Genomic DNA, 288358 nt, shown 5'->3' with positions numbered 1-288358 from the left:
TACTGTGTGAGGGCAGTAAAGGGGGCATTATACTGTGGGGAGAACCTATGGGGGCATTATAGTGTTTGGAGCAGCTATGGGGGCATTATACGGTATGGGGGGGCACTAAAGGGGCATTATACTGTGTGGGGGCCATATACTGTGTAGGGACACTAAAAAGGGCATTATACTGTGTGGGGGCATTATACTCTTTTATGGGGAATTTTTTTTATGATGGGGTGGGGCGCCGAAAGAAAATTTCGCACAGGGCGCCATCTATCCTAATGCCGGCCCTACCTATACTGTACTTTTGTGTGTTTCCAATATTACATGGAGAAACATAGAGGGTTTTTTTATTTATGGATAAGGATCTGTGCACACTGTTCGGATGCTACGTTTCGTTTATACATCTAGATTACCCATAGACTTGTATTAGCCAGACTAATACAAAAAGAGTGCCATTTTGGCATACATTTGGCCAGTAGACATAGGCATACTTTTATTTTTTATTTTTTCAGAATTGAACATCCTAGTCAATCACGCTTTTCCCACAAAAATGGGAGTCAATTACAGATTTATGCAGCTGTATAGGCATACAGTTGTATACTAGGGCATACGTTCTTCTTACCTGTACATAAGAGTTATGCTTCATCGCATGCTATATTACAGAGGTATTCTCCCTTAGAAGAATTTATTTTAGGAAGTGGGGTATGGTGGCTTACGGCGGCACATGGAGTGCGAAGGCATCTGTAATACGAACTAAACATACTCTGCGTGTGCCGTACATAATTTCTGCACATGGTACTTGGCAGATTTGTTGAAGAAATTTCTACGACTGAAATAATCTGCCCCTAACATCAGAATGGGGTTTGTAGAAATCGCCCACACATCAGGCAGAAATAGAGCTATTCTAATCTATTAAATTGATTTTTCGGTTGCAGAAGAATATACCCTGATGCTACTACACTGCATTGTTAGCAGACATATGAGGGAGGAAGTCATCAACAATTATGCTATCCCTGTCACACAAGACATGAGAAGAAGGGACAATAAGATACATGCTCTTCTGTCTCAGGATGAGGGTATGCGGTAAAGTGAACCAACCCAGACAAAGGACTTGATTTTTGCAATTGTTCCCCTTCTTCGCTATCTACAGTTTTATCGAAATTGCACTGCTCATTGCAAACATGGTAATATGATGTTGTGCACCTAAATGTAAGGGACTAACAAGTTATTTTTCACTTTTTTTCTTATATACAATAGACAGGCATAACTTAAAGCTCCTAGGACCCAATGTAAAATTTGTAACAATGCCCCCACCTACCATGTGACATTTAGAATATGGTTACTTATGTCTGGCGGGTTCTTGTCTTGCATGTAAATACGCCTGTGGTTTTTTTTATTGCTTTTTTTAGATGTGTTTTTGGTGTCTTTCATATTTAGTGTTATATTGTACAGATGTTTTACCTGATGTTTTTGAATTTCTAAAGAACACCAGAAAAAAATGCAATACCTAGAGCTTGCTGCGTTTTGAAAACAAATGCGACTGATTCCCAAACACTACAAAAAATGGCAGAAACCAAAACGCTGTGTATGTAGAATTTCCCATATTTTACTATAGACTTTAAACTAACATATGGCCGCAGCTTTTTTGCCCCCTAAAAATTTGGCAAAAAAATGAGGTGAAAATGGCATTGCAAAAGTGTGAAAACATTGGGGCAGATTTACTAATATTGTTTACGTATTAGACAAAATCTTGACAAGGCAGGCAGAAAATGCGCCAAATTGATCAAAGCGGTACATGCTGCATGAGAAATTTGGCGCATCTAGCTAGACATACTACACACTTTTCTCTTTCTTACACCTCCTATTAGTTGGCTCCGTTTTTTTGCGCCAGCCAACATGTTGGTTCATTATTGCCACATAGTGTTGCATTTAAAGCCATGCCCCTTTTTGCTAGTCCACTCCCCTTTCACACAAGCCACCCCCCTTGTCGAGCATGTAGAAAAAAGTGTCTAAAACAAATATGGCCACGGCATGTACGCCACAATTGTGGCTCAATTTGGATAGTAAATTTCCCCCATTGTGTGTGAAACCGGTCTTTCAGTAGTAATGTGTGTTATAACATTAGTTCTGAATATTTCCATTATTAAAAATTTTCTTAGCACTGTGTACTGGGATTAGGAAGAGCAATAAACACAGGAAGGACACTGAAGGCGGATTAGAAGTGGTATAAAGGCGGCGCAGCGTTGACTAAACACTGGAGATTATTTGCAAGACAAACTGAAGTAGAGACTTCTGAGGCGAGCAGAACAAATAATACTGTACTATATCGCTATGTCAACCAGGGACACTAATGATTAACCAGCTCCGCGTCTTTCACACTTACAGGAGCTCGGCATTAATAGTTTACATACAAGTCTGTAATTAGAGACGGAACGAAATGTCATCATCATACTAAATCCATCCAACGAAAGTCGTCAAATATTGAGATACTGATAGGTTGCGTCTCTGGATTACTTTTACTGTACTCATCATCTTATGCATATCGAAATGAAAGGGGCATACATTTTTTTATCTTTCATTTTTTTATGTATTATTCAGGTTGCTATGACATGTCGAGGTTGATTTACATGAGTATACATAAGTATAATTTCTCCACTAGATAGCAGATATACATTATATGTGTGGCACATAATAAACAATAAGATATTTTTTTCATAAAATACATCAATTAAAGAAATACAATTATTCGGACTATGTACATTAGATTATTTTTGGCAGATGCCTTTGATTTTTATGGAATCCACTAAAAATATAATATGTATGAGAACAGGCGGCTGTCCCCTTCATCTTCTTTCTGCTGGTTCGATTTTAACCTGTCTGAACCTTTTCTTCCCTCATGATAAGAGGTGTCTGGCAGCCACTTAAATGGGTTTTACCATTTTAAGAAGGGATGCCATATCCCTAAGGCTGTGTTCACATCAGCATCGCTTTCTGTTGAGGGGTTTTGTCTGAGGTTTCCGTCGGGGTAACCCCTCAACGGAAAGGCAAACGGAAACCTTAGCTTCCGTTTGCATCACCATTGATCTCAATGGTGACGGACACTTTGCACGTTGTTTTGACGGCATCAATAGCCAGTCGACTGACACCTCCGATGGAACCCCTCAACGGAAAGCGATGCTGATGTGAACAGGGCCTAAAGCTACATTCACACGAAAAAAAAAATCGCTATTAAATACTGATAAACTGTCAGTTTTTCATGGCCACTTTGTATCAGTGTGTCTCCAAATTAAAATCCATTTCGAGTCCGTTCCGTCTGTTTGTTTTTAATGGCCGTTAAAAAAAAGGATGGATTTAATTTGTCAGGGTTTTTTTGTCCCAACTCCATGAAAACTGTAGCATCCATAGCCGTGGGCCGTCGGGTTTACTTACCCCCTGATGGCCACAGCCATGGATCTGTGAGCGCTGGCTCGCATCGCCTTCCTATGAGACGCCAGCACTCACTTCCGCTCCAGTCCGCTCGCTATGACGGAGGCACGGGGACCTGCAGGGGATTTCTGAATCAGTGCCATATCCACTTCAGACTACATGCCAGGGCCTTCTCTTCTGATGATGCCAGGATCGCCTTCATCATCTCTCTCCTTACTGGCAAAGCCCTGGCATGGGCAAATCCTCTGTGGGAACATCCGGGACCAGAGACTCGTGACTTGCAGTGCTTCTTACGGACTTTCCGCTCGATATTTGAGGAACCTGGGAGAGTTTCTTCGGCTGCTGCATTGCTGCTGACCATACACCAGGGAGACAACTCCGTGGCCGAGTATGGCATTCAGTTCCGTACCCTGGCTGCTGAATTAACTTGGAACAACGAGGCTTTGGTGGCCACATTCTGGCAGGGACTTTCTTCTGGGATTAAAGACGAGCTGGTCGCTCGCGATCTGCCACCTACCCTGGACGATCTCATCCTACTTGCCACCCGGGTTGACATGAGGGTCTGGGGGCGTTCCCAAGAGGTTCTCCGGGAGAGAGGATTTCCTAGGCTGGATTCTACTTTCCAGCAATCCCTACTATCCTCCTCAGTCGTCCTACCAGAGGATCCTATGCAGATGAACTGAGTCAAATTGTCTACTCAGGAGAGACAACGCAGATGCACTTCTGGACTTTGCCTGTATTGCAGCCTTGTAGGCCATATTGTGCGTTTGTGTCCCCAGAGGCCAGAGAGACCCCAGTGCCTAGGATTGCATGGAGAGACAACCCTAGGTGGAACGGAACCAAATAAAGCATTCTGTTCCAAGTTAACTATTCCTGTGACCATAGTATCCGGCGAGAGGACGTATCGGGTTTCCGCCTATCCGGACTCCGGGTCCGCGGCAAACTTCATCCAAAAGGAGCTAGTGGATCATCTTCAGTTGCCAGCAGTTCCCCTGGAGACATCTTTGGCTGATGCCTCGGTGAATGGACTGCCTCTGCCTGATTCAATCATATCTAAGACCAAGCCGCTGAAGCTCCAAGTTGGAGCCCTTCATTCCGAACTAATTTAATTTCTTGTCTTGCCCAAAACCATCAAAGCTGTTCTGCTGGGCCTGCCTTGGCTTAGACTGCATGCCCCAGTCCTGGACTGGAGTTCTGGAGAGGTTCTCCAATGGGGCTCCAAGTGCCTCGGTCATTGTCTGTTACAGATTCATCCTGTCCAGCCTCCTCTGCCTCAGTCATTGGCGGGACTGCCCCCTCATTTCGCTCAGTTTGCGGATATCTTCATCAAGAGGGAAGCTGAGACGCTGCCTTCACATCGGACTTATAACTGCCCCATTGAACAGGTTCCTAATGTCACTCTCCCCCATGGACGGGTATATCGACTCTCCTTGACCGGGGGTCCCTATCCATGTCGGCCTATATCAAGGAGAATTTGAAGAGGGTTTTCATACGAAAGTCTTCCTCCCCGGTCGGGGCTGGGTTCTTCTTCGTTAAAAAGAAAGACGGATCTCTTTGACCCTGCATTGACTACCGTGGTCTCAACCAGATCACGGTCAAGAACAAAATACCCGTTGCCACTTATATCCAAACTGCTTGACCGTATACGAAGAGCCAGAATTTTTTTCAAAATTAGACTTGCGTGGGGCTTATAATTTGATACGAATCCGTCAAGGGGACGAGTGGAAGATGGCGTTCAACACCCGAGACGGGCACTACGAATACCTGGTGATGCCATTTGGACTGTGTAACGCTCCCGTGGTCTTCCAGGAATTCGTCAATCATATCTTTCGAGATCTCCTCTATGTCTGTGTTGTAGTTTATCTCGATGATATTTTGATTTTCTCCCCAGATCCGACGACTCATCGGAGGTATGTCCATCAAGTTCTACTACGATTAAGGGAGAATCGCTTATATGCCAAGCTGGAGAAGTGCGTGCTCGAGAGAAAGTCTCTACCCTTCCTGAGCTACATCATCTCGGATCAAAGTCTCAAGATGGATCCTGAGAAAGAAAAAGCTGTCCTGAAATGGCCACGTCCTCAAGACCTGAGGTCCATACAGCGTTTCCTGGGATTCGCCAATTTCTACCAGCAGTTTGTCCCAAACTTCTCATCACTGACGGCTCCCATCTCTACCCTTACCAAGAAGGGTGTGAACGCCAAGGTGTGGACTCCAGAGGCAGAATCCATATTTATTAGCCTCAAGAAAGCCTTCACTTCAGCTTCGATCCTTCATCATCCTGAAGTGTCTCGGCAGTTTTCTTTGGAGGTGGACGCTTCTTCAATTGGTGCAGGTGCACTTCTGTTACAGAGGAGCTCAAAAGGAAAGGCAGTAGTATGTGGCTATTACTCGAGACTTTTTTCTTCTGCGGAGCGCAATTACTCTATTGGGGATAGGGAGCTACTTGCCATCAAATTGGCTCTGGAGGAGTGGAGACATCTTCTAGAGGATGCCATTTGAGCCGGAAGACATGGTGGAGTCCCTTCAAAGTATCACAGACCAGTCCTGCATTGTCACTGCCAATCCTTTGCAGGTTAGAGACATCAGCCACATCAGGTGGACTTTTGTTTGGTTGTCAGACAGGACACGACAGCTCTAAACTGGCTGGGAACGCTGGTGTTCGTAAGACCCGAGACCTGATTGCTTGTCACTTCTGGTGGCCCACGCTACCTAAAGATGTTGTGGACTTTGTCTCTTCCTGCACTGGGTGTTGAAGGTTGCTCACTCCAAGCCTGCCAGCCTGCTCCAACCTCTGCCTGTACCTAATGCCCCCTGGCAGCACATTGCGATGGACTTTGTCACAGACCTTCCTCCCTCAGCAGGATGCAACACTGTCTGGGTGGTGGTGGACCAGTTCTCTAAAATGGCACATTTTATCCAGCTGACCGGTCTACCTTCTGATCCCTGATTGGCAAGTCTCTTCATTCAGCACATATTCCATTTGCATGGCTTTCCCCTTCACATTGTGTCCAATCGGGGGGTTAAATTTGCCTCAAAATTCTGGGGAGCCCTCTGTAAACTCCTGGATGTGAGATTGGACGTTTCCTCAGCCTATCACCCCCAGTCCAATGGGCAAGTCGAGAGGATCTGGTTGTCATGGAGAATTATCTCCGCCACTTCATCTCCTTGCAGCATAATAACTGGGTACAGTTTCTTCCATGGGCCGAGTTCTCCTATAACAACCACACAAGTGAGTCCACCATTTCCTCTCCATATATAAAAAGAAGAGTATCTTCCAGCTACCAAAGTCTGGTTGTCCTCACGGAACATACGTTTAAAGGTGCCTTCATACACGTTTGCTCCCATGTTCCTCGGACCTTTTGAGATTTTGCAACAGATAAACCCTGTCTCCTATATGCTGCGGCTGCCTCCTACCCTCAGAATCCTCAACTCCTTTCATGTGTCCCTCCTGAAGCCAGTGGTCCTGAACCGCTACAGTAAGACTTCCAGTTCCGCAGTTGCTCCCAGAGGTTCATCTGATGTGTTTGAGGTGAGGGAGGTCCTGGACTGCAAAAGGGTAGGAGGAAGGACTTTCTATTTGGTGGGCTGGAGAGGTTTTTGTCCTGAGGAGAGGTTCTGGGAGCCGGAAGAGAACCTTAGTGCCCCTGCTCTCATTAATAAATTCCTCTCTCGCTCTGGCCCCAAGGGGGGCGTAGGAGGGGGGATAATGTTGCGCTGGCTCACATCTCCTTCCTAGGAGACGCCAGCTCTCACTTACGCTCCGCTTGGCCAGGATCAGTTTTTACCGGCCGTTACAAGGATTGATTCCTGAAAAACTGATCCATTCACTTTTATGGGAGCCCTCATATCCTAATTTTTGACGGCTGGTATTCATGGGCCTTTAAAAAACGGCAATGTGAATACACCCAAAGAACGTCATTTTTCTGAAAACGGCCAGGCGCTTTTCACTGTTCTGTCAATGTAGCCTAGGATTTGCTTTCACTTCATAAACAGTGGGGTTTGACATCTGGGACCCCCTCGGCAGTTTCTCTGCACAGCATTAGTCCCGCCATCTATTGGGCAAACTACTGCAACACAGCTCCATTCAGTGCAGAGTTGTTGCTAGGGTCTTAAAAGATCAGTGGCACAAGCCTCGAGACATATGTTTGACTATATCAATCAGCCAGCGGCCATTACTAAGGCGGTAGTAATAATGTTAAAAAAAAATACAAAGACGTAGAAAAAATATTTTATTTGAAAATAACAAAAGCCGTCATCATAGTATTCCTCAAATCCGACGTAGTCCAACAACTGAACCTGCAAAAAAAAAAATCACAAAAAAAACAAAACAAACATTAGTAACACGTGGTAGGTTTAGATCAGATACAGGGCCCATGTGTGATACTGTCTGTTGGACCCTGTATCTAAGCCTACCACATGTTAGGCTTAAATACAGGGCCCCAGCAGACAGTTATATTATACAGTATAAGATTACTGTCTGCTGGGGCCCTGTATCTAAGTCTACTATGTGGAAGGCTTAGATAAAGGGCCCACCAGACAGGATCACACATGGGCCATGTATCTAATAATACTATGTGGTAGGCTTAGATACAGAGCCCAGCAGACAGGATTACACCATGTGTGATCCTGTCTGCTGAGCCCTGTATCTAAGCCTACCACATGTTAGGCTTAGATACAGGGCCCTAGCAGACACTAATCTTATACAGTATAAGATTACTGTCTACTGGGGCTCTGTATCTAAGCCTACTATGTGGTAGGCTTAGATACAGGGCCCTTCAGACAGGCTCACATATGGGCCATGTATCTATGCCGACCATTTGATAGACTTAGATACAGGGTCTAGCACACAGGATCACACCATGTGTGATCCTGTTTGCTGGGCCCTATATCTAAGCTTACCAGATGGTAGGCTTAGATACAGGGCCCATGTGTGATAATGTCTGTTAGACCATGTATCTAAGTCTACCGCAAGATCGGCTTAGATACAGGGCCCTGGGACTGCAGCGCACATCATCGTTACATCATGACGCAATAAGACGTCAGGACCGCTGCGACCCCTATAGCTATGCCATTATGTGGCAGTCATCTGGGGTATCGGGCCAAAAATCCTGGGCTTGGGCCCCGAAAGCTTAGTGCTAGCGACGCCACTGATTCAGTAAATGGGGCTGTGTTGAATTTACCCGTACAGCGGGTGGACAGGAGCAGTGCTGTACTGTGAAAAGCGTGTGAACCCTGGGGGGGTCTGGGCAGCAGGGCCAACATAGGGAAGTGCAACCTGTTTTGCACATCAGCTACCACTGCTGAAGGGGGCACCACAGATGGCCCAGCACCCAAGTCTTGTGAGCACCACAAACCTTAATGTTAATAGTATATAATTCTTATCTAGACATTATATAACATTATTAATAGATTATTTTATGTATGGAGCTGTTATTTTATAGGTCTGTTGGTATTATTTGAGCACTGTATGGTGGTATTTAATTATGTATTGTATGACACTGCTACCTAGGGACTGTACAGTATATCATTTTTGCAGGGTATGGCGGTGGCAGTACTGCATAGCAATGTTATTTAGACAACTGTGTTATGGAGCCAGCGTGTGGCACTGTTATTTGTGGCGCTTACAAGCAGACAGTGCATGGTATATGAAAAAGAGCTGGTATAATAGTGGGTTTCACCTCCTTGTGTCACCCACTATTACTACCTCCTTTATAAACAGGGTCACTAGGGTTATGCCTAGTTCCCCAACCTTTTCTTTATACTAACGTTAATCTACTTGCTTTGCTGCTACGTAAGTGTATACGACTCAGTAAATACAATTGTATAGTGAATAAAGGGTAATATTTATTAACTAACAATAATCACACTTACATATAAAATACACCAAACACAGAACACAGTAACCGATCACAGTATAGTATCAGTATACCCCAATACATATAACACGTTAATATAAACTGAGTATACTCACACTATATGTAGTGCAGGATAAACACGGTATCACAATCCTAATTATACCGCCACGCACTTACCTAAACATACATATGAATACAGTTATGTTACAATACAATACACGCTCACTATTTCTGTCCCACTCCCTCCTAATATAACTTTCCCTATACACTAAGGGTTAATACGGGATAAGGAGAAACAAGGGGAATGGGTTTCCCATGTACCTAGGGGTGTGCAGGTCAAGGGTAACTGCAGGGTACTTAGTGCAGCAAGGGTAAACAGGGACTGCAAGGGTTACCAGGGACTGCAAGGGTTAACAGGGACTGCAAGGGTTCACAGGGACTGCAAGGGTTCACAGGGACTGCAAGGGTTCACAGGGGCTGCAAGGGTTCACAGGGGCTGCAAGGGTTCACAGGGGCTGACTGCAAGAGCTAACACGGACAGCAAGGGCTATCGGGGTATGGGTATGTGAATAAGGGGGTATCTGTAAAGGATCTGCCAGGCACTACGTCTGTGGAGACTCCCAGGGTTAATCAGTCGACACCTGAGGCCAGACCTCTTAGACTGACACCGGCTCCCACCAATCAGGGTGGCAGGCTCAGGAGTGGGAGAGCCTATCGCGGCCTGGTCAGTCAGAGTTAGCTCCGCCCCCTGTCCATTTATACCTGCAGTTTTCTCTTCCTCATTGCTTGTTATTCTTTTGGATTCCTGGCCCCACTGCTGCTTGCTCCAGCCTGCTTCTGCCGTGCTTCTGCCTTGCTGCAGTTCTCCTTGACTTGACTTGCTTTGCTTTGCTTTGCCCCTGGCTTGCTTCTGTCTCCGTGCCCGCTCGGGTTACTCACTTCGTCCTGGTCCTGACTGTTCGTTCGCCGCTCCGTTTCCTCGTGGCGTTCCGTTGCTACTGCCCCTTCCCTTGCGTGTTCCCTGTTTGTTTTCCTGTGCACTTAGACAGCGTAGGGACCGCCGCCCAGTTGTACCTCGTCGCCTAGGGCGGGTCGTTGCAAGTAGGCAGGGACAGGGCGGTGGGTAGATTAGGGCTCACTTTCCCTTCACCTCCTTCCTGCCATCACAGAATAACAAGCCCTTACCTAGTCTACCATTTCTCCTACGCTGTCGCTATCATGGACCCCCTTGAGACCCTGACCCAGCAGATGCAGGGCCTCTCCCTACAGGTCCAGGCCCTGGCCCAAAGGGTTGGGCGCACCACCTCACCTCTAGAACCCGACCTCAAGTTACCTGACCGGTTTTCAGGGGACCGTAAGACGTTTCTCTCCTTCCGGGAGAGTTGCAGACTATATTTCCGCCTTAAGCCCCACTCCTCAGGTTCCGAGAACCAGCGGGTGGGTATCATCATATCCCGACTCCAGGAAGGGCCCCAAGAGTGGGCCTTCTCCTTGGCTCCTGACGCCCCTGAACTTTCCTCTGTTGATCGTTTTTTCTCTGCCCTCGGACTCATTTACGACGAGACTGACAGGACTGCTTTAGCCGAGAGTCAGTTGGTGACCTTACGTCAGGGTAGGAGACCGGTTGAGGAATACTGTTCTGATTTTAGGAAGTGGTGCGTAGCTTCTCAGTGGAACGATCCGGCCCTAAGGTGCCAGTTTAGGTTAGGATTATCTGACGCCCTGAAGGATCTGCTGGTTAGCTACCCCTCGTCTGACTCTCTTGACCAGGTTATGGCCCTAGCAGTACGACTTGACCGACGTCTCAGGGAACGTCAGCTAGAACGCTTCAGTGTGCTCCCCTCTGACTTTTCTGCGATCCCCCCCGAGGTCCCGCCTCCTCGCCCCTCCACGGAGGACTCGGAGGTACCTATGCAACTCGGGGCCTCCATGTCCCCTCGACAACGTAGGGAGTTTCGCAGAATGAACGGTCTCTGCTTCTACTGTGGGAACGACAAGCATCTACTGAACACCTGTCCCAGGCGCAAGAATAAGAAGCCGGAAAACTTCCGCGCCTAAGTGATCATCGGGGAGGTCACTTGGGCGCACAGGTATTTCACGTTAATGTGAAACGCAATAAAATTTTGCTTCCCTTTCAGGTCTCGTTTGCTGGCCGGTCTGCCACGGGCAGTGCTTTCGTGGATTCTGGCTCATCTGCTAATATCATGTCTGTGGAATTTGCTATGTCTCTAAAGATGCCTTGTATTGATTTACCTTATCCTATCCCTGTAGTAGGAATCGACTCTACTCCCCTTGCTAATGGTTATTTTACTCAGCATACTCCTGTTTTTGAACTCCTGGTTGGCTCCATGCATTTGGAGCAGTGCTCTGTACTGGTAATGCAGGGATTATCGTCTGATCTGGTTTTAGGCCTTCCCTGGTTGCAGTTGCATAATCCCACGTTTGATTGGAATACTGGGGATCTCACCAAATGGGGTAATGAATGTCTTATGTCATGTCTTTCTGTTAACTCTATTTCTCCCCGGGAGGAGGTAAACACGCTTCCTGAGTTCGTTCAGGACTTCGCCGATGTGTTTTCTAAGGAGGCCTCCGAGGTGTTGCCCCCCCATAGAGATTACGATTGCGCTATCGATTTGGTGCCTGGTGCCAAGCTTCCTAAAGGTAGGATATTTAATCTTTCATGTCCTGAACGTGAAGCCATGAGGGTGTATATCCAGGAATGCCTGGCCAAGGGTTTCATTCGCCCCTCGACTTCTCCTGTAGGTGCCGGCTTCTTCTTCGTGGGGAAGAAGGATGGTGGTCTTAGGCCGTGCATTGATTATCGTAACCTGAATAAGGTCACTGTAAGGAACCAGTACCCACTTCCTTTGATTCCGGATCTTTTTAATCAGGTTCAGGGAGCCCAATGGTTTTCTAAGTTCGATCTACGGGGGGCATATAACCTTATCCGCATCAAAGAGGGGGATGAGTGGAAAACTGCGTTCAACACACCCGAGGGTCATTTCGAATACCTGGTCATGCCCTTTGGGTTGTGTAACGCCCCTGCTGTCTTCCAGAATTTTATTAATGAAATCCTGAGAGAGTACCTGGGTAATTTTCTTGTTGTGTACCTTGATGACATACTGGTGTTTTCCAAGGACTGGTCCTCTCACGTGGAGCATGTCAGGAAGGTGCTCCAGGTCCTTCGGGAGAATAATCTGTTTGCTAAGACTGAAAAATGTGTCTTTGGGGTACAGGAGATACCATTTTTAGGGCAAATCCTCACTCCTCATGAATTCCGCATGGACCCTGCCAAGGTTCAAGCTGTGGCGGAATGGGTCCAACCTGCCTCCCTTAAGGCGTTACAGTGTTTTTTAGGGTTCGCCAACTATTACAGGAGATTTATTGCCAACTTCTCGGTCGTCGCTAAGCCTCTCACGGACCTTACCCGCAAGGGTGCTGATGTCCTCCATTGGCCCCCTGAGGCCGTCCAGGCCTTTGAGACTCTCAAGAAGTGCTTTATCTCGGCCCCCGTGCTGATTCAGCCCAACCAAGAGGAGCCATTTATTGTGGAGGTTGACGCTTCCGAGGTGGGAGTGGGGGCCGTCTTGTCCCAGGGTACCAGCTCCCTCACCCATCTCCGCCCCTGTGCTTACTTCTCTAGGAAGTTTTCGCCCACGGAGAGTAACTATGATATTGGCAACCGCGAACTTCTAGCCATTAAATGGGCTTTTGAGGAGTGGCGGCACTTCCTGGAGGGGGCCAGACACCAGGTAACGGTCCTTACGGATCACAAGAATCTGGTTTTCCTAGAATCGGCCCGGAGGCTTAATCCTAGACAAGCTCGGTGGGCACTATTCTTTACCAGATTTAATTTCTTGGTTACCTATAGGGCTGGGTCCAAGAATATTAAGGCTGATGCTCTGTCACGTAGTTTCATGGCCAATCCTCCTTCCGAGAAGGATCCCGCTTGTATTTTACCCCCTGGTATAATCGTCTCTGCCACGGATTCTGATTTAGCTTCTGATATCGCGGCTGATCAGGGTGTAGCTCCCGGGAACGTCCCTGGGGACAAACTGTTTGTTCCCCTGCAATACCGGCTGAGGGTACTCAGGGAAAACCATGACTCCGCTCTATCTGGTCATCCTGGCATCTTGGGCACCAAACACCTCATTACCAGAAACTATTGGTGGCCTGGGTTGCCTAAAGATGTTAGGGCTTACGTCGCCGCTTGTGAGGTTTGCGCTAGGTCCAAAACCCCTAGGTCCCGACCTGCGGGCCTACTACGTCCCTTGCCCATTCCCCAGAGACCTTGGACCCATATCTCCATGGATTTTATCACCGATTTGCCTCCATCTCAGGGCAAGTCGGTGGTGTGGGTGGTAGTCGACCGCTTCAGCAAGATGTGCCACTTTGTGCCCCTTAAGAAGCTACCTAACGCCAAGACGTTAGCTTCTTTGTTTGTGAAACACATCCTGCGTCTCCATGGGGCCCCAGTCAATATCGTTTCGGACAGAGGGGTACAATTTGTTTCCTTATTTTGGAGAGCCTTTTGTAAAAAGTTGGAGATTGATCTGTCCTTCTCCTCCGCCTTCCATCCCGAAACTAACGGCCAAACGGAAAGGACCAACCAATCCCTGGAACAATATTTAAGGTGTTTCATCTCTGACTGTCAATTCGATTGGGTCTCATTCCTTCCCCTTGCTGAATTTTCCCTGAATAACCGGGTCAGTAACTCGTCAGGGGTCTCCCCGTTTTTCTGTAATTTCGGGTTTAACCCAAGGTTCTCCTCCGTCTCCCCTGGTTGTTCCAATAATCCTGAGGTAGAGGATGTTCATCGGGAACTGTGCACTGTCTGGGCCCAGGTTCAGAAGAACCTAGAGGCGTCCCAGAGCGCACAAAAGATTCAGGCGGATAGTAGACGTTCTGCTAACCCCCGGTTTGTCGTCGGGGATTTGGTCTGGTTGTCGTCCAGGAACTTGCGCCTTAAGGTCCCGTCCAGGAAGTTTGCTCCCCGATTTATTGGGCCTTATAAGGTCATTGAAGTCCTCAACCCTGTATCCTTCCGTCTGGAGCTGCCCCCATCCTTCCGCATACACGACGTCTTTCATGCTTCCCTCCTTAAACGCTGCTCCCCGTCCTGGTCCCCCTCTAGGAAACCTCCTGTTCCCGTTCTCACCCCTGAGGGGGTGGAATTCGAGGTGGCCAAGATGGTGGACAGTAGGATGATCCAGGGCTCCCTCCAGTACCTGGTCCATTGGAGAGGATACGGGCCGGAGGAGAGGACTTGGGTACCTGCTCGAGATGTTCACGCTGGGGTATTGGTCAGGAGGTTCCACCTTCTCTTCCCCACTAAACCGGGTCCTCTTAGTAAGGGTCCGGTGGCCCCTCATAAAAGGGGGAGTACTGTAAAGGATCTGCCAGGCACTACGTCTGTGGAGACTCCCAGGGTTAATCAGTCGACACCTGAGGCCAGACCTCTTAGACTGACACCGGCTCCCACCAATCAGGGTGGCAGGCTCAGGAGTGGGAGAGCCTATCGCGGCCTGGTCAGTCAGAGTTAGCTCCGCCCCCTGTCCATTTATACCTGCAGTTTTCTCTTCCTCATTGCTTGTTATTCTTTTGGATTCCTGGCCCCACTGCTGCTTGCTCCAGCCTGCTTCTGCCGTGCTTCTGCCTTGCTGCAGTTCTCCTTGACTTGACTTGCTTTGCTTTGCTTTGCCCCTGGCTTGCTTCTGTCTCCGTGCCCGCTCGGGTTACTCACTTCGTCCTGGTCCTGACTGTTCGTTCGCCGCTCCGTTTCCTCGTGGCGTTCCGTTGCTACTGCCCCTTCCCTTGCGTGTTCCCTGTTTGTTTTCCTGTGCACTTAGACAGCGTAGGGACCGCCGCCCAGTTGTACCTCGTCGCCTAGGGCGGGTCGTTGCAAGTAGGCAGGGACAGGGCGGTGGGTAGATTAGGGCTCACTTTCCCTTCACCTCCTTCCTGCCATCACAGTATCAAGGAAGGTTGTGGGGGACCAGAGGTATGGGAATGTGCAGGTAAGGGTACAGGTAATGTGTGGTGGAGTGGAGGACGTCGGTGGAGCGATGAGTAGGAGACCACGAGGGAAGAGGAGACCAGGAGGGAAGAGGAGTCCCTTAGTGGAGCTGGGGAGCAGGAAAATAAGAGAGCGACTGTACCGGCGCAGGACTATTTAAACCCCAACCGGTACGCTCGCGCCTGAGCCAGGCGCAAGCACAATAGTGCCGCTTGCGCCCGGCTCACATGTGCCCCCGCCGACACGCTCGCGCCTCAGCCAGGCGCAGGCACAATAGTGCAGCTCGCGCCCGGCTCACATGTGCCCCCGCCGAGACGCTCACGCCAGAGCCAGGCGCAGGCACAATAGTGACCACAGGATGCATCCCCAATTACCTCTCCGCCCCCCCCCCCTGCCGAGCGTGGAGACAGGTGAACAAAGATAATATCACCTGTCTCACTTCCTGATCATTAAGTCAGGACAGTGACTAATTGTTACTGTCCTGTTATGAGTATATTCCCATGATCAGGCCTGTGTTTCTACAGACCTGACTCCTGGGACATTAAGACACACACACACACACATATATGTATATATATATATATATATATATATATATATATATATATATATATATATATACACACCTATATATATGTGTATATATATATATATATATATATATATATATATATATATATATACGTACATACACACCCCCCTCCACCTCCACTAAGGGGGACACACAATTCCCTTTACAGTATAGTTATTTGTACACTGTATAAGAATGCACCATATGGGGACGCCAAGAGAAGGTACCACACAGAAGACCTTTTAACATTACCTGCTAGACATTCGGACTCCTACGGATCTGGTGGAAAAACCTTATAGTCTTTCTCACGTTTAGCTGATATTGAAATGTACCTAGACATAATCTTGGCAACATTGTGGTATAGGATGTCTATGCCAATCCCAGAAAGCAGACTGTGTGGAAGCTAGCATAGACATGTTCCTAGAGGCCCGCAATTTCAGAAAGGGTTGCCAAACCTGACTTTTTTTTTTTTATGCTGTGATTTGTGAAATGCTATTTATTTTTTTTAATTAAATCTTTATCCATTTCCTTTTGCCAAAAACAAAACAAATAAGTGCCATAGTACATCGTATATTACACCGCCCCTTCTTCCCTACATGCCCCCCCCCCCCCCGAATTCCCAAGCATGAGATAATAAAAATAAAAAAAAGTGAAATAAAATAAATCATCATAATGATAGCTTGTGTTCTTTTTGGAGAATAACTGTATATTATATATCGTATATTATGCTGTATAGGGATGGGTTAAATATATATGTACACAGGCAAGAAGCCTTCACTTTGTTCTACAATCTCAGTTTAGTTATTTGAAACGTTTACTGTTTCAAATTCTTGTGTGTAAATCTCAGGGCGTTGCTAGTATGTCTGACAAACCAGAAGAACAACTAAAGGTTATATGATAAAATTACAAAAGTGACAAAATGTCTGCATTCCTTAAAGAGGCTCTGTCACCAGATTTTGCAACCCCTATCTGCTATTGCAGCAGATAGGCGCTGCAATGTAGATTACAGTAACGTTTTTATTTTTAAAAAACGAGCATTTTTGGCCAAGTTATGACCATTTTCGTATTTATGCAAATGAGGCTTGCAAAAGTCCAAGTGGGTGTGTTTAAAAGTAAAAGTCCAAGTGGGCGTGTATTATGTGCGTACATCGGGGCGTGTTTACTACTTTTACTAGCTGGGCTTTCTGATGAGAAGTATCATCCACTTCTCTTCAGAACGCCCAGCTTCTGGCAGTGCAGATCTGTGACGTCACTCACAGGTCCTGCATCGTGTCTGCACCAGAGGCTACAGTTGATTCTGCAGCAGCATCAGCATTTGCAGGTAAGTCGCTACATCGACTTACCTGCAAACGCCGATGCTGCTGCAGAATCATCTGTAGCCTCTGGTGCCGATGTGTCCTCGCTCGTCTGACACGATGCAGGACCTGTGAGTGACGACACAGCGTGATCTCTGGAGAACACGGCTGTGTCTGCACTGCCAGAAGCTGGGCGTTGTGAAGAGAAGTGGATGATACTTCTATACACAACGCCCAGCTAGTAAAAATAGTAAACACGCCCCGATGTACGCAAATAATACACGCCCAGTTGTACTTTTACTTTTCAACACGCCCAGTTGTACTTTTGCAAGCCTCATTTGCATAAATACGAAAATGGTCATAACTTGGCCAAAAATGCTCGTTTTTTAAAAATAAAAACGTTACTGTAATCTACATTGCAGCGCCGATCTGCTGCAATAGCAGATAGGGGTTGCAAAATCTGGTGACAGAGCCTCTTTAAGACAGGAGACGTAAACATTTCCCACTATCCCATAAACAATCTATGGGATCTGTGATTTTACCATTAGAAACTGGTCCAACCTTCAGCCCAGTCCATCTGCTATTTGACCTATCATTTTACCTAGCACCATCAATTAGTGAGAGGTGACCAAACGGTAGTCATCGACAGCAGCTATAGATACAATTGTCATTCAGAAAAAAGCCATGTATCCATGTTTATTAGCATAAAAATCTTCACACTCAAGACAACACAATCATTGGCAAGAAATTCCTGTAGTTCCTCCCTAAAGATAGCCTTTAGCACTATATAGAGATAATAAAATCACAAATGTGTTGTTTGGTCGGATGACACGTTGTAAATTTGATGCCACCCAAAACGTATCAGTAATTGGGGATTTCTAAAACTAGACATCCTACGTTTTAGGAGGTAGGGACCAATTCTTGTACTACTGTTCATCCAAGAGGCAGAAGTGTTCAGGTTTTTCATGATTTTCCAAGAGGTGGTCATTTCCAGTGGATAGCACTGTGCTCACTCAGGAGGACTAAATTCTAGGAAAGTATGGCCAATGAAAAGCCCTGGAAAAGTCCTGGAACCAAGGAACTGTGGAATTTATAATATTTCAATCAATTAGGTGTTTAAGTATTTTTTTTATGTTTTATAATGAACATTGATGGATCCGACCAATCTCGAAGGGAGGTGCTTAGAATTTACTAAATAGAGATGGATGTTCCCATGGTCACTCTCTATTTTAGTCAATCGAAGATATTAAAACAGCCAAGTAAAGAGCTGTGTGGTTGATCGGCGCTCATTTACACGGCCCAGGGCGGGCCGTGTAGAGGACCTTTAGCGTACTCTGCTGTATTCATATCTCAAATTCACTTTAATGTAGAGGCCACACATTTGCAGCTACTTCTCTGTAGAGACTGGGCACCCTTGTTCTCTAGATGAGTTGGCAACCACTGGACCCAGAATAACAGTCCTGAAAATCAGATATTGTAATTGCAAATCAATTATCTAAATATAAAACATTGAACGTTCCCTTAGAGAATCTCGGATTATAAATGGCATCTCTATGACTAATTATGCTTGTGTTCACGACTGTAGTAAATAATCATAGGGGAATTTTGCACCTTGAATATACCCTCCTCTCCATGGATATACCTTCCTCTCTATGGAAACCTTTTTCCATGAATAGGCATCAACAATTAATGGAAGCAAAGACCAATTAGTAGATGTTTATCTATATATTGCAATAAAAAATCCCACCAGTCACCTGTCACAGATTGGCGGATAAAGTAATTATGAGTATGTACAAGTAGAGAACATTAATCAACTTGAAACATGTAGAATATATCAATGTATTATGTAAGCATAGACGCTATTTCACAAGTATAAATACAAAACCACTTAAATTACCGTTGCATATAATTGCTGGCTATAGATAGCATGGGAGACATTGCTAATTTGCTGTGGGATTAATAAATCTCTAAATGTAACTCTGGGAAAGAAATTTAAAAAAGTAATTAATTCTACTATGAAAGTAGAAAGACACATCGACTAATCAGTCCTAGAGTAGGCAAGAAAATATAAAAACGACTACAGCAGCAGTCGGAAGACAAAAATGACATGGAAACACTAAAACACTTTACCAAAATCATTTGGAATTAAAATATAAAAACAATTGAATTTTCCAAAGCAAAATCTGAGTTTCAAAGAAGTTATCAAAATGTGCCACGGCTTATGGTGCCTGGTTTTGGTTTTTTCACCCAGGACGGAAGGGTGTGCTGTTTGTTTTACACTCACCTTTTTCATGACCCTTTGACTATTCCCTATGCCTTTCACTCCAAATGATTTAGTTCCTCTCTAATAGATGTGTCCTGCAAAGGTTCTCCCCATCTACTAGCAAATAGGAAGGGACCAACTGGGAAAGGGCCCCTATCTTCAAGGTCCCCAGAGCAGCAGCATTTTCAGCCTCTATGGTATATATACGCTATTGGTTTCCTTAATCAGTATATCATGCAAGTGAGCCAACGCTTGCTGGTTCAAGTCCCTTAGCGGGACTTATAAAAAAAAAGTAAAGTACAATGAAATAACGTTTGTTTAATGTACAAAAAAAATATATTAAAAGTTCAAACCCCCCCCCCCCCCGCCTTTTCCCATTTTTTACATAAAGTAATGTTAAAAAAAGTTAACATAACTGGTATCGCCGCGTCATGGACACAGACGACAGGAGCTTCTCCTGGAGTGGAATCGACGGTCATAGCATCAGCAACGCTGTGGACGGGGATTCCGCTTCAGGAGTTTCCCCTGATGTCACGGTCCATATATGGACAGAGACATCAAGCAGCGCTCCAGGAGCGGAATCCCCAGCCACATGGGGATTCCGCTCCTTTAGGGAGCTACTGTGGCGCTATCTATACTGGAAGGGGTTGGGGGGGTTCTATTTACAAGGGGGCTGTGGGCTGTGTGGCACTACCTACAAAAAAGGACAACTGTGCAGGAGTACACAAAATACCCAGCTTTCCCAGCTATCAAATAAATGTGTGGAAATAAACTTAGATATAACTTTTATTGAATCTAGCTAAAAGGATTAATCCTTTAGCTAGACTGAATAAAAGTTATATCTTAGTTTATTTCCACACATTTATTTGATAGCTGGGTCTTTTGTGTGATCCTGCACAGTTGTCCTTTCTTGAATGTCTATTGCCCGCCAGCTATCAGGTTCATTTAGTAATCCTTGCACTACAAGGGGGCTGTGGGCATTGTGGCACTACCAACCAGGGGGCTGTTGGCTGTGTGGCACTACCAACCAGGTGGTTGTGGGCTGTGTGGCACTACTAACCAGGGGCTGTGTGGCACTACCAACCAGGGGACTGTGTGGCACTGCCAACCAGGGGGCTGTGGGCTGTGTGGCACTGCCAACCAGGGGGCTGTGTGGCACTACCAACCAGGGGGCTGTGGGCTGTGTGGCACTACCAACCAGGGGGCTGTGGGCTGTGTGGCACTACCAACTAGGGGGCTGTGGGCTGTGTGGCACTACCAACCAGGGGGCTGTGGGGTACTCCCTACCAGGGGGCTGTGCGGCACTCCCTACCAGGGGGCTGTGCGGCACTCCCTACCAGGGGGCTGTGCGGCACTCCCTACCAGGGGGCTGTGCGGCACTTCCTACCAGGGGGCTGTGTGGCACTCCCTACAGGGGGCTGTGCGGCACTCCCTACAGGGGGCTGTGCGGCACTCCCTACAGGGGACTGTGTGGCACTCCCTACAGGGGGCTGTGTGGCGCTCTTTACTGGGGGCTGTGTGGCGCTATCTACAAGGGGGCTGTGTGGAGCTACCTTCAAGGGGGCTGTCTGGCGCTACCTACAAGGGGGCTGTCTGGCGCTACCTACAAGGGGGCTGTCTGGCGCTACAAACAAGGGGGCTGTGTGGTGCTACCTACAAGGGGCTGTGTAGTGCTACCCACAAGGGGCTGTGTGGCGCTACCTACAAGGGGCTGTGTGGCGCTACCTACAGGGGGAATCTCTGAGTGGTGGGCTGATGGTCATTTTACTATGAGTGGTGGGCTGATGGTCATTTTACTGTGAGTGGGGGGCTGATGGTCTTCAAGTGGTTTCTGCCTCTGACCTCCAATTGAAATTAATAGGAGGCAGAAAATACCTGCGGCGCTCGTTTGGAGCTTTTTTTCCTGCGTCTTTTGCATTCGCTTCAACAGCTTAAGAAAAAACACAAAAAAAAGGTCACACAACGCTGACAGTTGCTTAAGGAATTTTGAGGCAGATTTTTTTTTGCCTTACAAAAAACATGTGTGAACATACCCTACGAGTGTAGTGCTTGTTTTTAGTCGTTTTCTGTCTTTCTCAAAACAATTTTTGGTAGGGGGCCCTGAGCAAATTTTATTTTTCCACTGCTGCCTCGAGTCTGAAAAGGTTGGGAAACTCTGTACTAGGCTATAGGATCCCGTCATGGAGCAGCTCAGTTCGTCATGGGAACGGGGCCTAGGTGAGTACAATTTTTGTTTTTGTTTGGGGGCACTGTCTACAAGGGGGAGGTGGGAGACTGTATGGCACTGTCTACAAGGGGGAGGTGGGGGACTGTATGGCACTTTCTACAAGGGGGAGGTGGGGGACTGTATGGCACTGTCTACAAGGGGGAGGTGGGGGGGCTGTATGGCACGATCTACAAAAATGAGGTGGGGGATTATGGCACTGTCTACAGGGAGGCTATATGGCAAAATCTACAGGGGAGCACAATACTGCGTGGGGGCCACTAAGCGGACATCATACTATGTAGGGGTACTACAGATGGCATAATACTGTGGGCACAATCAGAGGACAAAATACTGTGTCCTTGAAGGGGTTGTAATATATTATGAAATATTATTATTATACTGTATGGGGGCACTAAAGGGGCATTATAATTTTTTTGTGGGGCATTTTTTTTTAATGATGGGGTGTGGCGCCGAAAGATCATTTTGCACAGGGCACCATCAATCCTAGGGCCGGCCCTGCATGTACCCCAAAATGGTACCAATACAAACTACAGCTCCCCCGCAAAAAAATAAGCCATCATGCTGCTAAATTTACAGAAAAATAAAAAAGTTATGGATCTCAGAATATGGCGACAATTTTTTTTTTTTAACAAATTTTTTTTTCTTTATAAAAGTGATAAAACATGAAAAAAAAGATAGAAATTCGATATCTCTATAATCGTATTCACCTGTAGAATAAAGTTAACATGTCATTTTTACAGCACGATGTACGTCGTAAAATATAAAACAAAGATGGATTCGCTGTTTTTGTCCCATTCCAGATTTTTTTTCAGTTTCCCAGTACATTATATGGCACATTAAATAATGCAGTGAAAAACAACAACTTGTCACGCAAAAAACAAGCCCTCATATGGCTATGTCAACAGAAAAATAAAGTTATGGCTTTTGGTAGGCAGGGAGGAAAAAACTAAAATGAAAATCCTAAAAATGTCTGTGTCTCCAAGGATTTTCCAGACTTTGAAAAATTGTAACTTTAACTGCAAATAGTCTAAAAATTAATGTTGTGGACAATTCCCTCCCTCTATACCAGGGGTCTCAAACTCGGCCGGGTAAGTGGGCCGCATATAGAAAAAATGGGAAGTTGACGGGCCGCATTACTTTCAAATTTGATACAATACAAAATTATTGTTAATCAATTAGTTATTTGAACTACTATAACACTATTACTAGAATAATAATACTACATTACTATAATAATAGCGCTAGGTTTAAAATTTGAGATATTTCTCCACGTGCTTATTTCAACAATCCAGCTTTCCAGTTTAAGTGTCGCTAAATGCAGTCTGGCGGCTCAGATAGCACACATGTCAAGATTGGGTAGCCCCTTTTTAGATAGTGCCGCAGTGCCCTCTGTGGATGCTGCCGCAGTGCCCTCTGTGGATGCTGCCGCAGTGCCCTCTGTGGATGCTGCTGCAGTGCCCTCTGTGGATAATGCAACACACCCCTAGATAAGGCCACAGTGCCCTCTGTAGATAAGGCCACAGTGCCCTCTGTAGATAAGGCCACAGTGCCCTCTGTAGATAATGCAACACACTCCTAGATAATGCCAGTGTCCTCTTCAGATACTGTCACACACCCACTTGTAGATAACGCCACAGTGCCCTCTGTAGAGGCTGCCACAGTGCCCTCTGTAGAGGCTGCCACAGTGCCCTCTTTAGAGGCTGCCACAGTGCCCTCTTTAGAGGCTGCCACAGTGCCCTCTGTAGAGGCTGCCAGAGTGCCCTCTGTAGAGGCTGCCAAAGTGCCTCTGTAGAGGCTGCCCCAGTGCCCTCTGTAGAGGCTGCCCCAGTGCCCTCTGTAGAGGCTGCCCCAGTGCCCTCTGTAGAGGCTGCCCCAGTGCCCCCTCTAGAGGCTGCCCCAGTGCCCTCTGTAGAGGCTGCCCAAGTGATGTCAGGGGCTTGCTCAGACCTGGAGTCCCAGGCAGAGGCTGCCCCAGTGCCCTATGTAGATAAGGCCACAGTGCCCTCTGTAGATAATGCAACACACTCCTAGATAATGCCAGTGTCCTCTTCAGATACTGTCACACACCCACTTGTAGATAACGCCACAGTGCCCTCTGTAGAGGCTGCCCCAGTGCCCTCTGTAGAGGCTGCCCCAGTGCCCTCTGTAGAGGCTGCCCCAGTGCCCTCTGTAGAGGCTGCCCCAGTGCCCCCTGTAGAGGCTGCCCCAGTGCCCTCTGTAGAGGCTGCCCCAGTGCCCTCTGTAGAGGCTGCCCCAGTGATGTCAGGGGCTTGCCCAGACCTGGAGTCCCAGGCAGAGGCTGCCCCAGTGCCCTCTGTAGATAAGGCCACAGTGCCCTCTGTAGATAATGCAACACACTCCTAGATAATGCCAGTGTCCTCTTCAGATACTGTCACACACCCACTTGTAGATAACGCCACAGTGCCCTCTGTAGAGGCTGCCACAGTGCCCTCTGTAGAGGCTGCCACAGTGCCCTCTGTAGAGGCTGCCACAGTGCCCTCTGTAGAGGCTGCCACAGTGCCCTCTGTAGAGGCTGCCAAAGTGCCCTCTGTAGAGGCTGCCAAAGTGCCCTCTGTAGAGGCTGCCCCAGTGCCCTCTGTAGAGGCTGCCAAAGTGCCCTCTGTAGAGGCTGCCAAAGTGCCCCCTGTAGAGGCTGCCCAAGTGCCCTCTGTAGAGGCTGCCCCAGTGCCCTCTGTAGAGGCTGCCCCAGTGCCCTCTGTAGAGGCTGCCCCAGTGCCCTCTGTAGAGGCTGCCCCAGTGATGTCAGGGGCTTGCCCAGAGCTGGAGTCCCAGGCAGAGCGCTAGTAGGCTCTTCCTGGGACTCCAGCTGTGCTCCTGACATCACTGGGACTCCTGCTCTGGGGAAGACCCTGACACACTGTCCATATATGGGCAGCGATGTCAGGGAATTCCACAGAGTCCCGGAGCAGAGCCGACACCAGCGCTCTGCTCGGGACTCCGGCTCTGGGGAAGCCCCAGACATCGCTGTTCATATGTGGACAGCGATGTCAGGGAATTCCACAGAGTCCAGGAGCAGAGCCGACACCAGCGCTCTGCTCCGCTCTGGGCAAGACCCTGACACACTGTCCATATATGGGCAGCGATGTCAGGGAATTCCACAGAGTCCCGGAGCAGAGCCTGTACTAGCGCTCTGCCCGGGACTCCGGCTCTGGGGAAGCCCCAGACATCGCTATTCATATGTGGACAGCGATGTCAGGGAAATCCACAGAGTCCCGGAGCAGAGCCGACACCAGCGCTCTGCTCGGGACTCTGGCTCTGGGGAAGCACCAGACATCGCTGTTCATATGTGGACAGCGATGTCAGGGAATTCCAGAGTCTCGGAGCAGAGCCGATACTAGCGGCTCTGTGTCCCGCAGGCCGCAGATGACAGCCCCAGGGGCCGCATGCGGCCCGCGGGCCGCATGCTTGAGACCCCTGCTCTATACTGTCTTTTTAGTGTCCTTATATTGAGAACAGTATTCAGAGAATATTCAAAAAAATATGTATATTCTTGCAAATCCCAACCCAAGGCAAGCCACGACCTGACAAAGCCTGTCCTATGACAAACTACACCCTGTCAAAACCGGAGTATCCCTAGAAAAAATGTGCAAATGTTGCCAACGATAAAATAGTAATGTCTTACAGCCATATAATAACATGCTGGTGCTTTAGGCCTCACTCATTGTTAGGAAATGGGGAAATAAAATAAGTAACAATGCGGAAGATTTGTGAAATCCCTAAAGAATAGCCATCTACCATTATTGTCCCCATGGTTACACATACGATTTATTAAGGAGAAGAAACAGACCAGACTGTGACTCTCAGCATTCACCAATGCTTACATAGTGCAAACTTATCACCTGCATGTCAGAGATACAACACACTATGTTTATGTAATCCTGGTGTAACTACGTTTATGACTTTTACAATGTTCCTTATATGGTTGAGTATCACATAGTAACACTAAAGTAGGACTAAGTAGGGTGTGTCCACGGAGATCATACCATGGTCTGATGTGATGTCATTAATGACCTGTAAGTGTAATAATACTCCAATTCTTTACAATCTATGGTAATAAGTAACAAGAATAGACAGGCGGCTGGGTTAGAGCATGTTCACACCTTCTGGTCATGGGTTCCGCTAGACCTTTCCATCAGGGGAACCCATGAACGGAAAGGCAAACGGAAACCATAGCTTCCGTTTGCATTACCATTGATTGCAATGGTAATGCTTCAGTTACAAATGGTTTCCGTTTGTCTTCGTTACGTAAGTTTTCGTTTGTTTTTTTTTGCGGAAACAATACCACAGTTGACTGCACTATTGTTTCTGCAAAAAAAAAACTGAAACTTTACGGAACGGAGACAAACGGTACCAATCATCCCAAAGTCAAAGTTTTGGTATTTCACATGATAGTTGAAGAATGAGAAGTTATATTGTATTATTAAAGTGAAAATGCATGAGATTAGGAAGGTGTCAGATATATAAGGAAGTCAGCAATATCTTCCTTCTCTTATCAATGGGCCATAACTACAAAGGCCGATTAGATATACGCACAACAAGTACGTCAGCTTTCAAAAGCAGTAGTTTACTAACTTCTGCTGTCCTCAACCTTATCAGGCTTTATGAATACATGACAATAGCATCCATTCTGTGGCCTTGTAACTACTGTAAGGCGCTATCACTGAGTCTCTAAGAAATTATTGTCTTGTGATCGCTGATTTCTATGTAATAAAGTGTGGGGGCCGAACACCAAACAACTGTATGCATAATAAAATGGAGAAGTCCTTCTAAATTTAATGCCTGTTTACATCAGCGTCGCTTTTTGTTGATGGGTTCTGTCAGAGTCGACTGCGCTATTGATTCCGTCAAAACAATGGAACACTGTCACAACGGTGACAAACCGAAACCATTAGCAACGTTTCCGTCACCATTAAAATCAATGGTGATGCAAACAGAAGCTAAGGTTTCCGTTTGCCTTTCCGTTGAGGGGTTACCCCAACTGAAACCTCTGGCGGAACCCCTCAACAGAAAGCGACGCTGATGTGAACACAGCCTAAGATGTATTTCAAAGGAGAATCAGACATATATATATACGGCAGATGGGGTCTATATTTCCCCAAGATTTCTGTCTTCTACTATCTGAAAACAACCAGGGAATAAAATCAGCAGAGAATGTGGTTCTCCCTCTGCAATAGGTTTTGTCTAAAACCTGGAAAAGGGCCTGGTTGTTGGAGTGGGGAGAGATGGGTGGGTCCCCACTCCATCCACACAGTCCTGGTCTTGGGCTGTCTAGCTATTAATCAGGGCTCAGGTGTCATAGCCCTTTAAAAAGGCTGCAGTTCAGTCACACTCTCTCTCAGCCTTGGGAGAGGAGCTTGTGAGAGCAAAACCGACTGCATTCATAACAGGTTGTATGGCCTGCGTGGTTTATGGTGCCAGGCGTTAGGCCTGCACTGAGTTAGTTAGGATACCTGACTGTAAAGTTAGTGCCGGACGGGCATAGAGTTTTCTTTTATTTGTTTTCTTTTCAATTTCATGTACAACCTGTAAATAAAACTTGCTGAGGCCAGTAGTACCACATCTTTGCTGTGCGGACTGAAATTTACTGGCGTGTTTGATACCGAGTGCCCGTCTACCCCAGGAGACAACTGTCCCGCTACCCAATTCCCTTACAATATATATATGTGTGTATATATATATATATATATATATATATATATATATACATAGAATTGGTCAATTGCAATTGAAACAGAGTTAAAAGGATTATTTTTAACCCCTTAAGGACATGGACTAGTTTGCACATTCAGGACGCAGCGCCATTTTTCAAATCTGACATGTGTCACTTTATGTGGTAATAACTTTGGAATGCTTTTACCTATCCAAGCGATTCTGAGACTGTTTTCTCGTGACACATTATACTTATAGTTACTGGTAACATTTTGTCGATACATTCAGTATTTTATTGTGAAAAACACAAAAATTTTGCGAAAAACTGCAAAAATTTGCATTTTTCTAAATTCAAATGTATCTGCTTGTAAGACAGATAGTAAAACCACACAAAATAAATGCTAATTAACATTTCCCACATGTCTACTTTAGATTGGCATTGTTTTTTGTACATCCTTTTATTTTTCTAGGACATTACAAGGCTTAGAACTTTAGCAGCAATTTCTCACTTTTTCAAGAAAATTTCAAAAGGCTATTTTTACAGGGACGAGTTCAGTTGTGAAGTGGTTTTGAGGGGACCATACAATGCTAACCCCCATAAATCACCCCATTTTAAAAACTGAACCCCTCAAAGTATTCAAATCAGCATTTAGAAAGTTAATTAATCCTTTAGGCGTTTCACAAGAATTACAGCAAAGTAGGGATGAAATTTACAAATTTCATTTTTTTTTGGCAGAAATTCATTTTTAATCCTTTTTTTTCTGTAACACAGAAGGTTTTACCACAAAAACGCAACTCAATATTTGTTGCCTGGATTCTGCAGGTTTTAGGAATATCCAACATGTGGCCCTCGTGTGCTAATTCACTGAAACACCGAAGCAAAAGAGCACCTAGAGGATTTTGGGGCCTCCTTTTTATTAGAATATATTTTAGTCACTATGTCAGGTTTGAAGAGGTCTTGTGATACCAAAATAGTGGAAACACCCCCAAAAAGACACCATTTGGGAAACTACACCCCTCAAGGTATTTATCAAGAGGTATAGTGGTCATTTTGACCCCATGTTTTTTTTGCTGAATTTAGTGGAATAAAGCCGTGAAAATGAAAATCGACATTTTAAAAAAGAAATTTTCAATTTTTACAAGGCAATAAGGAGAAAAAGCACCCCAACATTTGAAAAGCAATTTCTCCCGATTACGGCAATACCCCATATGTGGTGATAAACTGATGTTTGGACACACGGCAGGTCTCAGAAAGGAAGGAGAACCATTTGGCTTTTTGTGCTTAAGTTTTGCGGCAATGATTTTCGGGTGCCATGTCGCATTAGGAAAGCCCCTGAGGGACCAAATCCGTGGAAACCACCAAAAGTGACCCCATTTGGGAAATTACACCCCTCAAGGAATTTATTGAGGGGTATAGTGAGCATTTTGACCCCACAGGTTTTTTGCTGACTTTAGTGGATTTAGGCCATGTGTCATGTTGGGTACGTGGACCCACTGGGCTGTACCGCCTTGACGGTATGGCAGCTGGCCAACAGGACACAGGTCACAGTCCTATAGTTCGTATAGTGTACCTGTGATAGCTCAGACAATAGCAAGACAGGCTCGGCTGGGACTAGGCAGTAGGCAGGCTCCAGGCTTGGTGTAGCAAAATAGGCGTGGTATACAGCACATCACGACTTCAGCTCAACACGGTACTTCACCAGGATAGCACAGGTTACAGGTAGCAGAAACTGGAAACACTGTGAACTGGGAAACACTAGGAGACCATTTTCTTAGACAGACTAGGATATGACGACAACACTCAGGCATTTCAGGTAGGGGCACAACCCTTCTTATAGCCCAGGGTGCTCTGGGAGCAATCAGCTCAATCTCCAACCTGTGTGCGCTTTGGCTCCTTAAGTCTGGACTGAACTCACGAGCGCACCCTGGTGGTCACTGTGGAACAGGACGGCCGCATGTGCAGACATCTCTGGAGAGAAGGGCGTCGACTGGATGGAAGGCGTTCATGGTCAGCGACCGCGGACGTTACACCGTGAAACTGAAAATCGACATTTTTTCTAAGAAAATGTTGAAATTTTCAATTTTTACAATGCATAAAGGAGAAAAAGCACACCAACATTTGAAAACAATTTCTCCCGATTACAGAAATACTCGATTAGTGGTAATAAACTGCTGTTTAGACACACGGCAGAGGTCAAAAGGGAAGGATCACCATTTGGAGCTCAAATTTAGCTGGAATAGTTTTCGGGTGCCATTTGCAAAGTGTCTGCGGGACCAAAACAGTAGGAACCCCCTAAAGGCTTATTATAGGAAAAAAGGCAGTGTTTGTTTTTATTAACTTGAAACTTTTCTTTTTACACTTTTATTCAACTTTTTTTTTTGTCCCACTAGGGGACTTGAGGGCCTGCAGATCTGATCTTTACTCTAATGCATTGCACTACCCACGTAGTGCAATGCATTAGAGCTGTCAGTCATTCACTGACAGCAAGCCAATTAGGTCCCGTCTGTGGGCGGGGCCAAATAGGCTATCGTACGTGGCAGACCGGGAGGTCATTATTAGGCCTCCGGTTGCCATAGCAACGATCGGCATCGTCACGATAAAATCGTGTCGATGCCGATCGCTACAAACCACTAAGATGCCGTGATCGCGGCATCTGAGGGGTTAATGGGTTAATTGTAGGGATCGGAGCTAGCTACGTTCCCTGCCGTTACACCATGGTGTCAGCTGTATCATACAGCTGACACCAGCGGCTGATGTTGCAGGCTCTGACACTGCGCCATCTTGTTACTGCGGCCGGACGCCTCTTAGGCCAAGCCCCTGGGCGGGACCTAGCAGGCATCCATTCTAGGCAGACATGAGACCAATGTTAGGCTTACAGTCTGCCGGAGCAGTCATCGGAACCCCGCGATTTCATTGCAGGGTTTCCGATCTGCTTGTAAATAGAAGCAGCGCTCGGTTTTGAGCGCTGCATCTAAGGGGTTAATCGGCCGGATCAGAGGCTAGCTCCGGTCCTGGCCTTGAAGCAGTGATAGCGTTAAGCTATCGCTGCTTTAAAACTGTGTCTGCAGACGCGTTTGCCGATACAGTACCCTGTTAATGCTCTGGCATAATAGTCCGTCAGTTTGCATTAACAGGACAACGCCTGTGACATGCTATTACGTCACATAGCGTTAAGGGGTTAAATAAAACTTGCCTGTAGTAGTAGTAATAATAATAATAATAATAATCTAAAAATCCTTCCAAATCACCAAAGATAGTTAGAGGATAATTCCACTAAAATATTTATTCTACTTTGTTATACAAGAACCAACATATTATTGGTGTTACCTTTCTAGGGCTCCAATCAGGGCACTACAGGTACGGGCTAATGAATTAAAAAAGGGCCCAAACCCACTTGTCATCTGCCCTCTGCAGATACATTAGACTCACAGTTACACTAAATGAACAGGCCCCATTTAATACACAATAGAATGTAAATATGCGGCACATATATTTTACAGACCCCAATTGGTCTTTCCACTTCCCGAAAGGCCCCCAACATGTTTGGTATTGGTCTGAAAAGATGCTTATAAGCCAAAGTTCACATTGTTGTTAGCAGATCAGCGATGCCTTCAATACTAAAGCCCAATCTAACGCTAAGCATGCGAAACTAGCACATGTGCAGTGCCATGGGCAGTGTTTTTCAATGGGGGCCGCTGATGGATGTGTTGGGTAACATGCCCCTCTATTAAAGGCCATGTTTAAGACCGGAACGCTGTACAGTTTGTGTAGAAGACTGTAGACAACAAAAAGGATGGGAAGAATCCTCCAGCTCACTAATGATGCGTCTTTAGTCCAGACTGCGCTAAGATCCTCGTGACGGCACACGGCAGCAATTGCAGAGGGTAGGAAAAAACTTTGATCCAGCGCTGATAGTTTTAAAAGGAAACAATGTTCCAATTTTATTCCCAAAAATTGTTAAACTCCATAGTAAACAAGGGTTGGTTGCAATGGCACAACTACCATTGCAACCACCCCTGTTTACTATGGAATTTGAAACTTTTTGGGAATAAAATTGGAACATTGTTTCCTTTTAAAACTATCAGCGCTGGATCATAGTTTTTTCCTACCCTCTGTAGAAGACTGTACTAACAAGGGGGCATGGCTTTAAAAGTGAAGACATCGCCACTGATATGACAACAGTGTATTGGTTAGGACTTCCGACGTATACCTCAGATAGAAGGATGCAACGTATCCCACTGTATATGCATACAGTGGGATATGTCACCCAAACAGCATCAACCCCCTTGCAGAGCGCCCGATAACAACATCCCTGAAGATTCTCCTGATGTATTTGTCCATATATACGACGTTGCTTCACGTGGCCCTGTGTAGGAAACTTGTGACATATATGGATAGTCACGTTACTGGAGCTTCCAGACATATACGTTTAATGTATACCTGTGATGGATGCTATACAGTAGCATCCGTCACGCATGTAAACAAAGGGTAAACTGCTAGATCCCTCAGGATGGAATAAGTAGTCTACTATGCTATTACTTAAAAAGGCATACTGACGTATAGTATACCAGCCTGAGGAGGTCCAATGGATACTCTTTTGGCCTCCGTCAAGGTAAAGGATCTCTGTAGACGTAGGTTTCCCGATGTACCATTTAAGAGCAGAAACATCATCTGAAGGGGGCCTTAGAGGCTTAGAATACTATTTTTTGCACATCTGGGGAAATAATCGTTACATCGCCAACTGCTTTAAGAATACTGAAACTGATAATCCATTCTAAAGGTGTCTTTACACACATCAATTTTTGAAATCACCAACAAATGATTGGCAGTTTTAGAGACCATTGTAAAGGTTCTGATTGACATCAGGATGATTCTTGCTGCCAGTAGAGAGAAGTTTACTCTCGGCTATGCAAGAAGAAAAATTCATTTTTAGGGTAGTTGACTTCCACGACAGGTAGAACTACCAATCTAGATCAATTATAAACAATGGGCGGAATTTATTAAACTATCTACAACAGAAAAGTCACATTTTGCTCAAAAATGACTACATGGCAAAAATTACTTCAACCTGCCCAAAGATGCTTGACATGAGGGCTGACAAAGCAGTCAACAAACCATGGCCCGAATATGAATTATACTGTAGAAGCTAAGTCTCTTTGGGATGAGAATAGAATTAATGCTTTCCTGGGAGTGGGAATTGTTTTCAGGGTTTCTGCTATGGTAATAATGTTGGTAGCCGCTGGCCATACACATTAGATCATGTTGGTCGATTTCGCCGATTTCAGAGGACCAGCCAGCCATCTAATGTGTATGGCGGCATCCCGACTGTCCCAATTGCAGATGTCTGGGAAGAGAATGATCAGGCTGTTGAATTTCATCATGCCCAATCCCTTTGTACGTAAGCAGATGTGTGTGTGTGTGTGTGTGTGTGTGTGTGTGTGAGTGTGTGTGTGTGTGTGTGAGTGTGTGTGTGTGTGTGTGTGTGTGTGTGTGTGTGTGTGTGTGTGTGTGTAAGCTGCTTCCAGAGGTGTCCGGCTGTGGCTCTCGTGCACACTTCGCTCGGGGAGTCGGGTGGAATAGCTGTTTTCTGCAGTGTCAAATGGGTTTGAGCTGTCTATAGGGCCTTCTCATTCTGGAAATCAACAGCAGCACAAGATTACAGATCTACCATTGTGTATATTCAACATATCAAAAGATGGATTTAACTGTATTTCACCTTTAACTCCACTCAAAATTGCAATTAACCCCATTATCCCAGCCCCACCGTGTACACAAATGGGTCCAGGGCACTGAGGTTTAGGGAGATGTTTGTTTGTTTGGATCACACTTTAAAGAGGCTCTGTCACCAGATTTTGCAGCCCCTATCTGCTATTGCAGCAGATAGGCGCTGCAATGTAGATTACAGTAACGTTTTTATTTTTAAAAAAACGAGCATTTTTGGCCAAGTTATGACCATTTTTGTAGTTATGCAAATGAGGCTTGCAAAAGTCCAAGTGGGTGTGTTTAAAAGTAAAAGTCCAAGTGGGCGTGTATTATGTGCGTACATCGGGGCGTTTTTAATACTTTTACTAGCTGGGCGCTCTGACGAGAAGTATCATCCACTTCTCTTCAGAACGCCCAGCTTCTGCCAGATCACGCTGTGACGTCACTCACAGGTCCTGCATCGTGTCAGACGAGCGAGGACACATCGGCACCAGAGGCTACAGTTGATTCTGCAGCAGCATCGGCGTTTGCAGGTAAGTCGATGTAGCTACTTACCTGCAAATGCTGATGCTGCTGCAGAATCAACTGTAGCCTCTGGTGCCGATGTGTCCTCGCTCGTCTGACACGATGCAGGACCTGTGAGTGACGACACAGCGTGATCTCTCGAGAACACGCTGTGTCTGCACTGCCAGAAGCTGGGCGTTGTGAAGAGAAGTGGATAATACTTCTCATCAGAACGCCCAGCTAGTAAAAGTATTAAAAACGCCCCGATGTACGCACATAATACACGCCCACTTGGACTTTTACTTTTAAACACGCCCAGTTGTACTTTTGCAAGCCTCATTTGCATAAATACAAAAATGGTCATAACTTGGCCAAAAATGCTCGTTTTTTAAAAATAAAAACGTTACTGTAATCTACATTGCAGCGCCGATCTGCTGCAATAGCAGATAGGGGTTGCAAAATCTGGTGACAGAGCCTCTTTAATGCTCTTTAGTTATCACTGTGACGCAGAAAAACAGGCAGCCACTGGTAAACTTCTCTCTCCAACAGTTAACAAGTCAGAATGTATTTTCTTGACTCTGCAAAAGTGTCTGCATAGTATATTCATCCTAAAATCTTCTTTCTACCCATTTAAACCCTAAAATATTGGCTAGGTGCCTGAAAAGTGCCAATAGTCCCACGATGACCAATCAGGCTTTTGCCTGTAAAATTGACTTCAGACAACATCTGTATGGTTGAAGTTGTCACCCAAATCAGATAAACATTTGATTCTGTTGATTCTCCAAATCTGTCAGGTTGGCCACCACTAATCTAGACGATGTAGTAATACTAATTATAGGGTCACTGTAATTTCCATGAACTTCAAGGTGTTATCAACTCCATCAATCTCTGGAACAAAGGGTCTGTAGAGCAGCAGGGAAAAGTTTGACAGTGATATTTTTATTTATTTCCTGTAGAAGAGCTCCATCTAGTGGTCAGTCTGTGTTCCAAACCTAAAATAGGATTATAAAAAGGCAGTGTTTACAGGGGATTATTGGACAGTGTTCATAAGGGATTTATTAAAACTGGCATTTCGTACCCCAATGTTAAAAACTGTTTACTGGAGTAAGATGCGACACATTTATCAAGAAGATAATGCCTCTTAATAAATGTGTTGTGTCTTTGCGGTGTAACAATTTCTGCCGGGCCCAATAAACAAAATGAAAAAAGAAAACACCCCACTGCTCTGCTTCTCCCCTCAGACTCTCAAAGCAGGCCATAGCTCATGCAAGGTTACATACGTCCTGAGACAGCTATGCGTCAGTACCTCGTATATGCCTCGGCCTGCTGTGAGAGCCTGAGGGAAGAAGTGGAGCAGTGAGGTGAGCACATATTTTGTTTTCATTTATTAATATTTTATTGTCCAATGGGAAGGGGGGTAGTTTAATGGCGGGGGGTAGTCTGATCAGGGGGGCCAAAAATCTATATAAGCTAGGAGCTGGCGTAGATTTCCGCTATAGTTTACGCCACTTTCTGACGTAAATTATAGTAAATCTGTTAGGCTGCCAGTGGCCCTGCTCCCTTTTGTTAAGCCACACAGCCTTTTAAGAAAATGCAGAGGACGGTGTAAACTGCCAGAAATGTACAATTTACCCTGCAAACTACGACTTTTGGGCATTTTGCAACTTTTCTACTCTAGCAAACTAGCATAAAAAGGTTAAAAAAAAATCCGCCCCCCCCCCCCCCATAGATTTTTCCTTACATTTCTCACATATGCCGGGAAAATATCCTGACATATATGTCTAACGTGTAGCCTTCATATATGCAACTGTATGACATATAGTTGCAAATTCCACTCGTTTAGTCCCATTGTTAAGAAAAAGTGTACACGGTATTCAACTATGCAATTCAATACAGTAACATAAAAGGTATGCCAATGCATACTGCATTAACGTATGTCAAAAAGACACTCAAGCGTATTATAGGCTATGGATATTTGGCATATACGTCAGGAGATTAACGAGTGTATGTGGTGAATGTACACTACGGATCTAACACTAAGTTCTTTACCTCAGGTTGTGCTCTTCCTTGACTGCAGGGAGTAGCATTTTGGAACAGATGCCACCCATCCCAGCACTAATACTTGCCAACTTTTAAGATAGGACATCAGGGAGTTTCTGAAAAGCGCCCCCAAACTACCACATTTAAATCACAAATAGTGCATATACAGACCCCCTAAACAAATATACCCCTAAATAAAAACCTTAGACCAGACCTCCTAAACATATACAGATACCAGACCCCCTAAATACAGACCCCAGACCCAAAAATACAGATACAAGACCCCCTTAACACAGACATAAGACCCCAGACTAGACCCACTAAATAAAGACCCCTTAATAAAAAGAGACTCCAAACCCTCTAAACTAACACAGACCCCCTAAATACAGACCCCCCTGAAGTAATACAGGCCTAAGAACAGACGTGCAGATACTGTCCTCTGCCCATTCATGCAGTCCTCTTCACTCCCGGGCGCTGCTGAAGACAATGTCCTGATGCCGGCCTTGACACAAGAACATTGTCAGTGCAGGTGCCTAGAAGTAAAGGGGACTGTAGGACCAAACCCACAAAGATATGACATTTATGATGTTTCAGATTGAAGAACAATAAAGGTCAATTGTCGGACAAGCTCTTTAAACAAACCATTGCTTCTTATATGGGACCAGGAGAGCTGTACAGAAGTAAATCCAGGTTTCATACATGCTGCCCTTTTGTGGTCCTGAGGCATGGTCTACAGAAAAGCTGGATACAAACATTAAATAAATGTTGTCCAAACCAGCTGATTTCTGTGGGATTGGCCAACAATCTAAAGCAGATCGGGGCTCCTAGACCGCGTCGATGGCAGATGATCACATCATTTATCAATACAAATGCATATACGGTAATTCCTAGTGTGTTAAATAAAAACAATAAATAACAAATAGATCATAGTGCATAAAAAGTATAGAAATTACATAATACTAGTGATCAAATTCATAAAAATAGCAATAATGATAAATAGAAGCGCATATATAACCCAACAAAAAAGAGGAGGCTTATATATTTGAAATGTATCAACTATAAACAAAAGTATCTGTCGTATAAAAAAGTGAATAAAAAACAAAAGTGGAGAAAAAAATGCATACTACGGAGAATAAATAACTCGCATAAGTAAAACACCACTAGTGTTGAAAAAAATGTAATATGTATGAAAAGATCTTGAAAAGGAACGTCAGTTATTATTAAAGATTACAAGAAGTAGAAATATACAATAACAAAAAGCAGCACAGTAACATAAAGTGTCTTAAGTTCATATCTTTATACAACGCAGGCCCACAACGGCCAACACAAGGGGCTCAGATAGTTTTTATTTTGGTCAAAAAAAGCAAGTGCCTTGTTTGCATATATTGAAAATCAACCCGCAAAATAGTCCACGCCATAAGACACTGTATAGTCTATTGTCTGTTTTCTTCACCCAATGTCTGGATACTCTGGGTTCACCTGTTAGAATATAGGTATAAAGGTAGTATTAACCCAATTATATTGACTATTCCTTAGCATCCACTCCGGTTTCCACATTATAACCTCCTTATCCATCCTTGTCATTAATAGACATATTCCCTAAACGGATCCCCCTTCTCAGTGCTCTCTGATATGACGTCTCAGCTCCCGAGCGGTCATGCCAATATATATATATATTTTTTCAAGGACAAGTAATGTAGAATACAACCCCCACTGTGGTACAGTTGATTTGGTAATCTGATAGTATTTCGAGCCAGAGAAGTTCACAAAAATGTTTGCCCTCACCATGTTGGGGCATGCAATATATTTGCCACAAGATGAACAGCCCCATTTCAGTCCTTTGGAACTAAACCCTTTCTCGGGTTTAGTACCCTGATCGTAACTATGGACTAGGGTATCCCAGAGATTTTTCTACCTCCTGTAGGTGATAGATGGATATCTAGGCAAACAGCGTTGCAGCGCATTATCAGAGTGTAGTATTAGCGAATACTTAGTCAATACATCAGCTATTTCCCTGTTCCTAACATGAAAATAAATCGGATACAAAATCTGATATTACATTCCCCTTGTTTTGGTTTTAGCAGATCTGCTTGTTCGCAAATTCATGCTCTCCAATAAGTTCCCTTTATGCAATGGTTGCTGTATTCCCGCTCTCGAAAACGCTCACCAAGATCATTTCTCGTGTTGTTTACATTTTTAATCATTGGAACATATGCGTTTCATTCTCAGAAATTGTCCCTCCAGAATATTTTGGATGAGATAGATGACTGTGAGGAGGAGGCATAAAGTAGGGTGTTTGCTGATTTGCATGAAAATGTCTGTTTAAAGAAAACTCATGTCAGCAAGGAAATCAATAAGCAGTGGTTCAGATTTATAGGACTGCTTGATGTTATAAACTTTTATATTAAAATCTGTCACGAGGACCTACATAAAGCTAATCTACTTCACGGGATGTGGTTGTGCCCACAAATTCGGGCGTTTTGGAACCTTGCTCTACAATTTATTAAAGACACCTGGGGGGAAGAGGTGCACGCAAACCCACAGGCAGTGCTGTTTCACTATATCCCCATGGATCCAGTCGGGGGGGACCACCTCTAGTAGCCCGGAAAGGAATCCATATGGCATTATTGGCTATCAAAAAGTGCATCTTGCGTCACTGGTTACAGGCATCGGTCCCGGGAATTACGGAGGTTGTGACTACTCTTAAAACTTTATTGGGATATGATAAAACGGACCTAGAAAGACACAAAGAAAGGTATACAGAAATTTTTTTTAAAACTTGGCGTATATTTATTGAAAAACATTATTCCACAGCGGAGATAGGGGTGTTCATGCGTACATTTCAACACACATCATGGTATAGTTCACAGAGTATCCAGGGCACGCTAGGCTTGCTACTGGCTAGTTAAGAACCTGCTCACCGAGATGGAGGAGAGTTGGGGGGAGGGAAGGGGATGTTCGACTTTGTTTTGCCTTATTCATTGCTTTTTAACTTGATGATGACAAGTAAAATGAAAAAAAAATATTTTGGAGTTAGAACACATTGTTATATGATGTACTTATTATTGTGTGTGTGACACGTACTTTATACCTGTAACTGTTCTGACTTTGAATAAAAATATATTTGAAAAAAAAATACAAATCTGTCACGAAGAAATCCAATTCAGATTTAAACCCCGTATTAATACATCATCGATATAACAACTCCAGAAATGTACCTGATTAACTGGTTACGTTAAAAAAATGTCCTTGTTCCCACACCCCCGGGAACAAATTGGCATATAAGGGCATACAAGATGTCCCGATAGCTGCAGGTAGAAGAATTCCTTAAAAATGATAACATTGTGCGACAACACAAATGATAGAGCCTCAAGGACTGGGGGCCCCCCCAGGTGCCACACGCAGCCACCCTTATAAATACTGCCCCCTGTAGATTGTGCTATACAGCTCCCCTGTAGACAGTGCTATACAGCCCCACCTGTAGACAGTCACACCCCACTTGTAGATAGCGCCCCCACCTCCACCTTGTAGCTAGTGCCATACAGCCCCCCTGTATATAGCGCCATACAGCTCCCCCTGTATATAGCGCCACACAGCCCCCCTTAGTAGAAAGTGCCACACAGCCCCCCTCAGTATATAGTGCCACACACAGACCCTGTAGATTGCACCACACACAGCCCCTGTAGATTGAGCCACAGCCCTCCCTCTTGTAATAAGTGCAATACAGCCCCCCTAGTAGATAGTGCCACACATCCCCCTTAGTAGTGCCACACAGCCCTTGTATATAGTGCCACACAGCTCCCCCATGTGTATAGAGCCAAACAGCTCCCCCTTGTGTATAGTGCCACACAGCCCCCCTTGTATGTAGTGCCACACAGCCCCGCAAGTAGAACAAGGCAATGGCGCATCCGAGAAAGTTGTATCAGCCAGGGGGATGTCAATCAAACATGGAAAGGTGGGTTTCGAGGCAGGACTATGTGACACTTCAGGATAGTGGTACCGCCCGTGACCCTTTAACCCTTTCATGTCGACAATCTGTAGATACATGTCCTTTTCGCACATACCCCGTGCTGCCAGGGCGTGTATATACAGATCTCTGTTCTAGCCGGCATATCGCTGTGAAAAGCGCTCAGACTCCGGCTGTGTCAGTGTTTGCGGCTCCCCAGCAACCTGTTCTCTGACAGCCGAACCGATTGGTTCGGCTACAGAGAATATGATCACCGTTATTAACTGTTTCCTGACCGCCCACAGTAAATTCACGTCGGCGCTTGCTGGGCTCTGTGCAGCGCCAACGTGAATTCACAGTGGGTGTTAAAAGCGCGATCCGGGTGTCTCAGCGTAGCCGTGACACTCGGATCGCACTGATAACCCCTGACTCTGGTCCCAGAGACATGATCGGGACCTGATTGGTTCAGGTCCCGATCATGTGATTGCAGGGAAAGTTTGTTGTAGCAACAAACTGGAAAGTTTGTTGCTACAACAAAGTTTCCCGAGGAACGATTGCAGGTGCTGCCGTTCACGGAAGCCTATGTGGACCAGCTGGTCCTCATAGGCTTCCTGTCAGTGTGACTGTCAACGTCACTCTGACAGTTTATAATACGTTACACTACCTAGGTAGTGTAATGTATTATAGCAGCCATCAGTGCTGCAGGTCTTCAAGTAAAAAAATAAAAGTAATAAAAATGTTTTATAAAAGTGTAAAAACAAGTTATAAGTTACAAAAACATAAAATGCTTTTTTTTTCTATAAGTCTTTTATTATAAGAAAAAAAATAAACCGTTAAAAAAGTACACATATTTGGTATCACCGCATTTGTAACGACCCCAACTATAAAACTATCATATTATTTTTCCTGCACGGTGAATACCGCAAAAAATAATTAAAAAACAATACTAGCATCACTATTTTTTTGGTCATCCCCCCTCCCAAAATATAGAATAAAAAGTGATCAAAAATTTGCATGTATCCCAAAATAATACCAATCAAAACTACAACCTGTCCTGCAAAAAACAAGCCCTTACACAGCTTTTTTGACTGAAAAATAAAACAATTATGGCTCTCAGAATATGGGGACACAAAAAATAAATAATTTTATAGAAAAGTGATTTTATTGCGCAAACGTCACAAAACATAAAAAAAAACTATATACATATGGTATCGTTGTAATCATATCGACCCGCAGAATAAAGTAAAATGTCGCTTATAGCGCACAGTGATTACTGTAAAAAAAGGACAAAAAAACATTGTCAAAATGTATGTTTTTTTTTGTCAATTTGCTTGCCAAAAAAATCTAATAAAAAGTGATCAAAAAATCACATGTACCCTAAAATGGTACCAATGAAAACTACAGATTGTAACGCAACAAATAAGCCCTCGCACGGCTTCGGTGGAAACAAAGTTCTGGCGCTCAGAATATAGCGACAGAAATTGTGCAGAGTGTCCAAAAGCAGATAAGATTAGGCACCATTTTTCAGTGCGACACCGGCCACACATCTATGAATTATTTATTTATCCCATTATTATACCCTCTTATTATGCCCTGATGTACTCTGCCCAGCTTACATATGCCCCCACATTATAAACTGAAATACCAGCAAAACCCCAAACAGAACTACTAGCATGCAAAATCTGCGCTCCAAGAGCCAAATGGCGCTCCCTCCATTCTGAGCTCTGCCGTGGGTCCAAACAGCAGTTTATTACCACATATGGGGTATTGCCGTAATCGTGAGAAATAGCTTTACAAGTTTTGGGGTGCTTTTTATTCTTTATTCCTTGTAAAAAATTTAATATGTTTATATTTTTTCAGAAAAAAAGTAGATTTTCATTTTCACAGACATATTCCAATAAATATAGCAAAAGACCTGTCGGGTCAAGATGCTAACTATACCCCTAGATAAATTCCTTGAGGAGTGTAGTTTCCAAAACAATGCAAATATATATGGGGGATGTTAATTAGCAACAATTTTGTGTGGTATTACTATTTGTTTTACAAGTAGATTACATTTAAAATTAGAAAAATTATAATTTTTGCAAATTTTCTTTACATTTTGGTGTTTTTCACAAATAAGCTATGAATTTATTGACCAAATTTTTCCACTAACATAAAGTACAATATGTCACGAGAAAACAGTTTCTGAGTCGCTTGGATAGGCAAAAGCATTCCAGAGTTATTACCACATAAAATGACACATGTCAGATTTGAAAAAATGGGGCTGGTCATTGAGGCATCGATGACCCTTGGTCCTGAAAGAGTTAATGACTAATTAGCATATAGTGTGCGCCATTTTTCAGCATCTCAAAAAAACATATATTTGGAAATATTGTCAGGTCATGAATTACTGCATGGTGGCTGTTCAAGAAGTTAAAACTACCTGACAGGTTCCCATTAAATATACAATGAATTGAAAACAAATCCATCTGCCCTGCAATTTTGTTATTATAAATATACCCTATATAATTACAGCTCCAGAAACAAGCTCAGTACATATATACAGCTCCAGAACCAACCTCATACATATATATAGTACCACAACCAAGCTCCAAGTTCAGTACATAAATACAGCACTAGAACCAAGCTCTGACATATATACAGTACCACAACCAAGCTCATGTAACGTCTATGGCCGAGGGCCGTCGTTCATACTTACCCTCTGACGGCCCCGGCCATGGACGTCTGTGTTCTCGGCGGCTTCTCCCTCCAGGGAGACGCCGGCACTCACTTCCGGGTTCTGGGACTGTTTCCCGCAGGGCGCGTACACCGCCTTAAAGGGCCTGTTCGCATCCAGTTGTCTTTAATCAGTAATTAGCCCAGAATGCAGCTGGACTATAAAAAGGGCTCTGCCCACTTGATCCTTGCCTGAGCGTTGTTGTCTACCTAAAGTTTGTCTTGCAAATGGTCTCCTAGTGTTTTCCAGTTCCCAGAGTGACCCGTTCCTGCTGCCTGTACCCTGAATCCCGTGCTACCGTGCCTCTGTGCCCTCTACAGTAAAAGTAAAGTTGTGTCTTCCGCTGCATATACTGTGCCATCTACAGTGAAAGTCAAGTTTGGTCACCGCTGCTGTCTACATTGCCTCAGGTATCCGTTCTGGACTATAGACATTGTTTTGTACCTAGTTGGCCAACTGCTATCCCGCTACATGCTACGGCCCAGTGGGTCCACGCCCTGCACTGTGACAGTACGCTCAGACCATGGACCCCGCTGGTCAATTCAAGGGCATGTCACCCTCTCAAGCCATGCAGGCAGGATCTGCAAGCACGATCAACTTCTTGTGGCAGTAGACTCCATGGCACAGCAGCTAGGGGCGCTAGCTACTTCCCTCTCCGCTCCTATTCAAGCTCCTCCGATCGACCCTCCTGCTACACCTCCTGGCAGCTCCAGTTCGGATCCTCGGTTCTCGCTGCCATTGCCACCTCGGTTCCATGGAGACGCCAGTACGTGCAGAGGGATTCTGAACCAATGGCATATCCACTTTACTCTGCACGCCCGAGCATTTCCTTCGGACGGAGTCAGGATCTCCTTCATTATGTCTCTACTTGCCAGCAAGGCCCTGGCGTGGGCGAATCGAATCTGGGAATGCCAGGGACCCGAGACTTCCACGGGTTCGTGCGGTTATTTCGTACCATATTCGAGGAGCCTGGACGAGTATCGTTGGCAGCCACTGCGATCTTTAACCTTCACTGGGAGGACGCCTCTGTGGGCGAATACACCATCCAGTTCTGGACCCTGGCAGGAGAACTGCCCTGGAACAATGAGGCCTTGGTAGTGTCCTTCTGGCATGGTCTATCACCCGAGATCAAGGACGAACTTACTGCTCGGGATCTACCAGCTGCCTTGGACGACCTGATTCTACTTGCTACTCGAGTGGAGATAAGTCTCAGAGAGAGATCTCAAGAGGTTTGACACGAGACACGGCTTCCTAGACTGGCGCCCAACTTCCAGCAACTCCTCTTGCCTTGTTCTACTTCTCCACCCGATGTTCCGATGCAGGTGGATCGGCTTAAACTGTCTGTTCAAAAGAAACAGCCCAGGCGGTGCACCTCTGGACTGCGGCCTCGCTGGCCATGTCGTGTGTCTGTGCCCCCAGAAGCCCAAAAACACCAACGCCTAGGATTGGTTGGAGAGAAAACCCTGGGCGATACTGGATTTAATAGAGAACTCTCCTCCAAACTGTTCATTCCTGTGACCATCGTCGCTGGTGAGAGGCCCCATCCAGTCTGCCTACCTGGACTCTGGCTCTGCAGCCAATTTCATCTGCCGAGACCTTGTGGATCTTCTTCTGTTGCCCACTGTTCTGCTGGAAAGGCCATTGATCATTGCCTCGTTAGATGGACTGCCTTTGCCTGACCCAGTTTTGTCTGTAAACAAGCCGTTAAGACTCCAAGTGGGAGTTCTTCACTCTGAACTCATCTCCCTGTTTGTCCTGCCCAAGGCCGTCTACCCCGTGCTGCTGGGTTTACCTTGGCTCCGTCTACATGCCCCAGTCCTGGATTGGAACTCTGGAGAGGTTCTCCAGTAGGGTCCCAAGTGTCTCGACCTCTGTCTGGTGCATGTCCATCCGCCTCAGTCTCCTCCGCATCAGTCGCTGGCAGGGTTGCCTCCTTGTTACTCTCTGTTCTCAGATGTCTTCAACAAGAAGGAAGCCAGAGACATTGACACTACATCGAGCATATGATTTCTCTATCAACTTGGTTCCTGATTCATCCTCTCCTCGCGGTAGAGTATACCCTCTCTACTTGCCTGAGACCCAGTCTATGTCAGCCTACATTAAGGAGAATCTGGAGAAGGGCTTCATATGTAAATCCTCATCCCTGTCCGGAGCCGGGTTTTTCTTTGTCAAAAAGAAAGATAGATCCCTCTGACCCTGCATTGACTACCGAGGCCTCAACCAGATCACGGTGAAGAACAGGTAGCCATTGCCTTTGATTTCGGAACTGTTTTATCGCATAGGGGGGGCTTACAATCTAATCCGGATTCGTCATGGTGACGAGTGGAAGGCTGCATTTAATACACGTGATAGACACTACGAATATCTGGTCATGCCCTTCGGCCTGTGTAACAACACCGCAGTGTTTCAAGAATTTGTCAATTAAATTTTTCGTGATCTCCTCTATGTCTGTGTTGTGGTATATCTCGATGCTATTTTGATTTTTTTTCTCCAGATCTTGTGAGTCATCAGGGTCATGTCCGCCAGGTGTTGCTTCAATTAAGGGAGAATCATCTTTATGCCAAGCTGGAGAAGTGCGTGTTTGAAAAGAAGTCTCTACCCTTCCTGGGCTATATCATCTCCAATCAGGGTCTCAAAATGGACCCTGAGAAGGTAAAGGCTGTCCTGGAATGGCCACGCCCCCAAGGCTTCCTGGGATTCGCCAACTTCTACTGGCTGTTCATTCCCAACTTCTCTTCATTAACAGCTCCCATCTCCACCCTCACTAAAAAGGGCATGAATGCCAAGGTGTGGACTCCAGAAGCAGAAGTCGCATTTAAAACCTTAAAAAAGGCCTTTATGTCAGCCTCTATTCTTCATTGCCCTTATATATCCCTTCAGTTTTCATTAGAGGTGGACGCTTCCTCTGTTGTTACTGGTGCACTTTTGTTCCAGAGAGGTTCGAAAGGCAAGACTGTGGTATATGGCTACTATTCTAAGCTGTTTTCTCCCGCAGAGCGCAACTACTTGATTGGGGATCGGGAGTTACTGGCCATCAAGCTGGCCCTGCAGAAGTGGAGACACCTACTGGAAGGCGCAGCTCATCCTATCCTGGTCTTCACAGACTACAAGAACCTGACCTATCTACAGACGGCTCAACGGCTGAATCCTCGTCAAGCCAGGTGGTCGTTGTTCTTTGCTCGGTTCCAGTTCGAACTCCACTACCGACCCGCCGACAAGAATGTGAGGGCCAATGCCTTATATAGATCATTTGAAACAGAGGACACTGTGGAGTCCCCACAGAATATTATTGACCCTTCCTGCATCTATTCTGTTAACCCTCTGCAAGTTAGAGACATTCCTCCGGGAAGGACTTTTGTACGTCTGGCAGAGGAAGAATCCTTCGCTGGGGTCACAGTTCCAAGCTGGCAGGTCACGCGGGTGCCCGTAAGACCCGAGACCTAATTGCCCGTCTGTTCTGGTGGCCCACGCTGCCCAAAGACGTCATAGACTGTGTCTCCTCCTGTACGGTGTGCGCAGCAAACAAAGTTGCCCACTCCAGACCAGCCGGTCTGCTCCAACCATTGCCTGTGCCCGACGCCCCCTGGCAGCATGTTGCTATGGACTTTATCACAGATCTGCCTCTCTCTGCGGAATGCAGTGTGATCTGGGTGGTGGTGGATCGATTTTCTAAAATGCCTCATTTTGTTCCCCTGACTGGCTTGCCTTCTGCTGCTCGACTGGACGACCTCTTCGTAAAACACATCTTCCGTCTGCACGGCTTGCCTCTGCATATTGTCTCTGATTAAGGGGTCCAGTTCACCTCGAAGTTCTGGAGAGCACTCTGCGGCCTCCTCAGTGTAAAGTTGGACTTCTCCTCGGCCTATCATGCTCAGTCCAATGGACAAGTCAAAAGGGTTAACCAGATTATGGAGAACTATCTGCGGCACTTTGTCTCCAGACGACATGATAACTGGGTGCAGCTGCTCCCGTGGGCTGAGTTCTGCTATAGTAACCATACTAGTGAGTCCACCAACTCCAGTCCGTTCATCGTCTACAGCCAACATCCTCGTATACCTCTTCATGTCTCTACTATGTCCCAGGTGCCTGCAGCTGACTCTACCTTCAGGGACTTTCTGCAGATATGGCAACAGACACGATCTTCTATTCTGATGGCGGTGGACCGCATGAAGAGAAAGACAGACACTAGAAGATGGGAACCTCCCCAGTTTCTTCCAGGTACGAAGGTCTGGTTGTCTTCCAGGAATATCCGGCTGAGGGTGCCGTCTTGCAAATTTGCTCCCAGGTTCCCCGGACCCTTCGAGATTCTGCTACAAATCAATCCTGTGTCTTACAAGCTTTGGCTGCCTCCTACCCTCAAGATCCCTAACTCCTTTCATGTCTCCTTGCTGTAGCCCGTGGTCCTGGACTCCTAGTTCCGCAGTGGCTCCTGGCGGTTCATCAGGGACTTTCGAAGTGAGGGAGATCCTGGCCACCAAGAAAGTGGGAGGAAGGACGTTTTATTTGGTGGATTGGAGGGGATTTGGTCCAGAAGAGAGGTCTTAGGAACCAGAGGAGAACATTGATGCCCCTGTCCTCGTGAAGAGATTTCTCTCCCGCTCTGGCCCCAAGAAGAGGGGGCGCAAGAGGGGGGATACTGTAATGTCTATGGCCGAGGGCCGTCGTTCAGACTTACCCTCTGACGGCCCCGGCCATGAACGCCTGTGTTCTCGTCGGCATCTCCCTCCAGGGAGACGCCAGCACTCACTTCTGGGTTCTGGGATTGTTTCCCGCAGGGCGTGCGAATGCTGCTGGACTAAAAAAAGGGCTCTGCCCACTTGATCCTTGACTGAGCATTGTTGTCTACCTAAAGTTTGTCTTGCAAATGGTCTCCTAGTGTTTTCCAGTTCCCAGTGTTACCCGTTCCCTCTGCCTGTACCCTGTATCCCGTGCTACCGTGCCTCTGTGCCTTCTACAGTAAAAGTCATGTCGTCTATTCCGCTGCATCTACTGCGCCATCTACAGTAAGGGTATGTTCACACACAAACTCGAAAACGTCTCAAAATACGGAGCTGTTTCCAAGGGAAAACAGCTCCGGATTTTCAGAAGTTTTTTAAGCCACTCGCGATTTTCGCTGCATTTTTCAGAGCTTTTTTCGATGGAGTCAATGAAAAACGCCTCCAAAAACATCCCAAGAAGTGACCAAGGAGTGACCTGCGTGTAAAAAACGCCGCAAAAAAACGCTCCGTCTTCTGCTTCCGATTTTTACGGTCCGAAAAATGGCCAAAAATATGTTGTGTGAACATAACCTGAAAGTCAAGTTGTGTCACCGCTGCTGTCTACATTGCCTCAGGTACCCGTTCTGGACTATAGACATTGGTTTGTACCTAGTTGGCCAGCTGCTATCCCACTACGTGGAACGGTCCAGTGGGTCCACACCCCGCACCGTGACAGCTCAGTACATAAATACAGCACTAGAACAAAGCTCATACATATATACGGCACGAGAGCCAAGCTCAATACATATATACAGCACCAGAACCACCCTCAGTACATTTATACAGCACTAGAACAAAGCTCATACATATATACGGCACGAGAGCCAAGCTCAATACATATATACCGCACCAGAACAACCTCAGTACATAAATACAGCCCCAGAACCAAGAACAGTACATATATACAGCACTAGAACAAAACTCATACATATATACGGCACGAGAGCCAAGCTCAATACATATATCCAGCACCAGAACCAACCTCAGTACAGAAATACAGCCCCAGAACCAAGCTCAGTACATAAATACAGCACCAGAACCAAGCTCAGTACATATATAAATCCCCAGAACCATGCTTAGTACATATATACAGCACCAGAACAAAGCTCAGTACATATATATAAGACCAGAACAAATACAGCTCAATTTTGTGCAACCCCTGTCGTGTAGGTTTGTACAGCATAAAACTACAGCTCCCAGCATGGCCCCGAACAATAGTAAGGATATGCTAAGAGAGGCTGTTTCACAAAAAAAAATAACATACCACCCATCATCTCGCTGCAGATCATATAGTGACTACAGTACTGATTAGAGACAGAATAAACATTTACATTAAGTGACTCACCGGTGACGTCTCAGATTCTAGTTCTTTTTCTCTTTTCTTCTCCCTCCTGTCCAGAACTCTATGATAGATCTCTCCCGGCCACGACCCATTTCTGCAGTTTTCCGCTCAGATGTCTTCAGCTTCTCACTTTTAAAACATTTCTGCACCAATAAACGAAGATAAAATTCTCAACACCTCTAAATATAATAGCGCCATACACTGCACCTCTATGTATAATAGCACCATACACTGTGCCCCTGATTATAATACTACCATACACTGTCTCCCACACACACACACACACACGCACACACACACATTGTGCCCCCTGTTGATAGTGCCCCCATAGCCCCTCTGTAGATAGTGACCCCCATAGAGCCTCTGTAGATAGTGCCCTACATAGAAGATCCTGTAGATAGTGCCATACATACAGCCCTCTGTAGATAGTGCTCACATATGGACTCCAGAGCTGCAAGGCAATAGTGCTAACCACATATAGCCCACTATAGATAGTGCTCCACATATAGCCCACCTCTGTAGATAGCTCCTCACATATATATCAACCAAAATGTATCCTAAGCATACACTGTACGATCAGGACATGAATATCTGTTCAAAAACTCCCTAAAAAATGTCTGATCCAAAAATTTCATAAAGTATTCACATATTTAGAAAAATACAAATCTTTATTATTCCCTTAGGGAAAATCCCCCACTAAATGACATACAGTTAAAAAACAAATAGTTAAAACCGCCCTGGATGGGAATGTCCACCATGACCCATAATCATAACCATATAAACATATGCAAAGTATTATGCAGAGAGTAGGAATCTAGAATCTGATCTCCCAAGTATCACAAATCACATTAATATCAACAATAAGGTTATTTACCTGTGGTAGACATGATGACAGATGACAAATTTCCAATCCGGGGAACACCTTGACGTGCGTTTCGCTTCCTTCGTCAGGAGGTGGCTATACTAGTAATTTACACATTTAAATACTGAACCTAATGTGGTGATGTCCAATGGCGCATAGCAAGTCACACCCCCCTCCCCACGTCAGACCATCCACGTCACGGCCGGAAGAATGAGTGCCAAATACCAAGCCTCGTTCTAAGTCATTATTTTGACAACTTCCGGTCTGACGCTAGAGAGACCATGCGACATCCATGCACACCCATCACAACCCCGATAATTAGATCTAATAATATCAAACATCCAATCAGTATGAAAAGATGTCATCTGCCAACTATATAGAGAACAACTTTAGTGTTTTATATATATATATATATATATATATATATATATATATATATATATATATATAGATAAAGAAAATAAATAAAGAATGAGTTTACATAGGTATAAAGTTATACGTCCCACTAATTACATAATATACATGGATTAGTTTAAAACATCTTCCATATACCAAAAATTCCGCATGTATACACATGTATACATGCAGTGCCCGCAAAAGAGTTTCACGCCCACATGCATATACACATATGCAATTGTGAAACACAAAGATCACTTTATTATCCAAATGTACATCATATAAACATCACCTTTTATTTATTATAAACATAATATACACTAACATATGCGCAAATAAACATTATTAAACCAAAATCAATAAGAGGATCGTAAAAGATGGACCATACCCCCACCCTCGTATATGGCTATCCAATTAAAACAACTGTGTAAATTATCATGAATGGATTCGAGGGTGATCATGTCCAGCAAAAGCTGGATGGCCAACACCAGGGTCCCGCAGAACAGGTGCCCGAACCAGACAGATTTCGCCAGGCACGAGCATCCCGGATCCATATTAATTGTGAAAAATATGTAATGTATTAATATGTGAGAAGTTATATATATATATACATATGTGCAATGTAAGTGAAATAATATTTGTGAAAAATGCGTAATATATTAATATGTGAAAAATTATATATATCCATATATACATATATTTCTTTATATACATATGTGCAACATAAGTGAAATAAACAATAAATGATAATAAATAAAATTAAAATTAAAATATTAAATATATAATGTTAATACAAAAAATAATAAATACAAAATAATAAATAATACATTTATACAAAGTGATTAATTGGTGAATGTATTGGATTAAATAAAGATAAAATAAAATAATTAATCAGGGAGGAGATAAATCCTGCAAAATATTTCACAGAATTAACCTCACTCCATAACATAAAATAAAATATTAATATGTGGCCCTATGTCTGTGCATATTAATTTAATATTCGTATTCAGTCAAAAATTGTGTAATCATAAGTGAAATCCAGAAAACAATCTTCATAATAAAATTATACCATTCCACATACATATTGTTTAGATTTACAAATAGAAGTGTAGACATGATATTCTTTAATATCTTCTTATTATTCACTCTTTTCTCTTCATCCTACATAGGCTCCAAAAATTTATTTTGTTCAGTATGACATCAATCATTTCAGTATTCATATTATGGTAAGGTCCAGTATCTCGACACTAGCAAAAAATAAAATACCATTAGTCATAGACCAATAACTATAAAAAAGATGCAAAACTCTGTGATTCATTTAAGCCTCTTGGGGACAAGTTGTCCAAGGTTACAATCCATTCAATTTCCTTTCTTAGGAGACTTTTTACAATATCACCCACGCGATTACTGTCACTGACACTGGGTTTGTGGGCCCACTAGGCCGCTCCGCCGTAGCGGGGAGGCAGCTGACCAGGTCACAGTCTATGTGAAAGTAAAATGGCAGACAGTAATGCTTGGGTACCTGAAATAGTCCGGGCGGTGGCTGTGGCTTCAGCACGGATGGAGGCAGGTGCGGCAAGTGGCTCCAGACATGGCGGGCAGTATCCGATGAGCGGTAGACACTTGACGTGGCAGATGGCACTTGACGTGGCAGATGGCACTTGACGTGGCAGATGGCACTTGACGTGGCAGATAGTACTTGACGTGGCAGATGGCACTTGACATGGCAGATGGCACTTGTCGTGGCAGATGGCACTTGACGTGGCAGAAGACACTTGAACGCAGGTAGGCACAGGAACAATATGGAATACAGGAACTGTAACAGGGCACGGGTAACAGCTGGAACGGGAGACACTAAGGGACCATTTTGCGAGACAGACTGGGAAAGACTAACAACGCTCAGGCAAGGATTAGAAGGCCAGGGGCCTTCTTATAGACCAGGAAATCGTGGCAGTTGATGATGATGATTTCCTAATAGCGTGCGCGCGCACCCTACGGGACCCAGCCGGACGGAGCGGAAGTGAGCGCTGGCATCTCCTAGGAGGGAGACGGAGGCCAGCGCTCACAGATCCAAGGCTGCGGGCGTCGGGAGTTGAGTATCCCCCCTCTTACGCCCCCTCTTCTTGGGGCCAGAGTGAGAGAGGAACTTTTTAATAAGAGTAGGGGCGCTGAGGTTCCCTTCTGGCTCCCAGGACCTCTCCTCAGGGCCAAACCCTCTCCAGTCCACCAAATAGAAAGTCCTTCCTCCTACCCTCTTGCGGTCCAGGATCTCCTTTACCTCGAATACATCAGAAGGGCCGCTGGGAGCAACTGTGGAACTAGAGGTCTTGCTGTAGCGGTTCAGGACCACTGGTTTCAGGAGGGACACATGGAAGGAGTTAGGGATTCTGAGGGTAGGAGGCAGCCGCAGCTTATAGGAAACAGGGTTAATTTGTTGCAGGATCTCGAAAGGACCAAGGAACCTGGGAGCAAACTTGTATGAAGGCACCCTCAAGCGAATGTTCCGAGAGGACAGCCAGACTTTAGTCCCAGGAAGATACTGAGGCGGCTCTCTTCTCTTGGTATCTGCCTTACGCTTCATGCGATCTACCACCAGCAAAATAGAGGACCGGGTCTGTTGCCAGATTTGCAGGAAGTCCCCATATGCAGAGTCAGCAGCGGGTACCTGAGATGAAGTCGACACTGGAAGAGGAACTCTGGGATGTTGACTGTACACGATGTGAAACGGAGTGGAAGTGGTGGACTCACTTGTGTGGTTATATGAAAACTCGGCCCATGGAAGAAGCTGTACCCAGTTATCGTGCTGTGAAGAGATGAAGTGGCGGAGATAATTTTCCATGATCTGGTTGATCCTCTCAACTTGCCCATTGGACTGGGGGTGATAGGCAGAGGAAAAGTCCAAACTCACATCCAGGAGTTTACAGAGGGCTCTCCAGAACTTGGAGGTAAACTGAACCCTCCGGTCGGACACAATATGAAGAGGCAAGCCATGCAAGCGGAAGATGTGCTGAATGAAGAAACTTGCCAGTCGAGGAGCAGAGGGTAGGCCGGTCAGCGGGATAAAATGTGCCATCTTAGAGAACCGGTCCACCACCACCCAGATGGTGTTGCATCCTGCTGAGAGAGGAAGGTCCGTGACGAAGTCCATAGCGATGTGCTGCCAGGGGGCACTGGGTACAGGCAGAGGTTGAAGCAGGCCGGCAGGCTTGCTGTGAGTCACTTTGTTAGAGGCACACACCGTGCAAGCAGAGACAAAGTTCAGAACATCCGTAGGTAGCGTGGGCCACCAGAAGTGACGAGCGATCAGGTCTTGGGTCTTACGGACACCGGCGTGCCCAGCTAGTTTAGAACTGTGTCCCCAGCGGAGAATTATTTTTCTGTCTGCCAACCGAACAAAAGTTCTCCCCGGAGGGATATTTCTAAGCTGCAGAGGATTGGCGGTGACAACGCAGGATGGGTCTATGATCGTCTGAAGGGACTCCACCGTGTCTTCCGTTTCAAATGATCTGGACAGGGCATCGGCCCTCACGTTCTTGTCAGCGGGACGGTAGTGGAGCAGAAATTGGAAACGGGTGAAGAATAGCGACATCTGGTTTGACGAGGATTCAGTCTTTGAGCGGACTGAAGGTAAGTGAGATTCTTGTGGTCGGTGAAGATCAGGATGGGGTGAGCGGCACCCTCCAGAAGATGTCTCCACTCCTCCAGAGCCAATTTGATAGGCAGTAGCTCCCGATCTCCAATGGAATAATTGCGCTCAGCAGAGGAAAACAGTCTTGAGGGTCAGCCATTAGATACGAATTAACAGAGGTGGTTTTTCGAAAAATATCGGTACTAAGCTTACCATCAGCTTCAACTAGAATCTTTAGATCCAAGAAATCAATTTTGGTTTTACTGTATTTGCTCAAAAGTTTAATGCCCATTTTGTTAGTGTTCAAATAGTCTAAGAACAGATTAAGCTTGTCTTCAGTACCCTGCCAAATAAACATAACATCATCTATGAAACACTTCCAGGATACCACATGCCTTTCAAAAAAATCATCAGTTGAGATCAAAGATCTCTCCCAAAAACCCATAAATACGTTTGCATATGATGGGGCGCAAGTTGCCCCCATCGCTGTTCCCCGATTCTGCAAATAATATTTATCTTTGAAAACAAAAAAATGATGTCTCAACACAAATTCCAATATTTCCAGAATGAGTTCAACCATTTCAATGGCCATATTCCCGATCTGCAGAAAAAAAATCTACAAGCTCGTAGACCATGATTGTGATTAATGGAGGTATACAGGGATTCAACATCACTTGTAACAAGGTACATATCATGTTCCAATCTTAGTCCTTCAAATGATACAAGGATGTCGGTTGAATCACGGATGTATGATGGAGAGTTTACACATGAGGTCTAAGGTAGAACTCAATGAATCTACACGTCATTTAACAGATCCCACCAATCCACGAAATGATCGTTCTACCCGGAGGGCATTTAACATTTTTGTGCACTTTGGGTAAAAAGTACAACGTTGGAACTTTTGGTTCTCTGACAATCAATCCCTCATGGACCTCCCGTGTAATGATACCCCTATCTACCGCTAGCCTCAGAATGGTGTCCAATTTAGAATTGAACAACCTCATGGGATTTTGTCCTAAAACCCTATAGGTGTCCATATTATTTAATTGTCTCCCGGCCTCTTGTTCATACATGTCATTCGGCCATGCCACGATATCACCTCCTTTGTCCGCAGGTTTAAATACAACATTCTTCATTTGCTTTAATTCCTTCAATGCTACCCTTTCACACGGTTTTAAGTTATCACCAAATTTATTGGATATTTTTCTCAAGTCTGCAGTGACTAACCTGACAAAAATTTCAACCTGCGGACAAAGGGAGAAAGATGGAAATTTCGTGGATTTTTTACGAGTGCACAGGGGAAAATTGGTTTTGATCTCCTTCAAAATTTTCCTCCCGTAATTCCTCCAATGCTTTAAGTGTCTCGCTTTCAACACTAGACTAGAGAAGTAACGTTTCAGCATCAGCTTGCGAGCAAAAAGGTGAAAATATTTGACGGCTTCAAAGAAGAAGTCAAAGTTCGCAGAAGGGGAAAAAGTCAATCCCCTACTCAAAACCGAAATTTGAGCCTCAAAAAAAATTATATTAGACAAATTGATTACCTCTAATGCTTCTTTGTTTTCACCTGGCTCTCTCTGATGCTTCCATAATTCTTCCTTTTCTGATCATTCCGAGTGTGCATCCGGGATCGATCCGATTCTTCTCGATTTGTTATAGGTTTACTTTTGTCTCAAAAACGTTTCCCTGGAGTGCTTCTGGTAGATGACACAGAGGATGATCGTGATAAGGAATGTAATCTTCCTGATCTTTGCCATCTGTATGCACTATTAGACTAACAGTCAGAGAGGTCTCTTTTAAATTTCTTTGCCTTATTCTCTCGTACCTCAATTTTCCACTTTATGAAGTCGTCCTCCAGTTCACATTCGAATTCCCTAAGGGATTTCTCATTAAATTCTTTCTTTAATTTATCGTTCAAATTCTCAATATCCCCTTCAGTAGCTTCTAAAGTATTTTTTATCTAGTCCAATAAGGAGTTGCAAGAAATTCCTTGAACAGACATTAAATGTGTAAATGACTAGTATAGCCACCTCCTGACGAAGGAAGCGAAACGCGCGTCGAGGTGTTCCGCGGATAGGAAATTTGTCATCTGCCATCATGTCTACCACAGGTAATGTAATGATGGGGGTAGGGAAACAGACAAGTGAGCCCTAATCTACCCGCCACTCAGTCCCTGCCTACGTGCAATGACCCGCCCTAGGTGACGGGGTACAACTGGGCGACGGTCCCTACGCTCAATAAGTGCACGACAGACAAACAGACAAGGGTACAAAGAAGCTAAGGGAAATGGGGTAGTTGCCCACGGCAACAACGTGAGCAACAAGAGTGGTGAACGAGCCAAGTCAGACCCGGAGTGTACGAGGTACCAAACTCAGAGCAGGAGAGTAGTCAGTAAGCCAGGGTCAGTATGAAGCAGGGACAAATAGTTCAAGAAGCTGCAGCAGGGCTAGGAAACCAAACGAGAAGAATCACAAGCAAGGAGGAACAGGAAAGGCAGGTATAAATAGACAGAGGGCGGGAGCTAGCCCCGTCTGGCCAGGCTGTGATAGGCTCTCCCACTCCTAAGCCTGCCATCCTGAGTGGTGGAAGATGGAGTCAGTCTCACAGACATAGAAGCAGGTGCAGACTGATTACCTATGGGCGTGGACACAGAAGCTGTGCCTGGCAGATCCTTTACAGGTAAATAACCTTATTGTTGATATTAATGTGATTTGTGATACTTGGGAGATCAGATTCTAGATTCCTGCTCTCTGCATAATACTTTGCATATGTTTTATATGGTCATGATTATGGGTCATGGTAGACATTTCCATCCGGGGCGTTTTTAACTATTTGTTTTTTAACTGTATGTAATTTAGTGGGTGATTTTCCCTAAGGGGATAAAAAAGATTTGTATTTTTCTAAGGCCTCATGCACACGACCGTAAAAACTCCCGTTATTACGGGTCGTAATCACGACCCGTAATAACGGGCTCATAGACTTCTATTGGCGACGGGTGCCTTCCCGTTTTCTCACGGGAAGGTGCCCGTGCCGTTGAAAAAGATAGAACATGTCCTATTTCAGGCCGTAATAACGGCACGGACAGTCCATAGAAGTCTATGGAGCTCTCGTAATAACGGGTGGCTACATGTGTGCACCCGTCATTACGGCAGCGTTGCTAAGCGACGTCAGTAAATAGTCACTGTCCAGGGAGCTGAAAGAGTTAACTGATCGGCAGTAACTGTTTCAGCACCCTGGACAGTGACTACCGATCAGTATAAACCTGTAAAAAATAAAAATAAAAGACGTTCTTACTTACCGACAACGTCCTGCTTCCTCCAGTCCGGTCTCCCGCCCGTTGCCTTGGTGACGCGTCCCTCTCGACATCCGGCCCGACGTCCTGGATGACGTTTCAGGCCATGTGACCGCTGCAGCCAATCACAGGTCAATCACAGGCTGCAGCGGTCACATGGACTGCCGCGTCATCCAGGGATGTCGGGCTGGATGTGAAGAGAGGGACGCGTCACCAAGACAACGGCCGGGTAAGTATGAATTTCTTTAACTTTTATTACAGAAAAGGCTGTCCCTTCTCTCTATCCTGCACTGATAGAGAGAAGGGGCTGCCGATTAGTGCAGTGCTATTTTGCCGCCAAAAACGTGCTCGTAAATACGGGTGGAATACGTGTGACACCGGACCCATATTTACGAGCACGGGTTCGTAAATACTGGTGCAAAACGGGTGGAATACGTGTGACACCGGACCCGTATTTACGCCAGTATTTACGGGTGGGAAAAAATACGGTCGTGTGCATGAGGCCTAAATATGTGAATACTTTATGAATTTTTTGGATCAGACATTTTTTAGGGACTGCCTCACATATAGCCCACGCCTATAGACAATGCCCTACAAATAGCTCCCCTATAGATAGTGCTCCACATATAGAGCACCTCTGTAGATAGTGCCTCACATATAGCTCCCCCTGTATATAGTGTCCCACATATAGTCTACCCCTGTAGATAGTGCCCCACAGGTAACCCACCCCTGTATATAGTGTCCCACATATAGCCCACCCCGGTAGATAGTGCCCTACATATAGTTCCCCCTGTATATAGTGCTCCACATCCCCACATATAGACCCCACTGTAGATAGAGCCCCCACTGTGGATAATGCCCCTCAGAGTTTTATTAGACAAAAAAACCTTTACATACTCACCCTGATCCAGTTCCCGCGCTATCCGGTGGAAATACAGATCTGCTCTATTCTGAGCAGGTCTGCTGGAGCTGAACGACGCAAGCGGCGTGTCGTTGAAAAGCGCTGATTGGCAGGGCAGAATGACTTGCCCCGTCAATCAGCACCTTTCAACCACGGAAGTGGCCCGATGACGTCATCGCGCCGCTAGTTTCGTTAAAAGGCGCTGATTGGCTGGGCTTGTCATTTTGCCTTGCCAATCAGTGTCATTGTAAGGCGCTGAATGGTCGAGCATGGAACGTGCCTGGCCATTCAGCCCTAATGCATGTATTTGTACCTGCATGCTATAGATGCAGGTACAATTACTGTAAGAGGGGGTGGCTGTCGTTAGCACCAGGGCCCCCTCCGGTTCTAGTGACGCCACCAGAATTGAGAGGGCCCATGCCGCCCGGCCCATAAATGTAGGAGTCTTGGCGGCGCGGGCGCCATAGTAGTGTCGCTACAGCTGTAGCAGCCATGACAGCTAGCGGCACCACCAGGCATATGGGGGGGGGGGCGTTTCAGTGAGCGGGATGGGCCCCCGCATGCCGCTGGCCCTGTAGCAGCCGTAGTGGTCGTTACGCCACTGTACATAGTGGTGCTTGAAAGTTTCAGACTTTCACCCAAGTCCTAAAAGTAGATAAAGAGAAACAAATCAAACAAATGAGTCAAAAATATTAGACTTGGTCATTTATTTTTTGAGAAAAGTGATCTAATAGTACATATCTGTAAGTGGCAAAAGTATGTGAACCTTTAGAAATAACAGATAATTTGAAGGTGAAATTAGTGTCAGGTGTTTTCAATTAATAGAATGACAATCAGGTGTGAGTGGGCGACCTGCTTTATTTAAAGAACAGGGATCTATCAAAGTCTGTTCTTAACAACACATGTTTATGGAAGTGTATAATGGCACAAACAAAGGAGATTTCTGAGGACCTCAGAAGAAGAGTTGTTTATGCTCATCAGGCTGGAAAAGGTAACTAAACCATCTTTAACCCCTTCCCCACATTTGCCGTATGGATACGTCATGGAAAGCTAATGCTTCCCGCATTTTGCTGTATCCATACTCCAAATGCTTGGCACCGCCACAGAAGCTGTAATGTCAGGGACCAAAATTAGCTTAGATCCCCGCCATTAACCCCTTAAATGCAGCGCTCAAAGCGATCGCTGCATTCAAGGTGTTTGCAACTCATCGGAACCCCGGCAATTTCATTTGTTCGGGTGGCTGCAATGGCAACCGGAGGCCTAATACTGGCCTCCCGGTATGCCTAGCACAGAAGCCGTTCAGGACCCATCCGGCGGCGGAGCCTGAACAGCTTCCGTAGCCGCCGGCAAGATGGCGCCGGCTCAGGAGATGAGCTGGAGTCATCAGCGGTGGATGTCAGCTGTATGTTACAGCTGAGATCCACCTGCTATCTCCGATCCCTGCCATTAACCCCTTCGATGCAGCGATTGAAAGCGATCGCTGCATCTTAGCGGTTGCTAGCAGATCGCCAGCCCTGACAGGCAATCAGTACTGGCGCCTGCTTCTATGGCAACAGGAGACCCAATGGCCTCCTGCTCTGCCATTACGGAAGCCGATTAGGCCCCGCCGGGAGGCGAAGCCTAGTCGGCTTGCTGTCAGTGAATAACTGACAGATCGAATGTATTGCACTACGTAGATAGTGCAATGTATTAGAGAAAAAAAATCAGACAGTTGGACCTTCAAGTCCCCCAGTGGGACTTGAAAAAAAGTGTCAAAAAGAGTATGAAAAAAGAGTAGACAAAAGTGAAAAAAAAAGTTTGAAAACATAATAAAAGTTTCAAGTAATAAAATAAAACACAATCGCACTGCTCCCTTACGAAGTCCTTTATTATTGAAAAAAAAATAATAAACCATACATATTTGGTATCGCCGCGACTATAACAGCCTGAGCTATAAAAATATTATATTATTTATTGCATGCGGTGAACAGCGTAAAAAAAACCACATAAAAAACTATACCAGAATTTATATTTTTTGGTCACTTTGCCCTACAAGTATTGGAATAAAAAGTGATCAAAAAGTCGCACGTATCCAAAAATTGTACCTATAAAAACTATAGCTCGTCTCGCAAAAAACAAGCCCTCATACAGCTCCGTCGACGAAAAGATTAAAATGTTATGGTTCTCACACCTTGGCGACAGAAAAAATACATTATTTTTACAAAAGTAATTTTATTGTGCAAAACGTTGTAAAACATAAAAAAGTGCTATAAATTAGATATCGCCGGAATCGGACTGACCCACAGAATAAAGTTAACATGTAATTTATAACGCAGGGTGAACGCTGTATAAAAAACTAAAAGAACTATGTCACAATTGCGTACCAAAATGGAACCAATAATAACTACAGCTTGTCCCGTAAAAAAACAGCCCTCATACCACTACGTCTATGAAAAAATAAAATTAGTTAAGGCTCCAATAAGTCAGGAAAGAAAAATATGTAGTCGTGCAGGTCCGAGGGGAACATTTTCTTCTGTTTCAAGAGGCGATTTATCAAGGCCCTAAAATTAGGGAACCAGGAAGGGGAGGGCCCAAACATATCCGCTGGAAGCGAGGGTGCCCGTATTATACCAGGACAACACTTCCCAGAAAAATTCCCCAAACTGCAAAGGTGCGGAGTGTGGACCAAAAAGGGGATAAGAAAGGACACCATTTATCAGTGCGACATTGGCCTGTGCAGAAAGGATTGCTTCACAGCGTAACACATATATATGGATCATTTTATTGTTTTTTTACCCCATTATTATACCACCTCACTATGCCCCTGATATACTCTGCCCGGCTTACATATGCCACCACATTATAAACAGAAACACCAGCAATACTCAAACAAATCTACTACCAAACAAAATCCGCCCTCCAATAGCCAAATGGCGCTCCCTCCCCTCTGAACCCTACATCGTGCCCAAACAGCAGTTTACTTCCACATATATGGAATCGACATACCCGGGAGAACCCTTTTAACAATTTTTTGGGTGTGTGTCTCCAGTGGCATAAGCTGGGCACAACATATTTGCCACTGAATTGGCATATCTAGGGAAAAATATTAATTTTTCATTTGCACCATCCGCAGCGCATTCATTTATGTAAAAGACCTGTGGGGTAAAAATGCTCACTACACCCCTTAATAAATGCCTTGAGGGGTGTATTTTCCAAAATGGGGTCACTTCTCAAGGATTTCTTTTTATTATTTCACATCTGAGACCTGCAATTGTGAACCAATACTTTGTAAATCGCCAAATTAGGCCTCAATTTTACATGGTACTCTTTCACTCCTGAGCTCTGTCAAATGTCCAGGCAAAAGATTAGGGTCACAGATAGGGTGTTTCTAAAACTGGGAAACACAGCATAATAATTAGAGAGCTGTCTTGTTATGGTGGCACAAGCTGGGCACCACATATTGGCATATCTATGGAAAAAATCCCATTTTCACTCTGCAACATTGAGTGCACACTAATTTATGCAAAACACCTGCGGGGTTAACATGCTCACTACACCCCTAGGTGAATGCATTGAGGGGTGTAGTTTCCAAAATGTGGTCACTGTTTCCACTGTTTTGGTCCAACAGGCGCCCAGAAACCAATCCAGCAAAATCTGCACTCCAAAAGCCAAATGCCGCTCCTTCCCTTCTAAGCCCTACTGTGTGCCCAAACAGCCGTTTATGGCCACATATGGCATATTGCCGTGCTCGGGAGAAATTGCTTTACAAATGTTGAGTTCTTTTTTACCTTTATTTGTTGAGAAAATGAAACATTTTGAGCTAATTCTACATCTTATTGAACAATAAGGATTGTTTATATTTTCATTGCCCAATTCTAATAAATTCTATGAAACACCTGTGGGTTAAAAATGCTCGCTACACCCCTAGATGAATTCCTCAAGGGGTGTAGTTTCCTAAATGGAGTCACTTTTTGAGCGTTTTGACTGTTTTGTCCCCTCAGGGGATTTGCAAATGTGAAATGGCCTCCGCAAACCATTCCTGCTAAATGTGATCTCCAAAAGCCAAATAGCGCTCTTTCCCTTCTAAGCCCTACCGTGTGTAGAAAAAGATGTTTATGATCACATGTGGGGTATTGTTTTACTCTGGAGAAATTTCTTTTTCTCCTTTTGTCCTTGTGGAAATTAGAAAAAATTAGCTAAACCTACATGTTCTTTGAAAAAATTTAGATTTTAATTTTCACGGCCTAATTCCAAACATTTCTGTAAAAAACCTGTGCGGTCAAAATGCTCACTATAGCCCTAGATAATTTCCATGAGGTGTGTAGTTTCCCAAATAGGGTCACTTTTGGGGGATTTCCACTGTTTTGGCACCGCAAGAGTCTTTCAAACCTGACATGATGCCTAAAATATATTCTAATAAAAATAAGGCCCCAAAATCCACTAGGTGCTCCTTTACCTCTGAGGCCTGTGCTTCAGTCCATAAGCACACTAGGACCACATGTGTGATATTTCCTAAAACTGCAGAATATGGGCAATAAATATATAATCTCTGGTAAAAATTTCTGTGTTACAAAAAAATGGATTAATAATTTATTTCTGCAACAAAATATGAAATTTGTACATTTCACCTCTACTTTGCTTTAATTCCTGTGAAACATCTAAAGGGTTTAGAAACTTTCTAAATGCTGTTTTGAATAATTTAAGGGGTGAAGTTTTTGAAAATGGGGTGACTTTTTTTGGGTTTCTAATATATAAGGCCCTCAAAGCCACTTCACAACCGCACTGTCCCCTGTAAAAATAGCCTTTTGAAATTGTCTTTAAAATGTGAGAAATTGCTGCTAAAGTTCTAAGCCTTGTAACGTCCTAGAAAAATAAAAGGATTTTCAAAAAATGATGCCAATCTAAAGTAGACATATGGGTGATGTTAATTAGCAACAATTTTGTGTGGTATAACTGCCTGTCTTACAAGCAGATACATTTAAATTCAGAAAAATGCACATTTTTTGCAAAATTTTGGTGTTTTTCACAATTAAATACTGAACGTATCGAGCAAATTTTGCCTGTAACATAAAGTCCAATGTGTCACGAGAAAACAGTCTCAGAATCGCTTGGATAGGTAAAAGCATTCCAGAGTTATTATCACATAAAGTGACACATGTCAGATTTAAAAAATGAGGCTCTGTCAGGAAGGTCAAAAGTGGCCAAAGAGGGAAGGGGTTAGAGTTTGGACCCTGCCAATCCACAGTCAGAAAGATTGGTACATAATCAAAGCTATTATTACCCTCCCTAGGAGTGGTCGACCAACAAAGATCATGCCAAAAGTGAGGCGTATAATAGGCCACAAGGTCACAAAGGAACCCAAGATAACCTCTAAACAACTAAAGGCCTTTCTCACATTAACTAATGTTAAAGGGGTTTTCCGGAAGTAAAAAATTACTTTTAATTAAACGAAACAATAAAAAACATTTAACTTTGTAATGTACTTACGTTTGATTAGCTGGATGTATCGTCGTAGCCCCTCTTCCGTCACGTGACCGCTTGTCCATGTAAAATTTGCACTTCCTGTGCATACCCGTCCATTCGCGCCTAACTTCCGGTTTGCGGTTTCCGGTTTTCACAGTGTACGGTTACGTCATAAATGACGTAACTGTACCACGTGTTTTCCCTATCTGCTTAGAGCATGCGTGGTTGACACTACCACGCATGCTCTGTTAAATGATATGGCTGCGTCTTCAGCAGCCGTGTTTCATTGCGCTTGGGCATGCGCAAGTTTTAATAGGTGGAGACGGTGTGTACTGTGACGGCCGTGCCTGCCGTCGCTCGCTCTCTCCTTCTCCTCCTCACAGTCCGAAGCAAATGTGAGGAGAAGGAGGAGGGTGTTTATTTGCTCACTGTAGGAGCGGAATCCCCAAGCCCGGGATTGGGGATTCTGCTCCAGGAGAAGTCACAGACTTCACTGTGTCCATATATGGACAGTGACGTCAGGGACTTATGAAGCGGAATCCCCGCCGATGTGGCCGGGGATTCCGCTCCAATTCCGCTCCAGGAGAAGTCACGTACTTCACTGTGTCCATATATGGACACAGTGACTTCTGAAGCGGAATCACTGGCGAATTGGCCGGGGATTCCGCTCCAGGAAAAGTCACAGACTTCACTGTGTCCATATATGGACAGTGACGTCAGGGACTTCTGAAGCGGAATCCCCGCCGATGTGGCCGGGGATTCCGCTCCAAGAGAAGTCACGGACTTCACTGTGTCCATATATGGACAGTGACGTCAGGGACTAATGAAGCGGAATCCCCGCCGATGTGGCCGGGGATTCCGCTCCAGGAGAAGTCACGTACTTCACTGTGTCCATATATAGACACAGTGACTTCTGAAGCGGAATCACCGGCGAATTGGCCGGGAATTCCGCTCCAGGAAAAGTCACTGACTTCACTGTGTCCATATATGGACAGTGACGTCAGGGACTAATGAAGCGGAATCCCCGCCGATGTGGCCGGGGATTCCGCTCCAAGAGAAGTCACGAACTTCACTGTGTCCATATATGGACAGTGACGTCAGGGACTAATGAAGCGGAATCCCCGCCGATGTGGCCGGGGATTCCGCTCCAGGAGAAGTCACGTACTTCACTGTGTCCATATATGGACACAGTGACTTCTGAAGCGGAACCACCGGCGAATTGGCCGGGAATTCCGCTCCAGGAAAAGTCACTGACTTCACTGTGTCCATATATGAACAGTGACGTCAGGGACTAATGAAGCGGAATCCCCGCCGATGTGGCCGGGGATTCCGCTCCAGGAGAAGTACCTCACTTCACTGTTCATATATGGACAGTGAAGTGAGGGATTTCTCCAGAGCCGTCCCCTACAGGAAAGTAGGGGGGGGTGGCACTACCTACAAGGGGGGCTGTGTAGAATTGCCTATAGGAGGGCTGTGTGGCACTACCTACAGGGGGGCTGTGTGGCATTACCTACAGGGGGGCTATGTGGCATTACCTACAGGGGGGCTATGTGGCATTACTTACAGGGGGGCTATGTGGCATTACCTACAGGGGGCTATGTGGCATTACTTACAGGGGGGGCTATGTGGCATTACCTACAGGGGGGGCTATGTGGCATTACCTACAGGGGGGGCTATGTGGCATTACCTACAGGCGGGCTGTGTGGCATTACCTACAGGGGGGCGGTGTGGCATTACCTACAGGGGGCTGTGTGGCATTACCTACAGGGGGGCTGTGGCAGTATCTATAGAAGGTAGTGTGTGGCATTATCTACAGGGGGCAGTGTGTGGCAGAAAATTGACAAATGAAATTCATCCGTTTTTAAAACGGACAAGGAAAAAAATGGGTGCAAAACGGGTTAAAAACGAAAGCATGGCCCGGAACGGAACAGATGCAAAACGGCCGAGAAAACTGACCAAAACCGCCGTTTTTTATAGGCGGACACTCAGACCCTCTCGTGTGAATAGAGCCTAAAGATAGTTGATGACGCGCCGTGTCTTTATACAGTCGAAAGTGCTGTCTTAGCAAAGACACGGAGCGTCATCAATCACAGAACACGCCCCCTCCTCTGGCAATCTCGTCGTCCACACCTTCTCATCCTTCTTCACACTTGTAGTTCCCGCACTGTGTGTGTGTGTATATATATATATATATATATATCTATATATATCTATAATTTTGTGTGTGTATGTATATGCGTGTGTGTGTGTGTATATGTGTATATATATATATATATATAATTTGTATGTGTGTGTATATATATATATATATATATATATATATACACACACACACGCATATGCATACACACACAAAATTATAGATATATATAGATATATATAGATATATATATACACACACACACACATTTTATATATATATATATATATATATATATATATATATATATATATATATATATAGTGAGACACACTAAGAGGCCTCATGCACACGACCGTAGCCATGTGCACGGCCGTGATCTTCGGGTCGGCCTGCCCCGGAGTGTCACCCGCGAGCCACCCGCAAATCGCGGGCCGTGCCATTATTTTCTATGAGCCTGGACCGCAGAACACGGCCGTACTAAGAAATGTCCGTTATTTCCGCGGTCCAGGGTCCTGGGCCATGCACGGACCTTGGAAACCACGGTCTTTTGCATGGGCCCATAGAAGTGAATGGGGCCGCAATTCTCTCGTGGATTTTCGGGGGAATTGCGCCCACAAAAGCACGTTAGTGTGTATGGGGCCTTACATACATTTATAGTAAATTATGTAAAAAAAAAAGAAACGTTTTACCATTGTTTGGTGTTTGCTTCACTGTAAGGCCCTGTTCACATAATTATTTGCAGGAAGAAAAATCTGCCTCAAAATTTTGCTTGAATTTTCAGGCAGATTTTGATCTACCTCCATGCCGTTTGCCACGATTTTCTCCCGCGGGCATTGAGCGCAACGGGCAAAAACGCTGCGAAAAACGCTTTCTCTGCCTCCCATAAATGTCAGAGGGAGGTCAGAGGAGTAAACGCCCGAAGATAGGGAATGTCGCTTCTTTTTCCCTTAATGGCCGCGGGCAAAAAACGTGGCAAACGGCGTGCAGGCAGGTCAAAATCTGCCTTCAAATTCAAGACAGAATCTTGATGCAGAATTTTCTGCCAGCAAAAAAACTCAGTGTGAACAGGGCCTAATACAGGATCTATTGGAACAGATCCAGCAGCAGGTGAGGTAAATGTGCTGACTGGATTGTGTGTAGCAAAATGTCTGACTTAGGCCTCAATTACACGAGCGTAATATACGCGCGTGCGACGAGCGTGCTTTTCACGCGTGTCGTACGCACCTATATTACTCTATGGGGCAGTTTAGACGATGCGTGAATTTTGCGCAGCGTGAGTGCGTTGCGTAAAACTCACGACATGTTCTATAATCGTGCGTTTTTCACGCATCACGCACCCATTGAAGTCAATGGGTGCGTGAAAACAATACTGCGTGATTCGCGCAAGAGCTGTCAAAAGGATGAATGTAAACAGAAAAGCACCACGTGCTTTTCTGTTTACAAACATCCAAACGGAGTGTCAAATTAGAGATGAGCGCACCGAACTTCACCGGGTTCGGCCGAACTCGTTTTGACCGAACCCGGCAAAAAATGTTCGGGTACGCGACGGCAGGAGACAGTCACTGTCCACGGTGCTGAAAGAGTTAAACTGGTTCAGCACCATGGAGAGTGACTTCCGATCACAATATACATGAACGTGTAAAAAAAAAAAGAAGTTCTGACTTACCGAGAACTCCCGGCTTCTTCCTCCAGTCTGACCTCACGGGATGACAATTCTGTCCAAGTGACAGCTGCAGCCAATCACAGGCCAAGCACAGCCTGCAGCCAATCACAGGCTGCAGCGGGCTCATGGACTGCCGCGTCATCCTGGGAGGTGGGGCCGGATGACAAGAGAGGGACGCGTCACCAAGGCAACGGCCGGGAGACCGGACTGGAGGAAGCAGGAAGTTCATGGTATGAACGTCTTTTTTTGATTCACAGGTTGGTATATTGTGATCGGAACTCACTGTCGCGGGTGCTGAAAGAGTTACTGCCGATCAGTTAGCTCTTTCAGCACCTTGGACAGTGACGGGCGTCGACTAGCCTCATCTCTATGATGGCGGCTGCGCGAAAATCACGCAGCCGCGCATCATACACGGATGACACACGGAGCTGTCAAATGCCTTTTGCGCGCGCAAAACGCACACGCTCATGTAAATCAGGCCTTAGGTGGAGTGGGAAGACAGGGTATGTTCACACGGCCTATTTTCGTCCGTTTTTCGGGCCGTAAACTCCCGAAAAACGACTGAAAAATCTGAAGCAGAACGCCTCCAAACATCTGCCCATTGATTTCAATGGGAAAACGGCGTTCTGTTCCGAAGGAGCGTTTTTTGATGTGTTTTTTTACACATAAAAAAATGACCGCGAAAAAGAAGTGCAGGAAACCTCTTGAGACGTTTTTGGAGCCGTTTTCCATAGACTGTAGTGAAAAAAGCTCCAAAAACGGGCGTAAAAAACGCAGCGAAAATCGCGATTTGCACAAAAAACTTCTGAAAATCAGGAGCTGTTTTGTCTTGAAAACGGCTCCGTATTTTGAGACGTCTTTGCCTGTGAACATACCCTGACATTTATCAGGCTGTGGAAGGGGCGGGGGAGGGAGACGGGTGTCTGGACTTAGATCAGGGATAGATGGAGGCACAAAGGATAATCATGATTATTACTGTGTAAGGGCTTGTTTAGACGAACGTGTAATACATCCGTGCAACGCGCGTGATTTTCACGCGCCTCGCACAGACCTATATTAGTCTATGGGGCCGTGCAGATTGTCTGTGAGTTTCACGCAGTGTGTGTCCGCTGCGTAAAAGTCACGACATGTCCGATATTTGTGTGTTGTTCGCACATCACGCACCCATTGAAGTCAATGGGTGCGTGAAAATCAATCGCAGCACACGGAAGCACTTCCATGGGACGCGCGTGATTCGCGCAACAGCAGTAAAAAGTATGAGTGAAAACAGAAAAGCACCACGTGCTTTTCTGTTTACAAACATATAAACAGTGTCATAATGATGGCGGCTGCGCGAAAATCACACAGCCACGCATCATACACGGCTGACACACGGAGCTGTTATGTACCTTTTGCTCTCACAAAACGACGTGTTTTTTGCGCAAGCAAAAGGCACATGCTGGTGTAATCCGGCCTCAGACCGTGTGCAGGGAGGGAGCGTCTGCCTGTAATCTGGAATTAGAGCAGGGAAGGACCATGTGACCATAGAGGGGCGTGGCAGTATGCAAATAGCTGAGGTGCTTTGGAGGAAGGGGGGGGGGATGCAACTGTCTCCTCAGATGCAGCCGGGGATCATGGGTATAGTGGGTTACAAGACAGGAAACAGCCAGTAAGGGATGTAAACAAACAGCAAGGGATGTAAACAAACAGAAAAAGCAGCAGTGACGATGGAAATCAAACAGAAACTGGTTAGAAGTTTAATAGGGTGTATTAGGGAAGGCAAATCAAGGCTGGGGGACATTTTTTAGAAATTTTTTTTTTCCTGGACAACCCCTTTAATGTTAATAAGTCCACCATCAGAAGGACACTGAAAACAATGGTGTGCATGGCAGGATTGCAAGGAGAAAGCATTTGCTTTCCAAAAAGATCATTGCTGTCCGTCTACAGTTTGCTAAAGATGACCTGGACAAGCCAGAAGGCTATTGCAACAATGTTTTGTGGATGGATGAGACCAAAATAGGGCTTTTTGGGTTAAATGAGAAGTGTTATGTTTCGAGAATGGAAAACACTGAATTCCCGCATAAAAACCTCATACCATCTGTGAGACACGGTGGTAGTATCATGGTTTGGGCCTGTTTTGCTGCATCTGGGCCAGGACAGCTTGCCATCATTGATGGAACAATGCATTCTGGATTATAACAGCAGATCCTAAGGGAAAATGTCAGGACATCTGTCCGTGAGTATGAGCTCAAGAGAATGTGGGTCATGCAACATGACAACTATCCTAAGCACACAAGTCGTTCTACCAAAGAACGGTTAACCCCTTCCCTCTTTGGCCACTTTTGGCCTTCCTGACAGAGCCTCATTTTTCAAATCTGACATGTTTCACTTTATGTGGTAATAACTTCAAAATGCTTTTACCTATCCAAGCGATTCTGAGATTGTTTTCTCGTGAAACATTGGACTTTATGTTACTGGCAAAATTTGCTTAATACATTCAGTATTTAATTTTAAAAACACAAAAAATTTGCGAAAAATTGCAGAAATTAGCATTTTTCTAAACTTAAATGCATCTGCTTGTAAAGACAGGCAGTTGTACCACATAAAATTGTTGCTAATTAACATCCCCCATTAGTCTACTTTAGATTGGCATCGTTTTTTTAACATGCTTTTATTTTTCTAGGACATTACAAGGCTTAGAACTTTAGCAGAAATTTCTCACATTTTCAAGAAAATTTCAAAAGGCTATTTTTTCAGGGACCAATTCAGTTCTGAAGTGGCTTTTAGGGCCTTATATATTAGAAACCTCCAATAAGTCACCCCATTTTAAAAACTTCACCCCTCAAAGTATTCAAAACAGCATTTAGACAGTTTCTTAACCCTTTAGACGTTTCACAGGAATTAAAGCAATGTGGAGGTGAAATTTACAAATTTCATTATTTTTTTTGCAGAAATGAATTTTGAATCAATTTTTTTTGTAAAACAGAAAGTTTTACCAGATAAATGCAACTCAATATTTATTGCCCAGGATCTGCAGTTTTAGGAAATATTGTACATGTAGCCCTAGTGTGCTAATGAACTGAAGCATCGGCCTCAGAAGCACCCAGTGGATTTTGGGGTCTTCTTTCTATTAGAATATATTTTAGGCATCATGTCAGGTTTGAAGGGCTCTTGCGGTGCCAACACAGTGGAAATCCCCCAAAAGTGACTCCATTTGGAAAACTACACATGCAGAAATTATTGGAAGTAGGCCGTAAAAATTAAAATCTACAATTTTTTAAAGAAAATGTAGGTTTAAGCTAATTTTTTCTCATTTCCACAAGGACTAAAGGAGAAAAAGCACTGCCACATTTGTAAATCAATTTCTCATGAGTAAAACAATACCCCTCATGTGGTCATAAATGGCTGTTTGGACACACGGCAGGGCTTAGAAGGGAAAGAGTACCATTTGGCTTTTGGAGCTCAAATTTAGCAGGAATGGTTTGCGGAGGACATCTCACATTTGCAAAGCCCCTGAGGGACCAAAACAGTGAAAACACCATTTTGGAAATTATGCCCCTTGAGGGGTGTAGTGAGCATTTTGACCGCACAGGTGTTTCATAGAATTTATTAGAATTGGGCAGTGAAAATAAAAATTTTCTTCAATAAGACGTAGCTTTAGCTCAAAAGTTTTCAGTTTATCAACAAATAAATGAAAAAAAAAACAACATTTGTAAAGCAATTTCTCCCGAGTATGCAATACCCCATATGTAGTCATGAACTGATGTTTGGGCACATGGCGGGGCTCAGAAGAGAAGGAGCGGCATTTGGCTTTTGGAGTGCAGATTTTGCTGTATTGGTTTCTGGTCGCTATGTCGCATTTGAAAAGCCCCTGTCGGACCAAAACAGTGGAAACCCCTAAGAAGTGACCCCATTTTGGAAACTACACCCATAAAGGTATTGAATTAGGGGTGTAGTGAGTATGTTAACTTCGCAGGTGTTTTGCATAAATTAGTGTGCACTCGATTTTGCAGAGTGAAAATTGGATTTTTTCCTTAGATATGCGAATATGTGGTGCCCAGCTTGTGCCACAGACAGCTCTCTTATTATTATGCTGTGTTTCCCGATTTTAGAAACACCCTACATGTGGCCCTAATCTTTTGCCTGGACATTCGACCAGGCTCAGGAGTGAAAGAGCACCATGCGAAATTGAGGCCTAATTTGGCGACTTGCAAAGTATTGGTTTACAATTGCAGGGCTCTGATGTGAAGTAATAAAAGAAACCCTTGAGAAGTGACCCCATTTTGGAAACTACACCCCTCAAGGCATTTATTAAGGGGTGTAGTGAGCATTTTCACCACACAGGTCTTTTCCATAAATGATTGCGCTGCAGATGGTGCAAATTAAAAATTTATATTTTTCCCTAGATATGCCATTTCAGTGGCAAATATGTCGTGCCCAGATTGTGCCACTGGAAACACATTCCAAAAATTGTTAAAAGGGTTCTCCCGGGTATGGCGATGCCATATATGTGGAAGTAAACTGCTGTGTTGGCACACTGTAGGGTTCAGAGGGGGAGCGCCATTTGACTTTTGGAGCGTTGATTTTGCTTGGTGGTAGTTTTGTTTGGAGTATTACTGGTATTTCAGTTTATAATGTGGGGGTACATGTAAGCTGGGCAGAGTACATCAGGGGCATAGTCAGGTGGTATAATAATGGGGGTAAAAAAAAAAACAATAAAATAATCCATAGATATTTGTTATGCTGTGAAGCAATCCTTTCTGCACAGGCCAGTGTTGCACTGATAAATTATGTCCTTTCTTATCCCCCTTTTGGTCCACACTTTTGGTTCACACTTGGAAAGTGTTGTCCTGGTATAACATGGGCACCCTCACTTCCAGAAGATATGTTTGGGCCCTCCCCTTCCTGGTTCTTTAATTTTAGGGCCTTGATAATTCGCCTTTCGAAACAGAAGAAATGTTCCCCTCCTGCCGGCACAGTTGCTTATTTTTTCTTTCCTCGCTTATTGGAGCCTTAACTAATTTTATTTTTTCATAGACGTAGTGGTATGAGGGCTGTTATTTTTCGGGATGAGCTGTAGTTATTATTGGTACCATTTTGGGGTACGTGCGACATCACTTTTTATCCTATTATTTGGGAGGCCAGGTGATCAAAAAAACTGCAATTCTGGCATAGTATTTTAGTTGTTTCTTATACAGCGGTCACTATGCGTTATAAACTACATGTTAACTTTATTCTGCGGGTCAGTCCGATTTCGGCGATACCAAATTTCTAGCACTTTTTTATGTTTTACAACTTTTTGCACATTAAAATTACTTCTGTAAAAAGAATGTACGGTATTTTTTCTGTCGCCATGTTGTGAGAACCATAATGTTTTCATTTTTTTTCGTTGACAGAGCTGTATAAGGGCTTGTTTTTTGCGAGACGAGCTACAGTTTTTACAGGTACCATTTTTGGATACATGAGACTTTTTGATCACTTTTTATTATAACATTTGTAGGGCAAAGTGACCAAAAAACAGAAATTCTGGTATTGTTTTTGTTTTGTTTTTTTACCCTGTTCACCACATGGAAGAAATAACATAATAATTTTATCGTTCAGAACGTTACGATCGTGGCGATTCCAAATATATATAGTTTATTTATTTTTTCAATAATAAAGGATTTGATAAGGGAAAAGGGCGATTTTATTTTAATTTATTACTTGAAGCTTTTATGATATGTTTTCAAACTTTTTATTTTACTTATATTATATATATATTTTCCTTTTTTTACACAGTTTTTTTAAGTCTCACTAGGAGACTAGAAGGTCCAACTGTCTGAATTTTGTTTCTAATACATTGCACTACCTATGTAGTGTAATGTATTAGATCTGTCAGTCGTTCACTGACAGGAAGCCGATTAGGGTTCGCCTCCCGGGGGGGCCTAATCGGCTACCGTAATGGCAGAGCCGGAGGCCATTGTTAGGCCTCCTGTTGCCATAGCAGCAATCGGCAGCCCAGATTGCATGGCAGGGCTGCTGATCTGGTAGCAACCTCTAAGATGCAGCAATCGCTTTCGATTGCTGAATCTAAGGCTGGATTCACACAAGCACATTACGTCCGTAAAGGACGGACGTATTTCAGCCGCAAGTCCCGGACCGAACACACTGCAGGGAGCCGAGCTCCTAGCATCATACTTATGTACGATGCTAGGAGTCCCTGCCTCTCCGTGGAACTACTGTCCCGTACTGAAAACATGATTACAGTACGGGACAGTTGTCCGGCAGCGAGGCAGGGACTCCTAGCATCGTACATAAGTATGATGCTAGGAGCCCGGCTCCCTGCAGTGTGTTCGGTCCGGGACTTGCGGCCGAAATTCGTCCGTCCTTTACGGACGTAATGTGCTCGAGTGAATCCAGAATAAAGGGTTTATGGCAGGGATCGGAGCTAGCTAGCTAGCACTAGCTTTCCATGACGTATCCATATGACAAATGTCGGGAAGGGGTTAAAGAAGAATAAAGTTAACGTTTTGGAATGGACAAGTCAAAGGCCTGACCTTAATTCAATAGAAATGTTGTGGAAGGACCTGAAGCGACCTGTTCATGGGAGGAAACCCACCAACATAACAGAGTTGAAGCTGTTTTGTGCGGAGGAATTGGCTACAATTCCTCCAAGCCAATGTGCAGTACTAATCAAAAATTACCGGAAATGTTTAGATGCAATTATTGCTGAACATGGGCGCCACACCAGATACTGAAAGCAATGGTTCACATACTTATGCCAATCACAGATATGTGATATTGGATCATTTTCCTCAATAAATAAATGACTGTCTAATATTTTTTACTCATTTGTTTGATTTAGTTCTTTTTATTTACATTTAGGACTTGTGTGAAAATCTGACGTTGTTTTAGGTCAAATTTATGCATAAATATTGAAAATTCTGAAGGGTTCACAAACTTTCAAGCAGAACTGTATATTTTATGCACTATAAACTAATTGTTATTTATTATTTTTATTTAACAGACTATGAATTATCTGCATTTGTCTCTATAAATGTATCATTATTATTATTATCCTTATGAATTTGATCACTTTCATTATAAATGGGACACCGACACATTACATCTACAGGAGCTTTTATGACATCCCATTCTAAATCCATAGGCATTAATATGTAGTTGGACTTTCCTTTGCAGCTAAAACGGCTTGGAGTGTGTCTGTGAGAAGTTTGCCAATTTATCTAGATCTTTTGTGACGTCAGACACTGATGTTGGATCAGAGGACCTGGCTCGCAATCTCAGTTCTAGTTCAACCCAAAGGTGTTGGATGGGGTTGAGGTCAGGACTCTGTACGGGCCAGTCAAATTCTTCCACACCAAACTCAACCAACCATGTCTTTATGGACCTTGCTTTGTGCACTGGGGCACAGCCATTCTGTAACAGAAAAGAGCCGAATCCGAAACTGTTCCCACAAAGTTGGAAACATACAATTGTCCAAAATGTCTTGGTATGTTTCCTTTCAGTGGAATTAATGGGCCTAGGCCAACCCCTGAAAAACAACCTCTGAATTATCCTTCCTCCGCCAAACTTTATAGCTGGCACAATGCAGTCAGGCAACGTTCTCCTGGCATTCACCAAAACCAGATTCAGATAGAGACGTGTGGTTTGTCATTTCACAGAACACGTTTCCACTGTCCAGTGGCGGCGTGTTTTACACCGCTCCATCCGATACTTGGCATTGTGCTCGGCCATGGAAACCCATGACATGAAGTTCCCTGGGAACGGTTTTTGTGCGAATATTAATGCCAGGTTTAGAACTCTGCAGTTATTGAGTCAGCAGGGCGTTGGCGACTTTTATGCATTATGCGCCTAAGCACCTAACCGCTCTGTAACTTTACGTGGTCTGGCACTTCATGGCTGGGTTGCTGTGGCTCCTAAACACTTCCACTTTACAATAAAACCACTCAGAGATGATCGTGGCATATCTAGTAGGGTAGAAATTTCACAAACTTGTAGCAACGGTGGCATCCTATTACAGTACTATGCTCAAATTCTGCGATCTCTTTTAGAACGACAAATATATGTTCACATCACGTTTTTTGGCTTACAATTTAGTGTTTACAATGGGGAAAGCCCCGGACACAAACATTAAAGTGTAGCTAAACGTTTGACAAACTTATTGTCACGTTGGGTATGTGGACCCACTGGGCCGTACTGCCTTGACGGTATGGCAGCTGGCCAACAGGACACAGGTCACAGTCTATAGTTCGTATAGTGTACCTGTGGTAGCTCAGACAGTAGCAAGACAGGCAGACAGGCACCAGGCGTGGAACACAGCACAGCACGACTTCATCTCAATGCGGCACTTGACCAGGATAGCGCGGGATACAGGTTATAGGTAGCAGGAACAGGAAACATTGGGAACTGGAAAACACTTAGGAGACCATTTGCATAGACAGACTAGGATAACGACAACAAGGCTCAGGCATTGCAGGGAGGGGCACATCACTTCTTATAGTCCAGGGTGCTCTGGGAGCAATCAGCTCAATCTCCCACCTGTGTGCGACCTGGCTCCTTGTCTGGACTGAGCACGCCAGAGCGCACCCTGGTGATCACTGTGGAACAGGACGGCCGCATGTGCAGACATCTCTGGAGAGAAGGGCGTTGATGGGATGAAAGGAGTTCGTGGTCAGCAACCACGGACGTTACAATTCTGACATGTCATAGAGACATGTCAGAAATTTGGTCCGAGCCCTGAGACAACCCCCAATCGCTAGAACGAAGCAGCTGAAGCCCTCGTGTGAGCGCTCAGCCGCTTCGTGTCTGTTCGGCTTTTTCCGGAAAGCCAATGTATCGGTGTACGGGCTCATAGACTTTCTATTGGGACCGTACACATATACATTTATTTCCGGAAATAGCCAAACAGACACGAAGCGGCTAAGCGCTCACACGAGTGCTTCATCTGCTTTGTTCTAGCGATTGGTGGGGGTCTCACTGCTCGGACCACCACCAATACAAACTTCTGACATGTCTCTATGATATGTCAGAAGTTTGTCAAACGTTTAACTACACTTTAAATGCAAGCTGTGGCATTCGTCACACGTAGGCTATTTTGGCATTAGTTTAATGTATAGAACATGAAAAACTCTTTAAAAGCAAATGTTTAACGGAAGCCTGTGACGTATGCCATACCACTGTATATGTCACCTATAGGCTCCCTTGTTAAAAAAAAGTATACCACACGGTAAAAGTTTTTTAACCCCTTTAGGACACAGCCTGTTTTGGCCTTGTGGACACAGATGATTTTTTCAAATCTGACATGTGTCACTTTATGTGGTAATAACTCCGGAATGCTTTAACCTATCCAAGCGATTCTGAGATTGTTTTCTCGTGACATATTGTATTTTATGTTAGTGAAAAAATTTGGTCGATAAATTCAATATTTATTTGTGAAAAACTCCAAATTTTAGCAAAAATTTGCAAAAATTTGTATTTTTCTAAATTTAAATGTATTTGCTTGTAAAACAGATAGTAATACCACACAATATAGTTACTAGTTAAAGAGACTCTGTCACCAGATTTTCAAACCCCTATCTCCTATTGCAGCAGATCGGCGCTGCAATGAAGATAACAGTAACGTTTGTTTTTTTTTCAAAAACGAGCATTTTTGGCCAAGTTATGACCATTTTTATATTTATGCAAATGAGCCTTTCTTAAGTACAACTGGGCGTGTCTAAAGTTATGTCCAAGTGGGCGTGTATTGTGTGTGTACATCTGGGCGTTTTTACTTGTTTTACTAGCTGGGCGTTGTGAATGGAAGTGTATGATGCTGACGAATCAGCATCATCCACTTCTATTCACAACGCCCAGCTTCTGGCAGTGCACAGACACACAGCGTGTCCTCGCGAGATCACGCTGTGACGTCACTCACTTCCTCCCACAGGAACTTCATCGCGTCGGATGAGCGAGGACACGCTGTGTGTCTGAACTGCCAGAAGCTGGGTGGTAACGAAGAGAAGTGGATGATGCTGATTCGTCAGCATCATACACTTCCATTCACAACGCCCAGCTAGTAAAACAAGTAAAAACGCCCAGATGTACACACACAATACACGCCCACTTGGACATAACTTTAAACACGCCCAGTTGTACTTAAGAAAGGCTCATTTGCATAAATATAAAAATGCTCATAACTTGGCCAAAAATGCTCGTTTTTGAAAAAAACAAAACGTTACTGTTATCTACATTGCAGCAACGATCTGCTGCAATAGGAGATAGGGGTTTGAAAATCTGGTGACAGCGCCTCTTTAACATCCCTCATATGTCTACTTTATGTTTGCATCATTTTTTTTCACGTACTTTTATTTTTCTAGGACGTTACAAGGCTTAGAACTTTAGCAGCAATTTCTCATATTTTCAATAAAATTTCAATAGGCCATTTTTTCACGGACCAGTTCAGTTCTGAAGTGGCTTTGAGGGCCTTATATATTAGAAAGTCCCCATAAATCACCCCATTTTGAAAACTGCTCCCCTCAAGGTATTCAAAACCACATTCAGAAAGTTTCTTAACCCTATAGGCGTTTCACAGGAATTAAGGCAAAGTAGAGGTGAAATTTACAAATTTCATTTTTTTTGTAAAGCAATTTTTCCCGATTACGGCCATACCCCATATGTGGTCGTAAACTGATGTTTGGACCCACAGCAGCGCTCAGAAGGGAGGGAGTGCCTTTTGGATTTTGGAGCGCAGATTTTGCTGGATTGGTTTTCAGTGCCATGTCGGGTTTGCAACGCCCCCCCCCCCCACCAAATGTGAGCCTATTTTGGAATCTACACCCCTCAAGGAATTTTTCTAGGGGTATAGTGAGCATTTTGGCCCCTCAGGATCATTTTTAGAGCTAAGGTGACCAAAACACAGCGATTTTGTCGCTTTAAATTCTTTATTTATTACAGCGTTCACCGTGCGCAATAATACGATTACGCCGATACCATATGTGTATAGTTTTTTTTAAGTTTTGCAGCATTTGCACAATAAAATTAAGTTTCTATAAAATAATAAATTTTCTGAGACACACTATTCTGAGCCGTAACTTTTTTATTTTTTCGTCAAAAAAGCTTTGGGAGGTCTTGTTTTTTGCGGGACGGGTTGTAGTTTTTATTGGTACTATTTTGGGGTAAATGTGACTTTTAGATCACTTTTTATTCTATATCTTGGGAGGGGTGGTGACCAAAAAATATCAATGCTGACATCGTTTTTCGTTTATTTTGTTTGCGCCGTTCACCGTGCGGAAAAATTAACATTATAGTTTCATAGTTTGGGTCGTTACGAACCCGGTGATACCAAATATGTGTACTTTTTTTTAAAGTTTTCATTTTTTCCCTATAATAAATGACTTATTATAGGAGAACAAAAACTTATTTTTACACTTTTATAAAACATTTTTATTAACTTTTTTTTACTTTTTACACTTTATTTTTTTGGTTTATTAATTTTTCTTTTACTTTTTACACTTTATTTTTTTGACCTGCAGCTCTGATCGCTGCTAGAATACATTACACTACCTAGGTAGTGTAATGTATTCCAACTATCAGTGTGACGTCACAGTCACTCTGACAGTTGGTCTACGAGGATCAGCAGAGGCTGATCCTCATAGGCTGACATACATGGCAGACTTGGGGGCCGTTGTCTGGCCCCCGGGTGCCATCACAAGCATCAGAAGCCCCCACGATTGCATGGGGGCTGCTGATGCGCTACAAACCCGCTACATGCGGAGATCGCAATCGAGCCCCGCATGTAACGGGTTAATTGCCGAAATCAGCGGGGATGAGCCGCTGATCGGCAACACTGGAGTGTCAGCTGTCGGGGACAGCTGATCTCCAAGTTCCCGATGCACACCTTGTCGCCGATAGTGTGCCATCGGGAACGACACAGTGACTTCCTGTCACTCTGACAGGAAGCCTATCAGGACCAGGCGAAGGTTGGTCCTGATGGGCTTCCGTCCAAGGCAGACCCGGAAGCCAATGTTTGGCTTCAGATTGCCATAGTAACTATCGGCAAACCTCGCGATTTCGGACTGGGGTCTGCCGATATGTTAGAAACCCCCAAAATTCAACGATTGCACCCGATCGCCGAATTTAAGGGGTTAATTCGCCGAAAACAGCGGCAAAGGACCGCTGGTCGGCAAGAGTGGAGTGTCAGCTGTCGGCGACAGCTGACCTCCCGGTTCCCGGTGCACACTGTCGCCGACAGTTTGCACCGGGAAAAACTCAGTAACTGTACATCCTCGTGCGGGAAGTAACCTCCCGCGACGACGGACAGTTACGTCCTGGTGCGGATAGGGGTTAAAGGGATATCATTGTATGGAATAGAAAAATCTGTAACTACACTATTCCATACCTAAGAAACAACTATATTCACGTATACCAGCCCGACAGAGGCCAAGAGGACAGTCTTTTGGCCTCCGTTGGGCTACTGTAGCCCTATGGACACATTTATCGCTTACGTCGGGAGCTTTCCTGATTTATATGCTAAACGTAGGGCAAAAATATGAGTGGGTAAAATCTGCAAGGTGGCACCACTGAGTAGGCACAATACAGACTATAAAGGCACTTGCAGTAGAACTTGGCCTAGATAGAAAAAAATCTGTAACAGCCCCCCCCCCCAACCTTACATGCAATCTATATTACTGGATTACTCTTATGTGGCAGAGCAACTATTGAGCCACATCAGACACCAGTATCCATGTGTCACTGCAACCTCTGCACCTCATGTACTTACACCCCTTCAAATAAAGAGAAGTAACGGTAATATCATAGAACCTGGATAATGCACACAATCATAACCCACCCATATCCCGGGAATATTAGACATAGGTAACAGTACAGGGGTAATGAACAAACTGAAGCAACACCACAAGAATAATAGTCACAATAATGTTACAATATAGGATTAACGCACAATGTGATATCACAAAACAGGAATAACAAACACAGTACATTAATAATAAACACTGTGAGGTCATAGAAAATTATTCAGAAAGTTTTTGCGCACAGTCGTTTTTCAGTATGGGAATATTACGCACGGTAATGGCACAGAACAGGGATAATATAAAAAAAAACAAGGATTATAAACACAGTGATGTCACAGCACAGGCATCTTAACATTATAACACAAAGCACAGAGTAATGTCACAGTACATGTATAATATACACACTAAAGCCAAAGGAAAGGATTATTGTACACAGTGATGTAAGAATATGCACAGTGTTACGCCCATGGCCGGCGGTCGTCGTTCAAACTCACCCAGCTCTGTTCTCGGCGTCCGCTCCCTCCAGGGAAACGCCGACACTCTTTTCCGGGCGTTTCCCGCAGGGCGCGTGCGCCCGCGCGTGTACGGCCTTAAAGGGCAAGCACGAGTCCAGCTGTCTAATATCAATTATCAGCCCAAATGGCTGCAGGACTATAAAAAGGGGCTCTTGCCTGAGCGTTGTTGTATACCCTATTTTGTCTTGCAAAAGGTCTCCCAGTGTTTTCCAGTTCCCAGTGTTACCCGTTCCTGCTGCCTGTACCCTGTATCCCGTGTTATTGTATCTACAAGTAAAAGTCAAGTTGTGCCTTCCCGCTGCATCCGCGGCGTCACCTGCTGTGAAAGTCAAGTCGTGCCTTCTCGCTGTAAAGGATTTGCCAGACACAGCTTCTGTGTCGACGCCCGTGGTTAATCAGCCTGTATCTGTGCCTATGTCTGCTGGCTGATTAACCTGGCTGTGCCTAGGTCTGTCCTTTGCCTGTGATTCTCCTGTTTCCTGGCTCTGCTGTTCCTGCTTGACTGACTACTATTCTTCTGCTCTGCTTTTGTTACGACGCACTCTCCTGGTTTGACTCGGCTCGTTCACTCTCCTGTTGCTCACGGTGTTGCCGTGGGAAACTGCCCCACTTCCCTGCTTCAGTGTACCCTTGCCCTGTGTCGTCTGTCGTGCACATATTGAGTGTAGGGACCATCGCCCAGTTGTACGCCGTCGCCCAGGACGGGACGTGCAAGTAGGCAGGGACAGGGTTGCGGGTAGATTAGGGCTCACCTGTCTGTCTCCCTACCCCGCCATTACATAATCATAGGCCCAAATACCTTTTCTACCCTGGTCCCTGACACAACTATGGACCCCCTTGAGGCCCTGGCTCAGCAAATGCAGGGTCTCTCCCTACAGGTCCAAGCCCTGGCTCAGAGGGACAACCAGCATGATGATACCCTGGTAGGGCCCCCCACCTCACCTCTTGAACCCCACCTCAAGTTGCCTGACCGGTTCTCAGGGGACCGGAAGACTTTTTTCTCCTTTCGGGAGAGTTGTAGGCTCTATTTCCGTTTAAGACCCCACTCTTCAGATTCTGAGAACCAGCGAGTGGGTATAGTTATGTCCCGGCTCCAGGACGGCCCCCAGGATTGGGCCTTCTCCTTGGCTCCTGACGCCCCTGAACTTTCGTCTGTTGACCTTTATTTTTCTGCTCTCGGGCTCATCTATGACGAGACTGACAAGACTTCCTTTGCCGAGAGTCAGCTGGTGACCTTACGACAGGGTAAGAGACCCGTTGAGGAGTACTGTTCTGACTTTAGGAAGTGGTGTGTAGCTTCTCGGTGGAATGACCCTGCCTTGAGGTGTCAGTTTAGATTGGGTCTGTCGAACTCCCTGAAATACCTGTTAGTTAGTTATGCCTCTTCGGACTCTCTAGATCAGGTTATGGCTTTAGCGGTACGTCTTGACCGACGTCTCAGGGAACGACAACTTGAACGTTTTTGTGCCTTCTCCTCTGGCTCCCCTATGATGGCTCCAGAGGTTCCGTTGCTTCGTTCTTCCACGGAAAACTCGTATGAACTAATGCAACTCGGGGCCTCCGTGTCTCCCCAACAACGTAGAGAGTTCCGCAGGAAGAACGGTCTCTGCTTCTACTGTGGGGATGACAAGCATCAAGTGAACGACTGTCCTAAGCGTAAGAATAAGCAGCCGGAAAACTTCCACGCCTAAGTGACCATCGGGGAGGTCGCTTGGGCGCACAGGTATTTCCCCGTAAATATGAAGCCTAATAAAATCTTGCTTCCCTTTGAGGTCTCATTTGGTTGTACGTCTGCCACCGGCAGTGCCTTTGTGGACTCAGGGTCCTCTGCTAATATTATGTCTGTGGAATTTGCTATGTCTCTAGCTATACCATTGATTGATTTGCCTAAACCTGTCCCGGTAGTGGGTATCGACTCCACTCCACTCCACTTGCTAATGGTTATTTTACGCAGCATACCCCTGTATTTGAACTCATGGTTGGCTCCATGCATTTGGAGCAGTGTTCAGTGTTGGTGATGCAGGGATTATCGTCCGATTTGGTTTTAGGCCTTCCTTGGTTGCAGATGCATAATCCCACATTTAACTGGAATACTGGGGATCTTACTAAATGGGGTAATGAATGCATGACTTCCTGTTTTTCTATCAAATTTATTTCTCTCGCTGAGGAGGTGAACACCCTACCTGAGTTTATTCAGGACTTCGCTGATGTTTTTTCTAAAAAAGCTTCCGAAGAGTTACCTCCTCATAGAGAGTACGATTGCGCAATCGATTTGGTACCAGGAGCTAAGCCCCCTTAGGCGGGATTCACACGACTGGGTCGTTCCTGAGCCCGAGTGTCGGGCGGTAAAATCGGCCATTTTGCCCGGCCAGTTTGCATTAAGTTTTGCATCCGTGCCGGGCCGGGCAGATCTGGACAGTGACATCAGCGGCAACTCCTGAAGGGGAATCCCCATGTGTTCGGGGATTCCGCTTCAGGAGTTTCCCCTGATGTCACTGCCCAGATATGGACAGAGACATCAAGCGCTCTGTCCAGGAGCGGAATCCCCGAAAACACGGGGATTCCGCTCCTTCAAGGAGCTAAAGTGCGGCTAGCACTATAGCAGAGGGGGGAGATACCTCCCTGCTCTGCTATAGTGGCGTCGCTACAGTAGTAGCAGCCGCAGCAGCAGCTGCAGCTGCTAACGGCACCATCGAAGGTGTCGCCGGGCCAAGGTGCTTTTCAAGCAGGGGAAGGGAGCCAGCGCAGCGCTCCCTTCCACCTGCTGTACACCCCGGCCCTGCCACACAGTGTACAGCGATGCCATTCGTCTGAATGGCATCAACTCCTCCTCCTCACATGCACTCTGCACTGTGAGGAGGAGGAGATAGAGCGCAAGCGCCGGAAAACCCGGCCATCACTCGGGACACATCCCGGTGATGGCCGGGTATTACCCGGCCCCATAGACTTCTATGGGAGCCGGGCGGCCGAAGATAGAGCATGTCCTATTTTTTGACGGCCGGTTTTCCCGGCCGTCAAAAAATCGGTCGTGTGAATAGCCCCATTAGGGGTCTATTATTCCTAATGCAGCCGGGTGCCGGCCGATTTATGAACGGCCGGCACCCGGCCGGGAAAACCTGCCGTGTGAATGAGGCCTAAAGGTAGGATATTTAATCTCTCTTGTCCTGAACGTGAAGCCATGAGAGAATATATCCAGGAAGGCCTGGCCAAGGGTTACATTCGCCCCTCTACTTCTCCAGTAGGTGCTGGCTTCTTCTTCGTAGGGAAGAAGGATGGTGGTCATAGGCCATGCATCGATTACCGGAGCTTGAATAAGGTCACTGTAAGGAACCAATATCCCCTTCCTTTGATTCCTGATCTCTTCAATCAGGTTCAGGGGGCCCAATGGTTCTCTAAGTTTGATCTTCGGGGGGCTTATAACCTTATCCGAATCAGGGAACGGGATGAGTGGAAGACTGCGTTTAACACGCCCGAAGGTCATTTCGAATACATCGTCATGCCCTTTGGGTTGTGTAATGCTCCCGCGGTCTTCCAGAATTTCATAAATGAGATTTTAAAAGACTACCTGGGGGTATTTCTTGTAGTGTACGTTCATGATATACTTGTGTTTTCCAAGGACTGGTCCTCCCACATTGAGCATGTCAGGAAGGTGCTCCAGGCCCTTAGGGAAAACAAACTGTTTGCTAAAACCGAAAAATGTGTGTTTGGGGTGCAGGAGATACCATTTTTGGGTCAAATCCTCACTCCTAACGAATTCCGCATGGACCCTGCCAAGGTTCAGGCTGTGGCGGAATTGGTCCAACCTGCCTCCCTGAAGGCTTTACAGTTCTTCCTGGGGTTCGCTAATTATTACAGGAGATTTATTGCAAACTTCTCGGTCATCACTAAGCCTCTTACGGACCTTGCTCGCAAAGGTGCTGATCTCCTCCACTGGCCTCCAGAGGCGGTTCAGGCTTTTGAGGTCCTTAAGAGGTGCTTTATCTCTGCCCCAGTGCTGATTCAGCCTAACCAACTGGAGCCATTCATCGTGGAGGGTGACGCCTCCGAGGTGGGAGTGAGTGCTGTCTTGTCCCAGGGTACTAGGTCTCGCACCCATCTCCGTCCCTGTGCCTACTTCTCCAGGAAGTTCTCCCCCACTGAGAGTAACTATGACGTTGGCAACCGCGAACTCTTAGCCATTAAATGGGCATTTGAAGAGTGGCGCCACTTCCTGGAGGGGGCTAGGCACCAGGTGACGGTCCTTACCGACCACAAGAATCTGGTTTTCCTAGAATCTGCCCGGAGGCTAAACCCGAGACAAGCTCGATGGGCGTTGTTTTTTACTAGATTCAACTTTGTGGTCACCTATAGGGCTGGGTCTAAAAATATGAAAGCTGATGCACTGTCGCGTAGCTCCATGGCCAGCCCTCCTCCTGAGTAGGATCCTGCTTGTGTTTTGCCCCCAGGTATAATCATATCCTCTGTTGATTCTGACTTAGCCTCCGAAAATGCGGCTGATCAAGGTTCAGCTCCCGGGAACCTTCCTGAGAACAAGCTGTTTGTTCCCCTGCAATTCCGGCTAAGTGTACTCAGGGAGGATCATGACTCTGCACTATCTGGCCATCCAGGCATCCTGGGTACCAAGCACCTAATTTCTAGAACCTATTGTTGGCCTGGGTTGCTTAACCCCTTCCCGCTCCTGGACGTACTATTAGGTCATGGCAGCTGTATCGTTCGCGCTCCATGACCTAATAGTACGTCTCGGGAGTAACGGCCGTTTCGGCCGTCCTCCCGACACATACAGGAGCTGTGACAGCTGCTGTCTTGTTCAGCAGCTGTCACAGCTCCTACAGCGGGGACCGATCGCTGTGTCCCCGCTGATTAACCCCTTAAAAGCCGCGTTCTATAGAGATCGCGGCTTTTTAGGGGTTAAACTGCCATCGCCGGCCTGCTACGCGATAGCGGCCGGCGATGGTGACTATGGCAACCGGACACCAAACAATGGCGTCCGGCTATGCCATAGACGGAAGCCTAGTGGGTCCTGACAACGTCAGGACCCACTATGCTTGCTGTCAGTGAGTAGCTGACAGCTCTAATACACTGCACTACGTAAAAATAAGAAAATAAAAGTTTTAAAAGTATTAAAAGTAAAAATCCCCCTTTTTCCCTTATCAGTCATTTATTATTAATAAAAATATATAAACAAACAAATAAACTATACATAATTGGTATCGCCGCGTCCGTAACGGCCTGAACTACAAAATTATTTCGTTATTTATCCCGCACGGTGAACGCCGTAAAAGAAAATAATAATAAACCGTACCACAATCACAATTGTTTGGTCACTTCACCTCCCAAAAAATGGAATAAAAAGAGATCAAAAAGTCGCATGTACCGAAAAATGGTACTGATCGAAACTACAGTTCGTTACGCAAAAAATAAGTCCTCGCACGGCTTTATTGATGGAAAAATAAAAAAGTTCTGGCTCTTAGAATAAGGTAACACAAAAAGTGAATGATTTTTTACAAAACTTATTTTATTGTGCAAACGCCATAAGACATAAAAAAAAACTATAAACATCTGGTATCGCCGTAATCGTATCGCCCCGCAGAATAAAGTGAATATGTCATTTATAACGCACGGTGAACGCTGTAAAAAAAATAGAATAAAAAAACAATAGTAGAATTGCCGTTTTTTAGTCACCACGCCACATAAAAATAGAATAAAAACTGATCAAAAAGTCGCATGCACCCCAAGAAAACTACAATGGATTCCTCAAGGGGTCTAGTTTCCAAATTGGGGTCACTTTTGGGGGGTTCCCAATGTTTTGGCACCGCAAGACCTCTTCAAACCGGACATGGTGCCTAATAAAAAAGAGGCCTCAAAATCCACTAGGCGCTCCTTTGCTTCGGAGGCCGGTGCTTCAGTCCATTACCGCCCGAGGGCCACATGTGGGATATTTCTCAAAACTGCAGAATCTGGGCAATACGTATTAAGTTGCGTTTCTCTGATAAATCCTTTTGTGTTATAAAAAAAATGGCATAAAGAGGATTTTCTGACAAAAAAAAAATGTAAATTTCACCTCTACTTTGCTCTAAATTCCTGTGAAACACCTAAAGGGTTCATAAACTTTTTAAATGCTGTTGTGGATACTTTGAGGGGTCTAGTTTCTAAAATGGGGTATTTGATAAGGGTTTCTAATATATGGGCCCCTCAAAGCACCTTCAGAACTGAACTGTAACCTAAAAAAATAAATAAATGAGGCAAAACTTCGCTTCTTACATTATACTGATAATGAGCCGTGCCCACCCCGAGATGACCCCAGTTTTGACCGTTTGTATAAACGGAGACCCCTATTAGACTGTTCCAGTGCCCGGTTTTCCCAAGCATACACCCCCGAGAAGTGTATTTCTATTGATGAGTCCCTGGTACATTTTAAAGGGAGGGTTCAATTCCGCGAGTACCTGCCGGGTAAGAGGGCAAGGTATGGCGTGAAGATGTATAAGCTGCGAGAGTGCATCAGGGTATACCTAAAGGTTTAGGATATATGAAGGAAAGGCCACCCCCAAACCAGACTGCATCCTGGACTACAATAGGTATATGGGAGGGATGGACTTGTCAGATCAAATCCTGAAGCCCTAAAGCGCCATGCGGTGTGGTATAAGAAGCTGGCCGGGCACATCATACAGATGGCTTTGTACAATGCGTACGTGCTACGTCGATGTGTAGGCCAGACGGGAACTTTCCTGGAATTTCAAGAGGTGATTATCAAGAACCTAATCTTTAGGGACCAAGAAGGGGGGGGCACCCAGTACTTCTGGAAGCGGGGCCACACGCATCGTACCAGGGCGGCAACACTTTCCAGGAGAAGTTCCCCAAACTGGCAAGAAGGGAAAAAGTCAAAAGAGGTGCAAAGTCTGCTATAAGAGGGCGATAAGGGATGACACAATATATCAATGTGACACATGTCCCGAATAACCAGAGCTCTGTATGAAAGAGTGTTTTAAAATTGATCATAAATCCCTTGGTTTATAATTTACCCCAATTTTACTTACCCTGATGCACTCCGCACAGCTTATCCTCCCTCGTCTTTCCCCTCTGAGCCCTGCTGTGTGCCAAGACAGCTGATAACAGCCACATGTAGGGTATTGCCATACGCGGGAGAACCCACATTACAGTTTATGGGGTGTAGGTCTCCGGTCACAATGCTCACTATACCTCTAGATGAATGCCTTAAGGGTGTAGTTTTTAAAACGGGGTCACTTCTTGCAGGTTTCAACTGTACTGGTACCTCAGGTGCTTCTGCATACATGACTTCGCACTAGAAAATCCCCAGTAGGCCAAATGGTGGTCCTTTCCTTCTGAGCCCTCCCATGGGCCCAAACGGCAGTTTATCACAACAAATGGGGTATTGCGGCACTCAGAACAAATTGCGCAACAGAATGGGGTATTTTATTTCTTGTGAAAATAAGACATTTTCAGCCAAAACTACATATTATTTTAAAAAAATAATTTTGTTTTCATTCCCAGCCCAATTCAAATAAGTTATGTGAAAAAACTATGGGGTCAAAATGGTCACAACACCCATAAATGAATTCATTGAGGGGTGTAGTTTCCAAAATGGGGTCATTTGTGGTTGGTTTCTATTGCTTTGATACCTCTGGGGCTCTGCAAATGTGACATGGCACCCGAAAACCAATCCAGCAAAATCTGGACTCCAAAGAACACACAGCGCTCCTTTCCTTCTGAGCCCTCCCATGGGCCCAAACGGCAGTTTATCACCACAAATGGGGTATTGCCGCACTCAGGACAAATTGGCCAACAAAATGGAGTATTTTATTTCTTGTGAAAATAAGAATTTTTGAGCTAAAATGACATATTATTGAAAAAAATATATATTTTTTAAATTCCCAGCCCAATTCAAATAAGTTCTGTGAAGAAACTATTGGGTCTAAATGGTCACATTACCCATAAATTAATTCCTTGAGGGGTGTAGTTTCCAAAATGGGGTCACTTCTGGTGGGTTTCCATCCTTTGATACCTCTGGGGCTCTGCAAATGCGACATGGCACCCGAAAACCAAACCAGCAAAATCTGTACTCCAAAGAACACACAGCGCTCCTTCCCTTCTGAGGCCTCCCATGGGCCCAAACGGCAGTTTATTGCCACAAACGGGGTATTGCTGCACTCAGGAGAAATTGGGCAACAAAATTGAGTATTTTGTTCCCTGTGAAAATAAGAAATTTTGATAAAAAATTACATCTTATTGGAAAAAATGAAATTTTTTTAATGTCACAGCCCAATTGAAATAGGTGCTGTGAAAAAACTGTGTGGTCAAAATGCTAACAACAACCATAAATGAATTCCTTGAGGGGTGTAGTTTCTAAAATGGGGTCACTTTTGGGGGTTTCCATTGCTTTGATACCTCTGAGGCTCTGCAAATGCGACATAGCACCCGAAAACCAATCCAGCAAAATCTGGACTCCAACAAACATATAGCGCTCGTTTCCTTCTGAGCCCTCCCATGGGCCCAAACGTCAGTTTATCACCACAAATGGGGTATTGCCACACTAAGGACAAATTGGGCAACAAAATGGGGTATTTTGTTCCCTGTGTAATTTTTTTAATGTCACAGCCCAATTCAAATACGTGCTGTGAAAAAACTGTGCGGTCAAAATGGTAACAACAACCATAAATTAATTCCTTGAGGGGTGTAGTTTCCAAAATGGGGTCACTATTGGGGGATCCCTACTGTTTTGGCACCTCACCACCTCTTCAAACCTGGCATGCTGCCTAAAATATATTCTAATAAAAAAGAGGACTCGAAATGCACTAGGTGCTTCTTTGCTTCTAGGGCTTGTGTTTTAGTCCACGAGCGCAGTATGACCACATGTGGGACATTTCTAAAAACTGCAGAATCTGGACAATACATATTTAGTAGTGTTTCTCTGGTAAAACCTTCTGTGTTACAGAAAAAAAAATGAATAAAATTGAAATTCAGCAAGAAAAATGAAATTTGCAAATTTCACCTCCACTTTGCTTTAATTCCTGTGAAATGCCTGAAGGGTTAAAAAACTTTCTAAATGCTGTTTTGAATACTTTGAGGGGTCTAGTTTTTAAAATGGGGTGTTTTATCAGGGTTTCTCATACATAGGCCCCACAAAGCCACTTCAGATCTATAGAGGTACCTTAAAAAAAAGGTTTTTGAAATTTTCTTAAAAATATGAGAAATTGCTGTTTATGTTCTAAGCCTTGTAACGTCCAAGAAAAATAAAAGAATGTTCAAAAAACGATGCCAATCTAAAGTAGACATATGGGAAATGTGAACTAGTAACTATTTTGGGTGGTATAACCGTCTGTTTTACAAGCAGATGCATTTAAATTCTGAAAAATGCAATTTTTTCAAAATTTTCTCTACATTTTGCAATTTTTCACCAATAAACACTGAATATATTGACCAAATTTTACCATGAACATGAAGCCCAATGTGTCACGAGAAAACAATCTCAGAATCGCTTGGGTAGGTTTAAGCATTCCGACGTTATTACCACATAAAGTGAAATATGTCAGATTTGAAAAATGGGCTCTGAGCCTTAAGGCCAAAACTAGGCTGCATCCTTAAGGGGTTAAAGACGTTAAGGCCTACGTCGCCGTTGTGAAACTTGTGCTAGGTCGAAGACTCCCAGGTCCTGACCAGCAGGCTTACTATGTTCTTTGCCCATTCCCCAGAGACCTTGGACCCATATCTCCATGGATTTTATCACCGATCTGCCTCCATCCCAAGGCAAGTCGGTGGTGTGGGTTGTAGTAGACCGCTTCAGCAAGATGTCCCACTTTGTACCCCTCAAGAAACTACCCAATGCCAACACGTTAGCTACCTTGTTTGTCAAACACATCCTGCATCTCCATGGGGTTCCTGTCAATATTGTTTCTGACAGAGGGGTACAATTTGTTTCATTGTTTTGGAGAGCCTTCAGTAAGAAGTTGGAGATTGATCTGTCCTTCTCCTCGGCCTTCCATCCTGAAACTAATGGCCAAACATGGACTAATCAGTCTCTAGAACAATATTTAAGGTGTTTTATCTCGGACTGTCAAGATGATTGGGTCTCCTTCATTCCCCTCGCCGAATTCTCCCTCAATAACTGGGTCAGTAACTCGTCGGGGGTCTCCCCCTTCTTCTGTAATTTTGGATTTAATCCACGGTTCTCCTCCATTTCACCTGGTGGTTCCAACAATCCCGAGGTAGATGTCATTTATTGGGAACTGTGCACAGTCTGGGTCCAGGTACAGAAGAACCTTGAGGCGTCCCAGAGTATTCAAAAGACTCAGGCAGATAAGAGACGTTCTTCTAACCCCTTGTTTGTGGTCGGGGATCTGGTGTGGCTGTCTTCAAAAAATTTGTACCTTAAAGCTCCGTCCAAAAAATTTGCTCCCCGGTATATTGGGCCGTACAAGATCATTGAGGTCCTTAACCCTGTCTTCTTCCGGCTGGAGTTACCCCCGTCCTTTCATATACACAACGTGTTCCATGCCTCCCTGCTGAAAAGCTACTCCCCGTCGTTGGCTACCTTGAGGAAACCTCCGGTCCCTGTTCTCACTCCTGAAGGGGTAGAATTCGAGGTGGCCAGGATTGTGGACAGCAGGATGGTCCAAGGCTCCCTCCAGTACCTGGTCCATTGGAGAGGATACGGGCCTGAGGAGAGGACTTGGGTACCCGCCCGGGATGTTCACGCCGGGCTATTGCTCAGGAAGTTCCATCTTCGGTTCCCCAACAAGCCAGGTCCACCTAGGAAGGGTCCAGTGGACCCTCATAAAAGGGGGGGTACTGTAATGGATTTGCCAGACACAGCTTCTGTGCCAATGCCCGTGGTTAATCAGCCTGCATCTGTGCCTAGGTCTGCTGGAGTGACTCGATCTGCTACCACTCAGGCTGGTAGGTTGAGAAGTGTGAGAACCTATCACAGCCTTGCCAGACTATTCTAGCTCTCGCCCTTGGTCTATGTATACCTTCATTTTCTGCTTGTCCTTTGCCTGTGATTCTCCTGTTTCCTGGCTCTGCTGTTCCTGCTATATACAATTGACCTCTGCTTTGTATCGACCCTGGCTTGACTGACTACTATTCTTCTGCTCTGCTTTTGTTACCACGCACTCTCCTGGTTTGACTCGGCTCGTTCACTCTCCTGTTGCTCACGGTGTTGCCGTGGGCAACTGCCCCACTTCCCTGCTTCAGTGTACCCTTGCCCTGTGTTGTTTGTCATGCACATATTGAGTGTAGGAACCGTCGCCAAGTTGTACGCCGTCGCCTAGGACGGGCCTTGCAAGTAGGCAGGGACTGGGTTGCGGGTAGATCAGGGCTCACCTGTCTGTCTCCCTACCCCGCCATTACACCCGCTGCATTTGCGGCGTTACCTGCTGTGAAAGTCAAGTTGTGCCTTCCCGCTGCATCCGCGGCGTTACCTGCTGTGAAAGTCAAGTCGTGCTTCCGCCACTGTCTACATTGCCTCAGATACCCGTTCTGAACTATAGACATTGTTTTGTACCTTGTTGGCCAGCTGCTACTCCGCTACGCGGTACGGCCCAGTGGGTCCACACCCCGCGCCGTGACACACAGTGATTTCACAGAACAAAGGTAAAAAACACAGTGATGGGTTGTTTCCGGTATTGCCGCTCAGCTCCATTGAAGTGAATGGAGCTGGACTGCAATATCACTCACAACCTGTGGACAGATGTGACGCTGTTTTTGGAAGAAAGCAGCCATGTTTTTCCAAAAGCTCGTTCCATTAATGGTTTAATGGTTTTATATACTGCTTGTATGTGATTTTGTTGTCGATGTGATTTTTATATTTTTGCGTTCGAGAAGCTGTAGGTATAAATTTGATTTACCATTTATAGAGATTATCTTGCTCTCCCCCAGTGCTACCCATTGTGTCAAACTGATTCTGAATGTTTCCGAGTTTGTCCTTTTTCTTTTTTGTGTACAGTCTTGGCCAAAAGTTTTGAAACTGACAGAAATTTTGTTTTTCACAATGTTTGCTGCTTCTGTGTTTTTAGATCTTTTAGTCAGATTGTTTCAACGGTATACTGAAGTACAAGCATTTCATACATCTTTAAACTTTTATTGACAAATACATCAAGTTTATGCAAAGACTCAATATTTACAGTGTTGACCCTTTTTTAAGACTTCTGCAATTCACCCTGGTATGCTGGGTATCAGGTTCTGGGCCAAAACCTGACTGATGGCAACCGCCTAATCAGTGCTTAGAGTTTATCACAATTTCTGTGCTTTTGTTTGTCCACCCACATTTTGAGGATTGACCACAGGTTCTCAATTGGATTGAGATCTGGGGGTTTCCTGGTCATGGACCCAAAATGCAATGTTTTGTTCACCGAGACACTTAGTTATCACTTTTGCCTTGTGACATGCTGCTCCATCATGCAGGAAATAGCATTGTTCATCACCAAATTGCTCCGGGATTGTTGGGAGAAGCTGCTCTTGGAGGATGTTTCGATATCATTCTTTATTCATGGAAGTTTTCTTATGCTTAATTATAGTGAGCCCACTCCCTAAGATGAAAAGCAACCCCACGTTTGTATCGTCTCAGGATGCTATACTGTTGGAATAACACAGGACTCATGGTAGCACTCATCTTTCCTTCTCTGGACAATTATTCTTCCAGATGACCCAAACAGTCTGAAGGGGGCTTCATCAGAGAAAAAATTGTTACCCAGTTCTGTGAAGTCCAATCCCTGTACTTCCTGCAGAATGTGAGTCTGCCCTTGATATTTTACTTGCAGAGAAGTGGCTTCTTTGCTGCCCTTCTTGACACCAGGCCAGCCTCCAAAAGCCTCCACCTCACTGTACGTGCAGACGCACTGACACCTGCCTGCAGCCATTCCTGAGCAAGCTCTGCACTGGTGTCGAACCGATCCTGTAGCTGAATCCTCTTTAGGAGACGGTCCTGGCACTTGCTGGACATTCGTGGGTGCCCTGTAGCCTTTTTAACAGCAGTTGAACCTCTTTCCTTGAAGTTCTTGATGTTTCGATAAACGGTTGATTTAGGGTAAATTTTACAAGCAGCAATATCCTTGCCTGTAATGCCCTTTTGATGCAAAGCAATGATGACTGCACATGTTTCCTTGGAGATAATCATGGTTAACAGAAGAAGACAATGATTTCAAGCACCATCCCCCTTTTAAAGCAACCAGTCTGCTCTTATAATTCAATCAGAATGACAGAATGATATCAGCTGCCTTGCCCTTGTTAACACTTTCTTCTGAGCTAACGAGAAGATCACTGAAAAAATGTCAGCAGGTCATATTGTGGCAGGGCTGAAATGCTGTGGATATGTGATTTTTTTTTCGGATTTAAGGGAGTCTGTCACCAGAAATGTACCTATCAAACTAGCAACAGAGTAATATAATGTAGGCTCACCTGAATCTAAAGTTTCTTACTTTTTCACATGGGTGGCTCCTTTGCAGAGACAATCACTTTATTCAGTATATACAAATGAGCTTTTTGAAACAACGAGGGCGTCACCGTTGCTCCAAACCGCTCTGGCTTCTATCCCCCCTCCCTCCCTTCTTTCTTTGATTGACAGGGACCAGACAGTGTAAAAGCCGAGTTCACCCCTGACCCCGTATTCTCCTGAACGCGTGCCTCTGCCTCGGCGCATGCACAGTACATCCTTGATGTTTCACCGGTCTAATCGAATGTACCCTGCATGCGCTGATTACGTCAGACTACACCCTTTTCTGCTCTGCGATGCCGAGGGCCGTCTCTTCCGGGTGTAGTCTGACGTTATCGGCACATGCACTGTACAGCCTATTAGATCGGTGAAACGTCAAGGATCTACTGCGCGTGTTCCGATTATGAAGAAGAGACCTGGTGCCTCAACAGATATAGCTGCGATTCACAGTATTGCAGTCTTATCCCATTCACTTTAACCCTTTCAGGGCCAGACTCCTTTTTGTTTTTATGCTTTTGTTTTTTCCTCCCTGCATTCAAAAAGTCAAAACTCTTTTATTTTTTCGTTGACAGTCATATGAGGGCTTCATTTTTACGAGACGAATTGTACTTTCTGATAGTACTATTTAATATTGTGTGATGTACTAGGAAGCTGGAAAAAAATTCAGAATGGGGTGGAATTAGAAAAAAACAGCAGTTCCACCATTTTCTTATTGGTTTCATTTTTACGGTGTTCCACGTCTTTTTGTATGTGGAAAGATATAGTTTTTATTAATACCATTTTGGGGAATGTTGGGCATTTCAATCACTTTTTACAAAAAAAATTGTGGGTTGTAGTGGCAAAAACACTGCGATTCGGCCATTTTGACCTTTTTATGTTTTTATAGTTCGGGCATTTTCGGACGCGGGAATACCTAATATGTTTATGTTTATTTTTGTTTATTTATTTTTATATGAGATCTAGTGAAAGGGGGGTAATTTGAATTTTTAGATTCTTTTTTTCTATTTGTAAAATCCTTTTTTTACATTTTTTTATTGCTATTTGCTTGTCCCCCTAGGTGGCTTGAACCTGCGATTATCAGATCGCTTATGCCAAAGACTGCAATATCACAATATTACAGTCTATAACAAAATTAGTGCATTGCTATTGAGACCTGCCACAGGCTCCTGGAGGAGCCACTGATGTCACTGTCCATATAAGTAGCGCTGTGCCGAGGTAGTCCTCTGTACTAATGCTGAAGCAGGGAGCTGACGGTTCCCTGCTTCAGCATTGGGTTCAACTGTATCTGCGTCCTGAGGACACAGATACAGTTGACAGTGGGACATAACCCCAGCTGCCCGATACAGCGGTACACCGCCCGGAATCCAGGACTGTCCCGCTGAATCCGGGACGGTTGGGAGGTATTTTATTCATACATCTTTATTCAGCACTTTACAACGTGGAAAATATAATAAATAATGCAATAATAATAGTAATAGCATAGAATAAGTTATTTCAGCCTGTGGTTGTACATCTCCCCTAAATAACCTGTGAACTCGGGCTTCTAGAAAATGGCTGCGACCGTTTTAGAATTATAAAGGTAGACTTGCTTTTGTTAGGATACTTCTCTCTCTAGCGATCAGGACGTGCTTGACGATAAGTGGCTGGCTATAACAGACAGAGGCGGAACGGTGGGTAGATATTATAGGAGGGGGCGGAGCTTCGGCTGGCTATGACTAGAGGAGGTGGGACTGCAGCTGCCTATCAGGAGGAGGCGGAGCTGTGGCTGGCTGTGACTAGAGGAGTTGGGACTGTAGCTGCCTGTAACTGGAGAAGGCAGGGCTGTGATTGGGCATGACTGGAGAGGGTGGGGCTTTACCGATTACGAGAACCAATCACGTCGTGCAGATCTATGTCGGTAGTGCGACGGTATGGAGGAGGCAGGGCTATACCGACTACGAGAACCAATCACGTAGTGCAGACGTCTGTTGGTAGTGCGGCTGTATGTCATCGCTCCCTCTATCATCCTTGTTTACTCCGCACACTCCGCATGGATAAGCTGCGCTCCGTACTGCAGAGGGCACTGGGGACAGTGAAGCAACACATGGGCACTGACCAGTTTGGCAATAAGTATTATTACGTTCCTGAGCAGAAGACATGGACAGGTAATCAGTGGTCACCGCTGCTGTCCCCACATGTGATGTGAACAAAGTGTTGGCATGTTTATACGTTCTCATAGTCATCGTGTATCCGAGCTCTATTATGTAACAGTTTTGTATTGTTGCTTTTATTAGCAACCCACCAGAGTTTAGTTTTTAATCCGCACTGGAAAAATTAAACATGAACTCTGGTTGCTATGGGCAACATGGACACACTCCCTCAATTTTGTTCCGTGAAACTACTAAATAGGTGGTAATTGTTTTGTGTTTTTTTTTTTGGAGGGGGTGCAGTAACGTCACAGTTGAAGGATAATTCAGTTGAAAAATCACAGGAATCATGCACACAGTGATGTTAATGTATAAGGATAATGCACACAGTGATGTCACAGTGCAAAGATTTGGTACTAGTAAAGTTACAGCACAGGAATGATAAAAAAACAATGATGTCACAACTCAGGAATAATGCATTCACTAATATCACAGTACATGAGCCTCACAAAAAAAAGTGATGCACATCGTGACCTCGCTGCATAAGAAAAAAATACACCATGATATTACCATGTCAATATAATGCACACAATGATGTCACAATTTAGGAATAACGCACATAACAAATAACCATTTTCCCACTTTTAATCGTCTATGGTTCTCGCTAACTGCACTTTACTTGTGTGCGGAGATGGGCCCCATAGTAGCTGCTCTGCCTTCTACCATGGTAATTACCACCATGACAGTTAGGCCTCAAGCACACATCCGTCGCTACGTATTTGTACGGCCGCAAATCACGGATATGTGAAACACTGACCGCACGCAGATTGCTTCCGTGTACAGTCCGTTGTTTTAAAAGACCAAATTAATAGGCAGAGACTGATCCGCGAAAAACGAACAGGAGTAGGACCTGTTCTATTTTTTTGTGGAACGGAAGCACTGATCCGTTAAAATAACGAAAGTGTATATGGCCCCGTAGAAATGAATGGGTCAGTGTGCTATCTGTTAAAGAAAAAAAAACGGATAGCACCCTGAAGCATTTCACTGAAGTGGGCATGAGGCCTTATGACTGATCTTTTTTCTAAGTTTTACATCAAGGTTCTGGTATTTAACAGTATCTTTATATAGAAGCTGCTCCTTCAGAGCCACCATCCATAGATCGCCAGGTTCCTTTCTTGTTAGGGGGTCCAGAAAGTCCACGTGCTGCCCTGATTTATCTGGATGCTGTATGACACTATGGTGGGAATTTCAGTAAAACTGGCAGTTTATAGATGGTCCATACCTCCCAACCGTCCCCAATTCAGTGGGACAGTCCCATATTCCGGGTGTATGCCCCACTGTCAACTGAACCCAATGCTGAAGCAGGGAACCATCAGCTCCCTGCTTCAAAATTAGTTCAGAGCGGAGTATTAGAGGGAGCTCCTCCGCTCGCCGAGGACTCCTTGGGCACAGCGCTACTTGCTTAGGGAAGCCCTTGACGTCACTGTCCATATATGGACAGTGACGTCAGTGGCTACTGATTGAGCGGAATCCTCGTTGCCGATCTGGCTGGGGATTCCGCTCCTAGAGGAAACCCCCGAGGTCACTGTCCATTATATGGACGTTGACTTTAGGTGCTCCTTCGGGAGCGGAATCCCTGGCCTATGCTCTGGCTGGGGATTCCGCTCCTAGAGGGAGTCCCAATGACACTATCAACATGGACACTGTGGCACTATATACGGGCACTATCTACATAGGCACTGGCATGCCACTATCAACAAGGGCACTGGCACTAGGGGCAGCTTTGGGCATTATATTGTATGGGGCAGATATGTGGGCACTATGCTGTATGGGGCAGCTATGGGGCATTATACTGTATGGGGGCATTATACTGTATAGTGGCAGCTAGGGGGCATTATACAGTGTGGGAGGCACTATGGGAGCATGATACTGTGTGGGCTGAACTGGGTGGGATTAGAGGCGTGGCTTAAAAGTAAAAAAATATGACGGTACGCGCACTGGATCGGTTGTCCCTCTTTGTGATACTTGAAAGTTGGGAGGTACGTAGGTGCAGTACAGTTGGACAATTACAATGATGGTGGGTTATCTATCTGGCCAACTGCTTTTTTGGAGAAAATTGCAGGGCTACAGTCGCTAGAGGCTCATAAGACTTCATTCACATTCGCTTATAACTGCTCCATGCCAATGCTGTATATATTCTGCCAAGAACAGCATTGAATTATGTGAAGCAAGGAAACCTTTTCCTTATTGGCCTTGTATACGAGGTGTTAATGAAAGCTTAAAATGACATTCTCATGAACTACTAGCCACATGACCCGCTAAAATGTTCAAAGATTCAGGGTCAGACCTGGCAGAAATCGTGCAGCAGAGCCTCTGATATGTACCATATTCTTCGCTGGAAGCAACACTTCTAGGGTAGAACCGCAGCGTAATACGGCATGCAATGCATAATATGCCATATAGAATCGGTACTTGGATGTATTTTAAAGTCTAATGTCATATGTTGTACAGTGGAAATCAAATTTTTGTGGGAAAAAACAGTACATGAAGTTAACCACACGAGGGCATCATTGTCTAAAACCGGTCAGTAACGCCTTCAGTTGATCACTCTGTTTTACGGTTCTTCTGCTATTATGAATGGAGACGCTAAAGGCTATGTTCACACTGTTTTTTGCAGACAATTCTGCTTCAAAATTCTGTCTGGCATTTTGAGGCAGATTTTGATCTGACTGCACGCCGTTTGCTGCGTTTTTCGTGGCGTTTTTCGCCCTCTGTCATTGAGCGCCGCAGGCAAAAAAACGCAGCGAAATATGCTTTCTCTGCCTCCCATTGAGGTCAGAGACTTAAAAGCCCGAAGATAGGGCATGTCGCTTCTTTTTCCCGCGAGACGGGAAAAAAATGGCTCTGCCTCCCATTGAAATCAATGGGAGGCATTTTTGGCGCGTTTTACGACGCGGTTTCCGTGTAAAAAAAAAAAAACGCATTGAAAAACTCTGTGTGAACTGGCCCTAAGGTTGATATCTATAGCTCTATCTGCCTTGATTAGTCATTTTTCTGAATTTTACCAAATGATGTTTTTCATGTGCATATGATTTTCTTTGTACATTTTACAAGCTACATTCATGGTTTTGGAAAGATCAGAATAGATCACAAAAATCAGAAGATTGCAATATTGAAGGGGCTGCACACGTGTCTCCATTACAACAATGCACCTGACAGATGTCAGAAGGGGACATGTCATCAGAATCTCTAGTAGTGCAGCCTCAGGTCTTTTGGCCTGTAAGTTCAAGTTCACATAATAGTGGGACGGCGGGACTCTGAGTAGCTTTTGCCTGCACACTGCTTGCCGCGTTTTTCGTGGCGTTTTTTGCCCTCGACCATTGAGCGCCGCGGGCAAAAAACGCTTTCTCTCCCTCCCATTGATGTCAATGTGAGGTTAGAGACGTAAACGCCCGAAGATAGGGCATGTCGCTTCTGTTTCCCGCGAGACGTTTTTTTTCTGCTCGCGAGAAAAAAACTCCTACGCCTCCCATTGACATCAATGAGATGCATTTTTGGCACGTTTTTCCGACGCGGTTTCCGCGTCAAAAAAAGTGTAAAAAAACTGTGTGAACTTACCCTAAGGATGTCATGTTATCACATTAACTAGAGAGGACCGAGAATCAGTGGCATGGGGACAGAGTGGAAATAATTAAAGGGGTTGTCCAAGAATAGACATAGCTTATCCACTGTTCACTGGGTCCCCCACCACTGGGACCTCCATAAGCACTAGAATGGTGGTCCTGAGTTCCTCCTCGTTGCAAGACCGCATTGAGGAGAACTTTGAATGAAGTTGTGTTCGAGGCGGTGCAGTACCGCTTCAATCAAAGTTTTTGGGACTGACTGCTGAGTACAGCATTTGTCTGTTTCCGTAACTTTTATAGACATTGAATGGAGCAACAGGGGGTCCCAGAGATCAGACACTTATCACCCATCTTGTATAAAGGTGATAAATATATATTCTGGAATTATCCCTCTCGGTATGTTACAATTTTTTGTTAAACCCACACAAACTTATTTGTATTACACGGAAAATTCATTTGAGGGTAAATGCCCTGTAAATTAATTTATTTGTATTTTTAATCTAAAGACTGACATAATTAGGCTCTGTTCACACCGCTGTCAACGTTTCCATTATACCAGAAACCATGAGTGGTGGCAGATCCGTCAAACACCAACATCAGCCTACAGTTCTCCTTGGCTATAATGGGGTTCATCAGGGTTCTAGGTCATCCCGGGTACACCATAAGTTTGGTCAAAGAAGGTCCGATGAGCCTGGTAAGTAAAGAAAGGCAAAGCTTATTTTTTCGCCTAAGATATATATTTAAAGGGCGACTCCAGGCAAAACCATAGTCTATACATAAATTATACATTTCAACAAACTGCAGCGTTCTGCTGAGTAGTCTGTAATACAAGCACAGGGGGATATCGATTAGATAACTATTAGATTGCCATGGTGAAACAGTATTTTCGTTGTTAAGATTATATTGGGAAGTTATTAAAGGTGTATTCCCATCATTTAATGTCTTGACATATTGCTAGGACCTCTGAGACCCCCACTGATCTGTAGTATGAAGTAAATGGGGCTGTGTTGTAGTTTCCTGCACAGTGGGTGGCCAGGTGCGTTACTGTGCATGGAAATTTAGTAAAGGAGCCGTAGCGCTGTGGCCCCTTAATTCTAAAGATCAACGGTCGGACCCCCATCTATCAATAGGTGACAGCATATCCTAGCGATATGTCTTCACTGTAATGGGAAAACCACGTTTAATACAATTCTCTAATTGACTCCAAAAACGTAAGGGGGGTTTTACATGGGCAGATTTTCTGCCAAGTAACGAGCGCCGATTGTGTGGAGCAGAGGATCGTGTGGACCCCCCTGTGTTGCCAATGGATTTGGCGTGGGGCTAATATGGGGAGCAGAGTCTAAGGGATTGCTAGGCTTTCACCCTTTAACTTCCGTACAGAGATGTGGCTTCTAGTAATCTACAGGTCCCTTCCCCCAGATTAGTCTTTGCTGGCAACTGCTGACGTGAACACAGTACCAAAGACAGTAAGTGATATACGTGGTCAGGACGGCAGACATTCACTCATGGTTTGGCAGGCAGAGTACGGTAGTAGCAGAAAACCGCCGGAATTTGAGGGCAGGCGGCAGACAAGATGTGGTCAAAGTTCAGCCGTGACAAACAGCATGTCGATTGGTGCTCGTTTGCCCCGTTTACATGGAGCAGTGATCGTCCCCATACAGTTTGCATATTGTCTGCAGCTCATTCCCTGTTTAGACAGGGAGATGTTTTGCCAACAAACAACTCTTTTTACGGTGGCATAAAAGATGCAATCATCCGACGAACAAGCGTTTGTTTGCTTGTCTTTTGGCTGATCGCTGCCATGTTTACACGGGCCAATGATCGGGAACGAGCTTTCGTTAGCCTGGTCATCAGCCGTGTAAAAAGGCCCTAAGCTGCTAGTAACCATTTTTTAACTGTTTCACTTTTACATATATTCAATTAATATACAATATCATGTTGACCATAGATTTGAGGCTGTATATATGAATCGTTGTGCTGAGCTGAATATATTCTAACAGGAGCTGAGGATTTTAGTGACTAAGTGCTTTACACCTACCTCTTAAAATATATTTACGGAGGTTGCTATGCGGGTACTGCCCATTGTATAAATATTATCTGTCTGTATCTCCGTGAGGTGAAATAAGTATTTTGCTTACTAAAGTTCTTATTCATGGCCTCGACCAGCCACCGCTTTTATGCAATCTGTAAATGCTGGAACGGACCTTGCGCCTTCAAACAGAAATTTCCAATCTGAAAATCCTCACAGGTGTCAGATGCATTTTGGTGCGGTCTTTAACTAGCAGCCTGGAGCACAGAATCGTCCTGTTACTGCCAAGCTGACAGTGACATTGGACAGCTGTCAGTACTGAGATCAGTCTGTGATTGACTGCAGTCATTAGTGTATTACAAGTTCTCTTTGTGCTAAATATTGAAGCTCTCTTCATAGGGAAGCATGCCTGCCTGTAAATACGCCATATATAAAGAAGTCTACATTGGTAAAACTCACACCCATGTCCATCCTAAACCTGACTCGACCCCAGGAGGGTTAACAAAACGTATGTATATTTAATACCTATGCAGCAGCAATTCAAGGGTGTTTTAAAACCGAAGGGTATATTCAAACGTGCGTTCGGTCTTTTCCGTTGCCTTTCAAAGATCGTAATAGCGTATCATATGCTGCCGCTATACATACTGGTGATGTAAGGGAAAAATGTGGTCACTGGTGATAAAAAAAATTCACGTGGAGTGAGTCCATGGTGGCTATGTAGGGTATCAAATACAAAGCAATAAAAATGAAAAAAGCTAGCTGGAAAAAAAAATACATTTTTTGTCAAGTAACAACCCCTTAATCACACAGACATGCAGATTTGGATGGGGTTATGTATTGGGCAGAAGGCTTCGAGGCACAATTTCATTCTAGTATAGTACCCTTATTTTATTAGGGAAAGTAATCCACCAGTGATCACCTTGTTGCTTCCATGACAGTTCTGCAGGCACAGCGATGGCAACTTTCCGGTGTGCGGACCATACATAGCATAGCAAAACTATAGTATAGCTACAATAAGAACGCCTGAGGCCATATTAAAGCTCCGTACAACCTCCGAGTTCTAGAGAACCATGATATGGCACCCATAGAAGTCTGCGGAGCCCTACTGTACCTCCTTATGCCTCTGATGTCATACTGAGGTTTTTTTCTGTTGCCTTCTGTATGAATCCAATATTTGTGGTAATCTCCATCGGATGCCGCATTACATCGCTATACGTCCCTTGAATTATTTACGCTAGGACAAAAAAGCCGCGTTCTAATGCGGAGCCCCTTTTGGCGATACGCGGAGGCTCTGCCATGTGCATGAGGCCTAACTCCAAAACAGCAATGTGACTACCTCAGCCTCTTGGCTCATGTGAATAGCTGCTTCTGATGTGTCAAGTGTGGAACGTTCCTTAATGATGTCGGATTGGACTAAAAAATTAGACTATGCATAGATCATGGACTATTTGTACATGGGCAGCCAGTTTCCTTACTGATACTTGGCATTTTATTGCAAAGGCAACCAATTGCTTCCTTCTCTGCATATAGGCACTTCTAACAGTCCTGTACATGATACATATCTCATTATGGTGCGGCTGAAGGAAGACCATCTCATGAGGTTGGGGATTACGCTGAAATTATTAATGTTATGGTTACTATTATGTAAATAATTTCTCATTATAGACGCCAGGCAAAGATGCAGTAAGTGAGCAGCTGGCACGGTTCTGTATGTTACACAGGATTGCCAGTATTGTATACCAGGTGTTGGCACATGCTTTGTTCTGCCTGGTTAGCAGAGTGAGTGCCTTGCACATTAGAAACACTTTCTAACTTGTCATTCAGAATCCTGTCACCTTGCTTAATGAGTGCCAATACCCAGCGTGGCATGGTGAGTTATTAAATATTGAGCCATGTTCCGCTCTTCCTCCCCCACACTTACATACAATCATATTTTTCTCATCTGGTAAAAGGACAAATACAGGGACGCCAGTGCTGCATTGTTTGTGTCATTTGATTATTTTTACTTTATATTAATATATTGAGCAGTTCCGCTCATGGAAATGGGGAATGACGGCTCGTGCATATTTATGGTCTGTGTCTAATTGGTAGGGATAATGGCTATGGCTGCTGCACTGTTTTTTTGTCTTGTTTATCGGTATATTGCATTTTGGGTGTTGTCACATCGTCAGGATCGGTATCTAATGTGTTGAGTGAAGGACGATGAAACCTGGCCCCAGTAGCTGTGATTCTCAGTCTTCAGTTCAGACCAGCAATAAACTTTTGTTTTTAGATCCTAGTCTGAAAAGCCATAGTTTATTTTACCAGTACTTTTAATTCTTAGGGTATGTTCACACAACAGCGTCCGTAACGGCTGAAATTACGTGGATGTTTTCAGGAGGAAACATCCCCGTAATTTCAGCCGTAACGGCATGTGCAGGCGCTTGAACGCCGCGTCCATTACGGACGTAATTGGTTCTGCTTTTCATTGGAGTCAATGAATAACGGCTCCAATTACGCCCAAAGAAGTGACAGGTCACTTCTTTGACGCGGGCGTCTATTTACGCGCCGTCATTTGACAGCGGCGCGTAAATTTACGCCTCGTGTGAACAGACAAACGTCAGCCCATTGCTTTCAATGGGCAGATGTATGTCAACGCTATCGAGGCGCATTTTTCGGACGTAATTCGGGGCAAAAACGCCCGAATTACGTCCGTAATTAGTGCGTGTGAACATACCCTTAGAATTATGCTTCAAGTATCTGTTTGCTAAGTAAAATGTTATGTGCCCTTAACAATGCATGGCCTCTAGTGTTGTGAGAGATGTGCGTGTAAGTCTAAAAGGGTTAACCAGGGTTAGAAAAAAAGGTCTCCTTTTTTTTTTTTTTTTTAAACAGCATCACGATTGCCATGGGCTGCACTTGAATAGAGATGAGCTGCAATACTAGACACAGCCACTTGACAAGAGTGGCGCTATTTTTGGGAAAGAGGTTCGTTTCTCTGGCCCTGGACAACCACTTTAAATCAGTTCAACCCCCACTTAACTGTGATAGCAGCCCTCTCCACTGAGTGAGTTGTTTAGGTGTAATTTGCGTGCTGAAACCTAACCCTATATAGACCTCTTTAATATCATGATACACGTCCTTTCCATGGCAGTGTAGCTCTCCTTTCACTGCCTGCATTCTTTCTGTAAATCTAGTCTAGTGTAAAACAGTATATAGAAGATGGGGAGGAGGGATATGCAGCTTCTGTCTTTCTCGCTCAGTGTCTGAGACTGATGCTGTGAGAGGGGGGAGCTTCATGGAGGAGACATCTGATTGGTTTAGAGCATGCAGCACATCTCTGACATCACACCAGGAATAGCCACCCACTCGGGAAATATGGGGAGATAAATTGTACGTTTGCATAAACCAGCAAGGGATAGGAAAAGACCCCAAATATGCGGGTTACACATAACCTTTCCGTCTTCACAACTAACGTTCATCTACAGCACCCAAGGAGTGATTTTTATTTTTTTTAACAAAGTTTAAAATGTCCCCCTTGTTTTATAATACATGGTACCATAGTTGTTGTTTTTTAATGATTTTGTCAAAGCAAAAACATTAATTAAAGGGGTTATCTGGACGTTTCAATTAATGTCCTATCCGATCCTCACCGATCATCTGAACACCATTGTTTATGCAGGCACAGCAACATACATACAAGTGTAGCTGTGCCTGATAGTGCAAGTGAATGGGCTGAGCGGCGGTCCCAGGCACAGCCACGCTTGTGATAAACAGCGAGGGTCCGGGAGGTGAGACCCCCACCAATCATACACTGATGACCCATCCTAAGGACAGGTCAATAATTGAAAAGCCTGGAAAACCCCTTAAAAATATGGGCATGAAACATAGAACATTTACTAATGAGTGTGATCTTTCTTTGTCCACTGAGTGCGTTCTATTGAGACAACCGTTATTACTATTATTATGATTGATTGTAAACTCTTACTGGTTTGTTTGGGATTTTTTATTTTTTATTCTTCAGTCTGGTGTCCATTCATCAATTTTCACCAAACTGAAAAAATACCAATAAGACATAAAATCTCTTTTTGCTCGTACAGTGATGTATTCGACAAATAAATGAGACTCGGTGGGGACTTTTGACGCATGGCTCACTGGCCAGTGATTTATAAAGCTGCCTTTTCTGTTTTCAGATAAATGGCATTTCAAATCTCCAATACCAAATATTGGAGAAGGATCAGAAGTCGCCACCGTCACGGTGCCTGTCTGCCCTTCGCTTGTGTGTATTTTGCATTGTGATTGATAAAATGTCATGGACAAACAAAATGGCAGAATACCTTGTATATTTTTTTTTCTTCAGCGTACTCCATCATTGTCACATTCAATTACCTTTTATAGCTTGCACGCAAAGGTGTTTTTTCCATAGATTATAGGTCAGCCAAAGCCTTTTTCTTTGACCTTCCGCATTACTGTTCTGCCTGCAAGCTCCAGCAGCCAGGAAAGTAATACCAGTAAATATTGGCATATTTTTGAATGCATGAGGACAGTGCTTTGATGGGGTAATGCAGGAGGGTGACCTTCCTGAGATGGGCATCAATGCTCGGCATCCGCACTTTTCGAAAAGGATTCAAAAGGCATTATCTGCCTGTATCCAAATTACATACAATAGGGCATCTTTAAGAAATGAAGTCCTTCTATGTCATGCATTCTTTAATACTGGCGACGCCACTGATTGAAATAAAGGATAATTTCCACAATATACGTTGTCATAATTATCTTACATTGGACCTGTATACGAGCGTATGACGGCTCTGTACAACCTTCCGGTTGTAGTAATATAGTGGCCACACTGTACCTGTATGCCTCTGATTTCATAAGGAGCCGTAAACGAGGGGTTTTTGGATTCTGTATGAATACACCGGCCACTGCGGTAGGAGCCTGGCTGTCAATCACCACTGGCCTCACATGGTGATCGCACGGGCACCTAAAGGCATTCCATGACACCATGTACACCATGCTGCGCCAACGGGTTAATGTTCGATCGATTTCATTGTGATTAATAACTCTGCTCTAAAAATACAAACGTTATTATGCCGCAGTCCTGTGCCAGGAGATCACTGCACACAGCCAGCAGCACTATAAGACATTATTTTCACAGAAACACACATTAAAGGGTAACTAAACTTTAAAAAAAAACTTCTGACATGGCAGAAGTTTTGATTGGTGGGGATCTGAGCACTGAGACCCCCACCGATTTCTAAAACGAAGTGGCAGAAGCGCTCGGGTAAGCGCTGTGCCACTTCATTTCTAATCCGCTTTCGTTGGAAAGACCAGCGAGCAGTGTACAGACTCAGCCTTTCTATTGAGCCTGTACACCGCTCTGAGGAAAGCTGATCAGAAACGAAGCTGCATAGCACTCACCCGATCGCTTCTATATACAAGAGGTATATACACCGCAATACCAGGGAGTGTAGAGATATATACAAGAAAGCAATCTATAGCCTGTCCTACCTGTCCATTGTTTACGTCTTGTGTAACATGAACTTTGCAGGTTTAGAAGACCATATGCATTAGTAGGTTTTTAGCGGTCTAGTAAACATCATTAGAGCCTGGACAACATCCACGATCTGCATCACAAATGGGAGCAATGTAAATAAAGCCAGGAACTAATGGAGCCTTCTCTATGTTTTCCCCACATTGGAGTAGATGGGATAGCTGGGTTGTGTACCATCAGGCGGAAGATCCATCCTGCTTTTAGCCACGTTTGAACAGCAGTGGTTTTTTCATGTCACTGAAGTGATCGGTTTGCGCACGTTGGCCGCCACCCTAAATAATGTACTCTGAAGTGGTTTCCCCTATAAAATATTCAAGTGCAGGCTGAGTACAGAGTGATTTCTGAAATGCGTGTGGTTTCTTTGACCAATGGATCCCATTATGAACACTTTGTTATAGCGCATCCCCTTGCTGCGACTGACAAGTTACTAGTACAAGCATGATCATATTTTATGCATCTGTGCACCAAGCTCATGCCTCACATACACGGCATACAGCTTGTATGGTAGATAGGAATGAGGACGCAACGAGATGTCTGCATGTAGGTAACCCTGGGGAGGTAGAGATCTACTGTAATAATATTGAGGGTGTTCATGAAGAAGTAAATGACGTGATCGCACTGGCACAGAAGCTGCGATTGACAGCCGGGCTTCTGCTGTAATGGCCGAAATCAAAGAAACCCAGTCGTCTAACCCCTTAGATGCTGCGGTCAACGACTGTGGCATCTAAGGTGTTTGACAGAAGTGCTTGTCAGCTCATTGGCGTCGTTGGGCGCCATGGCAACTGGTAGCCAAATAGATTGCCTGTTCATTTATTACTGACTAGCAATAATGCATTTTGAATTATATAAGTGATCAAAGAATCACGTTGTAAAGTCCTCCAGTGGGACTAAAAAAAATAACTTATCAAATAAAAAAAGGTGTTCACAGAAATTTAACCATTCTGTTTCCATAAAGTAATTTTATTTTGCAAAGTGAAGAAAACACATATATGGTATCTGTGCAATTGTAACGACACGCATAGTAAAGTCAACACGTTCTATAAAATGCAACGAACGAGGGTGGAATAGCTTTTTTTTTTGTTTTGTTTCCAGACCCATTGCAAAATACAACTCATTCCTTATACAGCTACGTAAAGGGAAAATAAAAAAGTGGCTCTATAAATTGCGTCAAAGCATTCACAAGACAAGATGGTTATGGGATTCCTAATAAAATGGCCATTTAGATGCAGTACCTTTTTTTTTTTTTTTTTTTTTTTTTTTTTTTTTTCTCTCCGTGTATGGTGTATAACTGTGATTTTCACAAGTCTATTCATTCAAGCCTCTGTTTACAGGTTGTATGTGTGTATTCGTCACCAATTACAGGTTATTAACGGACGCACATTAACTTATCTTTGATAACCAGGACGTAGACTATTGCCCTAATTGTAGCAAGGACTGTCTTGATTCTAAATTGGGGGACTGTCACACCGTAAATCTTTGCAAAGTGTACCCAGGATAACGAGGAAAAATTACTCGCCTCAAATTGATAGACAGGATGTCTAGGTTTGCACTATTTTCCTGCAGCTGAAATTCAAACATGAGGAAATTGCAGAAATTTACAATTCAATGTGTGTTTCGTTGGGTAGAAATCCACAGATTGTTTTGACACACAGTTAGAAATACAGCATGAAGATGGACGTCTCATGAAATTTGCAGCTGCTGATTGAATTTAGATTTCCATAAAGGCCATCAACAATAGCAGCCTTGGGGCACAACGAAAATATGACAAAAATCGTGAGGCTAGCATATTTTTCCCCGGCCTCATAGATGCAAATTATTTTTAATAAGGAATCAGACTAGCCAGGAGTTCCTGAAATGAAGCCAGTCAAAGGCAAATCCGTTTTACCTTAATTGATTATAACTAAAAATGTCTACGCTTGACATCTAAATATATTACATTTTGGCCTCTAAAAAGGATGGATTCTGCTTTAAATAAGCCTGGTAAGCATGTCGTGAAATCAGACAAGGCGTCTTGTATATTGTTTTAGTTTTTCTATGATTTTTACATTTAGTCTATATTCGCTCAAAACTCATTGGGGGGGGGGGGGGGATGTTTCATTATTCTAGAAAGCCATCTGTTTTTTATCTGCTCCAAACGCATTACGTTTTCCTTATTTCTTGGGGTTTGGCTTTCTTTTTTTGTTTAAGGGCTAGGGCTTCTGTTCATCTATCTCCCTATCCCCCCTCATTCCCATTTTTTTTTTTTACCAAAAAGGAAATTTATTATCAATCAAATTCTATTAATTATTGTTTGTAATACGTTTATTCCTTATCTGGAAAATGATTTATAGTTTTTTTTAGATTTTTTTATTTTTTTAAATATTTCTTTTTATGATATTCCTATTGAAGTTCACCACATATATGTATTTTTCAAAAGATATATTTTTCACGTACAGTAAGAAATGGTTCTGTTTTTTGTTGTTCTGAGAAAATGGAAGCACCAGATCTGTTGCATGACCGAAACCAACCATGCACGATGGAAAGCGTTGACCATTGTCGGATTTCCGTAATTTTTTTTTACAAAATAGCGCTGCATGCCGCCTTTGATGCAGATGTGAACGACGCCTAAGAAAAGACATGGCAGCATGGGACTCAGAACTTTTTGGTTAACATGATCTGTTGTTGATCCAGGATTGTCACTTACATTGAGATGAACGGCTAGATATGTTTACCAGGGAGTGAAACATGGTGGCCGGTAAGTATTTTGTTTCTCCGTTGAATAAACTGTAAGTGGTTCATAGCACAAATGTAGTGAAGGGCTGGTCCCACAATTAGATATTACATTTCTCTGTTGAATCGCATAAAATGTAACAATATATATATTTTTATTTAAAATGCTCCTGCGTCTAGATACCGCTGTTAAATACTGGTGTTCTTTTGATTCTCTCTCAGAACATCTGCTTAATGTGTTCAGAGCCAGTGGACACATTTGTTCAGTATCGCAGTCCCACTGTCAGCATTGCTTGTGCAGGGGTGATATAGTAAATCCTGCTGTTGTGTAGGCCAGCCACTATGAATTGTGCACTAGAAGCTGCTTTTTCCTACCAGCACTGGACACATTAGGGGGACGTTCCTAAAACGGAATCAGAAGACCACTATAACACTAACAAAACAAGTATGTAGCCGCAATATCTAGACACACGAGACGGGGTTTGTTTTTTTTTTTTTTTTTTTTTTAAATCTGACGTGTCACTTTATGTGGTAATAACTCTGGAATGCTTTTGCCTATCTAAGCGATTCTGAGATTGTTTTCTCGTGACACATTGTACTTTATACTAGTGGAAAAATTTGGTCAATAAATTCATTGCTTATTTGTGAAAAACGCCAAAATGTAAAGAAAATGTGCAAAAACTATGATTTTTCTCATTTTAAATTTATCTGCTTGTAAGACAGACCGTAATACCACACAAAATAGTTACTATTTCACATATTCCATATGTCTACTTTATATTTTCACAGTTTTTTTGAACATTTATTTTATTTTTCTACGACGTTACAAGACTTAGAACTTTAGCTGCAATTTCTCACATTTTCAAGAAAATTTCCAAAACCTATTTTTATAGGTACCAGTTCAGTTCTGAAGTGGCTTTGAGGGCCTTATATATAGAAACCCCCATAAGTCACCCAATTTTTAAAACTACACCCCTCAAAGTATTCAATACAGCATTTAGAAAGTTTCTTAAACTTTTAGGTATTTCACAGGAATTAAAGCAAAGTAGAGGGGAAATTTACAAATTTCTTTTTTTTGTCGGAAAATCCATTTTAATCCATTTTTTTTTCTGTAACACAAAAGGTTTTACTAGAGAAACGCAACTCAATATATATTACCCGGATTGTGCAGTTTTTAGAAATATCCCACATGTGGCTCTAGTGCGCTAATGTACTGAACCACAGGCCTCAGAACCAAAGGAGCACCTAGTGGATTTTACCCCCCCTGTAGGTAGAGCCACACAGACCCCCTGTAGGTAGTTATACACAGCACGCTTTTACATAGTACACCACCCCCTAACTTTCTGTAGATATTGCCACTGTAGGGGACCGTTCCAGGAGAAGTCCCTGACTTCAATGTCCATATATGAACAGTGAAGTCTGGGACTTCTCCTGGAGCAGAAACACCAGCCACAGCGCTGGGGATTCTGCTACAGAAGTCCTTGATGTCACGGTGTCCATATCAGGGACTTCTGCTGGAACGGAATGCCCAATCCCTGGCCACAGCGTTGCCGAAGCTGTGGCCAGGGATTGGGAATTCCGCTCCGACAGGGAGCAAAAAAATACCCTCCTCCTTCTCACATGCACTGTGAGGAGGAGGAGAGAGCGAGCGACGGAAGACACGGCCGTCATACGGAACACAAGTGATAGCTGTATATTACCCGGCCCCATAGACTTCTATGGGGGCCGGGAGAGTGGCCCAAAATAGATGTCCCATTTTTTTTCCCGGGCTGTCAAGAAATCGGTCGTGCGAATAGCCCCATTTGGGGTCTATTGTCCCTACTGTGGCCGTGTGACCGCCGTTTTTTGAACAGCCGTCACACAGCCGGGAAACCCTGTCGTGTGAATAGGGCCTTAGGGTATGCTTCCACAGGCAAGGTAGGCTTTTGTATTTATTTATTTTTTGTAATTTAAAGCGGAATCAAATAACAGTAGAGGTAAAAAAATAAAAATAAAGACAAAGGAGAATATAGACCCGTATTACCTATGTGTTAATGATACTTTATTTTAAATCAAGTAAGCATGCATATTCTTATATTTATTGTGATGCAAATCCCATTGTGTCCAGTAGGTGTCTGCACAGGAACATAACATAAGTCTGCTTTAGCTGACTAATAATTGTCAGAACTGCGCTTTTAACTCAATATGTTCTCAAGTGACATCGCAAAACAGAGGGAAAGGAGGCAATGCTGACACATTTCAAGTGATCCGTTTTACAGTTCCTCCAGATTCTTCCGTGGTACATTTTATATACAATAGTCTTTATGTTAGCATCTTAGACCATATTGAAAAAAAGTGTTTTATTAATGTGCGTTGATTTTGGGCCCTAGTGAAGGGTTTTATAAACTGTGTGCTAAAAATATTTAATAAAATATTACGCTACAATGAAAGAACCTATTCTGGCAAATTTAAGTCCTTGAGTCGTCCGCCTTTTTTTGTGAAAGCTAGGTGATAACCAATATGGCCATTCTTTTTGCTTCGCAGGTGTGGTGTCCTTTGATTCTTTATAATGGCTTAAATAGAAAAGTAATTTAAATTGTTTATATTGGTATTATTGTAATAGGGATAGGGAAACAGACAAGTGAGCCCAAATCTACCCGCCACTCAGTCCCTGCCTACTTGCAACGACCCGCCCTAGGCGACGGGGTACAACTGGGCGACGGTCCCTACGCTCAATAAGTGCACGACAGACAACAGACAAGGAAACACAGAACAAAGGGAAATGGGGCAGTTGCCCACGGCAACACCGTGAGCAACAAGAGTAGTAAACGAGCCGAGTCAAACCAGGAGAGTACGAGGTGCCAAATGTAGAGCAGGAGAGTAGTGAACAAGCCGAGTCAAACCATGAGTGTACGAGGTACCAAACGCAGAGCAGAAGAGTAGTCCGTAAGCCAGGGTCAATACGAAGCAGGGACAAGTAGTTCAAGAAGCTGCAGCAGGGCCAGGAAACCAACAGAGAAGAATCACAAGCAAGGAGGAACAGGAAAGGCAGGTATAAATAGACAGAGGGCGGGAGCTAGCTCCGTCTGGCCAGGCTGTAATAGGCTCTCCCACTCCTAAGCCTGCCATCCTGAGTGGTGGAAGATGGAGTCAGTCTCACAGACATAGAAGCAGGTGCAGACTGATTACCTATGGGCGTGGATACAGAAGCTGTGCCTGGCAGATCCTTAACAATTATGATACATTTTAAAAATCAAAATCAGTCTTACGGAATAAAATCCGCAAAATATAAATAAAATTTGGCCACAGCCTTCTTCTGTTAAAGTGGTTTTACAGCTATAGGAAGTGATGCCGTATCGCTAAGGTATGCCATCACTAACTGATTGGTAAAGGGTCTCACTGCCAGGACCTCGACCTATCCTCGGAATAAAAAGGCCGTTTCAGAAAATAAATGTTATTTTTTTTCTATAATTAAAATTGAGAACATTTTCCGGTATACTGTATTTATTAATTCCTCAGGGTTTTCAAGATCTCTGCTTGTTGTTGTTATTAGGTACATTCATTGTGGATAAAATTCTGTCCATGGTCATGTGATGGACACACAGGTGCACGGCTCGTTTCAGTATGGCGCATTGTCTTCTAACGTTGTAGTGATGTGAATGCGGTCTTAATACTCAAAAGATTTGGCTTCGAGCCATTCATTTGTTAGTTGGGATTAGAGATGAGCGAACCGGGACAACCGAACCCGGTTTCGGTCCGAACATCGTGAAAAGTTCGGTTCGCAGCGAATCCGAACATCACCGGGTTCGGCCGACCACGTTTTGACCAAACCCGGCTTATGAGTCAGTGATTTTCCGGTACGCGACGTCAGGAGATAGTCACTGTCCAGGGTGCTGAAAGAGTTAAGCGATCGGCAGTAACTGTTTCAGCACCCTGGACAGTGACTTCCGATCACAATATACATCAACGTGTAAAAAAAATATAAGTTCCTACTTACCGATAACTCCCTACTTCTTCCTCCAGTCCGACCTCCCAGGGTGACGATTCAGTCCAAGTGACCGCTGCAGCCAATCACAGGCCAGTCATGTCAGCCAGTCATGGGCTGAAACGTCATCCAGGGATGTCGGGCCGGATGTCAAGAGAGGGACGCGTCACCAAGGCAACGGTGACGCGTCCCTCTCGACATCCAGCCCGACATCCCTGGATGACGCGACAGTCCATGTGACCGCTGCAACATGTGATTGGCCTGTGATTGGCTGCAGCGGTCACATTGGTTGAAATGTCATCCAGGGATGTCGGGCCGGATGTCAAGAGGGACGCGTCACCAAGGCAACGGCCGGGAGGCCGGACTGGAGAAAGAAGCAGGAAGTTCTCGGTAAGTACGAACTTTTTTTTTATTTTTTTTACAGGTTGCTCTATATTGTGATTGGAATTCACTGTCCAGGGTGCTGAAAGAGTTACTGCCGATCAGTTAACTCTTAAAGCACCCTGGACAGTGACTATTTACTGACGTCACCTAGCAACGCTGCCGTAATGCCGGGTGCACACACGTAGCCACCCGTCATTACGGGAGCTCCATAGACTTCTATGGGCTGCCCGTGCCGTTATCACGGCCACGATTTTTATGGGCTTTCTTGAATTACAGGTTCGGTCCGAATCGAACTTTTTCATGAAATTTGGCGAACCAACCGAACTTATCATAAGTTCGCTCATCTCTAGTTAGGATCATAAACCCCTTAACGACTGCCATATAGTGTTTTTACGGTGGCCGCTCAGGGTAGTTCTTCTGAAGCGCCACCTCTTCAATATGGCGCTTCAAAAGTGTTTGTTGCTAACAGCCTTGGGCTTCAGGACAACGACCAGAGATCAGTAGCTGTGGTCTCCGGTCATGTGAGTCCGTTTAACACCTCAGATGCGGCAGTCAATAGCGACTGCCACATCTCGGTGCTTTTTAGAGGGAGGGTGCTCCCTCTCACCACATCAGCACAACTGTAATGCGATCGCGGGGTGCCAATGTTTATGGCAGCCGAGGGCGTAACAAAGGTCCCCAGTCTTACCTTTAGTCAATGCAAGTGAGGCGATGCAAGAGGCATGGCCTAACAGGTGCCAGTCAGTTTTACTTTGACCAGCAAAAATACACTGCAATACAAAAGTATTGCAGCGTATCCTAATGATCGCATAGTGAAGTCCCGTAGTGGGACTAAAACCAAAAGTTAAAAGTTTATAATAAATTAAAGTCCCAAGTAAAAAAAAAATTCAAAACCCACTTTTCCCTTTACAAAATGCTTTATTCTGAACATTTTATTTAAAAAAAAAAAAAAAAACCATGCCAGAATTGCAGTTTTCTGTTCATCCTGCCTTCAAAATTTGAAAAAAAGTGATCAAAAAGTTGCATGTATTCCAAAATGGTACCGATTTAAAAACTACAAGTCGTCCCACAAAAAAAAATATATATACAGCTACGTCAGGAGAGAAATAAAAAAGTTACGGCTCTTAAAATATAGCGACACAAAAACAAATAATTTTGAAAAAAGTGTTTTTACTGTGTAGAAGTAGTAAAAGTTTACATAAACTATATAAATTTGGTATCGCCTCAAGCGTAACGACCCGCTGATCAAAGTTATTATGTTATTTATACCGCACGGTAATCTGTGTAAATTTAAGATGCAAAAAAGAATGGCGACATTTCAGTTTTTTTTTTTTTTCCATTATTCCACCAAAAAAGTGACACGCCCCCTTGCCTGTTCGGATGAAAAGACTGCAATCGCACACTCTCTCTCCTGCTGTGGCACTGTCCATATCTGATTGGACAGTGTCACAGCCATAGTAACACGCCCCCTTGACAGTACACGCCCCATTGTTCAGGGGGTTATTTAAATATCAGGCACCAAATATAAATATCCGATATCTAAATAACGGAGGGAGGTAGAAAATAAATGTGAAGTGCCCCAGGGTTTGTGCAGCCCTCCCCATTACATGCTGCACATGTATGGGGAGGTGAAAGGTTCTCTTTTAAGGTTTAATATACCGTTAGTGTTAAGGGGTTAAAAACACTCGCAGTATTACAGAGGGGATCCCAAGCAGGGATCCCCTTCTCTGTGATGTCCATATGCCCTAATAGATTTCTCAGAGCCTCATGGTCACATAGCCGGTTTCTATTTGCTCTTTGCTTGGTTGGCTTTATTGTCCGATGGCTCGTATTTCTCTACACATATATCACGTTGTTTTAAAGAGGCTCTGTCACCACATTATAAGTGCCCTATCTCCTACATACGGAGATCGGCGCTATAATGTAGTGGACAGCAGTGCTTTTTATTTAAAAAAAACGATCTGTTTTCACCACTTTATTAGCGATTTTAGATTTATGCTAATGAGCTGCTTAAAGCCCAAGTGGGCGTGTTTTTACTTTAGACCAAGTGGGCGTTGTACAGAGGAGTGTATGACGCTGACCAATCGGCGTCATGCACTCCTCTCCATTCATTTAGGCGCACATAGGGATCCTTTTTAGATCGCTATGTGCTGTCTTATGCTAACACATTAACAATACTGAAGTGTTTAGACAGTGAATAGACATTCCACGGGATGTCTATTCACGATCTCTGCACTTCGTTACTCTGTGGTAGTTACAGCAGAGGAAGCGTGATCTTGCGCGATCTGGCTGTATATGGCAGGTTACAACGAGATCACGCTTCCTCTGCTGTAACTACCATAGAAACTGTGAAGAGATTGTGAATAGACATCCCGTGGAATGTCTATTCACTGACTAAACACTTCAGTATCGTTAATGTGTTCGCATAAGACAGCACACAGCGATCTAAAAAGGATCCCTATGTGCGTCCTAAATGAATGGAGAGGAGTGCATGATGCTGATTGGTCAGCGTCATACACTCCCCTGTACAACGCCCACTTGGTCTAAAGTAAAAACACGCCCACTTGGGCATTAAGCAACTCATTAGCATAAATCTAAAATCGCTAATAAAGTGGTGAAAATAGATCGTTTTTTTTAATAAGCACTGCTGTCACCTACATTATAGCGCCCATCTCCTTATGTAGGAGATAGGGCACTTATAATGTGGTGACAGAGACTCTTTAAGCACCAGTTCATTTAGTCAACGTGTCAGTGGGAACAATAGAACTGATCATATGTATATTATTTTTTTAGTTAATGAATGTCATTTAGTTGACCCTATTAGACTGGATCCGCTTCAGTATGAGTTTCAATCCTTTGTTTGGGAAAACACATTCAACAAGTCTACTGCGCATTTGCTTGATACTTTGTAATTTACTTTTTTCTGTGACTTGGGTGGGAGAAGGGAGACATTGAGAAGTCACCTATTTAAATGAGCCTGGTACATGTCGGCGTTACTGTCGCATTGGGTTATGTTAATTAATTGATGCTCTGCCGCTGTATCTTTATTCTCATTTTAGATTCGCAGTTCATGCATAAGCTGTCATTTTTCCTTTGCCAATTTTAGCAAGACTGGTTCTTGCCTTACTTGCACAATATGTTCCCCTAATAAAAGTACAAAGTACATTATTTTTTTTTCTTCTGGTGCTCAAGCTACAAATTCTTCAGCTCCAGGATTGTAATTTCAAAAGGGAAAATTGTACATTATTTACACTGACAAATTCTGCTTTTCACTGTAACAAACGTCCTCGTTTTTTTTGTTTTGTACTACTTTGTATAAGCAGAAATAATTCGCAGTATCGGCGGCTGCGCTGCTGCAAACAGCATGTAGATTTTGTCGTCCTTCCTTGGCACACTAGTCCATAATTTGATGCAGTGGTGTTGACAGTAAGGCAGAATTTTTGTTTCCATTTGTTTTAAATTTCAATTTTTGTCCGCATACTACAGAGCAAGATTTGTACTGTTTTTTTTTAATATATATATATATATATATATATATATATATATATATATATATATATATATATATATATATAGAATTTTTTTTTTATTCTGCCTGTTTTATAAAAAAATATATATATAAAAAAACAAAAGGGTAGTAAAAAAATATCTTCCTGTGGATAGGGGGATACATGTGTGATAGCTGGGAGTCCGACTGCTGGGACCCCCAGCGATGAGAGCGGGGGACCGAAAGTCACCTAGAGCGCTACATGAGAGGCTTGGACTTCCGGCTTATGTGTTCGGCAGCTCCATAGAAATTAATGGGATACTCCTGCGCATGCATGAACAGCTCTCCATCATTTCTATTAGCTGCCGGACACAGAACCCAGCAGCCTCTCATGTAGCGCTCTGGGTGACTTTCAGGCCCCCGTTCTCCTGATCGCTGGGAGTCCCAGCGGTCCAACCCCCAGCGATCACACGTGTATCTCCTATCCACAGAGGAGGGGATAGATGTGTTTTATGGCACAACCCCTTTAAAGGGAAACTAAACCTTCAGTTTTGCTTATGTCTATTTACTGTGCGTCTATGGTTGTCTGGGAAGCTGTGCTATATGTTCTGAAGATTACGTTCCCTTGCTGCCATCCCTCACCTATCCCCTTTATTAGGGTTAGTTCCATCGTAAAGCGATCCACCTTAAGGCTGTCCAATTTGCGGGCGGCATGTTATAGAGCAAGAGGAGCTGAGCAGATTCAGTATAACTTGTACTTTATTCTTTTAAATCCCTGCTTATTTTGGATTTAGGAGTCCAGTGGGCGGTCCTACTCTGTGATGGTAATTTCTGTACGCACATTCCTACAGGGTGGGGTGTCATTCATTGTGTGAGACCGCCCACTGGACTCCTAAACCCAGAATAAGCAGGGATTTAAAAGAATATTATACAAGTTATACTGAATAATTTCACACAAAGCATTATATCCGCACTTTTTGCTGTATACCATGATACCCAAAAAGTCAGACTACATGTTCAATGTGAAAGGTTTCCTTTTGGGTCTTATTTCTGGGACTCCTCTATTTGGAGAATGGGGTGGGACCCGCACCTATTATGCATTTATGTTATATCCACACAGAATAATCCTTTGATGCTATATCATTGAACTGCTCGGTTAGAAACTGCAGCTGCACACCCCTTCTACCCCCTCCTCACTGTCTGAAATTTACTGTATGATTTTTTTATTTGTGCCTTAGGAGGTTTCTGAACATTTAGAAAGAGCTTGCTGGTAGGGAAAGGAATTACACGCATCTGGACGATATGAAAGATGCCACTTTCCCCTTTTATAAAATATATTACAATAATTAATATATTCGTATATAGTATTGATTTATGCAAATTAAATTTGTGATCTTCAATTTCTTTACACAGCCGCAATGCTCTGACCCTGGATGCAGGCAGATTTCCACAGTACTCGGAGTTCTCCTCTATTCCAGCGTCCTTTAGCATCATTCTTGAAGCTGATGAAGACCAAAGCATTGCGGATGTGTATGGAAGAAGCAGAGTATTACCACTTAGGTAAATGTATTAGATTTGCTTCAATCATCTTTTTTTATTATTTAACGTGAGGTGATTTTTAAAAGGGGGTCTTAAAATCGAATGTATTTTAAGGTCCAAATGGACTGCTGTCCTCTGGATGAAGTGGTTAATTCATTCAATTTCATGCCTTTTTGCACACCACAAGGTCACCTTCACACAGGATTTTTTTCTGAAGCTTTAAACTGCATGTGTGACGCTAGAGGTTTTTTAAATATAAAAAATTTATATGCCATTTTTGGCTGCATTTTTTTATTTAGTGTACTTCTATACAAGCCTCCTTCTTTTTTTTTTTTTTTTTTTTTTTCGTTTTTATTTTTTTACTTTTTGATGTTCTATGAAGAAATTTAACCCCTTCCCGACATTTGACGTAAATGTACGTCATGGAAAGCATTGACTTCCCGCAAAATGCCGTACATTTACGTCAAATGTTTGGCACCGGCTCAGAAGCTGAGTCGGTGCCATCATCGTCGGATCTCCGCTGTAACGGCGGGGACCGAAATTAGCTTCGATCCCCGCCATTAACCCCTTAAGTGCAGCGCTCAAACACGATCGCTGCACTTAAGGTGTTTGCAGCTCATCGGAGCCCCAGCAATGAAATTGCCGGGGTTCCGGTGGCTGCAATGGCAACCGGAGTCCTAATACTGGCCTCCCGGTCTGCCTAGCACCGAAGCCCGGCGGCGGAGCCTGATCGGCTTCCGTAGCTGCCGACAAGATGGCGCGAGGTCAGGAGCTGATCCGGCGTCATCAGCGGTGGAAGTCAGCTGTACTGTACAGCTGACATCCACCTGTAACGGCAGGAACCGGAGCTAGCTCCGATCCCTGCCATTAACCCCTTCGATGCAGCAATCGAAAGCGATTGCTGCATCGTAGCGGTTACTAGCAGATCGCCAGCCCTGAGAGGCAATCGGGACTGGCGACTGCTGTTATGGCAACAGGAGACACAATGGTCTCCTGCTCTGCCATTACGGAAGCCGATTTAGGCCCCGCCGGGAGGCGAAGCCTAATCGGCTTGCTGTCAGTGAACGACTGACAGATCTAATACATTGCACTACATAGGTAGTGCAATGTATTAGAAAAAAAAAAATCTGACCGTTGGACCTTCAAGTCCCCTAGTGGGACTTGAAGAAAAGTGTAAAAAAAAGTGTCAAAAAAAGTGAAAAAAATAAAAATTTGAAAACCATAAAAGTTTCAAGTAATCAAATAAAACACAATCCCCCTTTTTTTTTTTTTTTATTCTTTATTTTCAAGGCTAACAGCCACATTTTTACAGTAAAAAAGAAAACAGATAAACGTACATACATACGGGAGGGTGATATACATGTACAAGGTTATGAATTCATAGAATTGAGTATTACTACTAAAATTTAGCCGTGTATAACAACCTCATTATCTCTAGATTATAGTGTTATACACTCCCCCCCCCCCCCCTGTGTACATAAGAGGTAGTATAGGACACAATGAAGGAGGAAAGGGTGAAGGATGGACAAGTGGGTGGAGGGATAGCTGCATCCAATTAGGACTACTCACCAACGCTCGTCTGTCCCAGAATATCTTTGTAGGAGTCAGAATCCTGGAATATAATCCACGGAGCCCAAGTGCGGCAGAATCTGGCATGATTATCATGAATGCTCGAGGTCAGATCCTCCATGTGCATTATATCGTTAACCTTGGAGACCCAGAGGGACAGAGTGGGAGGAGAAGAATTCTTCCAACGCAGGGGAATGCAATGTCGAGCCGCCATCACTAGATAGTGCAGCAGGGAGCGTTTGTAGGTGTTTACTGGGATATCGTAGTGATGGAGAAGGAAGAAGGCCGCGTCCATAGTTAAGCTGGTATCTGTTACCTCGTAAATCACCCTTTTAACCCCATTCCAGAATTCTGCAAGTAGCGGGCAAGACCAAAAAGTGTGAAGGAAGGTACCATTGTCCAGTCCACATCTCCAGCAGAGAGGATATACATTCGGAAAGATCTGATGCAGGCGAACCGGGGTCCTATACCAGCGCGAGATTATTTTAAAGCTAGCCTCTTGGTAACGCGAGCTAATTGAGGTTTTATGAACAAGAGAGAGAATGCGAGCGCATTGGTCTGTGGTTAGGATAATACCCAGATCCGACTCCCACTCAGAAATATATCTAGGCGCCGGGAGGTCAGGCGGGTTCAGGAGGAGGTGATAGATCGTGGACAGTGAATGACGAACCGGCTCAGCGCCCACGCACAATTCTTCCAGTGGGGACCTCGGAGCTAGAAATAGCTCCGAGGGTGGTAAAGAAGAGTAGAAATGGCGGAGTTGAAATATGCGCCAGTAACCCAAAGGAGGGAGTTCAGGCATCTGCGTCAACTCCTCAAGGGAGAGCCACTCCGAGTTCTTCAAAAAATGCTCTGCCCTAAATACCCCCTTCGCTGCCCAAGACTTGAACACCGAATCACTCAATCCCGATGGAAAAGATGGGTTCCCCCGGATCGGAGACATGGGGGAGCAAAGAGGCAGGAGGTGTGAACGGACCGCTACAAGGGCACAACATCTGAGCGTGGGACCGATCGTGGGGTGATGGTGTAGGGATGTGAGAAGTCCGCGTTTCAGCCATGGAGATACCTCGAGAGGGACCGTCGAGAAGCTTTGTTCAATACCTACCCATGCCTTAAAAGGGGCGTGTCTACACCAATCCACTATGCGCACCAAATGAGTTGCGTTGTAATACGAACGAATGTCAGGAAGAGCCAAACCTCCCGACTTCCGGGAACGACACAGAAGCGAACGACTAAGGCGTGGATGTTTGCCATTACAGACAAAAGATATTTGTATGGAGTTGATCGCTTTAAAGAATGAAGATGGCACTGCTATAGGAAGGGCCTGGAATAAGTAAAGTAGTCGTGGTAGGACATTCATTTTAAAAATAGTACATCGGCCCATCCACGTAAATGAACCTCCCGACCACCTCGCACAATCCGCTTTAATCTCAGTAAGAAACCTCGGAAAATTCAGATTAAATATACCCTTTAAATCTGCCGGGATATATACTCCCAGGTATTTAAGCGCCACCGAGTTCCATTTAAAACTAAAGGATTGTTCTAGCGTAGATAGCATGGGGGCGGGGAGGGAGACATTCATGGCCTCTGATTTGGCAAAGTTTATTTTAAAATTGGAAAGGCTGGAGAAGCGACGAAACTCCTGCATCAGATTCGGGAGAGAGGTGACAGGGTTGGTCAGAAAAAACAAAAGGTCGTCTGCGTATGCTGCCACCTTATTGACATGGGAGCCCTCCCCTAGGCCTTGAATGTCTTGATTGGCACGAACATGCCTTAGAAATGGTTCCAATGTCAGGATAAAAATCAGGGGTGAGAGTGGGCAGCCCTGGCGTGTCCCATTATGGATGGCAAATTCTTCAGAGAGAATGCCATTCACCCGGACCCTCGCCGAGGGGCAAGATTACAAAGACATGATCCAACTCATCATCTGAGGGCCCAGGCCAAGTCGGAGTAGTGCTTCCTCCATGTATGTCCAATTGACTCTGTCAAAAGCCTTTTCAGCGTCAGTTGACGAGCATCAGTGGGACCCGGGACAGCTTAGCCTTATGTATAAGGTTGATCGCTTTCGTGGTGTTGTCTCGAGCCTCTCTGCCCACCATGAACCCCGCCTGGTCAAGATGAATGACCCCACTGAACAACAGTGCCAACCGCATTGCCAAAATCTTCGCAAAGAGTTTAATGTCAGTGTTGAGAAGCGAAATCGGCCTGTAGCTAGCACACTGAGAGGGGTCTTTCCCTGGTTTGGGAATCACTGCAATGTGGGCCCTGAGTGTATCTGGTGGAACGCGAGCTGAGGAAGAGGAGTTCAAGGACGCTAAAAAATGTGGGCTAAGGGTAGCGGAGTATTTTTTTATAGTAGGGGAGTGTGAATCCATCAGGCCCCGGGGCCTTACCATTAGCGGAGCTCTTAAGTGCATCAGCTAGTTCTGGTGGAGAGATTGGAGCCTCCAATGCGACTAATACTTCCTCTGACAAAGAAGGCATGCCTGAGTCTGCAATATAGTTTTTGATACGTTAACGGAAGTTGTTCGCCATCGTGACCGGGTTGGTGGAGTCTGTGTTGTATAGGGAGGCATAAAAGTCGCGAAATTGTGAGGCTATGTCTAATGGCAAGTTAGCCCGAGTAGTGGAGGATGTTGCAATAAAGGGTATGTAGGTACGCGCTTGCTGGAGTCTCAGTGGCCAGAGACCTGCTGCATTTATTCCCATATTCGTAGAAGTGGCGCTTGCATTTCGAAAGGGTAGCTTTGGCCTTAGACATTAATAGAGAGCGGAGCTATTCCCGTTTCTGGAGTAGCGCGACTTTACATGCTAATTCATGGGAACGCTTGTGAGTAGATTCTAACACCCTAATTTCCGAGAGAAGCCGAGCAGTGGTCACCGCACGTTCCCTTTTTAACCGAGCTCCATGTTTAATAAAGGTGCCACGTACAACACACTTGTGCGCTTCCCACAGTACACGTGGGTTTGTGTCTGCAGGGGTATTGGCCGTGAAGTATTCCTCAAGTGTACGCTGCACATCTGAAGATACCAAGGAGTCATCAAGAAGCAACGGATTGAGCTTCCACTGAGATTGGTGTAATATCGGGGCTTGCATAGTTACGGATAGCGTGACAAGTGCATGATCTGAGAAAGAAATTGAGTCAATATCGGCAGCCTGTAAAATTGGGAGTGAGCGGTGTTTGACAAATATTAGATCGAGTCTGGAGTAGGTGTCATGGACAGATGAGTAAAAAGTAAAATCTTTATCACCCGGATGTAATAGGCGCCATGTGTCCACAAAATTATGCTCGTGAAGCGCACGCTTAATACGGCGCAGTTGGGAATGCGGAATTGATGATGTCCCCCTTGAGACATCCATGTTAGGCTCCAGTGCAACATTGAAGTCACCTCCCAGGACAATGGTACCCTCCCCAAACTCCTAGCTCATCCAAAAAACCGAGCAGAGCTGAACCTTAACCCACATTGGGTAGGTAGAAGGAAGCAAAGGTGTAGATCTGTGAATTAATGCTGCCCTTGAGTAGTAGCATTCGCCCCATCCCATCACTGCGAGAGTCCAGAAATTCCCACGGAAGAGAACGAGACAGGAGAATACTTGTCCCCATGGATTTCAGGTCAGGAGAGAAACTATGATCGGCATTTGGAAACCATAGATTAGACATCTTAAAAGGTTTTTGTTCACTAAGGTGCGTTGACTGCAGGAAAGCTACATGTAAGTGTCTACCTTTCAGCATGTTGAACAAAATGGATCGCTTCCCGGGACTATGTAACCCCTTGACATTCAACGAGCCTATCCGAAGGTCAGTCTGGGAGTGGCGGGCCATGTCCCCGGTAGGTGATGGAAACAAAGGAGGGGAGGGAAAGAAGACACAGAGGAGTAGGGGGAGAGACCAGAGAGAAAAAGAAAAAGGAAATTGACCGAGAGAGAAAAAAAAAGACCCAAAGGCCGACACCCACACGGCACGGAGACCTGTGGAGAAAAGTTTAATAACAAAACGGGAACAAAGAAAACCAATGAGGAGTGGGGGGGAGCCCCATGCAGCGAGAAGCACAAAACTTTGAACAAAAACTCGTCCGATGTCCACCAAATGGCGGGCAAGGGAGGACATAACATTTTGTTACCTGGCCCTACAACAAAAACACGGCCATATAAGCCAACTTAACCCTTCATCTGAAAAGCTGCGAGAGAAGAACACTGTAAACCCAGAGCGACACTATCTGTGACCTGAGATATATAACATTAAACTCCACTTATTGGAGGACCCGGATTACTAGCACGACCTATTTAAAAGGGTGGGGGGGGAGATTGAGGAGAAGGGGAAAAGAGGAGGGGGGGAAGGTAAGAGGAGAGAGGGGGGGGAGGGGAGAGGGTATGAGGAGGGGGGAAAGGGGAAAGAGGGTGAGGAGAAGAAAGGGATAAGTAAGGGACTCCTCAGAATGAGCCCTAATACGACATTCAACAAGATACAGATAAAGCAAATCGGATCACAAGTTAGGTCACAGGTAGTAAATGAAACCTTATGAATAGTAATACCACTGCCTTTGATAACATCATGTGGCCTTGTGCATGAATACTAACAATATGTCGTAACACGAGCAATTTCCTAACAATTCACGAGGGGGGGAGAGGAGAGGGGAGGGGGGGGGGAGAGAAGGGGGGGGGAGAGAGAGGACAAGGAAGGAAGAAGGGTAAACTGTATGTCGGGTCATATCTACAGTTCTGCAGGCATCTGTGGGATCTTTGGTGACAGTTCACTGTCCACGGAAGTCTCAGAAAGAACCAGGACTGCACACAAAGTTCCGTTGAGAAAAGGCACTTCTCGGAGGAACTGTCAGAACAACCTGTAACAAAAAAAAAAAAAAAAAGAGACGCTAGGCGCTGTGCAGAGCCCAGCGCTATAAACTGTAGATCAGATAATGCCACGGAGATTTGAGGATACTTCCGAGGGTAATCCACGTCAGGCCTCGGGCGGTAGTAGTAGCGAAAGGTCCGGCTGAGACCTTAATGACTCTCGGAGCGAAGGTCTGTCGAGATGTTGGCTAGGGCGCCGAGCGCGCCGGCGTTGCGATGGTTCCGGCCTGTCCAATGCCAGCCAATCCGGGACTGGAAACGACTCGATCTGCAGGAAATTGAATAAGGCCTCCAAATCTGAGAAATGGCGCAAAAGAAAGGTGGCTGATTCTTTCCTTACGACCACGTGGAACGGGTGACCCCATCTATAAGTGGCTCCCGCAGCTTTGATCTTCTCTAGTAGTGGATGCAGGAGGCGCCTCATATAGAGCGTACGTGGGGAGACATCTGGATATATCGTGACCCTGCATTCATCCACCGTGACCGGACCATGTGACCACGCGCCTTGAATGATTAAATCCTTGTCCGAGTAGTAATGTAGTCTACACAGAACATCACGAGGGCTGGCTGGGTCGTTCGGACCAGGCTGAGAAACCCTATGGACACGATCTAGCAAAAATGTCGCTTCCAACGGCCTGTTAGTGACCGTGTTAAAGATGGCAGTTATCCTGGCTGGAAGGTCATCTCAGGGACCCAGGTCTGGGAGGCCTTTCAGACGGATATTATTCCTGCGACCCCTGTTCTCCTGATCGTCTAACTGTAACGCCAGAGACTGTATATGTGTTCTGCTGGAAATGGCTGCCTGCTCCAGAGCTAGCACTCTGCTGTCAATATTGGAGACCGCTTGGTCTGTGTCGGTAATCCTAGTGTCCACCCTATCCACTTCTTGCTGTAAGGCAGCGATATCTTGTTGGTGGGACTGTTCAATTCTGGTCACCAGGGAATCTAAGTCCTGCCTGGTAGGTAAAGCTTGGATCAGTTCCCTGAGCAGATGTAAATCTGCATGCAATGCAGGCTGTAAAGGGGCAGAATCAGTATCTGGGCTTCTGGGCAGGGACACAGTGGCTGATTGAGGTACAGGGCTAGATAGGACAGGGGACACGTGCGGTACCTCATAGCTGCTGGCCCCAGGCTGTGGTGCGATCCTCTGTCCCTGCGCTTCAGCTCCTGCTGCTGCGTGCTGAAGGCCCATAGATCTGCACGTGGCAGGATGCAGTGCCGGGTCCGCCATGACACCTGGGAGTTGAGAAGCAGACGCCGCTGATAGGAAGCGCTCCATGCTAGCACTCCGCGTCTGCAAGCTAGGTAGGGAGCGGGAGGGTGTAGTGCCTTGTCCCCTGCGTTTTGCAGGCATCTCCTGCCGGTCTTAGACGGGCTCAGGCTGCTATTAAGCACTTCGCTGCACGGAGCTCCCCCGATGTGCGTGCTTACTCCGCCATAGCTAAGCCCCCCCCCCCCCACAATCCCCCTTTTACTGTTATAAAGTCCTTTATTATTGAAAAATAATAATAAACCATATGTATTTGGTATCGCCACGACCGTAACGACCTGAGGTATCAAAATATTATATTTATTGCACGCGGTGAACAGCGTAAAAAAAAAACGTAAAATCTTTTACCAGAGTTTCTGTTTTTTGGTCACTTTGCCCTACAAATATTAGAATAAAAAGTGATCAAAAAGTCGCACGTATCCAAAAATGATACCTATAAAAACTATAGCTCGTCCCGCAAAAAAACAAGCCCTCATACACCTCCGTCGACAAAAAAATTAAAAAGTTATGGTTCTCACAACTTGGCGACAGAAAAAATACATTCTTTTTACAAAAGTAATTTTATTGTGCAAAAAGTTGTAAAACATAAAAAAGTGCTATAAATTAGGTATCGCCAGAATCGTACTGACCCACAGAATAAAGTTAACATGTAATTTATAACGCATGGTGAACGCTGTATAAAAAAAACCGAAAAAAGCTGTGCCAGAATTGCGTTTTTTTTGTTTACCTGGCATCCCAAAAAATAGGATAAAAGGTGATCAAAAAGTCACATGTACCCCAAAATGGTACCAATAATAACTACAGCTCGTCCCGCAACAAACCAGCCCTCATACCGCTACGTCTATGAAAAATAAAATTAGTTATGGCTCCAATAAGTCAGGAAATAAAAAAATATGGAGTTGTGCCCGAGGGGAACATTTCTTCTGTTTCAAGAGGCGATTTATCAAGGACCTAAAATTAGGGAACCAGGAAGGGGAGAGCCCAAACATATCCGCTGGAAGCGACGGTGCCCGTATTATACCAGGACAACACTTTCCCAGCAAAATTCCCCAAACTACAAAAGGTGCGGAGTGTGGACCAAAAGGGGGATAAGAAATGACACCATTTATCAGTGCGACACTGGCCTGTGCGGAAAGGATTGCTTCACAGCGTAACACACATCTATGGATTATTTTTACTTTTTTATACCACCTGACTATGCCCCTTATATACTCCTCCCCGCTTACATGTACCCCCACATTATAAAACACCAGCAATACTCAAACAAATATAGTACCAAGCAAAATCCGCTCTCCAAAAGCCAAATGGTGCTCCCTCGGCTCTGAACCCTACAGCGTCCCCAAACAGCAGTTTCTTTCAACATATATGGCATCGTCATACCCGGGAGAACCCTTTTAACAATTTTTGGGGTGTGTGTCTCTAGCGTCATAAGCTGGGCATTACATATTTGCCACTGAATGGCATATCTAGGGAAAAATATAAATTTTTAATTTGCACCATCCGCAGCGCATTCATTTATGGAAAAGACCTGTGGGGTGAAAATGCTGACTACACCCCTTAATAAATGCCTTATGGGGTGCAGTTTCCATAGTGGGGGTCACTTATCAGGGGTTTCTTTTTATTATTTCACATCTGAGCCTCTGCAGTTGTGAACCAATACTTTTGTAAATCGCCAAATTAGGCCTACACTCCGCATGGTACTCTTCACTTCTGAGCCCTGTCATATGTCCAGACAAAAGATTAGGGCCACACCGGGAAACACTGCATAATAATTAGAGAGCTGCCTTGTTATGGTGGCACAAGCCGGGCACCACATATTGGCATATCTATGGAAAAAAATCCAATTTTCACTCTGCAACATCGAGTGAACACTAATTTCTACAAAACACCTGCAGGGTTAAAATGCTTACTACACCCCTTGGTAAATGTATTGAGGGGTGTAGTTTCCAAAATGGGGTCACTTCTGGGGGGTTTCCACTGTTTTGGGCCCACAGGCACCCAGAAACCAATCCAGCAACATCTGCACTCCAAATGGCGGTCCTTCCCTTCTGAGCCCTGCCGTTTGCCCAAACAGCAGTTTATGACCACATATGGGGTATTGCCGTACTCGGGAGAAATTGCTTTACAAATGTTGGGTTCTTTTTTTCCTTTATTTGTTGAGAAAATGAAAAAATTTGCGCTAAAGCTACGTCTTATTGAAGAAAAAGGACTGTTTTTATTTTCACTGCCTAATTCTAATAAATTCTATGAAAAACCTTCATGTGGTCAAAATGCTCACTACACCCCTAGATGAATTCCTCAAGAGGTGTAGTTTCCTAAATGGTGTCCCTTTTTGGGCGTTTTCATTGTTTTGTCCCCACAGGGGCTTTGCAAATGTGACCTGGCCTCCGCAAATCATTCCTGCTAAATGTGATCTCAAAAAGCCAAATAGTGCTCTTTCCCTTCTAAGCCCTGCCGTGTGTCCAAACAGCCGTTTATTACCACATGTGGGGTATTGTTTTACTCGGGAGAAATTGCTTTACAAATTTTGTGGTGCTTTTTCTCCTTCAGTCCTTCTGGAAATGAGAAAAAATGAGCTAAACCTAGATTTTTTTTTGAAAAAATGTTGATTATTTTCAGGGCCTACTTCCAATAATTTCTGCAAAAAAAACTGTGGGGTCAAATCGCTCACTATACCCCTAGATAATTTCCTCAATGGGTGTAGTCTCCAAAACAAAATGGGGTCACTTGTGGGGGGTTTCCACTGTTTTGTCCCCTCAGGGGCTTTGTAAATGTGACATGGCCTCCGCAAACCATTCCTGCTAAATGTGAACTCCAAAAGCCAAATAGCGCTCTTTTCCTTCTCAGCCACGCCGTGTCTCCAAACAACCGTTTATTACCACATGTGGGGTATTGTTTTACTCGGGAGAAATTGCTTTACAAATTTTGCGGTGCTTTTTCTCCTTTAGTCCTTGTGGAAATGAGAGAAAAAATCGCTAAACCTACATTTTCTTTGAAGAAATGTTGATTTTTAATTTTCACGGCCTACTTCCAATAATTTCTGTAAAAAACCTGTGCGGTCAAAATGCTCACTACACCCCTAGATAATTTCCTGTTTTGTCACTGCAAGAGCCCTTCAAACCTGACATGGTGCCTAAAATATATTCTAACAAAAACAAGGCCCCAAAATCCACTAGGTGCTCCTTTGCTTCTGAGGCCGGTGCTTCATTCCAGTAGCACGCTACGGCCACATGTGGGATATTTCCTAAAACTGCAGAAACTGGGCAACAAATATTGAGTTGCATTTCTCTGGTAAAACCTTCTGTGTTATAAAAAAAATTGTATTAAAAATTTATTTCTGCAGAAAATTATGAAATTTGTAAATTTCACCTCTACTTTGCTTTAATTCCTGTGAAATGTGTAAAGGGTTAAGACATTATCTAAATGCTGTTTTGAATACTTTGAGGGGTGAAGTTTTTAAAATGGGGTGACTTTTTGGGGGTTTCTAATATATAAAGCCCTCAAAACCACTTCACAACTGAACTGGCCCCTGTAAAAATAGCCTTTTGAAATTTTCTTGAAAATGTGAGAAATTGCTGCTAAAGTTCTAAGCCTTGTGAGGTCATAGAAAAATAAAAGGATGTTCAAAAAACGATGCCAATCTAAAGTAGACATATGGGTGATGTTAATTAGCAACAATTTTGTGTGGTATAACTGCCTGTCTTACAAGCAGATACATTTAAATTGAGAAAAATGCTAATTTTTGCAATTTTTCGCTAATTTTTGGTGTTTTTCACAATTAAATACTGAACATATCGAGCAAATTTTGCCAGTAACATAAAGTCCAATGTGTCACGAGAAAACAATCTCAGAATCGCTTGGATAGGTGAAAACATTCCGGGTTCTCCCGGGTATGGCGATGCCATATATGTGGAAGTAAACTGCTGTTTGGGCACACTGTAGGGTTCAGAAGGGAGGTAGCGCCATTTGGCTTTTGGAGTGTGGATTTTGCTTGTAGTAGTCTTGTATTGAGTCTTACTGGTGTTTCCGTTTATAATGTGGGGTACATGTAAGCCGGGCGGAGTATATAAGGGGCATAGTCAGGTGGTATAATAATGGGGTAAACAAAAACAATAAAATAATCCATAGATGTGTGTTACGCTGTGACGCAATCCTTTCTGCACAGGCCGGTGTCGCACTGATAAACTGTGTCCTTTCTTATCCCCCTTTTGGTCCACACTCCGCACCTTTGCAGTTTGAGGAATTTTGCTGAGAAGTGTTTTCCTGGTATAATACGGGCACCCTCGCTTTCAGCAGATATTTTGGGCCCTCCCCTTCCTGGTTCCCTAATTTTAGGGGCCTTGATAATTCGCCACTTGAAACAGAAGAAACGTTGCCCTCGGGGCGGTACAACTGCATATTTTTATTTCCTGGCTTATTGGAGCCTTAACTAATTTTATTTTTTCATAGACATAGTGGTATGAGGGCTGCTTTTTTTGCGGGATGAGCTGTAGCTTTTATTGGTACCATTTTGGGGTACATGCAACTTTTTGATCACATGTTATCCTTTTTTTTTTGGGAGGCAAGGTGACCAAAAAACAGCAATTCTGACATTATTTTTTTAATTCTTTTTATACAGCGTTCACCACGCGTTATAAATTACATGTTAGCTTTATTCTGCGGGTCAGTCTGATTCCGGTGATACCTAATTTATAGAACTTTTTTTATGTTTTACAACTTTTTGTACAATAAAATAACCTTTGTAAAGAGAATGGATTTTTTCTGTCGCCATGTTGTGAGAGCCATAACGGTTTTAGTTTTTATAGGTACCATTTTTGGGTACATGCGACTTTTTGATCACTTTTTATTTCAATTTTTGGAAGACAAAGTGACCAAAAAATAGCAATTATGTCAGTATTTTTTAGGTTTTTTTTTACGGCGTTCACTGTGCGGAATAAATAACAAAATATTTTTATAGTTCAGGTCGTTACGGTCGCAGCGATACCAAATATGTATGGCTTTATTATTTTTTTCAATAATAAATGACTTGATAAAGGAAAAAGGGCGATTTGTGTTTTGTGTTATTATTTGAAACTTTTATTGTATTTTTACAACTTTTATTTTTTACTTTTTTTACATTTTTTTTTTTTACACTTTTCTTTAGTCCCACTAGGGGACTTGAAGGTCCAACTGTTTGTTTGATGTTCTAATACATTGCACTACCCATGTAGTGCAATGTATTAGAACTGTCATTTGTTCACTGACAGCAAGCCGGTCAGGCTCCGCCTCCGGGCGGGGCCTAATCGGCTAACGTAATGGCAGATAGGAAGCCTTTGTTAGGCTTCCAGTTGCCATAGCAATCTACCCCCCTCAACAATCGGCCCCCGCAATCGCGTAGTGGGGTGCCGATGTTGCTATAACAACTTAAATGTGACGGTCACTATTGACTGCCGCAATTAAGGGGTTAATCGGTTCGGATCACCGCTGTGATCCGAACCGATGTTTTCCCCCAGTACTAAGGCTGCTAGTAGCAGCCTGAACTGGGAGATGCCAGGCTGCGGGGAGCGTCTGTGTGCTCTGTTAGGAGCACACGTGGATTAACGGGCTGCAGGCACAACGACCAGCTTTGCAACCCGTTAATCTACGTGGGGTGGTCGTGAAGGGGTTAATAAAGATATCAAACAGACGAACCACATAAATCTTTAAAAATAAACATGCATGCTGCTGGATAAGTAATACCATAGGGCAATGCCTATACAGTATATAATGCAAAGTATTAATAAAATGCCGGACCCTGCAGGACGCCGATCTATAGCAATAAATGAATCAAGAAATAGATCCAGCAACAAAGCACGTATTTTAAAAAGTTCCAAAGAGCCCCCCCGACATGTTTCGCTACATATGTAGCCTCCGGGGTACTGGGGCTATTGACTGGGCGCCGTGGATTTCCTGGTGTTAAAGTACACCGGACATGTACAACAGGTGTAAATCCGGCCAATCAGAATGATGCAAAAATGTCGAGCCCTTCCCTGTGTGATGGACACACAAGTTGGGCAATTAGAATGCCACAGCAGTGGCCAATAGAACGTTGTCTAAAGCGCATGCGCAGAAAGGATACTTAGTCAAGGGTGAATTTTCAAGAATGCCGAACTCTAGGTGAAAATTATCGCGCATGTGCATAGACCCAGAAGCTAAAGTATCGCAAAGAACTGTGTATATTATTATTGCACTTATGCGCCAACTTGGTGCACATATTTAGCTGCATCTATCATGACCGTCCACAACAGGTAAGAAACGAATGACAAATGTATCTAATTAATGGAAATCCAGCCAATGAGGATGTTGCAAAAATGTTCGAGCCCCTCACTGTGTGATGAACATAGAGATGGACCAATTGAAATTCCACAATGGTGGCCATTGAGACAGTATCTCAAGCGCATGTGCAGAAAAAATACGTAATTAAGGGCTAGTTTCAAGAATGCCCTTTACCAGGTAAAGTTATCATGAATGTGCAGGACGCATAACAGCGTCCTTAGCGCATGCGCAGAAGCTCGTGTGTCACAGAGAACTGTGAAGTATATTGTTACTGTGCAAATGCGCAGACTTAATACACATATTTGATTGTATCTATCATGGCTGTCCATAACAAAGTAGAGAGAGTGATACATAAATACAATTGAATGGATAAACCAGGAAAAACAAAAAGCCATCATGTTACTATGATAAAAACCAGGTGGTTCAGGTGGATATAAAATAGTAAATGAGTAATGTAAATGTATATCTCAAATCTAGACCTCCCCGTCAGGAAAGATCACTTCCCAGTTAGGAGATACAACAGATGAGAAAGTATGTATCTAGAATTATATTATAAACCCAGTAGAAGTCCATTAATTGGTGTATACTAGGTCAGCGAAATGCTGTAATGCTGTAAAGGTAAATGCTGTAAAGGTAAAGCCTTCGAGAGGACACTATTGTTTTCACCGAGGATTTACTTTATTTCACTTGTCACATTTTATTTTGGGGAAGATACATTGATGATATTATTATTCCTTGGGGGATTCTTTATTTACTGATTTCATGTCTATACTCAAGAACTATCCACTTGGTATGAAATTCACCCATGAAATACATCATACCGAGATTGCCTTTCTGTATCTCAGAATTTCTCTGGATCCTGGTGGTGGTGTTCAAACCAACATTTCTTGTAAACCTACGGCTACAAATAGCTTCTTACATTGGGGTAGTCATCATCCTCCCTCCCTAAAGAGGGGAATCCCAATAGGACAATACTTGAGAGCAAAGAGAAATTGCTCTGACGAGCAATCCTTTAAAATTGAATGTGATGGTCTATTTTCAAAATTCCTTGCGCGTGGCTACTCAAAAAAATGTTTACATAAAGCCTACCCCAGGGCCAGGGAGACAGACAGAGGAGACTTTTTGTGTGAATCTAATTGCAAAAATCCCAAGTCTTCCAATACTAGATTAGGTTCTAAATTCGCTCATCCTTCTTCGATTGTCAGATATATTGGCACTTTTGATGCCTGTTCTTATCCGGTTACAGAGATCCTACAAAAATATTGGCCTATTCTTCGTGCAGACTATGATCTCTGTGACCAAATCTCTACCACCCCTAGTATCACCTATCGAAGAGGAAAGAATTTGCGTCACTATCTTGTGCATAGTCATTATTCTCCACCTTCATCAACATCCAAATGCTGGCTTAAATCGCTAGTTATAGGATCCCACCCTTGTGGGAGATGTTCTTTTTGCCCACCCATGCTCACTGCTAAAAGTTTTTGTAACCCTCTAGACAGCACAGTCTACAAGATCAAACAATTTATTAACTGTCAAAGCAGTGGAGTTATTTACATAGCAAAATGCCCTTGTCCGAAATTGTATGTGGGCAAAACTGTTCAGGAAATTAGGAGAAGAACCTCTAGAAACTTCAGTGCCATCAATAATAAAGAAGATACACCTTTATCTAGACACATTCGATCTGTACACGATGGTAATACTCAGTCACTACTATTTTGGGGCATTATTCAGATCAAGTTGAGCCCGAGAGCTGGGAACCTTGATAGTAAACTCTTACAAGATGAGGCACAGTGGATTCACCGCTTGGGTACTCTTAGCCCTATGGGACTCAACGAAGGCTTTACCTTTGCAGCATTTCTCTGTATACACCAATTAATGGACTTATAATGGGTTTATAATATAATTCTAGATACATACTTTCTCATCTGTTGCATCTCCTAACTGGGAAGTGATCTTTCCTGACGGGGAGGTCTAGATTTGAGATATATATTTACATTACTCATTTACTATTTAATGTCCACCTGAACCACCTGGTTTTTATCATAGTAACATGATGGCTTTCTTTTGTTTTTCCCGGTTTATCCATTCAATTGTATTTATGTATCACTCATTCTCTACTTTTTTATGGACAGCCATGATAGATACAATCAAATATGTGTATTAAGTCTGCGCATTTGCACAGTAACAATATACTTCACAGTTCTCTGTGACACACGAGCTTTTGCGCATGCGCTAAGGACGCTGTTATGCGTCCTGCACATTCTTGATAACTTTACCTGGTAAATGGCATTCTTGAAACTAGCCCTTAATTACGTATTTTTTCTGCACATGCGCTTGAGATACTGTCTCATTGGCCACCATTGTGGCATTTCAATTGGTCCATCTGTATGTTCATCACACAGTGAGGGGCTCGAGCTGTTTGCATCATCCTTATTGGCTGGATTTCCATTAATGAGATACATGATACATTTGTCATTCGTTTCTTACCTGATGTGGGCGGTCAAGATAGATGCAGCTAAATATGTGCACCAAGTTTTGCACATCAGTGCAATAATATACTTCCAGTTCTTTGCGATACTTTAGCTTCTGCGCATTCGCCGGGGATGCGGTTATGTGTCTATGCGCATGCGCGCTAATTTTCACATAGAGTTCGGCATTCTTGAAAATTAGCCCTTGACTGCGTATCCTTTTCTGCGCATGCGCTTTAGACAACGTTCTATTGGCCACTGCTGTGGCATTCTAATTGGCCAACTTGTGTGTCCATCACACAGGGAAGGGCTCAACATTTTTGCATCATTCTGATTGGCCAGATTTACACCTGTTGTACATGTCCGGTGTACTTTAACACCAGGAAATCCACGGCGCCCCAGTACCCCTGAGGGCACTACATATGTAGCGAAACATGTCGGGGGGGGGCTCTTTGGAACTTTTTAAAATACAGGCTTTGTTGCTGGATATATTTCTTGATTCATTTATTGATCTAGATCGGCGTCCTGCAGCCGCCGGCATTTCTTTAGTACTTTGCATTATATACTGTATAGGCATTGCCCTATGGTATTACTTATCCAGCAGCATGCCTGTTTATTTTTAAACATTTATGTGGTTCGTTTGTTTCCTTTTATAGCTTAATAAAGATATCAATCATTTAATGGTGGTTGGGAAATAGGGTTTTTTCTGCCGGTTATCCATTCAGTGTACATGGGGCTCCATTAGCCTGGCTGAGTCCAAAAACTGTGTCCTTTTTTGCCTCTATATGGCTTTTTTTAAAAATTTTATTTTTTTAAAGGATGGAGTAACGTAGTATACTTTACTATTCCATCTTGAGGGAATCCGCAAAAAAAAGTATTTTGTGCGGTATACGTCTTTTACACGGGAGGCTATGTGTTACAGATACCAGTGTACGGCATCCATCACCGGTATACATTAAATGTATTCCCTGGGGAGAGCATTAGGTAGCGCTCATCCTGAGGATTCCGGCCCTGGGGAAGCCTTAATGTCACTGTCCATGTATAGATAGTGTTGTCAGGGACTTTCAACTAGGGAGTCCCCAGCCAGAGCATCGGTAGCGCTCTGGCTGAGGACTTCGGGAATGGAGAACCCCCTGGTGCTACTATCCATATATGGACAGTGACGTCGGTGGCTCCTCCATTCCTGGATTTCCCGGCTAGAGCGCTTTCAATACTCTGGCCGGTGACTACGTAGTTTAAAGCCCCTGACATCCCTATCCATTTATGGAACGTGACATCAGGGGCTCCTCTTGGAGCGGAATCTCCGGCCAGAGAGTTGCCAACGCTCCGGCCGGGGATTCTGGATTCTCAAGCCCTCTAATGTCACTGTCCATATATGGACAGAGACGTCCGGGGCTGGCTCCCTCTAAGAGCGGAATCCCTGGCCAGGGCGTTGCAGACGCTCAGGTTGGGGAATCCATAGTTGAATGTCCATATATGTACAATGACGTCAGGGGCTTCTCGGGCTCAGTGATTAAAGCAACTCTGTGCCCGGGGAGTTCGGGTGACGTGTCCTACACAACATTTACAGTGGGATACGTTGGTTCCTCCCGACGCATACTTCCAACGGAAGGAAAAACTGAGATGTGAAGCTTTTGCACAGGATTGTGTCAACAGGGCATTACATGAGCAAAACTGTGTGACCAGATCCCTGCCTAGCTGTAAAGTAGGATTCTTGGTTTAAAGGGTTGTCAGATTCCAGGGAGTGGTCGAAAGAGGACAAAAAGGTTTATGTGGCCACTGGCATAAAACTTTCCGGTTAGAAAAAATGTGTGCGCATGATTGTCCTGTTCTAGTAGTTCTACATGGCCTCTACTATGTCACAACCGTGTTCCCTAATTAAGAATCATAACGGAAACTTGTCTTGAGGCACTGGTGTGGGAGGTGAAGTGAAAATAAAACATTTGTCCAAATGGTGATTTATTTTTTATTTTTTTAATGTTTTTTTAAATTGTAATTAATTTTGTTGGTTCACAATTGACTTAGCCTTTATAGAATGTGGTGTATGGTAGTCGTCTTAATAGTTTTCAATCATAGACCAATCTCCTACTTTTTTTGTGAGTTTTTGAAAACAAAAATAATATATTTAGTAAAATTCTGGTTTAAAAAGTTGTACTTTTTTTTTTTTTTCTTTAACGTAAGAAAGAATTAGAAATCAATGTTAAAATTATTACGTGCAAATGAATTGTAAATTATGCGGCAGTTTATTTTGTGATATGATGCTACTATAGTCTGGAGCTACAAGCCGTTTCTTCTCTGTCCTGGAAAAGTGATGGCAACAATATAAGTTTCCTAAGTAACCATGGGGCATATTTGAGTTGGTTGCCAAAAATATAATTTATATTTCAGATTACATTTGTTGCATATTTACTTATTTATCCATACATTTAATGTTCATTCTTACAATGTGACTCACAGAGCTCATAATATACGCAAGAGGTTCCCAACCATATGAAGGCCTGGACACCTTTTGGTACACCCCATAAATGCGAAGACAATCTTAAAGTGAATGACATCCGTGGAACACAATTTTAATTAACGTAAATCTCCGCATTTAATTATTATTGAGTTTTTAGGTCCAAAATTCAGCACGGATTTAATTTCTTAATATATTTTTATAGTGTTGGAACTCCGTTTTGCATGGTACAGAGCTCCAAATCCTCTTCATAGACCTAAATGTATTTTGATAATATGCTGCCTGCATCGGCCACTAGAGGGAGCTTAGGCGCTTATTAAATACTGTTATACATTTCAGCTCAATAAGGCCCCATTCAATGTATCCTATGAAGGATGCCTAACAGTGGCTAGCTGTTACTCAAAGACTGCCGTTTTTTAATAGACCATGTGGCATACGTTTTTTTTTGTTGTTTTTTTTGTGGGATCCTGCGGGATCCCATAGTCTACTATGCCATTCCATAACTCAAAAAAGGAAATACATATAGCAGGCCTTGGGAGGCCTGAAGGGCACTCTTTTGGCCTCTGACAGTCTAATGTGTGGACACGTTTAGCGTGTACAGTGAGAGCTTTCCCGTCGTACACGCTAGACTTGGAGAAAAAACATTATGTAAATGAGCCTAGGACCGTATGCAGTAGCCTCCCATGCTCCCTCTAGTGGTAGAGCTTAAAAGGAGCCAGTAAAAAAAACTATAGTACAAGTCATCCAACAATCGCTGGTTCAAGTCCTGTAGGGGGACTAGTACAAAAAAACAAAACATTACTGGTATCACCGCATTCGTAAAAGTCTGAACTATTACAATATAACATTATTGTGTGGTGTACTATTTTATTATTTATTTGAATAAGATATTTATATACAATAAATCAGACAAAACTATGAAAAATAAAATCATTAATATGTACAGCACTAACCCTAGGTATTCTGCGATGACCACAAATTGAAATATTTCTACAACGTTCTGACAGCAGCAGTAGTACTTGGTGTTTAGTCTGGTCTCATTCTCATGCTGGTTTCCCTTAGCCTTGTTTTCCTGGGTTCTTATTCCTGCTGTCTGTAGGCATGGCCTTCATTTAAGACAGTATACGCTCCGGCTTTTGTAGTCACTTGGCTGTTTGTAGAAGTTTTGTTGGGATCGGCCAACAGTCTCCCAACCCTTGGGGCTCCCGATAGCTGTTGGCCAAAGAAGCGCTCAACAACTGACCGTGATCTTATGTGTATGGCCACCTTGTAATGTAACAGGTTTCACTAAAAATTAAACCCGGTCATTTTTATTTTTTATCCAGAAATGTACAGGAATCATTCTGAGAATTTTTGTGTTAGGACATTGTTATCAAACTCTTCATGATTATATTTAGTGGTAGATCTTACTTCATTGTTGGTTCACCTAGAACTACTAATAGACTTTCCTTATGCTACACCATAAAGCCAACACATTTACTTACAGAGCTGCATTCAAAATGTAGCTGGCTTCCTGTTCACTCCCAGTCTGCATGACCACACATCCCTTTGCTGGTCTGTTATTACAGCGCATGCCGTTATTTGCATTGTGGCTTATGTGGACCTGAAGACTGTCAGAAGGCAGCATGTGACAGATAAGGAGCCACTGTTGTTTTTTTTTTTTTTTTTTTCATGACCAGCTGTGATGTTAAAACTCGCTAGTGCTGAGCAAGCTGCCCGCTTGGATTTAAAGGCATTGTCTGGTATAAATTTTGAAATACCGTATTAAGGAACGCTAAGTTAATTGTTGGGGCCCATTTAGCACCTTCATCTATTTTTCGTTTTGGAAAACTGCTAAACAAATTGTTGTTCACCCCGGAGGACCAGGCATGCCTGTGCATTATATGGACAGCTTATTGATTTAAGTAAGAACTGTGTAATGCTGCTTTTCCCCTGTGGTGGCGCTGCAGGGGATTTAAAGACTATGTACACCTTTCAAAGAAAATTATTAGTTTTTTAAAAACTTCATACTTTGTGTTTTTAAATAACTTTTAAATTGACTTATTTAAAAAAAAAATATTTACTTTTTCCGATACAGCTTCTATGTGTCATGTATACATAGATGCTGTATCGTTCTGTCTCCGCCCATTCTGTCAGTTCAGCTGAACTGACTGCTTATGAGAGATCAGGTCCTGTGTGCCTCTAACAAAGGATCCAGCTAATGATCGCATAGAAGTTCATAACAGGATACATAGAAGCTGTGTCGTAAAAATAATATTTAATAAAAGTCAGTTTAAAAAATGCTTAAAAACACATAAAACATTGATTTATTAAAAACAAAATTTCCTTACAAAGGTGTACGTAGCTTTCATAGAATTGCTTCCGGATTCACACACCGAGAACAGCTGAATTCTGAGAGTCCCAGCAGTAGGATGTCCTATGATAGGCTTATCGTCAAGGGTCAAAAAAGGGATTGTAAAAAGAAAACCACTTTAAGTATTTTAACCCCTTAATGACACAGCCAGTTTTTTTAAATCTGACGTGTCACTTTGTGGTAAGTTTGGAATGCTTTTGTATATCCAAGCGATTCTGAGATTGTTTTCTCGTGACGCATTGTACTTTATGTAAGTGGTAAAATTTGGTCGATATATTCAATGTTTATTTGTGAAAAACATCAAAATTCTGAGTATTCTAAATTTAAATGTATTTGCTTGTAAGTCTGTTTGTAATACCACACAAAATAGTTACTAGTTAACATTTGCCATATGTCTACTTTATGTTGGCATCGTTTTTTAAAAGTCCTTTTATTTTTCTAGGATACTACAAGACTTAGGTGGGATTCACACGAACGGGTCGCGCCTGAGCCCGAGTGCCGGCCGGTAAAATCGGCCATTCTGCCCGGCCGGTTTGCATAAAGTTTTGCATCCGGGCCGGGCAGATCCGGACAGTGACATCAGCGGCAACTCCTGAAGGGGAATCCCCATGTGTTCGGGGATTCCGCTTCAGGAGTTTCCCCTGATGTCACTGCCCAGATATGGACAGAGACATCAAGCGCTCTGTCCAGGAGCGGAATCCCCGAAAACACGGGGATTCCGCTCCTTCAAGGAGCTAAAGTGCGGCTAGCACATAGCAGAGCAGGGAGATACCTCCCCGCTCTGCTATAGTGGCGTCGCTGCAGTAGTAGCAGCCGCAGCAGCAGCAGCTGCTGCTACTAGCGGCGCCATCGAAGGTGTCGCCGGGCCAGGAAAACAAGCAGGGGACGGGAGCCAGCGCAGCGCTCCCTTCCACCTGCTGTACACCCCGGCCCTGCCACACCGTGTACAGCGATGCCATTCGTCAGAATGGCATCAACTCCTCCTCACATGCACTCTGCGCTGTGAGGAGGAGGAGATAGAGCGCAAGCGCCGGGAAACCCGGCCATCACTCGGAACACATTCCGGTGATGGCCGTGTAACACCCGGCCCCATAAACTTCTATGGGAGCCGGGCGGCCGGGTACCCGGGCGAAGATAGAGCATGTCCTATTTTTTGACGGCCGGATTTCCCGGCTGTCAAAAAATCGGTCGTGTGAATAGCCCCATTAGGGGTCTACTATTCCTAATGCAACCGGGTGCCGGCCGATTTATGAACGGCCGGCACCCGGCCGGGAAACCCTGCCGTGTGAATGAGGCCTTATATACTTTAGCAGCAATTTCTCACATTTTCAAGAAAATTTCAAAAGGCTATTTTTTTCAGAGACCAGTTCTGAAGTGGCTTTGAGGGCCTTCTATATTAGAAAATCCCCATGAGTCACCCCATTTTAAAAACTACACTAGTCAAAGTATTCAAAACAGCATTCAGAAAGTTTCTTAGCCCTTTAGGCATGTCACAGGAATTACAGCAAAGTAGAGGTAAAGTTTTCCATTTTAATTTTTCTGGCCAAAATTAATTTGTAATACATGTTGTTCTGTAATACAGGAGGTTTTACCAGAGAAACGCAACTCAATATTTATGGCCCAGATTCTGCAGGTTTTATAAATATCCCACATGTGGCCCTAGTGTCCTAATGGACTGAAGCACAGGCCTCCGAAACAAAAAAGCACCTAGTGGATTTTGGGGCCTCCTTTTTTTGTAGAATATATTTTAGGCACCATGTCCGGTTTGAAGAGGTGTTGTGGTGCCAAAACAGTGGAAACCCCCAAAAGTGACCCAAATTTTGGAAACTACACCCCTCAAGGAATTTATCTAGCGGTATAGTGAGCGTTTTGACCCCACTGTTTTGTTTTTTTTGCTGAATTTATTGGAATTAGGCAGTGAAAATGAAAATCTGACGTTTTTTAATTTTTTTTTTTTTCATTTTCACAAGTAATAAAAAAGAAAAAGCACCACAACAATTGTAAAGCAATTTCTCCCGAGTACAGCTATAACCCATATGTGGTCATCATAAACTGCGGTTTGGATACGCCGCAGAGCTCAGAATGGCAGGAGTGCAACTTGGCATGCAGATTTTGCTTGATTGTCTTTTGGGCGCCGTGTCGCATTTGTAGAGTCACTGAGGTACCAGTACAGTAGCAATACCTGAGAAGTAACTCCATTTTGGAAACTGTACCCCTCATCATTTGCCTGGACATATGACAGGGCTTAGGAGTGAAAGGCGCATCTGAGGCCTATTTTGGGGGTTTTCGCAGCATTGGCCCACAATTGCAGGGCTCAGAGGTCAAATAGTAAAACAAACCCCCAAGTAGTGACCCCCATTTTGGAAACTGCACCCCTCAGGGCATTTTTTAAGGGGTGTAGTGATCATTTTTGACCCCACAGGTTTGTTTTATTAGAAATGAACGCTCAGTGGATAGTGCAAAGTGAAAATTGCAATTTTCCACAGCTATGCCATTTTAGTGCACAATATGTTGTGCCCAGTTCGTGCCGCTGAAGAAAAAATACCTCAAACTGTTAAGCGTGTTCTCTCTCGTATGGCGATGCCATATATGTGGACGTAAACTGCTGTAGGGCTCGGAAGGGAGGGAGCGCCATTTGGCTTTTGGAGTGCAGATTTTGCTTAGTGGTAGTTGTGTTTTGGGTTTTTGCTGGTATTTCAGGTTATAATGTGGGGGCATATATAAGCTGTGCGGAGTACATCGGGGTATATTAAGAGGGTATAATAAATAATAATTCATAGATGTGTGGCCAGTGTCGCACTCATAAATGGTTCCCAATCGTATCCGCTTTTGGAACATTGCACGTTTTGCATCGCCATATTCTGAGACAGAACTTTTTTTATTTTTTTCTCCACCGGAGCTGTGTGAGGGCTTATTTGTTGCGTGACAATCTGTAGTTTTCATTGGTACCACTTTGGTGGTACATGCATTTATTTTTTTATTTTATTTTTGATCACTTTTTTTATTTCACTTTTTGGCAAGCAAGGTAACCAAAAACAAGCAATTCTGATAATATTTGTATTAATTTTTATTTATTTTTTTACAACGTTCATAGTGAACTATAAATTACATATTTACTTTATTCTGCGGGTCGATACGATACCATATGTATATAGTTTTTTTTTTTAATGTTTTCCAGCGTCTGCACAATAAAACCACTTTTGTCTCGAATAATTTATTTTTTGTGTCGCCATATTCTGAGAGCCATTTTTTAATTTTTTATTTGACCCGTCAAACAAGCCATGGGAGTTGGAAAAATCTAAACTCTACTTTCAATAAAAAACACAGTTAAAGAAAAAAAAACCTGTGGGAGGGTTTTTTTTTTTTGCGGGATGTGCTGTAGTTTTTAGTGGTATACTTTTGGGGTACATGCAACTTTTAGATCCCTTTTTTTTCTGTTTTGGGAGGGGGTAGTGACCAAAAAACTCTGGAATTTGGATTCTGGAATTTGTTTTTTACGGTGTTCACTGTGCGGGTAATATAGCATGATATTTTTATAGTTCGGGTAGTTACGGACGCGGTGATACGACATATGTGTACTTTTTTTTTTTTTTAATGTTTTCCGTTTAAAGAAGGTTTATTGTTTTTTTTAACGTGAAACTTAATGTTAATGTTTAGACAGTTTAAAAAAAAAAAATGGTCCTGGTTTGTCACTTTTTGCCCTCAGATAGAACTGCATGTTGGCGTTTACAGGTTTGCGTGAAAACTGGCACATATACTTGCCTCAGCTGTTTAACCATTTCCCGCATCATAACGTAACTACATCATAGCGGGAGGGCGAGAGTATGTGGTGGTCAGGATCGCAGGGTGCTGAAGATTGCCATGGCGGCCTGCTGTGTATTAGTGTATGGTACTAGCGATCAAACCATCGCATGTTCAAGTCCGCTAGTAGGATTAAAAAGCCCTTTTTTCCTATTTTTCCCGTAAAATAATGATGTAAGCAATAAAAAAAATAAACTTAATTGGTATCGCCCGTAAAAGTCTGAACTATTACTATATAACAATAATAATCCTACATGGTAAACGCCATGAAAAAAAAAATTTAATGCAATTTTTTTTTATGGTCCCCTTGCCTCCCCCCAAAAAATAGACTAAAAAGTGAACAAAAAAGTCATATGTACCCGAAATCGTACCAATAAAAACAAGAGCTCATCCTGCCAGAAATGAGCCTCGCACCACTCGATTGACCAAAAAGCATAAAAAAAATTTATGGCTCTCAGAATATTCAACGCAATTTTTTTGTAAAAGTAGTCCATAATAAAAAATAATATAAATTTGGTATCGCCGTAATCGTATTGACCCGCAGAATAAAATTATCATGTCATTTTTACCGCAAGGTGAACGTCTAAAAAAAAAAGTAATCTAAAAAAATCTATGTTCTGTCTCATTTTAAAGGGCAAATGCCAGTACATTTTAGAGCCACTAAACCACCAGTATGCCATTACACAGCTGAGGTTAAGTATTCCAAACAAGCCAACCTCTAAAAACGGACGTTTGGGGCATAATTAGTAACGCAAGCTAGAACTTACCGAAAAGAGTCTGGCTGCAGCGAGCGCATTGCGCACATGCCCAGCATACTGTCCTCGGCTTCATATTCGCAATGCGCCTAACGCCGCTCCCGGTATTGTCTTGGTAAATTGTAACTTACTATACTATTTATTCTCTATGTCCGTTTTAAAGGCATGCTTGTATTTTAGTGACTCCAAACTGCCTTACAAGTTTCCTTTTAATTTTAAGACCTATCATTCATATGCATAATAGATTTTGCAACAAATCTGTCAGAAATTGATGGCAGCACATAGTTGTAGCAAGTAACACAGAATATTTCTGAGCTATTTTGTGTGTATTTTACGTTTTTCTCAGTACAATTTTTCTTTATTTTTTTTTTAATCATTGAATGTGAATGGAGAAAATAACCTGATATAACTCAACATCCGTACCATATGAGCAACCCTATGTATTTTTTCAGGTTTAGTCTATATTTTATGTTAGTCACCTCTTTATGTAAGCGGAAATGGTCCAAATGGATTCCATGCTTTAACTGAAGCGTTAAAATCCATCAATCTCATTTTGTATATTACTCCCTATTTCAGATGTGCCAGCTTGTACTTGCTTCTCTATTTGCGGGCAGGATTTTATTGAGGAGGGTATGCTGGACAGACTGTATTTTTATTATAAAGACAATGTAAATGTAGGATAAATCCTAAAGATAGGTCATCAATACTATCGTTTTGGAGAACCCCTTTAAGGCACTTTGCCTATTTAGCCTCTGGGATTTTTTTCTTCCCTGGCAATTATTTCATTTTCTAGCATGTATACAGTAGTTGTTTTTTCTGTGGACTGCTGGGAGTTGTAGTATCAAAAGCTGGATCTTCGCTGGTTGCAGGCCGGCGCTCTAGGCTTTGTGACTACACCGATTCATATTTGATTCCGAAACCTAATATGATCCAAAGAGCAAAACATAAAAAATGAATAAACTGATTTCTAGATGTTACCGCAGCCATTCCAGGCACCCAGGAACACGGCTCATTGCTCTCTCTGAAGTCATTTTCTAGTAAGTTGCCTTATTTAATGAAATAAAGATTCCTTTAATTACTCACAGGGGATGAAGAAAACACGTAAACATCTCACATCAGAACTTTCTAATCTTATTTGAAGAGCGCATTTGAAGCAAAGGTTTGTTGTTGACTAATCTCTGTAAATGAGCCTCCTACATATAAAGCGATGATGATTGTTACTTCATTATTTCAATTGTCAGAAGCCCTGTCTCCGTTACCAATGAAGACCGTAATATATTATAATTGGCTCCAAGAAACGGTTACATCTGCCACTTCTCATAGCTCACACCTCATGCATTCTTAAGTGAGTGCTAACCCGGTGTGATGTGGCCTCGCGGAGGCTTATATAGCGTTCTAGAGGGTCAACGTAATGTATACAATAGCATTTACACTTGGATCATGCATGTATCTTATAAAGTAAGCATTCCGAAATAATAATTCCGAAAATCCTATTAAAACATTTTACTGGTTCATGTCGTACTATCCTATAATGCATCTTTCTACTGGAGTCAAGTGAACAAAGCTGAGCTGTAATACTTGACACAGCCCATGGACAAGAGTGGCGCTGTTTCTGTGAACAAGAAGACTTCTTTTTTTATTTATTTTTTTAACCTCATGAAAAGTTAGAAGATCGAGGTTTAAAGTGAATGTCCGTCTTGAATACCAATTTTGTTTTTGTCCTATTTAATTGAAATCGGTTCAAAATTCTGTGCCAATTAATTTCATGGTATGAACACACAGCGTAAACACTGCGGATTTTCTGCAACGGATTTATTGCGTAAATTCCGCCGTGTATTACTGTAGCAGCAGTGTGAGTGAGATTTCAACAAATCTCGTCCCCACACAACGGAAAAAAGCAGCCGAAAAAACCTCACATAAATTGACCTGCAGTGCGGTTTCCGCAACTGCCGCATGTCAATTGATGCTGCAGAATCGCAACTCTTCTGTTGCTGGTTTTCTCCATTGAATTTAATGGCGTGCTTAAACCGGCAACTAAGTACTGTGTGTTGCGACATTTGCGGCAGAATCACAGCAATTCCTCCGCAAAAATTGCAAGTAAGAAAAAAATTAAATAACGTATACTTACCCAGAGTTCCCTTTTTCTCCAGTCCGGCCTCCTGGGATGACGTTTCGTCCCATGCGACCGCTGCAGCCAATCACAGGCTGGAGCATTCACATGACCTGCAACGTCATCCAAGGAATCCGGACTGCGCACAGGTTTTTTTCCGGCGCTGCTTTACGCAGCGGAAATGCACCACAATGGTCGGACGGCATTCCCTGCTGTGTTCAGGGCATATACGCTGCCGAGCTTGACGCAGCGTATGCGCCCAGAACAAGCCGTGTGTGTTCCTACCCTTATAGCGGTCATAGTTTGTTTCCTCATACAGAGCTCTAACTCCCCTGCATAGACAAAAGGCCCCATTTATCAAAACTGTTTAACTGAAGCCTGTCATTGCTACCCATAGTAACCAATCACAGTGCAGCTTTCATTTCCACAGAGCAGTTTAAAAAAATGAAAGCTGAGTTCTGAGGCCAGTTTTTCTGTTAGACCGTTTTGATCAATTTCCCCCGTAATGAGCAATAGGGTGCTAACTTAAAAAGCTTACTGCGTACCCTCTCTATACCTTGAATTAAACAATAAAACCATATGCAATAAGCTCCATAGCCCCCCCTATTGGCAGCTTCAAGCAGATAGAATTGTATCGTTTGGCTCTGTATTTTTAAGATTTATATTACTAAAAAAGAAGCTTTGACCACTGTAAGGATATATTAAGAACGACACAGTTTTGAATCTAAAAGCAACATTGTATTAAAAGATTACATTCACTGCTAAATATAAGCTAGAGAGAATATATGTAAAACGAGCTATTACTAGACCGATTTACCTTTTCAGGACGTATATCTAGACTCTAGCCATTTATTTTGGGAGACAAAATCATTTTATTTAGAGTTCTTTGCCAGTCTAAGGCTATGTTCACACGGGGTATTTTGCAGGAGGAATATCTGCCTCAAAATTCCGTTTGGAAGTTTGAGGCAGATATTCCTCTCCCTGCACGCCGATTTTCGCGCCGATTTTCGTGCCTTTTTTCGCCTGCGGCCATTGAGCGCCGCGGGCATAAAACAGCGCGAAATACGCTTTCTCTGCCTCCCATTGAAGTCAATGGGAGGTCAGAGGCGGAAGCACCCGAAGATAGGGCATGTCGCTTCTTTTTCCCACGAGGCAGTTTTACTGCTCGCGGGAAAAAGACGCCGACGCCTCCCATTGAAATCAATGGGAGGCGTTCTCGGGCCGTTTTTGCCGAGTTTTGCGACGCGGTTTCCGCGTCAAAAAACTCGGCAAAATACTCCGTGTGAACATAGCCTAAGGGTATGTTTACACGGCTTATTTTCAGCCCTTTTTCGGGCTGTAAACGCCCTGAAAAACGGCTGAAAATACAGAGGCTAAACGCCTCCAAACATCTGCCCATTGATTTCAATGGGAAAAACGGTTTTGTTTCCACGGGGCGTTTATGCGCCATTTGTAAAAATGGCGCGCAAAAAATGCCCTGTAAAAAACAAGTGCATGTCACTTCTTGAGCCGTTTTTGGAACAGTTTTTCATTGTCTCAATAGAAAAACGGCTCCAAAATAAAAAGAAAAACGGCTGAAAATCAGAGGCTATTTTCCCTTGAGAACAGCGCCGTTTTTCGTTTGTCGTGTGAATTTACCCTAATTTTTCCAACTACTGTATAACATGCAGCTAAAACTAATCAAGTACGTTCTTGGCAGCAGGTCCAGCAGCGCAGTATCTTTTTATTTAATGTAGTTTTGCTGGTTTTATTTAATAAGAATGGCATTTATTCCAAATATCACGCTGTAGGCCTTGTTCATACAGTGCAGATTTTGAATGCATTTTTTTAACTTTAAACCAGAATTGGATCCAGGAGAGCGGACCTATAAGTTCTTCCTTTTTATATACTTCTTCTGCATAGGTTCCATTCCTGGTTTTGACTTAAAAAAAATAAATGCAAAATCGTTTGCGCAATTCTGTACCAGTCAGGTCCGCGGGACTGACCGGTTCAGTGAAAGCGGAACGACACGCAGGATCCACCTGTTAGGCCACATGCACACGAACGTGCTTTTTCCGTCCGCAATTCCCCCGAAAATCCACGGGAGAATTGCGGCCCCATTCATTCCTATGGGGCCATGCACACGACCATGGTTTTCACTGTTCGTGCATGGCCGAGGAGCCCGCACTGCAGAAAGAACGGGCAAGTTGAAAATAATGGCCGCGCCCATGTGCACGGCCCGCGATTTGCGGGCGGCTCGCGGCTGTCACTCCATGGCCGGCCGACCCGAAAACCACGGCCGTGCACATGGCTACGGTCGTGTGCATGAGGCCTTATCCATCACATATAAGTTCATAACTTAGATGTGATAGATTACTGGTGGATCCTGTGTGATCCTGGACCCGCTGTCACTGAACCAGTCAGTCCTGCCTGTCCTGACGGATTCAGGTCTTGGCAAACAATACAGCTGCTCTGTATACAGGATACAGAGCACCTGTATCTCAAAAAGTTAAATTTTTTAATAAAAACTAATTTGAAAGTTGCACCAAACACACTGACGTTTTTATAAAAAAAAATAATCATCACTTTTAAAGTTTTGCATAGCTTTTAATGTTTTGCTTAAAGAGGTTGTTCATAATTTGAAAAACATTGTTACCTTCTTCCAGAAACAGCACCACATCTGTTTCTGGGTTGTGACTGGTATTGCAGCTCAGCTTCAATGAAGTGAATGGGACTGAACTGCAATTCCACATACAACCTGTGGACAGATGTGCCGCTGCTTTTGGAAAAAGACTACCATCTTTTTCAAATCCTAGACAACCCCTTTAAGGCCTTTGATTGCCTAATAATTTTTTTTTTCTTTTGTTTTATTTGTCGTATTGCTGGTTGTATCTGGTCTTGATTCTTTTGAACGAACGATCAAAATAGGTCTAACAGTCCTGTTTCTCTACGGGGAGGTTGTCCTAGTTAATAAAAGGCATGACCTTTTTATATAATGTGCAAATGTTGAGGGCATGTACTATAAGCTCAAGTCTCAGGCACTCCGTAAAATGTTGCCCCTGCAATGGCTCTGTGCCTCTGGGCTTGACTCCGGAGCCGGCTGGCAATGAGAAGTCTTCTTGGCTTTGATCTTCCGTTTTCCTTCATGTGACCTTTGCTGACAGATAATTTATTTCTTTCTAATCCATTTGAGAATATTAAATCCTTAAGGGTGCACGTTATTCTTTCTTGTTCAAAGCCATGCTAATTTGCAATGCAATTTTCATTGTAAATATTATACAGCAAAGCCATCTTGTCTTCTTAACATCTAATCCTTTTCAAAGAACAAATATCTAGAGTTTTGTGCAGCATTGGAAGAGTTACTATCTTTTTAGGGTTCCTTGCTCTCTCATGTTTTTTTTTTTTCTTATTGAAATGTTGTACTTGAGAATTAGAGATTAGTCAGGGGAGTCTAATAAAAAGTATATATGAGGGTCAGGTGACAGAACCGGCATTCAGGTGACTCAAACACCATTGAGCCGATTATTTTGCTTTAGTATTTGTAAGCCAAACCCAGGAGCGGATCCAGAACAATGTAGTCACAAACAGGCTGATATTAGTAGTTTGTCACTTACGTTCTAATGTGAACCCTTTTAAGAGAACTTATGTTTAGAGCCGAGGCAGCGCCGACAAACGAGTAAAAAAACAGCCGAACTCCCAATGGAACTGCCAGGATTGGAAAAAGCTCCACCCCCAGGGCTGTTTCTTGTAAAATCCTGTTAGGGCATACTATGGTATGACCTAACAGGTGCCTGTCCATATTTCTAAACATAAGTAAATCGGCATATTGTGATAAAATTTATGTTAAATTAAAGTTTATTTATGAGACAAAAAAAATAATATAAACCCACATTTGTTTTTAAATTAAAAATAATTTTGTTTTATAAAACATGGACATTACTATAACCCCCAGAGATATCTGGTATTTCTATTACAATCACATGTACAATAAATATATACACATATTTTATGTCTGCAATGAACAACATAAAAAAAAACATAGCAGAATTTTTTTTCTTGTCCCCCCCCCCCCCCCAACAATGAAACTAATCAAAATTAAACCTTAACATATATGTACCCCCAAAATTGTACATATAGAAACTGGTTGTCCTGCAAAATACAAGACACTACAAGGCTAAAAATTGCTTGGTCCTTAAAGAGGTTGCCCGATGAAAATTAAAAGCTATTTTTTTTTTTCCCCTGAAATTATTCATTTCAGAAAATAAAAATAATAAATGGGTTTTATGTTCGTCGGACTACCCCCATAATGGGTATAAAAGAGTATCCGGCACACCAACTTTAAAAACAAAATAAAAATACCTTTGTTTCAAAGTTGGTGTGCCGGATACTCTTTTATACTCCTCTTTGGGTTGACCCCCTATCCGTGCAAAACCCCATCCTTCCACATATCTGGCGCTGTCTGAACCTATACACAAATTGATTTACCCTGATAATGGGTTAGATGACTGCATTATAACATGACCACATTATAGTGCTAATATTTTCCCACTTCCATATGCCCTACATGATGGAATATGGGAATCGTTCAACCAGGGTAAAGCAAGATCCGGCTATTGTCAATGGAGCTTAGCTTCAAAACCAGACACAACCCATGAACAGGTGTGAAGCGGTTTCTTTAAAAGAAAAACATGGCTGCATTTAATTCTGTACAAACCCTTTTAATAATTCCCTTTTTAATAGTATAATTTTTTTTGTTTTCAATGAAAATTTAGAGTATCTATAAAACCATATTTTTTTATTCTCACATTTAAAGGTCTGATCAAACATTGCACTCATAAGATACATTCCAGGGCATCATCGGTCCCTCAGCTAGCTAGTCCTTTCTGTTCTAAAAAGATTATAAAAGGGAATGTGTCATCAAAAAATTACCTATTTGTTTAAATCAAGTTTTTATGTTACACCTATTTTTCTAAATACATTTTGGTGCCTTTTTTTTATATTTTATTTTTATTCTATGTCATTTATCTATATTAAAAAAAAGAATCCCAAAATCTTGCAGTTTTCACTCTCGCTACTGAGCCTCAAAATAGACTGATACTTCTGGTTGTGCAGCGATCACTTCCCAGCAGTCATGTCATTATCATCACAGACCGGATTACAACAAAAGATTTTTATATATATATATATATATATATACATACATACATACATACATACATACATACATACATACATACATACATACAATCACTGTATCCACCATTGGGAATAGGTAATAGACACTTCTCCCCTCACTGCACAATAACTTCTGCACAGGTCACATAGCGTGCCTAGAAAACTCTCCCAGAGAAGTCACGTTCGTTTTTGTCAGTGTGGCTGCCGTAAAGTAAATCTCTTAACTGCTGTTAACAGCAGCTCAGGCAAGATGGCTGTCCTCATAATCATGTGCGGAAAATAAGATTAAAAAAATATGCAATCAAAAAATAAAACAAAGATTAGAATAAAAGATTATGTTTAACGATCTGGTTTAAAGTAGGAAAAAAAATATATAGGTGATACGTTCCCTTTAAATTCAAAACCGAGAAATCAATGAATAATCTTTACTTTTATGAGCGGTGTCTTGCAAACTTTGGGTTGGCAAGTTGTACTTAAGACTTCCATCATGAATTTTCCATGTAGTCACATTGGTCCCTAGTTTAAACCATTTTCTGGTATTCTCAAGAATCCAGGCCTTAAGTAAAAATAAACAGTTTATAGAATGGCGCCACTGTGTATTTCAAGGATTTAATTGCTGTCTTGTAGCGTGACCTCGTTACTTTTCTGACCTTATTGAATGTTTATATATTATGTATGGTTGAAGTATAGTTGCACACTAAAGTACAATAGCTCATTTGTTAGAATGATGTATATCAAAGGCTTATTCTGTGTTTTCTTTATAGGCCAAGCAATGAGAGCAAGAAGAATGGTGGAACCTGTGCAGAAAGACGTGTACAAATATCAGATTGGGCATATTCCTACAGAATGGGAAGGTAATTTATTATTATTATTATTAATAAAATATATATATATATATATAATTATTTTTTTTTTTTTCTAATAATGGTCCAGAAGTTGTTTGTACCGGTCTGTCTTGGCTCATAAAGGATTTTTTTTTGTAAAGGCTTTGTTCATACTTTGCGGATGCAGAGTAGTTTTTCTGCTAGTATTTAATTGGGCGCTTTTGCGGTATTTCATGTTTAAGAGGACCTGTCACCTCTCCTGACATGTCTGTTTTAGTAGATAATTGTATTCCTCCTGAAATCACAATTCTGGAGCATCTTTTTGTTAGTCCTAGTAGAAATTTATGAATAAATTGACAACTGGGTGTTCGCATTTGGGGGGGGGGGGGGTGGTGTGTGTGTCTCTACATAGGCTGATACTGTCCAATCAGTGCTGACAGAGTGGGACTGTGTAGAGACACGCCCCGTTGACCAGGGGAATTGTAGCTAAAAATTATAACCTATAACGAAACCGAGGCTATGACACTCAATAAAAATATACTTTTATAATTATTGGAGTCCAAATATATAAAAACACACATATCTCAATCTAAAATTCAGAGATGACTAACCACAGCGTGGTGGTGGACACCAAATAGCAGTAATCAATAATACACAAAGGTACAAAAAACCTACACGTGTCACAACATGGGTAAAAAAGAAGATGCAGTTTAAATAGCATTTAGTCAACTACAACAGTGTATGGATGGCATATGTTGTTACATAATAGTAACTTACCCATAAGAGTAAAGATGGCTACCTGGCGTCACATTTGCAACTAGAAGAAAAAGGGAATACAAACCGGTGCAACCATAGGGCATTACCTACATAAGAAGAAGAATAGATGATGTGGTGATAAATATGCTCACCTGGCGATGTCGTGCTAGGAGCTCGACACCCCTGAAGATATTTACTTTGAGTTTGTAGTAGGACGTCAGAGAACTGCAAACCACGGGTTGTACCGGAAGCCAAAAAATTGGACCGGTTCTAGGTAGGATGGTGGGATTGTGAGAATGACACCTTGGGTAGGTGAGAGAACCTCAAAAAACAACCCTTGAAGCGGCGCTGGTCTCTTGGAATTAATCCACTGTTAGTTGCTAGTGTCGCATAATGAGGAAGCAGACACTGTGTATGTCAATAAGTCTTTAATGGATACAGGCGACGCGTTTCAAAGACCAACCGGCTCCTTCCTCAGGCAGTATCAGAAAATAAACAAAGTGTAAAAGGTAGTGCAGGTATTTATGCTGAAAAAAAACGGCAAAACAAATTGTCAAAGGGCACCTGTCACATAAAACATTAAGTAATGTACAAAATAAATGTGATGATGGAGAAATAAGGTTAACAGTATATTATGGACATAAAAACGTTAAAATGGTACTTATAATAATATCAGGTAACGTAATACTGAAGGGCAAAAGGAATGCCGTTCCTTTGGCACAGTTGCTGAGCAGACCTGCTGGATAACCGGGTCAGGTAACCAAGAGATTGGGTCAGGAGAAATTAATTGAGATATGGACACGGAGGGAAATGTAGAGGAGGATGAAAGGGTGTATTTCTTAGTGTGAACTGCTAGATTCGATCTGGCAACTAAGCGGCTGGAGTATCTAGTTAATGCGCCGGGACTACGCGCTCATTGGTTGGGAGTGGAGCGTCCCTAACGACCGTTGTTAAGCTCTACGCAATGACAATTGAGAGTGAAAAAATGAAGAGATTAGAACTGAAATAACGATTTAAAGAGGGCCGTCAACCTCTTTATGTATGGATGAATGTATGGAGTACAGTTGTGAGAATATATAGAAAATATATTACAAACATTAGCAATATTGTAATTGGGTGAGTTGTAGGTAAAAATAATATTTTTAACGTTAAAAACACAGGCAGGTAACGTTGATAGAAATAACAATAATAATAATAACAGTGGTGGTGCCAGAAATATATAGTGTGAATATATCTGTATATAGGAACACACACTATCTCCCTCCCTTCATCAAGTTTATGTTGGAGGTAATTGGCATATCTTTCATTGGGTGTTCGTAGTGGTTTATAAAAACCAAAAAAACAAGCATAATAAAATATTAGAGTATTGTTTCGGAAACTGCATTGGGACCGGTGGGAATTGGGGTATTCAACCTGTATATCCAATAAACCTCTCGTCGGCAAAGAGTTTAAAACCTGTTGGCTTGAGAGGTATCTATATATCTTTAAATGCTACCAAATAATATACAGTCTCCCCCATGCGCTAAAGTACAATGTTTGGGAATGCTGTGTGTCCACAGTTTTTTCTTGCAGTTTGAACTGTCTTGATTTAAATGACAATGTAATGGTTGGGTGGTGCGTCCAACGTATTGGGCTCCGCAAATGCAACTAATTAAATAGATAACAAATTGTGATTGGCACGTCAGCCTATGTTTGAGTGTGAATGTTTCACCCGTGTTGTTACTAGTGAAGGATTTGCACCTGTGTTGGATGCTAGAGCAACAGAGGCAACGTGTTTTCTCACAGCGGTAGCTCCCCAAAGTTGATATGGGGTTGCCCAATGTTTGACTCGGCTGGGGGGCTGTAAACTCTTAAGGGTTTGAGCTCTACGGTAAGTACAAATTGGTTTTATTTTGTAAGAGAGGTTTTAAAAATGGGTTATGAGTTAATACGTGCTAATGTTTGGTTAGAATCTCTTAGATTTTTCCAAATTTATTGTTCTATGTGGTGATGAAGTTGAATTTGTTTGGATTAAAATCACCTGTGGATGATTTCTTTGATGCTAATCAGGCTGTTTGTTTTAATTTTTTAGTTCTCTGGTATGCATCGGTGAGGAGGTGATTTGAGTATCCCTTTTGCTTGAATCTTTCCTGTAAAATGGTGGCTTGTCTTGGGTACAGTTTTTCCCTACTCGTTTTGGCTCTAGAGGATATTTTGAAGCCATTTTTTATAATATCCACTAGAAAAGTCCAAATAACTATTTGTGTCTACCTTTTTAAAAAAGGTGCGGGTGATGATTTGGGAATGAGCATGGGAGATTGTAAGATCAAGAAAGTCTATTTCATTCAAGTTGATATTGCTCGTAAAGGTTAGGCCCCAAGTATTTGTGTTAAGAATAGTAGTAAAATTGGTAACTGAAATCACATCTCCTCGCCAAATGAAAAACAGATCATCTATGTATCTTCGATAAAATAATATATGGTGTTTAAAATTGGAATTATGCCTAATGTGGGAATCTTCAAATATGCCCATAAAAAGATTAGCATAGCTTGGTGCCACCCTCGTGCCAATGGCTGTACCCCTCTGTTGGCGGAAGACCAAATTTTTAAAAGTGAATACATTATTTTTTAAAATAAAGTCCATCCCTTGAAGGATGAAGGAGATTTGTTCTTTCTTCTTGGTATTATCCCTATCCAGGATGGTCATGAGGCTGACTAGATGCAAATCATGCTGTATAAAGCTGTAACGTCTAGGGTAAGTAGTAGGAGGTCATTGGACCATGGAGTATTTCGCAGTTCTGAAATCAGTTGTATGGAATCTTTTAGGTAACTGGGTAATTCATTTACATAATTTTGAAGAAGAATGTCAAGATAGTGGGTAGATGGCATGTTGGAGACTGAATACCTGAAATGATGGGTCTCCCTGGTGGATTGGTTAGGTTTTTATGTATTTTGGGTAAATGGTAAAAAAATGGAGTGCTTGGATTTTTTGATAGTAATTAATTTGTTTCGTGTTTGTTAATTAAAGATTCCTTAAAAGCTTTATTAATAAATAGATTAAGATTTTTGGCAATTTCACGGGTGGGGTCAGAGGGTAACTGGGTTTAGTAATCTGAGTCGGAAAGGATATTGAGGGCCTCTTGTTTGTATTTTTCTATGTTTTGGATAACTATTCCCCCACCCTTGTCGGCTGCTCTGATAATGATGTCTTTGTTATGGGACTTTATAATTTCTTTTTCTTTAGTATTAAGGTTGTCCTTGTATTTATAAAGGCATTTTTCCACTAGTTTGAATTCATTAACTACCAGATCGTGATACGTAGCTATAAAGTGGCCTTGGCTTTCAATTGGATAGAATTTTGAAGGTACCCTGAGCTCAGTGTGTGTATATCCATCATTTTATGATTTCAATTTCTGAGTTGTCGGATTTGGAAGGAGGTTTTATTTTAGTATTAGAGATTTTGAAGTGTCTAGCTAGGGTACGTTTTCTAGTGAATCGGTGGAGATCTAGGAAAAGCTCAAACCCATTTGCTCCTGATGTGGGGCAAAAAAGTCCTTTTTTCAAAATAGATATTTCGGAAGAGAAATACATAGTTGGAAAGGTTAAAAATTTGTGTGGGTAGATCGCTCATAGGGGTTGAGCTTACTGCTGTTTTTCTTTTTCTTTTTGCATCCTCTGAGGCGTTTTTTCTTTTTTGGGGGTTGTAGAGAGTCAGTGGAGGGAAATAACTTCATTGTTTTGTATACTGGAAGATGGTGGTCTATGGTTGTCCCTAAAAAAGGGGCTGCAGGGGTGAGGAATGGTACTGAGGCAGTGGCTTCTGCTGAGGTATTGTGAATAGTAAGAGTATGTTCACACGCAGTGCTTTCAGGCGTATTTTGGGACGTTTACGCCTCGAGAAACGCCTGAAAGAAACGGAAGCTGAACGCCTACAAACATCTGCCCATTGATTTCAATGGGAAAAACAGCATTTAGTTCATGAGGGGGGGAATTTTACGCCGCTGTTTAAAAAAACGGAGCTTAAAAAGACTCTCCGTAAAAAGAAGTGCATGTCACTTCTTGAGGCGTTTTTTGAGCTGATTTTCCATTGAACACTATGAAAAACGCCTGAAAAGAAGCCTCTAAAGAAGCTCCAAATTAAAAGAAGCTTGATTTTCAGCTTCCAAAACGCCTGAAAATCAGAGGCTGTTTTCTCTGAAACCAGCTCCGTATTTTCAGACGTTTTTTGTTAAGCTTGTGAACATACCCTAAGAGGGGGTGGGGGAAGAACCGGTGGGGAGGGTTCTGGAATAGCACGTGGAGGGTCATGGATGACTAGTTCAGAATTGTCATGCGTGGTAAGGATGGACAGGTTCAATGGAGATGGAGAAGAATGGAAGTTTTGGGAGTTGAGGCAGTTGGACTTGGTTTTGGGTGTTTTGGTCGTGATTTTGGAGATGGTAGGTTTTGGTGATAGGTTGGGTTTGTTGGGGTGATTATCCAGCGGACCTGCGGATTTTGGCATGGATTTATTATACTTGCTTTTAAGGTATTGTTTGTTTTTTTTGTATTGGATTTTGTTCACATTCGGTTTAGATGCTTGGACCGTGGTTGGGGATTTTAGTATGATGGGTGTTTTTTGTTGATGGTTAATCGGTTTTGCACCATTTAGTTATGGGTGTGTCCAACATCTGATTTGGTTGTGTAAGTAATCTAGACGGTTTCTTGTTAACTTGCATGATTTTTTTCTCAACCGTTTCTTGTTCTATTTTATGTATTCTATTAATGATATTCTGATTGATTAAGTGAAAATCTGGGTGTTGATAGAAGTCTGTTAGTTTCGAAATAATGGAATCTATTTGAGTGGTAATGGTGTTGCACAGCTGCATTCAATTTTTTAATAATCGTTGCATCATACCCCGAGAAACGTCTTCCATGAAAACCTCCCAATCATTGGTGAAAGGGAGGTCTTCTTTGAAAGATAACTCCAAAGGCATTCTAAGGCCTCGTGGTTCTATCTGTTTGTTGAGATAGATGGTGAGAAACATTACATCAATATGATCATGCAATTCAGATATCATGTTGTTTTCAAGGTCATTGAACAAATTGGTCATAGTTTTCGTTTCTTCATTAGAAAAGATAGTGGTGATGCTAGAACGAGAGGTGAAAGAAGTACTTGCAGTATATTTCGTTACTAGTCGGTCTCTTGTGTCTTGACGGTTCTTGAAGTGTTCCATTGTAATAAAGTCAGACGCTAGAAATGCGAGCGGGGATAAGAGTAGGTCCTGGTTTGTAGAAGATGCCTAGATATTTGCATCCTTGTATAGGAGATGAATATCCTGTCACACCGGATCTAGATGGTCAGGCGTGTTGGTAAAGTTGCAACTAGAAGAAAAAGGGAATACAAACCTGGCGCAACCATAGGGCATTACCTACATAAGGAGAAGAATAGATTATAAATATGCTCACCTGGTGATGTGCTAGGAGCACGACACCCCTGAAGATATAAACTTTGAGTTTGTAGTAGGACGTCAGAACTGCAAGCCACGAGTTGTACCGGAAGCCAAAAGATTGGACCGGTTCTAGGTAGGATGGTGGGATTGTGAGAACGACACCTTGGGTAGGTGAAAACTCAAAAAACAACCCTTGAAGCGGCGCTGGTCCTTTGGAATGTAATCCACTGTTAGTTGCTAGTGTCGCATAATGAGGTCAATAAGTCTTAAATGGATACAGGCGACGCGTTTCGAAGCCGGACCAGCTTCTTCCTCAGGCAGTTGTTTATATAAAAAAAAAACTGCCGTTACACCGCAACGCGTGTTTCGGCTCCAGGCCTTCATCTGTAGGTGGTGCCTGAGAGTCACAACAAACTATTTAAAGGTCCGTAGACCAATCAGGAGTGGTAGCTTACCAAATAACAGCTGGAGGATGTAATTGGCAGCTAGCCGGTATAAGACGCATGTCATCCCCACCGGGCCCAGAGATATGACATCCGGCTGACACTGATGACGTCAGACGCAACGACATCATGCGTCCGACATATCCATGACAACGGAGGTCGCCGCTGGTAGCCGGTGAGTACGCATGCGTCAACCCCACCTCCTAGAGAAACACACACAAAACAATTGTGCTGTCTCTCCAGCAGGGGGAGCAACCATATAGTGGTCGTATGACCCCATGGTTGACCCTGCGTCTGCCAGAAAAACTGTAAAAGAGCACTGTTCACCAAATATGTCTTTATTTGACAACCCAAGATCAGTGCATTTGTATACAAGATCGCAGAAGTGACCGTACACTTGTTGCACTTTACAGAAACATACATGATGTAACCTGTCCCTAGACTTTCCCTCTCTCTCTAGTGCATAATCATATAATATGATAATTCATGTAGCGTCCATGGCCACGGGCGGTCGGGTTTACTCACCCCCCGACGCCCGCAGCAATGGATCCGTGAGCGCTGGTCCCCATCTCCTTCCTAGGAGACGCCAGCGCTCACTTCTGCTCCGTTCTGCTGTGTCCCGTAGGGTGCGCGCGCACGCTCGTGCCCAGCCTTAAAGGGCCAGCGCGCACATCAGGAAATAATCATCCTCAACAGCCCATGATTTCCTGGTCTATAGGAAGGCCCCAGCCCTTATGATCCTTGCCTGAGTGTTGTTAGTTTATCCCAGTCTGTCTTGCAAATGGTCCCTTAGTGTTTCCCATTCCAGTTGTTACCCGTGCCCTGTTACCTGTTCCTGTATCCCGTGCTGTTCTTGTTCCTGTGCCTACTAGTGTTGGTGTCGTGTCTACTGCACCTGCTGTCGTTTGCCACGTCCAGTGTCTTCTGCCACGTCCGATACTGCCCGCCATGTTTGGCGCTACCTGCTGCACCGGCCTCCATCCGTGCTGAAGCCGTCTGGACTAGTTGAGGTACCCAAGTGTTACTATCTACTAATGACTTTCGTATAGACTGTGACCTGGTCAGCTGCCTCTCTGCTACGGCGGAAGGGCCTAGTGGGTCCACATACCCTGTGACCGTGACCATGACCATTCATTTCAGAAAATCATATCATATTAAAATCTAAAAAGTAGTAGTATTGAAAATTTTTGGTTGATCTCTGCTTTAGGTTTAGTAAGGGGTATTTTAGCACCCAGTTGTCATTTATTCTTAGGATTCTAGGAGTAGTAACATAGGAACTGCACAGCGCAGAGTACTAAGAAAAGCTGCTCGAGAATTGTCAGTTTTACTAATTTATTAGTATTTTCTATGAAACAACATGTCAGGAGAGGTGACAGGTCCTCTTTAAATAAAAAAAAATAATGTGTTTACAGCAGACTGCGAACTGACTGACCAACCACCGAGTTTACAGCAGACTGGACTAACCAGAGCATGACCATCAAGCCTTTGGAATTCCTCATGGCAATTCAACTTCGTTTCAACTATTTTCTGTAAATTTACCAGATGAAAAATTAATAGATCGGATCCCCATCAATGACATATTTAGTCAATATGTCATCCGTGTTAATGGTTGGAAAACTTATTTTAAGGGATTTTTTCAATAAAACTTTTTTTTTTTTTCATAAAAGGCCAGCCCGGTGATCAACTGATTTCCATCTACCTGGCTAACACCTGGTAGTTTTTTCCAGAGCCGTATCTGGACATACGTTTCCTCTTTTTATGCCACTGCTAGGGAATTGTGAATTTACATGGCGACTATTCAAATAAATGGCTGACCATGTAATGCATTGACAGCTGGGTCTGCCAGAGCAAAAGCAGCTCTTCTTTCTGGCTCATGGAGGATCCCCGTCTGTGATGTCCATATGCCCTAATTGTGCATCTGGACTGTGAATGTCGTCATGAGACAACCACTTTGTGTCTGGTGCATTGGGGTGTGGCACCTGCTTCTATGTGTGCGTGATTGCGGCTTCTAAATTCTTTAGGACTCCTGATTTATAATAATTTATAAATAGTATAACATTTTCGGGACTATATAAAAAAAGCTGTGTAGTCTGATGGCAACTTTCATCATTTATTCCCGTTTCTCTCTGGTGCTGTTGCTATAAGATGCACTCTGCAAATTACACTTCCACACTCCTCATGCTGAATTGTCACCTATTGTCTATGCTGATAGAATATTTTATTTACCTCCTCCCTGTGTCAGCGGCGCTCATGAAAGCCTATCCGTCATTGCCAGAGCCTATGGAGATTTGGAGAGTGCATGCCTCTTTCAGCATTTTACTGCCTGCTTGTTCCATCTTCCCAATTTCCTGTAGCATTTAGTGATTAATGGCAGTTTTAATTTGCATGCTCACTTTTATGCTCATTAAAGTGTATTATGTGCCAGTAGGAGTGTAAAGGTTCAATGGAAATCTCATGCATACTAATCAAAATGCAAATAAGCACAGATGAAAGAATGTCGGGGTCTCGATAGGTATGAAATGTCCAGTTATCTTAGTAAGCCTTACTCGTACATAGACAGGACTATTTAATACAGGCAACGCTGCGAGTGCACCACATGACGATCAGAGGCTATAATTCAACTTCTAGAAATGGGAAAGAGGTGAAGGCTCAAGTCTCCTAAATGTGCACCGTAAAAGTCCATTCCTCCTGAATATGTTATACTTAGTATTTATTTATTCTAAGCTGCCACCCTTTATGTAAAAAAAACAAACTGAGAATATGGTAAGTTTTACATACAAATAGTTGCTTAGGTTGAACAGTGTGATAGTTTATATGATTTGTGCAGCATTTTCTATCTTTACAATTCTTCATCAAAGCCTTAAAGTATAAGCTCACTCTCTGGTAAAACTGGAGGACCTGTCACTAGGTCATATAAGTTGAACTCGTTTACTGACCTAAATAGCGCTGTCTCCCTGATTCCAGCGTCCTTTTTGTTTCCTGGACCCCCAGAGATATGGTCCACTGCTATGTTGGCTCCCTATATGCTAATTTTCTGTAGTTGGCCAACAAGGGGAGCTAGCTTCCCTGCCTCTGATGCTGACCAATCAGCACGAGGCAGCTTGAGGGTAGTTCTGGCCCTGTTGGCTAACTACAGCAAATTAGGATATAGAGATCCAACACAACAGTGGACCATGTCTCTGGAACTGAGGGGATCCAGGAAAAAAAACAAAACAGTACTGTAATCAGGGAGACAGTGCTATTTAAGTCCGTAAACCAGTTCTTCTTATATGACCAAGTGACAGGTCCCCTGTAAATGGCAATTTTCTAAAATAGTATTGTTTTTATCATCAGAAAGCTGCACCACGACAGTGCTGCACAAAATAGGAAAGTTGGCATTAAACCACCTTACTACCCCAGACCATTGGGAAGATGCATTAAAGAGGCTGTCCAGTTTAGAAAACACATTTTCATATTCCCTATAGGGTAATTTCGAGTTAAGAGGGGGGTCCCTTATTCAGGATCCTCAACTCTTGGCCGAGTGTAGAGCAGTAACAAATGGCGTCTCTCGCTCTGGAGGACCTGTCTTGTCCTGCATTGCACAGACTTTAATTGATTTGAGTGGGCACTGTGGAATACTTAGTTTGTCCTGTGGTGGCGCTGCAGGGAAATTAAATACTTCATGCCAGGTTTCCCCATATATTACATCTGATGGGTGGGTCCCAGCAGGGGGACTCTTTGTGATCAGCTTATTGTCAAGGGACCGTTTTAGCAAGTAGGGATTGTCCAAAGCATAGTCTAAAATTCGTTTGTTTTGCCTTATTTTCTGTTGTCTAAATTTGTGTCTTATATTCTGAAAAATGCAATAATTCCCCACTTTTCTGAATGTTTATTACTGGGTATTTGTAAAGACTGCTGGAGCTGCACACATGGGTATCTGCATAGATATTTGGGCTCATACCCTTGCGTAGGTTACATAGATAGCTGGGTTCTCATTTTTTTCGTGTCTTACTTTTAAATTCAGTGAAAACCATCTGACATTTCACCAAAAATTGAAAATCGCTCATAATCTAATAGGTGCTATGTTACCTGTGTAATACACGTGCTTTTTATCGCTCCATGTTCGATTTTAGGGGGGGGGGGTGTTCCAGAGGCAGGGAAGCTTGCCAGTAGTTTCCTAAATGGACTTCCGTTTCCTTACTACCCGGAATGCATAGCGCCTTCTCTGGAGCATGCATTATGACTGTTCAATTGCAAGCTGTCTAGTCAGAAACCCCTCCTCCTCTCTTCTATTACCTAGTGTTATTAGCAAGCTCTGTGCTGTCCAGACTGTGTAGTGCAGGGTGTGAATGCAGGAGCCGGGGGCGCGCATCAAGCGTGCTATGACACTTCCCTTTCCTGTTTTCCGGCCCCAGCTTGTCTGTAACTAGAGATGGAAAGAACCTGATGACGGGGAGTGAACTGCAAATAGCTCAGAAGTGAGACACCTAGTGGCAGTGTGTTTAGACCCATTTTTCACCTGGAAAACAACAGATTTGGTAATTAGAACATATTACACTTTTGATGGTGGTAACTGTGCCTATATAATCAGCATAAGATGGTCAAACGACAGTGGAGGTTGAGGTTTGATCTGTCCCGGTAGCTGGTACCTGCTACTACTGTGATTTTTACAAGCTCGTTCAGCCCTATTTTCATATCCTTCTTTAATCGGACCTGATCCTAGAAGGAGAATTTTCTGTCTGGTAAAGTCTGTGTCAAGTGAAGCGGGAAGGAATTAGAGAAGCGTTAATCTGCTTGGAATTTTATAACCTCTATTGCCACGCTCAGAATGAAGACAATTTATCTTATTTTAATTTGTATTCAAGCATCCGGAGAGTAAAAAGATTAGTTCATGTAAGCCAGTAGTCTGCCATATAGTAGAGGGCTAGCCACATCTTCATTGTAGGAACGATTAATGAAAGGCTACTACACACGACTATTTTTATTAGTGTGTATTTATATTATGCTTGTTTCTTACGATTTTTTACATTTAGTATTGTCACAAACTGTAGCCGTGTATGTGCTAGTCCTGACCGAGCAGATAAAATTATATTTTTCCTATAATGAGATCATCGTGCTCTGCAATGTGATATAGGCTAGAGGTAATGTCCAAGTATGATGAATATACAAACTTACAGTATGTGTATGAAAATGCAGACATCATGACCGTTTAACGTAACCATTAGTTAGACCTGTGCTTCTCAAATTCTGAGGCGCCCCCTAGTTTTTCGTGAGGCGCAGCTGGGGAGGCAGTTTTCACAAAAGTTATAATACCTGGTTTATCGGCATAATTGACTCGTTACACTAAGGCCCCATGCACACGAATGTGCTTTTGCGGCCGCAATTCCCCCCAAAATCCACGGGAGAATTTCGGCCCCATTCATTTCTACAGGCCCATGCACACGACCGTGGACATGTCTTATTACGGCCGTGTTCTGCGGTCCAGGCACATAGGAAATAATGGACGCGGCCATGTGCACGGCCTGCGATTTGCGGGTGACACTCGCCGGCCGACCCGAAATTCACAACCATGCACATGGCTACAGTCATGTTCATGAGTCCTAAATGGTGCCTATTTTCTGCTAACCACTCTGGTGAAAGCAACTGCAGTGAATTTTTGTTTCTTTGTGGTTGCTTTCTGCTATAATAGAAGTATAAAAGGAAATAATAATAGTGCTGTTACCTAATATACAATTGAAGGTTAAACAACAAAGCTTTAACAATAACATGATACAATACATGATCACTGTACAGAGTAAAATCTGATGTGGTCACTGTTGACGCAATCATGGCCAATATATAAATTACACTGAAGTTTTAGATGAGCGTATCAACTGACACTCGCCCTGTAAATTTATCCAGATCCAAATCATAGGATACATCGGAGATCAGTAAGAGACGCAGAGACACTGCTTTGTATACCCAAAAATACTCCTCTGATGTTTATTGATCAAACAATTACAATAATATCTTTCAAAAAGGGAGAAGGCTTGGTTTCAGCCAATGGTTTACAATGTGACGTTGACTCTGATTCAGCCAATAGCATACAATGAGAATGTTCCCAGGCATAAAAACCTTTTAAATGTGAAATTCTAATCCTCATGAAATGCCTACGTCATTTCTGCACCTGCCACGAACCGTATCTTCAGGCCAGAATGAATTCTTATCTTACTCCCTTTGATTTGCAATGAAAGGGCTATCTCATCTCATTTACGACTACAAGGTCATTACACATTTCTTGTAGCAGATTCAGATAAGAACCAGGGAGATGCATAGCTGAGAGATAGCATTAATATACGGTCTTAAAGCAACAGATGATGACTTATTTACTAAATTGATTCTTTGGAATACAAGATGGATGTAAAATATACAAGATGGAGTCCACACAAAATGGAATCAATAAACATATTTTGCTCACTTCTACAGTCACATAGGTATGAATTACTCTGGTCATGACACAGGGTATCTTGGTACACAATTAGTTAATATTGAGCTATCACCAGGTGTTTCTGGGTGTTCTCCTACACTGCACCCCCAGCCCACAGTTCTGCGCCTTCTTCACATCTTATCACGGGGTCTTGATCAATAGCCAGTTTTCGGGTAACCTTGGCTTGTAATAGTAGTGTGGCTGGTCAATTTTGTTCACAGCACCAGGTTGCAAAATCTCTACGGTATGAACATTTCACATCAAACCCTACAGTCCCGTCACTGGCTGAAATATAAGGGCTAAAATACTTTGCGCAAATAAATGCAACCTTGACCTTTTTGAGATACTTAACCATTTCTGTTAAACTGTTTTTACAAACCATAGATGAAATGGATGTGAATCTGCTATTAATCAGGTTGACAAACTACAAGATTCATTTGGACTCGTAAGCAGTGGCCTTTCTAATGCCAATTTATGGCACAGTTGCTCTTTATTGGAAAGGTTATGCTATCGAGAACATATTCTGAACTTTTCTTGTACCTAGCACGAAGAGGATTCGACTCCATTGCTGCTCCCCATTAACCAGAGAGTTAATTTTATTGTCTGACATTTTGCTGCTTTCAAGTCTCCTGCCAAAGTCGTGTAACTGATCAATTATTTTCTCTATCATGGTTGAGAAGAAAAACGTGGACAGTAGAGTCGTGTCTTCATACATTCCACCCCATTCATTTTACCCTGATTTTGAGAGAGATGGACATCTAAGGGTATGTTCACACGCAGTCAGCAAAAACGTCTGAAAACACGGAGCTGTTTTCAGACTAAAACCGCTCCAGGTTTTCAGACGTATTTTTACCAACTCGCGTTCTTTACGGCCGTTTTTGGGGCTGTTTTTCAATAGTCAATAAAAACGGCTACAAAAATGTCCCAAGAAGTGTCCTGCGCTTCTTTTGACGAGCCGTCATTTTACGCGCCGTATTTAGGCAGACACGTAAAATAAAGGCTCGTGAGAACAGAACATCGTAATTCCCATTGAAAGCAATGGGCAGCTGTTTGTAGGCGTATTGGGGGCTTTTTTTCAGGCGTAATTCGAGGCGTAAAACGCCTGAATTACGTCTGAAACCACTGCGTGTGAACATACCCTCACAATAAAATATTCTTGCTTCACATCTGGTAATGCATCTGTGTTACAAGGGATACAGTTCAGTGCGTATTCGCTCATATATTGTCTGCATTGGTTCAAGAACATACATATCTAAAAAATGTTTTAAAAACTCCCTTCCTTGTTTGTAATACGGGCAGTGACTGACAGATGTACCAGATCTATTATTGGGGACAAATTGTGCATCTTTAAGGGCCAGAAGCAGGAGTTGGGCTTTATGAACATGACTGTATTACTGTTCCATACAACCTCTCAGTTGTACGGAGCCGTAATAAAGATGTGTTCTCCCTTTCTTTTTCTCTAAATCTGACATAACCCGAGATGTATGGCGCGAGATGTAGAAAAAAAACCGCCATCTGTCAGCCACCCGTTGCCCATAGACCCCAATGTAAAAAAAAGGATATGTCACAGCCATCCAGTAAAAAAAAAGTATACATTGTTTTTTGTTTTTTTTTACGTGGTACTCTGTTGGCGACAAATGGCGAACGGATGGCATCGGATGTAGACTTCTTTGTTAAAAAAAAGCATAAGTAATCTTTTAAGTTAAAAAAATAAATAAGTCCTAAGTATTTTTTTCCTGGATGGCATGAGATTGTATTGTATTGAATTGGTATCATGGGAAATAGTAAATCTTAACACAATTTAAGAAAAAGTAACGGTGGACACATCTGTACAGTATAGAGGTGTATGGTGCTCTACTGATTTCATATTGAGGCACACAGAGCGGGTTGTTTTTTTTTATGTCAGATACTGTAAGAATTAGACAGAAACTTATAGCATTTCAGCTACCTGCAGCCACCACTAGAGGGAGCTTACTGCATATTGTGTTATTATTAAATGTATAAACAGTATGCAGTAAGCTCTTAAAAGGGTTGTCACATGAAGACAACTCCTGTCCATATACCCTTTTTTTATCTACGCTATATAGGGGGGTCCCCTGATCAGGACCGAACCACTCCGTGAGCCAGAACTACGGTAATCCTACATTTCATCTGCAGTAGCTGATGCAGAAGAAATGTCTACCTAGAGATGGCTTCCCTCGACAAAAAAGGACTGCTTGCCGGTTGTGCAAACTGATGAGCCAACCCCTTTAAGCTCCCCCTAGACTGAAATTTGAGAATTATCCTACCTTCTAGAAAGGTGTAGCTCATATAGTGTATATAGTCAGAATGGCTAGAACTGAGCAGATTGTGTATGGTATATAGCCCTACATAATTGATAATGCTTTACTGATCTAATGCTGTCATTAATACATTGTAATCCATTGGGTTGTGTCTAAAACATAGCAGAGATTGGTTTATTCCCTGTGTCTGATTTATACTGTAGTCTGAAAGCACACAAGTAAATAAGTCAGGTAATGGGAGCTTTTAGAGATGTCGACATGCATTGGGGAATATCTCCGACATCAACATATTTTTAAATATGCTAAAAAATTCATAAGCATCCCATCTGTAGAAGTCTGAAGCTACAGGATCTTTTCAGAATTATTTTGTTTGTTCTTGAAGATTGATGTAACTTGAGCTTATTTATGGTCTCGAACCTCACAAATCTTTATTTATCTCTTCTTTTCTATTGTAGCATGGATCAGAGGCAAAAGAAAAGATCCTCCGACAATTGAGGTGAGATTGGTTCCAAATAAACGTTTGTAGTTTTTCACCTTTTTTAAAAACGGAAATTAATTCTTTACATATTTTTTTCCTTTTTGTTGTTTTTTATTTTTCTGCTAACCATAAATCTAGAAGGTTTCAGAAATTTTAGGTGCTCTGTGAATTTGTTTCTGGTTTTTTTGGGTTGTTGTAAGCGGGTATATCATTCTGTGCAGTGTTTGTCACCATTAGGGCTCAAGCATATGGGAACAGAACCAAATCTATATAACACTATTTATAACTTTGAAGGTGCTGGCAAATTTTTTTTTTCTTTAGACCTTATTCACACGGCCGCAGTAGGAACAATAGACCCCTAATAGGGCTATTCACACGACCGATTTTTAATTGACGGCCCGGGAAACCTGGCCGTCAAAAAATGGGTAATTTCCTATTTTCGGCCGCCCGGCTCCCATAGAAGTCTATTGGGCCAGGTAATACACGGCCATCACTGGAATGTGTCCCGAGTGATGGCCGTGTCTTCCGTCGCTCGCTCTCTCTCACCCTCCTCCTCACATGCACTTCGCACTGCGAGGAGGAGAAGATTTTTTTGCTCCCTGTAGAAGCGAAATCCCCAATCCCGGCCACAGCTTCGGCAACGCTGTGGCTGGGGATTGGGGATTCCGCTTCAGAAGTGCCTGACGTCACTGTGTCCTTATATGGACACAGTGAAGTCAGGGACTTCTGGAGCGGAAACCCCGGCCACAGGGTCGGGGATTTCGCTTCAGAAGTGCCTGACTTTTTAACGGACGATTTTGACCCGTTTTGCATCCGTTTTAAAATCTGATGAATTTCATTTGTACATTTTTTTGCCACACACTTCCCTCTGTAGATAATGCCACACACTTCCCTCTGTAGATAATGCCACACACTTCCCTCTGTAGATAATGCCACACACTTCCCTCTGTAGATAATGCCACACACTTCCCTCTGTAGATAATGCCACACACTTCCCTCTGTAGATAATGCCACACACTTCCCTCTGTAGATAATGCCACACACTTCCCTCTGTAGATACTGCCACACACTTCCCTCTGTAGATACTGCCACACACTTCCCTCTGTAGATACTGCCACACACTTCCCTCTGTAGATACTGCCACACACTGCCCCCTGTAGATACTGCCACACACTGCCCCCTGTAGGTGGTGCCACACACTGCCCCCTGTAGGTGGTGCCACACACTGCCCCCTGTAGGTGGTGCCACACACTGCCCCCTGTAGGTGGTGCCACACACTGCCCCCTGTAGGTGGTGCCACACACTGCCCCCTGTAGGTGGTGCCACCCACTGCCCCCTGTAGGTGGTGCCACCCACTGCCCCCTGTAGGTGGTGCCACCCACTGCCCCCTGTAGGTGGTGCCACCCACTGCCCCCTGTAGGTGGTGCCACCCACTGCCCCCTGTAGGTGGTGCCACCCACTGCCCCCTGTAGGTGGTGCCACCCACTGCCCCCTGTAGGTGGTGCCACCCACTGCCCCCTGTAGGTGGTGCCACCCACTGCCCCCTGTAGGTGGTGCCACCCACTGCCCCCTGTAGGTGGTGCCACCCACTGCCCCCTGTAGGTGGTGCCACCCACTGCCCCCTGTAGGTGGTGCCACCCACTGCCCCCTGTAGGTGGTGCCACCCACTGCCCCCTGTAGGTAGTACTACACAGCACCCCCCCCCTGTAGATAGGGACTTCTCCTGAAATGGTGGCGCTGACTTCAATGTCCATATATGGACACAGTGAAGTCAGGGACTTCTCCTCGAGCGGAGACACTGGCCACAGGGTCGGGGATTCTGCTTCAGAAGTGCCTGACGTCACTGTGTCCATTACTGGCCGTGTTGCCATTTTTAACGGCCGATTTTGACCCGTTTTGCATCCGTTTTTTTCCCTGTCCGTTTTAAAATCGGATGAATTTCATTTAAATTTATTGCCACACACAGCCCTCTGTAGATAATGCCACAGCCCCCCTGGTAGATAATGCCACAGCCCCCCTGGTAGATAATGCCACAGCCCCCCTGGTAGATAATGCCACAGCCCCCCTGGTAGATAATGCCACAGCCCCCCTGGTAGATAATGCCACAGCCCCCCTGGTAGATAATGCCACAGCCCCCCTGGTAGATAATGCCACAGCCCCCCTGGTAGATAATGCCACCCAGCCCCTGGTAGGTAATGCCACCCAGCCCCTGGTAGGTAATGCCACCCAGCCCCTGGTAGGTAGTGCCACCCAGCCCCCTGGTAGGTAGTGCCACCCAGCCCCCTGTAGGTTGCACCCTCCCCCCCCCCCCCTTCCAGGAGAAGTCACCGACTTCAATGTCCATATATGGACAGTGTAGTCACGCACGTCTTCTGTAGCAGAATCCCCGGCCACAGGGTCGGGGATTCCGCTTCAGAAGTGAGTGACGTCACTGTGTCCATATATGGACAGTGTGGTCACTCACTTCTTCTGTAGCGGAATCCCCGGCCACAGGGTCGGGGATTCCGCTTCAGAAGTGAGTGACGTCGCTGTGTCCATATATGGACAGTGTAGTCACTCACTTCTCCTGTAGCGGAATCCCCAATCCCCGGCCGGGGATTGGGGATTCCGACTCCTACATGGAGCAAAAAAAGACCCTCCTCACATGCACTCTGCACTGTGAGGAGGAGGAGGAGAGAGAGCGCGTGCGACGGAAGACGCATTCCGGTGATTGCCGTGTATTACCTGGCCCCATAGACTTCTATGGGGACCGGGTAAACGGCCGAAAATAGGGCACGTCCCATTTTTTGACGGCCGGGTTTCCCAGGCCGTCAAAAAAATTGGTCGTGTGAATAGCCCCATTAGGGGTCTATTGTATCTACTGCAGCCGTGTGACAGCCGTTTTATGAACGGCCGTCACCTGGCCGGGAAACCCTGTAGTGTGAATAAGGGCTTAGGCCTTATTCACACGACAGGGTCCGAGTGTCGGCCGATAAAAACCGCCGTTTTGCATCCGTTCCGGACCGTGTTGCCGTTTTTAACGGCCGATTTTGTTTTCCCTGTCCGTTTTAAAATCGGATGAATTTCATTTAAATTTGTTGCCACACACAGCCCCCTGCAGGAAATGGCACCCAGCCCCCTGCAGGAAATGGCACCCAGCCCCCTGTTGGTAATGCCACCCAGCCCCCTGTAGGTTGCACCCATCCCCCCCTTCCAGTGTAGTCACTGACTTCTCCTGGAGAGGAATTCCCGGACACAGGGTCGGGAATTCCTCTTCAGAAGTGAGTGACGTCACTGTGTCCATATATGGACAGTGTAGTCCCGGGGATTTGGGATTCTGACGGAAGACACGGCTGTCACTCGGGACACATTCCAGTGATAGCCGTGTATTACCCGGCCCCATAGACTTCTATGGGGGCCGGGTAAACGGCCGAAAATAGGGCATGTCCCATTTTTGACGGCCAGGTTTCCCGGGCCGTCAAAAAATCGGTTGTGTCAATAGCCCCATTAGGGGTCTATTTTTCCTACTGCAGACGTGTGACGGGCGTTTTATGAACGGCCATCACCCGGCCGGGAAACCCTGTCGTGTGAATAAGGGCTTAGTCTTTCCCATCTATGTCCTAATGTATTCTCAGAGCCATATCAGCTGCATCATTTGCTGGGAGGTAAAATGTTGAAGGAAAGAATATCTTTACGATAAAAAAAAATCTCATATTCCATTATTGCTAAAACTACTGTTGTGACAGATATTGTTTTAAAGATGTAAAAAAAGAAAGTACTTATGCTAATTAGGAAACTTTTTAGCACTATAAATAAAATGTGTAACTGAATAGAATAGAAAGTCATTCTTATGTAAGTATATACAGGACATGAAAAAATAAATCTGCTCCCTGAGGAGCTAAAAAGACTGTAACTAAAGAGAGCCTGTCACGTTGAACTTGCTGTCCAATCTAGGAAGAGTCGAATAGATTGATATATCGTTTTGTGGGAAAAGATATAATGTGTATAATTTGTGATTTTATTGATTGAACGCTCTGTTCATTGTAGGCTTCGCAGTCTAGTGGGCGGAGAGACTTAATAATTGACAATCTTCCCTGTGTGTGTGCTTACAGAGCCGGCTGTCAATCACGGAGTAGGACCGCCCCCATGATTTATAAGCCCAGAGTTGTCAGGAAATTAAATTTAATACAATACAAGTTCTACTGAATCTTTTCCCATAAAACGATACATCAGATTGCTCATATCTTCCATGCAACATGTTTAATATGAGAGGTTCCCTTTAATTTCAGACAGTTACCAACTTTAATTACCTTTACTACCTACCAAATTAATGTGAAGGAAAAATAGATAAAGTTTAGGGAAAATAGTTTTTAAAAAAAATACCCTGGTTGCGCAAGTATGCATAGCCCTGTACATTTGGACTGTAGTTTATAGAATTAGGCTGGGCTACACGGTGTCACAAAATTACCACAAACGCAATGGTTCCCTATGGAAACGCAATGGTTCCCTATGGAAAATAAGGTTGCGGATGACCTTGCAATCATCGCAAAAAATTCTACCATAATGAATTATTGAGGCTGTGGTAATCTCTTGATATTACAATGGCATGAGCGCGATCAAATGTTGCCCACCCTAAACCATTCACATTGTAATGTAAATTATACAGCCCAGGCTAGTGACCGCACCAGAAGCGCGATTCGCTATCAAAATCTATAGTGAAATGCAAGTTGGGTGTGGTCACAAGTCGGGGCTGTAATATTTACATTTCTGTTACAATGTGGTGTTATTTAGGCGTTCCTAAGCAATCCTGTTACTCTGCATCTCTTAGGGCCTGTTCACATCAGCATCAAGCTTCAGTTCATCAGTTCTGTTCGACCTTGCCGTTGGAGGAGCCGATGAACGGAAAGCCAAACGGAAACCGTAGCTACCGTTTGCGTTACCATTGTCCGTTGCAGTTGGGTTTTGTTTGTTTACGTTCTGTAAAGTTTCAATTTTTTTATTTGTGGAAACAATAGCGTAACAAACCTCACGGAACGCAAACAAACGGAAACCAACTGCAACGGAAGAATTACTATTGAAATCAATGGTAATGCAAACGGAAGCCATGTTTTCCATTTGGCTTTCCGTTCATCGGTTCCTCAGACGGAAAGGTCGAATGGAACCGATGATGATGTGAACAGGCCCTTATTAGGATGGTTTTCTCCCCTGATTTTGCTGCATTTGTACTTCTTCTGAAAGAAGGCTTCCCCTTACTGTTACAATTTATTATTGCACTTTTTTATTGTACTTACCTATTTCTGATACTCTGTGTAGCCAGCCTGCTTCCCGCTTTAATGCTCTGTTTTTTCGACTTTTTTTTTTAAATTCATTTTTATTATGAAATCATAATCCAAAAATATAAGCTTTTATTCACCCGTGCAACGTTTCAGTCCGACTGGATCTTTCTCAAGCTTGAGCAAGGTCCATTCGGACTGAAACGTTGCACGGGTGAATAAAAGCTGATATTTTTGGAAGTGCTTCCCCTCTGCCTATTTCTGTTGGCCCGATATTGAGGACCGTGGACCAGGTCAAGTTGACGCGTGCACCCCTTCTGTGGTCCAGTGCTGTGGAATCTCTTCTCTTTTTTTTTTTTTCTTTTTTTTTTTTTTAAACTAATAGAGTATGCGGGCAGATATTCATATGTCATGCTAAAAATCCAAAGTTAATAATCCATTTGTTTAAGTAACTCCAGCCCCTTACCTTTAGTTTGCCTGATAAGTTAGGTTGCTATATTATGCCATCTTCCTATAAATTGTTAAATACAACTGAAATATTTCACCTTCCAATTTCTTAACCCAGCAGCCATGTTTCTCACTGGCTTCAATACCCGGAAGTCTTTGTTTTCATTGAATTATGACGTGTGAAAAAAAAGAGAGGCTGAACTAACACATTTGTGTGAGACAAAGCGGCAGTAGTATATGTTCCTAAATCATTTACTGGGAGAGACAGGGAGGCAGTACTATCTGTACCTACATTCTTTATTTAGAGACAGGGAGGCAGTGCGATCTGTACTAACATTATTTACTGAGGGAGACCACTGGGCTGTACTATCTGTACCTACATTATTTACTGAGGGACAATGGGGCAGTGCTATCTATACCTACACCATTCACTGAGAAAGATAATAGGGCAGTACTGTCTATACCTACATAATTTAATGAGAGAGATAATAGGGCAGTACTAGCTGTACCTACATAATTTACTGAGAGAAAATGTGGCAGTATTATCTAGATATACATAATTTACTGAGAGAGACAATAGGGCAGTATGATCTATACCTACATCATTTACTGAGAGACAATGGGGCAGTACTATCTATACCTACATCATTTACTGAGAGGGATAATAGGGCAGTACTATGGCAGACACACATAACACAGTGCCCTCGGCGGATGCTGCCACAGTGCCCTCGGCGGATGCTGCCACAGTGCCCTCGGCGGATGCTGCCACAGTGCCCTCGGCGGATGCTGCCACAGTGCCCTCGGCGGATGCTGCCACAGTGCCCTCGGCGGATGCTGCCACAGTGCCCTCGGCGGATGCTGCCACAGTGCCCTCGGCGGATGCTGCCACAGTGCCCTCGGCGGCTGATGCCACAGTGCCCCCGGCGGCTGGCGATTCCTCTGCTGTTGGAGCCCCTGACATCACTGTCCATACACAGTGATGTCAGGGAATCCTCCTGGACCGGAATGTGATATCTGGGGCAACTCCAGAGCCGGAGTCCCAGAGCAGAGCACTAGTATAGGCTCTTCGGCAGAACTCTGGGAAGAGATTAACATCAGTGTCCACATATGGACAGTGATATCAGGGGCTTGCCCAGAGCTGGAGTCCCGGAGCAGAGCCGCTTCTAGCACTCTGCTTGGGATTCCAGCTCTGCTCCTGACATCACTGTCCATATATGGACATGGATGTCAGGGGCAACTACAGAGCTGGAGTCCCGGGCAGAGCGCTAGTAGGCTCTTCCTGGGACTCCAGCTGTGCTCCTGACATCACTGGGACTCCTGCTCTGGGGAAGCCCCTGATATCACTGTCGAATTATGGACATCGACGTCTGGGGCTTCCCCAGAGTCGCAGAGCCTATACTAGCTCTCTGCTCGGGACTCCGGCTCTGGGGAAGCCCCAGACATCGCTGTCCATATGTGGACAGCGATGTCAGGGAATTCCAGAGTCCCGGAGCAGAGCCTGTACTAGCGGCTCTGTGTCTCGCGGGCCGCAGATGACGGCTCCAGGGGCCGCATGCGGCCGCATGCTTGAGACCCCTGATCTATACAAACATAATTTACTGAGAGGGATACTAGGGCAGTACTATCTATACCTACATCATTTACTGAGAGACAATGGGGCAGTACTATATTTACTGGAGGTTCAAGGACGTAGTACTATCTGGGAGTCGGATTCGGTACTGTCTGCACCTGCATCATTTTGTACTACTCCCTCAAGCAAAGTAAATATTTTAAAAAATATTTAAAAAAAAAAAACCCTGAGTTTTGCTTTTAACCAGTCTAATATGTCGTTTAGGTTCTTTCTAAGGTTGTTTTTTGCTTTATGGGAGTATGTTACAGCTCTCTTCATTGTTTGTGATGCTGCCATGGTTTACCAGATCTTGGAACTTTGGTATTTGCAATTTGTCCTAATTGGGGTTTGTAGAAAGCGCGTTGAAAGTCAGCATTAATTATGCTCATATTTTAATCATGGCAGCTTCTTTTGCTTTCCTAGCAGAGGTATAATAAATCATAGAGGACATTTCCATAATTACTTCTTACTCTTCATTAAAGTTATTCAGGAAAGTTCTACTTAACTTTCAACTGTCCCTGCCTTTTATTAGTATTGGTTTCCTCTGTCGATAATAATTACATAATCTATCTACTAATGTAGGAGGTTAATTATGTCCAGAGTTTACAAGAAAAATATGATTGAAACCGTTCACAATGTCGTGTATCATGTAGGGCGGATGAACATCAAATCTTTGATTTCAAATGCTAATTAATCTTAAGGAATATGGATAGAAGCAATGCCAACAAGCAACCAAAACCTAAAAAAAAAACAGTAGGGTCCGCCGTGTGCAGGAGGCTGTATGGCGGTACACAAAGTCCCTGCGGCTCTATAGAATGGAGCCATAGGCACTCCGTTTGCCTCTGTATGGTGCTGCAGGATTATGGAATTATTTTCTCCTAGCTTCGTAATACGGATGTGGTGGAGCACACCTCAATGTTTTTTTTCTGTTTGATTCATAAGGAATCTTTAAGGCCCTGTTCACACATTCCTTCAGGAATTTTGAAGCTGATTTTGAACTGCCTGTGCTTTTCTCAGATGAAAATAATAAACTAATGGAAGCCAGGTGGAAAGCTTAGCCCGAATTCACAGCTCGATAGGAGACTCCGTTCGAGGCCTCCGTCGCAGATTCCACAGAAAATACTGTAAAGAATGGCGCAGCATGCTTGTAAGGGTGCGTCCCTGCTTACCTCTCTCTGGAGGACAGTGAGGGCCAAGCTGTCGGGCGGCTGAAGTGGCCGCAGCTCCGGACGAAGGAGCGTCTTGGGCGTCATGGCAACGGCCGCCCTGCCGCCAGCCATGACGCCTGCGCCGAAGAAGGAGGAGGGCGGACTCTCGCGTGGCGGGACTAGAGCGAGGAGGGGAAGCGCGGGAAGTGAGAGGGGCGGAGCGGTGTGTGGCGCGAAAAGGAGGGAGGAGAAGAGCAGAGAGAGTGTGGGTGAAGAAGGAGCAAGAGCGAGGAGGAGAACAGGAGAAAGGAGCCGAGTCTTAGGGAGAGAAGAGGAGAGGCGGTAGAGGCTACTGGATTTGCAGCTGCAGAGAAGAGGATCGGCGGTGTGGCAGCAGGAGGAGATTGTGAGGAGGAACGTGCCTCCCTGCAGAGGAACAGACTGGCAGGAGTGCACCTAACGGAGGACTGCCTGAGCAAGAGAGTGGAGTGGAGCCTCAGCATCCACTACAGGTTCCAGCCACACACACACACGTAGCCTCACTAGGACCCTCAGACCTCCCCAGGCAAAGTCCAATTAGCCGCAGTACTACCTGTCTCTCCAAGCGTAGTACGGTCCGCGCCTACCCTGGTTACCAAGTACGTGAAAGACTATCCTTACACTAACTTCGGCTGTTGTAGCCTGAATTAGGCCTAGAACCCTGCATTGAACTGTTACCGCTAAAACGCCGCATGTAACCCTGCATGGAACTGTTAGGGTATGTTCACACGAGGGCGTCCATAACGGCTGAAATTACGGGGATGTTTCAGCCTGAAAACATCCCCGTAATTTCAGCCGTAACGGCATGTGCAGGCGCTTGAACGCCGCGTCCATTACGGCCGTAATTAGCGCTGCTATTCATTGGAGTCAATGAATAACTGCTCCAATTACGGCCAAAAGTGACAGGTCACTTCTTTGATGCGGGCGTCTATTTACGCGCCGTCTTTTGACAGCGGCGCGTAAATTACGCCTCGTGTGAACAGACAAACGTCTGCCCATTGCTTTCAATGGGCAGATGTTTGTCAGCGCTATTGAGGCGCTATTTTCGGACGTAATTCGGGGCAAAAACGCCCGAATTATGTCCGTAAATAGGCCGTGTGAACATACCCTTACCGCTAAAATGCCGCATGTAACCCTGCATGGAACTGTTATTGCTAAAACGCTGCATGTAACACTGCATAGAACTGTTATTGATGAAGCACCGCATGTAACCCTGCATGGAACTGTTATTTATGAGCACCGCATGTAACCTTGCATCGAACTGTTATTTATGAGCACCGCATGTAACCTTGCATCGAACTGTTATTTATGAAGCTTGTTGGAGCGGGAGCAGACCGAAGGAACGTTCGGGTTGACGGGGCTTTGTTGGACTACTAGCTGGACTTCGTGTAACTCGTAGCGTCAGCCCGCCAGTTCAGTTGCGTCCTAGGGGGTCCACCGTTCGGACCACCGACTGAGGAGAGAGAGGGTTTGTCATGAAAGGTAGCGGATAGCTCCGCAAGGACCCGTGACGGTGCTAGTAGGTACGTTAGTCGCTGGTTCCCACGACGCAACCCGTGGGCCGAGAGTGTGACTCTTACCCTAGGGTAGGCTGTCAGTAGCGGGTAGCTCCCGCCGTGACTGACAGCGGCATTTCCTTAGCCAAGCCGGCAACGTGGGGTCAGGCACAATCTCTCTCCGGGGGACTTCCAGCGGGATCGAAGTCCTCAACCTCAGGCTTCCTGTCTGCTCCATAGAGAAGAAGTTATTGTTAATTGCTCTCCGCAGTAAAGAAGTTGCTCAAGCAGAAGGTGTGTCTTGTTCATTGTGTACCAACTGCGGTAGTTCCTCCTACATGCTGCACAATAGTATCCGGTAAATCCATGGAAACCCAATGGAACCTATTAAAGGCAATGGGTTCTGTCAGGCGCCAGTTGGTTGCGCAGGTTTCGTTGAACAGCAGAGACATCATTTTCGTTGCTCTGCTCCTCTGACGGAGCAGAACAATGGAATGCTGAAAGCAGATGTGTTAACTCAGTGGGGTCCATCAGGTTCCGTAGATATTCTTTCATTCTCCGTTATAAACCGAAAACATGACGCTAATGGGAACAGAGTCTAGCTCTGTGTGAAGGGATGCAGAGGATTAGGAGCTCTGTGACAAAACAATAGAGCTCCAGCCCCTATAAAGAGGTATCATGAAATTGATAAAAGGAAAGGAAATGCTAGGTACACTTTCATGAAAAGACATTCACTTATTCATATTATTAGCTGTCACATCTTGTAAAATGAGACCGTTACACGTTTGTCTACATGAAACTCGGGTAAGTTTAGTGGTAAACACAAGGCAAAATCGTGTACAGCAAATGTAACAAACACGTGTAGCGGAGTCTTCCGGAGACGTGCACAGGCAGTAGAATTGGTGATTTTGTAAAATAGCATTTGGAAACACTTCACTGCGATTCTCAGAACATTCAAGATCCTAAATGATGCGCAATTAGGGGGTCCCTGATGTTTACATTAACGGCGAGAATATTGCGATTCTTTATGGAATGCACAAATTCGGTTGTGCACCTGCAGCCATTTTCTTGGTAATATTTCTATGGTGTATATAAGACAGGAACCAAATATACTTAGTATCCTGTCTAGAGCTTTGCATTTCGTTTTTGAGCTTTTGAATTGCTTGCTGAAGGCAACGTTACTATTCTCAAACTCATTTCCATGAATAATCTCCATTGTGGAACTGCCAGAGAAGAATCTAAGGAGCAGTTTAAAAGATGGAAGCTGCAGTATGATTCCTAAATATAGTTTTATTAGTGGCACCACTCGCTTTATAGGCAGCAGCCCTCCCAGTAATGTTACTGTTAAGCCAGTCCGCATCTAGACGCTACAATAGCACGTGCCTGCTGCTCCGTAGACAGGGCGCAGTCTGCATTCCCCTGAACGACGACAGTATTTTTTATTAGACCAATCATAGGCATTTTTTATTTCCCTTTTAGTCCTGAAATATTAGTAGTATTAATATTTTTTTTGCCTGTTGCTAAACTGCGTTAGGCCGGGTTCCCACGGGTCTGATACACTGTGTAAAAGTATGCAGCATATCCAACCTAGAACCCGCAGCGAATTCCACCCCAAAAACTGCATTACATTGGGGTGCAGTTTGTCGGGCGCATTCTCTTGCTGGAAGAATAAAAAAGTCTTTACTTTACCCCAGGCCGTTGTCCGTGCAGTCTTGCCACCTGGGATTACGCTGCAGTCCATGTGACTGCTGCAGCCTGTGATTGGCTGCAGCCGTCACATGGGATGATTGATATGTTATTCCAAGAAGCCGGTCTGGACGGACAACAGAAGAAAGCATGGCTATGACAACAGCCGGGGGTAAGTATAAGCCTTTTCATTCATTTTAAATTAAAAAGAAAAAAAAAAAGTTTTTTTTTGGGGGGGGATTTTTGCGGCGGATTCACAGGGTCTCTTCCGCAAAAGTTTCAACACTTGGCTATTTGTTGCGGTTTTACCTCCCATTGAATTTAATGGGGAAAACCCGCAACAGAAGAGTAACAAATAGGCAGCATGAATTACCATTCTCCAGTTCTAAGATCCGCACCGCAGGTGAATTTATGAATGTTTTCTGTGAAGTTTTTCTGCAACGTGTGCATGAGATTTCTTCAAATCTCATTCACTTTACTGCCACTGTAAATGTGGCAGAATTTCCGCACAGAATTCCGTTGCAGAAATTCCACAGAGTTTACGATATAACTCCTATAATATAGTAGGTATAAGGGAATTGCTTTTTATGACGTTTGCTAATCCGGACGTGTACATAAAGCAGAAATACCCAATAGCAAAAATCAATGTAAAGCCCCTAGAATATGCTAATCATGCTATTGCACCATCCCAGGACTGCCCGTTGCATGTTATCCCATTTCTTTTAGCATCGAAGAGTGGCATGACCCTCTGTCCATTTTTCCATCACTTATTGCTATTGTGCAGGGTAAGAGCCCTGCATAGGGTCACACAGCTCATAAAAAAGGATCGGATCAGCTTGAGCAGGTACCCCTTTCTCTGGAGGACCTGTCCTGTCCTGCATTACACAGACAACTCATTGATATAAATTAGCTCTGCGTAATGCTTAATCTTTAGGGTATGTGCACACGTAAACTGCATTTACATCTGAAATTACAGAGCTGTTTTCAGGAGAAAACAGCTCCGTAATTGCAGACATAATTGCTCGTCCTCGCATTTTGCCAGACGTAATTTAGAGCTGTTCTTCATTGAATTCAATGAAAAACGGCTCAAATTACGTCCTTTGACGAGGCAAACGACGACGCGTAAATGACAGGTCGTCGGCACAGTACGTCTGCAAACCCATTCAAATGAATGGGCAGATGTTTGCCGACGTATTGGAGCCGTATTTTCAGGCATAATACACCTCGTTTACGCCTGAAAATAGGTTGTGTGAACCCAGCCTTATAGTTTATCATGAAAAAAATGTTTTACAGTAAAAAAAAGTTTTTTGCGAAAGTGTTAAAAAAAAATTAATCCTGCACATATATGGTATTACCGAATTTTAACGACCCGTGTAATAAAGTTCACATTGTGGTTTAAATAATATGTTCACAAAGTAAAATAAAACCGCAAGAAACAGCGTAATTGTTTGTTTTTTTTTGTTTTTTTTTTAAATTTCCCCACACAATTTTTTTTACTGTATTACATGGTGTCATTAAAAAAGTACAACAAATCCTGCATAAAACAAGCCCTCATATGGCTACGTTGATGGAAAAATTTTAACGTTCTGGCCCTCAGAATGCAGGAACAAAATATTTATAAAGTTGATGTGTCCCCAAGGCCTCAATATAGCTGCGGACTGAAGGGGTCAAGCGTGTCCTAAAACCAGTTTTTTAGACAAGTCTATCACATTCCATAAATTTACTACTGTCCAAAATTCCTCAATACAACCGTATCCCACACTCCTTGCACCCTGATGCACTTTATATCTGTCATACACGGATACTGGCTAGTGACCGGCTAACGCAGCTTTGTGTACTACCCCATGTGTATAAAATATGGCTGGACCATTGTACTTAACGCTTTCAGGACCGAGCTCATTTTGGCCTTCAGGACCAGCCCCATTTTTTTTTCAAATCTGATGTGTCAATTTATGTGGTAATAATTCTGGAATGCTTTTGCCTATCCAAGCGATTCTAAGATTTTCTCGTGACATATTGTACTTTATGCTAGTGGAAAAATTTGGTCAATAAATTCATTGCTTATTTGTGAAAAACACATTTAAAGAAAATGTGCAAAAATTATGATTTTTCTAATTTTAAATGTATCTGCTTGTAAAACATAGTAATACTACAAAAAATAGTTACTATTTCACATATTCCGCAGTTCTACTTTATGTTTGCATTGTTTTTTGAACATTATTTTATTTTTCTACGTTACAAGGCTTAGAACTTTAGCAGCAATTTCTCATATTTTCAAGAAAATGTCAAAAGGCTATTTTTACAAGGACCAGTTCAGTTCTGAAGTGGCTTTGAGGGCCTTATGTACTAGATAGACCACATAAATCACCCCATATTAAAAACTGCACCCCTCAAGGTATTCAAAACCGCATTCATAAAGTTTCTTAACCCTTTAGGCATTTCATCATGAATTAAAGCAAAGTAGAGGGGAAATTTACAAGAAAATGTTTGTTTTTTTGCTGAAATTCATTTGTAATACATTTTCTTCTGTAACACTGAAGGTTTTACCAGAGAAACGCAGCTCAATATTTATAGAAATATCCCACATGTGGCTCTATTGTGGTAATGGACTGAAACACAGGCCTCAGAAGCAAAGGACACCTAGTGTCAGGTTTGAAGAGGTCTTGTGGGGCCAAAACAGTGGAAATCCCCCAAAAGTGACACTGTTTTGGAAACTACACCCCTCAAGGAATTTATCTAGCGGTATAGTTAGCATCTTGACCCCACAGGTCTTTGGCTATATTTATTGGAGTTTGTCTGTGAAGGTGAAAATCTAGTTTGTTTTTTTTCTGAAAAAGTATAAAAATAAAATATTTGCAAGGAATAAAGAATAAAAAGCACCCCAAAACTTGTAAAGCTACTTCTCCCGATTTACAGCAATACCCCATATGTGGTACTAAACTTTGGACCCACAGCAGAGCTCAGAAGGGAAGGAGCGCCATTTGGATTTTGGAGCGCAGATTTTGCTGGAATAGTTTTCAGTGCCATGTCGCGTTTGCAACACCCTGGAAGGACCAAAACCGAGTAAACTTCCCAAAAGTGACCCCATTTTGGAGACTACACGACTCAAGGAATTTTTCTAGGGATATAGTTAGCATTTTGACTAGAGATGAGCGAACCGGGACATTCGAACCAGGTTTCGGTCCGAACATCGTGAAAAGTTCGGTTCGCAGCGAATCCGAACTTCACTGGGTTCGGCCGAACACGTTTTGACCGAACCCGGCTACATTTTGGCGCCTGCCACATGTTAGATCTAAAATGGAGGATTTCAAAATATCACCTGACATTAGGCTACCCCATAATGCCTTGCAAACGGCTCTCCCAGCCAATCGGGAGGCAGCATAGGGCTTGGGCTCAAGCCTGCAATAATAGTCTATGCACGGAGCTCAGCGGCCATTTTAGAGACAGGAGCTGTAGGGATAGCATCTCTGTGCAGTAAGGGAAAGCTTTAGGAATCTAAAAGCCAGGAATCCAGCAATCGAAGGGGCTCATCCACTACAGCGGGAGTCTACTCTCAACATCCAAATTGCAATACAAATTCTCCATTTGCCAAGCCAGTGTGTGAATAAGCTTTTATAAGGGGCTCATCCCCGTTGCATGGGTTAACATCCAACTTGCAATACAGGCAGGCAGCTGTAGTACTACAATGCCCAGCATTCCCTGAGTGCACAGTGGCTGATAGAAATTCTCATTCATTGCCATTTGCCAAGCCAGTGTGTGAATAAGCTTTTTTAAGGGGCTCATCCCCGTTGCATGGGTTAACATCCAACTTGCAATACAAGCAGCCTTTGTAGTACTACAACGCCCAGCATTCCCTGACTGACTGGCACCTTATGAGTCACTGATTTTCCGCCAGTCCGAATAACAATTAAAAGGGCCTCATTTCTGTCTAAGGGTTTAATTCAATGTGCTATTTAAGTACAGTCGGTGCCTTTGGTGCTATTATACAAGTCACAGCATACACTGACTGCCACCTATTCACAGTCACTCATTTTCAGCAGGTCCCAATAATATTTTATAAGGGTCACATTCCTCTAGTAGGGGAAGGGGTTTTGATTCAACTTGCTGCACTCCAGCAGTGAAATGTCTGGTAAAAAAAAGGTTGTGAAAGGACGGGGTAGAGGAAAAAACACCCATGCCATGTCCTCTTCCAGTCCAAATGTTGGATCTGTTGGTGCAAGTACCAGCATTTTTGGCACAAGACATGTGCGCAGTTCTACTAGTGGCAGCAGCCATGTGCCTGCTGGTAGTAGTATCAGTATCAGCAAGCCAGAGTTGTCCATCTCCTCCGGTGGGCGGGTTATTTCAGACAATACGGCCATTGTGGACTGGTTGGCTGGCTCGCGGTCATCTCAGCAGGAAGACTCTGACGATCTGGCTTAAAGCCAGGTTTCGTTGGATGCCAGATCCTCTACAGTTCCTTGGCACAGTGACCGTAGTAATATGGGTATTTCCATTCCATCATCTATGTCTTCACTCCCCCTTCCTAGCGGGAAGCCATCTTTCCTGAGAGTCCTAAGAGACATCTCCTCGGGTGCGAAGGAAGATACTGAACAACATAGTGATGATGATTTGTTTTCCGCGAGTCAGCCAACGGAGTGTGTTGCGGTGGTGGAGGTGGAAGCGGTGTCCGAGACGCATAGCTGTGGTAGTGGGGGTGTTGGTGGTAGCCGTGGTGGCAGACGCAGTAATGAGGGGGGGCATGGAGCCCGCCATGATGTCACATCACAACACAGTGACAGAAGTGGCGGGGATGATGAGGAGGGCTATGATGATGTTGTTTTAGACAGGACGAGGGAACCGGGTGACGAGGTGATGACGGCGTCAGAGGAGGAGGGTAGTAGTGGCGGCACTGGCAGTGATAAACAGCCAAGCCGAGGTAGGGGCAGAAGTAAATCTGCAAAACGTTGCAGCGGTAGTCAGCTCAGGAGCCGGTGACGGCGACACTGCTGCTACTGGTGTAGGCTCCCGAAAAAAGCCTGCCAGACAAGGGGCAAGCTTGGGTTGTGGTGGTGGTGGTGGACGTGGTACTACCTCTTTATGGTACTCTGCCGTGTGGCAATTTTTCTGTACCTTCCCGGAGGACGAAAACATGGCACAGTGCCGTATCTGCAAGCATAAAGTAAGGCGTGGGCAGGGCAGCAATGTAGGAACTACCGCTTTACGTAAACACATGGAGCGGCATCACAAGGCCATGTGGGACAATCGACATGCCCCACCATCATGTACATCTAATGAAGACGCCGCTGCTGCTCAGAGTCCCTGTCATCTAAGTAGTAGCCAGGCCTTATCCACCATCTCGTTGTCATCATCATCATCATCACTGTCATCTAGTGCTCCTTCTACGTCCCGTCAGTTATCCATTACGGAATCGTTGTCCAATAAGCAACAATATATACCCAGTCATCCACTTGTCGTGCGGCTTAATTCACACCTGGCTAAGTTGTTGGTGGTACAGTCGCTGCCGTACCACCTGGTCGACTCCGCCGGCTTCAAGCAATTGATGGCGTGCGCTCAGCCTAGGTGGCGAATACCTAGCCGTCATTACTTCTCCAAAACAGCTGTCCCTGCCTTGCACAAGCACGTGGAGGAAAAGGTGGGCCAGTCCTTGCAATTATCCGTGTGCAGCAGGGTAGATGCCACCGTCGACACGTGGAGCAGCAACTATGGGCAGGGACAGTACATGTCTTTCACGGTCCACTGGGTCAATATTTTGCAGTCCAATGCACCACCGCAGCAATGCCAGGCATTACCACCTCCACGCTTGTATCTTTCTGGTTCAACTCCGGACACCAGGCGCCTACCATCCTCCTACTCCTCCTCCTTGCCCTCCTCAATGGAGGTTTTCCCGTCCCCGACAGGACACAGCGTATCTTCCACTCCTCCTCCCTCCTCTTTTCATAGGTGCAAGGTGAAGCGCCACAACGCTGTCTTACACCTGCTGAGCCTGGGCGAGAAAAGCCACACAGGGCAGGAGCTGCTGCTGTGCATCAAGGAGGAAATCGCACGCTGGCTGTTTCCTCTGAAACTCACACTGGGCAATGTTGTCTCTGATAACGGGAAGAACGTTGTGGCTGCACTGCGTCTAGGTCACCTGACACACGCTCCTTGCATGGCACATGTGATCAATCTGGTCATAACACACTTCTTAAAATCATATGTTGGTTTGAAGGGTGTGTTGGCCATGTCCACGAGGGTTTGCGTTCGCTTTAGACGTTCGTATGCATTTAAGCACGCCCTCCTGGACTTGCAGCGTCAAAACAATCTCCCAGAACACAGCCTGATTTACGACGTTCCAACACGCTGGAATTCCACCCTGCACATGTTGGACCGTCTGTACGAACAGTGGAAAGCCGTGAATGATTTCCTGATGCAGCAGACGGGCAGCGTTTGGAGCCAGTGTAATTTCGAGCTCAGGCACTGGCAGCTGGTTAGAGACGCATGTCGCGTTTTGAGGCCCTTTGAAGAGGCCACACGATTTGTGAGCCGTGACTCTAGCAGAATGAACGATGTTATGCCGCTGATATTCATTCTGGAGCAAACGCTCACAGCGATGATTCAGCAAAGGATGGAGGAAGGATCACATCTGGCTATGGATGTGGAGGATGAGGATGAGGAAACAGGACCTGAAGAGGAGCTGGATTTGGAGATGGAATCACAGGAACGGATAGGGGACGAGGCAGCCGCACAACATGACAGTGATGATGATGACGAGTCTGACGACGACCTTGATGATGGACAACCATGGCAGTATGGGGCGGAGATGGAACCAACCGGGCCCTCTGAAACGCTGACCAGGATGGCGAGCTGTATGCTTCGTTACTTGCGTGCTGACTGTCGTATTGTTAGCATGAAGCAAAGAGATGTGTACTGGATAGCCACACTTTTAGACCCTCGGTATAAAGCCAGAATGGGGGAGTTTTTTGCGCCTTCCGAGAGGGAGGCAAAATTGGCTTATTATCGAGAGAAGCTATGCAGCCAGCTTGTCACGGCTTTCAAACGGCAAACACCTGCTGCAAGCATGTCTGACCGGGGGGCCACTCTCCGCTCCCCACTGTCTCATTGTTCCACCGCCTCTGGCAGAGCTACCTCTGCAATAGGCGGCAGCAGCCAATTCAGTTTGGAAAATATGATGACAACATTTTTACATCCAATATCCCGACCTGACACACATCGTAGTCACCAAAGGGATGTTCACCATCACCAGCACCTAAACAACCAGGTTCACTCGTACCTGGACTGTGCCCTTTCTCCGTCAGAAATCCTGATCCCAGACTCCATGGACTTCTGGGTCAGCAGATTGGATCATTGGCAAGAACTGGCCCAGTTTGCCATGGGTATACGGTCTTGTCCACCCTCCAGTGTAGCGTCAGAGAGGGTATTCAGCGCGGCAGGGGGCTTCGTCACCCGTAAGCGAACAAGATTGTCCGCCAACAGCTTGGAAAATCTCACGTTTCTGAAAATGAATCAAGCGTGGATCGGTGATTATTTTAAAACCCCTGTGCCTGATGCCACTGATTAGATCTGACATTGCTGCTGCCGCCTGCTACTGCCGCCTGCTACTACGGGATTCTGTCCTGTCCACTCTTTTTTTTTTTAATGTGCCGCTGTTGGTGCTGCTACTACTTCTACCACCAATCCACCCCCATTGCCGTCTGCTACAAGCAGGCCTGCCCCACCACAGGGCTTTGTCTGTGACTGTCCAGTCTGTTTTAATGTGCTGCTACTACTACTACCACCACCCGTGCTGTCCGTTGGCTACCTCTACTACCACCAATACACCTCCACTGCCGTCTGCTACAAGCAGGCCTGCCCCACCACAGTCTTTTTTTTAATGTCCTCTTTTTATCTTGGGGATTGTAAAATTCTGCCACAGTTTATTTTCCACATGTTTTGTTCCAAAGGAAGCCTTGGCTTGATCTTCCATGTTTTCTGTGTCTGCCTAGTAACCGACGCCGGTCCTCATACACAGCACCATCCGCAGTACCTCTGACAAGTCTCAGAAAAACAACCACAGGGCTTTGTCCTGTCAACTCTATTTTAATGTGCTGCAGTGCTGTTGATGCAGCTACTACTACCACCACCACCTGTGCTGTCAGTAGTCCACCACCACCACTACTACTACCAGTCAACCACCACCAATCCACCTCCACTGCTCTCTGCTACAAGCTGACCTACACAACCACCGGGATTCTGTCCTGTCCAGTCTGTTTTCATTTGCTGCTGTTGGATCTGCTACTACAACTTCTACCCCCAATCCACCATCCCTGCTGCCGTCTGATACTGCCAGATGATCCTAAAAAAGGAATCATTTTTGTTCTTTTATAGCTTCTTCACTTTCCAGATGCAAAACCTGTTGCTACTCCCAAAAAGGGTTAATTTTTTGAGGGCTTTGAATAAGCAATGGCTAAGTAATGACTTCTTCTTTTACCACCATATATGTATGAACCCCGGCAGGCATCTGCCACCATAAAGGGTACATTTTTTGAGGGCTTGTGAAAAGCCATTGCTTGTTGTTGCTTTTACATCCATGTATGGATGAACCCCGCCAGGCATCTGCCAATAAAAAGGGTAAATTTTTGGAGGGCTTGTGAAAAGCCATTGCTTGTTGCTTTTACATCCATGTATGGATGAACCTCAGCAGGCATCTGCCAATAAAAAGGGTAAATTTTTGGAGGGCTTGTCAAAAGCCATTGCTTGTTGCTTTTACATCCATGTATGGATGAACCCCGGCAGGCATCTGCCACCATAAAGGGTAAATTATTTGAGGGCTTGTCAAAAGCCATTGCTTCTTCTTTAACCACCTTATATGTATGAACCCTGGCAGGCATCTGCCGCCAAAAATGGTTACTTTTTGTACCTTTTTTAACAATGCATTAAGCATACAACATGCACAAGTGCAGTGGTTTCTGTTAGTTATCACCGTGTCCCATCCGTTTTCCTATAGCCATACATGTTGGCGTAACTTTGACACTAACTTTGCCTTAAAGACAGCTCAAAAGTACTTGGATACACTCATGGGTGACCTAAGCGTGTTATACAGGGCTTCTAGGGCTTTTAAACAGTGTTATACACGATTTTTAGCGGCTTTCTTGAATTACAGGTTCAGTCCGAATCAAACTTTTTCATGAAATTCGGCGAACCAGCCGAACCAAACTTTTCATAAGTTCGCTCATCTCTAATTTTGACCCCAACGTTTTTTACGGCCGTTTTTGGAGCTGTTTTCAATAGAGTCCATGAAAAACTCCTCCAAAAATGTCCCAAGAAGTGTCCTGCACTTCTTTTGACGACCCGTCATTTTACACGCCGTATTTTGACAGCGACGCGTAAAATAAAGGCTCGTGGGAACAGAACATCGTAATTCCCATTGAAAGCAATGGGCAGATGTTTGTAGGCCTAATGGAGCCGTCTTTTCAGTCATAATTCGAGGCGTTAAATGCCCGAATTACGTCTGAAAACACTGCGTGTGAACATACCCTTACAATGAAAAAAGGAGAAAAAGCACCCCACAATTTCTCCTGATTACAGCAATACGCCATATGTGGTAATAAACTGCTGTTTGGTCCCACGGCAGGGCTCAGAAGGAACACTATTTGGCTTTTGGAGCTCAAATTTAGCTGGAATAGTTTTTGGGTGTCCTGTTGCATTTACAAAGCCCCTGAGGTACCAAAACAGTGGAAACACCCCAAAACTGAAATGAATTAACCTTTTCAGGACTGATAAATTTTTTGCTTTTACATTTTAGTTTTTTCCTCCCCGCTTTCCAAGAGCCATAACTTTTTTTATTTTTCCATCAGTGGTGTGAGGGCTTATTTTTTGCGGGAGGAGTTGTAGTTTCTAGTGACACCATTTAAAGTACCATTTTTAACCCCTTTAGGACACAGCCTGTTTTGGCCTTCAGGACACAGCCTATTTTTTCAAATCTGACATGTGTCACTTTATGTGGTAATAACTCCGGAATGCTTTTACCTATCCAAGCGATTCTGAGATTGTTTTCTCGTGACATATTGTACTTTATGTTAGTGAAAAAATTTGGTCGATAAATTCAATATTTATTTGTGAAAAACTTCAAATTTTAGCAAAAATGTGCAAAAATTAGCATTTTTCTAAATTTAAATGTATTTGCTTGTGAAACAGATAGTAATACCACACAAAATAGTTACTAGTTACCATTTCCTATATGTCTACTTTATGTTTGCATCATTTTTTTTCACGTACTTTTATTTTTCTAGGACGTTACGAGGCTTAGAAATTTAGCAGCAATTTCTCATATTTTCAATAAAATTTCAAAAGGCTATTTTTTCAGGGACCAGTTCAGTTCTGAAGTGGCTTTGAGGGCCTTATATATTAGAAAGTCCCCATAAATCACCCCATTTTGAAAACTGTACCCCTCAAGGTATTCAAAACCACATTCAGAAAATATTTTAACCCTTTAGGCGTTTCACAGGAATTAAGGCAAAGTAGAGGTGAAATTTGCAAATTTCATTTTTTTTGCCGAAATTCATTTGTAATAAAATAAAATCTGTAACACAGAAGGTTTTACCAGGGAAACGCAACTCAATATTTATTGCCCAGATTCTGCAGATTTTAGAAATATCCAACATGTGGCCCTAGTGTCCTAATGGACTGAAGCACAGGCCTCAGAAGCAAAGGAGCAGCTAGTGGATTTCGGGGCCTCCTTTTTTTAGGAATATATTTTAGGCACCATGTCAGGTTTGAGGAGGTCTTGTGGTACCTAAACAGCCGAAACCCCCCCCCCAAAGTGACCCCATTTTGGAAACTACACCCCTCAAGGCATTTTTCTAGGGGTATAGTTAGCATTTTGACCCCACAGTTTTTTTGCAGAATTTAGTGGAATTAGTCTGTGAAGATGAAAATCACCTATATTTCTGTGGAAACATAGAATTTTTTCATTTTTACAAGGAATAAAGGAGAAAAAGCCACCCAACATTTGTAAAGCAATTTCTCCCGATTACGGCAATACCCCATATGTGGTCGTAAACTGATGTTTGGACCCACAGCAGGGCTCAGGAGGCAAGGAGCGCCTTTTGGATTTTGGAGCGCAGATTTTGCTGGATTGGTTTTCAGTGCCATGTCGGGTTTGCAACGCCCCGGAGGGACCAAAACAGTGGAAACCCCCCAAAAGTCACCCTATTTTGGAATCTACACCCCTCAAGGAATTTTTCTAGGGGTATAGTGAGCATTTTGGCCCCTCAGGATGTTTTTTAGAGCTAGGGTGACCAAAAAACAGCGATTTTGGCGCTTTAAATTCTTTATTTATTACAGCGTTCACCGTGCTCAATAAATTACGTTTTAATTTATTCTGCCGGTCGGTACGATTACGCCGATACCATATGTGTATAGTTTTTTTTAAGTTTTGCAGCGTTTGCACAATAAAATGAAGTTTCTATAAAATAATTTATTTTCTGGGACACGCTATTCTGAGCCGTAACTTTTTTATTTTTTCGTCAAAAAAGCTGTGGGAGGTCTTGTTTTTTGCGGGACGGGTTGTAGTTTTTATTGGTACCATTTTGGGGTAAATGCAACTTTTTGATCACTTTTTATTCTATATCTTGGGAGGGGTGGTGACCAAAAAATAGCGATGCTGACAGTTTTCAGTTTATTTTGTTTGTGGCGTTCACCGTGCGGAAAAATTAACATTATAGTTTCATAGATTGGGTCGTTACGAACGCGGCGATACCAAATATGTGTACTTTTTTTTAACGTTTTCATTTTTTCCCTATAATAAATGATTTATTATAGGAAAACAAAACCTTTTATTTTTACACTTTTATAAAACATTTTTATTAACTTTTTTTTACTTTTTACACTTTATATTTTTGTTTATTAACTTTTTTTTTTACTTTTTACACTTTCTTTTTTTGACCTGCAGCTCTGATCGCTGCTAGAATACATTACACTACCTCGGTAGTGTAATGTATTCCAACTGTCAGTGTGACGTCACCGTCACTTTGACAGTTGGTCTACGAGGATCAGCAGAGGCTGATCCTCATAGGCTGACATACATGGCAGACCTGGGGGCCGTTGTCTGGCCCCCAGGTGCCATCACAAGCATCAGAAGCCCCCACGATTGCATGGGGGCTGCTGATGCGCTACAAACCCGCTACATGCGGAGATTGCAATCGAGCCCCGCATGTAACGGGTTAATTGCCGAAATCAGCGGCGATGAGCCGCTGATCGGCAACACTGGAGAGTGTCCGCTGTCGGGGACAGCTGATCTCCAAGTTCCCGATGCACACTGTCGCCGACAGTGTGCATCGGGAACGACACAGTGACTTCCTGTCACTCTGACAGGAAGCCTATCAGGACCAGCCGAAGGTTGGTCCTGATGGGCTTCTGTCCATGGCAGACCCGGAAGCCATTGTTTGGCTTCCGTTTGCCATACTAACTATCGGCAGACCCCGCGATTTCGGACGGGGGTCTGCAGATATGTTAGAAACCCCTAAAATTCGGCGATTGCACCCGATCGCCGAATTTAAGGGGTTAATGCGCCGAAATCAGCGGCAAAGGACCGCTGGCCGGCAAGAGGGGAGTGTCAGCTGTCGGCGACAGCTGACCTCCTGGTTCCCGGTGCACACTGTCGCCGACAGTGTGCACCGGGATTAACTCAGTAACTGTACGTCCTCGTGCGGGAAGTAACTTCCCGCAACGACGTACAGTTACGTCCTGGTGCGGATAGGGGTTAATGTACTGGGAAACGGAAAATAAAATTCTTTGCAGGCTGAAATTGGAAAAAGCTGCGATTCCTCCATTGTTTTTCGTTTTTACGGCTTTCACAGTGCGGTAAAAACAACGACTTAACGGGAATGAGTCGCTAGAAAATTTTTATTTTATTATTTTCAGTTAAACAGTTAGTATATAAGTGATTATAGATTGTTTTAATTTTTTTTTCTTTTTTTCACAAGTCAGGAAATATTATAAATTAGATTCTAATTCATAACATTTCCATGTGCTGGTCACCAGAGGGAGCAATTCCCGAAATTACAGCATTGGCAATGTGGTAAAGCAACCGCATTGCTTTATGCTGCAAATTTGGGGTAGACACCCTCGCTCTAGTGTCCTCACACAATCCCCACTCCCTTATCCTGACTAGTGCCAGGAGGAGGAGGGGGTTGAATCTTCAAACCTCCTACACTGTGTGTCTCCATTTTCTGAGCGAATGCACAGTGTAGGAGCATTAGATACAGTGGTAATTAGACAGTATAACACAAACATAATACACACAGCACATACACGAACATAACTTACCTTCTCCTGCTGCCGCCTCCGCACCTTGCGTCTTCGCTGCCTTGAACATATGGCCGGAAGCCGCGACCGGAAGTCGTCGTCTTACTGTCCGGCCGCGGCTTCCGGTCCACATGAAAATGCCGCCGGATGTCGCTCTACCAAAGACCTTCCTTTTGGTCTGTGTGGGAGCGGCGCATGCACCGTTCCCACACAGATGGCATACGCTATAGTGAATGGAACGGCTCCCGTTCGCATTCTCTATGGGGATGTATGTGCCGTATTCCATCTCTGTATGTGTCGTTAATCAACACATACAGAGATGGGGAAAAAAATGGCAGTCCCCATAGAGAAGTAAAAGTAAGAAAAAAGTACAACACAAGAACACAAATAAATAAAATGTATTTTAACCCCTTAATGACCGGGCCTGTTTGGGCCTTAATGACCAAGCCAGATTTGTTAAATCTGGTATGTGTGACTTTATCAGAGAATAACTCAGCGAAAGTTTTGAATATCCAAATAATTCTGACATTGTTTTTTCGTCACATGTTGTAGTTTATTTTAGTGGTAAAAGTAGACTGATACGATTTACGGAAATTAATAAAAAAATAGAGAAAATGAAGACATTTTGTAAAAATTATCATTTTTCCCTATTTTTAACGGCAATATGTCACATATGTACATACAGTACAATTTTTTTTAATTAAATATATATTTCCATCTCTTTACTCTATTTTGGCAGCACTTTTGAAACAAAAAATATTTTTTTTGAGGAATTTAGAAGACTTACAAGTTTAGTAATAATTTTATACATTTTGAAGTACATTTGGTTTTCCTGCACCAAGCCAGGTTTTCAGAGGCTCATAGGTGTCAGAATGGTGGAAACCCCCACAAGTGACCCCATTTTGCAAACTACACCCCTTAAGGTATTTATTAAGGGGTGTTGTAAGTATTTTGACCCCACTGTTTTTTTGTAAGAATTCATGCAAAGCAGGCGTAAAAAAATATAATCTCACTTTTTTCATAAAAGTATCACTTTGAAGACCGATTTCTTTGTAAAGCGACCATGAGAATGAAGAAACACACCCCAAAATCTATCACCCTGTTTCTCCTGTTTTCAAAAATGCCCACCTTGTGACCCTAATGCATTGCCTGGACACACGGCAGGGCCCCAAAGGAAGGGAGCACCCGGAGACTTTCAGGTCTCATATTTTTTGCTTGAAAATGTTTTAGGCCCCACTATATATTTGTAGCGGTTTTGAACTACCAGAACGATAGAAACTACCCATAAACGACCCCATTTAGAAAACTAGACCCCTTAAGGTATTTATCTAGGGGTGTAGTGAGTATTTTGACCCCACAGTTTTTTGCTAAATTTAATGCATCGCAGGTGAAAAAAAATTAAACTTCACTTTTTTCATAAAAGTATCACTTTGAAGACCGATTTCTTTGTAAAGCGAACATGAAAATGAAGAAACACACCCCAAAATCAATCACCCGGTTTCTCCTGTTTTCAAAAATACTCTCATTGTTGCCCCAATCTGCTTATTAGACGTGTGGCTGGGCCAAAAAGAGAGGGAGCACCCTTTGGCTTTCAGGGCACAATTTAATAAATTCTAGGCCCCATATCATGCATTTAGAGGCATTGAGCTGCCTGAACAAAAAAAAAAAAACACCCAGAAATGACCCCATTTTAAAAACTAAACCCTTAAAGGTATTCATCTAGTGGTGTAGTGGGCATGCGAACCAAACATTTTTTAAAGGAGGAAATAATGGGTATCATTTCAGACACTATGGGTATATAATGTTTTCTTCAAACTCTTATTACGTTTCCACATGAAATAGAGGAGACGTGGTAGAAGGTTATTTTGTTAGAAATATGCCACATTAATAAATTTGTGCGGCATACAGAAGAGAAGTGAAGCCGTGTATTCATAACGGATACATGTCGCTATAGACGTATTTGCCTGTACTTATGACTATGTCTTGCTGAAGAAGCAGTTGGTGCCATTATGATGTCATTGTGGACAGAATTCTGTCCTAATATAAAATCAGTCAGAGAGGAAAAAATAAACTGTACTGGAGTGACGGCCAATATCTTCAAACAAATGGAGGAAAATGTATCCAACTATGTTGCAAACTCGAGTCTGTTCACTAGATAGAAGAACACCTGTAGGGCTGTCAAGACAAGCTTTTTTTTCAGTGACTGGTTGTACAACGTCTCTTTAGCTCCATCAATCCTTATATGAGGGACGAACGTGCCAAGTGACGCGGTACACCATAACAGGCCCCTGCCCGGCAAGGTAGGAACCGCCATGTGCACAAAACAACCAATCACCTACAGAATATATAGAGGGGCAGTGTCCAAAACCATCTATAGGAACAGTAAAGGATCACTAATCCCCAAAATGATGTCAGTATTTCCATAAGAACCGTAACAAAGCCCATGGTGTATTGATAAGGAACAGCTCAATTATTAGAGATCCTCCCCAAAAAAAATATCATGCCCGTATCACGGTACAGAGTTAGGAATGTAACAGCTGTATGTGGCAGGACATAGTCATAAGAAAAAGGAAATACATCCCCAATTTATTCTTGTAACCATTGCTAAAATGCACGACTTCCACTAATTCAGGGGCGGCACGGGCCGCAGGTGTTGGATTTATCTACAAATAAATGCAATGCCCACATTTGTTTTTTCAAGAACACTTGTGGAGTCCATGTTCTGAATAGACAGATGTGGGCTCCTGCACAATAAACTGTATTCATTTGTGAGTGATCAAGTCCAGGCTTTAATTGTCCAAGAATTGTATAAAAAAAATCATAAAGGGGAAATTTAGTTTTACAGTCTGAAATAAATAAACCTCCCCATGAGAATCCCTCCCTCCCTTGGAAAGCCCAGAAACTAAACAAAAAAATAAGCATAAATGAAATTGACTCCCTAAAAAGAATCCCCCCAGTTACTCGCCAGTGACCAATCAGCGTCATGCACTCCTCTCCATTCATTTACTCAGCGCATATGGATCCTGCTAGATCCTTATGTGCTGTCTTATACTAACACATTAACAATACTGAAGTGTTTAGACAGTGAATAGACATTCCACGGGATGTCTATTCACAATCTCTGCACTTCGTTACTCTGTCTGTGGTAGTTACAGCAGTTACAACGAGATTACGCGTCCTCTGCTGTAACTACCACAGACAGAGTAACGAAGTGCAGAGATTATGAATAGACATCCCGTGGAATGTCTATTCACTGACTAAACACTTCAGTATTGTTAATGTGTTAGTATAAGACCGCACATAGCGATCTAAAAGGATCCCTATGCGCTGCCTAAATGAATGGAGAGGAGTGCATGACGCTGATTGGTCAGCGTCATACACTCCCCTGTACAACGCCCACTTGGTCTAAAGTAAAAATACGCCCACTTGGGCATTAAACAACTCATTAGCATAAATCTAAAATCGCTAATAAAGTGGTGAAAATAGATAGTTTTTTTTAATAAAAAGCATTTCTGTCACCTACATTATAGCGCCCATCTCCTTATGTAGGATATAGGGCACTTATAATGTGGTGACAGAGCCTCTTTAACCCCTTCCCTCTTTAGCCACTTTTGACCTTCCTGACCGGGCCTCATTTTTCAAATCTGACATGTCACTTTATGTGGTAATAACTCCGGAATGCTTTCACCTATCCAAGCGATTCTGAGATTGTTTTCTTGTGCACATTGGACTTTAAGTTACTGGCAAAATTTGCTCGATATGTTCAGTATTTAATTGTGAAAAACACCAAAATTTAGCGAAAAATTGCAAAAATTAGCATTTTTCTCAATTTAAATGTATCTGCTTGTAAGACAGGCAGTTATACCACACAAAATTGTTGCTAATTAACATCCCCCATATGTCTACTTTAGATTGGCATCGTTTTTTGAACATCCTTTTATTTTTCTATGACGTCACAAGGCTTAGAACTTTAGCAGCAATTTCTCACATTTTCAAGAAAATTTCAAAAGGCCATTTTTACAGGGGCCAGTTCAGTTGTGAAGTGGTTTTGAGGGCCTTATATATTAGAAACCCCCAAAAAGTAACCCCATTTTAAAAACTTCACCCCTCAAAGTATTCAAAACAGCATTTAGAAAATGTCTTAACCCTTTACACATGTCACAGGAATTAAAGCAAAGTAGAGGTGAAATTTACAAATTTCATATTTTTTTGCAGAAATACATTTTTAGTACAATTTTTTTTATAACACAGAAGGTTTTACCAGAGAAATGCAACTCAATATTTGTTGCCCAGTTTCTGCAGTTTTAGGAAATATCCCACATGTGGCCGTAGCGTGCTACTGGACTGAAGCACCGGCCTCAGAAGCAAAGGAGCACCTAGTGGATTTTGGGGCCTTATTTTTGTTAGAATAAATTTTAGGCACCATGTCAGGTTTGAAGGGCTCTTGCAGTGCCAAAACAGTCATAATCCCCCAAAAGTGACCCCATCTGGGAAACTACACACCTCAAGGAAATTATCTAGGGGTACAGTGAGCATTTTGACCGCACAGTTTTTTTACAGAAATTATTGGAAGTAGGCCGTGAAAATTAAAATCAACATTTCTTCAAAGAAAATGTAGGTTTAGCGATTTTTTTTCTCATTTCCACAAGGACTAAAGGAGAAAAAGCACCGTAAAATTTGTAAAGCAATTTCTCCCGAGTAAAACAATACCCCACATGTGGTAATAAACGGTTGTTTGGAGACACGGCAGGGCTGAGAAGGGAAAGAGCGCTATTTGGCTTTTGGAGCTCAAGTTTAGCAGGAATGGTTTGCGGAGGCCATGTCACATTTACGAAGTCCCTGAGGAGACAAAACAGTGGAAACCCCCCACAAGTGACCCCATTTTGGAGACTACACCCATTGAGGAAATTATCTAGGGGTATAGTGAGCGATTTGGCCCCACAGGTTTTTTGCAGAAATTATTGGAAGTAGGCCCTGAAAATAAAAATCTACATTTTTTCAAAGAAAATGTAGGTTTAGCTTATTTTTACTCATTTCCACAAGGACTGAAGGAGAAAAAGCACCACAAAATTTGTAAAGCAATTTCTCCCGAGTAAAACAATGCCCCACATGTGGTCATAAACGGCTGTTTGGAGACACGGTGTGGCTTAGAAGGGAAAGAGCGCTATTTGGCTTTTGGAGATCACATTGAGCAGGAATGGTTTGCGGAGGCCATGTCACATTTACAGAGCTCCTGAGGGGAAAAAACAATGAAAACGCCCAAAAAGTGACACCATTTAGGAAACTACACCTCTTGAGGAATTCATCTAGGGGCGTAGTGAGCATTTTAACCCTGCAGGTGTTTTGTAGAAATTAGTGTGAACTCGATGTTGCAGAGTGAAAATGGGATTTTTTCCACGGATATGTGGACAATATGTGGTGCCCGGCTTGTGCCACCATAACAAGACAGCTCTCTAATTATTATGCTGGGTTTCCTGGTTTTAGAAGCACCCTACATGTGGCCCTAATCTCTTGCCTGGACAGTCGACCAGGCTCAGGAGTGAAAGCGTACCATGTCAAATTGAGGCCTAATTTGGCGATTTACAAAGTATTGGTTCACAACTGCAGAGACTCAGATGTGAAATAATAAAAATAAACCCCTGAGAAGTGACCCCATTATGGAAACTGCACCCCTCAAGGCATTTATTAAGGGGTGTAGTCAGCATTTTCACCCCACAGGTCTTTTCCATAAATGAATGCGCTGCGGATGGTGCAAATTAAAAATGTATATTTTTCCCTAGATATGCCATTCAGTGGCAAATATGTCGTGCCCAGCTTATGACGCTGGAGACACACACCCCAAGAATTGCTAAAAGGGTTCTCCCGGGTATGACGATGCCATATATGTTGAAGGAAACTGCTGTTTGGGGACGCTGTAGGGTTCAGATGGGAGGAAATGCCATTTGGCTTTTGGAGCGTGGATTTTGCTTGGTAGTAGTTTTGTTTGGAGTCTTACTGGTGTTTCCGTTTATAATGTAGGGCATATGTAAGCCGGGCGGAGTATATAAGGGGCATAGTCAGGTGGTATAATAATGGGGTAAAAAAAACAATAAAATAACCCATAGATGTGTGTTACGCTGTGAAGCAATCCTTTCTGCACAGGCCGGTGTCGCACTGATATGTGGCGTCCTTTATTATCCCCCTTTTGATCCACACTCCGCGCCTTTGTAGTTTGGGGAATTTTGCTAGGAAGTGTTGTCCTGGTATAATACGGGCACCGTCGCTTCCAGCGGATATGTTTGGGCCCTCCCTTTCCTGGTTCCCTAATTTTAGGTCCTTGATAAATCGCCTCTTCAAACAGAAGAAATGTTCCCCTCGTGCACAACTGCATATTTTTTTATTTCCTGAATTATTGGAGCCTTAACTAATTTTATTTTTCATAGACGTAGCGGTATGAGGGCTGGTTTGTTGCGGGACGAGCTATAGTTATTATTGGTACCATTTTGGGGTACATGTGACTTTTTGATCACCTTTTATCCTATTTTTTGGGATGCCAGGTAAACAAAAAAACGCAATTCTGGCACAGCTTTTTTTTTTTTTTTTTTTATACAGCGTTCACCACGCATTATAAACTACATGTTAACTTTATTCTGCGGGTCAGTACGATTCCGGCGATACCCAATTTATAGCACTTTTTTATGTTTTACAACTTTTTGCACAATAAAATTACTTTTGTAAAAAGAATGTATTTTTTCTGTCGCCAAGTTGTGAGAACCATAACGTTTTAATTTTTTTTGTCGACGGAGGTGTATGAGGGCTTGTTTTTTGCGGGACGAGCTATAGTTTTTATAGGTACCATTTTTGGATACGTGCGACTTTTTGATCACTTTTTATTCTAACATTTGTAGGGCAAAGTGACTAAAAAACAGAAACTCTGGTAACGTTTTTTACGTTTTTTTTTACGCTGTTCACCGCGTGCAATAAATAATATAATATTTTGATACCTCAGGTCATTACGGTCGCGGCGATACCAAATATATATGGTTTATTATTATTTTTCAATAATAAAGGACTTGATAAGAGTAAAAGGGGGATTGTGTTTTATTTGATTACTTGAAACTTTTATTGTTTTCAAACTTTCATTATTTGCACTTTTTTTTACACTTTTTTATACTTTTTTTACATTTTTTCTCAAGTCCCGCTAGGGGACTTGAAGGTCCAACGGTCAGATTTTTTTTTTTCTAATACATTGCACTACCTATGTAGTGCAATGTATTAGATCTGTCAGTCATTCACTGACAGCAAGCCGATTAGGCTTCGCCTCCCGGCGGGGCCTAAATCGGCTTCCGTAATGGCAGAGCAGGAGACCATTGTGTCTCCTGTTGCCATAACAGCAGTCGCCAGTCCTGATTGCCTGTCAGGGCTGGCGATCTGCTAGTAACCGCTACGATGCAGCAATCGCTTTCGATTGCTGCATCGAAGGGGTTAATGGCAGGGATCGGAGCTAGCTCCGGTTCCTGCCGTTACAGGTGGATGTCAGCTGTACAGTACAGCTGACTTCCACCGCTGATGACGCCGGATCAGCTCCTGACCCGGCGCCATCTTGCCGGCAGCTACGGAAGCCGATCAGGCTCCGCCGCCGGGCGGATCTTGACCGGCTTCGGTGCTAGGCAGACCGGGAGGCCAGTATTAGGCCTCCGGTTGCCATTGCAGCCACCGGAACCCCGGCAATTTCATTACTGGGGTTCCGATGAGCTGCAAACACCTTAAGTGCAGCGATCGCGTTTGAGCGCTGCACTTAAGGGGTTAATGGCGGGGATCGAAGCTAATTTCGGTCCCCGCCGTTACAGCCGGATGTCAGCTGTAAGATACAGCTGAGATCCGGTGATGATGGGACCGGCTCAGCTTCTGAGCCGGTCCCAAACATTTGGCGTACATGTACGGCAAGATGCGGGAAGTCAATGCTTTCCATGACGTACATGTACGGCAAATGTCGGGAAGGGGTTAATACGATTTAAGGCGATACCAAATAAGTTGTTTTTTTTTTATATTTGACTACTTTTACAAAGTAAAAATAGTTTGTTCAAAAACGTTTTGTTACACCACAATCCGGGAGGCATCAGTTTTTTTATTTTTTGGTCGATTGAGCGGTGTGAGGGCTTATTTTTTGCGGGATGAGCTGTAGTTTTTATTGGTACCATTTTTTTTTACATAAAACTTTTTGATCACTTTTTATGATTTTTTAACCATTAAGGTGACCAAAAAACTGCGGTTTTGGCAATTTAAATTCATTATTTTTTACGGCGTTCCCAGTGTGAGTTAAATAATGGTATATTGTAATAGTTCGGACTTTTACGGATGCAGCGATACCAATTTTGTTTATTTTTTTATTTCTTACATTACTTTAGAGGAAACATGGGAAAGGGGGATTTTTTTGGACTTTGAATATATTATATATTTTTTTCACTAATAACTTTTTTTACTTTTTTTTAATTTCTTTTTACACATTTTATTAATCCCCCTAGGGCACTGGAACGAGCGATCATTAGATCGCTGGTACAATACACTGCAATATTAATGTATTGCAGTATCATTTCATTTTTACAGGCTCCTGTAACAGCGCGATCGCTGTTCCTGTCCGTTAGTCCCGGGTGTCAGCTGTAATACACAGCTGACACCTGCAGAATATGGATATCCCCCCGCACATGCTATTAAGTCGTGGTGCGCGAAGGCGTTAATGAGCAGCGGATGGTGCAAAGTGAACATTTATATTTTCCACTGATATGCCATTTTAATGCACAATATGTTGTGCCCAGTTTGTGCCACTGAAGACAAATACCTCATACAATGTTGAGCGGGTTCTCCCGGATATAAAATGTCATATATGTGGACGTAAGATGGTGTTTGGGCACGCTGTAGGGCTCAGAAGGGAGGGAGCGCCATTTGGCTTTTGAAGCACAGATTTTGCTTGGTAATAGTTTTGTTATGGGGTTTTGCTGGAATTTCAGTTTATAATGTGGGCGCATGTAATCTTGGCAGAGTACATCAGGGCATAATAAGAGGGTATAATCATGCGGTAAATAAATAATAATTCATAGATATGTGGCCGGTGTCGCACTGAAAAATGGTGCCCGTTCTTATCCGCTTTTGGACACTCTGCACAATTTCTGTCGCTATATTCTGAGAGGCAGAATTTTAAAAAAAATTTTCCACCAGAGCTGTGTGAAGGCTTATTTGTTGCGTTACAATCTGTAGTTTTCATTGGTACCTTTTTAGGGTACATGCGGTTGATACGATTACAGCGATACCATATGTATATCTATTTTATATTTTGTGCCGTTTGCGCAATAAAATCACTTTTCGATAAAATTATTTTTTGTTTGTGTCACCATATTCTGAGAGCCATAACTGTTTATATATTTCATTCAAAAAAGCTGTGTAAGGGCTCGTTTTTTGCGGGACGGGTTGCAGTTTTTATTGGCACTATTTTGGGGTAAATGCGACTTTTTGATCACATTTTTTTATTCTATATTTTGGGAGTGGTGATGACCATAAAAATTGTGATTCTGACATTGTTTTTCAATAAAAAAAATTGTGGTGTTCACCGTGCGGGAAAAATAACATTACAGTTTTATAGTTTGGGTCGTTACGAACGCGGCGATACCAAATATGTGTACTTTTTTTTTAACATTTTCATTTTTTTCCTATAATAAAAGGCTTATCGTAGGAAAAAAAGCATTTTTTGTTTTTGTAACTTATAACTTGTTTTTACACTTTTATAAAACGTTTTTATTACTTTTTTTTTTTTACTTGAAGACTGGCAGCACTGATGGCTGCTATAATACATTACACTGCCTAGGTAGTGTAACGTATTATAGACTGTCAGTGTGATGCTGAGAGTCACACTGACAGGAAGCTTTTGAGGACCGGCTTCCGGCTGGTTCTCATAGGCTGCTGTGCATGGCAGAGACGGGGGCTGTTGTATGGCCTCCGGTTCTGCCATGCAACCGACTGCAGCACCCGCAATCGGTCCCCGGGAAAGTTTGTTGTAGCAACAAACTTTCCAGTTTGTTCTAGTAACAAACTTTCCAGTTCGTTGCTACAACAAACTTTCCCTGCGATCACATGATTGGGACCTGAACCAATTCGGTCCCGATCATGTCTCCGATACCAGAGGCAGGGGATAACTGCACGATCCAGGTGTCGGCTCTACTCTGAGACACCCGGCTCGTGCTTTTAAAACCCACCGTGAATTCACGTTGGCGCTGCACAGAGCCCAGCAAGTGCCGACGTGAATTTACTGTGGGTGGTCGGAAAGCGGTTAACAAGCACTTTTTACATATTGTGTTGCCCTTATTTCCTCATAGATTGTAAGCTCTTGTGGACAGGGTCCTCACTCCTCTTGTTTGTATTGTAAATTGGTTTGTCAATATGTAATGTCTGATATTGTCTGTAAATGTTCCCTTTGAATTGTAAAGTGCTGCAGTATGTGAGCTATATAAATAAATATTATTATAAAGAGAGATTTTCATAACTCTAATTCTCTAACACAATGTTTCTTCAAAAGCGCTATTGATCTCAGTGGCACCGTACAGGCCTGGTAAAGAAACATTGAAATCAATGGCACTTCCAGGGAATAAATGTGTCAGATTCTGAGTTATTGTTGGGAAAAGTTATTACATTGAAGATATTTAGTTATTTTTTTTACTGCACATACACAACATAAGACCCCTACTGCTTGTCGTCTCTAGCACTTCTGTATAGTCAGGAATTCAATTCATAGGGCTAAAAATAATGGGAGGAACATTTGTCCATTTTTCAAAACCTTTAAAAGTTGCCACATAAAAGCCGCTAATCTACAAGCATAACTTTTGTTGCAGTGTATCCTATGTTAAAGATCCAGGCTTCTGTGAGCTAGTCCCAGTGGCCTACATAGAATAAACTGACCCCAAAGCAAATCTCAAACTGGGCCCCCCATTATGTTTCTGGGTTTTGCCACCCAGGAAAGAAGGGCCTAAAGTTTGTTTTCACTTCCAGTGTGACTTAAACAGTACGTCCACTTTCAGTGGAATACGATTATACCGCAGGAGTGTGCACTATAATCACATGTAATACTTATTTGGCTTCTAGCAGCAGCGAGGAAGTTATAGCTCTGCACTAGATCCCAGTGTGCTGCTCGACTCCATGGCTCCCCTATCCAGAACGGCCGCCAGCGTTATAGAATCCTATCCCAACTATACTATACGAATGGCCGTTCTGGATACAGGAGCCATAGAGACGAGCAGGACACTCTGTCTCTTAATGCAGAGCTATAAACACCTGGCAGCAGGGATATATAAACCACTTGTTAGACCACACATGGAATATTGTGTACAATTTTGAGCCCCTTAATTTAAAAGAACATAGCTGAACTAGAGCAGGTTTAAATGAGGGCGACCCAAGTTATTAAGGGAATAGGGGGATTGACATTACATGAAAGGTTATCAAACTTGGGGTTATTTGGTTTAGAAAAAAGAGTACTTAGGGGCGATCTAAATAAAATGTATGAATGGATAGTACAAAGATCTTTTTACATCTACGCCTGTAACTAGGACAATGGGACATCCTCTACGTCTAGAGGAGAGAAGGTTTCATCCTAATGATAGACAGGGATTCTTTACTGTAAGAGCAGTGAGACTATGGAACTCTCTGCCACAGGATGTTGTGATTCATTGAGCAAGTTCAAGGACGGCCTGAATTTCTTTCTTGAAAAATATATTATTACAAGTTATGAGTACTAGATTCTGTAGATGGGACGTTGATACGTGGATTTATTCTGATTTACATATTTGGAGTCGGGGAGGAATTTTTATCTTAACGAGGCAATTGGCCTCCGCCTCATATGGGTTTTAACCTTCCTTTGGATGAATACGGTAGGAGGATTATATGTTGGACTTGATGGACCTCTGTATTTATTTTTCACCCTAATCAACTATGTATCTATGGTACGTACGCCCTTGGCCATGCCAGTCACTGTGATTTTGATCCACGTGAATTTTCCTTATGACAACCCTGGTGGAAACCGAAGAAGCGTTTTTGGTGCGCAAGTGAGATGTTATTAAATGTTTTTGTCTTACAATTACCTCCTATATGGCCTTTTTAAAAACTTTTAACCCCTTTCCGACATTTGCCGTACGGATACGTCATGGAAAGCTAGTGCTTCACACATTTTGCCGTATCCGTACGACAAATGCATGACACTGGCTCAGAAGCTGAGTCGGTGCCATTATCGCCGGATGTCAGCGGTGTATTACAGCTGACACCCGGCTGTAATGACGGGGATCGAAATTAGCCTCGATGCCCGCCATTAACCCCTTTAAATACAGTGGTCAAAAGCGATTTCTGCATTTAAGTTGTTTGCAGCTCATCAGCACCCCAGCAATGAAATTGCAGGGGTTCCTGTGGCTGGAAGGGCAACCGGAGGCCTAATACTGGCCTCCCGGTCTGCCTAGCACGGAAGCCTTCCCGTCAGCGGTGGATGTCAGCTGTATGTTACAGCTGACATCCACCTGTAACGGCAGGAACCGGAGTTAGCTCCGATTCCTTTCATTAACCCCTTAGATGCAGCAATCAAAAGCTATCGCTGAATCTTAGAGGTTGCTAGCAGGTCGGCAGCCTTGCCATGCAATCGGGGCTGCCGACTGCTGCTATGGCAACAGGAGGCATAACAATGACCACCTGCTCTGCCATTACGGAAGCCGATTAGGCCCCACTGGGAAGCGAAGCGTAATCGGCTTGCTGTCCGTGAATGACTGACAGATCTAATACATTGCACTACATAGGTAGCGAAATGTATTTGGCAAAAAAAAATCAGTGGGACTTGAAAAAACGTTTTAAGTAATAAAATAAAACATAATTCCCTTATCAAGTCCTTTATTATTGAAAAAAAAAATAACATAAACAATACATATTCGGTATCGCCGCGTCCGTAACGGCCTCATGTTATTTATTCCACGTGGTGAACGGCATAAAAAAAAAAACGTAAAAAACTATACCAGAATTTGTTTTTTTTTGGTCCCTTTTTCCCTACATATCTTGGAATAAAAAGTGATCAAAAAGTCGCATGTATCCAAAATTGGTACCTATAAAAACTATAGCTCGTCTCGCAAAAAACAAGCCCTCATACAGCTCGTTGACGAAAAAATTAAAATGTTATGGTTCTCACATGTCGACAGAGAAAATACATTATTTTGACAAAAGTTATTTTATTGTGCAAAAAGTTGTAAAACATAAAATAGTGCTATAAATTTTGTATTGCCAAAATCGTACTGGCCCGCAGAATAAAGTTAACATGTAATTTATAACGCATGGTGAACGCTGTATAAAAGAAACCCTAAAAACTATGCCAGAATTGCTGTGTTTTGGTCACCTTGCCTCCCAAAAAAATGGGATAAAAAGTGATCAAAAAGTCGCATGTACCCCAAAATGGTACCAATAATAACTACTTCTGAGCCCTACACCTGTGGGGTCAAAATGCTCACTACACCCCTACAAGAATTCCCCAAAGGGTGTAGTTTCCTAAATGGAGTCACTTTTTGGGCGTTTTCATTGTTTTGTCCCCTCAGGAGCTTTGCAAATGTGACATGGCCTCCGCAAACCATTCCTGCTAAATGTGATCTCCAAAAGCCAAATGGCGCTCTTTCCCTTCTAAGCCCTGCCATGCGTCCAAACAGCCATTTATGACCACATATAGGGTATTGTTTTACTCTGGAGAAATTGCTTTACAAATTTTTCTGTGCTTTTTCCCCTTTCGTCCTTGTGGAAATTAAAAACAAAAATACCTAAACCTACATTTTCTTTAAAAAAATTTAGATTTTAATTTTTACGGCCTACTTCCAATAATTTCTGCAATAAACTGTGGGGTCAAAATGCTCACTATACTCCTATAATAATTTCCATGAGGTGTGTAGTTTCCCAAATGAGGTCACTTTTGGGGGATTTGCACTGTTTTTGCACCGCAAGAGCCCTTCAAACCTGACATGGTGCCTAAAATATATTCTAATAAAAAGAAGGCCCCAAAATCCTCTAGGTTCTCCTTTGTTTCTGAGGCCTGTGCTTCAGTCTATAATCACACTAGGGCCACATGTGGGATATTTCCTAAATCTGCAGAACCTGGGCAATAAGTGTTGCATTGCATTTCTCTGGTAAAACTTTGTGTTACAAAAAAATGGATTAAAAATTAATTTCTGAAAAAAAAAAATATGACATTTGTACATTTCCCCTCTACTTTGCTTTAATTCCTGTGAAACGTCTAAAGGGTTAAGAAACGTACTAAATGTTGTTGTGAATACTTTGAGGGGTGAATTTTTTAATATGTGGTGACTTATTGGGGGTTTAGAATATAGAAGGCCCTCAAAGCCACTTCACAACTGAACTGGTCCCTGAAAAAATAGCCTTTTGAAATTTTCTTGAAAATGTGAGAAATTGCGGCTAAAGTTCTAAGCCTCGTAATATCCTAGAAAAATAAAAGGATGTTCAAAAAATGATGCCAATCTAAAGTAGACATATGGGAAATGTTAATTAGCAACAACTTTGTGTGGTATAACTGCCTGTCTTACAAAAAGATACATTTACATTTAGAAAAATGCAAATTTTTGCAATTTTTCGCAAAATTTTGGTGTTTTTCACAATTAAATACTGACTGTATCGATCAAATTTTGCCAGTAACAAAGTCCAATGTGTCACGAGAAAACAGTCTCAGAATCGCTTGGATAGGTAAAAGCATTCCGAAGTTATTACCACATGAAGTGAAACATGTCAGATTTGAAAAATGTGGCTCTGTCAGGAAGGTCAAAAGTGGCCACAGCGGGAAGGGGTTAAATAATTTTTTTTTATTTTTGCACTTTACTTTTTATTAACATTCAAGTACAAGAATGTCAATACTTCACAGTTCTTTTCTAATGATTACATTTGTGTCTCACCTCAGACCTAATCATATCTGAATAAGTTGAAAAGAGTAATTAGGAATTCGTCTTTATCCAGACCAAATCTAGTTACTTGCATCTAACAAAGTAAAATAGATAACGGAAGCCAACTGTTCACCCGGCATATGCCAGAATACTCTGATGCCGATGCCAAAAAATGAAACCGCACTGTAGCTGGATATCGGCTTGCACAATTATGTGCTTGTAGAAACGTTCTGCGTGTCAGATGTGATTTTGTCCGGAACTAGCGATATGGTATTACTTCCAAGACCGGTCAGGGATCCTGGATGATTAGATGCAAGGGAACATTTGCACTGTATCTGTTTTCCTTTTTCTCTGCTGTTATATGGAATTGTGCTCATATGTCACACAACCTCTAGTTCCAAAAACATAGACCGCTGTTTTTGTCACAAAAACAATAAAAGTTGGCAGGTGCATTAGGAGTCTGAATTCTAGAGTAGCAAGGAATAATACATACCCCATACTAAACTACACGTCGCCAACACATGCCACCTTATTTATATATCCGCGAAGTAGCCTTAAAGGGATTTTCCAGGACTTCAATTTTTATTGCCTATCCTTAGGAGCGACCTCGCCACGCTAAAGAGTCTGCAGTGCTCCTATGGGCGCTGCATCCCATTCATTGTTTAGACAAGCCGTGACTAATCTGCAAGGGGAGCTGCGCCTGCAGTTCACTCTTATTCAAGTGAATGGGATGAGCCTCAATACCAGGCACAGCTGCTCATATGGACGAGACGCTTTGCCTTTGTAAATCTTGAAGGGCGCCTTCTTTGTTCTTCTCACCAGTAGGTCGCACCACAACCAATCAAACATTGATGGCCTATCCTGAAGAATGACAGAAATCGGTGTCATTCCGCTAAGAAAAAGTACTCCAGAATTATTTTGTGCGAAATACAAGTATTAAACAGACATTTTAGAAGAGCTGACAGATCCTCTGTAAGTCCAAGAGAACCCATTTTAAAGGGGGTTTTCCATAATCCTCATTTATCACCTATCTTCAGATAGGTAATCAATGTTTGAGGTGGCGGTCCAAACGCTGGGATCCCAATAACGGGGTCCCTGAGTCCCCTATGTGAATGGTTCGGTACTGTGCACGCTCTGCCGCTGTTCCATTTACGATCTATGAGGCTGCCGTAGATAACCAAGAGCTATGATGGACACACAGGTGCTGGGATCGTTAGTAGCACAGCTCTGATACACAAAATGTAACTAACGATCCCAACACCTGTGTTCATCACATGACCATGGACAGGAGCTTAGCCACTGGAAGCAAACACTGAATGTTTCTACTAAACGACAAGCAGAGATAATGAAAACTGTGAGGAATTCATACAGGAAGCATATTGTAAAATTCAATAACTTCCATTTATACAAAAAATGACAATAATTTTCTGAAGCCGGACAACTTCTTTAAGGCATAATCCGCGGCAGAAATCTGTGGCTAACATTCCTATTTCTGCTGCAGTAAAAACTGCAGCAGTTCTGCGCGCAAATTAGTCCCATTTAATAGGGATAATGTAGGTGTAGCTAATTAACAGTTTCTGTGGCATATTTCACACAAAAACACGATCAAGAAGTGCCATTTTTTCAGTGATGCGGTTCGGAAATTGCACACTGACAATTTTACCCAATGGGACGGTCTATTGAAAACAATGAGAGGTGTTTTACAAGCAAATTCCACCGTGTCAGAATTTGCATAAATTTTCCAGTGAGTGAACAAGGTGTACTAGCTTACCTGTACCGTCACAGACCGTGGTAGAACTAGAGTCCTGTAAGTCCCAGCGCTTGTTGCTCGGATGCGTGGGTACCGGTGGCGTTGCTAGCCTCAAAGACAACATAGCTATAAGACAATTTGCTATGTATGATAATCTCCTTCTAAATCAGAGGTAGGCAACCTTTTTTGTATGGCGTGCTCAGTGTGTCATGCAAACGTGAAAGTCACATAAGACAAACTGTTACCACATATGTGACAAATGAATCTGTTAATTAAATTGACATTTCTGTGTAACCCTTACTTACTCTGCAAAGATGATCCATCTGTGGTGCATACAAGACTACTGAACACCTACTGGGGGTGGGGTGTGCAGATAGAGACCGTGGCTACTGAACGCCGGCTTGGGGGTACTGCACACACGAAAGACTGCGGCTACTAAATACCATCTTAGGGGGGATTGCACACAGGTGAGTGTGACTACTGAACACCAGCTCGGGGGGGGGGGGGGGTTTGCACATAGGAGAGAGTGTGGCTACTGAACACCAGATTTGGGGGGTGCACCTAGAAGACTCTATCCTTGCGCCACTGATTACCAGCAGAGAGCAGCAGTTCATTATGCTCTTGGCAATGCTGAACTCCAGGAGAGAGAGCAGTGCTGCATTGTTTGCTTGCCAAGTGTTCAGCAGCAACAAACACAATGAAGCACTGCTCTCTCGCCTGGTGATCTGCGCCACCAAGCGCATAATGAGGCTCCGCTCTCTTCCTGTGTTCAGCGCCACCAAGCACATAATGGCATTGGACACCGGGAGAGGGAAGTGTGCAAGCAAACCATGTCCCACATGCTGGCTGTGGCACTAGTGCCACAGGTTGCTGAACCCTGCTCTAAATTATAATCCGAAAGTTACCAAATAATACTACTATTATTATTACTACAAGGCACAAATATCACCATACGGTTACTGAACAAAGTCCAGTATAACAAGACCAATGTTACCAATGACAACACTATACAAGGGACAAATATTACCGCTACATCCTGACCACATACTATCACCCCACTATCACCCCCACATAATGACTGAATAATACCACCATACTGTTGGAAAAGATCAATATGACCAGAATACAGTGACCATAAAGTTGTAGATACTGAGTCCTACACAGGCTCTCTGCAGACCATATAAATGCAGTACAGTTACATCTGGTTACTCACAGGTGAAGTCTTCTCCAATTGTCAGTCACACTTTCTCTTTTCTTCTTTGGCCCAGACTGCGATGATGACTTCTCCTGGCCACGACTTGTTTCTGCAGAATTTCTAGTACAGACATCTTTGTCTTTTAGATTTTTCAGCACCCTCCCCAAATATTCTCAACCCTCTACGCAAGCTTGCCAACCATAGTTCCCCACATGGTAATGATGTCCATCTTCGTGCCCCACACAGTAATAGTACCCCCTTTATGTGCTTTACTCAGTAATAGTGCCCCCTTTAGGTTCAGCACAGTAATAGTGTTCTTCTTAGTGCCCAATGCAGTACTAGTGCCGCCTTCAGGCCCAAAATAGTAACCGTTATCCCGCACAGTAGTAATGTCCCCCTTTGTGCGGCTACACTGTAGTCCTCCTTGGTGCCCCCATAATGTAGTTAGGTTCCCCACATATAGTATTTAGGCCCTCCATATGGTAGTTAGACTCCCTTCCATTCATAGTCTCCCTTGCGACAATGAAAACTCACCTAACCCTGTTCCCATGATGAGCTGCCGAGTTCTCTGTCTGCTGCTCCGTGCAGGCATCGCCATGCAGTTAAGTCATTGTGCCGGGACGTCAGGCTGGCATCCTTCCAACCTCAAGTAGGCCACAGGCCTAAAACTGAGTAAGTGGCGCTCAGATGTGGGCCAAGTGCTGGCGTGCCCCCATCTGCTCCGTGCACGGTTGCACCCCCTGCGACCGCGATTGTTACACTCTTGCAGATGCCCCTCTTTTGATGCCATTCGCGAAAAAAAGCCAATTTATCCCATCTGTATGCTGTCTTTTTGCCTACCATTGCTGGCATAATGTAATTCTTCTGTGCGTCAGGATGGCAGGGAGAGGTATAATATTCCAATAACATAATGGACCCAGCAGTAGTCTGATGTGGTAAAGGAGAGCCATTGTAATAAAAGCTGGCAGTCACATAAGATTATTCTAAATTGTAGTGAGCATGCTCCTGCCACCACCAAGCATGTCTACACTATGCATTATCGGTGAAAATCCTACAAATATTACTGTACTTATTCCAGTTTGTATTTTATATCTGTATTGATGACCTTCATGGCCCGTACTGTGACAATAAAACTTGTTTGAACTAAAAAGGATCAGCCTATCTAGCTGTAACGTACAACAGAAAAATTTTGAAATACAAAACTAGTTAAAATAATGCATATTTCTTGTATAATAAATGCCATGGAATTTACTAATACACTTTGTGTTTTTAATTCTCCACGGTTTTCAAGATTTTACTTTACAGTGAGTAGATGGAAATATTTATTGTTACATTCAGAGGTTAAAAATCCGTTCTGACCACTTCTTGCTTAGGGGGAGTTCACACAGAGTTTTTGACGCGGAAACCGCGCCAAAAAATGGCCCAAAATTATTTCAATGGGAGGCGGAGGCGTTTTTTTTCCCCGCGAGCGGAAAATCCAGCTCGCAGGAAAAAGGGACGCCTCTGACCTCCCATTGACATGAGAAAGCATATTTCGCTGCGTTTTATGCCCGTGGCGCTCAATGGCCATGGGCGGAAAACGGCGTGCAGGCAAAGGAAAATCTAAATATTGGAGCTGTCTTATTCTCTTCCGCAGCAGGAAGTCACAGCATGCTCTCCAGCACCAAATGGCAACTGCATTGCATTCCAGATGGAATTTTGAGGCAGGTTTTCCTCCTGCAAAAGACTCTGTGTGAATCCAGCCTTACACAGCTGCTGGGTTTGTTACAGTGCATCAGTATAGATAAAACTCGGCCTGGAGTCCTGTTTAGCTCACATCATATACAAAAAAGACTATGCAGGGTGAGAGATAAGATTTTGGGACATACAGTGAAGAAAATAAGTATTTGATCCCTTGCTGATTTTGTAAGTTTGCCCACTGTCAAAGACATGAACAGTCTAGAATTTTTAGGCTAGGTTAATTTTACCAGTGAGAGATAGATTATATAAAAAAAAAAAAACAGAAAATCACATAGTCAAAATTATATATATTTATTTGCATTGTGCATAGAGAAATAAGTATTTGATCCCTTTAGCAAACAAGACTTAATACTTGGTGGCAAAACCCTTGTTGGCAAGCACAGCAGTCAGACGTTTTTTGTAGTTGATGATGAGGATTGCACACGTTAGATGGCATTTTGGCCCACTCCTCTTTGCAGATCATCTGTAAATCATTAAGATTTCGAGGATGTCGCTTGGCAACTCGGATCTTCATCTCCCTCCATAAGTTTTCGATGGGATTAAGGTCTGGAGACTGGCTAGGCCACTCCATGACCTTAATGTGCTTCTTTTTGAGCCACTCCTTTGTTGCCTTGGCTGTATGTTCCGGGTCATTGTCGTGCTGGAAGACCCAGCCACGAGCCATTTTTAATGTCCTGGTGGAGGGAAGGAGGTTGTTACTCAGGATTTGACGGTACATGGCTCCATCTATTCTCCCATTGATGCGGTGAAGTAGTCTTGTGCCCTTAGCAGAGAAAGACCCCCAAAACATAATGTTTCTACCTCCATGCTTGACAGTGGGGACGATGTTCTTTGGGTCATAGGCAGCATTTCTCTTCCTCCAAACACGGCGAGTTGAGTTAATGCCAAAGAGCTCAATTTTAGTCTCATCTGACCACAGCACCTTCTCCCTATCACTCTCCGAATCATCCAGATGTTCATTTGCAAACTTCAGATGGGCCTGTACATGTGCCTTCTTGAGCAGGGGGGACCTTGCGGGCACTGCAGGATTTTAATCCATTACGGCGTAATGTGTTACCAATGGTTTTCTTGGTGACTGTGGTCCCAGCTGCCTTGAGATCATTAACAAGTTCCCCCCGTGTAGTTTTCGGCTGAGCTCTCACCTTCCTCAGGATCAAGGATACCCCACGAGGTGAGATTTTGCATGGAGCCCCAGATCGATGTCGATTGACAGTCATTTTGTATGTCTTCCATTTTCTTACTATTGCACCAACAGTTGTCTCCTTCTCACCCAGCGTCTTACTTATGGTTTTGTAGCCCATTCCAGCCTTGTGCAGGTCTATGATCTTGTCCCTGACATCCTTAGAAAGCTCTTTGGTCTTGCCCATGTTGTAGAGGTTAGAGTCAGACTGATTAATTGAGTCTGTGGACAGGAGTCTTTTATACAGGTGACCATTTAAGACAGCTGTCTTTAATGCAGGCACCAAGTTGATTTGGAGCGTGTAACTGGTCTGGAGGAGGCTGAACTCTTAATGGTTGGTAGGGGATCAAATACTTATTTCTCTGTGCACAATGCAAATAAATATATAGAATTTTGACTATGTGATTTTCTGTTTTTATATAATCTATCTCTCACTGGTAAAATTAACCTAGCCTAAAAATTCTAGACTGTTCATGACTTTGACAGTGGGCAAACTTACAAAATCAGCAAGGGATCAAATACTTATTTCCTTCACTGTATATCATTATAAGAACTTGGAGCAATAATGTAGAGGTTGTGGCAGTGGTTTTCTTGAGTCTCTCTTATATTCAGGCACAGTAGCATTCCTACCAGTGCAGTGCACTGTTATTGACACCTAGGCTCCTTAGGACCACCCCCAGAGAGACGCTGAGACATCACCTGTGCTTACTAAGAAACTTAAATGACGTGTGCCGTAGACTTTATTTTCCTATCCTTTAGTATTAAATCGGAGATATTTGTATCAGGTTCAGGGCCTTTACAGGATCATAACAAGCAAGCTACATACTGTACAATTTATGCTATGTTTCCTAAGTAAAACAAGTTGCTGGCTGTCCCCAAGCCCCAAGGACTTTTCAGTCCAATTTGTTCCATATGAAGGCCAGGGAAAAATACAGAAGGGAGCACAGTCTAAAATGTGTTTCAAAGGATCCAAACACAGTTCATATTTTAATTATTAGAATTGATCAAAGGATATTTTCTCTAAAATTTAATTTGAATGAATTGCGACTGACATTGATTTGGCAACTGTTTACATCTCCGCTGGCAAAAGCACAAAGGAAATGCAGCTTTTGGAAGAGCGTTACTTGGATGGCCTTTGTTGTCCTGAGTCGATTCCCCACAGCAGCCTAAGTGCATCTCACTGGATATAAATAGTTCAGGGCATGCAGTCTTCAGCTGTCTGACCTGTTTTTATTAATGACTTGTTTGAGGATATTCCACCCCAAAAAACAGAGCTTTGGATATTGCAGATTTTTTTTGTGATGGTATGGGCAATATGTAGGGTGACTATTCTTGGTGCCACACAAAGGTTTTTATCTGATTTTACCAGTATTCAATGTGATCTCTACACTCAAGCTGTTCACGTGGCTGCTGCAGATTCTAAATATTGCAGCTGTCTTATTCTCTTCCGCAGCAGGAAGTCACCGCATGCTCTCCAGCGCCAAATGGCAACTGCATTGCACCCAGCCAATAAGATTTTTGTCATTGTCTCTGTATCTCAAGAAAAAGGAAACTCCCTTATTGCAAGTCATCATCTCCCCCACTAAACAAGTTTTGGTAGTAATATTTAGTCGACAACACTTGCGAAATTAGAAGAGACTACGTTGTTTTCCATTGATGAATTGGGGATCCAGTAACGTACCGAAAGAAAACAAAACATATGGATGGGATTCCCCTGATTCAGATCCTTTTTCATCAGCCAGAGAGGAGTGCCAATGCAGAGCGCTTCTCCTACTCTGAAGGACTTGGGCACACAGTTACACATTAAAGAGGCTCTGTCACCAGATTTTGCAACCCCTATCTGCTATTGCAGCAGATAGGCGCTGCAATGTAGATTACAGTAACGTTTTTATTTTAAAAAAACGAGCATTTTTGGCCAAGTTATGACCATTTTTGTATTTATGCAAATGAGGCTTGCAAAAGTACAACTGGGCGTGTTTACAGTAAAAGTACAACTGGGCGTGTATTGTGCGTACATCGGGGCGTTTTTACTTATTTTACTAGCTGGGCGTTAGGAATGGGATTGTATGATGCTGACGAATGAGTATCATCCACTTCTCTTCAGAACGCCCAGCTTCTGGCAGTGCAGACACACAACGTGTTCTCAAGAGATCACGCTGTGACGTCACTCCCTTCCTGCCCCAGGTCCTGCATCATGTCGGCCACATCGGCACCAGAGGCTACAGTTGATTCTGCATCAGCAGGTAAGTAGCTACATCGACTTACCTGCAAACGCTGATGCTGCTGCAGAATCAACTGTAGCCTCTGGTGCCGATGTGTCCTCGCTCGTCCGACACGATGCAGGACCTGGGGCAGGAAGTGAGTGACGACACAGCGTGATCTCTCGAGAACACGCTGTGTCTGTGCACTGCCAGAAGCTGGGCGTTCTGAAGAGAAGTGGATGATACTTCTCGTCAGAACGCCCAGCTAGTAAAAGAAGTAAACGCCCCGATGTACGCACATAATAAATGCCCACTTGGACTTTTACTTTAAACACGCCCAGTTGGACTTTAGCAAGCCTCATTTACATAAATACAAAAATGGTCATAACTTGGCCAAAAATGTTCGTTTTTTAAAAATAAAAACGTTACTGTAATCTACATTGCAGCGCCTATCTGCTGCAATAGCAGATAGGGGTTGCAAAATCTGGTGACAGAGCCTCTTTAACTAAGCAGGTGCCAGCAGCCTCTTCCGACGATAACTTCTGATTTGCGGGGGTCCAGCTGCCACGCTTCACTAGTATCCGCTTTCCACCCGGGGGCTTTATTTGAGAAGGGGGTTGTCCTCACCTAACAACTTTTTCATTTTGGTGGACTGCAAACAGTCTAGTGTATCCTAATATTTCATTTTATCAGTTAGGAATTTAATTCATGGCAAATTGAAGGTGAGCATTGTCTCACAAAAAAAGATTCAGAAGTGTCAGGATTCTGAGTACACATGACGTCCAGGCTGGATGGTCATGTGTATTCATTATCAGGACACTGTAGTAATGTTAGGGCTTGTGTATGAGGCTGCACATAGTGATATAACTATATCGCTAGTGCAGTGTAAATGAATGGAGAGGAGTGCATGATGCCGATTGGTCCGCGTCATGCACTCCTCTGTACAACGCCCACTTGGTCGAAAGTAAAAGTACGCCCACTTGGGCATTAAGAAAGCGCATTAGCATAAACCAAAATCGCTCCTAACGTTGTGAAAAAAGATCGTTTTTTTAAATAAAAAGCATTACTGTCACCTACATTACAGCGCCGATCGCCTTATGTAAGAGACAGGGCACTTATAATGTGGTGACAGAGTCTCTTTAAAGACAGCTGTCTTAAATGGTCACCTGAATAAAAGACTCCTGTCCACAGACTCAATTAATCAGTCTGACTCTAACCTCTACAACATGGGCAAGACCAAAGAGCTTTCTAAGGATGTCAGGGACAAGATCATAGACCTGCACAAGGCTGGAATGGGCTACAAAACCATAAGTAAGACGCTGGGTGAGAAGGAGACAACTGTTGGTGCAATAGTAAGAAAATGGAAGACATACAAAATGACTGTCAATCGACATCGATCTGGGGCTCCATGCAAAATCTCACCTCGTGGGGTATCCTTGATCCTGAGGAAGGTGAGAGCTCAGCCGAAAACTACACGGGGGGAACTTGTTAATGATCTCAAGGCAGCTGGGACCACAGTCACCAAGAAAACCATTGGTAACACATTACGCCGTAATGGATTAAAATCCTGCAGGGAGCTGAAGATCCGAGTTGCCAAGCGAAAGCCTCGAAATCTTAATGATTTACAGATGATCTGCAAAGAGGAGTGGGCCAAAATTCCGTCTAACATGTGTGCAAACCTCATCATCAACTACCAAAAACGTCTGACTGCTGTGCTTGCCAACAAGGGTTTTGCCACCAAGTATTAAGTCTTGTTTGCCAAAGGGATCAAATACTTATTTCTCAGTGCAAAATGCAAATAAATATATATAATTTTGACAATGTGATTTTCTGTTTTTGTTTTTTTTTTTAATATAATCTATCTCTCACTGGTAAAATTAACCTAGCCTAAAAATTCTAGACTGTTCAGGTCTTTGACAGTGGGCAAACTTACAAAATCAGCAAGGGATCAAATACTTATTTCCTTCACTGTATGTATATGTGTGTGTGTGTGTGTATATATATATATATATATATATATATATGTGTATATATATATATATATAATATATATATATATATGCTCTTATATGTGGGCTACTTATTTTTGACCTGGCCGGGCTTGTGACATCTATATGTTTGTTATTTATGTATGTGTTTTTGTTTTTCGTGTTGTGTTATTTTGTGATTTAGACATAGGACTGCAACTGATGCTACCCTTGTCATATTTATTTAATTTTGTTAAGTTTTGATACTTTTATCATTACGCTGAGCCGAGTGCCTGTTTTCCAGTGGTCATTCCCTGATTTATTTTCCAACCCTCCCCCCCCCCCCTTTCCTTCTCATATTTTTGTGATTGTCACTGTCTAATAAGTGCTGACCATTTGAGACTTTGTAGGGATACGCCCCATTGACCAGGGGAATTGTAATACCCAGTTGTCAATTTGTTCACTATATTTCTAGGCAGAATAACAGAGAAACGGCATCTAAGAAAAGATGCTACATAATTATTTCATAGAGCATACAAGTATTTAATAAAAAAAAGACATGGTCCCCTTTAAATTCAACAGAGACAGTTTTATGTTGTTAGTCTTTCCAAAATATTAGCCTCAAAAACGTGAGAATATGAGTGATGTACAGAAGTGCTTACCAGATGGCGGCTTGTAAGAACTTCTTCCAGTGCATGTCTCAGGAAATTATTATTTTCAAACTCTAATGTAACACACAGAGAAGGAAACCGTTTGGGTAATGATTAGCCTTAGGTCGCTTTCACATGCGCATAATGCGGGTGCTTTTTCATTTTGCGCCCGTATTACGGATGCAACTCCCGGACCTCCTATGGCTCTTTAACTCCTGTTCTAATAATGCATAGAAGTCTACGGTTCTCTAACTCACATTCTGATGAACAATGGGAGGTCAGGGCTTTGCGTTCGTAATACGGGCGCAAAAAAAGCACCCGCATTATGCGCATGTGAAAGCGACCTAAGGCTTATGTTGAAATTATTATAGCAGGAAATATGGAACATGGCAAAGCCCAGAGAACCCTTCACCTGTACTTCAGGTATGTTAGAAAATCCCTCCTCCGCAATCCTATAATACTGTATATTGCGTTTTCTTCCTTTTTACTAGAACGTTGAAGTAAATGTCTCAATCACCCGGTAACCTCCTGTTTCTCAGAGAACATATCAAGATTATCAAATTAATGACAGAATTTTGTATCTACAGCTTATCTGAATTTTATAACTATCTATTGACTTATTTATTTCAGGAGATCCTCAAGAATGCACAGTTAAGGCAGGATATAAGTGCCAAAGGGGAGGAGTTTTTGAAGAACGAGAAGGCCATGTCAAGTATAGAAAGCAAAGATGGAGTCCAGGCCCATTCAGTGAAGACACAGATTAAAGGACATGCTTCTGCTCCAGTTTATGAAAAACAGACCTTAATCGAAGAACCAACAAGCACCGCAAATACTTTTGTCCCCGGATCCTGGAACCCACAAAAAAAGTAACCTCAACAGACATTTTAGGGCTTATTCCACTGAGTCCATATCAGCCCTGTATATTTTTTGTATTGCTTTCTTTCTTCCTCCTTGCAGAAGACCTACAAGAACATCTATATAAGCGTACAAGATTTTAATATGTTCCATGCTGAGGTATGAAAGCCTCATAAACTCAACTGCAATACGAATACATGCAAGTCCTGAGTTAGTTCAGACGGAGGTATACAGGGGTTTGGTTTTTTTCACGCATTTCAATTGTACCGTCTCCATTTGATGCTGTATTAACGGAGGTTTTCTACCCTACAAGCGCTGCTTGTGTGCCAGTGTATGGAGAATCTGTAGAGCGAGTTCCACTATGTGCTGACCTTGTTCTGTTGATATGTCCTTTTTCTTTTTAAGAGACTGTGCAGATTAAAAAAATTGCAAAAATAGCCCTATTTACATCCACCTTGACTTGAATAGTGACAATGCTACATACTCCTCAATCCTTTTGGGATGATTTGGATCCACACATGGTCTCTTAGACAACACCGCACCCCACACATCAGACGTGGAAATGTTTCCATCAGAATATTTCAGTAGTGCAGCCCCAGGCTTAATGTACATGAAAGGGGCCATGAAAAAATATAATAGAGCAGGAATACAGAACAATTATAAACTTGTATGTATAAGCCCCTAACTGTGTTGTGCTAAGATCCAGGGTTGCAGTTGATGTTTGTATGCGTATAGGGTCTACCAGAGTTATGTTTGATCCAGTCAGTTGAAGAGTTTGCAAAGACTTTATGCGCTTTAGTGACTGCTCTTACAATAGGGTTTTTGTGTTCGCCATCCCGCTAAGTGCTCAATCATTCTGCAGCTAATAAATACAATAAATTCATTAACAATTCAATGCGGATGTTTTGTTGAGGACCAATAAAAAGCAATAGGAGGTAATCTATTACAATTTGTGGCAAATTTTATGTTCCTTATTGGCTGGATTTAAAGGTAATCTGCCACCAGGTTTTTGCTGGCCTATCAGAGGACAGCATGAAGTATTGACAGAGACCCTGATTACAGCGCTGTCAATCCTGGTTTTCTCCTGCAGCTCGTATTCATGAGCCCTGCCCTCCTGCCAATGATTGATGGCTTCTTCCCCACACATAGGGCGAAAACGGCCAATCCACGGCAGGTGGGCGGGGCTAGCCATAGCTCATGAATGTCGAAAAATATTATGCGCACTATGAAGTCCTTTACATTTATGAGCTGCAGCTGGAAAAACTGGATTTTCTGAAAACCACAAAGTATTTCAAAGTAAATGACACAAGCGCCGTAATCCGGGTCTCTGTCAATGTTTTATGCCGCCATTAAAGAGGGGCAGCATAAACCTAGTCAGATTCCCTTTCAGAAACCCTGTTCTAGTGCATGCGTTCGAACATGAAAATATATAGGGGTTATCTGGTTTGGGGAACAGCTTAAAGAGGCTGTCACCAGTTTATAACTGCCCTATCTCCTACCTAATCTAATAGGCACTTTAATGTAGATAACAGTTGTTTTTTAAAAACGTTTATTTTATTTACGATCATTTCTAGTTTTATGCTAATTTGTTCTAAATGCCCAACTGGGCGTTTTTTTACTTTTTAACCAAGTGGGCATTGTAAAGAAAAGTGCATGACGCTGACCAATCCGCGTCATACACTTCTCTTCATTCATGCCCAGCTTGTTTCACAGCACAGTGTGATTTCGCGAGATCACAGTGACGGAACTTTCTCCCACAGGTCCTTCACCGGAGCGACGGAGGAGTCAACAGATGTCTCCTCCAGCCATGCCAAAACGTTTATCTGGATCTTCAGCGGCTGGAGGCGATGTCTGTTCAGTCGTCCATGGCTTCAATGAAGGACCTGCGGGAAGAAGTCCCGTCACAGCGTGATCTCGCGAATGAGCTGGGCACAAATGAAGAGAAGTGTATTAAGCTGATTGGTGAAAATTTAAAAAAAACGCCCGTTGGGCATTTAGAACAAATTAGCATAAAACGAAAAATGATCGTAACTTGGTCAAAAATAAATGTTTTAAAAAAAAAAAGAAAAACGTATCTACACTAAAGTGCCTATTCGATTAGGTAGAAGATAGGGCAGTTATAAACTGGTGAGAGCCTCTTTAATAGAGGCAGGTCCTTCCAACAATGAGCTAATCAGCTGTCTCAGGGATGATGCTGGTAGCCTAATAGCACTGGGCCATAGGGCATATGGCTAGGGGTTGTCTTTTTTTTATTTTTTATTATAGGTATATTTTTGCAGCATGCTCATATTTCAACGCCATTTTGGAAGTCCCATCCACATGCATTGTACTGTAAATAGCAGATTTTTTTGTGTATAATCTGCAACAAAATTCCACAGCCAATCTGTCATGTCTTAAAGTGGCAGGGCATTTAATGACCGCTCTTTTGTATTACTGGTGGCCTAAGGCAAGGCAGTATAGCAACACTACACAATGCTCCGTATGCATCTCCCCTGCTACTCTCTTGTTCCTGGGGGAGGAAGCTGTTCTCCATATCTTATTGGGTTTGTATTTGTCTATTGGCACGTTCCTGACCATTCACTGCAGCTGCCTTAAAGCGCACGCACACACACCGCTACTTCATTGTCCATACACCTGCGAGAGATACAAATAAATAGATACATTCAAATCTGTATACTGGTTTCCATTTAGAACAAAAACAAGGACACCGTGCCGGATGGACCCAATTGACACCCCACACGACATGGATAAACCCTGTATCCATCATCCTCCCATATATGGCTGGATTCACACAAAGCAATGTAAATGTTTTCTTTATTCTTTTACTTTTGGATCCACTCCTGCATTTGATAGATTAGATTCTCACATATGTATATAAGTCCCCATACACATCACGTTTTTTTGTTTACATTTAGCATGTACGTCGGGAACGCTCCCAATGTACAGGCTCAATGTGTCCATTGGTTCCATTGTCAAACGGAGGCTAAAAGAGTGTCTTTTTGGCCTCCAACTGCCCAGTTTGCCACAAAAAAATAAATAAATAAATATGGAATAATGTAGTAGACTTTGCTATTCCATCCCCTGGAGCCCAGTCGGAAGCAAATACTTTTCTTTTTGACATGGTAGCTTATGCGTGATGGCTGCTAATGTTGGCCATGCATCACAGCCTACATTTAATCTATACGTCAGAAGCTTTTCCCTGGCAAATACTTCAAACGAAGGCCAAAAAACATGATGTGAACAGGGTGTAAGAGACACTGGAGAAGAGCTATAGCAGACCCTCAGTGTTATACAGTGTTTTTTTGCAGTTGTAAAAATGACAAACCTGGCATGTGCACCCACAGGCAAAGGGCTACTCTGTAACCTCCGTTTTTATGTAGTTTCCATGCTCCACAATAGTTTGAAGACCATTGCTTTAGGTTATGTTCACACACTGCTCATGACTACAGAAAAAAAATCTGGCAGGCAGAACTAGGTTTCCCCATTATCTTGAAATGGTGACATCTGCACCACAGAGTGTAAAGGGAATTTGAAAATATAATTTGAGAGTATTTTTCTAGTGTCTGCAAAAAAGAAAATAATCAGATGCTGTATATTGGACCTTTATTCCCCTCTAGGTGGGAATGGGGTATGATATACAGCCCCCAATATATTTCTCTATATTACATATGTTAGTGTTATTTTTGTGGCCTAAGTGCACAAAAAAAAACACCAAAAAGTCCTGTGTGAAAGAGACAAAGATTAATGGTCAGCTTATCTACTTGCCTATTAAAGCCCCTAGATCAGGGGTGGGAAACCTTTTTTTCTTCCAAGGGCCATTTGGATATTTATAACATCAGTCGTGGGCTATATAAATTTATTAACTTAAATGTTTAACCAGATATAGCAGGCAAATTTTTAATTAACTCCCCTCTAATGTGGAGGCTGGAACGGCTTCTCTTTGGTGAGGCGTGTGATGTTAGCCGGAATTGATGAGGTTGCTGCTGCGTCGGTCAGTCTGGAGCGCAGCTGACTCTTTGCAATGGTAAGTTTTGAAAAGAACTCGCAGCAGTAAGGCCCCATGCACACAAACATATTCACTCGCAATTCACCCGCAAATCTGCGGCCCTATTCATTTCAATGGGCCCATGCACACGAACGTGGTTTACACGGTCCGTGCATGGCCCAGGAGCCTGGACCGCAAAAAAAAAAATGGACAAGGCTTATTACGCCAGTGTTTTGCGGTCCAGGCTCATAGACGTTAATGCACGCGGCTATGTGCACGTCCCACAATTTGCGGGTGACACTCCATGGCCGTCCAACCCAAAAATCAGGGCCATGCACATGTGCATGAGGCCTTAGTTGTTCCGACTTACTTAAAGGGGCTTTCCCACCAGGAACACTTCTTACAAATCCAGAAGATATCTCAAATGTCCGATAGAGGTGGGACCCGCATCTGAGACCCGCACTTATCTCTAGAACGGGTCGCCTGAAACACAGTACTACCTCTCTGTGTTCCGTCTGATTTCCGACCATGAATAAGAAAACAGTGTAGCTCGCTGAGCTGTTTCCGTAACTCCCGTAATAGGGAAAGACCGTTACAGAAGCAGCGTAGAATGCGAGCTACGCTTTTTTGTAACTACTATTCAGTTCTATGGGACTTACGGAATCAGCGTAGCTCAACAAGCTACGCCGTTTTCTTCTTCATGGTTGGAAGTCACAAGCCACAACACAAAGAGGTAGAACAGTGTTTAGGGGACCCCGTTCTAGAGATAGATCTGGGAACCGCATCTATCTGACATTTATGACATATCCTGTGGATATATTATATATGTGCTTGATGGAAAAAAAAAAAAACCCCTTTAAGTCACCTGGACCTCACTTCGAGTAAGTAGGACGGGTGGATGGAGCCAAGGAGGGAATAACAGGGCAGTCAGGGCGTGCTGTGATAGGAGTGGACCAGTCCATTCACCTGACCTCATATTACCGACTCAGGTCAGGTGACCGGACTGATCCACTCAGACTGCCGCCGTCCTCCCTTCTCCTGCTCCTAAATGTGAGGGAGTACGACAGACGGAGCAAATGACGCCGCGGCAGTGCGCTCTAAGTGAGGTCAGGCCAGACTAAATGATCTCGTGGGCCTTATACAACTTGCGGGCTTAGGGCCTGTTCACACCGCACAGATTTGCCATTGGCAAATCTGCCGTGGATTTTTTGTTTAAGCCGTAAATTGGGCACCAGATCTGCTCGTGGATTAGCCCTATTGTAAATCAATTGCGCAAACCTACTGCTTTTTAGCAATAATGTGAATTCTAAAATACGCAGCACATTCATTATTCTGTACAGATATTTTTCCAAGCGCGTGCATGTGGTATATAATACGCTTTTCACATGCATTGCCGGCAGAACGTAAGCTGATTGTCAGGATTTAGGTGTGGAATCTGTGCCTAAATCCTAACAGAATCCTGAACGTGTGAACATGGCCTTATTCTTTGTTGTAAAACTACCCTCCCAACCTCTATACAGAACAACTAAAGCTATAAAGTTGCAGTAAAAGTTAAAAAGTATTTTATTTTGGAAAAAAACAAATAAAACAATGCTCACGTGTACTAAAACATGCCAAAATCATCTACTGGGAATTTGATGTGACTACACAGCAGAATCCTGATTAAATAAAGAACAGTGGTATTTCTCTATATCGTATCCCATATACACCAATGATCCTAGTAATGCATTTATATTAAGTTAGCTATGTTTGTATTACTATTCATACGGTTGGTGATGTTTTATAAGTGCACAAGAAAATGATGATTCCTTGCGACTTCCGAGTTGTATGGCGCAGTAATATGGCACCTACGGTATGTAGTGCCCGATTGCAACCTCTCTCAGATTTCTTACGTTTCTAATCTTGGCATGCTCCCATGAACGCTGTTTTAAGGAACTATTCTACCCTGGAGACATGGAGCACTATATGGTGGCAAGCCAAGTGCCTACAAAGTGCTGAAAGCTGGGGCTTCACAGTGGAATTGTGGTACCTATGGGAGGAAAAAACAAATAGACAAGCGACCAAACTACTGCCAAGTCCCAATTTTGTGGCGTTTAGAAGGTCACTGACTTTTTGGAGGGGTATTGGTAAAGTAATAAAACAAGAACAGTAGAGGCAGAGAATCAATGCAACACATTAACATTCTGTGTGCCAGAGGTGAATGAGAAGTAATGTATTAATGTTGGATGTAACCAGAACAGGATGAAAAGTTTTAGAAAAATCACTCTAGCGGTGGCATTAAAAATTGGCTTGCAATTTAGACTAATCATCACATTTACATGTGGTTCTTACCCCCACCCAATAGTGAAGTTTAGACCACATGTAAAAGTTGTTCAAGTTCATTTACTAATAACTCGCATCCATCATGTTCAGTCATAACGCCATACATATCGGTTTCCATTACACCACTCCTCAAGCTGTTGTAGTGTGAGGAAGCTATTAACAGAAAGCATAGGATACCAATAGAAACATACACTGAAGATCATCTTCAAAGAAACTAGAAGTCAAGTAAAAGTTTTATCAGAAGGATAATTTAGTCAACACTTTGTATTTACATCAGGTAAATAATAAAAATGGTATATGGGTCTCTTACAGCTCATTTATCTGGTAGAACATGGGTGGATAGAAAACTTGGATGTCATCCTTGAGCCAGACTGGTCTCCTTTGTTGCTCATGTAGTAAAGACAGTTCCTATGTAAAACAGAGGAACCATTACAGTGACTATTAATAAGGGTGGGGGGTGTTTTTACACTTGTCCATGGGTTGTGTCAGGTGTTGCCTTAAACTTGAATGATGCGGAGCCGCAGTACTAGAAAGTCTTTGGACAAGAGTGGTTTCAGCATCATACGCATGATTGTTAACTATTATGTTATTATCTGTGCCGGTAACATGAGGCAGTTGCACAACTTTTGCGCACCTTTTCTTACTTCAATTGCACACGATTTGGGTAGATAAGCCGATCTGCTACAAAATATTGCACAGCAAAGGTCTTCCCCCTGCATACTACTGCATGCATTGGCGGTTGAGTGTAGGCCATGGGACCATACAGCACAGATCCATACTACAGCCGCGTGCATGAGGCTTCAGGTTTGGGTTATGACATTACCCTAAGAAACATGACCGTTTCGGGATCAGGCCTCGCTCACAGACTTGTACAGCGGTGCATAGAATGCACCATAGGTCTGTAATATGAAGGTGTAGGCACCCCATTCTCCCCCAGATGCATTGCTTCTAGGAGTGAATACCTCTGTAACATGGCGTACATTCTGTTACAGTAGGGGTGCCATGTTCGGTACATGTGCGACACAGATTCCCAATGTAGTCATGTGCATGAGCCCTTAATCCGACTAAGATTACAAGAAAACTGCCAAAAATGCCCAACGCTTAAAAAAGAATAAGGTCCCTTTTTTATATATGTAAAATATAGAAACATGTACATGGCTGAACATAAAATTTCAGGACACGCTCTGCTGAAACGTACATGTTTAAAAAAAAATATTAGTAAATGAAAGTATTAGTGTACATGAGACATGGACCTTGTGATTGTTAGACATTCTAGCATTATTAGAGAACAAGTTGAATATAAAGTGTCTGTGGTTGTTGAACAGTTTGACGTCATGAGCTGGCTGCCGGTGTCTCAGTCCTTCTTTGTCCTCTTGGTTTTTGCAATGTTTTCTTGACGTTTCTGCTTCTTTTTCTGCTCTCGTTCCTTGGCCTCTATCATTTTTGCCAGTTTCCATGAGAGTACTGCACTCGCTAGGAACAGCGGGGTGAGGGCCAGGATCACAGTCGTTAAAAATCCATATGGGTCTTTGGCAGCCCATTCCACGATGTACTCAGCCCAGGCTTTTATATCAATCATGTCTCCAAAGAAGTGTCACTAGGGAAACAAAAAGAAAAGTTTCAGAATGGCAAAACAATAAAACTTCATCAGTCATCACACACATTTTATAATCATTTAAAGGAGATGTTTAATCACACAGACCACCCCTATTATATATGAGGACCGGTGTGGCTAACAGCTCCTGAGACTCCCAGCAACTAGCGGATTTTGCTGGAAAAGTATCAGTCGGTTTCTCATCTCACGCAGCTGCTTCTACACAGTATTATATGCGGCTGTCCAAGCAATAAGGAACAGACTAGGATCGCCAGAGCGAGAGACACGTTTGTTAACAGTTCTTCGCATTGGCTCATTGAGGGGTTTCAAGCAACCTAACTCCATGACATCCATATGCCCTATATAGGGTATAAGGAAAGGGATTGTTGTATGCATATCTATGAGGAATAAAACTAACGTGAACATTAAAAGTAAAGCACCTCCCGCACAAGTTACAGGGCAGGAGGCTATTACTTAGGTTTTTTTTTTTTAAATACCTCGCATGGGATGAACTAGTGGGTATAATTCCAAATATTAAACCTGTTCCCAAAAACACAGTGCAGAGAGCTGAAACCACAAGAGTAATTGAGAAGGATGCCTTTAAGCTCTTTTGGCAATGTAGGGGTCCAGGTGGAGCCTCCATAAAGGCTCAACGCCCACCTTATGTTGGAAAAGGCGGCTGGTACTCTATCTTTAGGGGGTTTTATTTAGGATTTAAAGCCACAGAACCAGAACACAGAGTCCTGTCCAATCAGAGCATTCACAACAGTACACACGAGTGTGCTCAACATACTGCATAGCCGCAGACTTGCCAGAGTGCCCATGCTAACCCCTGTCCATTGCCGAAAGAGTCTACTATGGGAGCGTGATCATCAGAACTGGACTATGCAGCAATGGAAGACGATGGCCTGGTCTGATGAAATGGAAAATCCGCAGCACTCAGAAAAATGACGACAATATAACCTTTGTTTAACTCTTACTGCACTGGTGCTCGCAGTGTCATGTTCCAGCCTACGTACCAAACCGCAGCACTCCATTGTGCAATTAATAAGCTAAAAAGCTTTATTCACTGAATGCGACATTTGAAGAAAAAAAATACTGCGGCTACAACCTTCAGATGAATGGAACTGACTGACGCAGAAATTTCTGTAACAAAATCTAAGTGTGCAGGAGGCGATAAAGTTTGAAACCTTGCATTATACGACGAATAAAGCTTTTTAGCTTGTTTTTGTACAACAGACGAGTGCTGCGGTTTTCTTTCATCCATTGCTGGTGTGATAAATCATGTTTTCTTTTACATCATGTGGACGGCCAGGTGCGCATTCCTCTGATAAGCTCCCCCCCCCCAGTGGATATACCTCACCACCGCTCCTATTTTCTTGGTCCCTTTAACACTCCAGCGCTGCTCATACAACACACTAACGTCAGACAGTGTCAGGACGTTGTATGCGAGTGCACCGATGACGTTGAAGTGCTGTGTCGCTTATAAGGCCCTGACGCGGTTCAGCCTCAGGACCTTATATGAGCCGAAAGATGTGACATTTATTAAGAGGCTTTGGTCTCTTAGTTTACTCTAACCTTTCAGTCTATTAATGCATGAAAGGCAAGTCTTAATGGATTGCCCCCCCCTCACTGACTTTATAGCCAATGGGGCGGAGTCTGATATTAAGTACAGCTTACTCATAAGGCATGCATTTTAAACATACAGAATAAAAATATGAAGTGACCCTTGACAGAAGTGAGAGGCCCCCTAAACCCATTAGGTTTTCCACCACTAGTTTAAATGATATACTGCGCCATCCACTAACGTAATTTACCGGCTATTCATAATGCCCGCAGGGAAGCAATCAGGTTCTCTCTTTATGTGCATTGTTACCATAGAAATGGCACAGTATGAAACAGGAGGCCCGCAGGTCTACACAGGACAAAAAGATGAATAAAGAAGAGAAAGATAGTAATAGAAGCAGTGCTCACACAATGGAGTAATAGTATGACACCTGACAATAGGAATAGAGAATACCATACAGCATAAGCACATGAAGAAGAAAGCGTAGCTGTGCCATGGTCCTGTATCAGCAGGGGCTTATTACTGGTCTTCTATTATTGGAAGCTATGATACTCCACGGCATGAGATAATGACTGGACCTTCTTACACCTGGGAAATGGAATAGAGAGTAACTGGAGATACATATACTAAACGTCATACTGCTAGAACCAAGCAGACCGCGCATACACAACTCAGATTCTTTACCTAGTCTATGTAAAACAGGACTAGCTACGTGCTCCTCAGGGGACTCTTGTAGGGCTCTGGACTCACAAACACCATAACATAAAAGTGGGAATCCGAGCATTGACTTATAAATGCTACGAATCTGCTCGAATAGAAGAGATCAATTATAGATCCCTTCTGCCCAACAGAATCCACCAGTGCTGATCCTGACTAGAGAGGTTGGCACAGGAAAAGAAAGCTACATTCAAGTGGCTGCTGATTGGGCATACATTCCAGTTAGGCCTCATGCACACGAACGTAGTGGTGTGCACGTGCCGCGATTTGCGGTTTAGAAGGCCGCGGAGTGTCACCCACGGCCGGCCGCAAATCACGAGCCGTGCACATTGCAGTGTGCATTCATTTCTATGAGCCCGGGCCGCAAAATGTGGCCGTTATAAGACATGTCCTATCTTTTTGAGGTTCAGGCTCCTAGGCAATGCATGGACCGCGGAAACCACGTTGCACCACAGGCGTTTTTTTACCTATTTCTTCAACTGGCAAAGGAAAAATCCGTAACCGTTTTTCAACATAAAATGCGTCGGCCGTTCGGGGCGTTTATTCCGTCTCGGATTGAAATCAATGGGGTTTTTGAGGCAGAAACGCCTCAGGATAGGGCATGCCGTTTTTTTCTCCGCAAGCGTTTTTTTGTGCTCGCGGGAAAAACCGCCTCCACCTCCCATTGAAAACAGCGGGAGGCAATTACAGCAGTTTTTTGCCGTGGTTTACCCGGCAAGAAACGTGTCAAAAAACTCAGTGTGAACAGGGCCTAACAGAGTATTTACTGCTAGGTTTGTTTTAGTTTTTGTTTTTTTTATAGCTATGAAATTTACACAATGTTATAGTAAATTATGTGCTGGGAGTCTGAATAGTTAGGACAATTCAATGGGGACTGCACTATGGCTTCAGCACTTCCATCAGACCTACACTACTGTCTTGACACTACTATATGTCCTACACTACTGTATGCGCACAGTGTGGAACATCAGCACAGTGACATTACTATGGTAAGCGCTTCAACTATTCTGGAGATCCAGAGTCTAGGCACTCGTTGAACACAGTATTGTCTTGAGATTTTAGCCAGGGTTAGTTACGGAGGTGTCGGCAGAGTAATGGGTAAAAGGTGTGGTGGGGTGCGCTTCTATCATTGAGGCTCCTGAAGGGCATCTGGATATTAATTCGGCTCCAAAAAGGCAGTTTTCTGCCATCCCTAGTCTAGACTGATTTTTCCTAAATACTATTGCATAAGATAGAACTAGCTTGTTTGCAAACCAAAGCATTGAACCATTATCTCTATGCAATGTGACGGACTACCAGAAGACGACATGAAACTGCAGTATTGGGAATGGTCAGCAGCCCGTCTCTGCAGCAAGATGGCAAGCCTCTAGACCAGGGGTCTCAAACGCGGCAGGGTAATTGGGCCGCATATAGAGAAAATGGGAAGTTGACGGGCCGAATTACTTTCAAATTTGATACAACACAAAATTATTGTTAATAAATTACTTATTTGAACTACTATAACACTATATTAATTACTATAATAATACCGCTAGGCTGCCGCAGTGCCCTCTGTGGATGCTGCCGCAGTGCCCTCTGTGGATGCTGCCGCAGTGCCCTCTGTGGATGCTGCCGCAGTGCCCTCTGTAGATAATGCAACACACCCCTAGATAAGGCCACAGTGCCCTCCGCAGATGCTACCACAGTGATGTCAGGGTCTTGCCCAGAGCTGGAGTCCCGGAGCAGAGCCGCTTCTAGCACTCGAACTATAGTAGATTTGAGACTGCAGCTCTGGATTTGTTTGGAGTATGGGACCTGATGTTACAGTACAGTTGTGACTGCAGCACTGGATGTGACTGGAGTAAAGTACATGATATAATAGTAGAGTTGTGAGTGCAGCCTGGGATTCCAGCTCTGCTCCTGACATCACTGTCCATATATGGACAGAGATGTCAGGGGCAACCCCAGAGCTGGAGTCCCGGGCAGAGCGCTAGTAGGCTCTTCCTGGGACTCCAGCTGTGCTCCTGACATCACTGGGACTCCTGCTCTGAGGAAGCCCCTGACATCATTGTCAATGTATGGACAGCGATGTAAGAGGCTTACCCAGAGCAGAGCCTATACTAGCGCTCTGCCCGGGACTCCACTCTGGGGAAGACCCTGACACACTGTCCATATATGGACAGCGATGTCAGGGAATTCCACAGAGTCCCGGAGAAGAGCCGATACTAGCGCTCTGCCCGGGACTCCGCTCTGGGGAAGACCCTGAGACACTGTCCATATATGGACAGCGATGTCAGGGAATTCCACAGAGTCCCGGAGCAGAGCCTGTACTAGCGCTCTGCCCGGGACTCCGGCTCTGGGGAAGCCCCAGACATCGCTGTTCATATGTGGACAGCGATGTCAGGGAATTCCAGAGTCTCGGAGCAGAGTCGATACTAGCGGCTCTGTGTCCCGCGGGCCGCAGATGACAGCCCAAGGGGCCGCATGCGGGCCGTGTGCTTGAGACCCCTGCTCTAGACTATGCTGGGCTTTGCACGGCTCAGTATTGGAACTTATCACCATCACTTTTTAGATGCTTATAATGCTCCATATAAACATTTTAGTGTTTAATGAATATTGCTGTGCCATAAAATAGAGGTAAGTCTTCAAAATGAAGAAGAAACAAATGAAGCCATTACAAAAATTACGGAAAAGACAGTGCCATGCGAGAGAAGAGAAAGCGGACACTAACAACAAAGTAATAAAAGAATATCTGCACACGCTGGATTTATATTACTGTAAACATAGGCACTCTCCAACATCAATACAATTCTGTGTTCATAGGAGACAATGCAATCCCACACAGTGTAGGGTAATTGCAGCAAAGTCAACATCTTAATAAGAAATACTCCCATCTCCACTACTGAAATGACTTATATAGCACAGCGCATACCAGACCAACGTAAATCAGTTGCATCCTACCGTACACACAACCCCAAACTCCTTAGACACATCCTATCACTTTGGGAAATGTATAGAGACATCTCCTCTTAAAGGATACTTGTTATCAGACTGGTGCATTTTAAATAGCAGTGTAAATCTTTTGTGCCCAAAAAGTGGTTAACCAGGGGAGGCAAGTCATGAAAGGGGGCTGTACACGGTTTCACTGTAATACTAAACGTTTAAGGGCCCCATGCACACGGCTGTTATTTTGATCCGCAATTACGGAAGACTGTCCACAGCCGGCCGTAGCCTTAATCATGGACCGGGATCACGGCTTCAGCCGTGTGCAGGGGGCCCAAGAGTGTACCTATCATTTAAAGGGTGTCTTCAATTTTGGGGGCTCCCGTCAGATGTTTTAGTCTGACAGCGTAAAATGCTGCTGGATAAACAAGTGGTAGTATTGCCAGGGTAAACAAATGACGCCTGAAGTTTCTTCTGCATGGGAGCTCTCCAGGAAGAAACAAAATCCATGTCATCTCATTTATATATTAGGAATCATATTTGGAATAATTTATACAAATGTAGCCATAGGGCTGCTGGCATTTCATGCTGTAAAAAAGGAGAAACGCCATGCCAGACCTGCCTCTAACACAACACGGACGGCTATTGAGAAACCAACCAGTCATCCACTGACTTGCTGTCATACCAGCCACATATGTATATGTCCGTACGACTGTGTGTATAGAAAATATACTAAGCCCGGGTTCCCACATAGCGTAAACGCTACAGAATTTCCGCAATGGAATTCTGTGAGGGAATTCTGCAGCACTTATAATAGCAGCAAAGTGAATGAGATTTGAAGAAATCTCATGAAAAACGCTGCAGAAAAAATCTGCAGTGAAAACTTTCATAAATCGAATTGTGGTGCGGAATTGAAATCTGCAGCACGTCAATTTTTGCTGTGTATTTGTTGCCTTTCTGTTGCGGGTTTTCACCATTGAATTCAATGATATGTAAAACCTCCACGACAGCACCACCAGTAGGGATTCCCCGCCTCCAAGGGACAGGAAACAACAGGAAGCAGTTTAAATTTCCCCTCCTCCTTACCCTCTCCAGTTAATACCCGAGACTTGATAATATGCAGGCTAAGAATCGTAAAATTCTTTTAATAAAATTATGGAAAAGGATGGGAAAAAAACCGATGCGGTCGTGGAGGTTAAGGGAGAATGAAATTACCGAGAGATCACGCTGTGTCGTCACTCACAGGTCCTGCATCGTGTCGGACGAGCGAGGACACATCGGCACCAGAGGCTACAGTTGATTCTGCAGCAGCATCAGCGTTTGCAGGTAAGTCGATGTAGCTACTTACCTGCAAACGCTGATGCTGCTGCAGAATCAACTGTAGCCTCTGGTGCCGATGTGGCCGACACGATGCAGGACCTGGGGCAGGAAGTGAGTGACGTCACAGCGTGATCTCTCGAGAACACGGCTATGTCTGCACTGCCAGAAGCTGGGCGTTCTGAAGAGAAGTGGATGATACTTCTCGTCAGAACGCCCAGCTAGTAAAAGTAGTAAAAACGCCCCGATGTACGCACATAATACACGCCCACTTGGACTTTTGCAAGCATCATTTGCATAAATACAAAAATGGTCATAACTTGGCCAAAAATGCTCGTTTTTTAAAAATAGAAACGTTACTGTAATCTACATTGCAGCGCCGATCTGCTGCAATAGCAGATAGGGGTTGCAAAATCTGGTGACAGAGCCTCTTTAAAGAGGCTCTGTCACCACATTATAAGTGCCCTATCTTCTATATAAGGAGATGGGCGCTGTAATGTAGGTGACAGTAATGCTTTCTATTTAAAAAAAACGATCTTTTTTCACAACGTTAGGAGCGATTTTAGTTTATGCTAATGAGCTTTCTTAATGCCCAAATGGGCGTACTTTTACTTTTCGACCAAGTGGGCGTTGTACAGAGGAGTGCATGACGCTGACCGAACGGCATCATGCACTCCTCTCCATTCATTTACACTGCACTAGCGATATAGTTATATCACTATGTGCAGCTACATACACAAACCCTAACATTACTACAGTGTCCTGATAATGAATACACATGATCATCCAGCCTGGACGTCATGTGTACTCAGAATCCTGACACTTCTGACTCTTTTCTTTGAGATTTACAGCAACGGATACGAAATCTCGTTTACCTCGTAATCTCGCGAGATTTCGTATCCGTTGCTGGAATCTCACAGAAAAGATTCAGAAGTGTCAGGATTCTGAGTACACATGACGTCCAGGCTGGATGGTCATGTGTATTCATTATCAGGACACTGTAGTAATGTTAGTGTGTGTGTGTATGTAGCTGCACATAGCGATATAACTATATCGCTAGTGCAGTGTAAATGAATGGAGAGGAGTGCATGATGCCGATTGGTCAGCGTCATGCACTCCTCTGTACAACGCCCACTTGGTCGAAAGTAAAAGTACGCCCACTTGGGCATTAAGAAAGCTCATTAGAATAAACTAAAATCGCTCCTAACGTTGTGAAAAAAGATCGTTTTTTTAAATAAAAAGCATTACTGTCACCTACATTACAGCGCCGATCTCCTTATATAGGAGACAGGGCACTTATAATGTGGTGACAGAGCCTCTTTAAGCAGCAAAGGAGGAGACTTCTCCATGACTTTGTAGGAATGAGAGATAGCTTCCTTGATCAATCTTGAAATAGAAATCTTGCTGGCCTTGTGGCCTTGGTTTTTGCGGAGGAACTGAATTAACAATTGTGATTTTGTTCTGTCTAGATAGGTGAGAATACATCTTCTGACATCCAACGTATGAAATTGTGCCTCCTTTTCATTCTTAGGGAAAGGGCTTAAAGAAGGAAGGGGATATCTCTTGCTGATTCTATCTTCCGGGATGTTCAAATAGGGAGGAGAAGAGGAGAAGGATAGTATTTCTCCAATTCTGCAAGCAGATGTTATTGCTAGAAGAAAAACACAGTCTTCTAGGTTAGGAATTTCAAGGAAGCATCCTGAATTGGTTCGAAAGGATGTCTGGTAAGTGCTGCCAGTACTAAATTCAGATCCCAAGGAGGAACTCTGGAAATAATTGGGGCCATCCTACGAGAAGTTGCTCTGAAGAATCTCTTAACCCACAGGTGGTCTGCTACTCTCTGATCTAGGAAGGCAGAGAGCTACAGTATGTACCTTCAAGGTACTGGTTCTTAAACCTAAGTCGAGACCTGACTGAAGAAGATCCAGGATAGTGGATATCTAGGGTTGGAGAAAAGAATCCGTTGAAGAGGTTTGCTTCAGGAAGGTTCTCCAAAGCCCGTGGTAGATCTCGGAGTTGACCTTTTTCCGGCTCTTAAATAATGTATTTACCATTTATTTTGAAAGGCCCTTCTCCATCAACATGTTCCGTTTCACATCCAAGCTGTAAGATGAAGTTGGTTCACCTCTGGGTGAAGGATTGGTCCCTGGAACAGCAAGTCCCACCTGGGAGGTAGATGCCAGGGTGCTTCTTGAGACATCCTCAGCAATAGTGGAAACCATGACCTCTTGGGCCAGTATGGTGCTATTAGAATAATGCTCGCTTTCTCCTCGAACACATTCTTCAGTACCCTGGGGAATAGAGGGAATGGAGAAAAAGCATATAGGAGTTTGCCCCTCCAGGTTTGAGACCGAGCACCTACTCCTGACAGATCATCATTGTAGGACAGGGAAAAGAACTTAGTTACCTTCCTGTTCTTCCTGTCTGCGAACAGATCTAACTCCGGCTGTCATCTTCTGATAATGTTTTTGAATATCTGCAGATTTAGATACCACTCTCCTGGAAACAAGGTCTGTCTGCTCAGGTAGTCGGCCACCTGATTGTCTGTTCCTCTTAGATGTATAGCAGTTAGAGATAGAATATTTTGCTCGGCCCAGATGAAAATTTGTTCCGATATCTGACAAAGTTGCCGGCTTCTCGTTCCTCCTGGTTTGTTCAGGTATGCTACCGTAGAGACATTGTCTGAGAATATACGGATGTCTTTGCCCTTTAGTAGACTTTCTAAGGCTTTCAGAGCTTCCCAGACCTCAGTTAGTTCTCTTACATTTGATGAAGTTCTTGATAGGAGGTTCCATGATCCCTGGATCATGTTCTGACCTGAATGGGCTCCCCATCCGGACTGACTAGCATCTGTAGTTATGACTACTGGGTACCTCTGTGACTACAAGACACCTCTTGAGAAATTTTCTACTTGTGTCCACCACATCAGAGATGGTTTTACCCTGAAAGGAATCCCCCACTTTGTGATTTAGAGATTCCTGCTTCTTGTCCCAGCATGACAGAAGAAAGTGCTGGGGAATTTTCTTGTGCGCATGGGCCCATCTGACTGCTGGAATGGAAGATGTTAGCAACACCAACAATGACATTATCTCTCTTATAGAAGCCGATGTTCGATAAATGAAGGAAGTGACCTTCTGGAGTAGCGCATCTCTCTTCTCTCTCGGAAGAAACAAAGTCTGGACCGGAGAATCCAAGAGAATCCCTAGAAATACCTTCAATTGCTCTGGTGTCAGGTTCATCAGCCAGCCCAGGAATGACAAAAGCTGTTGCGTCATCTTTAGATGGCAACTTAATCTTTGATGAGATTCTGCTGATATTGATAGTTCATCCAAGTATGAGATGATTAATATCTCTTTCTGATTAAGATAGGCCGGGACATCAGTGTAATCCTGGTCAAGATCCTGGGGGCAGACGAGAGGCCAAATGGCAGAGCCTGGAACGGATGATGAACCTTCCCCTTCAATGTTACCGCGAATCTCAGGAATCTTTGAGTTTGGATGTATTGGTATATGGAAGTACGCATTCTGTAGGTCTATTGAGGCCATGAAGCAAAAAGGTCAGAGCAGATTGATGGTGGAAGTAAGGGTCTCCATCATGAACTTCTTGTACTGGATATGAACGTTCAGACGTTTGAGGTTTATTATCACTCTGGATCTCCCATTTGATTTGGGGACTAGAAATAAAGGGGAATAATAACCCTGGCTGTGCTGTGAAGTCTAGACTGGAATCACCACCTGTTTCTGCAGGAGGATATCTATTTCTCTCAAAAACCTGCTGACGAAAAAAGGGGGTTAAGATTTGTGTTAATACAAAATTCTCTGGGGGAAGGGAACTGAACTCCAGTTGATAACCCAGAGATACAATATTCAATATCCATGAACTTGAAGAAATCCCTGACCATGTATGGGAGAAGAATTTTAGTCCGCCCCCCACAGACCCTTTGGCGTCATTGAGTATTTCTGGAGGGGGCCTTCTCCAGCGTTGGGATTAAAAAATACCCTGCGTTTTCTGCCTCTTATTTTGCCACCTTGGATTGCCCTATTTTCTTAACCTCTTGAGCGTTTCTCCCCTGGTTCCGAAACGGCCGTCTTTGCTGGAAGAAACCGGTTTCAGAAGGAAGCCTCGGACAGAAAAAAGGGGTTTTCTCCAGGATATCGTCTAGCTAGCCCAGAGCTGAATAACCTATCACCCTCACAGGCTATGGAACACAATCTGGATTTAGATGCTATCTCCTGCCCAGGAACGAAGCCAGATTGCTCTTCTGGCAGAATCGGAGAGAGCAGCTGTTCTAGCATTAAGCCTGACAGAATCGGCCGATGCATCAGAAATTAAATCTACTGCCCTCTGAAGTACTGGCATGGAGGCTAAAATCTGGTCTCTTGGAGTCTTGGATCTCAGACGATCTTCTAGCTGCTCCATCCAAATCTTTAAAGATCTTGCCGTACGTGTCTCAGCAATACTTGGTTAACCCCTTCCCGCTCCTTGACGTACTATTACGTCATGGCAGCTGTATCGTTCGCGCTCCATGCCGTAATAGTACGTCACGGGAGTAACGGCCGTTTCGGCCGTCCTCCCGACACATACAGGAGCTGTGACGCTGCTGTCTTGTTCAGCAGCTGTCACAGCTCCTACAGCGGGGACCGATCGCTGTGTCCCCGCTGATTAACCCCTTAAAAGCCGCGTTCTATAGAGATCGCGGCTTTTTAGGGGTTAAGCTGCCATCGCCGGCCTGCTACGCGATAGCGGCCGGCGATGGTGACTATGGCAACCGGACACCAAACAATGGCGTCCGGCTATGCCATAGACGGAAGCCTAGTGGGTCCTGACAACGTCAGGACCCACTATGCTTGCTGTCAGTGAGTAGCTGACAGTTCTAATACACTGCACTACGCATGTAGTGCAGTGTATTAGAATAGCGATCAGGGCCTCCTGCCCTCAAGTCCCCTAGTGGGACAAAGTAATAAAGTAAAAAAAAAGTTAAAAAAAGATGTGTAAAAATAAGAAAATAAAAGTTTTAAAAGTAATAAAAGTAAAAGTCCCACTTTTTCCCTTATCAGTCCTTTATTATTAATAAAAATATATAAACAAACAAATAAACTATACATAATTGGTATCGCCGCGTCCGTAACGGCCTGAACTACAAAATTATTTTGTTATTTATCCCGCACGGTGAACGCCGTAAAAAAAAAAATTAATAAACCGTACCACAATCACAATTGTTTGGTCACTTCACCTCCCAAAAAATGGAATAAAAAGAGATCAAAAAGTCGCATGTACCTAAAAATGGTACTGATGGAAAATACAGTTCGTTACGCAAAAAATAAGTCCTCGCACGGCTTTATGGATTGAAAAATAAAAACGTTCTGGCTCTTAGAATAAGGTAACACAAAAAGTGAATGATTGTTTACAAAACGTATTTTATTGTGCAAACGCCATAAGACATAAAAAAAACCTATAAACATCTGGTATCGCCGTGATCGTATCGCCCCGCAGAATAAAGTTAATATATCATTTATAGCGCACGGTGAACGCTGTAAAAAAAAAGTATACAAAAACAATAGTAGAATTGCTGTTTATTAGTCACCACGCCACCTAAAAATGGAATAAAAACTGATCAAAAAGCCGCATGCACCCCAAGAAAACTACAATGGATTCCTCAAGGGGTCTAGTTTCCAAATTGGGGTCACTTTTGGGGGGTTTCCAATGTTTTGGCACCACAAGACCTCTTCAAACCGGACATGGTGCCTAATAAAAAAGAGGGCTCAAAATCCGCTAGGTGCTCCTTTGCTTCGGAGGCCGGTGCTTCAGTCCATTACCGCCCGAGGGCCACATGTGGGATATTTCTCTAAACTGCAGAATCTGGGCAATAAGTATTAATTTGTGTTTCTCTGATAAATCCTTTTGTGTTATAAAAAAAATGGTATAAAAAGAGTAAATTTCACCTCTACTTTGCTCTAAATTTCTGTGAAACACCTAAAGGGTTCATAAACTTTCTAAATGCTGTTGTGAATACTTTGAGGGGTCTAGTTTCTAAAATGGGGTGTTTGATAGGGGTTTCTAATATATGGGCCCCTCAAAGCAACTTCAGAAATGAACTGGAACCTAAAAAAATAAATAAATGAGGCAATACTTCGCTTCTTACATTATACTGATAATGAGCCGTGCCCACTCCGAGATGACCCCAGTTTTGACCGTTTGTATAAACGGAGACCCCTATTAGACCGTTCCAGTGCCCGGTTTTCCCAAGCATACACCCCCGAGAAGTGTTTTTCTATTGATGAGTCCCTGGTACATTTTAAAGGGAGGGTTCAATTCCGCCAGTACCTGCCAGGTAAGAGGGCAAGGTATGGCGTGAAGATGTATAAGCTGTGCGAGAGTGCATCAGGGTATACCTACAGGTTTAGGATATATGAAGGAAAGGCCACCCCCAAACCAGACTGCATCCTGGACTACAATAGGTACATGGGAGGGATGGACTTGTCAAATCAAGTCCTGAAGCCCTACAGCGCCATGCGGTGTGGTATAAGAAGCTGGCCGGGCACATCATACAGATGGCTTTGTACAATGCGTATGTGCTACGTCGATGTGCAGGCCAGAGGGGAACTTTCCTGGAATTTCAAGATCTAATCTTTAGGGACCAGGAAGGGGGGGCACCCAGTACTTCTGGAAGCGAGGCCACACGCATCGTACCAGGGCAACACTTTCCAGGAGAAGGTCCCCAAACCGGTGGAAAGGGAAAGAGTCAAAAGAGGTGCAGAGTCTGCTATAAGAGGGGGATAAGGAAGAACACAATATACCAATGTGACACGTGTCCCGAAAAACCAGGGCTCTGTATAAAAGATTGTTTTAAAATGTATCATACATCCCTTGATTTTTAATTTACCCTGATGAACTCCGCACAGCTTACCCCCCTCATCTTTCCCTTCTGAGCCCTGCCGTATGCCCAGGCAGCTGATAACAGCCACATGTAGGGTATTGTCGTACCCAGGAGAACCCACATTACAATTTAAGGGGTGTATATCTCCGGTGGCGCATGCTGGGCACAATATATTGGACACTGAAATGGCATATACATATATAAAATTGCAAATCTCACACTGCACCATCTGCTGCGCATTATCTTTTACACAGTACCTGTGGGGTCAAAATGCTCACTACACCTCTAGATGAATGTCTTAAGGGGTGTAGTTTTTAAAATGGGGTCACTTCTCGGGGGTTTCAACTGTACTGGTACCTCAGGGGCTTCTGCACACATGACTTAGCACCAGAAAAGCTCCAGTAGGCCAAATGGTGGTCCTTTCCTTCTGAGCCCTCCCATGGGCCCAAAGGGCAGTTTATCACCAGAAGTGGGGTATTGCCGCACTAAGGACAAATTGGGCAACAAAATGGGGTATGTTGTTCCTTGTGAAAATTACGAAATTTTGATCAAAAATGACATCTTATTGGAAAAAATATCATTTTTTTCATTTCACAGCCCAATTCAAATAGGTGCTGTGAAAAACCTGTGCGGTCAAAATGATAACAAAAACCATAAATGAATTCCTTGAGGGGTGTAGTTTCCAAAATGGGGTCACTTCTGGTGGGTTTCCATTGCTTTGATACCTCTGGGGCTCTGCAAATGCGACATGGCACCCGAAAACCAATCCAGCAAAATCTGGACTCCAACAAACACATAGCGCTCCTTTCCTTCTGAGCCCTCCCATGGGCCCAAACGGCAGTTTATCACCACAAATGGGGTATTGCCGCACTAAGGACAAATTGGGCAACAAAATGGGGTATGTTGTTCCCTGTGAAAATAAGAAAATTTGATCAAAAATGACATTTTATTGGAAAAAATATCATTTTTTTCATTTCACAGCCCAATTCAAATAGGTGCTGTGAAAAAACTGTGCGGTCAAAATGATAACAAAAACCATAAATGAATTCCTTGAGGGGTGTAATTTCCAAAATGGGGTCACTTCTGGTGGGTTTCCATTGTTTTGATACCTCAACGCCTCTTCAAACCTGGCATGCTGCCTAAAATATATTCTAATAAAAAAGAGGCCTCAAAATGCACTAGGTGCTTCTTTGCTTCTAGGGCTTGTGTTTTAGTCCACGAGCGCAGTAGGGCCACATGTGGGACATTTCTAAAAACTGCAGAATCTGGACAATACATATTTAGTAGTGTTTCTCTGGTAAAACCTTCTCTGTTACTAAAAAAAAATTGAATAAAATTGAAATTCAGCAGAAAAAATGAAATTTGCAAATTTCATTTCCACTTTGCTTTAATTCCTGTGAAATGCCTGAAGGGTTAAAAAACTTTCTATATGCTGTTTTGAATACTTTGAGGGGTCTAGTTTTTAAAATGGGGTGTTTTATGGGGGTTTCTAATACATAGGCCCCTCAAATCCACTTCAGAACTGAACTGGCACCTTCAAAAAAAGGCTTTTGAAATTTTCTTAAGAATATGAGAAATTGCTGTTTATGTTCTAAACCTTGTAACGTCCAAGCAAAATAAAATAATGTTCAAAAAACGATGCCAATCTAAAGTAGACATATGGGAAATGTGAACTAGTAACTATTTTGGGTGGTATAACCGTCTGTTTTTCAAGCAGATGCATTTAAATTCTGAAAAATGCTATTTTTTGTAAATTTTCTCTAAATTTTGCAATTTTTCACAAATAAAGACTGAATATATCGACCAAATTTTACCACGAACATGAAGCCCAAAGTGTCACGAGAAAACAATCTCAGAATCGCTTGGATAGGTTTAAGCATTCCGACGTTATTACCACATAAAGTGAAATATGTCAGATTTGAAAAATGGGCTCTGAGCCTTAAGGCCCAAACTAGGCTGCGTCCTTAAGGGGTTAAAGAGCTGCTGTACTGGCCTCCCATGTTTGTTTAAGGATAACCTCTGGATTCTTATCCATAGGGTCCTTTAATTTACCATGTCCTCAAATGGTAGGGAAGTGAGTTTAGAAATTCTCGCTACCGGGGCATCAATTTTGGGGGTTTTATCCCATTTCTCTGAGTCTTCATCCACCAATGGGTATTTACGCTTGAAGTTTCTGAGAATAGCTTTTTCTCAGGGTCTGTCCACTCTCTTTTAATCAAGTTCTTAATATTTTTATGGACTGGGAAAACTCGTCTCCTTGTAGAATCTAGTTCCTTAAAACATCTAATCCTGTACAGACCTGGGCTCCTTGATATCCTCCATCTTCATCAGGGCCCTGATTGCTTTGAGAAGCTGATCTGTATCCACTGCCAGAAATAAAGGTCTTCCACTATTATCATGTGATGAATCGTCAGAATCTAGTTCCCCCTCTTCCTGATGGATATCGGAGTCCGACATTTCCTGCGGGATAGATCTAGAAGTGGGAGGCATGGGAGATGGCGGGCGGCTCTGATACAGCGCTGTATCCAGCTCCTCTCGTATAATACTTCTGATATTTTGTCGTAGTGACAGGGACTCCTCGCTCACAACTTTCTCCAAACATTTCTGGCATAGTGCTTTCTTACGTGTGGTAGGAAGCTATTTTTTGCACTTTTTAATAGGTCGGATCTTTTGAATTCCCTCTTTACCTCCCTGAAAAATAAAACATATATACGTTTTTTTTCAGTCAAATATTTTGCGGCTTACAGAGAGAGGGAGTTATATAAAAATATAACCACATTGTAACCGGGCTAGGGGCTCTGGATGGGTCAGCAGACTCTGCACGGGACATCTTGGCTGAACTAATAATGAATTCAGCAAGTAGCAGCCCTCAAATAACTCAAAACTACTACCCAGATCAAACCAGCAGTACTGGTATATAAAGAGATTTTGGCAACAAAAATTTAGAAAATGTCAAACTCTGTACCTTTAAGCTGGTTAAGCCTCACGCATGCGTGCTAAGCACTTCCGGATGCTGGAGTCGACGGCTCCATGAGCAGTAAGGGATTTCCTTGCCCAAGTGAAATCCCGGTGTCTAGTGCTGCCAGGTTAGAGCTGACCCCCGTTACTTGTAGGAGATCGGTCCAGAAGGCCGGACCTGCCTGCACTGCAGGACTTATGCCAAGGAACTGGAGAGGAGGCATCTGCCACTCTGAGCCCAGTTCCCTGTCCCGATCCTCCCAGCCGAAAAGCCGCTCGTTCGTCCAGGGGAATAGACAAGACCGGGGCGCCTGACGAAAAGAACCTACTGATCCGACGGAGCTCCGTCTGGATCCTGCTTCCAGTGTCCCAAGGGACAGGAAACAACTGAAGAGGGTAAGGAGAAGGGGGAATTTAAACTGCTTCCTGTCCCTTGGAGGCGGGGAATCCCTCCTGGTGGTGCTGTCATGGAGGTGTAGAGGGAAAAATCAAATAGCTCTGCAAGTACACAATATCATTACTTAACTTCCGCTATTACAACTACTTCTTATTTACTAATATTTGGCCATTTATGTTTCGGGTGGAAATACTCTTAAGGCCGGGTTCCCACGTAGCGTAAACGCTGCAGAATTTCAGCAACGGAATTGTTCGGAAATTCTGCAGCCTTTACAGTACCAGCAAAGTGGATGAGATTTAGAAAATCTCATGCACACACTGCGGAAAAAACCCGCAGTGTAAACATTACTAAAATGTACCCGAAATGCAGAATTTAATTCCGCAGCATGTCAATTTACGATGGGTTTTTCTTGATTTTCTGTTGCGACTTTTGCGGCGAAATCGCAACTCTGGGAAAAAAAAATTAAAAAAAATTACCCAGAGCCCCCTCCTACTTCTTCCAGTCTGGCCTCCTGGGATGACGTTTCATACCATGTGACCGCTGCAGCCAAATCACAGACTGCAGCGTCACATGGCCTGCAACATCATCGTAGGAGGCCGGACTACACGCAGGGTAAGTATGAGTGCTTTCTTCCGCAGCAGAAATTCAGTTTGAAAAACAGCACCACAATGTGGTGCAATTTTTCGGACAAAATGTACTGAAGGTTCTAGGTCGGACACGCGGCGTGATTTTTACGCAGAGTATCCGACCCGTGGGAACCCGGCCTAAAAGGGCTTTTCCTACCATAAATTCAAATAAATAACAATAAAAATCTGATTGCTGGAGGTCTCATGGCTGGAACCCTGAACTGATGCAGAGGATGGGTGATTGGTCTCCACCCTCAGGGGCAGAGAAGTGGATTCTCTTCCCCTGGGGGGGTGGATCACCTTATTCTTGGCATCATTGCGTTCCCATAGTAGGACCCCCACTATTTAGTCTTTTCATATGAAATTTAATTTTTTTATTTTTTATTTTCTATTTCTTTAGATATAGAGGAGAAATGGCTTTAATTCTTGTCATACACAGTCACTCACACAAGCCAACAATAAGCAAATGAAACGGAGATGGTATCATCAGGACAACCATGAATGCAGAGAATAGTAGCCAGAAAATGGTTAGGTTTTAGATTGCCGTTCTCGTCACAAAGGTTGATGCCCCCTTAACTTTAAACCCAGCCTGACAAAAACTAATACATTTTGTTTGCTTTTCAAGAACAGAGCCAATAAAGCAACTGCCAAGGACAACTTCACATTGCTTATTCTGTGAGTGAAAATAATCCACCAATTATCCTCCTATCTCCATAGAACGCAAGAAGACATTTTTGTCATAGAAGAAAACATTTATAAAGCACTCATTATATGGAGAGACTTTAAATTATTATTTTCATTAATATACAGAGGTCGGAGCAATCTGCTTCCAGAACCGACCACTGCAAAACTTCCGGTGGCGGAGGCGGTAGAAACAGCTGATAAGTGCCAGGTCCGGGTGTCGAACCCCCACCGATCATATACTGATGACCTATCCACAGGAAAGGTTATCAAAATGAAAAACTGCCCCTTTTCTTTACTATATTTTAACTTGTAATATACTGGTCATCCAGATCTCGGATTGCAGATAGCAATGTAAATAACGGCGGTGTTAAATCTGGTTGTCATGACTACGTCCAAGGATGATTAAAATCTCTCCCTACTGTACTTGCTTCCCTTTTTAAAGAATCCATCAATTCCTATGCAGGATCGGTTTTGTAACAGATTGCATATTCTTTTATCGGGTCCGGTAGGAGTTCCCATTTTTTTAGTTATTGGATAGAATGGCACCGTATGCAGCATTATTCTGTTCAAAGAGCAACAGAAAACTGAAAAGAGCAGATATGTGAACAAAATAGGGATGCACGATACATCGAAACTTCGATACGGTTTCAATACTGTGCATCCCCAAACGGTTCAATACCGTGGTTTCATGTATTTCGATACTAAGCTGTGCGGCCGCACAGCTTAGCATTTTAACACATGAATGTCTGAGAGCGGGGCTGCGGCTGCGTAATAGTCATTGCCCCGCTTCCGGAGTCCTGACAATTGCGCGCTGTCCGGATGCTGCGATGCGGCCAGTGCGCAATTAATGAGCGGCGGCACTGAAGACTGAACATGGCGGGCGCGCTGCAAAACACCCCCATGTTCTGTATTCAACGCCTGAACCGCCGCTCATTAGTGCAGCGTCAGCCGCATCACCTCATGCTGACCGCGTGCACTTGTTGTCAGGTGCAGGGCAATGGCTGTATTACAGAGCCGCAGCCCCGCTCTATAACGGTGGAGGTCAGAGAAACCTCTCATCTCCACCGCGATTCTCCTGAATGCTGCGATCAAAGCGGACTTCAGCATTTAGGAGAAAATGAGAAGGGGGGGGGGATGCCCCTGGATCGCATCACAGGGAATTCCTGTGACGCGATCGAGGGCCATACCATATATGGCCAGACAGCCCAGGGTCTATTGAAGGACCCCAGGGCTGTCTTACCATATTTCCTGTTAGGGCATACTTAGGTATGTCCTAACAACTGCCTGTGTACTGTACGTACACAGGCTAATGTACTGGCATATATCTGATATATGCCAGTACATTAAAGTTTAAAAATAAAGTAAAAACATAAAAGTAATATTAAATAAAAAAAAAAATACATATACACCTTTTTTTTTTAGAATAAACATTAAAATATATCTCAAGACATAAAAAATACACATATTCGGTATTGGCGCGGCTGTAATAACCTGCACAACAATTTTTTTGCGTCATTTATGATGTGTGCGTTGTAAAAAAAAAAAACAAAAAAAAAAACTTTCACTTATTAATGTAAGGCACGAGGTGTGATGTATTTAACCTCCATGTGCCTCACATTAATAGTAATTAACCCCATCATGTACCTCACACATTAACCCATTATGACAAACATGATGGGGTTAATTACTATTAATGTGAGGCACATGGAGGTTAAATTCATCACACCAGAAAATGTAAGAACTTTTTTTTTTATTATTACTGTTGGCAAAGTATCATTTTGGTATCGAAATCGCAATACTACACAAAGTATCAGTATCGAAGCCCAAATTCTGGTATCGTGACATCCTTAGAACAAAGTCTAATATAGTGCATATGTACACTAAAAGGCCACTCTTTTGGAGATACCTGTCCTTTCACGAATGGATCTTCCAAATGTCTAAATTAGATACGTGACCACCGGAGCGCAGCATTAAAAAAAAAAAAAAAAAAAAAAGGAGCAAGTTTTAGGTGGATCAGTTTCAGTGTGAATCCACATTAGATTGGGAAAATCTAATGATCTGAGCAACTTAGAACGAGGCACCGTCATCGGTGCTAGACTAGTTGGGGATAGAACTCAAAAACTGTTAACCTTCTTGTGTTTTTCTCGTGAAACAGTGTGAAGAGTAAACAGGATAGTGTGATCGAGAAAAAACATCCAGCGAAAGGGGATCCCGTGGACGTCAACAACTAGTCGTCGTAAAAGGGACAGAGGAAGATGTCAAGAATCAAACGGGCAGTGCAAAGTCAGGAAAATTTAATCTAAATACAACGCTGGTGCTCTAACTAACATGTCTGAACAAAAATCTTGGCATTCCTTAGAACGAATGGGCTGTAATCGCAGACGACCAGTTCCAGTGTCATTGCATTCTAAGGGAAACAGAAAGGCAAAACTCCAGTGGGGGAAAAAAAAGCAAAAATCACTGAGCAGTAAAAAAAAAACAAAAAACCTTCGCCTAGTCAGATAATTCCAGATTTCCAAATTTGGTGCAAGCAGCATAAATCCATGAACCCCTCCCGTCAGGTGTCAACAGTTCAGGCTGGGCAAGGGGGAGTAAAAGGTATGGAAAATGTTTTCTTAGCCCACCCTGGGGCTTCTGATACCTGTGGATGGACGTTTCAACAGTAGGGCTTATCTAAGCAGTGGCCGACCAAGTTCATCGCTTCCTGACAGTTGTTTAACCTATGGCAGAACACATTAGCGACAACTGCAAGATGCTATCCTATATGCACGGGCCAATATTCCTGCAGAACAATTTCAACACCTAGTGGAATATATGCCACGATGATTTGCTGCAGTTCTGAAGGCCAAAAGAGGTCTGAACACGCTATTGAATTGGTGTCTATAATAAATTGGACATTCATTGTATATCAGTATATATCTTAGCTAAAGGGGATGTAAAAAGGTAGCAGTCACACCCGGCCTCTGACCCCTCGGCCACATAAAAAAATTGACAGTATCATATAAATGGTACATGGTAGGTAGGGGTCTTATTACAGAATTTTGCACTTGTGCCTGTTATGCCTTTACAATATAGAATATAGATTACAGGAGAAACTGTAAAATAATATCCATGGCAAGGAAAATTAAAACATCTATTGTTAACCTCCATTTAGGGAACTAAAAACCAACCAACCAGGTGTACAAAGTTCTTTTTTTATGACTAAACAGCTATATACCATGCAGCCATAAAAAAAATAATGAACCTTCACTGATCTAAAGGGGTTCTCCAGTCCTAAGAAATTGATGGCCTATCCTCAGCTATTTTGAAGGGGCCGCAGCGCTCCTACAAGCGCGGTTTCCCCTTCATTTCCTTTACTGCTCACACTGTGAATCACTGACACATTTGTAACGGCGGTTCACTGTCCTACAGGCTTCGGACATTGATGTGAATTGGAGAAGGCTGTAATACTGTGAACCGCCGCTACAAGTGCGCCGGCAATTCAAAACAGTTGATTGGGGAGGGAGTGGGGGGGGAGTGGAGGCTAGGCCATCAATTTCTTATGACTAGACAACCGCTTTAACATTAAAACCACCTGTCTAATATTCTGTAGGTCCTCCTAGTACCTCCGAAACAGCCCTGATCTGTTGAGGCATGTACTCCACAAAACCTCTAAAAGGTGTCCTGTGGTATCTGGCACCAAGATGTCAGTGGCAGATCCTTTAAGTCCAGTAGGTTGTGGGGGTGGGTCCTCCATGAATTGGATTTTCCAGCACATCCCACAGATGTTTGATCGGATTGAGATCTTAGGTAATTTGGTGACCAAGTCAAAAGCATTGAAGTCTTTGTCATGTTCCTCAAAATTCCTGAACAATTTTTACAGTGTGACAGGGACATTATTAGAGGTAACTGCCATTAAGGAATACCATTACAATGAAGGGATGTACTTGATATAAAACAATGTTTAGGTAGGTGGTACATGCCAAACTAACATCCACTTGAATGCCAGGACCCAAGGCTTTCTTAGCAGCCTCATATGCAGGAAGCGGAGATGCACTGTGTGTCAGGACACCTTTCTATTATAGCCAACAGCAACTTTTTCAGCAATTTGTGCTACAGTGGCTCTTCTGTGGGATCGGACCAAACAGGCTAGCCTGCACACCCCAATGTGTATGAATAAGTCTTGGTGCCCTTGACAATGTCGCCGGTTCACTAGTTGTCTTTTGTTGGACCACTTTTGGTAGGTACGAGCAACTGCAAACCGGGTACACCCCACAAGACCTGCAGTTTTGGAGATGCTCTGACCAAGTTGTTTAGTCATCATAATTTGGCCATTGTCAAAGTCGTTCAGATTCTTACAATTGTAATATTATTCACTTCACGTCTGTGGTTTTTGTTAAAAAAAAAAAAAAAAAACATCAATTCTGTCATTTTTTGTGTTTTCAATTTACACTGTTCACCGTGCAGCATTAATAACATGTTGCTTTTATTCTATGGGTCGATACGAAATACATATAGTTTTTTTTGTGTTTTACTACATTTAAGCAATAAACAACTGGAGGCGATAAAAGAAGAAATGCAGGTGCCACATAGTGCAGGTAAACACTGGAAAAATAGGCAAACACAGAAGAGCAGGTCAAGTGCTCATCTTGTAAGGTTATGCAAACACTGGCACAACTCTGATGTAGGCTAGGAAATAGTTAATTCAGATAGTCAGCTGCAGCCAGGTCCCGTCCAGTACCGCAAGCAGTTAAAGTAGCACAAGGTTAGGGTTAAAACATGGGACCTATGGAGAGGCGCTGCTGGTATGGTATAAAAAAAAAAAAAAAACTAAAATCAATGTAGAAGTGTTGTATCCCAAATTCCGTCCGATTTATTGATGCTACGCGTTTTGACGTTTAACTAACGTCTTCTTCATTGGCAAAACAAGCGTTCGTTCAACGGCAAAATGCAGAGCCTGAATTAAAAAAATAAAATAAATGAAAAAAATAAAAATCTATAACTTTGAGATACAATTCTATGTTGATTTTATTTATACCATATCAGCAGTGCCTGCCTCTCCATAGGTCCAATTTTTTAACCCTAACCTTGTGCTATGTACACAAAAACACTCTTATGGGGGGCGTGGCCAGGCACTGATGTGAGCGAACACACAGCGCCTTAGCTACGTGTAGCAAATCCTGTTATTCATCCTGCGGTGGAATTATCGATGCCAAAATTCCCTACAACTTGAGGAAAAAGAGTAGGAGGCCCTCGAGAAATAACATGGGACCTAAGGTGTCAGCTGCGGCCGAAAAGATCAAAATGTTAGCCAGGAGCTCTGGACAAGATGGCGCCCGAGGCGGGTCTGTATAGTCTATAGCTATTGAGTCTGCATTGCCTGCAACACAAACCTCAGATGTGGAAGCTGCCCCTCCCGAGATGACGGTGAAGCAGGTCTTAGAGACACTTCTGGCGGCGATCCTGGATACTCTGACATTACTACTAAAATGGGGGAGGTGAAAGTGGACGTCTGCCTCCTACGTCAGGACTTCCATAACCGGAGAGATCCGGTTACTCAAGCTGAAACTAAACGGTCCTGGAGGACCGTACTGAAGCCATGCTTTGTACACTCCATGGCCTTACCAGAAAGGTGGAGTTGTGGCACCAAAAAGCTGATGATCTTGAAAACCGCTTAAGGAATAATTTGCGAATCATAGGCCTCCCTGAAAAGGGTTAAGGGCCAAAGACCAGATGAGTATATTCAAAAATGGCTGAGAGATTTGTTTCCGGACACTTTATTCTTGCAGACCTTAGCCATTGAGAGGGCACAGAGTTCACGCCAAACCTCCACCTCCTGGTGCGAATACATGGCCATTACTGGCGCGGCTACTAAATTGCAAGGAAAGACATAGTACTACAAGCTGCTCGACAAAAAGGAGAGATCAAGTTTCAAAACACTACTGTTTCCATTTTTCCCCCCAACTTCTCCCTGGAGCTACAACTTCAAAGGGACTCTTATGTCCAGATCAAGAGTAGGCTAAGAGAGCAACAGATCCCATATTCTATGTAGTACCCTGCATGCCTGATGGTGGTTGTTGAGGATTGCACAGTATTTTTTACTACGCCAGAAGCGGCTGATGAATGGCTTTCCAGAAATGGTAGATCTCTTCGACGCTGATACTTTGGCTTTTCTACAGGATGGTAACTATGGCTCTAGAAATATCACTACAAAAATCAGATTTGCTTTTATTTTCTGTTCCAGGGTAACCATGTGCTGGGGTAACATGTTTTTTTTATCCCTTTACGAAGTGCTTTTATACCTCTCTTGGACCATGTCACTTCTCAGATATTGTTCTGGCACGTGAGAACAGTAGTTTACAAGATGGTGAGCTAGGTTGTTCCATAGCCTAATCATATGAGTGTATATATGTATACTGGTAACTACCCTATAGGTCTCCTGCTCCCTTCCTTTTTTACATATAATAGGATGTAGTCCTACTTGCTGGCTTGGTATTGCTTAAAACTTGGGGATGCTACTGGGGAGTGTTTATTCCATATTTGATTCCACAGTGTTTATCTCCTTATCTGTGGAAACTACCCCCATTGCTCTCGAACTGAATGTCACGTACACTTACCGAGCACCTGTTGAGCTCTTATGTTAATTTTTGTTCATTGTCATCGTTCCTTGTCCTACGATGTAAGATGCTTCTCTACATATTTGAAATGAGATGTGTATGTCTTTTTCCGATCATGAATATAGTGCACTGCTATTATAAGACATGTAGGCTCCTTTTTATGCAATGTTTTCACTTTTCCTATGGCATCACTTAAGACACTGACTTGGAATAGAAGGGGGGTGGGATTGCCTAGAAAGAGAAATATTGTTTTTTCCGTGCTTCATAGACACACGCCACATATTATTTGTCTCCAGGATACTCATCTGACCACTGAAACTGTGGGGGTGGCATTCCTTACAGTCTTCCTCCTCTAGGGGGGTTTTCATGTTGGTCCATAGTAGTCTCCGGTGGGAGGCCCTCCACACAAAGATTGATGAGAAAGGGAGATTTGTATTTGTTCATGCTAATGTTAACTCTACCCCATTTGTTATTCTGGGAGTGTACAACCCACCTCATAGTTCCCTCGCAATACTCCTTGATCCCATAGCCTTCGCATTAACCTACTAAGAAGCTATCCTAATGGGGGATTTAAATCTAACTATGGATCCTTCTGTGGACTGATTCTACGCGTTAGAGGGGCCCCAGGCTTCTTCCTGCACTACGCAATTAGCTTCGTTCATGGATGTGATAGGCTGGATAGGCTTATGGAGGGTGTGCTATCAGAGAATAAGAATTTACATGCCATGCCCCTCAGTTTAATGCTCTGTCTGGTACTGATCATATATTCGGCTCTCCCACACTTTTTTCCTCATTATCTATCGAACACCCCCCTAGAGGAGTTTAGGACCATTGCCCAATCATCCTTGATTTGATACAATGAAGGATTGAGAGGCTCTCTTAAGATACACTCATTCTGGTTACAATTGGTTAAAGTAAATGATCAACTTGATGTTTTTAAAGAGGCACATAGCCTAGAACAAAATGGGTTACGGTTATAAGACACATTAAAACCATTAGAGGCTGTTTAAGTTCCTCCATTTCCTATGTTTAGTGCTCCTCGGTTCAACGGGAGCTTGATTTGGCCTGCAGGTGTAAGGAGTTGGAGGGTTCGTTCATAGTATATCCGACCCCACAAAACAGATGCTTGGCTTGCAGGGAATATTTACTAGTCATACAGGAGAAAGTTGCCTGTAGGGAATTTTTTAATAGACAATCGTTTTTGAACTGGACAAATCAGTCTAGCAAATTACTGGCTCACGTAGTAAAACAGAATACAATGTCCCCCCCCCCCCCCCAGTTTTGCGCATCCGAAATAACCAAAATGATTTGTCTACTTCGCCACAAGATATGTTAGGTAATTTTGCCAATTTCTATGGGACTTCTGTACCTCGAGGGCTCAGTACTCCCATGTTGACTTAGATGCTTACTTTGATAAGGTCCAATATCCAGTGTTATCGCTGGACAGTAGTCACCTCGTATTACCTCTATGACTAAAGGGAAGGCGTCGGGACTTCTGCCATTAGAAGTATATCTCCAATACATGGATATTTTATCACCCCAACTTCTATTTGAAAACTCATACTACGAATGTGTTACACTATGAAAGACGCAACTATAGTTGTCATTTTGAAGCCAGGTAAGAGCACGGAGGAGTGTGGGTCGTATCGACCCATATCTTTACTCAATATTGACTACAAAATATTAACAAAACTTTCAGCCAACAGACTAAGTAAGGTTATTAAAGATATTATTCATCCGGATCAGTCCGGATTAATTTCTGGCAAATTCACCTCTGACAATATCAGCAGAGTTCAGGTGGTAGCTCAGATTGGGTGGTGGGAGCAGCAGGATTGGGCCTTGGCCTCACTGAATCCGGCCAAGGCGTTCGACTCTGAAATGGCCCTACCTCTTTTCTGCCCTTTGTAGGTTTGGTTTTGGTGAACGATTTATTAAATGGATTACTATTCTGTACAAAGATCCTCGAGCTTCGGCGGTGTTTAATGGGCTTTTATCGCCTTCCTTTTGCCTTCATAGAGGTGGCGCTTCAGGGTACTCGTATAGGACCGCACGAGGATCGTATTGTCCTATACGCTGATATTATTTCTAGCTATCCCGAATGCCTCCCTACCTAGGGCTATTGCGCTTATGGATACGTTTAGGTTTTCTGGTCTCCATATAAACTGGAGTAAATCTTATCTTATGCCCTTACACACTGATAACTGTGGTTGGGACACAAATTTTCAGGGTCTATAGGTAGTACATGGTTTTAAATATTTGGGCATTTCGATCTCCCGTGATAGTTCACACTCATATGATATAAATGTTTACCCATTATTAACATATCTAAAAGGATAGGTTTGCAGTCTGGAAGCTGCTCCCCCTGTCTGTACCGGGTAGGATCAACCCACTTAAAATGCTAGTGCTTCCAAAGATGCTGTATATATTGGAGCACGCTGACACATTGATTCCCAAATGTTTCTTTAAAGAGGCTCAGTCACCACATAAGTGCCCTATCTTGTACATAATGTGATCGGCGCTGTAATGTAGATTACAGAAGTGTTTTTTATTTAGAAAAACCATCATTTTTGACAGTTATGATCTATTTTAGCTTTATGCTAATTACTTTCTTAATGACCAACTGGGCGTATTTTACTTTTTTACCAAGTGGGCGTTGTGGAGAGAAGTGTATGACGCTGACCAATCAGCGTGATACACTTCTCTGCATTCATTTATTCTGCACATAGTGATCTTACTAGATCACTGTCACACACTACCGTTACTGAAGAGTTAATAGACATCACCTCCAGCTGGGACGTGATGTCTATTTACAATCCCAACACTTCGGTAACGTTTGTGTGTGACTTACAGCACAGCAAGCGTAATCTCGCTGTAAACTGTCATTTACAGCGTAATCTCACGAGATTACGCTTGCTGTGTTGTAAATCCAACATAAACGTTACCGAAGTGTCGGGATTGTGAATAGACATCACGTCCGGGCTGGATGTGAGGTCTATTAACGCTCAGGACACTTCAGTAACATTAGTGTGTGAGTATGTGGCTGCATCCTCGCCGATCACATTATGTAGAAGATAGGCCACTTATAATGTGGTGTCAGAGCCTCTTTAACTAAGTAGACTCATTGTTTTCTCCTTTTATATGGGGTTCAGGAAAATCTAAACTCAAGCTCAGTACCCTTCAGAGACCCAAGGATCAAGCTGGTGCAGCGTTGCCAGACATGTTCCTCTATTATTTGGCAGGTCAGCTGCGTTTTATTAGACTATGGATATCAGATCCTGCCTTGACTAATGCAGATCATTTAGCTCACTTCCTTCATATCCCTAATCTGTGGCCTATACTCAAACCCCAGGGTTTTAGCCCCAGGTACTCCTTGCCCATAATTAACCCTTTAACGACGAGTGCCGTATATATTCATCACATGCAGGAGCTAGCTCCTGCATAGCAACGGATATATCCGTCGCTCTTATCTTGTGACTACTGCCACTGTACCCACAAGATCAGCGGCAGGAGCCTGGCTTTCATGCACAGCCAGGCTCCTGCTGGAATCAAAGCGCACTCAGATTCTGGCAGTTTAACCCATTAGATGCTGCGGTCAATAGCAACAGCGGCATCTGATGTGTTTGACAGAGGGAGAGAGCTTCCTCTGTCACCCCACGCCAGAGGCATGGTCTAATAGATTCCCTGTCAGTTTTACACTGACAGACAATAATGATTTGGTAAACCAAAGCATTATATAAGCGAAGATCACAAAGTGAAGTCCAGTAGTGGGAGAAAAAAATAAAAAAAGTTAAATAAAGTTTAAAATAAAATAAAAAAAATTATAGTAAAAATAAAACTTTTTTTCCCCCAAAAAGTGGTTTCATTTAGTAAAGGTGTCCAAAGAAAAAAAAAAAAAAAAAGAACACATACACAAATCTGGTATCGCCGCGTTCTTAACAATTCGAACAATAAAGTTAACATATTAAACTGCTGGATGAACGGCATCCAAAAAGCATCAAAATTCCTTTTTTCCTCTCCGATTCCCCCCCATAAAAAATAAAATAAAGGTTAATCAATAAGTCTCATGTACCCCAAAATAGTACCAATGAAAACTACACCTTGCCCTGCAAAAAACAAGCCCACATATGGCTACGTCGACGGAAAAAATAAAAACTTACGGCTCTTGGAATGCAGCGATGCAAAAACAAGTAATTTTTTTAAAACAGTTTTTATTGTGAAAACGTAGGAAAACATATAAAACCTTTATATAATTGGTATCGCCGTAATCGTCCCGACCCATAAATTAAAGGTAACTTGTTATTTACCCAGCATAGTGAACGGCGTAAATTTAGAACGTGAAAAACAATGCTGTATTCTGTTTTACCTTAATTTTAGGAGAGAATTAAAAATATAAAAAAGTTAATCAATGTATTATATGCATCCAAAAATGGTGCAAATCAAAAATACAACACGACCTGAAAAAAACAAGCCCTTACAGGGCTATGTCGACGGAATTAAAAAAAAAGCCATGACTCTTGGAACGCGACAGTGAAAAAACTAAAAATAATCCTTGGTCATTAATGCGCAAAAAGGTCTAGTCATTAAGGTGTTAAACACGTCTGGTCCCATGTCAAAAAAAATACTCCATTATTCGCAAATTGTTGCCGAGTTGCCTATGTAGTCTCATCATGGTCCATCTCACTTTCTAGGCTTAAACAACCCAGCGTTTTGGGAAGCCCTGGAAGTGACAAAATTACAGCATTTGGTAAATGGTGAAGGCAATACTTTAACTGCACAAGAGATTCAGGACGCGTACCAGGTTCCAGATAGGGAAACATTTCAATGTGTACAACTACAACATGCCTTTTCTCAAATGCGAGAGGACCAGGTCCTATATCTTCGCTGCCTCTGATAGGAGTACTCAGGACTCCAGGTCTGAGGGGTCTAGCGTCAGTCATTTATACTTACCAGAGGGTCACTCACATTGAATCTACGATCTAGAATCGCTGGAGGGAACCGATTCCCTCGCTGTCCAAAGAGGATTGGGGAGATGCCATGAGATCACATTTATCCGATTCTCAAGCAGCGAACAACAAGATGACACAACTGCTTATTATTCACATATGCTATATCATAGCCATCATGTTACTACATATGGGCAGAAACTCTACTGCAAACTCACAAGATCGGGCAGATTTTGGTCATATGATGTGGTTGTGACCGGATATCGCACATTTCTGGAGAGGGGTAATAGATCTACTGTGAGATACTGGGTCCGTTCAGTTCCCTTTGAATCGGGAATCTGTTTATTAGGATTACTTCAACAAGACGTCTGGTCCGTCCCATTACGAAGGAATTTTTCCTCGAGAAGCCCTGTTTCTGGCCAAGAAAGCGATCGCCATTAGATGGATGGCTGAGTGCCCCCCATCAATCTCTGAATAGAAGAAACGTGTTAACTCTGTGCTTCCATATGAAAATTTAGTTTAGAAACATTGAGGCTGCCAACACAAGTTTGTCTGTCCGGGATGGTTGGTGTTCGTCTCCCCATACTTCCTGCAGCGTGGGTGACCTTCGAGTTTTATTACCTCAGGATAAAGTGTCTACCTGATTCGATTTTTGATTCTGATTTGTAAGTGGTCACCTTACTGGTGCTTGTCTTGTTTCTCTTATCTCTGGAGCTTCCGATCTGCCTGTGTGCGGTGACTTTAACCTGTAATACTTACACTACCATTCAAAAGTTTAGGGTCACTTAGAAATGTCCTTATTTTTGCAAGAAAAGCACATTTTTTTTCAATGAAGATAACATTAAATTAATTAGAAATACACTCTATACATTGTTAATGTGCTAAATGACTATTCTAGCTGCAAACGTCTGGTTTTTAATGCAATATCTACATAGGTGTATAGAGGCCCATTTCCAGCAACCATCACTCCAGTGTTCTAATGGTACATTGTGTTTGCTAACTGTGTTGTGGATGATTAGAAAACACTTGAAAACCCTTGTGCAATTATGTTAGCACCGCTGTAAACAGTTTTGCTGTTTAGAGGAGCTATTAAACTGACCTTCCTTTGAGCTAGTTGAGAATCTGGAGCATTACATTTGTGGGTTCGATTAAACTCTCAAAATGGCTAGAAAAAGAGAGCTTTCATGTGAAACTCGACAGTCTATTCTTGTTCTTAGAAATGAAGGTTATTCCATGCGAGAAATTGCCAAGAAACTGAAGATTTCCTACAACGGTGTGTACTACTCCCTTCAGAGGACAGCACAAACAGGCTCTAACCAGAGTAGAAAGAGAAGTGGGAGGCCCCGCTGCACAACTGAGCAACAAGACAAGTACATTAGAGTCTCTAGCTTGAGGTCCTCAACTGGCAGCTTCATTAAATAGTACCCGCAAAACACCAGTGTCAACGTCTACAGTGAAGAGGCGACTCCGGGATGCTGGCCTTCAGGGCAGAGTGGCAAAGAAAAAGCCATATCTGAGACTGGCTAATAAAAGGAAAAGATTAATATGGGCAAAAGCACACAGACATTGGACAGAGGAAGATTGGAAAAAAGTGTTATGGACAGACGAATCAAAGTTTGAGGTGTTTGGATCACACAGGAGAACATTTGTGAGACGCAGAACAACTGAAAAGATGCTGGAAGAGTGCCTGACGCCATCTGTCAAGCATGGTGGAGGTAATGTGATGGTCTGGGGTTGCTTTGGTGCTGGTAAAGTGGGAGATTTGTACAAGGTAAAAGGGATTTTGAATAAGGAAGGCTATCACTCCATTTTGCAACGCCATGCCATACCCTGTGGACAGCGCTTGATTGGAGCCAATTTCATCCTACAACAGGACAATTACCCAAAGCACACCTCCAAATTATGCAAGAACTATTTAGGGAAGAAGCAGGCAGCTGGTATTCTATCTGTAATGGAGTGGCCAGCGCAGTCACCAGATCTCAACCCCATAGAGCTGTTGTGGGAGCAGCTTGACCGTATGGTACGCAAGAAGTGCCCATCAAGCCAATCCAACTTGTGGGAGGGGCTTCTGGAAGCATGGGGTGAAATTTCTCCCGATTACCTCAGCAAATGAACAGCTAGAATGCCAAAGGTCTGCAATGCTGTAATTGCTGCAAATGGAGCATTCTTTGACGAAAGCAAAGTTTGAAGGAGAAAATTATTAATTCAAATAAAAATCATTATTTCTAACCTTGTCAATGTCTTGACTATATTTTCTAGTCATTTTGCAACTCATTTGATAAATATAAGTGTGAGTTTTCATGGAAAACACAAAACTGTCTGGGTGACCCAAACTTTTGAACGGTAGTGTGTATATATATATATATATATGCCTCCTCTTTAACCCCTTCCCCCTGCTGGCATTCTGGGCCCTAATGTCCAAGCGATTTTTTACATTTTTCCATTGTCACATTCGAAGAGCTGTAACTTTTTTATTTTTGCGTCGGCATAGCTGTATAAGGTCTTGTTTTTTGCGGGACGACTTGCAGTTTTTATTGGTACCATTTGAGAGTAGATGCGACTTTTTGATCACTTTCTATCACATTTTTTTTAAGTCAGGATTAACAGAAAACAGCAATTTTTCCATCGTTTTTTATTTTATTTTTTACGACGTTCACCGTGCGGGTTAAATAATGTAACAGCTTTATAGTCGGGGTCGTTACGGACGCGGCGATACCAAATATGTGTAACTTTTTTGCTTTATTGTAGTTTTTTTTAATAGTAAAGCATTTTGTAAGGGGAAAAGCTGGGTTTTTCATTTTTTTTTTTTTCACTTTTTTTTTAATTAACTTTATTAAACTTTTTTTTACTTTTTTACTAGTCCCACTAGGGGACTTCCCTATCCTCCAATCGCAATTATAATACACTGCAATACTTTTGTATTGCAGTGTATTACTGCCTGTCCGTTTAAAACGGACAGGCATCTGCTAGGTCATGCCTGCGGCATGATCTAGCAGGCATTCGCTGCAGGCAGACCTGGGGGTCTTTATTAGACCCCCGGCTGCCATAGAAGACACAGACACTCGGCGATTTTATCGCCGGGTGTCAGTGAGATGAGAGGGAGCTCCCTCCCTCTCTGCAAAACCATTCAGATGCGGTGCTCGCTATTGTGCACCGCATCTGAAGGGTTAAACGGGTGAGATCGATACTAATATCGATCTCACCCGGCAGAGCAGGGACGCCCCCAGCCCTCAGCTGCTTCTGGCAGCTGAGAGCAGGGAGATTTCACGGCTCCCTGCTCTGTTTACTTTATTCTAATGCAGCGACGTAGTTTGGCGGCGCTCTAGAATAAAGCCCACTAATGACCGCCGTAAAAAGACGTATCGGCGGTCATTAAGGGGTTAATGTGTAAAGAAGTGATGGTATGATGTTCTCGCGCAGGACTGTTATTGTTACATGCTCGTGTTTACCCACAAATGTTTTTATATCCTTTATTGTACCTTGACGATTAACCTGTTATTTGTACTTTTTCAATAAACCGAGTATTGAAAAAAAATAATAATAATAATAATTTTAAAAGAAAATATTTATTTTTTTGTATTGCTGCATTCCAAGAGTCGTAATTTTTGTACTTTTCTGTGGATGTAGCCGTATAAGGGCTTCTGTTTTGCGGGACGAGATGTTATTTTCCTTGGTACCATTTTGAGGTACATGAGACTTTTTAAATTTTTTAAGGAAGATTTTTTTTTTAAAGTAATTCTCCCTGCAGTTTAATGTGTTAACTTTTATGTTTAGCTCGTTACCATCGCGGCAATACCATTTTTGTGTACTTTTTAAATTTTTTAAGCATCTCAAAAATTATGGATATATACAATTGACATCACTTAGCCAAATTGTTGCTTTCCTAATGGTGTATTCGCATGGTGCAGTTTTGCCATGCAGCCAAAAACTTTACCGAAAAATGCATGTCTTTTTAAACGTAAATTGCAAAACCGCTGAAAATCACAGTAAAAATGCATGCAATTTTTGGTAAAGTTTTCTGCCGCACAGCAAACAGCACCATGTGAATACACCTTAATAAATCCTTGCCCCAAATCCTACCAAAATTTGGATTGCATGATCATTGGCTACCTCCTGCTGCTGTTCACATTTAGAAGGATAAGCACGCGCAGATGTGTTTACTTCCCCCAATGCTGGCATCGATCTTTGTTGTACCATGCCTATGCAGTAGCTCCGTCCTGAGAGCCCCCTCCCTCTGTAAACTACTACGATGCTGCGGTCACTGGCTGCAGATTCCAGATGGGAACTGGTGGAGAGAGAGCCATTCTGTTGTATGGGAGTTACGGAGACAGCCGAGCAGCGCTCACCAGGCGGGACAGGGGTCGGGTAATATGCCATAAACGTCTGAGATGGGAATCACCTTTTAAAAGGGGTTTTCCAGGACTAGCTCAAATCTGCCTAAAACAGTAAAATAAACCGCCAATGTACTCACTTTTTAAAATATTCTCCAGTCCCCACTTACACTGTCCCGTCCCGCTCCTTAAAGGGGTTTTCCAGGTATGCAACAACATTATTGTACTAATACTCTATGTCAGAATTAAATAAACTTCTTAATAATGCATTGTGTCAAAATTCGGAACGCTTTTGTTCCTATTCCCCCTACCTCTGGCTTGCCGGAAGTTCTGCTTTTCGTGCTAGCGTTTTTTTGCCTTTGACACACGCTCGTGCACACACGGTATTATGCAGACAGACCTGTGTCGATATATCGACACAGGCCTGTCATTAAAGCACAAGCAAAGAATGAACGGCGCAGGCATTGAGGAGGCTGTGGACCAATAGGATGCCTCAAACCCGGGACTTCTGACGTATACCCGGGTTTGAGGCATCCTATTGGTCCACAGCCTCCCCCGTTCAATCTTTGATTCTGCTTCAATGCCCACCCCATTTTCTGAGTGTTCCTTTATATAATTCAGTGCTCGTGCACTGCCTGCCGCAAAAAATGTGCCTCCTTGGAAAACCCCTTTAATTTTACCCAGACAACCTAGATCACGAGAGCTCCGCAACCAATCATTGGCCACCGCCGTCACACGCCACCTATAGCTATGTCACTGCGGCTGCCCATAATTGACATCATGAAGTGTCATCCATACGGATTTCACATCACAAGAGTGTGGACCAAGCACAGAATACTACGACGATATCCCATGATCGGCCGGCCATTGAAACTATGTTCGCCTATTTTAATTCTTTAGGTAACCATGGAAAATTCCTTTAAGCTTTACACACAAACTTTGTTTGAAAAGGCTCTGTCACCACATTATAAGTGCCCTATCTCCTACATAATGAGATCGGCGCTATAATGTAGATTACAGCAGTGGTTTTTATTTAGAAAAACGATTTTCACCAAGTTATGAGCGATTTTAGCTTTATGCTAATGACTTTCTTAATGCCCAACTGGGCGTGTTTTACTATTGACCAAGTGGACGTTGTACAGAGGAGTGTATGACGCTGACCAATCAGCGTCATACACTTCTCCATTCATTTACTCTGCACATAGTGATCCTGCGTTGTTCACTATGTGCAGTCACACACACACACACATTAACGTTACTGAAGTGTCTTGACAGTAAATAGACATCACCTCCAGCCGGGACGGGATTTCTATTCACAATCCCGACACTTCGGTAACGTTTGTGTGTGACTTACAGCACAGCAAGCGTAATCTCGCTGTAAATGACAGCACAACGTGATCTCGATGTGCTGTGTGAGTAAGTTCCACACAAACGTTACCGAAGTATCGGGATTGTGAATAAACATCCCGTCCCGGCTGGAGGTGATGTCTATTTACTGTCAAGACACTTCAGTAACATTAATGTGTGTATGTAGCTGCACATAACAATATAGCTAGATCACTATGTGCTGTGTAAATTAATGGAGAAGTGTATGACGCTGATTGGTCACTGATTGGTCAGCGTCATACACTCTTCTGTACAACGCCCACTTGGTCAAAAGTAAAAACACGCCTAGTTGGGCATTAAGAAAGTCATTCGCATAAAGCCAAAAATCGCTCATAACTTGGTGAAAATAGTTTTTCTAAATAAAAAGCACTGCGTCGCCTACATTACAGCGCCGATCTTCTTATGTAGGAGATAGGGCACTTATAATGGGGTGACAGAGCCTCTTTAAGTTCACATCACCCAATTACGGATGGGCCATCCGCCTAACCCAACGTCACTAATAGTTTCAAACTTAAATACCAAAGACTCTCTGCTGCAACTGTGCTACAGCGTCCCACCCTCTGCTCACTACAAGGCTGCAGTCAGGTACATACCAGGCACCACATGAAAGTTCACACCCAACCGGTGCCCGGGAAGAAGCAGGAACTCACACCGCACACTGACTCCTTTCCTGCTAGCAACACTACTGCTGCCACAAGCACTTCCTGGAGTCACCATGTAACAAACCTTCTGATTGGACATAGCACGCTGCCGCTAGTTGGGAGGAATGCAAGCTGCGCTGTAATTGGTCAGCGAGAGTCACGGCTAGGTAGGTTTCATTGAATGAAAAGTGTCTACCACGGTGAACTCGTGACGTCTGTGAGGTCCTAGGGGCGTGCCGGAACTGAGGGATCGTCTGCAAAGAGCTTCACTTGTTTTGGAACGTAATTAACTGAAAATAGAACGACCGCAGTATTAGGATTTTAACCCCTTGGGGAGTTTTTGGTTTTTATCTCTTTTTTACTCAACTGTTTTTTTTTTTTTTTACGTCAACACAGCAGTTTGAGGCCTTATTTTTTAGGAATAACTTGTACCCTTTTTAGGCAACTTTTGGGGTTTAACATTTATATTAAGAAGGAAATGCAGAAAAGTGTAATAACTTACTAGTTTTAGTTGTTTTTTTCTGCCTGGGCATAATAAATAATGGAAAATGTATTGTTCACGTTTTTAAGGTTATGGGGAAACCAAATATGTCTATATTATGTAGTGTCTTGCATCATATAATTATTGTAAAAAAATAGTAAATAAAAACATTCTTCAAATTATTCAAGTCTATTCATACAAAAGTCGGCTTCATTACACATTAATAGAAAAAAACGAAAAATATTTGTAGGATGTATTCACACAGCAGTGTACGTTATACGTCCTGTGGAAGCCTGTGACAAGGGTTGCCACTTTCTCCGCCCAAATGTCTGCACATGCCAGTTTGTGTCATTTTTTGCGACAATGTTGTGCAAATAGCAACAAAAAACACGACAAAATCAACAGGTGTAAATACGTGCCAATGTGGGTAAAAAGTGGGTATGGTTTTGGGGCATGTCTACACTGAGTGTGACTTGCCATTTAGGTGTGGGAGCCTCAGACAGACAATGGGGGTCATTTATCAACCTTTCTACAACAGTTTTCTGGCATAGAAATGTCGCAAAAAAGCCCAAAAGTGGCAATTTGCATCGCCCTTGGCACGTCTGCGGGAAAATGTATTTATTATAATGTATGCAAGAAAAATGGTGTACATTATAGTGGAAATCGATGCCAGCTCCTAGCTGGTGTAGATTTCACTCTATGAGGCGTAGCAAGATAGAGGCCTGTGCTGGACCCCTACCTTGTCCACGCCCGATCAGACTACTGCCCTTGCCTGATTGGACAGCTAAAAAAAATATTTTATTTAAAAAATATATTTATTTTCAGATTCTGCGGAATCTGGAAATATGCAGGGCGGCCGCTGCCAAGTGAGGTCGGTGCCGGGAGTGGACCAATCCAGTCACCTGACATAAGGTCAGGTGACTGGACTGGTCCAGTCCTGTGCCGTCACCAACCCCAGTCAAAAGTGATCCTCAGTGGTGCCGCTTCGCTTCATGACCACCTCCTCCTCCTGATGATGAGTGGTGTCAGTCAGGGCGGAGAGTGGTAGCGATAGGCTACCGCTCTCCGCACTAAGTACAAGGGAAGGGGGGGAGAACGCTGTGCGGTGCTACTTACAAAGGAAGGGGGCGCTATCTACAAGCGGGGACTGTGTGTGGCTATCTACGAGGGGGGCTGTGTGGCCATCTGCAAGGGGTGGCTGTGTGGCTATCTTCAAGGGGGGCTGTGTGTGGCTATCTACAAGGGGGGCTGTGTGTGGCTATCTACAAGGGGGGCTGTGTGTGGTGCTATCTACAAGGGGGGCTGTGTGTGGCTATCTATAAGGGGGGCTGTGTGTGGCTATCTACAAGGGGGGCTGTGTGGCGCTATCTAAAGGGGGGGCTGGAGCTATCTACAAGAGGGGCTGTGTGGGGCTATCTGTAAGGGGGGGCCTTGTCTGGCTATCTACAAGGGGGGCTGTGTGTGGCTATCTACAAGGGGGGCTGTGTGTAGCTATCTACAAGGTGGGCTGTATGTGGCGCTATCTACAAGGGGGGCTGGCGCTATCTACAAGGGGGGCTGTGTGGCTATCTGTAAGGGGGGAAGGGGGGCTTTATGTGGCTATCTACAAGGGGCTGTGTGTGGCGCTATCTAGAAGGGGGGAGCTGTGTGTGGCTATCTACAAGGGGGGCTGTGTGGCTATGTACAAGGGGGGACTGTGTGTGGCGCTATCTACAATTGGGGGCTGTGTGTGGTGCTATCTACAAAGGGGAGCTATGTGGCGCTATCTACAAGGGGGGGCTGTGTGGCTATCTACAAAGGGGAGCTGTGTGGCTAGCTACAAGTGGGGCTGTGTGGCTCTCTACAAGGGGGAGCTGTGTGGTGCTATCTACAAGGGGGAGCTGTGTGGTGCTATCTACAAGGGGGAGCTGTTTGGCTATCTACAAGGGAGGCTGTGTGTCTTTCTACAAGGGGGCTGTGTGGCTATCTACGAGGATGGGCTGTGTGGCTATCTACAAGGGGGAGCTGTGCGGCTATCTACTAGGGGGGCTGTGTGTGGTGTTATCTGTAGGGGGCTCGGTTACTGATGGGGCACTTTTATTGTGTCAGCACTGAGGGATCATTATTATCATCTGGATCACTGGATTACGAGTTTGTTTAGAGGATGGGGTATAGGTGGGAAGGGAGCTGAAAAGGCGAGAAACCAACATGTCTGTGTGTCAAATTCTGCAGAGACGAGTCATGGCTGGAATAAGTCGTCACAGTGGTCTGGGCCGGATTGAGAAAAAAAGAGAAAGTGAACGAATCTAATCAGAAAACATCACCTAAGTTAGCGGGGGAAAGCTACAAGCGGAGCTGTGATTGGTGAGTCACTTCTAGCACACTGCACAGTGCAGAGGCAACGATTTTGTAATGTGTCCATAAAAATTTTGGTCTGTCTGTGAATTTTAGCTCAGTTGTCCAGGAATTTCTGAAGTGGAGGTTGGCAACCCAGATACTAACACTGGGCAGCGTCAGGACGTTGTATGCTAACCATAAAATTATTACATTATTTAAACCACAAAGTGAACACCCCAAAAAAAACAATGCCAGAATCGCTGTTTTTTGTTCAACTTGCCTCCCAAAAAACAGAATGAAAATTGATCAATGAGTTGTATGTATTTTGAAATAGTACCAATGAAAGTGTCAACTCAACATGCAAATAAAAGCACTCATAAAAATAACATTGCAACACAAGAATGAATGATTTTTAAAAAAAATTGTTTAAATTGTGCAACGTAGTGAAACAATAAAGAACTATTGGTATCGCTGTAATCATACTGACTTGCAGAATAAAGTTAAAATGTCACCTATTCTGTACGGTAAATGCTGTAAATACAAAACCCAAGGAAGAAATTAGCTTTTTTTTCCAGACCAGACCACCCCCCACCCCCCAAAAAAAGAATAATTATTTAGTTCTTTAACACAATAAATGTACCATTGAAAATACAACTCGGAACGCAAAAAAGCATGCCCTCTGTTAAGAAACGTCCATTTCTGTAACGTTGTCGTGATTACTAGCTGTTACGTCCATGGCCGGGGATCGCCGTTCTAGCTCACCCCCTGACGATCCCGGCCATGGACACCTCTCTGCTCGGCGTCCTCCTCCCTCTGGCAGGCGCCGGCACTGTCTTCCGGGTCCTCGCGCCGTTCCCCGCAGGGCGCGCGCGCCCGCGCGTGCACGGCCTTAAAGGGCCAGTACGCGTCCAGCTGCCAGTAATCAGTTATTAGCCCAAATGGCTGCTGGACTATAAAAATGAGCTCTGCCCACTGGTTCCTTGCCTGAGCGTTGTTGTATACCCTAGTCTGTCTTGCTAAAGGTCTCCCAGTGTTTTCCAGTTCCCATTGTTGCCCGTTCCTGCTGCCTGTACCCTGTATCCCGTACTATCGTTACCTGCTGTGAAAGCCAAGTCGTGTCTTCCGCCGCATCCGCGGCGTCACCTGCTGTGAAAGCCAAGTCGTGTCTTCCGCCGCATCCGCGGCGTCACCTGCTGTGAAAGCCAAGTCGTGCCTTCCCGCCGCATCCGCGGCGTCACCTGCTGTGAAAGCCAAGTCGTGCCTGCCCGCTAAATCCGCGGCGTCACCTGCTGTGAAAGCCAAGTCGTGATCCTGCCACTGTCTACTATTGCGTCAGGTACCCGTTTTGAACTATAGACATTGTTTTGTACCTAGTTGGCCAGCTGCTACCCCACTACGCGGTACGGCCCAGTGGGTCCACACCCCGCGCCGTGACAGTACGCTCAGGCCATGGACCCCGCTGGCCAAGTCAAGAGTCTGCCATCCTCCCAAGCCATGCAGGCAGACCTGCAGGATCTGCAAGCGCGACAGGATCAACTCATTGTGGCAGTAGACTCCATGGGGCAGCATCTTGGTGCACTAGTTTCTTCCGTCATCGCTCCTAGTGAAACTCCTCTGATCAACCCTCCAGCTACACCTCCTGGCAGCTCCAGTTCGGACTCTAGGTTCTCGCTGCCATTGCCACCACGGTTTCATGGAGATGCAAGTTCGTGCAGGGGGTTCCTGAACCAATGCCAAATCCATTTCACTCTGCACGCCCAAGCATTTCCTTCGGACGGAGCCAGGATTGCCTTTATTGTATCCCTACTCGCCAGCAAGGCCCTGGCGTGGGCGAACCCAATCTGGGAACGACAGGGACCCGTGACCAGAGACTTCCTGGGGTTTGTGCGGTTGTTCCGATCCGTATTTGAGGAGCCTGGACGAGCCTCATCGGCTGCTACTGCTATTTTTAACCTGCGTCAGGAGGACGTCTCCGTGGGCGAATACACCTGTAAAGGATCTGCCAGGCACAGCTTCGGGGTTAACTCCCAGAACTAATCAGTCAGCACCTGAGAATACATCCCTGAGACTACTCCTGCTTCCACCATTCAGGCTGGCAGGCTTAGGAGTGGGAGAGCCTATCGTAACCTGGCCAGACTCAGCTAGCTCCCGCCCTCGGTCTATTTAAGCCTGCACTTCCTGTCCCTCGGTGCTTGTTATTGCTTGTGTTTCTTTCCTTGTGGTTTCCTGGCCCACCTACAGCTCCTGCTATTTTTGATCCTGCTCCATACAGACCCTGGCTTACCGACTACTCTTCTGCTTTTCGTTTTGTACCTCGCACACTCCTGGCTTGACTCGGCTCGTTCACCACTCTGGTTGCTCACGGTGTTGCCGTGGGCAACGGCCCCTTTTCCTTGCTTGTGTTCCTTGTATGTTTGTCGTGTTAGTCGTGCACTTACTGAGCGCAGGTACCGCCGCCCAGTTGTACCCCGTCGCCTAGGGCGGGTCGTTGCAAGTAGGCAGGGACAGAGTGGCGGGTAGATTAGGGCTCACTTGTCCGTCTCCCTACCCCCTGCCATTACATAATAACAAGCCCATACCTAGTCTACCCCTGGTCCCTGACACCACTATGGATCCCCGTGAGACCCTGGCTCAGCAAATGCAGGGTCTCTCCCTACAGGTCCAGGCCCTGGCTCAGAGGGTCAACCAGCCTGATGCTACCCTGGTAGTTCCCCTCACCGCACCTCTTGAACCCCACCTCAAGTTGCCCGACCGGTTCTCAGGGGACCGGAGGGCTTTTCTCTCCTTTCGGGAGAGTTGTAGGCTTTACTTTCGTTTAAAGCCTCACTCCTCAGGTTCTGAGAGCCAGCGGGTGGGTATAATTATGTCCCGGCTCCAAGAAGGGCCCCAAGAGTGAGCCTTCTCCTTGGCTCCTGACGCCCCTGAACTTTCCTCCGTTGATTGTTTCTTTTCTGCTCTCGGACTTATTTATGACGAGACTGACAGGACTGCCTTTGCCGAGAGTGAGAGAGTGAGAGCTGGTGACCTTAAGTCAGGGTAAGAGACCTGTTGAGGAGTATTGCTCTGACTTTCGGAAGTGGTGCGTAGCTTCTCGGTGGAATGACCCTGCCTTAAGGTGCCAGTTTAGGTTGGGTCTGTCGAATGCCCTGAAAGACCTGCTAGTTAGCTATCCCTCTTCTGACTCCCTAGACCAGGTTATGGCTTTAGCGATACGACTTGACCGACGTCTCAGGGAACGACAACGTGAACGTTTATGTGTTTTCTCCTCCGACTCCCCCATGATGCCTCCCGAAGCTCCGTTGCTTCGTTCCTCCCCGAAAGATTCAGAGATACCTATGCAACTCGGGGCCTCCGTGTCCCCCCAACAACGTAGAGAATTCCGCAGGAAGAATGGTCTCTGCTTCTACTGTGGGGACGACAAGCATCAAGTGAACAACTGTCCTAAGCGTAAGATTGCAGCCAGAGAACTTCCGCGTCTAAGTGATCATCGGGGAGGTCACTTGGGCGCACAGGTATTTCCCGTAAATATGAAACGTACTAAGATCTTGCTTCCCTTTCAGGTCTCTTTTGGTGGTAGGTCTGCTACCGGCAGTGCCTTCGTGGATTCAGGGTCCTCTACTAATATCATGTCTGTGGAATTTGCTATGTCCCTTGCTATGCCTCTTATTGATTTGCCTAAACCTGTCCCGGTAGTGGGTATCGACTCCACTCCTCTTGCTAATGGTTATTTTACACAGCATACCCCTGTTTTTGAACTCCTTGTTGGCTCCATGCATTTGGAGCAGTGCTCTGTACCGTTGATGCAGGGATTATCGTACGATTTGGTTCTAGGTCTTCCCTGGTTGCAGTTGCATAATCCTACGTTTGACTGGAATACTGGGGAGCTAACCAAATGGGGTAATGAATGTTGTACGTCATGTTTTTCTGTTAATTCTATTTCTCCCCCTAAGGAGGCGAATATGCTACCCGAGTTTGTTCAGGACTTCGCTGATGTTTTCTCTAGGGAGGCCTCCGAAGTGTTACCTCCTCATAGAGAATACGATTGCGCTATCGAATTGGTACCAGGAGCTAAGCTTCCTAAGGGTAGGATATTTAATCTTTCTTGTCCCGAACATGAAGCTATGAGAGTGTATATCCAGGAATCCCTGGCCAAGGGTTACATTCGTCCCTCTTCTTCTCCGGTAGGTGCTGGCTTCTTCTTCGTGGGGAAGAAGGATGGTGGTCTTAGGCCATGCATTGACTACCGTAGCCTGAATAAGGTCACGGTAAGGAACCAGTATCCCCTTCCTTTGATTCCTGATCTCTTTAATCAGGTTCAGGGGGCCCAATGGTTTTCTAAATTGGATCTACGGGGGGCGTATAACCTTATTTGCATCAAAGAGGGGAATGAGTGGAAGACTGCGTTTAACACGCCCGAAGGCCATTTCGAATACCTCGTCATGCCCTTTGGGTTGTGTAATGCCCCTGCGGTCTTCCAGAATTTCATAAATGAGATTTTGAGAAATTACCTGGGGATTTTTCTGGTAGTGTACCTTGATGACATACTGGTGTTTTCCAAGGACTGGTCCTCCCACATTGAGCATGTCAGGAAGGTGCTCCAGGTCCTTCGGGAAAATAAACTGTTTGCCAAAACCGAAAAATGTGTGTTTGGGGTACAGGAGATTCCATTTTTGGGTCAAATCCTCACTCCTCATGAATTCCGCATGGACCCCGCCAAGGTTCAGGCTGTGGCGGAATGGGTCCAACCTGCCTCCCTGAAGGCGTTACAGTGTTTTTTGGGGTTCGCTAATTATTACAGGAGATTTATTGCTAACTTCTCGGTCATCGCTAAGCCCCTTACGGACCTCACTCGCAAAGGTGCTGATCACCTCCACTGGCCTCCTGAGGCTGTCCAGGCTTTTGAGGTCCTTAAGAAGTGCTTTGTCTCGGCCCCGGTGCTGGTTCAGCCCAACCAAATGGAGCCATTTATCGTGGAAGTTGACGCATCTGAGGTGGGAGTGGGGGCTGTCTTGTCCCAGGGTACCAGGTCCCTCACCCATCTCCGCCCCTGTGCCTACTTCTCCAGGAAGTATTCGCCAACTGAAAGTAACTATGATATTGGCAACCGCGAACTCTTAGCCATTAAATGGGCATTTGAAGAGTGGCGCCACTTCCTGGAGGGGGCTAGGCACCAGGTAACGGTCCTTACTGACCACAAGAATCTGGTTTTCCTAGAATCTGCCCGGAGGCTAAACCCGAGACAAGCTCGATGGGCGTTATTTTTTACCAGATTAAATTTTTTGGTTACCTATAGGGCTGGGTCTAAAAATATTAAGGCTGATGCACTGTCGCGTAGCTTCATGGCCAGCCCTCCTTCGGAGGAAGATCCTGCTTGTATTTTGCCTCCAGGTATAATCATTTCCTCGATCGATTCTGATTTAGTCTCTGATATTGCTGCTGATCAAGGTGCAGCTCCCGGGAGCCTTCCTGAGAACAAGCTGTTTGTTCCCCTGCAATTCCGGCTAAGGGTACTCAGGGAAAATCAGGACTCCGCACTATCTGGTCATCCAGGCGTCCTGGGTACCAAACACCTCATTGCCAGAAACTATTGATGGCCTGGGTTGCCTAAAGACGTTAAGGCCTACGTCGCCGCTTGTGAGGTTTGTGCTAGGTCCAAAACTCCCAGGTCCCGACCAGCGGGCTTACTGCGTTCGTTGCCAATTCCCCAGAGACCTTGGACACATATCTCCATGGATTTTATCACCGATTTGCCTCCATCCCAAGGCAACTCAGTGGTGTGGGTGGTGGTGGACCGCTTCAGTAAGATGTGCCACTTTGTGCCCCTCAAGAAACTACCCAACGCCAAAACGTTGGCTACCTTGTTTGTCAAACACATCCTGCGTCTCCATGGGGTCCCTGTCAATATTGTTTCGGACAGAGGGGTACAATTTGTTTCATTGTTTTGGAGAGCCTTCTGTAAGAAGTTGGAGATTGATCTGTCCTTCTCCTCCGCCTTCCATCCTGAAACCAATGGCCAAACGGAGAGGACTAATCAATCTCTAGAACAATACTTAAGGTGTTTTGTCTCTGACTGTCAATTTGATTGGGTCTCATTCATTCCCGTCGCCGAATTTTCCCTTAATAACCGGGTCAGTAACTCGTCAGGGGTCTCTCCTTTTTTTTGTAATTTTGGGTTTAATCCACGGTTCTCCTCCGTTTCACCTGATAGTTCCAACAATCCTGAGGTAGAGGTCGTTCATCGGGAACTGTGCACAGTCTGGGCCCAGGTTCAGAAAAACCTAGAGGTGTCCCAGGGCGTACAAAAAACTCAGGCTGATAAAAAACGTTCTGCTAACCCCCTGTTTATGGTCGGGGATCTGGTGTGGTTGTCGTCTAGGAACTTGCGTCTCAAGGTTCCGTCCAAGAAGTTTGCTCCCCGATTTATTGGGCCGTATAAGGTCATTGAGGTCCTCAATCCTGTCTCCTTCCGGCTGGAGTTACCCCCGTCTTTTCGGATACACGACGTGTTTCATGCCTCCCTCCTCAAACGCTGCTCCCCGTCCTTGGCTCCCTCGAGGAGACCTCCTGTTCCCATCCTCACCCCGGAGGGGGTGGAATTCGAGGTGGCCAGGATTGTGGACAGCAAGATGGTCCAAGTCTCCCTCCAGTACCTGGTCCATTGGAGAGGATACGGGCCCGAGGAGAGGACTTGGGTACCCGCCCGGGATGTTCACGCTGGGGTATTGGTCAGGAGGTTCCACCTGCGTTTCCCCAGTAAGCCAGGTCCACTTAGAAAGGGTCCGGTGGCCCCTCATAAAAGGGGGGGTACTGTAAAGGATCTGCCAGGCACAGCTTCAGGGTTAACTCCCAGAACTAATCAGTCAGCACCTGAGAATACATCCCTGAGACTACTCCTGCTTCCACCATTCAGGCTGGCAGGCTTAGGAGTGGGAGAGCCTATCGTAACCTGGCCAGACTCAGCTAGCTCCCGCCCTCGGTCTATTTAAGCCTGCACTTCCTGTCCCTCGGTGCTTGTTATTGCTTGTGTTTCTTTCCTTGTGGTTTCCTGGCCCACCTACAGCTCCTGCTATTTTTGATCCTGCTCCATACAGACCCTGGCTTACCGACTACTCTTCTGCTTTTCGTTTTGTACCTCGCACACTCCTGGCTTGACTCGGCTCGTTCACCACTCTGGTTGCTCACGGTGTTGCCGTGGGCAACGGCCCCTTTTCCTTGCTTGTGTTCCTTGTATGTTTGTCGTGTTTGTCGTGCACTTACTGAGCGCAGGGACCGCCGCCCAGTTGTACCCCGTCGCCTAGGGCGGGTCGTTGCAAGTAGGCAGGGACAGAGTGGCGGGTAGATTAGGGCTCACTTGTCCGTCTCCCTACCCCCTGCCATTACAACACCATCCAGTTCCGGACTCTGGCAGGAGAATTGTCTTGGAATAATGAGGCCTTGGTAGCATCCTTCTGGCATGGCCTATCGCCTGAGATCAAAGACGAACTGGCTGCTCGAGATCTCCCAGCTGCCCTGGATGATCTGATTCAGCTGGCTAGCCGCGTGGACATAAGGCTCAGAGAGAGATCCCAAGAGATTCTTCAGGAGAGACGGCTTCCTAGACTGGCGCTCAACTTCCAGCAACCCCTCTTGCCCTGTTCTTCTGCTGCGTCCGAGGTCCCGATGCAGGTGGATCGACTTAAACTGCCTGATCAGGAGAAACAGCGCAGGCGCACCTCTGGACTCTGTCTGTATTGCGGCCTCGCTGGCCATGTCGTGCGTCTGTGTCCCCAGAGGCCTAAGAGACCCCAATGTCTGGGATTGGTTGGAGAGACAACCCTGGGCGCTACTGCACTTGATAGAGAATTCTCGTCCAAGCTGTTCATTCCTGTAACCATTGTCGCTGGCGGGAGACCTCATCCAGTCTCTGCCTACCTGGACTCTGGCTCCGCAGCCAATTTCATCTGTCAAGACCTTGTGGATCTCCTTCAGTTGCCCACTGTTTTGCTGGAGACCATTGATCGTTGCCTCGGTAGATGGACTGCCTTTGCCTGACCCAGTATTGTCTGTGACCAAGCCGTTGAGACTCCAGGTGGGAGCTCTTCATTCCGAGCTGATCTCTCTGTATGTCCTGTCCAAGGCCGTCAACCCCGTGCTGCTGGGCTTGCCTTGGCTCCGTCTTCACGCCCCAGTCCTGAATTGGAACTCTGGAGAGGTCCTTCAGTGGGGTCCCAAGTGTCTAGACCGCTGTCTGGGTCATGTCCTTCCATCCCAGCCTTCTTTGCCTCAGTCATTGTCTGGGCTACCTCCTTGTTACTCTCAGTTCGCTGATGTTCTTGACAAAAAGGAGGCAGAGATATTGCCACCACATCGAGAATACGACTGTCCTATCGACTTGATTCCTGACTCTTCTCTTCCTCGCGGTAGAGTATACCCTCTTTCCTTGCCAGAGACCCAGTCTATGTCGGCCTACATTAAAGAGAATCTAGAGAGGGGCTTCATACGAAAGTCTTCATCCCCGGCCGGAGCCGGGTTTTTCTTTGTCAAAAAGAAGGATGGATCCCTTCGACACTGTATTGACTACCGGGGTCTCAATCAGATCACGGTGAAGAACAGGTACCCCTTGCCGTTGATATCTGAGCTCTTTGATCGTATACAGGGGGCGAAATTTTTTTCCAAGCTTGACCTGCGGGGGGCCTACAATCTAATCCGGATCCGTCAGGGAGACGAGTGGAAGACTGCCTTCAACACACGTGATGGACACTACGAATATTTGGTCATGCCCTTCGGCCTGTGTAACGCTCCCGCAGTATTTCAAGAATTTGTGAATTACATATTTCGTGACCTCCTCTATGTCTGTGTTGTGGTGTACCTCGATGATATCTTGATTTTTTCGCCAGATCTTGTGACACATCAGGGCCATGTCCGCCAGGTGTTGCTTAGATTAAGAGAGAATCATCTCTACGCCAAGTTGGAGAAGTGTGTGTTCTAAGAAAAGTCTCTTCCCTTCCTGGGCTACATTTCCTCTGATCAGGGTCTCAAGATGGATCCTGAGAAGGTCAAGGCTGTCCTGGAGTGGCCACGTCCCCAAGGCTTAAGGGCCATACAACGCTTCCTGGGATTCGCCAACTTCTACAGACTATTCATCCCCAACTTCTCTTCTCTGACAGCTCCCTTCTCCACCCTTACTAAAAAGGGTATGAATGCCAAAGTATAGACTCCAGAGGCGGAGATCGCATTTGAAACCTTAAAGAAAGCCTTCACGTCTGCCTCCATTCTGCACCATCCTGATGTGTCTCTCCAGTTTTCGTTAGAGGTGGACGCCTCCTCTATTGGTGCCGGGGCTCTATTGTACCAGAGGGGTTCGAAAGGCAAGACGGTGGTATGTGGTTACTACTCCAAGCTGTTTTCTTTTGCAGAGCGCAACTACTCGATTGGGGACCGGGAGTTACTAGCCATCAAGATGGCTCTGCAGGAATGGAGACACCTACTGGAAGGCGCAGCTCATCCTATCCTGGTCTTCACGGACCACAAGAACTTGACCTATCTACAGACGGCTCAACGACTGAATCCTCGTCAAGCCAGATGGTCATTGTTTTTTGCACGGTTCCAGTTCGAACTCCACTACCGACCTGCCGACAAGAATGTGAGGGCCGATGCCTTGTCTAGGTCTTTTGAAACAGAGGACACTGTGGAGCCCCCACAGAATATTATCGATCCCTCCTGCATCTACCCTGTCAACCCTCTGCAGGTTAGAGGCATTCCCCCAGGAAAAACTTTCGTACGGCTGGCAGACAGAGGAAGAATCCTTCGCTGGGGTCACTGTTCCAAGCTGGCAGGACATGCGGGTGCCCGTAAGACCCGAGACCTGATTGCCCATCAGTTCTGGTGGCCCACGCTGCCCAAAGACGTCATAGACTTTGTCTCCTCCTGTACGGTGTGTGCAGCCAACAAGGGTTCCCACTCCAGACCAGCCGGTCTGCTCCAACCACTGCCGGTGCCCGAGGCCCCCTGGCGGCATATTGCTATGGATTTTGTTACGGATCTGCCTCCCTCTGCAGGATGCAGTGTGATCTGGGTGGTGGTGGATCGTTTTTCAAAGATGGCTCATTTTGTTCCCCTGACTGGCCTGCCTTCTGCCGCTCGACTGGCTGACCTCTTCATGCAACACATCTTCCGTCTGCATGGATTACCTCTGCATACTGTCTCGGATCGAGGGGTCCAGTTCACCTCTAAGTTCTGGAGAGCACTCTGTGGCCTACTCGGGGTAAAGTTGGACTTCTTCTCAGCTTATCACCTTCAGTCCAATGGGCAAGTTGAGAGGATTAATCAAATTATGGAGAACTACCTACGGCACTTTGTTTCCAGAAGACATGATGACTGGGTGCAGCTGCTTCCGTGGGCAGAGTTCTCTTATAATAACCATACCAGTGAGTCCACCACTTCCAGTCCGTTCTTTATAGTCTATGGCCAGCATCCTCGAATACCCCTGCCCGGCTCTACTATGTCTCAGGTGCCTGCAGCCGATTCTACCTTCAGGAACTTTCTGCAAATATGGCAGCAGACACGGTCTTCTATTCTGCTGGCGGTGGACCGCATGAAGAGAAAGGCAGACACTAGAAGACGAGAACCTCCCCAGTTTCTTCCAGGTACAAAGGTCTGGCTGTCTTCCAGGAATATCCGGCTGAGGGTGCCATCTTGCAAGTTTGCCCCCAGGTTCCTTGGACCCTTCGAGATTCTGCTTCAGATCAATCCTGTGTCGTACAAGCTTCGACTGCCTCCTACCCTCAAGATCCCTAATTCCTTCCACGTCTCCTTGCTAAAACCCGTGGTTCTAAACCGCTACTCCAGGACTCCTAGTTCCGCAGTGGCTCCTGGCAGTTCATCCGGAACTTTTGAAGTGAGGGACATCCTGGCCACCAAGAAAGTAGGAGGCAGGACATTTTACTTGGTGGATTGGAGGGGATTTGGTCCTGAGGAGAGGTCTTGGGAGCCAGAGGAGAATATCGATGCCCCGGTCCTCGTGAAGAAATTTCTTTCCCGCTCTGGTCCCAAGAGGAGGGGGCGTAAGAGGGGGGATACTGTTACGTCCATGGCCGGGGATCGCCGTTCTAACTCACCCCCTGACGATCCCGGCCATGGACACCTCTCTGCTCGGCGTCCTCCTCCCTCTGGCAGGCGCCGGCACTGTCTTCCGGGTCCTCGCGCCGTTCCCCGCAGGGCGCGCGCGCCCGCGCGTGCACGGCCTTAAAGGGCCAGTACGCGTCCAGCTGCCAGTAATCAGTTATTAGCCCAAATGGCTGCTGGACTATAAAAATGAGCTCTGCCCACTGGTTCCTTGCCTGAGCGTTGTTGTATACCCTAGTCTGTCTTGCTAAAGGTCTCCCAGTGTTTTCCAGTTCCCATTGTTGCCCGTTCCTGCTGCCTGTACCCTGTATCCCGTACTATCGTTACCTGCTGTGAAAGCCAAGTCGTGTCTTCCGCCGCATCCGCGGCGTCACCTGCTGTGAAAGCCAAGTCGTGTCTTCCGCCGCATCCGCGGCGTTACCTGCTGTGAAAGCCAAGTCGTGCCTTCCCGCCGCATCCGCGGCGTCACCTGCTGTGAAAGCCAAGTCGTGCCTGCCCGCTGAATCCGCGGCGTCACCTGCTGTGAAAGCCAAGTCGTGATCCTGCCACTGTCTACTATTGCGTCAGGTACCCGTTTTGAACTATAGACATTGTTTTGTACCTAGTTGGCCAGCTGCTACCCCGCTACGCGGTACGGCCCAGTGGGTCCACACCCCGCGCCGTGACACTAGCCTAGCTTCTGGGCGGCTCCGGGTTGAGTTGCAGAGCCAATTTCATTTTTCTGTTTTTATCCTATCAGATTCTAGGGTGGAGTATTTAAGTCGGGTCAGTTCTTCCGTTGTTGCTTGTGAATTTCTTTGTGTATGCAAGTACCTGATCAAGCTCCTGGTTACACCCTGTATAAGCGGACTATTTGGATTCTTGGAACTGGATCTCAGCGCTGTCTTTAAAATTAACTCTTTTGCTTACTGATTTAGACATTCTGCTCTCAGTTGGTTATGACCTCTGCAACACCTGGCAGTCTTCTGTTTTCTGATTTGCACTTACACTCTCTCCTTGTTGTGAGCTCTGTTGCTGTTTACCCTCTGGCTGTCTGGTTTTCCGTTCTGATATTGCCTGTATTGCACCTCCTGTCCAACACCGTATTCTGTTAATGCAACCTGGGTTCTATGCAGTCGAGTCCAACCTGCCTTGTGGTGGGCTCTGGAGAAGACCATAGAGTATCCTTAGACTCTGATCAGAGTGGTGACGGACTTGAAGTATCAGATTATTTGTGCGCTTATTCCTGACAGTTTCCAGCTGCTTTTTGGGAATTGCTTACAGAGCAATTCCATAACTTGCACTCTGGGGGAATTTCTCAACTAGTGATTCCAGTACACTCTCATACCGCTACTTCAACAGAAAAAATGAAAAAAGTTATGGCTCTCGGAATGTAGGGCTGAAAAAATAAAAAAATTGCTGCATCATGAAGGCCAAAACTGCCCGCAAGGAGGTATAGTGGCTTGTGAGATTAGAAAACATGGTTTCTTTCTTCTAGGAACAGGAAAACTCTAGTCCATTGGAAATGGTATTGAAGCCCCATTTGGGCTGAGCTAGCATGTCAGACACGGCCTATAGACAAGAGTGTGATTGTCTCTGAAAGATAGCGGCCATGCTTTTCTAGTCTCATACAACTCCTCTAAAGAAAGTGTAGTAGTTACCAGAACTTCCTCTAGAGGAGACTTGAAGCTGAGAGAGACATCGTACGCTATATTGCACCATTTTTGCCTTACCAAACTCTCTGCTGCTTGTAAACAGAAAACAGATGGGTGTTGTTGTCCATGCTAGATAAGTTTGGATTTAGTCAAATGATATAACCATGGGCACCGTTTTATCCACAGTCTCCAGCAGATACATTTACCTGAAGGGTCAACCTCTTTAAGAGTAGCACTATAGTATCTGCTTGTTCTTCCACTGGCATCCATGACTTCAGAAGGCACCCTTGGCAATTCAGCTGCTTCAAATAGGGGAAGAAGGGAGGATTATCACTCTATTAAAGTGGATGGTGCAAAGCTGGGACTTTCCTCTATTAGCACCAACTTTCCTCTATTTGCAACAATGGAGAGCTGCTATAAAAGAGGCCTCATTCTGGGGGACAAATTTCTTCTGCGCATTAGAAAGGTGCCAATTTATTTCAGTGAGCATCATGTAATATTTCAGAAGATGATAGAACATTGATCTCCTTGGATGAGATGCTGTACACATCTAAGTTACATAGTTACATAGTTGCAGAGTTTGTATGGTTGAAAAAAGACACATGTCCATCAAGTTCAACCAAGGGATGGGAAAGGGGAAGTGGGATGGGAAAGGGGAAGTAAATAATTTCTACACATAGGAGCTAATATTTTTTTGTTCTAGGAAATTATCTAAGCCTTTTTTAAATCCATCTACTGTCCCTGCTGTGACCAGCTCCTGCGGGGACTATTCCATAGATTAACAGTTCTCACAGTAAAGAAGGCTTGTCGCCTCTCCAGGTTGAACCTTTTTTTCTCCAGACAGAGGGAGTGCACCCTTGTTTTTTGAGGGGGTTTTACATGGAACAGGATTTCGCCATATTTTTTGTATGTGCCATTCATATTTTTTTTATAAGTTAATCATTAGTCGTCTTTTTTCATGGCTAAATAGGTTTAGTTCTTTTAATCTTTCCTCATAACTTAGATTCTCCATGCCCCTAATTAGCTTCGTTGCTCTTCTTTGTAATTTTTCCAACTCCACGGCATCCTTTCTATGAACTGGAGCCCAGAACTGTACTGCATATTCTAGATGAGGCCTCACTAATGCTTTGTAAAGTGGGAATATTACATCCCTGTCCCGCGAGTCCATGCCACTTTTAATACACGACAATATCTTGCTGGCCCTTGAAGCAGCTGATTGACACTGCATGATGTTATTTAGTTTATGATTTAGGGTATGTTCACACGCAGAGTCAAAAACTTCTCAAAATACGGAGCTGTTTTCAAGAGAAAACAGCTCCTGATTTTCAGAAGTTTTTCGTGCCAATCGCGATTTTCGCTGTGTTTTTCGTGGCGTTTTTTACGGCCGTTTTTGGAGCCTTTTTCAATAGTCTTTGGAAAACGGCTCCAAAAACGTCCCAAGAAGTGTCCTGCACTTCTTTTTCGCTGCCGTTTTTTTACACGTAAAAAAACGCAGCGAAAAACGCTTTTTCGGAACAGAACGCCTGCTTCCGATTTTTCGGGCATTTTTCTGGCGTTTACGGCCCGAAAAATGGCCGAAAATAGGTTGTGTGAATATACCCTTACAAGTACCTCCAGATCCTTCTCAATAAGTGCCTCCCCCAGTGTAGCTCCCCCTAGGACATATGATGCATGCAGATTGTTCGTACCCAGGTGCATAACTTTACATTTATCTACATTAAACTTCATTTGCCAAGTAGACTCCCAAACACTCAGTTTGTTTAAATCCGCTTGCAATTCACGGGACTCTGAGTTACTATGAACTGGATACTCCTCCCCTTAGCTCCGGCGGCATACTACGAACCAGCCAATCCCACTCGCCCACCACATCCGTGACGCTCGACCATGTGACTCCCGGCCGTCAGCTGACATACCCGGAAGCAACATCGTAAACACCACAGAACGTGCAGACTCAATGGGAGGCTGTAGAAGTATCTACTTACTGCACAGAGCCTCATACTATTCAAGGATAGAGTATAACAATATTAGGCTGGATACATATTGCGGATCAGCTCAAGACCGCAATTGGACTGCTACGATAGGAGCACCTACCCTGGAAATACATATTGTATGAATGAAAAAACGATATTAATGTCAACCACACTTTAGACATTTTGAAACCCTCCTGGACTGAATTGCCATGCCTGTTACTATTGAATGGTGTACTTCAAGTAAGGCCTCATGCACACGACCGTATTTTTTCCCACCTGTAAATACTGGCGTAAATACGGGTCCGGTGTCACGCGTATTCGACCCGTTTTGCACCAGTATTTACGAACCCGTGCCCGTAAATATGGGTCCGGTGTCACCCGTATTCCACCCGTATTTACGGGCACGTTTTTGGCGGCAAAATAGCACTGCACTAATCGTCAGCCCCTTCTCTCTATCAGTGCAGGATAGAGAGAAGGGACAGCCCTTTCTGTAATAAAAGTTAAAGAAATTCATACTTACCGGCCGTTGTCTTGGTGACGCGTCCCTCTCTTCACATCCAGCCCGAGATCCCTGGATGACGCGGCAGTCCATGTGACCGCTGCAGCCTGTGATTGACCTGTGATTGGCTGCAGCGGTCACATGGCCTTAAACGTCATCCAGGACGTCGGGCCGGATGTCGAGAGGGACGCGTCACCAAGGCAACGGGCGTGAGACCAGACTGGAGGAAGCAGGAAGTTCTCGGTAAGTATGAACGTCTTTTATTTTAATTTTTTACAGGTTTATTCTGATCGGTAGTCACTGTCCAGGGTGCTGAAAGAGTTACTGCCGATCAGTTAACTCTTTCAGCTCCCTGGACAGTGACTATTTACTGACGTCGCTTAGCAACGCTGCCGTAATGACGGGTGCACACATGTAGCCACCCGTCATTACGAGAGCTCCATAGACTTCTATGGACTGTCCGTGCCGTTATTACGGCCTGAAATAGGACATGTTCTATCTTTTTCAACGGCACGGGCACCTTCCCGTGAGAAAACGGGAAGGCACCCGTCGCCAATAGAAGTCTATGAGCCCGTTATTACAGGTCGTAATTACGACCTGTAATAACGGGAGTTTTTACGGTCGTGTGCATGAGGCCTTACTGTGCTAGGACTAGGATTAAATTGCCATACCCCTACCTAGAGGACCGACAAACCCTGTAACCTTAACTGGATTGTATATTTAAATAAAACAGGTATAATTTGTTTGCTCGTTTAAACCTTCAGGCTGTACGAAAGCCAGTCTGTAAATCCATTGGGCCTCTTTGCGCAGAATGAGGTTATCCCAATCCCCTCCCCGTTTAGGAGGACGTACCAGTTCAATTGCCTGAAATTTCAAACATTCTGCCCTGCCTTGATGTTTTGCATGTACATGTTTTGATATGGACGTATCTCTCGAATTTGTAACATCTCCAACATGTTCCCTAATCCGGCGCCGAAACTGCCGCACCGTTTTGCCCACATAATTCAGTGGGCATGGACATGTTATACTCTATCCTTGAATAGTATGAGGCTCTGTGCAGTAAGTAGATACTTCTACAGCCTCCCATTGAGTCTGCACGTTCTGTGGTGTTTACGATGTTGCTTCCGGGTATGTCAGCTGACGGCCGGGAGTCACATGGTCGAGCGTCACGGATGTGGTGGGCGAGTGGGATTGGCTGGTTCGTAGTATGCCGCCGGAGTAGGGGGAGGAGTATCCAGTTCATAGTAACTCAAAGTCCCGTAGTGAAGCATGCCGCTGACATCTATGCGTGCATGCTTCCATGTTGTGCAGTAGAATATCTGCTGCTGAAGAAATATCGCTGGCATCCTGGCCAGACTGACCAAGCTACAGACCCCTGATGATAAGTATAGAAACGCGTAAGGTCGGGTTAAGTGAGGGAATTTTGCGTAGGGGGCAGTGGCATTGTTGTGTATCCTTTACATCAGGAGATCTAGGTGCGGTTAACTGCAGGCTCCGGTGTGTTTTAGGGTCTAAACCACTGTTACACCAATGTTTAAACGCTGATTCCATATTTGATATCTCTGTTTATATACCCAGTCATAGAGGGTTCGCAAACGAATTAGGACTTGGAGTATTTGTTTAATACGTTTTTAAAATACACGGTTGGGCTTTTCACAGTGGTGATTGTACCCCTGTTTTTAGATAGCTATGAAATAAAAGTTATACATTTTACTCATTTATCACTTCAGTGAATTTACAATTTTTCATAGCGCAATATATATCGTTTAAATACAGTGAATTATTACGAATTAGTACAGTTCATTACATATTATACTATATCTGGGTATGGCAGCCTTTGCACTCTCTGATCTAAATACAGAAGGATGGATGAGTGAGGCAAAAAGCGTCTTCTCTGAGTGTGAACTTGTGTATACAACGCAGGGTGCGTCCCTTAAATCCACTTTTAAAAACCTCACTAGATTACATAAGGATTATACAAGAAGTTGGTGGGAAATTCAGAGTCTAGAGAATTATCTCAAGAATAAAATAGTGCCTAGAGGCCTGAGAGTCCCTATTGCCCCAGCCCCCAGATTAAAGACATCTAATATAAAAGAAAGGTGGGAGCAAGAGATCACAGGGAGTTCACTGAGATTAATGCAAATTTTGGTAGAGGAAGAAATTATCCAGTTTGATCATATCAGTGTTGAATTGAAAAAAGAGATTGAGATAGTCAAGACTCTGGTTGATACCCCAGGTTTTGACAAAAAATACAAAACCTTGCAACAATCCTTAGAGAGGTTTCCTAGTCATCTAAAAGAGCGTAAGCACTTCCAGTTCCAGAGAGATCTGCAGGAATTTAGGGAGAAAAAAGCTTATGATTTTGTTAATCAGCAACAACAACAGCATCAGCAGTTAAATAGGGGTCAAAGAGAATCTGACCCTTCTACATCTGAGAGTGAAACAACAGACTCTGAAAGAGTAGGCCCATTATTTGGGACTGGTGGTGGTAGACAAAAATATAGGGGAGGTGCCAGAGGTAGGAATAGAGGCCGGGCTAGAGCTTCTTCCAATAGTGGCAGTAATAATTTTTTATCCAACAATCCCCCCATTTCCCGCTACATGCTGAGGGGACAAAAGGATTTATAAAGGTAATAGGTACAGATAAGTTACAAATAATTAATTTATCTGAATACAATCTGAGTCCATCTGAGATCATGCTCTTAGAGAAGGGACTTTCATTTGTCCCCACAGTGAAATTTGATTCATTCACCTGGATCAAGGATTTGAATTTGTTTGCTCGTAAATTAAAATGGATTAAGTTTTTCAAACATCACAACAGGAAAAAATGTCTGGAAATGGGTCTAGAGGGATCTGATTTGGAAGGCCTAGAAGCCTTGGAAGGGTTACTTGAGGAATCGAGTAGAGCTCCAGGACTGGGTCCTTTTACTAATTTGAAAACTAGAAGTAGGAAATTGCCGCCATTGGGAGATTTTACCAACGTAGATCTGTTCGTAGATCTGGTGGGTGAAGATATCAAAGCTTTGAGTCAGGATATGAGGGGCATTGAAAACAATCTGTCTTGGTCTGAACGTGTAGCTCTTACCACTTTGGAAAAAAGACGGAATATAATTTTAAAAGCATCCGATAAGGGTGGGAACATTGTGGTTATGAGTCGAGAAGACTATAAGAAAATGTGTGAGGACATTTTGCTCAATCCTGACTGTTACACCATTCTAAAAGATAACCCCACAGCAGTGTTCAAGAAGGAGCTTTTAGGTATCCTACGGGATGCAAAGAGCAGGTCCCTGATCAGTGCTAGTGAATTCAACTTTTTATTTCCACAATTTCCTATCATGGCATGCTTTTATAGCCTGCCAAAAATCCACAAAGGGTATCCTCCCCTACGTGGTAGACCCATTGTATCAGGTATTAACAATCTAACCCAGAATGTGAGTACATATATAGACCAGGTGTTGCGTCCGTTTGTACTAGGTCTTACATCATATGTACGTGATACCATGGATGTTTTAAAACAAATTGAGGGTATCACATTGGAACAAAATACATTTCTGGCCAGTCTGGATGTAGAGGCTTTGTATTCCTCGATTCCACATAGACTTGGCTGTGAAGCAGTGGAATATTTTTTTAAAATCTAGGGACACTCAATATGTGGCTCATAACCAGCTTGTTTTGCAATTACTACACTTTGTGTTAGAAAGGAATGTATTTATCTTTGAAGACCGCATTTTTCATCAGCAACGTGGTACAGCAATGGGGAGTCCCACTGCTCACACTTATGCAAATTTGTTTCTTGGCTGGTGGGAAGAGACAGTGGTCTTTGGGGATAAATTTGTCAAATGGACTTCATCAATAGGTATCTGGATTAGATATATTGATGACGTGTTGTTGCTTTGGAATTCCACAGTGGAGGAATTCAATAACTTTGTGGCAGCCCTTAATGTAAACGATCTAGGGCTCAGGTTCACATGTGAAATCAGTGATCAGGAATTATCTTTTTTAGATCTTAAGATAATCAAAACTAAGGAAGGCGCAATACGTACAAAAGTAGACCGTAAGGAGACAGCAACTAATAGTTTCCTTCAATGGAACAGTTGTCACCCTTATCCCCTCAGACGAGGGATCCCCAGAGGCCAATTTATGAGAGTACGCCGGAATTGTAGTTCGATGGACGATTTTGAGTTACAGGCACATGACCTCACGAACAGATTGAAGGAGAGAGGCTTCCCTAAGGGGGTAATTAGAAAGGCCTATGAGGGAGCGAGGGATGCAGATAGGCAGAGTCTTTTAGTCCCTAGACAACGGAAAGAGAAAAGGGTCACGAGGCTCATAGGTACTTTTGACTCCAAACAATCTGAGATCATGGAAATACTCAAAAGGTACTGGCGTATCCTAGGTGCCGATGCGGACCTGGCGGATCAGATAACACAATGGCCTTCAGTCACGTTCCGTAGAGGTAAAAACATTAGGGATAGGGTGATGCAGAGCTGTTTTGACCCTATAATACAAAAAGGCACTTGGTTGGATAGGCAGATACCGGGCACACACAGATGTGGTAGTTGTAGAGCCTGTGACTTTATCCAAAGTGGGAAAAAATTCAAAAGTGTCACCACCAAGATCGAGTATGACATCCGAGATTTCGTAAACTGCAAAACGGCTGGTGTGGTCTATTTAATTACATGTCCATGCCCACTGAATTATGTGGGCAAAACGGTGCGGCAGTTTCGGCGCCGGATTAGGGAACATGTTGGAGATGTTACAAATTCGAGAGATACGTCCATATCAAAACATGTACATGCAAAACATCAAGGCAGGGCAGAATGTTTGAAATTTCAGGCAATTGAACTGGTACGTCCTCCTAAACGGGGAGGGGATTGGGATAACCTCATTCTGCGCAAAGAGGCCCAATGGATTTACAGACTGGCTTGCGTACAGCCTGAAGGTTTAAACGAGCAAACACATTATACCTGTTTTATTTAAATATACAATCCAGTTAAGGTTACAGGGTTTGTCGGTCCTCTAGGTAGGGGTATGGCAATTTAATCCTAGTCCTAGCACAGTTACTTGAAGTACACCATTCAATAGTAACAGGCATGGTAATTCAGTCCAGGAGGGTTTCAAAATGTCTAAAGTGTGGTTGACATTAATATCGTTTTTTCATTCATACAATATGTATTTCCAGGGTAGGTGCTCCAATATGTAGGTGATCCGCAATATGTATCCAACCTAATATTGTTATACTCTATCCTTGAATACTATGAGGCTCTGTGCAGTAAGTAGATACTTCTACAGCCTCCCATTGAGTCTGCACGTTCTGTGGTGTTTACGATGTTGCTTCCGGGTATGTCAGCTGACGGCCGGGAGTCACATGGTCGAGCGTCACGGATGTGGTGGGCGAGTGGGATTGGCTGGTTCGTAGTATGCCGCCGGAGCTAGGGGGAGGAGTATCCAGTTCATAGTAACTCAAAGTCCCGTAGTGAAGCATGCCGCTGACATCTATGCGTGCATGCTTCCATGTTGTGCAGTAGAATATCTGCTGCTGAAGAAATATCGCTGGCATCCTGGCCAGACTGACCAAGCTACAGACCCCTGATGATAAGTATAGAATCGCGTAGGGTCGGGTTAAGTGAGGGAATTTTGCGTAGGGGGCAGTGGCATTGTTGTGTATCCTTTACATCAGGAGATCTAGGTGCGGTTAACTGCAGGCTCCGGTGTGTTTTAGGGTCTAAACCACTGTTACACCAATGTTTAAACGCTGATTCCATAATTGTTATCTCTGTTTATATACCCAGTCATAGAGGGTTCGCAAACGAATTAGGCTGCACATCATTCTAGTAAGAACACTATGTGCTGTCTAAATGAATGGAGAGGAGTGCATGATGCTGATTGGTCACTGATTCGTCAGCATTATACACTTCTCTCCACAATGCCCAGTTAGTAAAACAAGTAAACACGCACAGTTAAAAACACAATACACGCCCAGTTGGACATACGAAAAAAAAACACGCCCAGTTGTCCATTTCAAAGCTCATTTGCATATATTTATATATAAAATAGCTCATAACTTGGCCAAAAATGAAAGTTTTTGAAAAAAAACAAAACTTTACTGTTACCTACATTGCAGCGCCGATCACATGCAATAGGAGATAGGGATTTGAGAATCTGGTGATAGAGCCTCTTTAACCCCTTCCCGCTCCTTGACGTACTATTACGTCATGGCAGCTGTATCGTTCGCGCTCCATGCCGTAATAGTACGTCACGGGAGTAACGGCCGTTTTGGCACATACAGGAGCTGTGACGCTGCTGTCTTGTTCAGCAGCTGTCACAGCTCCTACAGCGGGGACCGATCGCTGTGTCCCCGCTGATTAACCCCTTAAAAGCCGCGTTCTATAGAGATCGCGGCTTTTTAGGGGTTAAGCTGCCATCGCCGGCCTGCTACGCGATAGCGGCCGGCGATGGTGACTATGGCAACCGGACACCAAACAATGGCGTCCGGCTATGCCATAGACGGAAGCCTAGTGGGTCCTGACAACGTCAGGACCCACTATGCTTGCTGTCAGTGAGTAGCTGACAGTTCTAA

At 43.8% G+C, this 288358-nt stretch overlaps 2 protein-coding genes across 3 annotated transcripts; one reads left to right on the top strand and one right to left on the bottom strand.

Moving 5' to 3' along the window:
- Positions 1 to 95131: 95131 nt before the first annotated feature.
- Positions 95132 to 220807, top strand: NDUFAF2 (NADH:ubiquinone oxidoreductase complex assembly factor 2). 2 transcript variants are annotated; one of them, XM_075839357.1, is made up of 5 exons: positions 95132 to 95514; positions 118639 to 118785; positions 152610 to 152699; positions 168461 to 168501; positions 219688 to 220807. In XM_075839357.1, exons 2-5 carry the CDS (start codon positions 118659 to 118661, stop codon positions 219925 to 219927), a joined length of 498 nt encoding a protein of 165 aa, XP_075695472.1. In that variant the 5' UTR covers positions 95132 to 95514; positions 118639 to 118658; the 3' UTR covers positions 219928 to 220807. The 2 variants fall into 2 exon arrangements, with proteins under 2 accessions (XP_075695472.1, XP_075695465.1); XM_075839350.1 differs by lacking the exon at positions 118639 to 118785 and having other exon boundaries at positions 95143 to 95514.
- A 5633-nt stretch (positions 220808 to 226440) lies between these two features.
- SMIM15 (small integral membrane protein 15) lies at positions 226441 to 263854 on the bottom strand. The gene is made up of 2 exons (XM_075839345.1): positions 263728 to 263854; positions 226441 to 227816 (listed from the first exon to the last, which is right to left on the bottom strand). Exon 2 carries the CDS (start codon positions 227796 to 227798, stop codon positions 227574 to 227576), a length of 225 nt encoding a protein of 74 aa, XP_075695460.1. The 5' UTR covers positions 227799 to 227816; positions 263728 to 263854; the 3' UTR covers positions 226441 to 227573.
- Between the last annotated feature and the right edge of the window lie 24504 nt (positions 263855 to 288358).

This window comes from Rhinoderma darwinii, chromosome 1 (assembly GCF_050947455.1).
Source record: "Rhinoderma darwinii isolate aRhiDar2 chromosome 1, aRhiDar2.hap1, whole genome shotgun sequence".
Classification (NCBI taxonomy): Eukaryota; Metazoa; Chordata; class Amphibia; order Anura; family Rhinodermatidae; genus Rhinoderma; species Rhinoderma darwinii.
Note: the sequence above shows the minus strand (reverse complement) of the source record. Positions and strands in the feature narration are given on the sequence as shown.

Coding starts and splice junctions, on each gene's coding strand:
- NDUFAF2 (XM_075839350.1), top strand. CDS start 95,262: ATGTCGGTAGTGCGACGGTATGGAGGAGGCAGGGCTATACCGACTACG. Junction 95,515..152,609: donor TGAGCAGAAGACATGGACAG/GTAATCAGTGGT, acceptor TTTTCTTTATAG/GCCAAGCAATGAGAGCAAGA. Junction 168,502..219,687: donor AAGATCCTCCGACAATTGAG/GTGAGATTGGTT, acceptor TATTTATTTCAG/GAGATCCTCAAGAATGCACA.
- SMIM15 (XM_075839345.1), bottom strand. CDS start 227,798: ATGATTGATATAAAAGCCTGGGCTGAGTACATCGTGGAATGGGCTGCC.